The sequence below is a fragment of the Emydura macquarii genome, unplaced genomic scaffold, assembly GCF_026122565.2.
Source record: "Emydura macquarii macquarii isolate MOO-44397 ecotype Brisbane River unplaced genomic scaffold, CSIRO-AGI_Emac_v2 contig_1386, whole genome shotgun sequence".
Taxonomy (NCBI): Eukaryota; Metazoa; Chordata; order Testudines; family Chelidae; genus Emydura; species Emydura macquarii.
The window spans coordinates 994727-1259269 of record NW_027131523.1 but is presented as its reverse complement, the minus strand read 5'-3'; the positions used below and the strand labels follow the sequence as shown (position 1 = coordinate 1259269).

Below are 264543 nucleotides of genomic sequence, written 5' to 3'. Positions count from 1 at the left end.
GAGCAACGGACCCCTTCCTGCACCGCCAGGCAGACGGGTTCCCTGTTATCTCTGGAACAAGCTCTGCCATAGAAACCGAGAGTCCTGGCTCCCACCCGCCCCAGATCTACCCAGTAGACCCCCACACCCCTCCAAGAGGCAGGAAGAGAACCAGGAGTCTGTGTGTGTCGCTGCCGCCCCAGCTGGAGGGGACAAGCTCTGCTCTGTGTGTGTGGGGGGTGGGGTGGGGGGAAGTGCAGTGGAGCTGAAGCACTGACGCTCATGTTCCCTACACAGCTAAGAGCTAATAACAATCCCTCCATCAACTCAAGGGCTCCGCTTCTGGGATAGGAGCTGAGTTCTAAAGTGACAGCTACTGAGATGCAGCCACCTCTGGAGCACAGCAGCTGGGGAACAGCTGCACATAACCAGCGTGCAGCGATGCAGCCTCGGCGGCGGGGCAGCAGTGTAAGACCAGCAGAGCAAAGCCACAGAATTGTTGGGGAAGAGAAACGAAGGGCTCTCTGCATTTGGTTGACTGAGGTTCCCGAAATAGGGATTTGGCCAAGGCAGCGGGGGTGACAGATTCTTAGATTGCAGATGGGAGCGTTGCGAGCATCTCGTCTGACCCCCTGAATCACCCAGGTCAGAGACCTGCCCCGAATTAATTCCCGCTGCATCTAGGGCAGAACTTTTAGCAGAAGAGCCCATCCTGATCTCAACTTGGTCAGTGCTGGAGAACGCCCCAGGACCCTGGGAAATTCTCCCCTTGGTTCATCGCTCTCGCCGGTAAAAACTTGCCCCTTATTTCAAGGCTAATTTGTCCAGCTTCAACTTCCAGCCATGGGGTGGGGTTAGACCTTCCTCTGCTAGGCCGAGGAGCCCGTTATTCACTATTTGCTCCCCGCGTAGGTCCTTAAAGATTGTGATCAAAACACCCCATCACAGCGGGACTGGTGGGCTCGGAGCTGATGTCCCCCAGAGAGGCAAGGCCTCGTATCCCATTTTCTGCTCCCCGATGTCCCACTGTTCAACGATTCTCTCTTATTTCCTTTCCAAGGGCCACAGGTTTGTCACACCTCCCAGCCCGGCCCTGGGCTCACACGCCAACAGCGGGAAACACAAAACACCGGCCCCCCTCCCCCCAGCTGTGCCGGAGCCCCTCACTCCCCACTGGCAGCACCCACTAGCCCAGCCCTGGGCTCCCCCCGCCCAGCTCTGGCAGTGACCCTGCTTCAGGTTATCAGGGGCCTCTGCTGCCCTCTCGTGGCCTCTTTACTTCAATCCTCACTGACTTCCAGCACCTCTGCTCCAATCCACTACACCCCCGTCCTCCACTACAGCCGGGGATAGAACCCAGGAGTCCTGGCTCCCAGCCCCCCCGGCTCTAACCACTAGACCCCACTCCCCTCCCAGAGCTGGAAGAGAAACCAGGAGCCCTGGTTCTCAGCCCACTCCCCGCCCCTTCACAACTAGACCCCCTCCCTGAGCTGATGAGAGAACCCAGGGGTCCTGGCTGCGTGGGGATGGGGGATGGGAAAGGATCTCCCAGCACCAGGCTAGGGCACGGCGTGATGTCATAGTGGGGCTCCGTGGGGCGGTTCTAGAATCCGTGGCGGCTGGGAGACAGCAAGGGGCTGGTGTGCGGTTTGGGGGCTCCTTGGGGCACCGTGGTGCTGCAGGGCCTGGTAAGCCCCCCACAGAGCTGCTGCCCCTGGCGGCCCCACTCAGCATCACCTTCCTGCCAGGGAAACAGAGGCATGGAAAGGGCTGGGGACAAGTGCCAGGACGCCTGGGTTCTATCCTGGCTCTGGGGGAGGAGTGGGGGCTAGTGGTTAGAATGGGGGGGGGGGGGAAGGGAGCCAGGACACCTGGGTTCTATCCTGGCTCTGGGAGGGCAGTGGGAGCTAGTGGTTAGAGCGGGGCGGGAGCCAGGATGGGGTTCTAGCCCGGCTCTGGGAGGGGATTGGGGTTTAGCGGTTAGAGCGGGCGGGGGGGAGAGCAGGAGCCAGGACTCTTGGGTTCTTTGCCAGCTCTATGGGGGATGCCAGTGTCATGCTTCTCCCCTTTGTGTCCTGCCTCTGTTTCCTTGTCTTTCTGTCTCCCCGCAGGTGGCGCTGAGAGTGTCACGCCCCGTCCGGTGGGCCGAGGCCCCCGACACCAGCGTCCTTGGTCCTGGAGCTTCCCCGGCGTACGGGGATGCGGGCTGTGGTGCTGCTTCCCATCCTGGCCTGCCTGAGCGCTGGGGCCCGGGGCAAGGTGTTTAGTCGCTGTGAGCTGGCCCGGCTGCTGCAGAGAGGGGGGCTGGATGGGTTCATGGGGTACAGCCTGGATAACTGTGAGTGCCCATCCCCCTATGCTCCCCATCTCAGCCCCTCCCGACCCCCCACTGCCCTCTCTGCAGCTCTCATCCTTGAAGTCTTTTAATAATTTGCTCCCCCCCCTCCCCCCGCTCATTACATTGAATGCAGAGACTGGGAGCCAGGGCTCCTGGGTTGTCTCCCCAGCTCTGGGAAGGGAGTGGGGCCAAATGGTTAGAGCAGGGGGGCTGGGAGCCAGGACTCTATTCCAGTATCAGTTTCACCAGTCCCAGCTACAGAGGGAAAATCATCTCCTAGCCTTTCCACAGCCCAAGATTTCACAAGCCCTGGTTTCCCCGACATCGCCCTGGGAGCGCCGGTTGAGTTCCTTGCCCCCAGGGGACTCCGAGATCCTTTCTGGGGTCCCTGCTTTCCACAACACAGTCCCCAGTTTGGCCTGCCTTCCGCCTTCCTAGGCGTACGGCCTGGCACGGGTCCATATTACCACACCGATGGGTTGAACGGGCCCAGCTGACCGAGCCGTCGCGGCTGCCCCGGCCCAGCGCTTGCTTTCTCTGCAGAAGCTGGTGTTCGCTTTAAAACACAAGCTAACGTGGCGTTCCCTCCTGTCACCCTCTGGGCTCTCAGCCGCTCGGGGCCACTCTTTCCCGTCGGCAGCCGGGCGGGTTGGAGGCCTCCTTTCTCTTTCCACTGCATGCCACGTTGCTGCCCGAAATGGCACTGCGGCAGAGGGCTAAAGTCCGTCCCGCATCCCCCGACCTCTCTCCGCAGGGATCTGCCTGGCTTTCTATGGGAGCAGCTTCGACGCGGGGGCCGTGACGGAGAACTCGGACGGCAGCTCTGACTACGGCGTCTTCCAGATCAACAGCCGCAGGTGGTGCACCGACCATCGCAGCCACACGCTGGACCTGTGCCGAACACGCTGCCTCGGTACGCCCCCGCCCCCGGGGATCGAGCACCCCCGGGGGGAGGGGGTAGCAGCCAGCCAGATAGATAGATAGATAAGGAAGGCTCAGCTTCCCCCAGCCACGTGGCCTTTCCCAGCATGAGATACAACCTGGAGTCCAGTAAACCAGCTGCCCCACCCCAGAGGTGGCTGCATTTCAGTGCCGAGCGAAGCCACCCTGTGCAGCACAGTTTTGTCTGGGCCAGGATATCCGGCCCAGGTGCCTGCATGGGGGCCTGCCCAACTGGAGAATCAGGGTCTGTGAAGCCTGACAGCTTCACGCCTCATGTCATTCTTTCCCCACAGATTTACTGACTGCGGACCTAACTGATGACATCAACTGTGTCAAGAAAGTTGTGATGGATTGGGAGGGGATGGGAGCCTGGTATGGAGACAATCATCTACCTATCTATCTATCTATCTATCGATCTATCGATCTATCTATCCCCAGACACCCCCTCTGTCTATTATGTAGCACAAGAGAACACAACACAATGCAGACCAAACCATAGTGTTATATAATGTAACACCACCCAGAGTAATGTGAAACTGACATTCATTGTAGGATGAGCCATCCCCATGCAGCGTTATGTGCAGCTGTTCCCCAGCTGCCCTGCCCCAGAAGTGGCTGCATCTCAGCATCGGGCAAGCCATCCCCTTACAGCGTTATGTGTGGCTGTTCCCCACCTGACACCCCTCAGAGGTGGCTGCATCTCAGTGCTGGACGAGCCACCGGCATGCGGCGTTATGTGTGGCTGTTCCCCTGCTGCCCCACCCCAGAGGTAGCTGCATCTCCGATGCTTCATTTCTTCTGTCCCCTGACCTTTATTTCCTGCCCTGTCAGGATGGCCTGGCGCGACCATTGCAAGGGCCGGGACCTGAGTCACTGGCTGGCTTCCTGCAACCTGTGATATGGCCAGAGGACCTTGGCGCTGATCTCCAAGGACCCAGCCAACTTCTGAGTCCCGCTCTGTCGGCGGAGCTGTGCGAGGAGCACGCCATGCACAAGGGAGAGTTAAACGCAATGGACGGGGCAGGGGGACGTCAATAAACCCGTCCTTTTGAGCTCTGAGTTCGCAGGGCTTGTGGGCTGCTAAGGGCTGGGACTGGAGGCAGGAGGCTGGCACGAAGCGAAGGGGTATTGGGAATGGCCAGGGGCATCATGGCTGCAGCCAGAGGGGCCCCAAGGGATTTCCAGATGCTGGAGAGATGGGGGGGGGGCTGGAGGCAGGGGACTGGGAGGTGTCTTTATGGCGAAAGCAACCCCAAAGTGTGTACAGTGGTCTTCTGTGTGACCCTGCTGAGCCCTGCTCTGTGTGTGTGTGTGTGTGTGTGTGTGTCTGCGTGTGTGTGTGTCTGCGTGTGTGTGTGTGTGCATGCGTGTGTGTCTCCCACTGCCTCCCCCTGCTGGACGGGACAAGCCCTGGTGTGTGTGTTCAGAGCATCTTGGAGTTCAAGGCCAGACAAACCCAGCTCACCCAATCTGAGCTGCTGGGTATCACAGGCCACCACCTGGCCCCTGCACATCATTCCCCACGACCGAATGAGCCCCATGTATTACAGCCCACAGGAGACCGGGCTGCGATGTGCAGGGAGAGGCGGGACCAGGGTACATTAGTGCCCGAGGCCCCCGCAGTGGCAGGGCAATGATTAAGGGAGAGACACCCAGATAACCCTCACCCTATGTTGCAGAGGAAGGGGACCCCTCCCCCGCAGATCCCTGCCAAACTGACCTGGGGGGAAATCACTTCCCTACCCACCTGTGACCATCACCGTGAGCATGAAACAGCGGGCCGAGCACCGGAGACAGAGAGACGGCTGCTTCACAGCCCTGCCCCATCTTGATCAGTGTCCTATCTCCAGCCGTGGCCACCCCGATGCTTCAGACAGAGGCAATAAAAAGACCACCCAGAATACACAGGGGGGCGGAGGAGAAATCCCTTCCTGATCCCTGCTGGTGGCCAGCTGGAACCCTGAAGCATGAATGTTAGCGACATACAATGTAACCCAGAAGGGAGCCCCAGGGCAGCTGAGCCCTGCCCCCACTATCACAAGCAACCCAGTCCTGGCTGGAAAAAAGCTGGGAGGGTGACCTGAATAGACAGGGAAATATCCAGATTTTTTCCAGCCAGGTTGGTCTTGACCCTCGTCCCATGACACAAGACCCGCTGTGAGCTTATCTCCTAGGTGAAAGATTCAGGGTGTCTCTTCGCATTGCCAGATATGTCAGAACAATCCATTGTCCTAATTACTAATCAGGATGCCTGCCCCCCCCCCACCCACACCTGCCCCCGTCACCTGTACCCGCAGCTTGTTGTTTTTTCCTGTGACCTCAGTCTTCAGCTAGGCATGGATTGGGAAGCGGGCAATACCCATTATACAATGGGCAACTACTTGTTAGACCTCTTGGTGACCCTCCTTAAGAACGCAATTTCCAGCAGAGATACATAACTCCTTACATATTATCCGTACACACTGTTCACAATGATCACAGCAACCCTTCACGTTGGTTTTCCAAAAGTCTTGACGTGCAGGGGAAATGCTAGAAGAGTGGGAGAAAGAAAATGTTTTGCACCAATTTTTAAAAAGGGTAAAGGTGCTGAGCCGGGTAGTTATAGGGCCTGCTAGCCTGACATCGATCCTGGGCAAGATAATGGGGCGGCTGACACGGGACTCGATTAATAAAGAACTAAAGGAGGGTGATGTAATTAATCAGTATGGGTTTACGGAAAAGAGATCCAGTCAACCTAAACTGCTATCTTATTTTGTTGAGATTATATGTTTGGTTGCTAAAGGTAACAATGCTGATGCCACAGGCTTGGACGTCTGTCAGGTGTTTGGCTTGGAGCCATATCACCTTTTGATTAAGAAAAGCTAGAAGGATATAAAATGATCTTGGATTAAATGGATTAAAAACTGGCTAACTGATAGATCTCCAAATGTAACTGTAAATAGGGAGTCATCATCGAGTGGGTGTGTTTTCAGATCAGGTCTTGGCCCTGCCCTATTTAACATTTTTATCAGTGGCCTGGAAGAAAACATAAAATCCTCACTCAGAAAGTTTGCAGAGGATACAAAAATTGGGAGGGTGGTAAATAATAAAGAGAGCAAGTCACTGATACAGCGCGATCTGGGTCCCTGGGTAAGCTGAGTGCAAGCAAACAGCATGTGTTTTAATAAGGCTAAATGTAGATGTAGACAGCTGGGAACAAAGAATATCGGCCGTACTGACGGGCTGGGGGGACTCTCTCCAGGGAAGCAGTGACCCTGAAAGATTGGGGCGGGGGTTGATAGTCAGCTAAACATGAGCTCCCAGTGCGACTCCGGGGCCAAAAGAGCTAATCTGGAGTAGGAGCAGAGAGGTGATTCGACCTCTGGACTTGGCCCTGGTGCGTCCACTCCTGGGATCCTGCGTCTGGTTCTGCCGGGCACCATTCAAGCTGGATGTGGATAAACTGGGAAGGGGTCAGAGAAGAGCCATGAGGATGATTAAAGGGTTAGAAAACCTGCCTGCGAGCGAGACGCTCCAGGAGCTCCAGCTATTCAGCTTAACAAAGAGAAGGCGAAGGGGCGACTTGCGTCCAGCCTGGATGTCCTGGCAAGGGGAACAAATATTTAATAACAGGCTCTTCAGTCTAGCAGACAAAGGTCGAAAGGGTTCCAGTGGCTGGAAGTTGAAGCTAGTCCAGTTCAGCCTGGACATACGGCGGCAGGTTTTAACAGGGAGAGCAAAGAACCGTCGGGACTGATGGATTGTCCATCAATGGCCGTTTTTAGATCGAGCTGGGCCGGGCTCCTCGGAGATCTGCTCCGGGAGTTGTTGTGGGATGGTCTCTGGCCTGTGTGACGCAGGAGGTTGGACTAGATGATCACAAAGGTCCCCTCTGGCTGCGGAATCTGTAAATCTACGACCGGGGCCTGCTGGCTCTTGGCAAAGACCTAACAAGCCACCACTTAGTGAACTGATTGTGCATAGATCGGGCCCGGGGGATCCGTGTGAAACCCCAGCACCCCCTGTGCCCTCTGCCAGTCGGCACCAAGAGATTCTTGGGTCGCACTCTGCCCAGGTCAACCTGATGTCACCCCTGACTGCAGCAGGGGCAGGCCAGGATGCTGATCTCAGCCCCCTCTTTCACCCCCTCCCACCCCAGGGTCAATCCGGAGTCACTCCCTGTCACAGAGCCCGGAGCAGCGGTTCTAGAATACAAGGCCTTCATGAGGGGGGTTCTAGAAGGGAGGCCTCGCACCCAGAGCAATTGCCGGGGGGCTCCCAGCACAGGCTGGTCTTCGGCCCCATCACCCACAGCTCCGGCCACTGCCACGACCCCCTGCCACAGGGAGTGGGTGAAATCCCCATCCCCCCAGCCACCGCCCAGCCACCCCTCTGGCCACCCCCCCGTTAATCTCTCTATCCCTCCTGTCTCTCTCCAGCACGGACCCCGAAAACTGCTCTTTGTCCGTTCCCAGAGCGCCCTGTCCCAGCTCCCCAGTGATCTGCAACCCGTCGCCCCCAGTCTGGCTGCCCCCCAGGCCTGTGGGGATGGGGGCGCTGGGGCTGGTCACCCTCCTGGCCTGCCTGAGCGCGGGGGGCTGGGGGAAGATCTTCAGCCGCTGCGAGCTGGCGCAGACGCTGCAGGACAGCGGCATGGATGGGTACGAGGGGTACAGCCTGGCCAACTGTGAGTCATCCCTCTCACAGCCGTACCCCACGGCTTCTCCCTGTGGGGCGCTGTGCTCTTCTCTCCCCCTGTCTCTATGGGTGCTGAGTCCTTCTCCCTGCCATCTCTATGGGGCGCTGAGTCCTTCTCACCCCATCTCTATGGGGCGCTGTGTCCTTCTCCCCCCCATCTCTATGGGGCGCTGTGTCCTTCTCCCCCCATCTCTATGGGGCGCTGTGTCCTTCTCCCCCCATCTCTATGGGGCGCTGTGTCCTTCTCCCCCCCATCTCTATGGGGTGCTGTGCCCTTCTCACCCCATCTCTATGGGACGCCGTGCCCCTCTCCCCACCCCGTCTCTACGGGGCTTCATGCTCTTCCCCCCAGCCCTCCTCCCAGCCCCTCACTTTGGGGTCTGTGCTCCCCTCCCCCAGGGGTCTGCCTGGCCTTCTACGAGAGCGGCTTCGACACGGCGGCCGTGGGGGCCAACGCGGACGGCAGCTCCGACTACGGCATCTTCCAGATCAACAGCGGCTGGTGGTGCCAGGACGACCGGACCCCGTCGGAGAATCTCTGCCACGTGCACTGCCAGGGTGAGGGTACTAGGGGGGCGCTGTGCTGCAGGGGGCAAGGGGCCCAGCGGGGGGAGGGGGAGGAGCTCTAGGACATTCCTATGAGACATCCTACTGAAGCCCCCCCCCAGGATCCGGGATATTTTCCCAGCCCGTTGAGCCCTGCCAAGGGACATGCGAGTGGGAACAGACACCCTTCGCTTTAGCAGACACCAGGGGGCAATGGGGATTCATCTCAGCCCCCCAACTCTGCTGCCTCCCTGAGGGGGCTCCGCCGGGGCCCATCTCCGCCTTACCCTCTCCCCCTTGCTCCTAGATTTACTCAACCCTGACATCAAGGACGACATCAACTGTGCCAAGAGAGTGGTGCAGGATCCGCTGGGCATGGAGGCTTGGTAAGGGGGCTCCCTCGGCGTGCGGTATGGGGGCACATAGAGAAATTCCCAACAGAATAGCTCTGCCTCTCAGCACTGGCGGTGTTATGTGCAGCCATTTCCCAGCTGCCCCACCCCAGAGGTGGCCGCATCTCAGTGCCAGGCGAGACAGCCCGACGGGTGATCTATCGGTGTTCCTGTTCCATATCTGTCACTTCCCTTCCCTCAGGGACGACTGGAAGAAACGCTGCGAAAAGCAGGACCTGACCGAGTGGATTGAGGGGTGTGATTTGTGAGACCCGACCACGTCTCCCCGCATGCGTCTGTCCTTCTCACTGTCCGTCTGTCCGTTCACACTAATGCTCTGTGCGCTGAGCAATCTATAAGGAATTTATAAATCGCCTTGGTTGAAATCTCCCCACTGTGAACATTTCTCTGTTCAGATGCCCACGCAGGCTGGCAGGGCCCTGATCTGCTGGTCTGAGATCCTGTAAAACACATCAGACCCCTGAGGCCACCCAGCCTGTTATCTGGTGCCAGAAACAGCAAAGGAAGCTGTAGCCCCTCCCCAGTCTGCTGCCCCCAGACCCCTTCCATCCCGTGCTACAGAGGAAAATCCCTCCTGAGCCCCAGCCGCAGCGCGTCTGTGGCCTGAAGTAGGACTATAGCCCGGCCTCTTCAGTTTCATTGTTAGTACAGATTCTAACGTCTCTTCGACTGGTCCAAAACACACCCCATGGCAGAAATCCCTGCCACCCGCCCAGCTGTGAGAAAAGTTCTGCTATCACTAGGGAAACTGAGGCACGGAGCAAGTACGTGACTTGCCCAAGGTCAGACAGGTTGTCTTGGAGCTGGGAGGGAAGACAGAGACTTTAGAAAGGCCTTAACCCCACCACCAGCTCCTCTCCCACAGCTGTGGCTCCACCTGTGTGCTGGGCAGGGCATCCTTGTGAAGCTGCTATCTAAGCCACAGAGCCGGGCATAGAACCCAGGCGTCCTGGTCCTCCTGCTGTAACCACTAGACTCCACTCCTCTCCAAGAGCCAGGGAGAGAACCCAGGAGTTCTGGTTCCTAGACCTCTGTGCTCTAACTCCCCCAGATCCCCCCTCCCAGAGCTGTGGATAGAACCCAGGAGTCCTGGCTCCCAGCCCCCCCCCCCGCTGCTCTAACCCACTAGACCCCACTCCTCCTGTTACAATGCTCTCTCCCTGACTTATGCGTCCCATCTGCCGGGCTGCAGTAGCCCCTGCAGGGTGGAGCAGCCAGGGTCACATTCTGGGGCGGTTCGGTTTGCGAAGCACGATGGGAGGGAGACGGGAGACACGACTGAAGCCCAGCAGCAGAAACTCCAGGCAGCCCCAGGGAACTGGGCCAGCCCCTGCCCTCTTGCCTCTCCCAGGCTGCAGCCCAGGGAATGCTCCGACAGCCTCTGGCCTCTGCGATGGGCCAGCCAGGCCGGGGGGTTTATAAACTACAGTGCACGGTATTGATAGAGCTCCAAGCACTCTGTGACCAAGGGTCTGGCCTCGCAAACCCGGAGGGGAGCCTGGAAATCATGAGGCATTTAAAGAAATGCTCCTTGCTAGGGGTAATGTTATTTCTCTCCTAGTTTTTGTGCCTTTGCTATCATGTTTTCAGCGTGGCCTCGAAGGCTAAACGGTGACTTGGTAAAATAACAAATGGAACGGGCGATTCTCGTACCACCAGGCGGCTCCTACATCTGGGCACAGACCCCGACAGAGATCAGCGTCCCCCCCATTGCACCAGGCTGTGAACGGACCCTGGCCGAGATCAGCACCCCCATTTTGCCCTACACATAACTGAGGCCAGGCTAACGGGTCCGTAACTGCCCGGATCACTTTCCTAACCCTCGGAAAGACGTTTGCTGTTCTCCAGCCGGCCCTACGCTCCCGTCACGGCACCCCAGGTCTGGTGCTCTCACACGGCTCTGGCTGCACCTCTGAGGCTTAGCCTGCTTCGGTCACTGAGCTCTCCCCGAACTGGACCTTCCCCCCCGCCTCCGGGGGGAAACTTGCGCGCCCAAAGGAAGCAACTCAGCCCCGACCTCTTTGGCCTGGAGTGATTCTCAGGCAGCCTTGGAAAACAGAAGGATTTGCCTAATGTCTGGAATACGCACAGGGAGCCCTGAGGTTACCACAGAGAACCTGCAGCTACCACCCAGTCCATTTGGGTCCCATCGGCTGGCTTCCCGCAGGGGTGGGGGTGGGGGTCATCAGTCACTAGGTAACAAATCGCCGGGCTATTGTCAGGGCCCAGGCCTCACCTGGCTCTCCAGATTCTTCTGCAAAGAAAACACCTTTTCCCCTTCCCCTGGTAAATCAGGCAGTGCAGAGGGGAAACTGAGGCACACCCTATGCCTGCACAGTATTCTGCAAATTATCCCACTTGGTCACAGGCACCATCCCCAGGCTGGTACATTTACCAGCCATTCCTCACGAGGGAATGAAGCTCCCAACTTTGTTCCCTGAGCCAACAGACTCCAGACATCTATTCACTGTGCCTTCCACCGGTTTTCAATCTCCCCGTTTCTGTTAGCTGGCCCTTGTACGGGTGCCGAGCAGGAAACACGGTGATGTCAATGGTTCCCAGACAGGGGCCCTCCTCCACAGCGCCGAGGCAGGCAGAACCCGGCCTCTTGTTTGCAATTTTTCCCCAACATTTGGGCTTTCGGCCACTCGCCGTGTGTGAGTGGCAGCCAGTGAGAGCCTGGGAAAGCCGTCAGAGATGCACCATTCAAGCTAAATAGAGCCCTCCCATGGCATCCGTTCCATGGATCACCAGCACATCTGCTGAGCCTGCAGGAACTGAGTGAAAGAGGACAGAATCTGGGATTGGGGAGAATCAACCAGAGGGGTGCATAAGTGGGGGGACTCTCATGGGAAGACTCTGCCCCCCTGATAGCCAGGGCCAGCAATGAATGAGAACTATGAAAGCAGTCGGTCACGTGTGAACAAAGCACGGTCGACTTTTAATACTCTTCCACATGTTGCTTTCCACCACTGGTCAGCTGGGACTGTTGTCAAAATGTCCACATCTCTTGGAAACGATGCATGTTATCAAATCCTCCAGTATCACACTGGGTTGTGGGTCTGGCGCGTCAAGCCCTCCGTTGTTGTGTCACTCTAGAGAATTCCTGTGGAAAGGAGCCGTAATATTCTGTCGTCTGAACGTCTGTCCGCAGTAACATTGCATTGCAGTGCCTATGTCTTGTTAATACATCTGTTCTCAGCATTCAAAACATACAGTTTTTATACCCCAAAGAGGAGTCGAGCACAAGGTGAGAACTTTAACAGGCATCGGTCTAAACAACACACCGTAACTTTGGACGCCATATTTCTTTATATTTTTTGAAAGAATCAGAAGAAAATTTTCCAAAGTGCCTAAGTCAATTGGGTACTTTTGAAAATTGTATCCTTCAGGCATCATTTTCTGGTCACTTGGCACTTTTTGGACGCTGGCAACTAAACTCGGATATTCCCCCCTCTGAAATGTCCTAGAACCTGTAAAATATACAGGGAGAGTTTCAAATGAATCCTGTAAATCAAAACCCTCAGGTCTCAGAGAACTTTGTCATCCAGTTAAAATACAGTCATTTGCAAGCTTAACTATGGTGCCGCTGCCATTCCATCATAACAGATGAATTATTACTGTTGAAAAAATCTTATCCAAGGAGATGTTACGGATAAACTATAGTGGAAAACTAGAATTTAGTTTCAGGTCTACTAGCCTAACTACTCGAAACCCTGCTGAAATCAATACTGTGCAGTTTGTGAACAACATACATGGCTGGAGGTTTCATGAAGTGATGTTGACCAAAAACGGGGATTTTTTTTTTAAGGCAATATTTTCACTTTAATTTTCTCTCGTGCTTAATGTTTTGTAGAGGTGGAGATAACACAAACGTTTCAATATTTCCTGCCCTGCTGAGTTAGCAGTGATCTGTTTTGTAGCGCAAAATGAAACTTATGAAGAAATTGTTGAAAATTTGGAAAAAGGATATTATTAACATTGAATTTACTTCATTTTGCACATTCATTTTGCTAGTGATTGAAGAAATAACAGAAACTGAATTTAAATGTCCTCCAAAGGAAGGCTGGAGATTACCTTACAGTCTCTGCTATTTCGTTATTCCACCTTTTATTTTGGTTTTGCTGAGTATGGCTTTTCAGTTAGAATCTCCTTGTTCTGGCAAATGCTGTGGGATGGTTATAATTAAGTTTCTTGTGCTTTTTGGTGTATGGACTATCATTCTTCTCCTTGATGGAAGATACCTCGCTTGCCTGTGTAACCCATCTGAAGAAAACCTTACAACGAACAAAGCCAGTACAGAGCAGCCCAGGGACTATTATAGAATATCACAGGTAAGGTTCTTCCATTACAGATCTCTCATGAGAGATTTAACCATTTCTGAGTTCCAGAGGGGTAGCCGTGTTAGTCTGTATACAGCAAAACGAGAGTTCTGTAGCACTTTAAAGACTACAAATTTAATTTCAGCAGGCATAAGCTTTCGTGGGCTACAGCCCACTTCTTCAGATGCAGTTGGTAGAAATAATACAGCAAATATAAGTAACATATATACAGGAGGCAACATATACATATCTTTGGATTACGTATCTTTGGATATACATATCATACATTGGATATGTATATGTTGCCTCCTCTCTATATATTACCTATATTTGCTGTATTATTTCTACCAACTGCATCTGAAGAAGTGGGCTGTAGCCCACAAAAGCTTGGTTGCTGAAATTAAATGTGTTAGTCTTTACAGTGATACAGAACTCCCCTTGTTTTAACCATTTCTGGCATTTTGCTCTTAGCTGTCTTGGATTCTTGGTCTAACCTGATGTTTTTTCAGTTCAAATGTTTAATGCTGACTAAGTAAAACAAGTTCTGTAACAGCTTTAAGTTTTTAAAAAAACCCTCGCTGACAGATCATAGAATCATAGAATATTAGAGTTGGAAGGGACCTCAGGAGGTCATCTAGTCCAACCCCCTGCTCAAAGCAGGACTAACCTCTGCTATATCATCCCAACCAGGGCTTTGTCAAGCCGCAGCTTAAAAACCTCTAAGGATGGAGATTCCACCACCTCCCTAGGTAACCCATTCCAGTGCTTCACCACCCTCCTAGTAAAAAACTTTTTCCTAATGTCCAACCTAGACCTCCCTCCCTGCAACTTGAGACCGTTGAGACAGTTAAAAAATTAAGGGTTCAAAACAGTACAGGGTTTATTTTTGTATTGTGGTAACATCTGAGAGGCCAAGTCCTGGCCCCGGGCCCCATTGTGCCAGGCACTGTACAAACACAGAAGGAAAAAGACAGTCCCTGACTCAAAGAGTTGACAATAAGTGGGAGAAGGTGCGAAGGTGCGCCTTTGAAAATGTAACAACCAGGCCATGAAAGACGTGGGAGCTGCCTGTGCGGACAGAGACTCAGGGGATTGAAAGCCAGTTCTCCGCGCTACAGGCTGTGTGATTCTGGTGGACTGTTTGAACTCAGAACCCCAGGGGCCAGGAGCTAGACTGGGGCTCTGAGTTCACATCCAGCCTTGGGAAGAAAACTGAAGGAATGAGACAGAGCCATATAGCACGGATCTGCCCCTCTCAAAAGATTTTTATTATTTTGGGGAAATGTAACCCGAGTAGAATATTTAGAAGCTGCGAAGGGAGTTAAGAAACAAAAGAAAACAAATTACACATGCTGGAAGGGGAGAGGGATGGGACGTTGGGGCGTGGGGCCATGGAGGTGAGTGGCAGGGGAGGTGGAGGAGGATAGGTGCACAGTTATCTGTCAGTCTCGTGTTCTCCCTGCTGATGGGAATGCCAGGATCTTGGGGAGGGGGATTGCCTGTCTTGTGGGGGGAGAGGTCTGGGCCCCTCTCCCCATCTTTGCCTTGGTGCCAGGATCTGGAGGGTCCCAACGTTTCTAGAGGGATCTGAGCCCCTGTCCCTGCTCCCCATGTGTGCATGTCCCCCTGTACAGGGAGCTGAGAACAGGCAAGCTGTGGGCTGGCACCAAGAATACACTGCTAATACTGGTATGCCTCTCAGAGCTATTGTTTCAAGCTGAATCATCTCCATGGGGTGTTCTCTTTCAGCTCCGAACATCTCATGGAGACAAACCGGCCATTTAACAATTCTCTGAGCCTTGTATGCTTTCAGGATTATCCTGTGCATGGGATCCGCATATAGAAAACTAGCTGCTAGTGACTAATTTCCTACACTATTACAAGAAGGCACTAGCACTGCTACAGTTAAGTTTGAGAAGACTTTTCTGTTTAAAGGATGCTCTAAACTCTTAAGCATCCCTGGATTGTTTGGAAATGTGATGGGTTGTGGGGCATGGGGCAGGTTAGTGATCCAGATTTCTAATGTGTATTCATGATATTTTACACACTAAAGAGGTTCCTATAACTAGTTTATGTGTCAGGAAAACCTCCCAGGCTTGATTCACCCCTGCATGTGATCAGGGACCATAAACTGTTTGTCACTCGGTCCCTGCCCTCTGGTGGGCTATAAAACATTTGTGAAGAAGAAGTCCACTATAAAGAACCCATTTGAATGTACTGATTTCTTTTTCCTCCCCAGTTTTCTGGACTAGGTGCCATTCTCCTGGTTGCCCTTGTTTTTTTCCTATACAAGCTATGCCGATTCTGTGTCAAATAATGTAGTTGTGGTCAGACACATGAATCACGTGAACTGACGGCACTTCCAACATAAAGCAAAAATGCGTGCAGAAATTGTGAAAGACATCCTGGAACCTCAGATCTCAGTTTGTTTGGACAAAGTTTTGGAAATTATGAAGAAAGATGACTTAACGTTTCTGAAGTCAAGATGTTCCGGAACTAAAGTGATCAGCTAGCAAGTGAGAAAAATTGGGCCCGGCGGGAGGGGGTAATAGGGTCCTATAGCCCCTAGTATTGCTACGAATGGTCACCTTATCCTGAACAGACACCAGAGATCTACAGATTAGGTACTGATTTCAAATATTCCTGTAATCTGTATGGAAAGGGCTGCAGCCCACCTTTACAGTAAGTGTCCTGTATTGACAGAACAGAAAAACAATTTTTCGTAAAGAACAACTAAAAATAAGATTCTCTAAAAATTGACTAGGTTATGAGATGAAAAATGTCTGGATGTTCAACATGAAATGTCTTCCACAAGCCAAAGAAATACCTTAAAAAATTCATATATAATTTAGGAATACCAGCACTGAAGAGAAGAGAAAAAAACCCTAAAGATATCCGGTAATCAGCTCATCAGGGCGTGTTCTGCTCATTGTGCATTAAAAACAAGAAAATATCCCTGCCACATATTTCTTCGTCTCAGCTCTTTTCGTTCCTTGTTTCAAGATAATTCCAGCTGGAGTCCTGGAAGGTTCCAGCTGACTTTTGCAAGTGTGATGACTCTTCTCCCATTCATCTACCATTGCTGGCTTCATGGAAGATCCTTGCTGAGATTTCCACTTAATGCTGAAAGCGCAACTTCCTCCTCACCTGAAAATTCTTGTTGTTTGTTCAGGACAATTCTCTGACTCTGGAAGGCCTCCGCCCCCTGAGTTATCCATTGATCATTTTACATTACTCATTGTCACCATAAAATGAAGGGGTAAGGAATTGACCGCAGGAACACAAGAGAACTGGAGGCCTGGACCTCGCAGAATAGCTTAAGCAGTTAGCGCAAGCCTGAGGCCTTGTAGGTGGAGTCAGAGTAGTTGCTCAATAAGTTAGCGTAAGTAAGTAAACGAACAACAACCTTAAGTCACAAGATGGCATAAGACTTTGTTTATTGTTTTGTAATAATCAGAAGTGTAGCAAAGTGCTGGTAGGCAACCGCAAGAAGGCAGCTTATGCCAATGTAGAGTATTTTTAGAGGGGAATATCTGCAGATGCTTAATTGCAAGTAACCACAGTAATTCCATTGATGCACATGTTAACGAGCTTTGCCTAACTGCTATACTAACCTGTAGGCTAAGGGCACCCCTATATTATGAGAGTGAGGAAGTTAAAATGTGCTGAAGGAGGGAAGAGTGATGCATACATACGCAAGAGGGACATAAAACATCTGGTTTCAGGGACAGCCCTTGGAGTTCTGTATCTGCATGCCAGAATCAGACTAGGGTCTGTCTGAACTTTTAGGGCTCTCCCCAAAAGATAGAGTAAGTGTGTACCTGTGATGGTGTCGTCTCTCTGACAACGTTGTATTGCATCACTTTATGTGTTTGGAGTTTCTTACTTATTGGACTAATCATTGTAACAATAAAATTTTTACTCTTACAGAAAGTCTGATCTTGGGACAAAACCTACCAAATGACAGAGTGCTAATTGGGCAAACTAAATCAATCATCTAATTGTAGGCCTTGCGGGAGCCCTAGGCATAACTAAAAGTGTAAACCAAAGGCTGTGAACCAAAATAGACCTGGCCTTGGCAAAATAACAACACACTAGGTGTTATCTAACACCAAGCAAGCATGTTCCTGCCCGGAGAGGATGGTACAAAACCACACAACTCTCTCAAGTAACTATGTAAACAGATTGCTAAGAGATGGAATACAGGAATACATCAACCCCTGGTAAAATAAGAATGGAATGACAGGATAATGGATGAGGATGTTTTGTTCTAATGAGCAGGTACAAGGAGAAGGGTGGTAACTAACGACGTCTGGAGTGTCCTACGTCGCTTGTTTGTGTCAATGAATAAAAGGAGAAGTCATAGGAGGGGCACCGCAGCCGAGGAGAATTAGCGGCTGCGACCATTGGTTCCTCCTCTGAGCACTTCCTCTCCTCTACATTTCTCTGCTCTTGCTCCGGAAATGGTCTGAGAGCGCTTGAGAACAGATAGCAGCTGTGTTTCCTCTGCCTGCTTCTGTGTAAACAGGCCTCCGCCCCGCTTCCCAGTGACGGAGGTGGAGATTTTATCACGGTTATTTTTAGTGCAGGTCATGGGCACAAAACAAAAATTCACAGAGCCCGGGACCTGTCTGTGACTTTACTAAAAATAACCAGCGGGGTAGGGCTGGGAAGGGGATGGGGATGAATGACAGCTGGAGCCGCATGGCGGGGAGCCCAACTGCCACAGAAGGGGGGCTCATGGCCCCAGCTATAGCCCTGGCCTCAGCCATGGGGCAAGTGTACACAGCCCTGGTTCCAGCCCCACTGCAGCCATGGGGCAGGGGTGCACGGTCCCGGCTCCAGCCCCAGCGGGAGGGCAGGGGTGCACAGCCCTGACTGCAGACGTTGGGCGGGAGAGTGGGGTTTTTTTCCTTGGCGTTTAAATTCTTGGATCAAACGGTGTCTTGTTCTACCCAAAACAAACGGTGTCAATGCAGATGCTCTTCAGATAGTTTCGGTGCTCTCTCGAACGAGGAAAACTCAAAACCCATTTCCAAAGCCCAGCTGAAAGAGCTCCAGTTTGACTCCCTTTGAAGAGATGATTCTCCAAAATCCAGCCCCGATTTCTAACTTGTTTTGCTTGACCCACATAGAATCATAGAAGGTGAGGGTTGGAAGGGACCTCAGGAGGTATCAAAGCAGGACCAACCCCAACTAAATCATCCCAGCCAGGGCTTTGTCAAACCACAGCTTAAATACCTCTAAGGATGGAGATTCCACCACCTCCCTATTAACCCATTCCAGTGCTTCACTACCCGCCTAGGGAAAAAATTTATCCTAATATCCAACCTAGACCTGCCCCACTGCAACTTGAGACCGTTGCTCCTTGTTCTGTCATCTGCCACCACTGATAACAGCCTAGCTCCATCCTCCCTGGAACCCCCTTTCAGGTAGTTAAAGGCTGCTATCAAATCCCCCCTCATTCTTCTCTTCTGCAGACTAAACAAGCCCAGTTCCCTCAGCCTCTCCCATGGTTGCTTTTTTTTTTTTTTTTTTTTGGTAGCAAAAAACTATTTAGTCTCCTGGCTCCTTCTTTGCCGAGGCGGGCGGTTCTGCTTCCCTAGAAGACTCATAGGACTGATGGGGAAAGTGAGGCACGGAGCGGGGTGACCGGCCCACGGGTCGCAAAGCGGAGCGGTGGCAGAGCAGGACACAGAACCCAGGGAGGTGAGATTGTCCCAAGCCGGGAACTGGGGTGGATTGTTTTCCTTCCCCTCCGATAGGGCAGGGGGAGGAAACAGCCCTATATGGGGGCGGGGGTGGGGGGAGGAGACCATCCATAGCCCTGTATGGGGGAAATTGCTCCCACAAGCATCAGAGCCCCAGTGGCAATGGGATCTTGCATCGTGGCAGTTAGCCAGGCCCCGCCAGCACCCTACCTGCCCCACAACCCCCCTGGAGGCTCAGCAGTCCTGGCCGGTGGGGAGTGGGATACTCTGGGGTGGGGGGTGTCTAAATAATTAAATATTCAGCGGAGAACAGCCCCTGCCTCCTAGGTGAATGCCTCGCTCACCCGGCTCTTCGGTCATTCCTGCTTTTCTCGGGCCCGGCCAATAACCCAGGCCACGGAGAGTTTCCTTCTCTTCCTTCCCCATCTCTCACTGTCATACATTCCTTCAAGGGCTGTTTCTGCCTTCTCTATGGTGCAAGGATTGTTTCAGGCTCAGGGGGGGTAGTGGTACCTAAGGGTTAGAGCAAAGGACGGGTCTAGGCGTCAGTGCTCCTGGGATCTCTCCCCAGCTGGGCTGCTGTTTGTCTGTGCTTCCTTCCAGGCTCTGGGGCCGCTCTTCATGAACAAACAAGATGAGGATGAGATTAGACCTGCCCTGGAGGATCTCCTCCTCTGAACAGAGGCAACCTGGCGAGGCCCCGAATATTGATGAGCCACTTGGGCCAACGGGGCAGCTGTCCCCTGGGAAAGGGAGGAGGGTCTGTGGGGGGAGCTCCCAGGAGGAGCCCACCTCGGTGCTCTGGGACTGCACGGCCCAGCTTTAATTAATGTTATCTCAGTCGCGGTCTCCCAGGGTTGATTAACGCTGCCCCACAGGCCCGGTTCCCGAGGTTCATCTTTACTGGGGGTGGGAGGGGGGGTGGCCATTCCTCTCCAGACACCAGGGGAGGCAAGCAGCCTTCCTACCTGTCAGAGGTGAGGCAGGGTATCAGTGGAGGGGACGGGCGCTGGGCACGGCAGATCACGGAGCAGGGGAGAGCCAGGGATCGGGGTGCAGGGCGGATGGGGGAGTGCGGGAGAGCCGGGGAGGCAACAGAAAGGAGTGGGGCAGACAGGGCAGCAGGGTAATCTGGGGAGCAGGGATAAAGGGGGGCTGGACAGCCAGGACAAAATCCTCTGCTCTGTGTATCCCCGGCCCCGTATGTGGACTCTGCACAGAAAGACCCTTCCCACCCCCTATTCTCTTCTCCTCTCTGACGCCTTGCCCAGGATCAGCCACAGCCCCTCCATCTCCACCCTCACCCTGTGTCACAAGACGCTGTGACAGTGCAGGGGAAAGTCCCCTATTCCGGAGGGTCTCTGCCCTGGGGAGCCCCATTTGAACAGAGCAGTCATGTCCAGGCTCTTCATCCTTCCCCGCCTGGGATCAGGATGGGCGTTCTCCAGAACCTCCTCTAAGACGTGCCGAGCTCTCCCCACCCTGCTCCACTCAACCATACGGACCGCAGCTCCATCACTTTCCCCGGGACCATTAACTTCCCGGGGAGACCACCTCTGTATGGAATGGGGAGCTCGGTGGAAGATGACTTTTCACCTCCCTATGAAAAGTATTGATGGAAAAGCAACCTTTTCATCAAATGGTTTCAAGATTTTCCTCGAAAACCTGGAAAACTGAGACTCAAAAGATATATTTTCATGGTTTTGGCCTAAGATGTTTAGTTTTTGCTAGCTGAAGGCTGCGGGCGGGGGGTGGGGGGGGTGTGTGTGTGTCAGGAGTTGAATTTAATCAAAAACGTTTCAAGGGAAACCCAACAGTTTTCCATAAAAAATGGACACTTTTTATTTTGAAAAAATAAACAATTTTCCAATGGGGGGGAAAACCCATTTGGTTTGAAATGTCCAACTCACCCAACTGAAAAGAAGATGATGGGCATTTTTTGAGCAAACGGTTTGGCTGGAAGAGGAAAAACAATGAACCCCTGTGTTGGAATTTGAAAATGTCTCATGAAAAATGCTGCTTCTCTCTGTGAGTTTAAAGAGTCTGGTTCCTTCTCCCCAAGCAGGTGCTCATGGGAATGGCCAGATTGGATCAGAACCAAAGTCCATCTAGCCCAGGGGCCATCTCTTGGCACGTGCTGTAGAGGCAGGTGCAAGAACTGACAGTGGAAGGTGGGGATCTGCCACCATGAAGATCTCCTCCAGAGTTATGATAGCTCGAGGTTTTCTATAGTCCTGAAACGTTCAAACATGCAGTTTAATATCCCAGCCACAAATTTCGGTTAGTATGAGCTAAACTAACTCTGGATGTTTCTCATACCCATAGAAATATTCAGTCCCTCCTTGAGTCTTGCTATGTTTTATCTTCAGCACCATCCTGTGGCAGTGAGTTCCACATTCTATTCACACACTGAGTGAATGAGTATTTCTTTTGATCCTCCCCCCAATTATTTTTTTTTTTTTAACTTTCCACTGCTTAATTTTGTGGAAAATCCCCTTGTTCCTGTGCCATAAGACAGGGAGGAGAGAATCCCGTGATCTCTTTTCTCCATCCTGTTCATTGTTAGATCAGACTCCCTCTTATCCACCCCCTCTCTAAACAATCCTGATCCTCCCAGAGTTCTCCCAGGGCTGGACCTGTCTCTGAACCGCTGCTCATCGCTGCATTTCCTGGTGGAACTGGGGTGCCCAGTGCAACACACAGGATTCAGATGAGGATGAAGGGCTCTGAGATTCTTGTTGGACTGCGATCAACTCACCCTTCTTCACAGTGTCTTCGATGATCTAAGCAGAGCCAGCCCCATCAGCTTCTTGCTGCGAGGTAGGTTTTCCAGACCGCTTGTTCAGCAGGGGCAGTGCTTAATTGTGTCAGGGCTGAGACTTTTTGTTTCTGGTTTTTTGTTTCTGGTTTTTTGTTTCTGGTTTCGCATAAAAAATCCAGAAAATTGTGTCCTCCGTGAAATTGTGCCATGAGCATTTTCCTTTCCATGACAAGCTTTTTTGTTTGTTTGTTTTTTGGTGTGGAAATTATAAGAACATAAGAATGGCCAGACTGGGTCAGACGAATGGTCCATCTAGCCCAGTTTCTTGTCTTCCGACAGTGGCCAGTGCCAGGTGCTTCAGAGGGAATGAACATAACGCACTCATCAAATGATCCATCCTGTCGCCCATTCCCAGCTTCTGGCAAACAGAGGCCAGGGACACTTCAGAGAATGGTTTTGCGTCCCTGCCCATCCTGGCTAATAGCCATTGATGGACCTATCCTCCAGTAATTTATCTAGTTCTTTTTTGAACCCTGTTATAATCTTGGCCTTCACAACGACCTCTGGCAAAGAGCTGCACAGGTTGACTGTGCGTTGTGTGAAGAAATACTTCCTTTTGTTTGTTTTAAACCTGCTGCCTATTCATTTCATTTGGTGACCCCCTAGTTGTTGTGTGGTGAGGAGTAAATAACACTTCCTTATTTACTTTCTCCACACCAATCATGATTTTATAGACCTCCGTCATATCCCCCATTAATCATCTCTTTTCCAAGATGAAAAGTCTTGGTCTTATTAATCTCTCCTTATATGGAAGCTGTTCCATCTCCCTAATCATGTTTTGATGGAAAACGTCAGCCAGCTAAAAGGGACTTGTCATGAGCATAAAGTCAGGCAAGTGGTTATGTGATTGCAGAATTGGGAGCCCAAGCACCTAGCACGGCTGTCTGTATAAACAGGCTGCATAAGCAAGGGAATCTCATGTAGGAGCCAGGAGATTCTATCCCCTCTGTATTTGGCACAGGTGAAACCTGCTGGAAAAAAGTGTGTCCACAGGTCAAGAAAGATGATGACAAATTGGAGAGGATTCAGAGAAGAGCCAAGAGAATGATTAAAGGATTGGAAAACCTGTCTTAGAGTGAGAGACTCCAGGAGCTCAACCTATTTAGTTTTACAAAGAGATGATTAAGGGCTGTGTGACCTTGGTCTCTGGGTGGGACGGGACACACTGAGATTGCTCAGTCTGGGCAAACTGCAAAGAATGGGACAGGCAACCCCTCAAAACTGGTGGTGATTTCTAAAAATTGGATTCCCCCAGCCAGCAACAAAACAGCTTCTACAAGTACCCCTTAAAGCAACCCAGCCATATGCTTCCAGCCAGATAGCCAAGTCAAATATCATGGGGGTCGCTGAAAATCTTGTCTGTCATATAAAAAAGTTCTACCAATTCCAAAGGACCAGACACATTACCAACCAGGTCAATGACTATTTCAGATCTTACCCCAATACACGCTTAGAGCCAGTTCTTGTTAACTAAGCTAATATTTATTTTAAAAGAAGAAGAAGATCAAGTATTGGTTAAAAGATGATTATACGTACAGACAAGAATCAAGTCCATAAACTAGTTTCATAGTAGAGATGGTAAACTGAGTCGCCAAAGTTCGTTCCAGAAATCAGTTCATAGGTTATAATCCAACAGACAGTTCATGTACAGGGTCTGTATAATTTCTTCCATGAGAAATAGCAGGTGATCCAGGCTGGCGCTGGGATCTTAGTCTTGTGACTCAAACCTCTCCTGTCAAGGCTGAAGCAGTCCTAAAATGCAGAATCAGGGCCATGGTCCCCTTTTATAGACCTCTGGCCCGTTATCAATGATTTCTCCACAGCAGGCGTTTCCCTGACTGGATAACAGGTAAGTGTTTGTAGCTGGGAAGTAACATCTCCTATTTCCTGTGCACACACTGGCGATTACTTATCAACAGCCAGTCACAGGTAGTTCCTATTGACTTCAAAGAGAATGACAGACAATGATATTACCACATTCAAGTTCCAGCCAAATGCGAATATCTTCTTTTTATCTTTGAATTGACAGGACACAGTGAGAGACGGGAATGATTTGGTTACACTGATAACCTCACACAATATATGTGTGTGTTGGTCTATCTAACATGGCTTCACTAGCTGTTCACAACCAATGGCCTTTTAATGTTTTTCTAATATGTCTTTGAAGGCTGACGTTGTGTCATTCAGCCGGCTAGGGGCATGCCCCTTTCTGGCTCATTGTCACGGGGTGACTTGCTGACAGTCTGCAAGTACCTATACAGGGAACTGGCGCTTTTCGGTCTAGCAGATAAAGGAATACCAAGAGCCAATGGCTGGAGGCTGAATCTAGGCAAATTCAGATGAGAAGCAAGGTGTACATTTTTAAGAGTGAGGAATGGGTTAACCCCGGGAAAACTTCCCAAGGGTCGTGGTGGATCCTTCAACAGTGGACAGCTTTACATCAAGATGGGATGTTTTTCTGAAAGATTTTCTCTTGTTCAACCACAGCTGCTGGACCAGGAATTAATTCAGGGAAGGCCTGTGGCTTCGTTAGGTCAGACTAGATAATCACAGTGGTCCCTTCTGGCCTGACAAATCTATGAGTCTGGAAAACAGCTGTCCCGGAAGAGATGTCTGGGCCATATTAAATATCGACTGGGGCTGATTCACGTGTCCTTTGCTCGTTCCTACCTGGACAAGTGAGTATAAAAAGCTGTTTAGTTTGACCGAGTTGAATATTAATGTCTATTCCACCAGTATAAATTCCACCAGCTCACAAGGGTGCGTGAGGAAGGAGGGGGGCAGAGAACTTTGTATTGAGAGGAGAGAAGTAATAGGGGTCATGATAGAGAGATGCGATAAAGGTAAAAGATGTGATATCCAATCCCCACACCAGCCAATCGCCCCCACCCCATTCTGGAGCCATATGGGAGCTGGTCCCCCCTAGAGGGGAAAGGCCCTGTATCTCATTCCTGGCCCCTCCAGAGCCAGCCAGTCCCTCCACCCCGGCGGGCATATGCGTGAAAAGCCCTGTATACCCCTGTCATGGATTTGCAGGGTCCGTGCCCCCAGCCTGGGGAGGAACCCCTTAGCGTGCCGGACCCCAATGGCCCACACCTATCCACACAGCCTCAGGGACTCCAGGACTGAGCTTCGGGGATCCAGCACCCCGGGATTCCCTCTGAGAGCCCCCCCCTTTCCCCTCAGGAGCGTGACCTGGAAGCCAGCATCAGAGAGTTGTTAGGGCAGCCTACGAAAGTGCGGTGTGGGACAGAGTCCATGTTGGCGGAAGCCACGGCCCAAGTGCTGTGGTGAGATCCAACTTCTCCCTTTGTCCCCGCTCTATCCCCAGAGCCCTCTCTTCCCACCTGCCCTTCCTTTGTTTTCCTGCCCCCCCTGCCGGGTGTTGGGGGGAAGCTGCCGGCTCTTGTGCTGTCCCCAGTCCTTAAGTGTTAATGGCTCAGTCTTTGGCCCTTCCACGCCAAGGTCGGGTTTTCCTTTTGCGTGCGTGGATTCCAGCCGGCCTTGCCAACTCTCCGGCAGCGCGGGTGACGCAGGCACCGATCCCGTAGCTCCCCGGTCTCGGGGAGGAAATCAGCTCCTCCCCACAACGGTTAGTCCTGCAGAGTGGATCGGGACAGGTCGGACACATAACTCACCAAGACGTCACAAAACTCCTTGCACTCATACCCATCCCATGTCCTCTGCTGACTCCCTCCTCCTCCCCGCTCAGGTGCCGCCACGTCTCCTCGCCATGGACAATGCCAACCGGACGTCCGTCTCGGACTTCGTGCTCCTCGGCCTGTCCGAACGCCAGGACCTGCAGCCGCTGATCTTTGCCGGGCTGCTGGCCACCTATCTGGTGAACCTGGTGGGCAACTCCCTGCTGCTGGGCGCGGTGTGGGCCGACCCCCGGCTCCGCAGCCCCATGTACTTCCTCCTCAGCCAGCTGGCCGTGGTGGACATGAGCTTCACCTCCATCACCCTGCCCCAGGCCCTGGTGCAGGCCCTGACCCAGCGCCGGGCCGTCCCCTTCGCCCGCTGCATGGCCCAGCTCTTCCTCTTCCTGGCCATGGGCAACATGGAGGGCTACCTGCTGGCCGCCATGGCCTACGACCGCTACGTGGCCATCTGCGACCCGCTGCGCTACGTTGCCGTGGTGACGTGGGCCCTGTGCCTCAAGATGGCTGCCGCCTCCTGGGCCGTGGTGATCCCGCACTCCCTGCTGCACACCATCATGGCCGCCCGGCTGCACTACTGCGGCCGCCGCCTGCAGCACTTCTTCTGCGACGTGCCGCCCCTGCTGCACCTCTCCTGCACCCGGCCTTTCTCCAACGAGCTGGTGGTCTTCACCGAGGGTGCCCTGGTGGTGCTGGCCCCTTTCGCCTTCATCCTGGCCTCCTACGCCCGCATCGGAGTCGCCGTGGGTCGCCTGCGCTCCGCCCACGGCCTGCGCAAGGCCCTCTCCACCTGTGGCTCCCACTTGGCCGTGGTGACGCTCTTCTACGGCACCGTGGCCTGGCTCTATTTCCGCCCGGCCTCCAGCTATGCCCTGGGACGTGACCGGCAGGTGGCCGTCTTCTACACCGTGGTGGCGCCCGCCCTGAACCCCCTCATCTACAGCCTGAGGAACAAGGAGGTGGCTGCGGCCCTGAGGAGGGCAGGGAGGAAGGTCCTGGCTTGGGGCGCGTGAGTCCAGCCCGTGGCTCCCTCGCTGCGCTTTCCGCCTAAGATGTGCCTGGGGAACCTTTCCCCCTTCGGCCCTTCTCTGCCACGACACCTGGGTTCTTTTCTCCTCAGAGATAAAATTGGGTGACACTTATCCACACACAGAACAGCGCTTGTCCCCTGCATCGGGGACACATGCGAACACGTCTTTTCATAAAATGAGATTTATTAAGGCAGGTTCTTATGAGCATTTCTAAACCGGATCCGTCCTGAGGCCAGGCTGGCTTGGTGTCCTGTGTCCCACAGAACTCAGCGCCAGAAGCTACAGAGGAACCTGCAGTAGCAGATGGGGGATAACCTGCCCCATGGGATGTCTGACCCTGGTCTCTAGTAGTTACAGACCGGCCGAAGCTCTGAGGTAGGAGGGTCACTGGCCCTGCTAGAAGGTTTGCTGGAGTTAGTTACAAATACTCTGGATAGTTTTTTTATCCCTGTAAATGTCTGATCCCTGCACAAATCTTGCTAAATTCTTGGCCTCAATGCCATCCTGTGGCAGTGAGTTCCATGGATTAATTGGGTGGCATTTGGAAATCTATTTCCTTCTATCAGGTTAGAATCCTCCTTCCGCCCCCTGTCAAAATCTGGCCCAGCTAAGATCTCCAGATGGCACCCGTCTGTTGCGATGGGATCCAACTGTTGAATCCTATGCGCTGCTAATTCCTCTGGGTCTGTGACTGGACACGGCTCATAGCAAATCAGGGCCTTTCAGGTGTACTCCAAGGCACAGAACCTGAGGCTGACAACTTTCTTGGGCAGTGGGACTTGTAATAACTGGGATCTAGTAAATTTGCCCCAGTTGTGAGCTCGACTGTGGGAAAGTGGATACAAGTTGGTACAGGTGTTCCCAACACCTAGAGCAACCAATGTTGATAAGAAAAGGTACAGCAGAGTGACAGAGAGATGGGGGGTGTCCCGATCCAACGGGCCTACTGATATCACTCCAAGACTGCGCTGAAGTCATGCCTGGTAAACAAGAGAAGTGTGGGTCTGACAGTCAATGAGCTGGGAGCCTGTGACCAGAGAGGCAGCTAAAAGCAAGGCCTGGAAGCAGTCTGATGCTGCTGCGAGCTTGCCAGGTCTGGGAATAGCTGGTCACCTCGCGTGCTGGGCCTGTGTTCCCCTAGCAGTCAGATTGCACGGGAGAGTTAGCACCGGAGACAGAGGCTGGGTTTGCTCTTTCCTCTCCTTGTTCTGGCTTCTCGGACTGGATTTTAACACCACCCCAGCCCATTTGAGCTCACTTCTCTTTTCTCCAAAGGGGACGGTGCCGTCTTTAGTAGCCAAGAGGTTTCCTACATCAACTCTCTGCAGCTAAAAGTCAAAGGCACGTGGCTGCAATAAAAGCGTGACTTGACTTCACCTTTCGGCTGCTTTCCCTGTTTCCCCTTCTTTGCCCGTATTTGTAATCGAAGGTTGCACGGCTTTGGAAGGGTGTGTTTGCCGTGGGGCTAAGCCAGATGAGGTCTCTGTACTCGTGAGAGCCTAACAACAGCCATACTGGGTCCGACCGATGGTCCATCGAGCCCAGGGTCCTGTCTCCCGACAGTGCCCAGGTGTTTCGGAGGGAATGACCGGGACAGGAAATCATCGAGTGATCCAGCCCATCGCCCACCCCCCGTTTATACTGAAACCCGCACCCCACATTGAACTGGTCAGGGCTGTGCCGTGGGGCGGGGCTGATTACCCCTATTAATGCCATGGTAATGGGCAGAAAATCCATCGTTACCCTGTCCTCCCCCCGATACGAGAGGGCATTAACTAATCCCTGCCTCCCACATCACTGTCTCCCCTCTTCTCTACCAGCCCCCTTCCCTGCTGTCCCTTCCCCAGCCCTGGGGGTGCAATGGGGACTCTCCTAGTCCTGCCTCCCCAGGCCCCTGTCCTGGCCCAACCCCAGGGGAGCAGAGAGGCCTGGGTGCAGCATGTTAGCACGGGCTGGATGAGTAGCACAGCCCTGTGCAGCCGCCCTGAGTCGGCCTCTGCCTGCGGCGCCCCGAGAGCGTCCCACACTTGGCCGTCAGTGGCCACGCCACATCCCACTGCAGTCGGGGGACGGGGGGCAAGCGTTGCTGGTAAGGATGCCCGCCAGCGGCCGAAGGAGGGTCGTGTGGACACCGGCCACGGACCGGGGCTGTAGGTCGACCTAAATGAAGTCAACCTCCTTTGGCAGTGTAGACGGGAGTCGCTCTCCTGTCCCCAGGGGCCATGGCTCTCCCCCGCTAGCGGGAGCGGCTCCTCCAAGGGCCAGCAGGAGGGCCAGCCTGTATATGTGGGGCAGTGAAGGCACCTGGGACCGGCAGATGCAGGAGGAGGAGCGGAGAGAGGAGCCAGAGAGAATCCCTGTCCCAGGGAGTGTGGCAGGGCAGAGGCGGGGTTGATATTGAAGGGGACAGGAAGGGGCTGGAGCAGCTGGGAGCCAGGGGGTGCAGGCAGGAAGGAAGCAGGAAGAACAAAGGACAGACCAGCACTAGGGGCAGCTCCTGGCTGTGCATGCTTTGAAAAAGACCAGAGGCTGCCGCTGCCTCCAGTGGGATCTGAGCAGCTGCTGCTGCCCTGGTGCCAGGGACAGAGACTTTCATCAAAGCTCTTTCTGTGGCCCAGCCCAGGTGGGGATTTCTCCAGCGGGGGGCAGCCCTGGGCTCTGCCGGCACCACCCTGAGCCAGAGGCACCAGGTAATTTTACTGAGAGAGCCCTGGGGGGAAAGGGCTGGGGATGGAGGGGGGAGGAAAGTGATTCTCTCTGCCCCAGTGGTTCCGGGAGCCCCCTACCTGGCAGCCCCTGGGAATCTGCTCCCTTGTTGTTAATGAGCCTGGGCGGTCGGTGCCTTAACAACCGTGAAGCTGCTGCTCTCACTCCAGGATCAACCCCAGGAGCAAAACTGGGGAGGGGGGGTTCAGGTGGGACAAGGAAACAAGGGGGGTTTCCCCTTTGGGTGCCTGGAGGAGGAGAGGGGTGAAAGATAAGGCAGAGATGGAGGAAGGGAAGGACCGTGTGAAAGGGGGTGGATTGAACTATCTCTGTGCAGTCAGGAATCCCCAGGGCCGGACAGGTAGGTGACATGGAAAGGGGGGTCAATGAAATCCTGACTGATTTTGCCCCTTGTCTCTCAAAGGCTGATAAAATTCTCCCCCGTTTCTCCCTAATTATCACCCACGAATATAAAATCCACGTAGATTCCCCCCTTTTCTCGCAAATCATCGACGCTTTCTCTGTTCTCCTCCTCTGCTCTGGCCCCAGTTTCTCTCCAGGTCTCCAGTGTCCATTTAAGATCTCCTCGGATTTGGGGTATCTCCCCACCTGTTTGACCTGCCGCGGCTTGTCTTTGTTTAGGTGGGAAATTGTTGCCCTGAGTCATTCCCCACATGGAAAGGGGGTTAATGGGTGCAGGATAGAAATCCCCGAGACACGGCTGCTTCTGGGGTGGGATGGGACGGGTCATTTTCTGCCAGCAACAAGGTATGGAAGGGCACAGAAGAGGTGAGAAGGAGGAAGGCTCCCCAAAGGAGAGTAACCTGCCCAGCCCAGGTTACCCACTGTTCCTCGCCCCAGCCACCAGTCCCCTTCCGGGGAGTCATCCTCTTCCATAACCCACCTGTCCCCTGCCCTCTTAAAGCCGCTATCTAAAAGTTCCCAGCTGCCCTTGTGTAGGAAAGTGGTGGTGGGGTGCTCTTACTATCTGTCTGTTTATTTAACGTTCACATGCCATCCCTTCCAACTTTCCCACTTTCCTCAAGCATTTAATAACGGTTTAATTTCTCTTCAGCTCCTGGAGTTATATTCTCCTATGATCCAATATTTAGTTTTGACCTATTTTTTCCCCCAAATCTCAAAGATGGATATAAAATATTCTAATATTTTGCCCTGCTTTCATTTTTCTTTCTAGTTATCTGTTCCTAATTTAACATTCCCTGGGATTTTCCCCCTGTCTTTCTAATTATAAAATATTAACCTAAAATCTGCCCTAGATTTTGCCCTTTTCTAAAATTCTTGAATGTTGCTATAAAAATCTGACAACTGTTTTCTCTCTATTTATCAAATAATGATGTGAAATTCACTCAGATTTTCTCTCTTTGCCTGCTGTTGACCATGGATATCAAATCCCTTAGGGATCCCTAAAACAGGATGCTATTTCCCTGTTGCTGGGACAGGTCTACCATCATTTTCACCAGAAATGAATTCAGACAGATCAGTGGGCAGCTCTGGAGATGTTTCTCCTTGCTTGAATCTCCCCTCTTCTCCTGTTAGGAAATGGGATGTGAATTTGTCTCCCACAAATGCAGGGGCCAGAAACCAATCCCCACCTCTGGCTTCTTAACAGGGGACTCAGCTAAGAAAATCACATAGACACTATCTGAGACTGAGATGTATCAAGCCCCTCTAATTCTGTATTCTGGCTAGGCCTGGCACATTCCAGGGGGCCCTGTATAAAGGCCAGGGCATCAAACAACCTTGTAAACAGGGGACAGCTGCCCTCTGGGACAATGCCAGGGGCAATTCCCCGAAGCGGCGCCTTTGATTATGCTCTTCTAAGGCATTTGGTTCAGAGACTGTTACCAGACAGATAAACCAGGTCTCAGAGGGTTTAATCTTGATGGGGAGGGCCGGGTTGCTGCCTTAATAAAGTCACTAAGGCCATGTCTACGCTACACAGTTTTGTTGAGTTAAGTTACGTCGAGGATGATCTACCGTTGTAATTAATCCCCTTTTCCACGTCCACACGACGCCCCTTGTGCGGGTGGCGTGTGCCCATCGTCGGTGCTCTTGCATCGACAGAGAGAGCAGTGCACTCGGGGTAGCTATCCCACTCTGCAGCTGGCCGCCATCTGCCGCTGGGAGTTCTGGGAAGGGAATCGCAGTGCCTCATAGGGCAGGCTCACCGTCCCACGATGCAGTTAACTCCGTCCCGTCATTTCATGGGCTTCCGGCTTCGTTTGCTGCCGCTCTTCCACAGCTCCTGTAGAATGTGCACCTGCCGTCTCGGTGTGGATCCTGGCTGCTTTCCAGTCTTGTGATGAACCGTGTGTCCACGCCAAGCAAACAGGAAGTGGAATTTCAAAAATTCCCAGGCCTTTAAAGGGGGAGGGGCGCATGCCTGTGTACCCGGCTTGCAGGGCAGCGGCGTTTGAACTGGTGCCAGGGGGTCACCGGGGCATTGTGGGACGCCTCCAGGAGGCCACTTACGGCAACATAGGCAGCACAGTGTCTCCACTGACACGGCGTCGCTCTAACTTCACCTTTGTCTACACCAGCACTTTTGTTGGCCAAACTTTTGTCAGCCAGCGGTATGAAAAAATTACAGCCCTGACCGACATAAGTTCAGGACAGCCCTATGTCCGTGGGCGACGCTCTTCCGCCAACAGAGCTACCGCGGCTCACTGGGGGCGATTTAATTACGCCAGCGGGAGAGCTCTCGCCCGCCAGCGCAGAAGAGCTACACAGGAGACCTCACAGCGGTGCAGCTGCAGCGGTACAGCTGCGCCACCGCACGATCTGTAGTGTGGACATAGCCTTTGGCACAAAAAGCGCGATGCCTCTCGCCCAGGTGGTTTTATCAGGTCGGCGGAGCAGGAGCGTTAAATCGGCGGGAGGAGCATTGCAGTGTGCACACCTCCCGTGTTGTTGACAAAAGCTGACTTTTGTCGACCAAACGGTGTCCTGGAGACATGGCCTAAGTGTTTCCCCAGTGTGGCAGAACCTCGAACGTCCCTGGACCCTGCTAGGGGCTCTGTCTTCGGTATCAGCCTCTGGCTAGTAGGTTAGTGATAAATCTGAAGACCATGCCTCCCTCTGTCTTCTGGGAGGGATTTGGGGAGGGGGGGTTCTCTCTTTCTCTCCTCACCCCGTTGGCTGCTCTGAGAAGATTAGGAGAAGGAGTCAGCCATCACGTCCCTCAAAAATCTTTCTGGCCCTGCTCCCCGGTGGATAGTGAGGTCTGTCACGCAGCCAGAGGCACTGAGGAGGTTACTTTTGCTCTTTCAGAGGTGCTGACCTTTGAGACGGTGGCTGTGTATTTCGCCGAGGGGGTGGGCTCTGCTGGACCCTGGTCAGAGAGCTCTGTACGGGGACGTCATGCAGGAGAACTACGTGACTGCAGCCTCGCTAGGTAAGGTTTCTTGTCCCTTGGTTGTTAGAAATGGTGGGGTCTCCAAAAAACCGGAGCACGGCCGACACCCCCCATAACAGCAACAGCCGCTTAGGAGCAATGTAGCGAAAAAGGCACCGATGTGTTGCTACTAATGAGCATCTACTATAGTGACAGTGCCATTACGTCATTTTGACGGGTTTCCCTACCCCCTTTTGGCCTTATGTCACGCCCTTGGGATCATTTTTGGCCCCGTGCATTTTTGGTGGCGGCGGCGGTCATTTGGAGAAACCCAATTTTTAAAATGTTATTTTCTCTATTGTTATCGGGTGCATCAAACCGAGATTAATAAATAGCCCTTGCAGGCCTTGTCTCCTTCTAAATAAAGTCTAGTCAATAGGTTCAGGGTGGCCAGGTGCCCCGTTTTCATCTGGAAAGTCCAAGCGAAAAAGGGGACCTGACTGTCCGGTCAGATCTACTGACCAGACACCCAACGTCCGGTTACTGCGTGAGGGGGAGGCGCCGGGTCATCACCTGCACCAGCCCCTTCTCAGCTGGGGCCACCTCTTACCTGTATCCGGCAGCTGCAGCTCCCAGCCCTGGCTCCGCAGGTGGGTCCCTCCCGACCCAGGCGAGGTGGGGGGGTAGAGGCCTTGGAGGGAAGAGGCGGGGCCTTGGGGGGAAAAGGCGGGGCAGGGCCTAGAAGGAAGAGGCGGGGTGTGGGGAGGTTCCAGCACTCCTGCTGAAGTGCCCCGGGTTTTAAATATTACGAAGTTGGCAACCCTCACTCTGTTATGCGCAGATTGTGTGACAGTCAGACGAGGCCCTCTTTTGATGGGATAGTGTATTTGGTGCCATTCAGGAGTCCCTGGATGAAGGGAGAGCAGGGAGCGGAGGGGATGTAGCTACTCCTGAGGTGCAGGAAGCAGGGAGGGCTGAGAGCAGCGTGAAGAAGAGGAGGGAAGTGTGGAGGAAGGGCAGTGAAAAATATATAAAGCAGGAAAATGATCTAAGTCCATATTTAAGCTTACCAGAGGCCACCCATCATTCCTCATGGGAGATCCTGAGAGGGTGTCTCTGAGGGTTTACTTCTTGGTTGTCAGGTCAAGTAAGTTTGTGGCCCAAGGAGACCCACTCAGTCAGCTCAAAGTCACCCTCTTATGCCCATGAAATTGGTCTTTGTTCCCCATCTCTTGAAACAGGTAAACCCAGTCACTGCCCCTTTCTCCAGGGAGCAGAGCCTGAAAAGCTGGATGTCTGAACAACCAAGCTGAAACACCCCCTAGTGCAGGGGTTCCCAGTGTTTTGCCTCTTTGATTCTTTTTGGGACTCCTTGGTTCCTGTGACTCCAGACAGCAACAAAGCAACATGATGACCAAGGAAAACACACATTCAGTACATTATTTCATGGTTTCTAATGTGTGAAATGCGGGTTTGTCTGTTGCAACACAGCTTCTCAAAGTCTGGTGGCAGGGCAGAAACTGCACATCTACTCTCTGATGTGACATCAGTGGTCGATCGACATCGAGACTCTAGGAACACAAGTGTGCTGAATCCAGCTTCAGACAAATACGTGCTCGTGAGTGACACCGTCAGTTTCCAGGCACAGGTTGAGAGGGCTGGATATTTATTCTTGACAGTGAATCAGAACTCTGGGAGATAAAGTTAGGCATGTGTTCCTTTTGCATAAATCAACCGCAGGAAATTTTGATGTGCAGTCCAAGGTCAGGTGCTGGCAAATCTGTGGCACCTTTGTTACGCCCAAGCTGGGGCAAAAGGATGCAAACTATTTCTCTTGCCGGCTGAATAATTTCATTGTCACCTAGGAACTTGTAAACTTGTGGGAAGGTTTCATAGTTTGTCTTTGTAATGGCACGGCACCCACTGCTCAGGTCAGGTGTGTCTGCAGTCTTTCAACAGTGCTGGCCCTGGTATTAGGCCATACCCCCTGGGCTTCCTCCTTGGAGGCAATGATTCACCCTCTCTAGGGCCCTTCTGGGCCATTAAGTAGTTCAGATCCCCTTCTGGGGGTTTATCGCTGTCTGATTGTACTCCACTGGGGAAGTGGCCTATGTGTGAGGAGACCTAGGCCTGCCACTACTCCATGGACCCTAAGAATAGCAGCCACAAACCCCCACATCCCTTTAACAAACTGCTTTCAGTTCCCTGGGCTAATTCCTCAGCCCTCACTAATGCTTCACCTTAGCTCAGGGATTTTCTGTATTCTGGGCCAGCAGCCAGCCAAGAACTCTTCCTCAGTCCTCCACTCCCTGGCAGCACTGAGCTGTCCATGGTGCCACAGGTCCCATTAGCCAGCCAAGAGCCCCATCTACCCTCTACCAACTCCAGCAAGATACTGCTGGTCTCTGGGAGTGCTGCAGCTCCTTTTTATAGGTCCCTCCTGGGCCCTGATTGGCTGCTTCCTGCACAGTCTCTCTAGGCCGCTTGGCGGACTTAGCTCCACTGCTCTTTTCCTGGGATGGGTGTGGCAGGACCCTGAAGCCTCCAGCAGGGGGCCTCTGGGCCTAATCCACCCTGTCACAGTCTTCAATGGATTATTCTTCCAAACACAATTTTTTTCTTTCTGAATCCTGTGATTCAAACACTCAGCTGAAGGTGGTGGGTGTTCTTTCCATGCAGACCTTGATTCAGTTCATGTCTGTGGCATAAGCAAGAAGGCACATCTTCTTGTGGTCACATACTAAATCAATGAATTCGGTCTTGTTGCACTCCACTGTGTAGACATGCAGCTTGTGTCTCAGTTCAAATATTCGTTCCAGTGCTTTTCCTCTCAAGAGCCAATGAGCTTCAGTGGGAACAACACCACATCATGGTCAGACCTCGTTTCTTCACATCATTTTGCAAACACACACAAAGAGGCTGAGTCTCGGTGTAGTTCAGAATAGATGAGACCTGCTGCAAACCTTCACCTAGCTCTGGGCTCAGAGTTTTAGATACGAATTGTGCTCTGTAGATCATGCAGCGAGCGCACCCAGCGGATGGAACAACTTACGTTGCCAAGGCACTCAGACCTGCTTTGCGGCCTGACAGAGACGGAGCTCAATTTGTGATAAAGGCCACCATGCAATCACAGGGTATAGTTTGATCTTGCATGCAGCCATGTAACACATTGAACATTTCTTGTGCCGATTCGTGTCTGAGAAGAGGGAGACTGACCAGAATGTCTTTGAAAATTGCATTTCAGAAAACACTCGGTGCTCGCATCAACTTGAAGAGCCAAAACATCCCTGGTTTTCAGCTGCTCCACCAGGGTGTTTTCTTGATCTGCTTCGATCACTTCAATCCTCTGCTTCACTGTGTGGTCGGAGCATGGTATGACTTTTTAGCTTGTTTTCCTTGATTTCCCCACATGTTGTGTTCACCCTGTCAGTTGCAGCTGGAAAAAATCAAAGTCCCTCCAATGCTGTGAGACTTCTTGGCGTGTGATGCAGCAACTCACCTCAAATTATGCTTTTTGAGCTAGGTCAGAAACGGACACGGCTCGCTTGAATTGCAATTGCTGACACAAATATTCTTCTTCCCAGAGCTGGTAAAATGACCTTGGTTCCCCTATATGCTCTCTGCGAAGGGTTTCCAAGTGTCGTTTGAGTTTATTAGGCTTCATGCTTTCCCTGGATAACAGTGTGCGACACGGCAGGCACTTTGGCCTCTACTTTGTTCTTGCCCAAAACACCGGTGAAGCCATGATCAGCGAAAGCCTTGTCACAGCTGCAAGCGCGTTTCTTTCGCTCTCGTTTTTCATTCATACCTGCATCACTAGACTCGCTGCTGGAGGCTGACGCAGATATTCTGTGTAAAAATGAGTCCGTTGTGCCTCATCACAAATCAGAAAGAGGAATTCTCTGTTAAACAAAGGAGGCCTGGGAGGATGGAACTTGGTTCTTCTCAGTGGTGGCAGATGACAGAACTAGGATTGATGTTTTCAAGTTGCAGTGGCGGAGGTCTAGGTTGGATATTAGGAAAAACTTTTTCCCTAGGAGGGTGGTGAAGCACTGCAATGGGTTACCTAGGGAGGTGCTGGAATCTCCATCCTTAGAGGTTTTTAAGGTGCGGCTTGACAAAGCCCTGGCTGGGATGGGTTAGTTGGGGCTGGTCCTGCTTTGAGCAGGGGGTTGGACTAGATACCTCCTGCGGTCCCTTCCAACCCTCATCTTCTATGATGCTATGATTTTGGAAGGCCCGGTGTGGTGACAGTAGGCCCGCAAAGAGACAATGACTTAGAATGATTCTTTATTATTCTTCAGTAGCAACAGGGTACTCAGGCTGGCATAAAAGAAGATATGAGCCCTGTTTTCAGGAATTTACAAGCCACTGCAGCTTGCAATCTCAGAAAAGCATGAGTTCCTACCAGCTGAGGCAGAGGAATGTACAGCCAGAGGGTGTCAAAGCCTGCTCCATAATGCCACACTGCCAGGCCGCCATTTTGACCTACATCTCACACGACAAATCTGGCCTCTCTGGAGTTGCCAGTCCCATCTGTGCTGGTATGACCCACAGTTTGGGAACTTATGCCATAGTGATAGCAGATTCCCTAGGAAACCCTCCCTCCTCCCCCCACAGGACAGGAAAAAACACCCACCCACCCAGAGGAACACTTTTTGGTACAAAGGGCTGTAAATATTCCAAGGGCCAACGTCATCTGGCCCAGCTCAGTGAAAGAGTCTTTGGAGTTTTCATACTTTCAAAGGCTGGCTCAAACATACAGGAAACATGCAGCACGTTAAATAGGATAGTCTCAGGATACGTCTGTGCTTATCAGATCTGCCTCCACACTGCTCGCTCTGCTGGTGTGCTCTACCCCTTTCCCCACCTTGTGCTTGTCCAGTCTATTTAGACTGTAAATTCTTCAGGGCACGGGCCATCTGCTACTGTGTGTTTCTCCAGTGCGTAGAGCAGTGGTCTGCCTCTAAGCACGACTTGTAATGAACTTGATTCTTAATAACGACTGTCCTACTGCTTTGAGCCAGCTTTGGGATGTTACCGCTCAAAAATGAGCTGGAAAACCACGGAATATACTTTGTGAGCAGTGTATCCCATGAACTGAACTGATCTCACTTCTTTCCTTTCCCTTGAGCAGGGTTTCCAGTTTCCAAACCAGAGGTGATCTCCCAGCTGGAACGAGGAGAGGATCCAGGGGTCCCAGTGCTCCAGGGCTCTGAGGAAAGAGAGATCCTGAGAGGTGCCTGCATAGGTGAGAAAATTCGTTAAACCAACCCCCAAGCTGTCCATGAATGAAACAAAGATTGGGGATTCCCTACAGAGATCTTGGCAGCTCTCTCTAAATTCAGGATTATTCCCAGCAGGTGTTGTGGCACTTCCTGGCCACTCCAGTGCAACATAAGCACTTCCCTCTAGGCCTCGCAGGCCCTGCTGTCATTTTACAGGTCAGCAACAGGCACGTTTCAGCCCTGAAGCCCCCCAAACATCTCCCTGGAGCATCCAATCCATAGTCCACTGGCCACTGAGAGTTTTCACTGATCTGCTTCTTGCAGAGTAACGGTATGCTCCAGCTCACCAGTATCATCTCAGATCACTGCTCCTCCTTACATACGGTGCTTAGATAAGTTAGTAAGTGAAACCCAGAACTGCCGTATTTAGCAGAGCAAAGAGTAGGAAGCAGAAGTATTGGAAACAAACGGTTTCATATAAAATGAAATCGTAACCCCCATTCTAAAGTGCTGACTTAATGAACAAGACACCCTTATGTCTGAGAAAGTCTAGCTCACCCAATATCCTTGATCCATTTTAGGCTGTGATCCCTCTTTCAGGGGAAAAACCATGCTGTCAGTTCCTTGGTGAAGGAACCCCTCTGTCTCTTTCCCCTGAGTGCCGGGGTGGGTTATGGATTCAGAGTTGAGCCCCTCCTCTCTGGAGAAGGGTTTCGTGATGCAGTTCGTGATTTCTTTTTTCCCTTCACCACTTATTTTGGTGACTTCCTGTCTTTTCCCCATTACCCTCTCAGAGGTTTTCTTTTTCCCCGGCAGTGGGAGAGACCCATGTCTAGATTCTCTCTCTATCCCAGCAGGTGATGGGACGGGGAGCGCGAATGGGGAGGAGAATCCCCAGTGGGAAGAGGCTGACCCCATGGAACCACGTGGGACACCGTCCGGAAGAAGCGAAGGAGACGTTCGCTGTGGCTGGGCCACGGCAAAAGCCTGTGAGAGTCAGCCCAGGGCAGATGAAGGCTTCAGGAGCCGCTCACGCCTTATCACACATCGGAGAATCCACACTGGAGAGAGACCCTACACATGCGCTGAGTGCGGGAAAAGCTTCAGCCAGAGCTCATCCCTTATTAGACATCAGAGAATCCACACTGGGGAGACCCCCTACACCTGCGCTGAGTGTGGGAAATGCTTCAGTCAGAGCTCATCCCTTATCATCCATCGGAGAATCCACACTGGGGAGACCCCCTACGCGTGCGCGAAGTGCGGGAAAAGCTTCCGGCGGAGCTCCAACCTTATCACGCACCAGAGAACCCACACGGGTGAGACCCCCTACACGTGCTCTGAGTGCGGGAAAAGCTTCAGGCAGAGCTCCAACCTTGTCACGCACTGGAGAATCCACACTAGAGAGACCCCCTACACGTGCTCGGAGTGCGGGAAAAGCTTCAGTCAGAGCTCCACCTTTATCAGACATCAGACAATCCACACGGGAGAGACTCCCTACACGTGCTCAGAGTGTGGGAAAAGCTTCAATCGGTGCTCTGCCCTTGTCACGCATCGGAGAACCCACACGGGAGAGATGCCCTACACATGCTCCGAGTGCGGGAAAAGCTTCAGTCTGAGCTCTACCCTCATCACCCATCGGAGAATCCACACAGGAGACACACCCTACACATGCTCAGAGTGCGGGAAAAGCTTCAGGCAGAGCTCAAACCTTAACACCCACCGGAGAATCCACACGGGAGAGACCCCCTACACGTGCTCAGAGTGCGGGAAAAGCTTCAGTCAGAGCTCAACCTTTATTAGACATCGGCGAATCCACACAGGGGAGACCCCCTATACGTGCTCGGAGTGCGGGAAAAGCTTCAGTCAAAGCTCTACCCTCATCACGCACTGGAGAATCCACATGGAGGAGACCCCCTATGCATGCTCTGAGTGTGGAAGAAGCTTCAGTCACAGCTCTGCCCTTATCAGACATCTGAGAATCCACACAGGGGAAACCCCCTACGCGTGCTCGGAGTGCGGGAAAAGCTTCAGCCACAGCTCTGCCCTTACCACGCACTGGAGAATCCACACGGGAGAGACCCCCTACACGTGCTCGGAGTGCGGGAAAAGCTTCCGGCGGAGCTCAAGCCTCCGCACGCATTGGAGAATCCACACAGGAGAGACCCCTTACACGTGCTCGGAGTGCGGGAAAAGCTTCAGCCACAGCTCTACCCTTACCACCCATCGGAGAATCCACACGGGAGAGACCCCCTACATGTGCGCTGAGTGCGGGAAAAGTTTCAGGCAGAGATCGAGTCTTATCACGCATCGGAGAATCCACACGGGCGAGGCCCCCTACACATGCTCTGAGTGCGGGAAAAGCTTCAGGCAGAGTTCAAACCTTATAGCACATCAGAGAATCCACATAGGGGAGACGCGCTAAACATGCGCTGAGCGCTGGAAAAGCTTCAGTCTCAGATCATCCTTTATTAGACATTGGAGAATCCACAATGGCGAGACACCCTATGTATATTCTGAGTGTGGGAAAAGCTTCCGTCAGAGTTCTCCCCTTCTTAGACAACTAAGAATCCACACAGAAGAGACACCCTACACCTGCCATGAGTGTGGGAAAAGCTTCAGTGGCAGCTCAGGCCTTGTCATCCATCAGAGAATCCACACGGGAGAAATGTCTTGACTAAGCCTCGCCAAAGAGTTTTTTTCTGTCAATGCCTTTGCTAATTCCCACATACTGACCTGTAAAGCTCTTTGCACCACTTTCTGAACCAGGGTCTCTCATCTCCCAAGGTGAGTTGCTTGCTTCTGTTTTTCGCAGCTCAACCTGACTCCCATGATCCTTTCTATCAACTCTGTTGCTTTATGAGGAACCAATGTGTGTCCTTCCTGCCTGGAATGACCATCCCCCCCCGGGTGGGGGAGATAGGGTTGATGGCAACTAGCTACATTGAAAACTACCCTTGCCTTGTCTCCACTAAGAGTGTACATGGCGTTAGCTATCGTGACGTAAACACACAAATATAGCTGCAATGCAGACATCACCCAGGTACAGTGAATGGGGTTAGCTTTCCCCTTGACCAGCTCTCCATCACTTTTGCTAGGTTAGACAAACCCTGAGCATCACATCTATACTGCTCCCCCATTGCCAAGTGATTGTTAGTCACCGAGTTCCCCCTTTGGGGACAATGTCTCATTCCCAGTTGTTCACATGTTGCTCTGGGTTGTGCTGGGCAGTGGGTATTTTTTTCTACTTTTTTCTTCATTTAAAGTCTATTAAATTTAACAGAGCAGGGGCAAGGGGAAAGTGTCATTCCAGCTTCTCCGACACCTGAGGTTGATGAGGTGAAGCAGAGGGATTCCCTCCTTTTCTATCCCTATCTTTTCTGTTTATACAGCAACCAGTTCTTTTTATGGGGGCTGAATTGATGTTTCCTTTTAAGGAGGCCAGCTACTAGAGCACTGCTGTTTAACCGTCAGGCCAGCTATGGAAACCACCCCCAAATTGGCCTTGTGTTTCTTTTATTTTGTGTTCCCGCATCCGCACTGCATGTGTTTCGCAGCCAGAGATACTTTAAGAAAACAGTTGGGTTCAGCGGGACTTTTCCAAATTGACACTGGCCCCAAAATCATCAGCCATCAAGCCGAAGGTAAAAGTGGAAACCCTTTGCCTTTCTGGTCAGCAAACTCTCTAAGAGAGAAAGACCTTCCAGCGTCCTGGGCCCCCTGACTGATCCTCTCTTGTGGAAGGAAGTCAAAACATCAAAGACAGCTTTGACTAGTCTCTCTGTACACAAAAATGCGGGCCAGCCTGAAGCCTGGGGCAGCTACACCACCCCTGGGTCCTCACCTGCAGCTCCAGGTCCTACTCCACGCAAGTTCCAAGACGGGCAGAGCTGTAGCATTCCAACCCTTTGTCCTTATTATAGGAACTTACGGGACTTTTTTCTATTTTTGGTCTTTTGTTTTTATTCACTGGGAAGACATCCCAGCTTTTCTATTATATTAGGGTGTGCCAGTGTGGCTCAGTGTATGCATGTTTGTAAAAGCACCTGAAGAAGCCACATGGGGAACGCTGTAGAAAGAATAATCACTTGAATCTAAGTGGCCCTAAATCTCTGCCCTGTGAAATCAGTGAAGGCATGTTCCTCATCTGCGAAAGCATTCAAATGAACTAAGTTGCTGGGCATAAATTGTTCAGTGAGACCTGTTTAAAGTCGTCTTATTAAAGTCTCCATAAGATCTCTATCTGTATTGGTGGGAGGTGGAGAAGGATTCGCAACACAATAATGGAATTTAAGGAATTGGCTTTGAGGTTGTGGTTTGAATGTAAGCTCTAATTTGGTTTCAGTACTGTATTGAGATATTCAGCCAGTGAGATCGGGACTGGGTAGAGTTCTCTGATTAGGGTTTATAATGAGGGCTGTCAATTAATCATAGTTAACTCAAGTGATTAACTGAAAACAAATTAACTTGATTTAAAAAAATGAATCACAATTAATTGCAGTTTTAATCGCACTGTTAACAAATAATAAAACACCAATTTATTGTATTATACATATATTTGGGTGTTTTTCTACATTTTTGAATATATTGATTTCAGGTACTCACTTTATATTATTTTTGATTACATAAATCTACATTTGTAAGTTGCACTTTCACGATAAAGAGGTTGCACGACAGTACTTGTATGAGGTGAATTGAAAAATACTATTTTGTTTATCCTTTTTACAGTGCAAATATTTGCAATAAAAAATAATAATGTAAAGCGAGCAGTGTACACTTTGTATTCCATGTTGTTATTGAAATCACTGTATTTGAAAATGTAGAAAACATCCAAAATATTTAAATAAATGGTATTCTATCCTTGTTTAACAGTGCAGTGAAAACGGCAATTAATCGTGAATATATTTTTTAATTTCACAATTAATTTTTTTATTCATTTGACAGCCCTATTTATAACGAAACAAACAAGCCGGTTCCTTGGGTTCCTGTTTTCAATTTTATAAGCTTTGATTTTCTCCTGTATTAATCTGATTATTTGACTTAATCAAGGACTTGATTCCAATGCAATATCATTGTTCATTCTTCGATTTAACCTTAACTTTATACCTGTATAACTGAATCTTCGGTTAGTTGTGTAGTTTGTTTACTGCAGATTAGCCTTAGTGATGTGTGTTCTTGATTTTTATTTGTTCATTTTAATAAAAGGTCTAAAAGTGATGGCGATTCCTATTTCTTTGAATAAGCAATATAGAATCATAGAGTTGGAAGGGACCTCAGGAGGTGTCTAGTCCAACCCCCTGCTCAGAGCAGGACCAACCTCAGCTAAATCATCCCAGCCAGGGCTTTGTCAAGCCGCAGCTTAAAACCCTCGAAAGATGGAGATTCCACCACCTCCCTAATATGGGCCAGATCCACAGAGAACCTGGGTGGTGCTCTGCAGCTCCCCTGTAGAGTCTGATCAGCATCATCTAAATTAACCCCTTTGGTACTAACAGAGATGCAGCTACGCGGCACCTATCCATGCCAGCAGCATCACAAAAGAAACTAAAGTCTCCACCCAGGGAATGTGGGTGGGGCCAGTGTGGTTGGGGGTGTCTCTGAGTAGGGTTTGGAGGCTTGCTCTCCAGTCACGGTTACTTCCAAGTCCGGCCTGCGCCCCTTTCTGGCTTACCACAGGGTTGTGCATGGTCAGACCCACCTGGGGCTGAGGGATTAGGTTTGAAGGGCTGTAAATGGAGGTGAAAAGCTTGTACATTTCAGCCATGGTGGGGTGGGCAGGGTAAATGTATGCGTGTTAATGGAGGATTTCTGAAAGAGGGCAGAGTTAAGGTTGTGTGGGAAACCTTAACGGTGTATTTCCTGGTTTTCACAAGTGTGTGTCTTGCTGAAGCTGAGGTTCTGGAAGGGGACAATGTCTCACCAGGCAACTTGAACACTGCAGTAAAGAAATTTTTTGCCCTTTAATACAAGAAGGGGAGGCCCTGGCTGCCCAGTAGATATTAACCAGCGAGCAAGGTTGAATCCAGGGCTAAACTCTTAGAAAGAAAACAGTAAAATTACTCATAATCCAGGAGGCTTTTAAAACAAGCCAGATCACTCCTATCGTCACTGGTAAAGGTGGGAAGAAGGGTGAGTTTGAGATGGTGGAAACTCTGGCTAAAACACAGGCCTTGCTGGGAGTAGGATTCAAGCCTGCAAAAGGATGCCCCCGTTAAATTTCAAGTCTAACACCGTAACCACTCAACCATCCACAAACGCAGGCACCAGCACCCGAGAAATGGGTAAATAACCGCAAGACCTAGGCTTGCTGTCACCTGAAATACAGCCGTCACACCGCAAACCCGGCACCCAAAGCACAGGGGGACTGCGGGCTTGTTCTCTTTGCTTAAGCCACACGCAACAGCACAGAGTGCGCTTTGAGAAGGAGAAAGCGAGTGGAGGAGAGAGCTAGAGACAGGTGGGGGCAGGCGTCCCAGGCTGCAGCCCAGGGCACCCAGTGCAAAGGCGGCTGGAGCTGGAAGGGAAGGCTTCCAAGTCACAGAGCATCAGAGGGCGGGGGCAAGAGGAGGGAAGAACCAGGCCTATGCGGGCCAGTGGATGGCTGCAAAGACACCCTGCCCACCAGGCAGGCATTTGCTCTACACGCTAGCCGGGGCACCCACCCGCTTTCTTTGGCAAAGGCTGGACTGGGAGCACCAAGCCTTTGCATCCTGCCCTTCCCCTCCGGGACTCCAGCTGGACTCAGAGCAGTGGCTTGAGGTGCTGGCCCAGAAGGAAGCAGGGAATCCAGCCACGCTGAAAGCTAAACAAGCACGTCCGTGAAGGGACCTGGTCGTTCAATCATCTGGTCCACACTCAGACACCGGGCTCTTTAGGCCACGAAGCAGATCCCTTTTCTAAGTGCGTCCTCCGAAAAGTCTGGCCCTGTGTTTCTCGGGTCATCCAGTGAGCGGAGCAGAGACTCTCTGGGCCCAGGAAGCAGAGATGCCAGCGAGATGTGAGGCTTAATTCTCCGGAGCCGGGTGCAGGGCCTTCACAGTTGGGTGGGGAGGGGTGAGTGTCCGCAGGGCTGGGGGCTGGCTAGTTCGGTAGGTGGGGAGAGTCAGGGGTGCTAGATGATTCCTGCTGACGGACACTGGCGGTGGAGAAAAAGAGAGAGGCTGCCTGGGACTTGTCTTGCCTCGCTGTCGCCAGCCTGTGTGGTCCTGTGGTGGAAGGGGTGGTGTTCGTTGGTGAATTTGGCTCACTTAATTAGCAGCGCATTGGGCCCTTAACATGGGGTTCAAGTCCCTGTCTGAGCAGCCGGGTTTTAATTTGCCTTGTTTGCCAGGATTCCCAGAAGCCATCGCCATTTCCCTGGAAAGGGTGCCAGTTCTCCTGGTGAGCTCTGAGGAAGAGGATAGTGGCCCGCCGGCCTAGAAAAGGCAATATCCAGCTGGCGGGAAGTGCTGTGGGGTCAAGTCCCGAGCAAGCCAAAGGTGAAAGACAGCAAGAGGGTGAGCCATTCGTTAAACCCGAGGTGCCAAATTTCTGGGCACTTTGAGTGTCCGGTCTCTTTTCAGACTTTCCATGGACATGGGGCTTGGTCCCAGGTAGGGAAGTGTCAATCACATGTGGGGCTCTGCAAAGAATGAACAATCTTTCCCCGCCACCTAGTTAACCATGCACCACATAGGGGAAACTGAGGCACGCACACTCTATTACTGAAAATTTCCACTCCATCACACCCTCACCAAACTGCTCCGCCCTATTCTGCAGTGTGGTCTCACTGGCTGAGAATCTGGCAGAGCAGGAACTCTGGAGCCGAGAAGAAAAACGCCCACAGCCGTCGCGGGCTGCGGGAGCAGGAAGGGCTGGGTGTGTTTTTAAATGTCTCTCCCTGTTCATTCCTGGAATCATTCCTGCGGCTCGACTCAGAACTCACTCCAGTTTATCGGGAAAAACAAGCAAGGAAGCAAACCAAACCAGCCCGTCCTGGTTTGCCTTCCAAAGTTTAATGTAAATTGATTATTCCTTTCACTTAACATTAACAGCTTCAAAAAGTTGACAGGTCTAAGGCAAAGAGGGATCCGAACCCCCTGCCATCAACCTCTTCAGAGAAGACCCCCATGGACAACGAGCCGGCTTGGGGGAGGGTTGGGGGGGGGGGTGAAGGCCTCACAGTCAGGGAAACTGAGCAATGCAGAGTGAAAGGGGTATCAGCAGCAGCTGGGGACTGCAGGTTGGGAGTGAAGTGCCTGGGAGAAGATCTCCCTCCTCACCTGACTTTGGTTTAGATTAAACAAATGCAGCCCCCACTGCCGGGTCTCTCCCTAGGAAATAACACTCTGTGACCAGCACCCCGGCCAGGTCTACATGACGGGGCCTATAGCGGCATAGCTGTGGTGCTGTAGGCGAGCCGGCATAACCCTGCAGTGTAGACACAACCTTCCAGCGATGGCAGAGGCTGGAGGCCGTGGCTCAAAGTTACGGTCCAAGCTCAGAGCCAGGCTTCTCTAGAGACCCCTCCCCTGAGCCAGGCAGGGGGCAGCTCAGGGAATGGCTCCAGAGAGACCCAGCCATGAAATCCCTGCTCAGGCTGCCCTGGGCCTGGGATTACCACAGCCGGAGCAGGGCCTCTGGGACACCTGGGACAGGATCAGCTCCTTCCCAGGGCTCTGCCTGGCTCCCCCACTCAGATGCAGCTGATTCTCTGTTCCCGTCGGCAAAGGAGCACAGGATGGGTGGGGACAGAGCCGCAGGATGTCCCCTCCTCCCCAGCCGCTAGACTCTTCCCTGCGTGCAGGGCTGAGAGGGTGATACGGCTAAGGGGCAGTTACTAGGCGTGGGGTGTCACCCAGGGGCGGGGGGTGTTTAATTGTGGGAGGTGATCTGGGCTTTGGGCAAGTGGGGGGCGGTATCGGAGTCTCACACGCTCTGCCCCGAGCGCAGTCTAGACAAACCTGTGGGGTCAAAATTGCGGCTTTCCCATCAGGAAATCCAGCCCCAGCCTCCCACGTGCCAGCTGGGGATAGTCCCCTGCGGTAGGACCTGGCAGCTGTCCCTGCCCAGGGACCTGGGGGAACAGCCTGGGCAGCTGTGGCTGCCGCGAGATCCAGCTAGGTGGGGTTTACCCTGGGCAGATCAGTGGGGAGAAGAGGCGGACTAGGGGAGTTTGTCTCTGATTTACAGGGGGCTTTGCCAGAGGGGCGGTCGTAGGTCACAGGGTGGGGGTGCCTGTGTGGTGTGGGTAGGGGGCAAGCGAGTGGTTTGTCACGTGGGAAAAGTGAAACTGCAGACCCTCTGCCGGTGCTCCAGCAAAAGCCTCACATTTATCCCTCAGCCCGTCTCTCCCTCCGCCCAGGAAAGTCCCCGCCAGCCATGGCACTCACTGACCCCTTTGCACCTGGGCTGATTTTGACCTTTTCGTACCATTCCTGGGCCGTCTACAAACATTTTTTTCCCCATCAAAAGGATCATTTAAAATGAGAAAAAAAGTAAACAGCACAAATCAAAGCCAAAGAAACCCCCACCGGCCTCCCCCCCACACCCAGCTGGGGTCTGAATCTGCCTACAGAAACTCCCAGGCAATAAAACTCAGCCTTCCGCTGGCTGGAAGACAAGCCCCTCACTGCCCTTCCTGGACATAAGGCTTCTGCTACCGTCCCAGCAACGGGCCAGCTCTTCTGGGGAGACCTCGGTACAGCAGCTGGGCCAGGGGAACAGCTACTGACTCCAGGAAACCTTTGTTTCTAGCAAAGGGCAGGATGTGGCCCTATGGTCCAGGCAGCCCCATTGAAATCAAGCTACAAGAGAAGAATCCTTGTCCTTTCCCACTCCTTCTGCAAATACCCTGTGGTTATTTACCAATGTCTCTGGGTCAGGAAGGCCCCTAGGCTCAGAGCTGTGATGGCCGAGTGGTTAAGGCGTTGGACTTGAAATCCAATGGGGGTTCCCTGCGCAGGTTCGAATCCTGCTCACAGCGGGGTTTGTGTTTTTAGATCCAAGCTCAATCCCTGGGGGATGCCCCCCTGTCCCAAGTAAACCCGGCTCTGCACCTTTCATAGAGATGCCCCGGATCCTGCCTCACAGCCGGTCCCCGGCAAGCTGCCCCAGAGGGGCAAAACCCTCTGGGCACCAGAAGCCTCTGCCACCCCATGGCTCAGCCCCTGCCCCGCCTGCTGTTGCTTTCTAGAGAGGGTGAAAGTAGCTGAGTCAGGGCAGGAACCTGGGGGGCTGCAGGCCTGCGGCTTTGGGAGAGAGAGGGTCTGAGACAGCAGCTCCTTGTAAATCATGCAGCCGCCCCCTAAATCAGGGGCCTGGTCCAGTCTGTGCTGCCGGGATCCCTCCCACAAAGCCGGATGCCCTGGATGACAGCCTGAAAACAGGCAGGAGGTGACATGTGCAGTGTGCCGGGCAACCCAATAGCAAGGGTGAAAAGCCAGGACAGCTGGGGTGTGTGTGGGGCCATAGGTGCCTCTGTAAGACAAACCCCCGAATAGCGGGACTGTGCCTATAAAATCGGGACATCTGGTCACCCCAGCGGCGTATCCAGCGGTCGCTGGGTGAAGCACCTTCGCAGGCTGGCAGCTCAGGGACCAGCTCCAGGCTCTGCAGCCCAGGGTGCTATTTACACCACCACCACCCTGCCTTCGTCACAAGGGACGTCAATCCCAACGTGCCCCTGCATCAGCCCCAGAAGTTCCTTGGAACTGATGTTTCGCTCCCAGAGGGGAAAAAAAAATCTCTCTGTGAAGAGAGTCGAGTTCAATCCGGAGTCACAATGAATGTGCAGACTGGGCCCTGCTGCTTGTCATGCCTGGTAGTGTGGCGCCATCGTGCGGCCGCTTTGTGCCACGTCTTGTGATTAAAAAAAGGGCCTCTTTTTTGGTCCACAGAAATTTTATTTTCCTCCTAGAGACGCAGGAACAGATTAATCTGATAAGGGGAAGTGAGTTTAAGGCATTCTGGAGGGAGAAGGGAACATTTACAGCAGTGCTAAATTAATCTGTTGTGCTTTGTGTGCACACACACACACACACACACCCCTTCATTATTTGAGCTGTCAGCACACGTCACTGAATGAAACGAACCCCTTTATTTTCAATAAGAAGGGTGCATTTAAATAATTCTAAAAATACCTACCGGGCAAGGCATAAGAAAGTCGTTGCATTGAACGGTTCACTGGATATAGAGAATGTACGCCGTAATGCTTTAAAAAGGTTAAGAAAGATTGGGTTGTAAATGACCGTGTCAGGCCTTTCACAGAGCACGAGCACAGGTGTGAATAAGGTGAATGATCAGAGCTACCAACAATTCTGCTTTTTCACATCATTTTAAGTCTGAAGGGTGTTTTAATTTGCTTATTTTTGCAGAACTAGTGGTGGGTTGTGAGTAAACTGGAGTCAGTGGAATTACAGCAGTGAGGGATTAGCTTCATTATTCACTGACCAAAAACCCGCCAGCACAGAGTGCAGATTACCCATTGGTATCTTGTACCCGTGCAGAACATGGAGGTAAGCAAAACGCAAATTCTGGAAGTGCAGGGAATACAGCGGGAAGGGAATACACATAACCTGAACTCTGCTGTTTTGAAGCGCTTCCCTGATAGCATCTGAGCACAAAAAAAAAGCATTTGGGTATAAATTGCAGCTGCCTCCAGGAGTTTGTTTCTTTAGTAAAAGTTTGAACCTGTCCCCAACAAGAACAGCTGATTTTCATAGACCCATGGAAAATTTGGGTTGGAAGGGAGGGCAGGAGAACATCTAGTCCAAGCCCGGCTCAAAGCAGGACCAACCCCAACTAAATCATCCCAGCCAGGGCTTTGTCAAGCTGCACCTTAAAAACCTCTAAGGATGGAGATTCCACCATCCCCCTAGGTAACCCATTCCAGTGCTTCACCACCCGCCTACGGAAATGTTTTCCCTAATATCCAACCTAGACCTGCCCCACTGCAACTTGAGACCGTTGCTCCTCGTTCTGCTGTCTACTACCACTGAGAACAGCCTAGCTCCATCCTCCCTGTAACCCCCTTTCAGGTAGTTAAAGGCTGCTATCAAATCCCGCCTCATTCTTCTCTTCTGCAGACTAAATAAGCCCAGTTCCCTCAGCCTCTCCTCATAAAGCATGTGCCCTAGCCCCTAATCATTTTTGTTGCCCTCCACTGGACTCTCTCCAATTTATTCACATCCTTTCTTGGGGGGGCCCCCAAAACTGGACCCAGTACGACAGTATTATATCTAATATACTCCAGATGTGGCCTCACCAGTGTGGAAGAATAGAGGGGAATAATCGCTTCCCTCGTTCTGCTGGCAAAATTGCCTTTTATTTTTATTTTCCCCTTTAATTACGCTCCCTTTTCCTCATTTCATTATCAGTGTAACTTAAGGAACGTGCAGCAACAAAAACAGACACAAACCTTTGACTCCCCCATTCCGGGCCCATCAGGCAGGAGTACAGTGCGAACACCTCCTTGGGCAGGGATTGTAACACTGCAGGCCATGAGCTACAGAGGCATGGTCCTGAGGTTTGCTGTCGTTCTCCAATGACACATGGGTGAACCCCTACAACACCTTGTAATCACACCTGGCATGACAGAGACACCTGTGTGTGTCTTCCTGGGGAGACAGGGGCATCGTGAGAAGCTGGGGGGCGGATATTGATCTAGAGTTTAGGATGATGCAGGACAAAAGAGCTTTCTGGAGAACAGTTTCTAAAACGGAGCTGGACCCTGGTCATTTCAAAGCCGGGATTTCCCCCGTTTGTTCCTTCCCTTTCAGGCCTCAGTTATTCACCCTGCAGCATTAAGAAACAGCTAAAACACTATTTTCTGTAGCTGTCTTTGATGGGGGGACGTGGATGGACGCAACCCGGCACTTTTCTTAGGCACGGCCTCTATTATGAGAAAACGTTACCGAACGAAGGACAGATATTGCACAGATTATTATAGCTTCTTCTAGACTCGGTGGAGTTATAAAAGCAGCAGCGCCCGAACAGGGACTTGAACCCTGGACCCTCAGATTAAAAGTCTGATGCTCTGCCGACTGAGCTATCCGGGCTCTCTGAGGGGGAAGGGAGGCTTTATGTTTTTAAACCGAATCCCTGGTCTCTGATTGGTGAACTGAGCATAGATCGGCCGGAAACGTGGGGCGCGCAGGACAAATCAGGCTCCTGAAAGAGAGAATACTGAGAATACATGAAATGTGCAAAATAAACCCAGCTCTTTAGCTGTGGCGGTGAGCCGCCCTTAAAGACCCTTTGCTCTGTGGCTGGCTGAAGGTTCAGCCCGGAATCCATGCCATGCGCGACCCTGACAACTGTGCAACACACGCCCGTGCAGAGCACCACGTGCACACCTTTGTCTTAGCACGGTCCGTGTACAGCACCGCATCCCAGACCAGGCCATTCCCCAGCGCAACCCGCCTGCTACCCCGGGGGGTTGGTTTCTGAGTTCACCCGCTCTGCGAGCCGGCCAAATGCAGACCTGAAGCCGCAGGATACCTGGAAAGCTGACCTGTAAAACTCTCAAGTGCCTTTTTTATTGTAACCGCTCTTAGCTGCCTTCCTGCACCGCAATAAAAGAAAGGTGGGGAAAATAGAACAGCTGAACTAGCATCGCAACGCTTTATTTAGCATAACATCGTAGAAAATGAGGGGTGGAAGGGACCTCAGGAGGTGTCTAGTCCAACCCCCTGCTCAGAGCAGGACCAGCCCGGACTAAATCACCCCAGCCAGGGCTTTATTTATTTGGCATATGCAAGCCAGGGTTGAAACAGCCTTGGGTGAATCGAATCAAAGCCGAGGTGGGAAAGGCAGGAACTCTCCCCTCCGCCGTGTGACCCTTCCGACCCATGACACACAGGCTCGCACTGCGCCCGGTCGTTAGCCAGTCGTGAGTTCTGAAGGCAAATAATAAAGTTAGGCGCCTGTACAAAGGCGCTTGGGTGTGAAACAGCCCCCCCCCTCCAGATTTTCATTTCTGCTTTTCTGTGCTGGAGCTCTGAGAAAGCTGCGATCTGGGGCTTTTGGGACTTGTCAGATACTGGCACGGTAGTTTTAGACTGAAATCGGTGTCACCAACTCCCGTGGCTTTGTCAAGAAGCTCATGTCATGCTTTCCTTGAAGCCCCAGCTCCTGGAGTCAGGCGGATAAAGCGATTTCACCCTTCCATTCTTAAAGACAAAGGCAGTTTCTAGTCTGGGGCGAAAGCTTCAAAATACGACCCCAGGGCTCAAAGAGAAGGCAAATTAAAAAGAACACCAAGTCAGTTATTTCTTTACACAATCACATGCTTTTAAAGCCACTATCATGATCTTTAGTGAGCCTGATTCCTGATTTATTAACATTTGGGTTTGACAATACGGAGAGTCTAAAAACCAGGGAGTGAACGCTCAAAAACTCTTAATGTTTCTGTGCACCCCCCCCGAATGTAGTAACTTTGATGTTGAAACACTTGGGGACCATTTTTAAGTCTAGCACTTGTTCGCCCCTTTGTTAAGAATCCACAGCAACCACAGCTGGTTTCCACCTGGGGTCTGAAAAACGACTTTGGAAACCCCTCAAACCCATTTCAGTGAAGATTTTAGATTAATATATTGGGGGGGGGGGGAGAACAAACCCTTTTAGAGCAGTAAAACCCCACCTCTGCTTGGTTACTCCGGTTTCTCTTGCTATCTGGAAAAACAGAATCACATATGGATATGGGGGGGGAGGGGGGGGGCAATAGCTGGAAGAATAAGCAAGTAACCTGAGAAACCTTCCTCGCTAGACACTTCTGACTCCCTCCCTCTGCCTAAAACCATTCGAAACGCTTTGGCATCTCTTTTCCAGGAAGGCTGCCACGCCTTCCTTAGGCTCTGGAGTTAAGAGCATGGGGGTGACTTCGGAGCAGGTTTCATGCATCCGAAAGAATTTCCAATGTTGTTTTGAGTCGAGTATTGAAACCCTCACCTTGGATTCGATTGGAAGATAACTTTGGTAGGACACGTTGTGCGTTGCTGGCATTGAACCAGGATACCACAACAGAAAAACCAACCGGTCACTTTATTTTAATCAGCACCTCAAACCCTTGACACCAGCCTCTGCCTTTAACTTTTAGTTGTGCAAAGCCGCGCCCTGGGGCACGCACTAAGAACCGAGCCATCAGTCTGTAGCTCATACCAGCGTCCACAGCTCTCTCATTGAGAAAATGGGTGGCTCTTAAAAGAGCCTTTGGTGTAGTTCTGGGGGTACCAGTTACTTGGAGCTGGTGTACTTGGTGACCGCCTTGGTGCCCTCCGACACGGCGTGCTTCGCCAGCTCCCCGGGCAGCAGCAGGCGCACAGCGGTCTGGATCTCCCGGGAGGTGATGGTGGAGCGCTTGTTGTAGTGCGCCAGGCGGGACGCCTCCCCGGCGATGCGCTCAAAGATGTCGTTGACGAAGGAATTCATGATGCCCATGGCCTTGGAAGAGATACCGGTGTCGGGGTGAACCTGCTTCAGCACCTTGTAGACGTAGATGGAGTAACTCTCCTTCCTGGTCTTGCGGCGCTTCTTGTCCCCTTTCTTCTGGGTCTTAGTAACCGCTTTTTTGGAGCCCTTTTTGGCCGCAGGAGCAGATTTAGCCGGTTCAGGCATCCTCCTCAGACACTTAGCAACCAACACACAGCACAGAGAACACTAGCAATAGCCTGCCCCAGCCCGAAAGCCCTCTATTTATAGAGCCGGTATGCAAATAAGGGGCGCCCAATTCAAACCTTCCTATTGGCTGCTGCACAGTCGGACGTCAACGCCGGTTGCAAAACGCCGATGCAAATGACCGTGCTCCAAATGCTGCACTCCGATTGGACGGCAGCAGCCTCTGGCTTCCCAATTGGCGGGGGGGTTGAGACGCGGCTTTCCCATTGGGCGCGGGTGAGGGACGCGCGAGGCAGCCAATCAGGAGTCGCGCGCCCCGTTCCCACTAGGAGATAAAAGCCCGGCGGCTTCATTTTTTGTGTTCATTCACAGTATCTTAATTGCTGTATTGAAGGACTGCATTGAAGTCGCGCTGCAATGTCTGGCCGTGGGAAGCAGGGCGGCAAAGTGCGGGCGAAGGCCAAGTCTCGCTCTTCCCGCGCCGGGCTGCAGTTCCCCGTGGGCCGCGTCCACCGTCTGCTGCGCAAAGGCAACTACGCCGAGCGCGTGGGCGCCGGCGCCCCGGTGTACCTGGCCGCGGTGATGGAGTACCTGACCGCCGAGATCCTGGAGCTGGCGGGCAACGCGGCGCGGGACAACAAGAAGACGCGCATCATCCCCCGCCACTTGCAGCTGGCGGTGCGCAACGACGAGGAGCTGAACAAGCTGCTGGGGGGTGTCACCATCGCGCAGGGCGGGGTCCTGCCCAACATCCAGGCCGTGCTGCTGCCCAAGAAAACCGAGAGCCACAAAGCCAAGGGCAAGTGAGAGCGAGGGGAGGCCGACCGCAGAACCCAAAGGCTCTTTTAAGAGCCACCCACAACGTCTGGAAAAGCTGGGAGTCACTCCTGGGAAGGGGGGCTGGGCTGGGGAAAGGCTGCCTCTGTCTCTATTCTCATACCACCAGTCCTGAAATCTTGTGCCCGTCTCACGCTAATCACCAGCTCCCTTAGCTACACGGGGGCTCACTGGACGTCTGGAGCTGCTCTGGTTCCTTACAGACGCTCGCCCCTAAAGTCCAGCCCACGCTTAAGAATCGCTCGTTTTGAAGGCGGTGCTCTGGGTTCGCTTTGGTTTAAACCTTTTTTCTCTCCCTCGTGGCCTTGGTTTTGTTTTCATCCTGTTCAGGAGCCGGGATTCCTGGGCCGAGGTGACAAATATTTTAACACCAAATAGTAAGAAAGAGCCGGGGGCTGCTTTCCCAGGCACGGGCATCTGGAACCAGCAGATGCTTAGTGAGACTCTCGTGACTTTTCGAAGTATGTGTGTCCTATTTGAACTTTCAGAATAAGGAAGAAAACCCCCCAAAATGTTTCATGTCTCCAGGACAACGACAAATTAAAACGTTTTATTAGAGGAAATGTTTAAGCACAAAACAGTAAAGCGATAGTCAAGGTTCAAAAAGCACAGTAATACAGCATCCGGGGATGCTATGCAGTGGGGGGTGATCCGGGATGAGCTGTGGCCCCGTGGGAGGGGCTGGGGGGTGGGTCTTGAGGGTTGGAGGGGGGGTCCCTGGGAGGCATTTGCCAGGGAAGGCAAGTGAGTCCATGTGTGGGGGTGGAGGTCTGGGGATATTTAATGTGGTGGAGGACGGTGAATGATGCAGTGAATGTTTAAACAGCTGAGCAAACAGTCATTACAATGTAGCTACCCTGTCCATACTGCTGTTCTAAGATGGAATGCTTGCATTCAGGGGGGATTGGTCCCTAAATCCATGGTAAAGGCACATGGCTATAAAAAATCAGCACACCGCCCTTTTTATAATCAATGTAATATCCTGTAATTAATTAGCATTACATCCATGGTGTTTACCACGATTTTTCTCATCAGCTATTCAACATTAAATGACCAGCTGTGCAAATACCATGCCCCCCACTACCAATGTAGCTAGCATTTTGCAAAACATTAACAAAAACCTCCAGTGTCTTTGCCAATCTGCCCTGGGGGGAAATTCCTTCCCGACCCCAAATCTGGGGGATCAGTTACACGCTGAGCATGGGGGCAAGACCCACCAGCCAGGCACCTGGAAAGAATTCTCTGTAGTATAACACAGTCCTCCACATTTAGGGTCCCATCCCCAGCCATGGGAGATCTTTGCCACTAGCAGGTGCAGAATCAGCTCCATGGCCTGGGAGGCTGTTCCTGAACTTCACTGCTTTGATGGTTAGAAACCTTCGCCTCGTTTCAAGCCTGAACTTGTTGACGGCCAGTTTACATCCCTCAGTTCTTGCGTCCAAAGTGTGTAGAGTAGGTGTGTTACGGCAAGCTAGTTCATTTTACTGGGACTGCATTCAAAAGGCCTGGCCGGATACTTTCCCTAGGGATGTGGTGGATAAATGCAAAGGGAGACACCAGAGCTGGTGTGGTGCTGTAGGGGTGACTGGAAATGTGAGCACAAATCGATACATTCCATTGCAGTACAGACGTGATGCGCTTTTTCTTTCAGCCATGGCATTGCCTCCATTGCTTGAAGTCTGCCCTGCCCACCCTTTGCAGGGGAAACCTTCCACACCACCACTTTGTAATGCAGCGTTTTCAGCTGTAGCCCAGCACAGGGTTTTGGTTTTTTTTTTCCATTCACACTTATAAGCATCCTAAACACTAGGAAGCTCGCACGTGTGCTAGGATATTTGCAAACGAAGTGACCCTTTGTCTCCTCCCCACTCCCATAGCTGATAGAAGTATTTTGGCAGTGGTCTGGAATCAAAAACAGGGAGCTGCACCTCTCCTTCACTTCTCCAGAGTCACTGCTTCAGTGCAAGTCACTGACTTCAGAGACTCCCTCGTCGACCATTTCACTCCCAGGTAGTGGGGATGTTAAAAAGATCAACGTAAAATATCAGTCCATGTCAGACCTGGAGAGGACAGAAAAATCCTCAGGGTGTCTCTTACAGCGGTAAGGAGATGGGAACCCATACGAAGTGTGGTATTGTGTTAGAAAGCTAGAAGTGTTCACTAGCCTTACAGAAATGCCTGAAAACCACCGTGTGATTTTACTTCTCTATAAAATCAGCTTCAGGTTATTCCACACATGTATTGTTTAGTATTTGTGGAAGCGAACCATTTGGGAATATTCATTCTAGTGTATTCAAGTGTGTACCACCTCCTAAAATGAGAGATGCTATTTTACTGTGTGAATATAATTTTCTTGCAGTTACATGCTGTATGGACTGGAGCGGGAGTGGGGGAGTAGCTAAAGATAAAAAATGAAATGTAAAACAGTGACTAAAGCTCTTCTAGTGAAGACACAGGTGTCATTACATGGACTTTTCCCTCTGTACCTAAATGGTGATTTTAACATTTTTTTTCTAAAGAGAAAAATTGTCTGCATCTTTACATATTCAAAATATCTCCAGATCTCTCTTTCCCCACTTCTGGTCCTTGGAAACACTTTGGTGCCATTTGTTAGAGAGAGATGAATGACAGTCCGTTTTCAGACAGACAATCTGTTTTTAAGTGCAGAGATCCTAAAGATTTGAAAAAATAAAGTACAAGACATTTCTCCTAGATCTTACAAAAAAAATCTATGTTCTCCATACATAAATATAGATGTTCCGAAGCCATGTTTCTATATTATACAGATCTCAGTAGATTTTAATTTTTTGTATGTAAACGATATCCTGAAATTACCAACAAAATGTTTATTAACTAGTGTAGGTAGATTTCCCATCTAATTTTATCTGGCAGGTATTAAGCCCTTGTATTCAAGATAAAGAACCCCCAAGTTCTCATTCCACGTGCCTCTTTTGACTCAATAATGTAACTGGATTTATAGTGTTCAAGAGCGTTGTGCAAGTTACTGCCACAAGAGTGAGCTCGATTGATTCCCTGGTCTACCCTTTAGAACATAAACATTCCCCATTAACGGCCGTGATGCACAGCTCTCTCATTGAGAAAGTGGGTGGCTCTTAAAAGAGCCTTTGGTTTAGTTCTGGGGGTACGAGAGTTACTTGGAGCTGGTGTACTTGGTGACCGCCTTGGTGCCCTCCGACACGGCGTGCTTCGCCAGCTCCCCGGGCAGCAGCAGGCGCACGGCGGTCTGGATCTCCCGGGAGGTGATGGTGGAGCGCTTGTTGTAGTGCGCCAGGCGGGACGCCTCCCCGGCGATGCGCTCGAAGATGTCGTTGACGAAGGAATTCATGATGCCCATGGCCTTGGAAGAGATGCCGGTGTCGGGGTGAACCTGCTTCAGCACCTTGTAGACGTAGATGGAGTAACTCTCCTTCCTGGTCTTGCGGCGCTTCTTGTCCCCTTTCTTCTGGGTCTTAGTGACCGCTTTTTTGGAACCCTTTTTGGGAGCGGGAGCAGATTTCGCTGGCTCGGGCATTTCGAACGCTAGACGGAAACCGCACAGCACAGAAACTAAGAGCAGTAATGTTCGCGGGCCGAAAGCCCTCTACTTATACAGACACTATGCAAATAAGAGGATCCTAACTTGAACCTTCCTATTGGCTGCTACAAACTCAGACGTCACTCCTGTTCTAAAAGCTTATGCAAATATCTGTACTCCAAATACTCCACTTCTATTGGACAACAGCAGCCTCTTGTTTCGCAATCGGCGGGGGTTGAGAAGCGGCTTTCCCATTGGGCGTGGGTGAGGGACGCGCGAGGCAGCCAATCAGAAGTCGCTCGTCCCATTCTCATAAGGAAATAAAAGGCCGGCAGACCGGCGCAGAGCGCTAGATTTTCTGTTACGTGAAAGGAGGCGGATACTTTAGACGCTGAAAATCATGTCTGGTCGCGGAAAGCAGGGCGGCAAAGTGCGGGCGAAAGCCAAGTCTCGCTCTTCCCGTGCCGGGCTGCAGTTCCCTGTAGGTCGCGTCCATCGCTTACTGCGAAAGGGGAACTACGCTGAGCGCGTGGGAGCAGGTGCTCCAGTCTACATGGCCGCGGTGCTGGAGTATCTGACCGCTGAAATCCTGGAGTTGGCTGGGAACGCCGCTCGGGACAACAAGAAAACCCGCATCATCCCCCGCCACTTGCAGCTGGCCATCCGCAACGACGAGGAGCTGAACAAGCTGCTGGGCAAGGTGACGATCGCCCAAGGCGGGGTCCTGCCCAACATCCAGGCTGTGCTGCTGCCCAAGAAAACCGAGAGCCACAAAGCCAAGGGCAAGTGAGGCCTGGCTGCTTCCCTGGGCTGAGAAACTGCCCCACGACTCCAGTTTGCGTGAACCCAAAGGCTCTTTTAAGAGCCACCCACAAGTTCAGAAAAGAGCTGCAGGTCTGCGGAGTTCTGTCAGAGGCAGCGTCTAGAACACTTACCAGTCACTCTAGAGTTGTCCTGTTTGCTCCCGCACTGGGAGCGGCGCTGTTTACATGGGTGAGCTGCATAGGCTACCCCGTCTGGGAGTGGGTGGTAGAAAACGAATTAGACACAGGGGAGGAAGCAGGGGGAGAAAACGTTCCAGGTGCTGAAAAGAAAGCGTCAGAGGAAGATGGTGAAGTGGTTCTTCTATCCCAGGGGTGTGAAGTGTGAGCTGCCGAGGGGTGAATGAGAACGCAAAGTTGAATCAATACACGGGGCACGTTCCCGCTTGTCTCCGGTGCAACGTGCTTCTCCCGTGGGCTGGCTCGGGCTAAGGGCAGCCGGCTGGGGAGGGAGTGGCTGGTATCACTCCTTTCAGGGGCGGATTTTTCCAACCATCTCCCGAAGGTTACCCCCCACCCCTTCCCCTCTTCTGCAGCAGCCCCAAAGCGAATTCACTCTTTAACAGCCTCTGGGTGTGGATGAGCTGGTGGGAGGGCGCCGAGATGATTCGAATGGAATGAAAAAGCCACAGATTAAAAATCCGAGCCTGACCCATGATGTTGGAGGTTCGTTTCTAGGGGGTGGAAGGGTCGGAGTCAAAACAGCCCCTGCCCTGGCCCGACAGAAACGTGTTGGATTGAACACTGGTGTCTTTGCTGCCCCTGCATGGGCAGAGGGGAGCCCACCATGACCCTGTGCAGGGCAGGGGTCCCCTCTGCAAGATCCTCTGACTGCCCCGGCGCCCACACCCTGCATTTAGCTGGGACCCGCCTGTTTTATCGCTGCACCCGGGAGCCCCCAGCCGGTCCAGGGCAACTGGGACAGGGCAGGGCCAGGGGAACATGTGGGCCAAAGGCGCGTGTGGGCGTACAATCGCCAGCCAATCCCTGTCAAGCCCGGGAAATTCAAACACTGCCACCGCCAGCCAATGAGAGGAGGGGAGGACTCGGTTCTAGAACGCCCTCCTCCCGTCCCTTTGCAAGTTCCAGCCAATCCCCGTCCAGAGTTCCTCCCCCGTTGCCCCCCCCCCCCCCCCCCCCGACCCAGTTCCCTCCTCCTAAAGGCGAACAGCGCCCAAACCCCACCAGGACCCTTCCCGCTTCTCGGGAGTGGGCGGAGCCCTCTAGGCCCAATCCCTGCTCAGCCCGGGAAATTCAAACCCCTCAACGGCTGCCTCGCGGCTCTTCGCCAATGAGGAGCCAGGGGTGGGCTATAAATCAGGCGCCGCAGCCGCCCCACTCTTATTCTTCCCTGTCCGGACGAGCAGAGAGGAGCAGAGCTTCGTAGCGAGGATGGCCCGCACCAAGCAGACGGCTCGCAAGTCCACCGGTGGCAAGGCGCCCCGCAAGCAGCTGGCTACCAAAGCCGCTCGGAAAAGCGCCCCCGCTACCGGAGGAGTCAAGAAGCCACATCGTTACCGTCCAGGAACCGTCGCTCTTCGTGAGATCAGACGTTACCAGAAGTCCACCGAGCTTCTCATCCGCAGAGCGCCATTCCAGCGCCTTGTTCGTGAGATCGCTCAGGATTTCAAGACCGATCTTCGCTTCCAATCTTCCGCTGTCATGGCTCTTCAAGAGGCTGCCGAGGCCTATCTGGTCGGTCTCTTCGAGGACACCAACCTGTGCGCCATCCACGCCAAGCGTGTCACCATCATGCCAAAGGACATCCAGCTGGCGCGCCGCATCCGCGGGGAGAGAGCCTAGATCCGCCCCTCCCTCGGACCTCGCTGGTTCCCACCAACCACCCCAAAGGCTCTTCTAAGAGCCACCACCTGCCCAGGCGAAAGAGCTGGAGTTCACCAACGTTTTGTTCTATAAAACGGTTCAATTTCTGAACCGGAGTCAGTTCGGTGCAAAACCGGCGCAGCTGCCCCCTGTCCCGGAAACGTTACAGCTGCTAGATGGTCTCAAGCGCAGCTCATCTGCACATGAATTTATGTCCCGTAGGGTTAGTAGCCTTAACTCGAGGAAAGGGGAATGTTGCTCGAAGTGGGGACTGGGGTGAGGGCCCTAGTGTGGTCTGATTTCTGATTTTCCCAGCTCACTACTCCGTCCTCCAGGAGATAGTTACCACTCCAGGGCAGGGAGGATGAAGTTACAGGTCATGGGTTTTCAACTCGGAACAGAGAAACGTGCCTATAGATGGGTCTGAAACTCCCTGCACACGAAACAAGGCCCTCTGGGGCAACATGTTCATGATTAAAAGCAGGGGTAGAAGTTACCCGGTTCTGGGGCCAGAACAAGTTTCACGTTAGTTTTATCCAGTCAAACCCCGGTGCTCCTTTCTGCTCAAGGTCTGTGCCAGGAAGGCTGATAAAACCGCAAGCACTAGCACACTAAAGCCCGAGCACGATTTCCGTCGTTGACTTGTCACTGCAGCTGGGCTCCACCGTGTAACTCCGAGAAAAACTGAGCGGGAGCATTTCAGATTAGGCACTTCAGTGCCCCGTAAACAAACCCTGACCTCGGGCAAACACACCTTCCCAGTAGTACTGAGAGTAGACATGCACTCCTTTTGTCTGCTGGTTTGTCTCTAGTCGAATTAAGCTAATTCGAATTGCTGCAGTGTAGACATAGTATCCGTGGGCTGGATTTCAGGGACTAATGCAGCCAACCTCTGGAGGGTGGCGAGACGGACGGCTGCGATGCTCAGGATTTTTTCTCCCGCAGCTTGAATTTCCTGTTGGCTTTACAAGGCAGAGCCCGCGCCCCCTGCGCGGCGCCCGTACACACGAGGGCGTTTAATACGAACCCTGCCTTTCTTAATGTTGGAACGTAGCTTCTAAAATACCGGAGCCTGAATGGCTGGGGGTGAGAGAAGAAGAAACCACCCGTGGGCAATAATTTGACCCGAGCCAATAATAATCTGTCAGGGTGGCTGGAGTTAGGAAGCGGGGAAGCGGTCAGGGAGTTTCCCAAGCGGAGGCGAGGAATGAATCCAACGTGGTTTGTTTTAATACCAGAGGTTTTCACGGGATTGTTCTGAAGCCTCCTTAGACAGCTGCAGCTGGATTAACTAGAGGGTGGGTGAATGTGACCGTGTCTGGGGAGGAACGCGGGGGCGAGAAGTGGCTGCAGAAGCGCAGGAAATAAGCAAGGCAGTCGGGCCTGGGTGCTCCGCTCCCGCCACGGGGCCCCTTAAACACCCTGGGAGTTTGTACAGAGGCTTCTAAACGGATTGAGCCCCTCTCCCATTCGGGGATCCCCACACAGGCTCCCCCCCCCAGGTTCCAGCCTCTAGACGGGGAAAAGCAAAGAATTCTGGCGATTTACATTTTATGTCGCGTTGTAGAGACAGCTCGACATGTCCTCCCTGGTGGTCTAGTGGTTAGGATTCGGCGCTCTCACCGCCGCGGCCCGGGTTCGATTCCCGGTCAGGGAAGGTTTGTTTTTCCAGCACGACCTGGCGTTTTGTGCAGCGCTACGAATCCAGATAGGATGTTTCGGAAAAAAAAACCGCCGTTACAGGGGCGGCGCGGTCCGACCCAGCCACACACCGATTAATGCGTGCATGCAAGACACGTAGGAAACACACCGTTAAAAGGAGCGTGTAGCTGTTTTCAGCGGGCCGCAGAGCCACGAATTGGGATGAGAGAAGCGAACCGGATCCTGGGCAGGCGATTGTTTCCAACAGAAAAAGCGTGATACCGAACTAGATTGTGCTGCAAAAATGCCTTGGCGTGTTCCTGGCTAGCGGCCAGCAGCGTTTGAGACGCTTGCAAAGCGCGAGTGGCCATAAAAACTGAGGGAGGGGGTGACCATAAATTGTTGCAGGTTTTCTCCTAAAAGGCACCGCTGGGATTCGAACCCAGGATCTCCTGTTTACTAGACAGGCGCTTTAACCAACTAAGCCACGGCGCCTGTCTGCTGAATCACCGGCAATATTGTCTTTAACTCCAAGTAGGTTTATTTCCGTGTTTTCCTCACTGGGGAAAGAAATTTCTCATCAGTAACACGGAGTGACCAGGCAGAGGGAATCCGCACGATGCGTCTTGTACAATGCTCCGAATATTCCCACCCCCTCACTTTTAGCCGGTCAGTGAATATTCAGGGACCGGGAAGAATCGTCCTGGCAATGTTTCTAGGATGTGGTCTGATGTTTTGTCTTAATAACTTTGTTCCCTATTGAGCTGCTGCTCTGCTGCCTTTGACATTTTCAACATGTCTTAATTTGAATTAATAGTAGTGCCATGTAGACACAGGTGTTCGTAGGCTGACTTAAGTGACTTTAATTTGATTTTAGTGTCAGTGTAGACACAAATTCACTTAAATCGACTTTATTGGCCTCCGGGAGGTATACCACAATGCCCCGTTTTGACTGCTCTGGACAGTCGCAGTGTGCTGCTCTGTGGTCACACTACCAGGAAATGTTCTCTCCCCTAAAGCCCGGGAAGATTTGCATTTTCATTGCCTCTGCTGCCAGGGTGGAGAGCGCTTTGTCACTGTACTGCATATGGCTACTGCAAAGCCCAAACGCGCTCCAGCACTGAGTCGACCCGAGGTCTTAGATCTCCTCTGTCTGTGGGGAGAGGAGTACGTTCAGGCTCAGCTCAGAGCCAGCAGAAGGAATCTGGACATTTATGGGAAGATATCCCAGGGCGTGCTGGAGAATGGACACCAGAGGGACCCCAGAGTGGAGGACGAGGAGGAGGAGGCTGAGGAGAGCAGGGGGCAGGAGAGCGGGGTGTCCGTTCTCCCTGGAAGAATAGTCCTGACCCCCGAGCAGTCCAGCAGCACACAGGACAGCACTAATGCTCCCAGGGAAGGCATTTCTGGTGAGTTTTTCTTCTTCTTAGCAGTTCTGTCCTTTTACATGGGGGGCAGGAAGGGGATTTCAGGCATTTCGGTGACTGTACTGGGGTGTTTCCCAGGGAACAGTTTATTTATGTGATGAGAAACGCTACGTTTATCATCAGGTGATATCACATGGAAACTTTCATGTAGGTAATCTCTTATCCTCTGCAGAAGCTCTCAGGGGAGGGCTGCCTTGTTCCTCCCTCCACAGCAGGATGCTTCGCTGCAGTCAAGGGAGCCTGAATCATGGCGGAACACTGCTGGTACCCTGCTGCCTGCAGCACATCTGTGTTTTAAGCAGAGACATTCCCCTCACCCAGCACCCCGCTCTGCAGTTCCTCTGTGTGAGGGTTTAAAATGCAAGCAGAGAGAGGAAATCATTTGCTACATTGTATCATGGGCTCATTCCGATATTGTTACATTTGTATCATTTTCTTCACTATGCCACCTATGGCTACATTTTATCATGGGATAATTATCGAAATTGTTACATGTGTATCATTTCCCTCAGCATGCTAACTGTGGCTGCCTTGTTATTTTTCTTCCATTCCGCAGGCACCTCAGCAGTGGACCAACCTTTAAGATGTGCTGCGAACAGACTGTCTCAGATTAGAGAAAGGGGGAAAAAAAGCAGAGACGACATGTTTGTGGAGCTCATGAATGCCTCAGCAGCCACAAAGACAGAAGAAAGAGTTTGGAGGCTGACTATGTCCCAGAACATGCGACAAATGCAGGAGCATCATCGCAGGACCACACAGGAGATGCTGCGAATCCTGCGGGACCAGACAGACTTGCTCCGGCTTCTTGTGGACAGAATCCCACTGCAGCCCCTCCATAATGCTCCTCAACCAAGTGCTTTGACGCCCTGCCCCGGCCTCAAGAGGTCTCAGAGGAGATTGGCCAGGATGCAGTACGTGCTCTCCTCCACCCGGCTGGGGGCAAACAGAAAGCTGCGGACAGCCAGCTACCACCCTACGCCTGGAGACAGTGAATGAACACTCCCCCCTCCTCCCTCCATGACTTGAATGTTGAAAAATAAAGTTTTGCATCATTCAAAAACGTTTCTCTATTAAATCATATCTTGTTCTGGAGGGATTTGTCTGGAACAGATATCGGTGGGGGATGGGGGGATCATCAAAGGCAAACAATATACAGGAACAGAAATCACTCCTGCATCTCATTGCAGAACCTGGTTTTCAAAGCTTCCCTAATGCAAAGTGCTCCGCGGTTCGCTCACACCATAGTGCTGGCATCTGGCTGCTCATAATCGGCGGCCAGTCTTTCTGCCTCCACAGCCCAATCCTGGGGGAACCTCTCACCCTTCACCTCACACACATTATGAAGAACACAGCACACAGATATCACCGAAGGGAGGCTCTTCTCCCTCATGTCCAGCCTAGCGAGGAGACTCCTCCATCTACCCTTTAAATGCCCAAAGGCACATTCTACAACCATTCTGCAACTTCTTAACCTCTTATTAAAACACTCCTTGTCACTGTCAAGGTGACCCAGTGTACGGCTTCATTAGCCAAGGGAGCAAGGGGTAAGCAGGATCCCCCAGGATCACTGGGCATTTCCACATCCCCGATGTAAATTTTTTGGTCAGGGAAGAAAGTACCTGCCTGCATCTTACAGGACAGCCCGAGTTATGAAATACACGAGTGTCATGCACCTTCCCAGACCACCCCACACTGATGTCTGTGAAATGACCCCTGTGATCCACAAGCCCCTGCAGGACCATGGAAAAGTACCCCTTGCGGTTTATGTACTCAGTTGCCAGGTGTGCAGGTGCTAAGATGGGAATGTGCGTCCCATCAATGCCCCCCCACCAGTTTGGGAAGCCCATCATGGCAAACCCCTCCACTATGTCCTGCACATTTCCCAAAGTCACTAGCCTTCGTAGCAGAAGTCTATTTATGGCACTGCACACTTGATTCACGGCTATGCCCACTGTAGATTTACTGACTCCGAACAGATTCCCAACTAAGCGGTAACAGTCGGGGGTTGCCAGCTTCCAGAGAGCGATGGCAACTCTCTTCTCCACCATCAGAGCTTGTCTCAAGCGAGTGTTCACAGTATCTAGCATAATGTGCATAATCTAGCATAATGTGCTAACATAACAGTATCTAGCATAATGTGACAAGGTCCCTATGGTAGAAAGAGAGAGCCTGAGACACAGGGCCTGGTATAACAGGCCTGGTATGAGGCCTGAAGCCTGAACTAAAATGGTAGTCAGGCCCTGCTGATATAAAGCAAAATTAGCAGAAGTCAGGCCCTGTTACAAAACACACCTGCTTGCAAGTTCAGAGAATTGGGCAAGAACAGGGCTGGTGTTGCAAAAACACACACATTCCTAAGAAGTACAAGGCAGAGGATACACACACCAGCACATTCCAGAAAGGTGGTACCAGGACACTCTGATACCAAGTATGGTACCAACACACTCCCCAAAGAGAACAGGAACATGTTGACCTCTCCTAGAGATGAGGACAGGATGCCAGTCTGATGGACAGAGTTCATCGAACCAACATGGACAAAGCAAAAGGCGGTAACTAACCACGTCAGAGGGGCAACACAAAACAGAATGTGGGGGATGAATACCCCAATACTTACACAGCTAATGAAAGGATTGTGGAAAAGCTTCATTCTACTGAGGGAGAAAAAGCCCCTTTGAGCCTATCTCCTCAAACGCTACCTGAACTGGTCCGAGCTCGGGCCCCAGAGGAGTGACATCAGCTGAAAGCACAGATGGCTGGTGAAAACAGTCTTGCAGGGAGGGGAGATGAGCCTATCTTGCACTTACTCTTCAGTGGTGGCTCCTGTCTCACAGGGCTGGATCTGTGTTCTTGTTCCTGCCTTCATATTTGGAAGAGCCTGCAGCAGTGTCACTTGACATGGGCCTCCACCTGAAATGTCCTAACCCTGGGCTGCTGGCCTTCAGGATCTTCTCCTTCCCCTTCTATTCTCCTCCCTCCTTTCCTCCAGTCACCTCAAGATCCCTCTCCTTCCCCTAAGGTTTCCCTAACTGCCCAATCCCAGGATGTTCCCCCCAGGAGCCAGAGCCCATGGCTGGGACTGAGAAATCTAGTTCCAGCTGTTGGGAATCCCGTGCTCAGAGGAGACCCTGCCCACACCATGCCCACCCCTCACTGGCCATGGTGACACTCACCAGAGAGAGGTTTTTGGGAAGCAAGGAGGCATTTTATAAATGATTTTGCCTCCCTGTCTGCTTCCCTACATGCCCTACGATGAGAGTGCAAATGGGAAGGGCTGGCTGGAAGAGTCATACAGAGTGGAGCAAAAGATGCCATGAGGCCTCTGAATGCTTGAAGTCTGCCCTAATGGATACGCCATTACGATCTGATCTGGGCTGGAAGAATTTTTTTCATCTGGATGGTAGTCCCTTGGAACCAATGTCCAAAAATGCACTCGTCTGCACACCAGAGAATCACAGAATTATAAGACTGAAAGGGACCATTGAGGATAAAAACCACAGGGCACTTGGCACTCCCAAGCAAGCACTGGACTGAGTCGTTGTCCCTTTGGGGTTTGGTTCCCGCACCCCAAGGACTTCCTGTTTACAGCCACTCCTTGTTGTGAGCACATCCTCTGGTAATGGCCATCTGACTGCTTGCAGGTGGGTCTGCTGAGCTGGTTAGATTGGTCACTGTCCCAATTTCTGGGCATCTCCCCGCCCCGGCCACTAGGCTTCCACCTTACTGTTGAACTCATGTCATATTGGTGACCATCTGCACCTGTTTACAGTTCTCATCTGTGTGCTCTTTAGACAATTCAGCCAGTGACTCCACTTGGCCAGGCCCTGGGGCAAGCAGGCATGGAGAAACTCTGTCCTGGAAGCTGGGCCGCTTGTTGCTAAGCTGCTTCTATAGCAGCAGGGAGGATGCTGTGTTTTCCCAGGCAAGCAGAATGGTCCATTCCCAACCAGGCCTGGTGTGCTAGAAGATCATACCGTGTTTCCTGAGGCTGTTGGGAGCAGCCAAAGCTTAGAGTGTGTGGGACAGTCTGTCTCTGGTTTCTCTGTGGCGCTTCTGACCCAATCACGTAGGCTTTTCCCTGAACTCCAGGTCTGGGTTCTGGATTCCTATTAAGCAAAACAAACAAACAAAAAAACCCAGCTGGGAAGAAGGGTGATAAGCCCCTCCATTAGTGGTCCTACCAGCTGACTCTTTAGCACCAACGGTAGTGTGGGATCCATGGACTGCAGGGCCAATTAGAAGCCAATTGCAAATTCCGTTAGCACTTTGCTGGTTTTTTGCTTTAGAGAACAGCATCATTGGATTGTCCAGAGTCAGAAGGTCAGACATTGCTCCCAGCTGCTGAAAAAGGATTTTTACAGCCTTCTCCTTTCACAGGTGCTGGAACTAGGTGGGCAGCCGCCACCTGCTTGAAGTGGGTTTCATCATCTATGGCAGTGGTTCTCAACCAGGGATACATTCCCTTGGGGGTATGCAGAGGTCTTCCAGAGGGTACATCAACTCATCTAGATATTTGCCTAGTTTTACAACAGGCTACACGCAAATTCATTTCATACAGACAATCATAAAATGTCATACGCACAATGACTTGTTTATACTGCTCTATACACTAGACACTGAAATGTAAGTACAATATTTATATTCCAGTTGATTTATTTTATAATTATATGGTAAAAACGAGACACTAAGCAGCTTTCAGTGATAGCATGCAGTGATACTTTTGTGTTTTTATGTCTGCTTTTGTACGCAAGTAGTTTTTAAGTGAGGTGAAACTTGGGGTTACACAAGACAAAATCAGACTCCTGAAAGGGGAACAGTGGTCTGGAAAGATTGAGAGCCACTGGTCTATCGGGTTTAGTTTGGTTCAACAGCTCTCAGCAGCACCCCTGCTATAGAAATTGTCCCAGCAGCAACACAATGTCCCTTCCGCCTGCTGCTTCCCGCATGGCTTATTTCATTCAGACACGACTCCCAGACCTACAGCAGCATCTAGGTCAGTGACTGGGAAATCTAGCCCCCATCATCCTGTTGATTTCCTGCCCCAAGCGGTGCGTTTGTTTGCAGGGTAACTTTCTTTTCATGGCGTGAGGGGGGAAGGGCGGGGAGGAGAGGCGCCAAACTTTACTCTTTGAATTTGAACTGAACCGCTGATTCTTGATTGGTCGGGGAGCGATGCGAGGTGTCTCAATGGTTAGAGAGAAATAACGTCACACTCTAGGGCGGGGCGAGCTCGGTGGGGAGGAGGGGCTTCCGCCCTGGCTCTCGGTTCTCCCTTCGGTCGGTACACAGCCTATATAAACTAGTCAGCGTCTACTTTAGAACATACCTCAGAATCGGTTTAGTCGTGTTGTTAGTAGCATGTCAGGCCGTGGTAAAGGTGGGAAGGGGCTTGGAAAAGGAGGTGCTAAGAGGCACCGTAAAGTACTGCGAGACAACATCCAAGGTATTACCAAGCCGGCCATCCGACGTCTGGCGCGCCGCGGTGGGGTGAAGCGCATTTCCGGCCTCATCTACGAGGAGACGCGCGGCGTGTTGAAGGTTTTCCTGGAGAACGTGATCCGCGATGCCGTGACTTACACCGAGCACGCCAAGCGCAAGACGGTGACGGCGATGGACGTGGTGTACGCCTTGAAACGCCAGGGCCGCACCCTCTACGGATTTGGAGGCTGATTCTTCTGGTGCTAAACGTATTCAATCCAAAGGCTCTTTTAAGAGCCACCCACGTCTGCACGGAGAGAGCTGGCTTCGCTGTGGTCCGAAGTAGGAGCTTAGCGCTGGGTCGGGCTGAGTTGAGTTTGTCTAGGTGTAGAATGGGCGGCTTTGTTCTGTCGGTTTTAAAGTATCCGGTTTCCTGCCCGTAGAAGGCTCCATAAACCTGTAACTTGGTGCGATGAACAGTGGGGTTTCTTTAAAGTCACTTCACGGGCTGGTAGCGCTGGGACGTGTCGAGGTTGTACCAGCCCCGCTCTTAAACCAGGCCCAGTTTTTCTGGGAGTGAGGCTCTGATGTGGCATCACGTCCATGAAAACGCGGAACTTTTTTTTCCCCTTTCCTTTTGATGTGGGAAAGGACTAAATTTTCGCTCTACACAAAGTTACTTAGTCCTCTCCACAGTATCCCACTCCTTGTTCCCCCCCCAAAACCAAGGAACTTGGGTTGCGAAGGTCTAGCACTTACTGATTAAAACTCCACTTTGTGAAAGGTGAAGTTGGCAGGCACCGAAAAGCGGTCTGAGAACGTCCTGCCTTTTAATAATGAATAACGACCCGTCTCGCTTGTTTTGTGTTAACTCAAAAGGGGAGATGTGGAAGGTGCTGAGGCGAGAGAGGTCGGGTCGGGCGGGGCTTTGGGTTAGACATGAATGTTGACAATCCTTCCTGCGGGTTTTTACACGACTCTCACTTGAGCTCCTGAGTGTCTTCATTTTGAGAAAACCCCCCCTCCGGTTCGCTGCTGGCTGCCCGGGGAACGGACGGGAGGATACAGACACACACACACAACGACACACTCACTCACACACACACTTCCAGCTCTTCGGGTGGTTTATTTTCCAGACATTCATTACAAACAAACTTTACAACGTCCCTTCCCAGGGTTTAACGGGGGGTTTCTAAATCCGGATTTATGCTCCCCAGGAGCCTGGAGCCAACTCCCCATCCCGCTGTCTTGCTTACAACGACGGAGCCGAAATGTTTCGGGGGGACAGGGGCAGCATTTGCTTCCTGCTGTGCTTGTGAAGGGCCGGGATGACCCAACGGCAGCAACCCGCTGCTGAGACCACAACCATGCAAGACCTACAGAAACTCCCCGTCCGGCTCGGAGAGTCACGTGCCGCTGAAGGATTGGCTCGCGATTGGCTGGGCTGTGATGCGCCGGGTCTCATTGGCGGGTGGGGAGACGCGTCACTGCATGAGGCTGAGACGGGGATGGGGGTCCGGCTCCCCGCCTAGGTTTCCCTCTGGTCCGACGACAGCCTAGTTAAACCCTCGCAGCGGTGCTGAAATAAAAGAAGGTATTTTTTTTGGTTTCGGTAGTTTATTGCAGCGGTTCGCTGATGTCTGGGCGCGGGAAAGGCGGGAAGGGGCTGGGGAAAGGGGGCGCTAAGAGGCACCGTAAGGTTCTGCGGGATAATATCCAGGGCATCACTAAACCAGCCATCCGGCGCTTGGCCCGCCGCGGTGGGGTGAAGCGCATCTCAGGCTTGATCTACGAGGAAACCCGTGGCGTGCTGAAGGTTTTCTTAGAAAACGTGATTCGGGATGCAGTGACTTACACCGAGCACGCTAAGAGGAAAACGGTCACTGCTATGGATGTTGTGTATGCTTTGAAACGTCAAGGCCGCACTCTCTATGGGTTCGGGGGCTGATCCTCCTGGTAATCCGCCCTCCGGATAAATTATTCAAACCAAAGGCCCTTCTAAGGGCCACCCATTCCTGCACAGAAAGAGCTGGGTTCGACAGGCGCAGAAGGGGGCAGATAGGAGAATTTGTAATACACTTAAATATAAAGTTTTATTCCACACATTCATGTTATGCCTATGACCGGCTCATCTATGCCAGTGGTTCTCAGATCACACCCAGGGTATGCAGAAGTTTTCTAGGGGTTCATCAACTCATCTAAGATATTTGCCTAGCTTTAAAACAGGCTACCTACTAGGTAGTAGCGAAGTCAGTACAATCCCCTCCCTTATTTATAGACTGAAAAGGAAAATATTTATAGGCCAATCAATTTATTTTATAATTATATGGTAAAAATGAGAAAGTTAAACAATTTTTCAGTAACTTGTGCTGTGTTTTGTATTTTTACGTCTGATTTTTTTATAAGCAAGTAGCTTTTAAGTGAGGATGTTGCTTGGGTATGCAAGATTAGTCAGGCTCCGAAAGGGGCACCTTAGTCTGGAAGGGTTGAGAACCGCTGATCCATATAGAGAATTTTGTACTTTTCTATATTGTATAATATATATATACATTGTACTTTGTCCAGTCTACTGTCTTTTAAAAGTTTTCCCTTTTTATTTTAGTCGTTTGTTTTATGCAGTCCTTAGTGTTACCAATGTGCTGGTCAACCACACCCCTCATTTGGAATCGGAAGGATGCAATCAGGCAGCAGCAGAGACACAGAAAAGGGCAAATACGATACAGTGTTAAAAGTAAACTACTAAAAAAAAACCTGGGGAAAGTTTTAAAAAAAAATCTGACAAGGTAAAGAAACACAGCAATGAAGGCCCAATGGTGTCACGGTGAATCCTGGAGTCCCAAGAGACTGTTGGGTGGCAACCATAGAGTTTCTTCCTTCTGGTTCACCCATCTCCCAGCCAACAGTTATTAGTCGGATCCCCTCAAGTCTTTTTCTTAAGCACCCCCATAATGTGATGATGGGCAGAATGGCCCATCCCCTTCACTGTTTTGCTCCCCATTAAGGCCTAGTTTCCAGAATGGCAGTTTTGGTTAATTGATTTCCAAACCCATGCTGCTCTTGTTTACCATTTCTGAGCTTAACACAGTTCTTGAGTTATATCAAATGTCTTTTTGTTTGGGCTTTCTGTCTCGCTTTCGTACCTTCACCATCAGTTTGCATCATTACAGACGCTGGTGACATTTCGCGAACCTTTCCAGTGCTTCAGTTTACAGCTGGGGTGGGTCAGCTAGGCTGCGGTGATGACCACAGCGGTCCCTAAAGGGCAAGATAGTTACTGCATGTCTACCTTTACAGGTTGTCCTTACACTGGTGACTAGAGGATGTTACACTGAGGCATGTCCCCAAGAGACAGCGAAGGGTCCAGTTCAAAAAGGCAGTGGGCCAACGGGGAAGATATACAGCCCTGCTATTCACCAGGATGCTACCCTCACCTCCATCCCCAGCTGGCGAAGGATGCAAGGAAAACCCCACTTATATGAATGGCCCTAAGAAGGCTGCATTACCTTGTAAAGTGCCTGCCAGCTACGGCGCTACCTTGTCCTCAAAAGCTCATCTGCTGATCAGTGCAAAGTGCTGTACAAACTAGACTTGCAGTAATTGGTTTAAATCAATGTTGCTGTGAAAGGTAACATATTGAGGGGGGCTATAATTTCCATAACATAGGTATGCCATTATAAATGCCTGGATGAAGTTTATGCATTATGAAATGTCTCTGTCGCTTCATTTGGGCAATTGTCCTCACGGGTCAGTACCTATGTGAAAAGTAAAGGCAGCAAACCGCTCAGGGCACTGCCAGCGCTTTGACCCAACGTATGGTTTCTACATCAAAACAGGGGCTTGGGTGGTCAGAACTACCAGGCAGAGCTGGAGCCAAACAGCTGAGAATAGGGATAAGGTAAGAACCAGGAGCAGGTTGGGAAAGCAGCAGACACCTTAACCAGGTACAAGCCACCCCCTCCCGCCCAGGATTAATCTTGAGTTTTGTGAGGCCTCAGGTTATCCACGCCAGTGTGGTGCCCCAGGACTGCGCTTTTCCGGGCCTACAGAAGTGCTGGAGCAGGGCCGTTAGTGCGTTCCCAAGAATGGTTCTTGTGGCCCTAGCCCTTACACTCAACGGGCTCCCAACAGTGCTTAACTTTGCCAGGGCTTGCCGGTGGTCAGCCCTGGCACCTCTGGGCTTAGCAGTTCATAGCCCAGGCACCTCTGCGCTTTCTGGATCTCTTATGACTGTTTTAAAAATAAATAGCTTGAGGCCTGATAGCTCTGAGAGGATCATAGAATCATAGAATAGGATGTAATTCTGTCATTGAGCATGCGTTCTCCGTGATCCGAGGTGCATGCTGGTTTGAGGAGATGCAGTGGCTGGTTCGGCAAGGAAACAGGATTTCCCTATTTAATTTTGGACGTGGCTACTAGAAAAGACTTGGCTTATGTGACCCTGCCATGGGCTGGCATCACAATGGGGGCTGCTTGGCTGTGTGTCAGTAGGTAAACAGGGAGCTGAGTAAGATCACCTCGGGGTGGTAGAAGGGTTACAGGGAACCAGTCAGGCTCACTCCGGTGTGACACAATACAAAGTGGAGGGGCTAGCAGAAGCCAACACAGGTTTCTAACTCTTCCAAGCAGATTCGCTCAAACAGGATAAACAAAACAATAAAATCTTTCTGTCTGTTGCCATAAGGCATATACCAACCCCCCGCCTCCCCCTTCCCGTATAGACAAGCCCTTCTTTCATTATTGTTAAACACGGAATATGCAGAGGATTTGGTGGGTTGTGCTGTGGGAGACAATAAAGAGTTTTCTTTGTCAAGTTTGGGGCTCGGAAACAAAAGATGAACTGCTAGCAGAGGATGGTTTCGATCCATCGACCTCTGGGTTATGGGCCCAGCACGCTTCCGCTGCGCCACTCTGCTGGCTGTACAAACAGCCGTATCTGCTTCGCTCAATGGCTGGTCTTCTGCGTCTTGTCCGGGATTCACCTCTGCCTGTTTTATTCGCAGTCTGCACCGGCCAGAGCAGCGCATCGCCGCTACTTTGCTGTCTCAGAGCAGCGCTGGTTAAAAAGTTGGCTCCGTGTTATTCACTCCCCACCTGCTGTGTGCAGAGCAACACGCCGCTGAACGAATTCAGTCTGAGTTAATTTCGCAGCCATGTTGTCCTTGTTTAACCAATTCGTAAAGAATAATTAATTTGGCGCCCTAGCCCTTAAAAAAAGGGATGAAAAACGAGCGCTGCGTTGGCCGGGAATCGAACCCGGGTCAACTGCTTGGAAGGCAGCTATGCTAACCACTATACCACCAACGCACATAGAGACTGCTTCGCTTCTTCATTTCTTGTGTCTCTCCAAAGCAGCGGCTCTATCTCCATGTGTAGCGTGTTCAGGACAGACAGAGGCACCCCCCCGCCCTGCGCTGCGCGGGTCCCGCTGCAACGGGCGAGGTTACACGTTTGCTGCTCGTAAGAGCTGCCTTATAAAACAGCCCGCTCAAGAAATGATTGCAACCTGTGCACGAGGCAAAACTTTCCTCCGCCTCATTGCTGGTCGCGGGGAGCGGGTGGGCGCTTCTGCACGGGAGGGTTCAAGAGGCGGCTGGAGCCGGCTGTCGTGGATGGTGCAAACACGAGCAAGTCTGCAGCTGGGCCGGGTGTTAGGAAGAATTCATCCTCTCGACCCACCCACCCCCAATCAAAGCGGAAATGGCTGTTGTTTTAAAGGGGAACTCCGAATTATAAATCGTGGATCCCTTCTGACCGTCTTTTCCCATATTGCTGCAGTGAGACAGGGAGCGGCTGTGCCGGCAGACACATGGGTCACACTTTGCCACATAGGGTGCCTGCCCCCCGCTCCTTTCTTTCCCCCGAAGAATAAAAAGTCTGGAGATGCCAGGGATTGAACCCGGGACCTCATACATGCGAAGCATGCGCTCTACCACTGAGCTACATCCCCCTCTGCACGGAGCGGTCCCTCTTTTCATATATCGCACTTACTTCCATCCCCTCCTTAGGGTGTCGCGCACCCCGGGATGATACCCATGATGATCACATTCCGCACTTTGCGCGGGCAGATCAGGTGGCCGAGTGGTTAAGGCGATGGACTGCTAATCCATTGTGCTCTGCACGCGTGGGTTCGAATCCCACCCTCGTCGGTGCCTTCGTTCGTGCTCTTTTTCTGGGCTGAACAGCCATCAGCTGTTGCCTCCTCGCCCTTCCAGATGAGCAAACCCCGACGAGTTTTGCCCTGGCTTATCTCTGCCCCCGCTACTAGTCCGCCCCTGGATCGTTCGTTCTTTTGAGTTGTGAGTTCCCCACTTGATCTTTTGTATAATAGAGAAATGACTTGGAAACAATTCAATGCACTGCAGGGAAACTGCGCGTTCAGAAAACGGGGGCAGAAGGGGTCCCGTGGCGCAAAGGGTTGGTGCGTTCCGCTGTTAACCCCAATGTGCGGGAATCGCTTCCCCCCCCCCCCCTCCCAAAAGCGGAGCCTTTGTAACACTCCGCGCTAATAATCAGCTCCCCATACCTCTGGAACGGCTGTCACCATACCGTGTTACCCGGCAGCCGCTGTCACACACAGGTGTATAAGCGGTGCCAATTATGCATGCAGCCGCGTCTACACGATACTTCAGAGTGTTTATGAACCTCGGGGAGCTCCACCTGAGTACCCCAGGGAGTCTGTCGGCTTCCCAGCAGTGCGCTTGGAGACCTTTCCTGGCTGGGCCGATTGTCTTCGGCCATTTATTTACCCAGAAGTTGTATCGGGAGAAACTAGTTTAGCCGACCCCCAGAAGTGAACGTATGGTTCAAACCAGGGCGGTTCTCAGCGGGCCATTCCCGCTGCATTTTATTTTAAATACCTATATTTTCGTAATTACGTTCTTCCCCCGGCCCCCCTTTGAGTATCCCCGGCTAGTTATGCGCCTTTACAAGAAACGTTCATGCGCGGACGAGAACTACGACCGAGGCCATCTAGCTGTAACGTTTCCGGGACAGGGGGCAGCTGCGCCGGTTTTGCACAGAACTGACTCCGGTTCAGAAATTGAACCGTTTTATAGAACAAAACGTTGGTGAACTCCAGCTCTTTCGCCTGGGCAGGTGGTGGCTCTTAGAAGAGCCTTTGGGGTGGTTGGTGGGAACCAGCGAGAGCCGAGGGAGGGGGAGGGGCGGATCTAGGCTCTCTCCCCGCGGATGCGGCGCGCCAGCTGGATGTCCTTGGGCATGATGGTGACCCGCTTGGCGTGGATGGCGCACAGGTTGGTGTCCTCGAAGAGCCCCACCAGGTAGGCCTCGCTCGCCTCCTGCAGGGCCATGACGGCCGAGCTCTGGAAGCGCAGGTCGGTCTTGAAATCCTGGGCGATCTCCCGCACCAAGCGCTGGAAGGGCAGCTTGCGGATCAGCAGCTCGGTGGACTTCTGGTAGCGCCGGATTTCCCGCAGGGCCACGGTGCCGGGCCGGTAGCGATGGGGCTTCTTCACCCCGCCGGTAGCGGGGGCGCTTTTCCGAGCGGCTTTGGTAGCCAGCTGCTTGCGGGGCGCCTTGCCGCCGGTGGACTTGCGAGCCGTCTGCTTGGTGCGGGCCATCCTCGCTGCAGCGCGCTACGAAGCTCTGCTCCTCTCTGCTCGTCCGGCCAGAGGAGAATAAGAACGGCGCGGCCGCGGCGCCTGATTTATAGCCCACCCCTGGCTCCTCATTGGCGAAGAGCCGCGAGGCAGCCGTTGAGGGGTTTGAATTTCCCGGGCTGAGCAGGGATTGGGCAGGGAGGACAACCCGTCTCGTCGCCACGCCCCGCCCTGCCCAAAGCAGAGAGCTAAGCGCACTCAAGGGGGGGGGGGGGGGCACACGCTGCGGCGTGCTCTGTGCCGGGGGGGGGGGGGCAACACTGTGGAGGCGGGGGGCTCCAGGGGCTTGGTCAGTGCCTCTGGTCTGCGCGTTCTGGGCCTCCTCCCAGGCGGTGGCGGCTGCTCCGTAACTTGCTCTTTTTGAATTTCCCGGGCTGAGCAGGGATTGGCCAGAGATATAACAACCCCCGCCTCCATCCCGTGCCCGGGGGGGGGCGGTGTGCGCCTTCCGCGCCTCTTGGACCGATCCCCTTTGACCACAGTACAATGGAGCCGCTTGTGGATCCTCTCTCCCCTGCGGAGTCACACTGGCCCCCCCCCCAACCAGTGGCACTGAGAAGCGGTTGGGTGGGGGGGGGGAAAAAAAGAGACAGATTTTGGGGGGGACAGGGACGTGGTCTCTTTTCCTGGCTACTTTTGCATATTCACGGCGCTCAAACGTTGGCAGCTCGGGCCTCGGATGGCACCAAGATTTGTTGCTGAATAATAATATTATAATAATGCACCCAGAGAGGCTCGCTGCGGAGTGCACAATTAATTAATGCACCATTAATAATAATAATGCACCACTATTCCCATCCGCTTTCATTCGGCACACAGACCAACGAACCGCAGAGAAAGGAAATAAACCCGCTGGAGGAGAAGTTCATCTTCCTCACCTTATTAAAATGACTGCCTTTCTCTTACCCCCCCCACCCGGGGCAGCCAGCTTCCTTCACGGCCCATTCGCATTACCGGAGGGGAGATGTTCCCTTTCTAACTCCCCAGGAAGGCAGGAGAGGTTTTCTATTAAAAGAGGTTTATCTACTCTAGTGACACCATCACACGTCCTAACCCTATCAGCCACACTCCATCAGGAGCTGGTTCACCGGCCCACCTGGTGATGTGATATAGGCCAGCAACGCCCCTCGGCCATGTACATTGTCCAGACCGGACTGTCCCTAAACAAAAGAATAAATGGACACCAATCAGACATCAAGAATGGTAACATCCATAGGCCAGTCGGAGAGTGCTTCAGTCTCCCTGGACACTCAGTAACAGACTTGAAAGTTGCCATTTGCCAAATAAAAATTCCAAAACAAACTTCAGCGTGAAACTGCAGAGCTGGAACCCATCTGCCAATCTGACCCTCTCAGACCAAGTCTGAATAGAGACCGGGCCTGGCGAGCCCCCTACCAAAAATAACGTTCCCTCCTTTGGCAGTCGGACCTTCTGGTCAACCGCTGTGAGCGGGACTCAATCACCCTGATTGAATTGCCTTGTAACCACTCGCCCTCCTCAGCGTGATGTAACTCACCCCTCCTTGCATGTGTTTCTATAACCTCCCCAACTGAGGTTTCCACTTCATGCATCTGAGGAAGTGGGTTTCTGCCCAGGAAAGCTTATGCCCCAATAAATGTGTTAGTCTTTAAGGTGCCCTCTAACTCCAGTTGATTTTCTTTGTATGTTTTCCAATAGAAATGATCCTATATTCTGACCATGTTTTCCCTCCCCCCCCAGTAACCTGAGTTTTAGTTTTCACTGAATTATTTTTCCATCTCTTAGCAGCACCACCAAAAACACACACACAAAACACAACAGAGACCAGCAACTCTTTGTCTGAGACTGTGGGTGGCTCTGAAAAGAGCCTTTGGAGTCTAGACGGTTGGGCCTGGAGTGGGAGCGAATTAAGGCCCTGGGCTGGAAGGCAGCCGCCTCATTTGCCCTTGGCTTTGTGACTCTCGGTCTTCTTGGGCAGCAGCACGGCCTGGATGTTGGGCAGGACCCCACCCTGGGCAATGGTCACTTTGCCCAGCAGCTTGTTCAGCTCCTCGTCATTGCGGATGGCCAGCTGCAGGTGGCGGGGGATGATGCGGGTTTTCTTGTTGTCCCGGGCAGCATTGCCAGCCAGCTCCAGGATTTCAGCCGTGAGATACTCCAGCACCGCAGCCATGTAGACTGGGGCGCCTGCTCCCACGCGCTCGGCATAATTGCCTTTGCGCAGCAGCCGATGCACGCGGCCCACGGGGAACTGCAGCCCAGCACGAGACGAGCGAGACTTGGCCTTAGCTCGGGCTTTGCCTCCCTGCTTTCCACGACCAGACATCGCGGTGGTTTTTCAAAGAAAAAGAGCAACGCTTCTTTACAACTTGAAGAGCTTCACCAGAGCCGCCTTCTTGGCCTTTTATGCCCTCGTAGCGGTGAGGGACTGGTGATTGGCGGAACAAAGAGCTCCTCAAACGCCCAATGGAAAGGCGACTTCTCAACCTGACTCGTTGGGGAGGGGGGGGGGAGATGCTGTGACTATCCAATAGGATCGCGAGACTTGGAGTAGCACTTATTTGCATACGAGTCGGCAAAGGAGACGAGCAGCTGAGTATTTAGCATCCAATAGGAAGGTAGGAATTAGGATGCTCTCATTTGCATAGGGGCTCTATAAATACAGGGTGTCCCGCCTTGCAGTAGTTTATGATCCTCTGTGCTGTGTTGTTGGTAGGTTATCTGGTGAGCTGCTTCCCGACTCAGAATGCCTGATCCAGCTAAATCTGCTCCTGCTGCCAAGAAAGGCTCCAAGAAAGCGGTCACTAAGACCCAGAAAAAGGGAGATAAGAAACGGCGCAAGACCAGGAAGGAGAGTTATTCTATTTACGTCTACAAGGTGCTGAAGCAGGTTCACCCCGACACCGGCATCTCTTCTAAGGCCATGGGCATCATGAATTCCTTCGTCAACGACATCTTCGAGCGCATCGCCGGGGAGGCGTCCCGCCTGGCGCACTACAACAAGCGCTCCACCATCACCTCCCGGGAGATCCAGACCGCCGTGCGCCTGCTGCTGCCCGGGGAGCTGGCGAAGCACGCCGTATCGGAGGGCACCAAGGCTGTCACCAAGTATACCAGCTCCAAGTAACTTACCTAGGAAACTAAACACAAACGGCTCTTTTAAGAGCCACCCACCTACTTAGTAAGAGAGCTGTACTCACTTTTACTAAGTGCTTCATGATCTAGTTCACAGGCATTCACAAGGGGGAAACTTACTCTGATTTTTGTCGTTACCTATCCCAGATCTTGTTCTAGTTCATTAATTGGGGGTGATATCCTGGTAAATTGCAACCCTGGTTAATACAGGCATGAGATGGGGTTTCTGTGCAGAAAGAATGAATGTAAAATATTTATCCTGTCCTTGAGCAAAAGGACCTGATAGATCGCTTAATGGGATAACCAGGTCAGAATTTACCTAGGATGACTATGCGGTTTATTAACAGTCCGTATATTTTTCCCCGGTAGTAGTGGGGGTAGTCAACAGAAACAACGGGTTACATCTGGTATTCAGCTGTGACACTGCCTGCGTTTTCCAGACCTGAAGAGTTGTGTGTAAACCTGAAAGCTTCTCTCTCGTCCCCTTTCTCTCTGACGGTATGTAAAAGCATTGGGATAAAATAGAAACGGGGATATTTCTATCGTATAAAACTGAAGGTGTTTAAAGCATTCAGCAATCTGAACTGTATCAATTTCTTCTCAAAATGTCCGTTCAGTGGTTTACATTTTTTCCTAAATTTAATTCTCCCAGATTTTCATATAAAAACTATAATTTTAAACATGTCTGCACCTAACTGCAGGTTCCTGGTCGGGGCGGGAGGGGGAATAATACAGGCAATTGCAACCCAGAACCTATAAGAAATGACGCTAGAATGTGTCAAGGGGATAAAACGAGAGGGGACCTGGAGATATTGTAAATGTACAGACGGGAGGTCTCGCGTGTTTGGAAAAGAAACGTATTGAGCCCCAGGTGCAAACAATTCTTCATTGAGTCTTGAAAGCGCTTCAACGGAAGGGCTTTAGTCGCTGTGTTTACACGACACTGCATTGCTGATTTCTTTTAACCGGGGCTAGTTTTCTTACTGAACAGCGGGGGGAATGTTTGCCCACGCTCTCCCTTTCTGCGCAGGCTGGGGAAAGAAGGGCTGGCGCCAAAAGGCTCCTTTCTTAATTTAAATTTAAAGAGCTGGCTAGTGATTGGCCAGAGCTCGCCGTGAGGCGTCTCATTGGTGGGAGAGAAGGCGCGTCACCCTATAGTGCGGTGGGGAGGGAGGGGGTGGAAGTGGTTGCGGCCCTTTCCTCTCTGTTTTTCTTCCGGTCGGACTTACACCCACATTAACTCTGCTGTGCACCCTCGACACCCCCCCCACATACAGGTGTTTGTAGGGTTCTGCTAGGGCAGTGACTTTGGGCTAGAGACTCTGGTTATAAGACAACTGGCTTTCTCTCATACCTTAGCTGCATGCATTGCTGAGCTCTGTAAGACAGCTTCTGCTGTCTTAGTTACAGAAGTGAACAGCTAAGCTTTATTTCAAGGTAATAAATCCCCTCTCTATTCAGAGTGACCGTTTTCCCTTACTGCAGGGGTAATCCGTTGTTTTTTGTCAAGGTCCAAATTTCTTGGTCAAGGTCCCGACTCCAGAGAAAATCATACAAATATAAACAATGATAAGTAAATAAAAAGATTTCACCATCTGTTCAAAAGCATCTGGCAGCTTGGACTTGCTGCCTCACTGCATCCTTAGGTCTCTTGTACTCCCAAATCTAGTCTAAGGTTAGTGGTGCTCTCTTTTTCTCCATGACATAGGTAGATAATAGAAGCTTTTGAATATTTGCGTATACTGTTGTTTTCCAGGTGACTGTATCCTGTAAGATGGTATCTCTATCAGCCGTGATTGACACCACTTTTTTCAAATGCTTAATTATGTGGCTCAAGTATTGTATTGGACAGATCATTCTGACTGGCTGTATCCACTTTATTCATTATTATTTAACACCGTTAGGCATTACTACAATAAGGGCCTCAACTAGAGCTCAGTTGTGCTACCTGCTGTACAAACATACAATGAATGACAGTCTTGTAGGCAGAGTTACAGTAAGAGAGTAGGTTCTGAGACTGTAAGGCCAGAAGAGACCACTGTAGTCATCAAGTGTGAGTTCTAATATAACACAAGCGGTAGGTCTTGCCCAAAATCATGTTTGAACTACAGCACATAATTTACAAAATCATCTAATATTGATTTTAAAATTCCTGTGCTAGAGAATCCACCATAACTCTTGGTAAATTGTCCCAATGATTAATTACTTTCAGTGTTCTAAAGTTATGCCTTATTTCCAGACTACATTTGTGAAGCATAAATTCCAGCTACTGAATCTTGTCAGACCCTTGTCTGCTAGATTAAAGAGCTCATTATCAAATATTTGATCCCCTTGTAGGTACTTTTCAAGTCACCCCTTAACTTTCTGTTGAGCTTCTTGAATCTCTCACTCTAAGACAAGTTTTCTAATCATGCTTAAGGCTCTTCTCTGAACCTGCTCCAAATTATCAACATCTTTAATTGTGGTCACCCAGAACCAGACATAGGATTCTAGCAGTGGTCACATCCGTGCCAAATGGAGAAGTAAAATAACCTCTACTCCTGCTCAACCTTCCCCTGTTTATACATCCATGGATCAGATTAGCATGTTTGGCCTCAGTGTTGAACTGAGATTGTACGGTCAGTTAATTATCCAACACGACTCCCCAAGTCACTCGTAGCCTTATTGCTTCCCAGGAACAGAGCCCCCCATTCTGTAAGTATTGCCTATGTTCCTTGTTCCTAGATGTATAACTTTACATTTGTCTGTATTAAAATGTATATTGTTTGTTTCTGCCTAGTCATCAAGCAATCCAGAGCCCCGGTATCCCCCCCTGTGCACTGTAAGACTTGTGCACTCTGCAGCGAGCCTCTCTGGGTGCCTACTGGACCTGTTGCCTAGTGGTTAATCTGTCTGAGATGGGACAAGGTCAAATGCAGATTCTGCCCTACTGTTTATGACAAGGCCAATATGGAGTCTCCCCCTCCTACACCCCCAGTGGTTACAACAGGATCAATTGCTCCTAATAATGGTATGGTCCAGTCATGTACACATGGCATCATAGGTCTGGAAGGGACCTCGAGAGGTCATCTAGTCCAGTTCCGTGCACTTATATCAGGACCAAGTATTACCTAGACCATCCCTGCCAGATGTTTGTCTAACCTGCTCTGAAAAATCTCCAGTGATGGAGATTCGACAGCCTACCTGGGCAATTTATTCCAGTGCTTAACCACCCTGACAATTAGGAAAATTTTCCTAATGTCCAACCTAAATCATCCTTGCTGCAATTTAAGCCCATTGCTTCTTGTCCTATCCTCAGAGGTTAAGAACAATTTTCTCCCTCCACCTTGTAACAACCTTTTATGTATTTGAAAACTGTTATGTCCCCTCCACATCATCTCTTCTCCAGACTAAACAAACCCAGTTTTTTTCCCATCTTCCCTCATAGGTTGTGTTTTCTAGACCTTTCATCATTTTTGTTGCTCTTCTCTGGACCTGCTCCAATTTTCTCCACTTTTCCTGAAATGCAGCGCCTGGAACTGGACACGGAGCAGAGCAGAAGAATTGCTTCTCGTGTCTTGTTTATAACACTCTTGGCTAATACATGATACATACATGATAAATCGGGTTAGGCAGGAGTGATTTGAAAGCACAACTACAAATTACCTCACTTAGCCTCCCTCCCAACCAGCCTGAGGCTTTTTCTGTGCAACGGGGGCATATTAGAATTTAATGAAGTGACATGTGGCTCTCTGATGCTAAAGGCCAAATGGGTGCAGGTTCCCAGTGAAAGGCAGTAAAGAGGACAGCATTATTGGGTGAACTGATGAAGGTCTTGCACTCAACTTGATGGTAGTTTTCTGTTTGTATGTAGGTCTGTAACTTTTGAATCCTGCATCCAGTCAATTCCAAAAGTTCGGGAAATAGTCCAAGCATCAATGATCAGAATGTTATTGATTTTGGGGGGCATGGGAGAATCAGGAAAAAAAGGGAGGGGTAGGGGGTATATTAAGCTCCTGCCAGTTCTTTAGCACAGATCTCAGCTCAAGCATTTGCACAATTGTCTATTTTAAATAAGTGGTTGATGATGCCCATTGACCCCTTCCAAAATAATAGTACCTCCCATTTACCTCTCCTCCTCTTCCCAGTGAACATGTTGATACAATATGCTGAATGACTTCTATAGCACCCAGCAAAAATGGGGGGGGTGGGAATGGTTTGGGTCTGGACAGAATTGCACACAGTCCCTGGAATGTGAGGAGAGAATGGGGGACCCTGGTATTTGGGGGAGAAGGAAATGTGACACAGAAACCCTCCCATGGGAAAGAGGTAATGACGGTTAACACCAAGCCCCTGCTGTGGGAAGAAGGAAGTGGGGGGAGGGCCACACAGAATTTGTGCCATGGAGGGGAAAGCAGAAGACTCTGATCTGGGGGAAGGCAGAATAGTGGGAATAGGAGCACACACACCCCCTAGAATATTTGGGGAGGGCTTAATTAGGCTGCAAATTTTCCATAAAACATTTCAGTGGGCCCAGAAGGGAGAGGCTCTTCCCCACCCCGTGTTTCCTCCATATAAACCAACATCACACAAAGGGTGCACTTTTCCACACAACGCACAGTCAGCCTGTGGAACTCAGTGCCAGGGGATGTTGTGAAGGGGTTCAGAAAAGAATTTGATATACCCATGGAGGAGAGGTCCATGGAGGGCTCTTAATCAAGATGGTCAGCGATGCAAACCCCGTGTTCTGAGCATCCCTACGCCTCTGACTACCAAAACCCAGGAATGGATGACAGGATGGATCCCTCGACTGCCTGTTCTGTTCATTCTCTGTGAAGCCCCCGACATTCGCTGTCAGAAGACAGAGCACAGAGCTAGACTGATCCTTGGTCTGACCTAGGAAGACTATTCTTATGTTATCAATTTCCAAGTTTGGATTTCAATCTGTGTGGCCCATTGCACCAGCCACACACCTTCTCTCACATACATTCAAGTAGCGTGTTCTCAGGTTGTTGAGAAGAGGACCTGCAGAGGCATTTACTGTGTGGCTACAGGAGAAAAACATGCATCGATTTTGCAAACCCCTGTTTGGGACTGGACAGTAATTTCCCTCCATCTCGCTGCAGAGATGTTATTCAACTCCTTTCTGCTCTGAGCCAGGAGAGGGACCCTAGAGAACTAATGCACCTGCAGACAGAGAACAAAATGGAGATAGTGGCAGGGAAGGAAAAGTAGCATCACCATTCCTGGAACATTTATTCCTGCATTTGCACTTACTTGGCTCACAGCCTAATACAAGAGAACAATTATAATTTCACCCAAATCACTTTATTCTCTGAATATCTACAACCTGATTTTTTTTAAAGTATTGCAAAGTTTCCACTTTAATTGATGTAGTGATATTAATGCAGGTCACTCCACACCCCTTAGAACATAGATTACTTTTGTATGGAGAAAAATAACCCCGTTTCATACCAAACCTTAGCTCTAATAATAAGCAATCCAAAAGCACAGTATGTTTTCTGCAAACTGTTGCACGTTTTCAGTTAACCTACTTAGGGTATCCCAGCATTTCTGAACCAGTCTCATCTCCACCCCACCGCAGCAAACACTTTCAGCAATCAGCAGCTTTTTTCTTGAAAGCGTGGGTGGCTCTTAAAAGAGCCTTTGGGTTCAGGTAATTCGGATCCTAGCAGCTGCCTCACTTGCCCTTGGCTTTGTGACTCTCGGTCTTCTTGGGCAGCAGCACAGCCTGGATGTTGGGCAGGACCCCGCCCTGGGCGATGGTCACTTTGCCCAGCAGCTTGTTCAGCTCCTCGTCGTTGCGGATGGCCAGCTGCAGGTGGCGGGGGATGATGCGGGTTTTCTTGTTGTCCCGGGCAGCATTGCCAGCCAGCTCCAGGATCTCAGCTGTCAGATACTCTAGCACCGCGGCCATGTAGACCGGGGCGCCCGCTCCCACACGCTCGGCGTAGTTGCCTTTGCGCAACAGCCGATGCACGCGGCCCACGGGGAACTGCAGCCCAGCGCGAGACGAGCGAGACTTGGCCTTGGCTCGCGCTTTGCCTCCCTGCTTTCCACGGCCAGACATCACGAGCTTCCTTCAATCCCTACGGGTAAAAAACTACTGGAAAGGTAACAGACAATAATGCTACAGTGTACGGGGCCCAGCGTTTTATAGGCTCGGGCCGATGAGCCGAGCGACTTCTGATTGGTTCATCCAGCGCGCCTGCCCGAAACACCCAATGGCAGCGCGACTTCTCCCCCCGACCAATCGGGAAGGAGGATTCTGTAGCCATCCAATAAGAGGGCAAGAAGTAGAGTCTGCGTCGTTGCCGCTGAGTTTGCCGCGGAGGTGACGTAGGATGTTCTGTCAGCCAATAGGAAAGTAACAATTAGGCTGCCTCATCTGCATAGGATCTGTATAAAGAAAGAGCCCCGCACCCGCCGCCTGCATTCTGTTCTGTGCGTTGTACAAGTGGTTGGTCTGTCTTGCTGTATAATGCCTGAGCCAGCCAAGTCCGCGCCTGCGCCCAAAAAGGGCTCCAAAAAAGCGGTCACTAAGACCCAGAAGAAAGGGGACAAGAAGCGCCGCAAGACCAGGAAGGAGAGTTACTCCATCTACGTCTACAAGGTGCTGAAGCAGGTTCACCCCGACACCGGCATCTCTTCCAAGGCCATGGGCATCATGAATTCCTTCGTCAACGACATCTTCGAGCGCATCGCCGGGGAGGCGTCCCGCCTGGCGCACTACAACAAGCGCTCCACCATCACCTCCCGGGAGATCCAGACCGCCGTGCGCCTGCTGCTGCCCGGGGAGCTGGCGAAGCACGCCGTGTCGGAGGGCACCAAGGCGGTCACCAAGTACACCAGCTCCAAGTAACTCTGGCACCCCCAGAACTACACCAAAGGCTCTTTTAAGAGCCACCCACGTTCTCAATGAGAGAGCTGTGCATCACTGTTTATTAGTAGAAAATAAGTACATGGGTCCGAACGTGCTTCTCTTTGCAGTGTAGCGTCCCAAAGTTAATTATATTACTTCAAGTTATCTAACAAAGGGTATCGGGGGTGGACATACTTGGTACAGGGAGTGAGTAAAAGATCCTGCTGTTGTCGGCAGCGTGGTTATAGGTGTGTAATCTGCAGACGCAGGGCAGCTGCACGACCTTTCTGGTCAGGCAGGTTTAGTGCAAAGCCCGTGCTAACCAAATGTCTCCGTGTGTTCTGCCTTCCACAGCGCTGTGGAGAAGTCGCAGTTGTGCTCCCTGCCTGCCTGAAACACGTGCGGTGTGTGTGAATGGGATTTCGTTAGCAAAATAAACAGGTTCTTTTTAACACCAGACTGCACCCCTGCTACATTCTAACACACGCCGTCTGCTCTCCGCTTCCCTGGGGGCGAGCGGTTCCTTGTCTTATTCCCCGAGCGGGTTTATTGCCCAGATGTTTGTTAACCATCTCCATTACAAAGAGCTGCCTGTAAACCGTTTCAAGCGGGATTTCTCACATCAGATGTGGGGTCTCGGGGGGAGCTGGTTTGCCTTTGTCTCACAAGCAGAGCTGCGAACGCGGGGAGGGAGGGATTTCCGCGGGCTGGGCAGGCTGCAGCAGCCGGCTCCGAAGACAACGGGGACAGCCTCATTCAGCTCGGGGCCGGGTGGGAAAACGTCGATCACACGCACACCCAGCCCAGGGCTAAGAAAACCACCCAGAGCAGCTCTGAGCTCCCGCCAACAGAGACATCTAGGGAGGCAAAGGTTGTTTTGACCTCAGCATTGCCACCCCCCAATGTTCAGAAACCATGAGGCAGGATCACCAAAAATCACAAGAGGGGCTTTAAACCCCCGAGGTTATTTATATAATTACCCCAAATAAGTAATCGGTTTTTATTTGCGCCTTTAGCGTGCCCTGGAATCATATTTTGCAGCTTTCTCCACAGCCCCCAGGGCTAGAAACTGACTTTTCCCTTAAGAATAAAGGGTGAAATCCTGACATTATCCAGGACTCCTGGAAAGCGATCCTTATGACGTGATGAAATCTTGAGAGTGGGCAGCGCTGTGTGACCTGTGAAAGGCGGGAATTGGGGTTTAGCGAGGCAGCGCCCCCCCCACACCCCGATTCCTGCAGCCCCTGAGTCTGGAGTCACCCTAAGGCCACAGATAAAGCACCAGAGAAATGTCCTTTGCTAATGCAACGCTAACAAAGCGCGGGGGAGCCGAACATCTCACCCCCCCTCCTCAGCATTGCACAGAGAAAAGAGGAAGAGAAAAATGGGGTAGCGATTCGTGCTTAGCAGACCACGCAATGGACGGTGCAGCTCCGGGGTGGGAGGGAGCCTGGCGGGAGCTGACCTGCACCAGCCTCTGTGGGGAAGGACATTGAATGGATGGAGGTTCGGTGACGCAGGTTAATAGCCACAAACGGGGTCTCCACAGTCACTGAAATGCGGGACTGGCTCGGTGCAGGATCGGGGCTCCCTAGAGACATACACCCTCTACCCTTCTCCCCCCCAAGGAAGCAGACGGCGCTCTGCGTGGAGGGGTGCGTCTCAAAATCGCCTCTGCAAAACCTCCCCGCGCAGCCGGCCGCTTTGTTCTTTGAATTTAAAATGACTCGCTGTTTCATGATTGGCTGAGAGGCGGCGCGCCCTCGCTCATTGGTGAGAGTCAGACGCCTGCGCCTGTCCGGGCTCTGGGAGCGGGGCGACGGCGGCGGCGGCGGACCGTTCTCGTTCAGTTCTCTTTCTGGTCGGAAAGCTTCCTATATAAATTCGTGCGTGCCCATTGACTTTAAATAGATTGCGTTGGTTTAGTGTTTGGTGTCTTAAGGTTGCTTGTTAGCGTGATGTCTGGACGTGGCAAGGGCGGTAAAGGGCTCGGGAAAGGCGGCGCGAAGAGGCACCGTAAAGTGCTGCGTGATAACATCCAGGGCATTACTAAGCCGGCCATCCGCCGCCTGGCTCGGCGCGGGGGCGTGAAGCGCATCTCGGGGCTGATTTACGAAGAAACCCGCGGGGTGCTGAAAGTCTTCCTGGAGAACGTGATCCGGGACGCGGTGACCTACACCGAGCACGCCAAGCGCAAGACGGTGACGGCGATGGACGTGGTGTACGCTCTGAAGCGCCAGGGCCGCACTCTCTACGGATTCGGAGGCTGAGACTTCTTCATTGTTTGATTTAAGGCCCTTTTCAGGGCCACCCACTTCTGCACGGAAAGAGCTGGTGCTACCACGCAAACGGGCTTTCTAAACGCTGCAGCTGCAGTGCGTAATTAATTAATGCTTTCTCGCTGCTTCCCTGCAGCTGCCCTGATTTAAACGGTTCGTTTTGGCATTTCTCTGCCCTGCTTATTAGCTCCTAGTGTGACGCATTAAAAGTCCCCTGCACTCAGTTACGGCTGGGCTGATTGTTATGAGTGAGAGCTGTGAGGGGGCGTTGGAGGATCCCCACTAACAACCAGGGGTTAATGTGTGATGAAAGGTGCCAGGGCTCAAGCAATTTTACTCTTGTGATGAGTCCCCAGAGGTGCCGGGGCTATGAGCTGACACCCCCTAGAGATCAGCCCTGGTGCAAATTAAGCACTGCTAACACCCCCCATGTAACATTGCAATGGGGGACAGCTGCCCCCCTCCGTGCTTCTTTTCAGGCACAAGGTGGGTACTAGAAGAGCTGTAGTTGCCCTGTCCCCTCCCCTGGTTTATCTGGTGCCCTACAGTGAAAGGCTTGACCTGCGTTCACTCCCCATTCCCCATGCTGCTGCGTTATGCTGACTGGGGCACATGGGCTGTTGTCATGTCCCTGCAGTAGGATCCAGTGTCTGTCTTCTGGGACCTGGTCCAGCTGCTGCAGCGCTGCTGCACCTGGTGCTGTGAGCCGGAGAAGCGGAGTGGTGGGTTTTGCTGCTCAGTTCCTGCCCAGCCCAGGAAATTCAGACTCTGCCTCTGGTGATGTGCGTGCTGCTCTAAATCAGTTTCTTCTCCGGACAGTTCATGCATGGCTGGTGAGATTTTGCTCCAGCACCCAGGGACTTTGGAAAAGCCAGGGGAGCTCTGGGTGCTCAGGAGACCTGGGTGCAGCCAAACTCCCACCTGAGCAACTAGGGGTGGTCTGGATGGCTCCCTTTAGGGACTGCCCTGCTCTGCTCCACCCCCTGGCATTGGGGGGCCAGGAAGGTTGCTGAAGAGTTTGGGGCAGGGGTAGTCGATAGAGCAGACCATGGGCCAAATCTGGGGACACATCCCCCCTCTCCCCCCCATGCTTTGGAATGGAGCCTGAAATCTTTTTATTTACCTATTACTTCTGTATTTTTCTCTGGATCTTGCCAATACCTTGACCAGCAATCTCAGCTGTGACAAAAATTGACTCTCCCTGGTGCCAATCAGGGGTGGGGAGTCAGGGACACTTGGAAACAGGGGCATAGCATTGCGCAGGGGGGAAGGGCTGGGCACCCAATGGCGAGGTTTGCACAGAACATGCACTATCCTCACGCCCCATTTCTGCCCTCTGTCCCTAAAACTGAGCACCCAAATTCTCAGTAGGGGCAGGGAGCCCAGGACGCCGGAGTCCTCTGTAGGTGAGTCCTGGATTTGTGGGGGGAAGGGGGTGCCAATGGCTGATACGTGACGGCATCAAAAGTGCCTGTTGGCGGGTAGAGCTGTTTGCAGATTGGTGGTTCGAATCCACAGTAGAAGTTGAAGCTGGACTGACCTGCCCTGATCAGAAACGACCCACAAATTCCCCGTGTAACAGAAAACTTTATTCGGGGGGGGGGGGGAAAAATCAAGTGCAGCACGAGGAGAAAATGGGATACAGAAACAGGTTCCCTCCCTGGCACCAAATCCAAATGATTTCACAGGACACCAAGGAGCATCTCAACACCACGAAGCAGGCCCATGGCTGTGCCTTTCTACAGCGCCCAGGGCTGCGTTCTAGCAAAAACCCAAGGCCCCACCACAGGGTCATTTTCTCAAGTGCCCGGGGGTTGGCAAAGCCGGAGGACGAAGCGTTGTCCTAAATGCCGGCAAGAGACCCAGTGCCTTGTTTTTGTCACGGGCAGCGTGGGAAGCAGCCAGAAAGGAAGCGTGGGCCTCCGACCAGCAGAATGGGACCAGTTCGCAGCCTCGGGTTTGCCCCCGTCGTCTTCCCCCTGCCTGCAGCACCACAGTACGAATCCTCTGCTACCACTATACACCCAACGCAACCAGCCAGGGGCACCAGCTGCCACCCCCCCACGGTCCTCCGGCTTTGCACAGCCCCTTCTCTAACGACCCCGGTGCTAAAAACCCGGCGGCCCCCTCAGCGCCAGTGATCCTGGTGCTACGACGGCAGAAGGGAGCAGGCTTGTAAAACTCCCCCCCGCCCCCAAATAGAGAAAGGGAGCCGCGCAGTAACGGAGCAGGGCCGCGTGTCAGGGACGGAGAGCGACACAGCGTGAGCTGGAGAGACGCTGCCAGACCGAGCTGCTGAATACAGGAAATCTGGGACCAAGGGAGGATCTGGAATAAGGCCCTGAGTACGAAGCGCTACCAGCCCCTCGCCCTAGCCAGCTCCAGCCCCCCCACGGCTACTGCTCCGAATCACCAGCCCTTGCCCAGAACCGGCCAAAGTGCGGCTGTCTACAGTACAGCTTGCCTCCGTATAATTTACTTGCTCAGGGGTATGAATAAGCTACTCCCCCAACCCCACGGGCGACGTAAGTTACACCGAGCTAAGTGCCGGGGGGGGGGGAGCTTCTCCCACTGATGGAGCGACCGCCGCTCGTTGGGGGGGGGTGGCTTAATTAAGTCCATGGGCGAGCTCGCTCCTGCTGGCTTAATGTGGCTCCTGAAAATGGGCCGTGCCTGTGCCCGCCCCACAGGGCCGTCTGGAACAAAAGGGGTGAGGCAGAGGAAGACAGCGGGGCAAGGGGCACACGCCGGAGAAAGACAAGGCAAGTCAAGGAAAGCAAAGATATGAGCAAGCCAGGGCGACCGCGAGAGAGCTGAGCCAGGCGGGCAAAGGGGCAAAAGCGAGGGAGAGGGTTGACAGGGCGTGTGAGAGAGAGAGAGAGAGCGCGCATAGAGGAAGCCGGAGCCTTTGTGGGGGTGGGGGGGACAGGCCAACGTGCCCCCAACCTCTCTGCCGCTGGCTGCTCCAGCAGTGAGCCAGCTGCCCTCTCCTCTGGCGCCACAGCATCCCCTGGTGGGCGAACGGTGTAATTGCAGCGCCTCCCCGACAGAATCTATTATTCTGCGAGGGCGGGGGAAAGATCTGCGGGGGGCATGAATTATGTTTCTTTTGTTAAGAAATGGGGGCATGGATCCCCGACCACCCCAGTTCCGGCACCGGTGGAGAGCGTGCAGTCAGGTGAGAGAAAAGGTGAGCACAGCCTGGCAAGCAAAAGAGCAAGCAAGAGAGGCAGGATGACCAAAGGGCCAAACAAGAGAGCACGCGAAAGAGCGGAAGTGGAAGCGAACAAGAGAGGCACGCAGGAGGAGCAAGAGAGAGCGAGAGAGCGCATGCAGCTGGGCGAGCAAAGGGGCAAGCAAGAGAGCGTGCAACAGTAGAAGTCAGGAGCGGGAGAGACAGCGCAGGGCAAGGCAAGCGAAAAGCAGGCGGGGAGGAGCGAGCGCAGCGGCTGGGCGAGCAAAGGGTGAGCAGAAGAGAGAGAACCCGGCCAGCAAAGGTGTGAACAAGAGGGGGGAGGGGTAAATAAAAGAAAGAGCCAGTGCAGGTGGGGGCGTTCCGGGGGGGGAGAGAGGGGGGCGCAGGGCGGTGGAGACGGAGAGCGAACACAGCAGGATGAGGCCTCGAGTGAGCACATCTGAGCAGCCGGGCAAGTAACGGCTGTGTCCACACTGCCACTTGTGTCGGTGTAACTTACGTTGCTGCGGGGTGTGAATAAGCCGCACACACACACACACACACAGCTACGGCTATTTGCAGGGGCTGGCGTGGTTACGCCGACAGGAGCGCGCTCTTAGAGCGGCCACACTGGAGAGCTCCCGGCTGCTGCATCGGTGCAGTGTGCGAGAGAGAACCGGGGCCGAGCTCAGAGCCAGCGCCAGCCAGGAGCGCGGGCGGCCAAGCAAAGCCGTGAGCAAGAAGGAGCAAGCGCGTGCGTCTGGGCAGGCGAAGCAGGGCGTGGGCGCGCGAGGGAAAGCGCTGGGAAAAGCGAGCCGGGCTAAGTGAGCAAAGGCAGCGCATGCAAGAGAGAGAGAAAAACGCCCCCAGCACGGCCAGCGAGTGGGCAACGGCGCCAGAGCTGAAGAGAGGGTCAGGGCCTGGGTGAGCACAGGGCAGGAAGCGCGTGAGCCAGGTCAGAGCAGACAGGGGGCCCTGAGCGACCCCCTCCCTTGTCTGCCTGAGGGTTTATAACCAAGCTGGGTCCGGAGCTTCCCAACTCACCCCCCGTCCCACTGCGGCTCCCCTGCCCCACACTCTGCCCCCCTGCAGTAGCTCCACCGTGCCCTCCCCCCACCCCAGGGCAACAGCTGCCGGGACCCAGCTCCCTCCTGCAGCAATGTATACACACGCACACACACACACAAACGCATACACACACACACACAAACACAAATGCATACACGCATGCACACTCACACAAACATACACGCACAGGAACCCACACACATGCACACGGTCACTCACTCAGACACACACAACCACGCACAGGCAGGGGAGCTGGGGAGGGAGCCCACAAGACAGGCAGTGCCGGGGGTGGGGGTGGCTGATACAGTCCTTTGCACCCTGAGTGCGGGGCTCAGCTGCTGCCAGTGACCGGACGTGGGCAGGCAGCAGCGGGGCCTGAAGCGCCGTCACTGCCCATGGAGCTGGTGACCCCAGGCACGAATTTCCCCAGGATCTGAGCCTCAGGGGCCACAGAGGCAACCTTCCTGCAGCGCGAGTCTAAGGCGTGTAACGGGGGGGCCAGGGGCAAACCCAGCCGGGGTGGGGCACTGAGCGATGCAGCCAGGAGCCCTGCACTGGGGAGAGAGGTCTTGGCCATGCGGCTTTCCTGGCCCGTCTCCGAGTCCATACGCAGTGCGGGGGGGAACCCTACATCTTGCTCCTCATCCTGCCAAGAGCCGGGCCCCTTCTCCAGTGGCCCAGGGCGTTGGGAGGCTGCTGGGGGTTCGCATCCAGCCCTGCGCCTCCAGGACCCGCAGCCCCACGTGGCTTCCCAGCGGCTCATCCCAACAGGGCCCAGCAGCAAGATGCCCCGGGGAGGAGGGAAGCAAGAGCTCAGGGAGCCGCAGGAGACAGGGCCAGCCCGAGAGCGCGGGAGGGCGAGCGAAGCAGCAGAGGGCTCTCGGCTCAGCACTTTCTCACGCTCCAGGGAACGGTGAAAGGCGAGAGGATTCGGCAGCTGCGGCCAAGGCCTTTCCCTGAGAGACGGCGCTGGGGGCGCGGCGCGGCTGCCACCTCCTGGCCACTCCGCCAGCTTGGAGTGGGAGGCCTGCTGGGCCAGCGCAGGGGCCGCGGCCCCAATCCAGCGTTTGCTGAGTACGGCGGGCCCCGCCGCAGTGCCGGGGGCATGCAGGGAGCAGGAGCGTTTAGGGTGGGGAGCAGAGAAACGGAGAGAGGCGGGGGCGGGAGGGGAGAGCTGGGGGCTGGCTCGGAAAAGCCAAGTCAGTGAACTTCCCGGCTGAGATTAGGGCCAAGTAGCAGGGAGATTCAGTCTCCGCTTCCCGGCCCAGCAGCTTCCCCATGATCCTGGGCCCCGACCCCGGATTCCCCCTGCCCTGAGGAGTGACGCTGGCTTCGATGTTCACCACATGCCCCTTTCTCTCCGCTCCCTGCTGGGTCAGCGGCGTCGCCCGTGGCACAACCCCACCCCATTGACTCTATGGCCGCAGGATCGGGGCCAGGCAGGAGCCGCTGGGTAACCAAAACCAGGGTGCTGGGGCCAGGCACGGTCCCCAGGGAGGCGCTGGGTAATGGGGCTGGGGGGGGTCCCAGGGGCTGGGCCCCACTAGAGTTGACAAGGGGAGGGTGGGATACTCTGTGTTGGGAGCAGGGGGCTGGATGTGCAGTGCTCCCCCCCCTTCCCTAGCCACGCCGAGATCTCCGAGCCCCTTCCAATGCCCACTGCCCAGCCCCTGTCCCGTCACGGGCGCCGGCGTCCCCAGCACGTGGCTCTTCAGTACGGGGTGAAGCGGTTGTATCCTCCCCGGTACAGGCTGGCCTGCCAGGGCAGAGAAGGTGCTGTGAGTAACTTCTGCAAGGCTGGGTGGGGCATCAGGGGGCACAGACTGGGCATGGGTGGGGAAGGGGGCTGGGGTGGGCTGGGGGCAAGGCCAGATTGGATTCTGGGCAGACAGGGTGGGGGATGCTGGGCAGCTGCCAGGCTGGCGGGTGGGTTTGAGTGGAGCGGCCCAGCCAATCATCTTGGTCAGGGAGCAGAGCCCCTCTCCAGGAAGAACTGGTCTCCTGGCTGGGGGGGGGGAACAGGCCCCCCCAAAACCCCCCTGCACTCCCACATGCTCTGGCCACTCGTGAGGCAAGGCGGGGAGGGGGCTCTGGAACATGCACGCCTGATGTGGGGTGAGGAGTGGAGAGAACCGGAGAATGGGGCTCGGGAACAGGCAGCTGCTCACCATGGCCCCGACGCCGTAGGCTGGAGTGACAGCGTGGTGATAAGGATCTGCCATGGTGTAGACGCGGCCGTACCTGGGGGAGCGGAGCAGAGGCTGGAGTTACTGACTGAGCACTGTATGCGCGCACACGCACCAGTACTGGAACCGGGGGGGGGGGTGGAGGGCGGGGAAGTGGGCGATGGCCTCCCCTTCACTTTTGAACAAAAGAATAGTAAGCGCAGAATTCACGTCCCCGGCAGAGTTTTTCCCCCCCGCAGATTCTGCCGGGGAGGCGCTGCAATTACACCTTTTGCCCACCAGGGGATGCTGTGGTGCCAGAAGAGAGGGCAGCCCCCTCGCCCCCTTCTACACAGGTTCCGGCGCTCTTGGCGGGTTCCCGCGTCGCCCGGCACTTACCCGTCACTGTACGCCGCTGTCGCAGGGGGTTGTGCCACACGATACGTTGCGTAGCCCTGAAACAGCAATGAGGGGGGGGGGGTGAGCCCGCGAACAGCTCCTGCATCGCACGCCCCCCCTGCCCTCCACAGACCTCCGAGGGCAGAGTGGCAGGGAGTGGGGGGGTGGCAGTTTTCCACATCCCTCCTGTTCCACAGTGAAGGGCCAGGGCTCTGCCCTAGAGGTTCTGTCCGCCAGCTCGTTCCCGGGGACCAGAAGTCCCGGTGCACGCTCAAGAGAGGAAAGGGGAACCTGGGGCTCTAATGGTGTGTGTGGGGGGGTCCAGTCTCCAGCTATAACCCCACCCCCGACCCCCCCCCCGTTCCTCCCTCTGATGCTGAGACAGGCGGAGGGGCGGACGCGCAGGGTAGGGGAGAAACGCTGTTACTCCCACGCCCGCTATGCAGAGACACAGGCACCGTCACAGCCACCCCGGCCCCTGCAAATTCCCCAGCCCCACGCACTGGCGCAATCCGAGCACCCCACCCGCCCCCTAGGGAGGTGGGGGGCAGGTATTCAGGAGCAGCAGCCCAGAGAGGCAGGGACCCTCCCCTTCCCAACCCCCGCTGGACCCGGAGCGCAAGAGACTTGCATAGACATCGGAGCCGTAGATCCCCTCCGGGTACACCACACTGTGGGAAAAGGAGACATGCCAGCTCTGCCCACACGCCCCCGACCAGCTCTAACACCCCCCCCCCAACCACCGCCACGTCCTCCCCCCCGTCACCCTCCCCTTGGCTGTCCGCACAGACACTCCCCACCCGAGCACCCTGCCTTGGCACCGAACACCCCACCTCCAACACCCGGTCACCCCCCTCGCCCCGTTCCTCTCAGCGTCCCCCCCGCCAAGGCCCACGCCCCACCCAGGGCAGCTGGCTCACCTCCCGTAGGCCGGGACGGGCGACGGGGTGGGAGCCGCCCGGATAGGGCTGTAGATGGCTCGGCCGCGGCCCCGCAGGGCCCCGCGATAGGCCAGCGCCGCCGGGGCCACCATCGGGTAGGGCATGCTGGCCACTGGGAACAGAGCAGACAGCACCACGCCACATGAGTGGCAGGGAGGGACACGGGGGGAGGGAGTGGGGGATGGGACGGGGGGGTCATGGTGAAGCAGGGGCTGGGGGACGGGGCGGGAGCAGGAAGGGGAGAAGGTCGTGGGGGGAGGTGGGGCTGGAGGGGGGGGCAGGCCGGGGAGAGGAAAAATCTCACCTGTGTAGAGGTCGGGGGCATAGACGGTGCCAACCAAGGGGTTGATCTTCCAGCCTAGGAGCCAAGAGAGAGAGAGGATGGCATGAGACGCGCCGGGCACGGCCCCCTCCCGCCCTCTGCCCCCCAGCTCAGCCCATGGCACCGGACTCCCCCCGCGGGCTCTGCCTGGGGCGTGGCAGCGACGGCCGCGCACCCAGCCGCCGAGGGGCTGCAGTCGGACGGGGCACCCCGGAGCAGCAGGAGGGGAAGGGAGGAGGGGTCTCGCGAGGGGGAAGACAAGAGTGGGTGCAGAGAGGAGTCCCCCCCACCCCACCTGCCCCGTGTACCGTTCACCACAGGCACTGCCGGCGGGTTCTTGGTGACCACCCGGGCCGTGGCGTTGTTCACCTGCCAGGGGAAAGAAGAGGTGAGCAAGTCCCGGTTCACAGCAAGGCCATTGCCCCCCCCCCCCCCCCAGCCCCATCACTGTGGAACTCAGAGCAAAAACCCCCCCGCCCCTCCCCCATCGAGTGAAACCCCCTCCCCTCCCCCGCTGTGGGGCACCGACCTCAATCTTCCTGCCCTCCACGATGGTGCTGTTCAGCTTCTCGCGCGCCCGGTCGGCGTCCTGGCTGCTCTCGAAGGTCACGAAGCCAAAGCCCTGCGGGACAGGGAGCGGCAGGAGAAAGGCTGAGACAAGGGCCACGGGGGCGGGGGGCGGGGAGACGCCAGGGGTCGCGTGGCTGCCCAGGACGGGCCCGGCTGGGGGGCTTCCAAACCCTGCCCCGTCCCTGCTTTCTTCCCCTCCCTACCCCACTGCTCCCTCCTCAGTCTCCTGACGTGTCTCTGGCCTCCATCCCCTGGGTGTTCTCGAAGGCAGGTCCCCAGTGTTCACAGACGCACCGTGTCCCTCCCTGCCCCCAGGTCCCCAGTCTCACCCCCGGAGGCCCTATCGTCCAGGGGCCAGCGCCCGAGGCCAGCCCTCCAGGGGTCCCTGGCCAGCTTGGCCCTAGGGTGACTCCCGGGGGGTCCCTCCCCCTCGGCGGTTCACAGCCTTCAGCTGCCGTGGCAAAGCCCAGCCAACGGGCCCCCGAGCCATCGTGGGTCGTGCCGGCCACGCCGTGGGCTCAACTCCCCGTTCAGCTCAAGACAACCCAGCGGCTGCCCCCCTTTCGGCAAGGCAAGGGATCTCGCCCCCCCCCCACACTCCGCCCCCCCCAGCCCCTGCTAGGAACCCTCCCCTCCAAGCCGGTCCCTCCGCACCTTAGACCCGCGCTCGTTGAAGATAATCTCCACATCTAGGATCTTCCCAAATTGCTTGAAGAGGGTGTGGGGAGGAGAAGACAAGACATCAGTGCCCAGCACCCCTTGGATCCCCGGAGCCCAAGAGGGCCCTGGGTGACACACAGCACCCCACTCCATGATACCTTGTTCCCCCTATGACCACTGGGCCAAGAGCTCCACACCCCACCCGCCCGGCTGCCCCATGGGACTCACCCCAAACATCTGCCGCAGGTCGGGATCCCGGAAGCGGAAGGGGATGTTGGAGACGTGGAGCCGCTTGGGCTGGGATTTGCTCTCTGCGCTCTCCACCTCCTGGGCGTCTGGGGTCAGAGCGGCTGCAGGACTCTCCTCGGTGGGCTGGAGGGAAGCCCAAGAGATAAACCGGACAGAGCTGGGGCAAAGAGAGCCTGGGGCCCCCTGCTAGCCCCCACTGGACCCCCAGGATCCTGCGACACCCCCGCCCACCGGGATTCCCTGATATCCCACCACCATCCCGGAATTCCCCATTAACCCCGCAATGGGATCCCATATGAAGGGCCGTCCTGGGTCAGACCAATGGTCCACCTAGCCCAGCATCTTCCATCAGTGGCCGGTGCCAGGTTCTTCCGGGGGAATGAACAGAACAGGGCAACTGATCAAGTCAGCCATCCCGTTCTCCTGTCTCACGTCTGGCAGTCAGAGGGTTAAGACACGTGGAGCGTGGGGTCGTGGCCCTGCCCATCCTGGCTAAAAGCCATCGATGGATCCATCCTCCAGGAGCTTCTCTCATTCTTTATGTGAACCCAGTTCTACTTTGGGCCTTCACGTCCTCCCCTGGCAACGAATTCCACACGACTATGACTTGTCTGAAGACGTCCTTCCTTATCCTTAGTTTAAAACCTACTGCTTATTAACCACCTTTGGTGTCTCCCCGGTTCTCATGTTATGTGAAGGCGTAAATAACACGTCGTGCCTCCCTTTCTCCGCGCCGGTCAGGATTTCATAGACCTCTATCGTATCCCTGCTCGGCCGACTCTTTTCTAAATTGGACAGTGCCAGGATTTTTTCGTCTCTCCTCAGATGGAAGCTGGTCCAGCCCCTAATCTTTTATGTCGCCCTTCTCCCTTTTCCAGTTCTAATATATCTTTTTTTTTAGATGGCGCGACCAGAACTGCACAGAGTATTCCAGATGTGCATAGCACGGCACTGCGATCTTTTCTGTCTTAGTCTCTATCCCTTTCCACATGGTTTCTAACATTGTTAGCCTAGTTTGCCTGGTACTGAAGTTAGGCCAGGATCACTTCTGGCGCCTTTTTTAAAAATCAGACTTAAATTAGTCACCTGCCAGGCACGGAGGTTGCTGTAAACCATAGGTTACGTACCACAGTGAGTAGTTCTGCAACGTCACATTTGATTTCCTTCAGAACTCTCGGGTGATACCGTCTGGGCCAAATTATTACTGCTTAATTTATCGGTTTGTTTCGAAACCACCTCCATGGACACCTCAGTCTGGGACAGCGCCTCAGACCTGCCGCCTGATACGAATAGCTCAGCTGTGGGAATCTCCCTCCCAGCCTCCGCCGTGCAGACCGATGCAAAGAGTTCACGGAGCGTCTCCTCAAGAGCCTGGGCTTCCCTGAGCGTGCCGTTAGCCCCTCGGCCGGCCAGGGCCCCCCTGATTACTGGCCAGGCGTCTGGCTTCTGATGTACTTCAAAAATACGTTTGCAGTTCGTTTTTGGGTCGTTTGCTAGTTGCCCTTCGCATTCATTTCCAGCCCTTTCAACCTGGACTTGCTAGAGTTCAGGCGCCTTTCTATTTTCCTCGGTAGAATTTGACGTCCAATTTTTAAAAGCTGGCCTTTCATCTCTAATCTCGCCTGTCACTCAGTTGTTTAGCCCTGGGGGCGTTTTATTTTGGGGAGGTTTCTTCCTCTTTCCCTTGTTTTGTAATTTGGGGTACACGTTTAGTTTGAGCCTCTGATATGGGTTTTTTAAAAAGACTTTCACCCTTGTGATTTCCCCCGCTTCCCATCAGGATCTCCCCATTCCCCCCCCCATCGCCTGCAGCACTGCATGTGAACTGGGACCCAAGGGCCTTGAGTGCTGGTCGCTGGACTGAGACAGCCGCTCTTGGTTCCCTGTTCAGGGCCCTGGATCAGGGGGTTTTTCCCGGCCCAGTCAGTGTACAGGCCGGGGGGTGGGGGCAGGATCCAGGGAAATTCAGTGCCGGGGACCCCTGGCTTCCAGCCTCCCTGGGACCGTACTGCCGAGAGCAAGGCGGGCCGCGTGCCGGCAGCCAGCCGCTTGCACTCGAATCCCTCGTGTCGGGGAGCAAACGCAGCAGGCACTAACACACGCCGAGCTCCTGGGCGGTCGTGTTAGTACACGGAGCACACACGCCGCACAAGCAAGACAGTTAGTGAAGAGAAGCAGAGGGTTAGGTGGTGGGGGAGAGGGGCTGGGAGCGGCTTTCCCGCCGCGCCAGGAGCTGAAGGAATCCCCTCGCGGTCAGGGACGGACGCGCTCTCCTCGCTCCATGCAGATGGCTCAGCTCAGCCCAAGGCCTCTGATCTCAGCCGTCCTACAATGCACGGGCCACGATGCCACATCCAGGGTACGTCTGCCTGCCGGGGCGCGGGGGGGGTGTCGCACGCTGCACCGAATGCAGCCACCGGGTCAGAACGGGTGAAACTGATTAACCAGGCCCGAGAGATGGGGTTGAACTTGTCTTTAGCGGTTTCTATACGTCCTGTCACAAGGGCTGGGACCACGTGGGAGGGGCGGGGGGTGCACACGTACCCAGGTATGAGCACGGGCATGGGGCTGTGTGCACAAGCGGGTGTGTGAATGGGGCACGGGGAGACGTGTGCACCTGCAGGGTCGGTGAGTGTGAACATGTGTACACACGAGGGGTACGTGTGTCTGTGTGTGTACACGTGGGGGAGGGAATGCAATGCTCACGCAGGATGGGCATGTGCAGTGTGAAAGGTGGGTGTGTGCCATCAACCCGGGTGTGCGCACAGTGAGTGCATACATGTGGGATGGGCACGCAGGCACAGTGTGACGCTGTGTGTGCAGTGCTGGTGTGTGTGTGTGTGCAGTGCTGGTGTGTGCAATGTGTGTGCGTGCAATGCTGGTGTGTGTGTGTGTGTGCGTGCAGTGCTGGTGTGTGTGTGTGTGCAGTGCTGGTGTGTGCAATGTGTGTGCGTGCAGTGCTGGTGTGTGTGTGTAGTGATGGTGTGTGCAGTGTGGTGTGTGTGTGTGTGCAGTGCTGGTGTGTGTGTGCAGTGATGGTGTGTGCAGTGTGTGTGTGCGTGCAGTGACGGTGTGTGCAGTGTTGATGTGTACACACGGTGTTGGTGTGTGCAGTGTGTGTGCGTGCAGTGCTGGTGTGTGCAGTGTGGGTGTGCGCGTGTCCGGTGTTGGTGTGTGTACGCCGTGCTGGTGTGTGCAGGGTGTGTGCAGGGTGCCCAGTGTCGGTGTGCGCAGTGTTGATGCATACACGCGGTGTTCGTGTGTGCAGTGTGTGTGCGTGCAGTGACGGTGTGTGCAGTGTCAATGCGTACACGCGGTGTTGGAGGCATGCAGCGTGTGTGCACACGCACAGCCTCGGTGTGTGCAGGCTGCATGCAGTGTGGGGGGTGCAATGTGCACACAGCTGGGGGGGCGAGGGGCCAGGTGCGGTCCGCTCACGCCCGGTATTGTCCGAAACGCCCTTTCAACGCCGGGCACCACACTGGGTCCTGTGAATAATCACCTGCGCTACAGCCCAACCGAACTCTCCACCCGGGGTTCCCCAGCAGCTCGGAGCAGGGGGGGTCAGGTACCCCGCTTCCTCTCTAGCTAAGCCCCCCCACAGCCCTGCCTTTCCCTCCCCCAACTCTCCCGGGCAGGGCCCCCCGCCCAGCCGTGGCCAGCCCCTAACACAGGAGATGCTCTGCTCTTAAAGACAAGTTCAACCGCGACCGCCCCCACCCAAGCCCAGGCCCGCCAGGGCCAGTAACCAGCCAGTCGGGGGTGGGAGGTGCAGAGAAACTGAGGCAGGCAGGTGCGGCGCAGGGGTGAGTAGGGATTATTGAGGCTGATCATGGATTAATGATACTAGGACAGAGAAACGTGATGGATTCCAAGATGCCTGGGACAAAAACCTGCTTTTGCCGGGAGATCCACGAGCGCCGCCGGGGAGGCCCTAGCCGGAGAGGGGGAAGAGACAGAGTCATTCACCGCATCACTGGGAACCGAGAGGAATCCGGGGTGCGGGGGGGAGGGGTGCCTGCGGCGGTGGCAGCTCGGGGGAGAAGAGGTCCCCAAAGAAAAACCGCCCCCCCCCCCACCACCAGGCTTCGCACTGGTTCAATACACGCAAGGGACCTGCAGCCGATCCAAGGCGCCCTGGGGCTCAGAGACAAGCAGGCCCCCCCGTCTCCTGCCCTTCTCTGCTGCCCCTTTCCATCTTGGCTTGGACTCAGCACAACGGGACTGTGCACCTCTCAGGCTCCAGAGTCGCCCTCCACCCAGCCACCCGCCCTGGCCCAGTGCCCCTTGTTCCCTGCCGGGCGGTTTATCCCAGACTCTCCTCCGGCATTCACCGGGGTCTCGCCTCTCTGGGCAGGGCTACGCTAGCAAGTCCCTGAAATGGAGCCTGTTTGGAGTCCGTAGAGGATTAGAGTGCCGGATTGCAAACTCCGGCACTGTTTGGAGTTGCCGCTTAAATCCCCAGCTCTCAGAGTCAAGTGATTCTGAGCCCATCTCCACCAACACTGAAGATAAAAACTGGGTGTTTCTTGCCTGCCTGGCTGAGGCGAAAAGGGGGAAAACGGGACCTGAGGCCTAGTGCACAGAACCCACAGGGGGCTGCTTCTCTACTCTCCTGATTTAGGGGCCCGAGTTGGGGGTTTTGGACACAGGGGGGCAGCCAACACATCTGGAGCAACCAGTTCATCCCGGCAAGGGGGCTAAAGCATCTGCCATCAGGGCATCAGCTCCCCCCTCTGGCTCCATGAGGTGCTGGAAACAGACATCATCTGAGCATCAGATTCCAACAAATCCAGCTCTGAGGAGCCAGCTGAATATCACCCACTCTGGATGTCGCACCCTCCTGGAGGGGGGGTGCCAGCAGTGAGTGCCCTTGGGGAACCCCAGCCTGAACCCACAGTTTGTCCTCACCGAACCCCAAAACCGGCCAAGCATCTGAGCGATGGCAGCTCCCTGCAGGGCATTGGAAATACAGCCTCCCTCACCGATTGCCAGGCCGTGACGCAAACAACCGGGGGGGGGGAGGGGGAGAGGAGAGAACAAGGGAGATATGCCCCCCCCACTTTTAAAAGTAGGAGGGTCATGCCCCAACTCCTTTTGAACAAAAGAAACATAAATGCAGAATCCACGTCCCTGCAGATTTCCCCCACTCCCCCCCCGCAGAATAATAGCTTCTGCCGGGGAGGCGCTGCAATTGCATCTTTCGCCCACCAGGGGCTGCTGTGGCGCCAGAAGAGAGGGCAGCTGGCTCAACACCCCCCCCAAGCAGCCAGCCACCGAGAGGGAGGGGGCACTCTGGCCTTTCCCCCCACCCCACACTTCTACAAAGGCTCCGGTGCCCCTGATGGAAACAGCTAGAGACGCCCCCTTCACAACCTGCTGCCCCAAACTCCCTCCAGACTCAGCCTCCTGGAACCCCACTCCACAAGCAGCAGCCTGGGGGAGGCAGCGGCCCAACCCCATCTATGGAACTCAGCTCTTCTGCCCCCCCCCCCACCCCGCAACCCCTTCCCACTGGGGTACCTTTATTGGTACCGTGCTGGTGGCGGCTCCCATTGCGCTGTGTCATTTACCGGCTCCGGCCACTCGAAGTCGCGCTAACCCCCAAGCCGGAGGGCTCGCGTCTCGCTGACATTCTCCAAGGGGCCGAGCGCGCCCCGATTCCGGCCGGGTTCGGTCGGGGAGCTGCAGGGTCTCAATCGAGGCCTGAGCCATTTCCAGCCCGGCAGAGTGTGTGCGTGGGGGGGGCGGGCAGGGGGTTGCTACGCCAGAAAGGGGTCTGAACAGGGCTTAAATTCTCCGAGTATTTCCCGGAGACGCTGGGGACCCCCCATCAGTGCAAGGGCCCCTGGGTCACCCACCGAAGCAGCGGCTGCAGGATTAAGCGGTGGCAAAGCTGGGGACCAAGAGCCGCAGGGGGTGATCCCGACTGACGAACAACACAGAGGATGGGGGGGTCCCTGGGGGAGGGGAGTGTCTCACTGGGGCTCCCGGGAGGAGGTGGGGGGGGCGTCCCCTGTTTCCCAGAGGCCCAGAGGACACCGTGTCCTTCCCGGAGCTGTTTGCGCCTCGGCGGCTTGGGGTGGGAAGGCGCCATTTGTTCCATGTGGCAATAAACAGCTGCCGGGCGGGGGGAGGTGGAATCCAATCCCGGGGCAGGCGCCACGACCCAATATGGGCCCAGAGCCCCAGACCCCAGGGGCCGGCCTGAGCGAAGGCTGCAGCCACCGGCAGGGACGCCTGGCGGGCCTCGAAGGAAAAGGGAAGGGGGGGGTCACCCTGCACCAGGCGGGCGGGGGTGTCCTGTCCCTCCCCCACAACAAGGGCATGAGAGAGCACCCCCTCACTTCCCCCCCCACACACAGATCTGAGCAGCTGAGGGCCCTGGCGAGGAGGATGGAGGGCAGGTGAAGGGGGGGGCAGAAAATAGCTACAGTGCAGTGCCCCCCCTCCACCTTCTGGGGGTGCAGAAACTTTAGGCCACCTCCCCCCACCCACCAGCTAACCAGCGGGGTTCCTGGGGGACACCTCTGCCCACCTGGGACCGGGGAGGGACGAATCCCTAGGAGGGTGGGACCGGGGAGGGGGAAGGTGGGCGCAGGGAAGGGGCGGGGAGGGAGGGGGGGCCCTGATACCTGCAGGGAGTCAGGAGCGGGCCCCAAGACAGTAAAGGGCAGGGGGGGGGGCGGGAGGGTGTTTGCCCCATAGCAGGCGCCCAAAAGCATCCCCCGGGGCAAAGGGGGCCTGACACTTACCGCGGGGGGAGGAGGCAGGGCGGGCACAAGGGTCTCCGCCGCCCCGGCGCTGTGCTCTGCGTGGGGCTGGCCGGCGGGGTAGATGCGCAGCCCGTGCTCCGTGGCCGCCTGTGGCGGGTACTCCTGCGTGGCGCCGTGCGGGTGGAACGGCGGGGGCAGCCGGGCCTGTGCCGGGGGCGGGGGGTACGGGGTGGGGTACGTCTGCGTCATGGGGTCGGCGGGGGCAGCTGCATCCTGGCTACCCTGCCGGAGGGGAGAAGAGGAGACGTGAGACCAGGAGCAAGAGACCCAGCCCCTCTCCTGCCGCCCCCCACATAGCACTGGGGAGAGCAACCCACGACAGCGATGGCAGAGCTGAGAAGAGAACTCAGGCACCCCTGACCCCTGCTCTCCCCACTAGACCCCACTCCCCTCCCAGAGCTGGGGAGAGAACCCAGGAGACCTGGCTCCCCACGTCCCCTGCTCTCCCCACTAGACCCCACTTCCCTCCCAGAGCTGGGGAGAGAACCCAGGAGTCCTGGCTCCCAGCCCCAGCCCCCTCCCCCCACACACACACACACTGCTGGCTTGCCGTCACATAGAAACCCACCCACCTACACTGTGCACCAGCCCCATCCCCGCCGCTGCCTTGGGCCTCCCTGCCCTGCCTGGCTGAGGGATGCTGGGGGAATGCGCCCTTTGCCCCCCGCCCAGAGACTATAAGGCCAGCTGGATGCAGACCCCCTCCTAGCAGCAGCCAATGGGGAGCAGGAGGGGGCGCCGGGGGGGCGTCCCATTGGCTGCCCCTTATCAGCCCTCGGTCCCTATTTGGGCTGTCTCTGTTCTTCAGCTGTTTGAGGTTTTTCTAATCCTCTGCGCAAGGAGCCGGACAGCTGCAGGACACCCCCACAGGACCCCCCAGCCCAGGGAAACCCTCCCGCAGGGCCCACTCTCAGACCTGGGGAGTCAGTGTCCCTGCCCCCCTTCGCTCACTGACCATCTCCCCCCGCCCTGAGCACCGGGGCAAACCCAGAACCCTGCTCCCTGGGGAGTGGGCGGGCAGCGCGTCCCACGGCAGCGACCCCTTGTCTCAGCCAGCTTAGAGCTGGCACTAAGGTGCCATCCTCCCCCACACGCACACACACACACACATGCACCCTCCAGCCATCCCCAAACACACCCTGTGTCCATCCATCCATCCATCTTCCTACACACCCCGCCCCACTGCCAGCACCATGCACACACCTCTGTTCACCCAGCCCTCCATCCCTACACACCCCTGCATCCATCCATCCACCCCTCTCCCTATACACCCCTCCCTCCTGCCATTCCCACACACTCCTCCATCCCACCATACCCCTCTGCACCCCTCTGTCCATCCATCCCCCTACGCACCCCTCCATCCACCCAGCCATCCCCCTCTGCACCCCTCTGTCCATCCATCCCCCTACGCACCCCTCCATCCATCCATCCATCCATCCCCTTCTGCACCCCTCTATCCATCCATCCCCCTACGCACCCCTCCATCCATCCATCCATCCCCCTACGCACCCCTCCATCCATCCATCCATCCCCCTACGCACCCCCTCCATCCATCCACCCATTGATTCCCCCTCTGCACTCCTCCATCCCTCCATGTCCCTAAACACTCGCAAATATTCCTCCATCCCCCCACTCCCACCCCCCGCATACCCTCTCTCCCGCCCTCCATACACAGCCAGTATCCACCCAACCGTCCCCTCAGGCGCTGAGCCTTTGCCGGGTTAGGCCTGGTTCACACCCGCGCTGACCATGTGCATGGCTAGGCTGGTTTCATGAGGACGATGGCTAGATAGGAAAAGCCCTGGTGCGGAGGTCCTTATCCCAGGGGCGCGGGGCTGTATGTCCCAGCCAGCACCCCACAGGGGGTCAGCCCAGCACCCTAACCCAGGCCCTGCACCGTTCACACTGCTGCGCAGATTGCGGCTCCTGTAATATTAAGCGTCCACCGCAGTTTCCACGGTAATGAGCCGGCGGCGCAGCCGCGTGCGTTTGGAATATGCCGCTGGCCCTGCGGGGCCGGCCAATGCCTGCAAACGGCGAAAGCGGCTGGCCTCCGTTTCGACTCGTAGGCGGCCGATTTGTGCCGGGCGCTTCTTCCGTTTCGGTTGTGAACGACTGGAAGGAAGCTGCGGCAAAATGTCTGGGGAGCGAAAAACAAAACCGCGACGGGCGCCAGAGACGCGTGGAGGGCTTGTCTCAGCCAGCACGTTTCTTTAGCAAAGAGGCCTGCGCCGGCTTCCCCAGATTGCCGCTGCCGATAAAAGCCCGTGACTGCTTCTCCGCCGTTCTCCGCGGCTCGTCCGCAACGCGCCCGCGGTTATTTGAACATCATCCCTACGAGCCAAGGAGGCTGCAGTGACAAACCCGTCAGCCCACGGTAACTGCTCTGGAGTGGCCAGTGAAAGCGGGACGTTTTGTGCGGCCAACGGCCCCCCAGGTCTTTGCTGAGCAGCGGGGGGGCGGGGGGGGCAGAGTTTTGATCGGGGCAGGGGAGGCAGCTGCAGTTGCGGTTGGGGGGGGCATTATTGCAGGAGGGGAGCTGGAAAAGCTGGAGATCAGGGGGCATAGACGGTTCAGACTGGAGCCAGTGCCGGCCCATTGGGGGCCCGAGACAGGATTATTTTGGGGGACCCCCCCACAGCCACAAACAGGCAAGTTCTTATAATAAAAAGCAAATGGGGGGGGGCCTTGAGCTGCTGGGGCCCCCGACCCATTGTTTAGTCGGCCTGTGCCTGGCCCTGGCTCTGATTTCAGACCTCACCACCCCCCAAGGGGCTCGGCCGCTCACACACACACCAGACCTTCCACCCCCCTAGCCCCCGCCCCCCCACAGCTCCCCAGCTGCTTTTAGCAGCAGGTCTGGGGCGATTAGGAGCCGCTATCTCGGCGTCTCGCTGCTTTAGCTCAGTATAAATAGCAACACCTTCCCCAGTCACTCAAGGCGAGGGGGGGGGAGACAAACAGCTGGGGCCTGGGCCCTGCCCCTCTGCATTCCGGACCCATGGAGGAGGGGGAGAGACGGGGGCGGGAGGGAGGCAGGACATGGAGCTCTGGCAACTCAACCCCCCTCCCACCAGCTCCGGGGTTGTCTGTAACCCAGGGTCCAGGGGTACACACATAAAGTGTCCTCAGCTCCCCCCATTCCCTGGGGGCTGGGCCCCCACACACACACCGTGCCGGGTTGGGGGTGTAGGGTCCTGGGACACCCACACAGAGCTACCCCGAGGAGGTTCCCTCATTCCCCCGGGGCTGGGTCCCCTTCACACCCCAAGTCTCCCCCCGCCCCACATCCCCCAAGGGGGCAGCACATGTACCGAGTCCCCAGTCCCTGGAGCGACAGGATCCCTTCACACGCTGAGCTGGGGGGGGACAGCAAGGGGCACAAACACAGAGCACACACACGGCACATGCACACGTACAGCGAGCACCCCCCTGTGAGCACACTCATGGCATGCACACACAGAGCCCACACAGCCAGCGAGCACCCGTGGTACACAGCACACACCCAAAGCACACACACACGTGTGCGCACACACATAAACCCATGGCGTGCACACACACACAGCGACAGCACACGTGCCCACACTCATGCACGCTCACACACACACACAGAGCACGTGTGCGTACACGCACGCACACAGCACCCACGCATATACCCATGGCGTGCACACACACACAGCAAGCATGCATGGTACTCAGAGTACGCCCAAAGCATGTACACGCAAGTGCCCAAGCACAATTTTTTTGGGCCCAGTACAAACGTGTAACACGGGCCCCCTCCCACACACACACCACAATCCCTCCTCCCAGACATACACTCTCATGAGCCATGAAACATTTTTTCCTCATGGTAATGGGGGTTGCAGCTGGGGCCGGGCCCCCCGCAGGGCCTCTGGGCCCTGCTAACATGTACCCTTCCCCCCCGCCCATGTGGGGGCCCTGTGCACGCAACCACGAGCACACGCGGTACCCGGCGCACACACAGCGCTCATGAACGCACACACACACACACTCATTGTGTCTCTCGCTCTCTGGTGCTGCTATCGTTTTGGGAGGCAGACACAGCCCACAAGCAGGCAGTTGTGAAGAACTAGTGCTCTGCTTACAACTCCCCCCTCACCCACCACGTCTGGGTGCTGGCTCCATTCTGGAGTACTGGGGGAACTGGTGCCAGGTGTCCAGGCTACACGTGTTCTCCTGCAGGATCCCCCACAACTCCACGGCCTCCATGGAGAGGGCAATGGGCTGAAGCCACCACATGGGGCAGGTGCCAAATTGGGGCCAACTGGAGTGACTGTGGAGGGGGGGCAGTGGTGGGTATCGGTATTCTTTGCGTGGGGGTCAAGAAGCATGCGGACAAGGGTGATCCCGTGGATATAGCGTACTTAGATTTTTCGGAAAGCCTTTGACAAGGTCCCTCACCAAAGGCTCTTACGCAAAGTAAGCGGCCATGGGATAAGAGGGAAGGTCCCTCCTGGATCAGTAGCTGGTTAAAAGATAAGACCCAAAGGGCAGAATAAATGGTCAGTTTCTAGAATGGAGCGAGGTAAGTAGTGGGGTCCCCCGTGGTCTGTACTGGGACCAGAGCTGTTTAACCTGTTCACAAATCATCTGGAAAAAGGGGTAAACAGTGAGGTGGCAAAGCTTGCAGGTGTTACAAAACTACTTAAGATAGTTGAGTGCAAAGCAGACTGCGAGGAGTTACAAAGGGATCTCACAGAACCGGGTGACGGGGCAAGAAAATGGCAGATGAAATTCAATGTTGGTAAATGCAAAGTAACGCACATTGGAAAACAGAATCCCAACTATACATACAAAATGATGGGGTGTAAATTAGCTGTTACCACTCAAGAAAGAGATCTTGGAGTCATTGTGGATAGTTCGCTGAAAACATCTGCTCAGTGTGCAGTGGCCATCAAAAAAGCTAACAGCGTGTTGGGACTCATTAGGAAAGGGATAGATGATAAGACAGAAAAGATCATAATGCCACTATCTAAATCCATGATACGCCCACACCTTGAAAACCGTGCAGTTCTGGGTGCCCCATCTCGAAAAAGATATATTGGAACTGGAAAAGGTACAGAAAAGGGCAACTAAAATGGAAAACGGAAAAACTTCCATATGAGGAGAAATTAAGAAGACCGGGACTTTTCAGTTGGAAAAGAGACGACGAAGCGGGGATATGATAGAGGTTTATAAAATCACGACTGTAAAATAAATAAGGAAGTGTTATTTACTCCTTCTCATAACACAAGAACTCGGGGTCACCCAATGAAATGAATAGGCAGCAGTTTAAAATGAACAAAAGGAAGTATTTCTTCTGCACAGTCAACCTGTGGAACTCCTTGCCAGAGGATGTTATGATGGCCAAGACTATAACAGGGCACAAAAAAGAACTAGATAAGTCCCTGGAGAATAGAGCCATCAATGGCTATTACTCAGGATGCAAAACCATGCTCTGAAGTGTCCCTGGCCTCTGTTTGCCAGAAGCTGGGAACAAGTAACAGGGGATTGATCACTCGATGATTTCCTGTTCTGTTCATTCCCTCTGAAGCACCTGGCACTGGCCACAGTCAGAAGACAGGATACTGGGCTAGATGGACCATTGGTCTGTCCCTTTCCGGCCGTTCTTATGTAAAGCCATATCTGCGGGGCAGCTGGCAAAACCCAATGGCAGTACATTCAGACCTAACCTGAGAAAGTGCCCACCCCGCACACAGCATGGGCTTGGCCTGTGGAACTCCCTGCCACAGGATCTCACTGAGAGCACATGTGTAGCAGGGCAGATCATTTATATGGCTAATGAGAACAGCCAGAGCGCGACGGGAGAAAACAGGCACGGACAGAGTCCCTGCTTCCTGTTGCTTTGGGTGCAAACTCCAATCTGAGGGAGCTGTTCCCCTGGGAGGTGGGTTTCAGCTGTGGGTTTCTTGACTCTTCCTTTGTTAGAGCGGGCACTGGGCCAGATGGGTGCCTGGCCCAATCTGCGCTGGCCTTGTCTGTGGCTCCTTCGTCCAGTCCCCTCTGTGCAGCCCCTAGGCAGATCAGGGCTGGGGTGGCAGAGGCAGGGTGGCGTGGTGCTAGGACCCTGGAGCATCACTTGCCTAGGAGCTAACCAGGAGGAGACAGCGGTTGGTCCAGAGGGGCGCACAGACCAGCAGGTGTTTGTCTAACCTGCTCTTAGAAATCTCCAGTGATGGAGATCCCACAACCGCCCTAGGCAACTCACCCCACTGCTTAACTACCCTGCCAGTTAGGAAGACTTTCTTAATGTCCAACATCAACCACCCTTACTGCCATTAAAGCCCGTTGCTTCTTGTCCTGTCCTCCCACCTTAACGAGAACAATTTTCCTCCCTCCTCCTTGTAACACCCTTTGATGTACTTGAGAACTGTTCTCATGTCCCCGCTCGGTCTGCTCCGGACTAAACACACCCCGGTTTTTTAATCTTCCCTCCCAGGTTATGTTTTCGTCATTTTTCTTGCTCTTCTCTGGCCTCTGTCCAGTTTATCCACAGCTTTCCTGAAATGTGGCACCCAGAACCGGACGCAATACACGAGCTGGGGCCCGAGTGGAGTGGAAGAAAGACTCCTTGCGTCCTGCTTACAACACTCCTGCTAATACAGCCCAGAACCATGTCGGCTTTTTTTGGCAAGCATGTGACGCTGTTGACTCATATTTAGCATGTGATCCACTATGACCCCCCTCCCCGCCCCCCCCCCGATCCCTTTCCGCACGCTCCCTCCTGGGCAGTCAGTTCCCGTTTTGTACCTGCGCCACTGATTCGTTCGTCCTCGAGCGGAGCGCTTTGCCGAATTTCATCCCCTTGACTTCGGCCCATTTGCTCCAGTTGGTCTGGACCATTTCAAATCTCAATCCTGTCCCACAAGGCCCGCCCAGCGCGGTACCGGCCGCAGACTTTATCAGCGTGCTCGCCGCGCGGTGACCCCAGCGTTAGCACCCACACCAAGCGCTGGAAATAGCTCTCCCCATACATGGCCGCCCGTCTCCGCTGTCTGACCTCCCAGGAGACAGAGGTGACTGCAGCTCGCCCAGGAGAGGAAGAATCCAGGGATCAAGAGGTTATCTCCCTGTGGCGCTGACAGGGGCAAGGTGTTACAGACCCCGCTCCCCTCCCCTGAATCCTGAGGGGGCTCCTGGCTCCAGCTGGCACAGCAGGGGGCCCAGACAGACAGACAGACAGACAGAGACAAGCAGCTCGTACCTGCACCAGGCCAGGGTAGCACTGGGACACCTGCGGGTAGACGGGCAGGCTGTAGGGGTGCAGCACCATTGCCGGAGAGGAAAGCATAGCACGTAGGCCCCGGCCCCACAGGGCGTCCCGGCGAGGGTCCCAGAGCCCCGGTCACCAGCTCAACGGGGTCCGTCTCTCCGCCCCGCGCTGCGCGTTTGGCACTCGCTGGAGGGGAAGGGAGGGAGCCAGGGGCTGAGTGGCAGCTGGGACGGTGCCACTGAGAGACGCTGACAGCTGCCGGGCCTGGTGACGCGGGCACAGGTGCAGGGGGCCCCAGCCCCGCCCGGCTCAGAGACGGGGGCTGCCGGTCTTACCCCCACTCCCCAAAGCGCCTCCTGCTCCCAGCTGTCGCCAAGCACCTGCTCCAGAGCCCGGCCCGGGTTGAGGGGTTAGAGACAAGTCCCAGGCACGCGCCGCCACCCGTCCAGCCCACGCGCCCCTCGCCCAGCACCCCCTGCCACACACACACACGCCTTCACCCATGAACAGCCTGGCACTCACCACACACAGCCAGCACCCAGGCATGCCCACAAACCCACCTCCGCTGTGCACACACACGCATGCCCACCTCCCGCCCCCCCCGTGTGTGCACGCCGTGCTTCACTGGGACCCCGGGGGGGCCTCCGCAGCCTGCAACAGGCCCTGTCACAGGGTCCTGGCCAAGCAAAGCGCCCATCCCCCAGCAAGAAGCCTCCCCAGCGGTGAAACCCCAAACAGGGGCTGCCTGAGGGAAGCCGGGGCAGAGAGGGGACAGGGATCACTGTCTCCATGGTGCTCCAGCCCAGGGAAGTCGGCTCAGCCCTTGCTCCCACCCCTTGTGCCCCACGGCGTCTTTGGGAAGCAGACAGTGCATGTGGAGCGGGGGGAGAACAGCAGTGCTTCATTGAGGCCAGGGCTCGCCAGGCTGAGGCCCGCCCGCTCTAGGCTTGGCAGTTCATAACCCCAGCACTGCCGTCATTGCAACTCCCTCCACTGCCCCTCCCCGGCACCCCGAACTCTCTCTCCCGTGTGCTGCCCCACCCCCAGCCAGTTCTCCCCCTAACTCGGCACGCACAGCCACCCAGACTCCTCCTCTGCTCTCCACGCCCCCTGCACGGCCCTCAGATCCTCCCCCCCCCCCCCCTGAAAAGAAACCGGGCACCACCCCCAGCTGCCCCCCACCCCAGGCAATCACAGCACGAGAAGGCATGGTTCGCATAGTGTCCTTTATTATAAAGTTTGCAAGCACTGGCGAGAGAGACAAGTCGAAAGAAGGCGCCGGATGCCCACCAGGAGCCAGGAAACGGGCCCAGACACCCTCAGCCAAGTTCCCCTGTGGCCCCACGGTGCCTCTCCTGGCTCCAAGGCCCATGGGGTGAAGGGCTCCCAGCCCTGAAAGCAGCACTCCTGTACCATGCACTCCTCAGGGCAGCCAGGTGGGGGCTATCCAGGGGGAGGGGGGCATTTGATCCCAGCAGTGGGTGGGTCCATGACTAAGCCAGATTCCACGTGTGGGTCCTGCCCCCCAAGGCAGCCACGAACAGTCAGGATCTTTGGTATCGGTGCGGGTCTCTGCGGCGTCACTCTGGGTTCAACCAGCTGCCCGTCTCCTCCACAGCCCGGGACACGACCAGCAGCATTTCGCAGGGGCTCTGGGACAGGAAATCCTGCAGGAAAGCCCTGGTGGGAGGGGCAGGGAGATGGGGGGGGGGTCAGCCCAGGACAGCCCCGGCTGTGCACCCCACCTTACCCATCTCAGCACACTCCAGCCCTGCATAGCCCCCTCTTCTGTACCCCTGTGACCCAGCCCCTAGACAACGGCTCCCCCATCCCCAGCTCTGCCTCTCTCTCCATATCACCAACCCCTGCCTGTCCCCCCATACCTCAGCTCCCCCTTATACCAGTTCTCCGTGCCCTGCCCCCACCTGTGCCCCATATGCCCTCACCATCCACACCTGAGCACCTCCTGTCCCCCCCATTATCCCCCACCCCGGAGGAGCCTACAACTAGCACCAGGGCCAGTGGGCGCAGGCTGGTGAGTGGGGCACGGGGACTACAGTTCCCAGCATGCACCGGGGCCAGAGTACCCTTCCCTCCCCCCCACATCACTGCCCCCAGATCTTCCCCTGCCCCCGCCCGTCACCCACACCTGAGCTCGCCCTCGCCGCCGATGCAGGCCGGGGCCTTCAGCTTGGAGTCCAGGTTGTAGTAGACGCCGCCCACCTGGCGCACGGCGATCCAGTGCTTGCGCCGCACGGGCAGCGACACGAAGCCCAGGGAGACATTGGACGGGACGTTCACAATGAAGCCGTGGATCCGGCTCAGCACCAGCTGCTCCAGCGGCCTGCCAGTGGGTGGGCAGAGCCGGGGGGGTTGCACCGGACAAACAGGCGGACACCCAGTTAGGCGGACAGACAGAAGGATGAAGGCTGGGCTCCTCCAGACAAACAGCAAGGGGCACATGAAGGGGGGAGGGGTATCCGGTTATTCCAGACAGACCAGGGCGGAGGGGAATCTGGTTACTCCGGACAGACAGACAGACCAGGGCAGAGGGGAATCTGGTTACTCCAGACAGACAGACAGACCAGGGCGGAGGGGAATCTGGTTACTCCAGACAGACAGACAGACAGACAGACCAGGGCGGAGGGGAATCTGGTTACTCCAGACAGACAGACAGAGACAGACCAGGGCAGAGGGGAATCTGGTTACTCCAGACAGATAGACAGACCAGGGCAGAGGGGAATCTGGTTACTCCAGACAGACAGACAGACAGACCAGGGCGGAGGGGAATCTGGTTACTCCAGACAGACAGACAGACAGACCAGGGCAGAGGGGAATCTGGTTACTCCGGACAGACGGACAAGGAAAGGTGCTGGGTATTTCAGACAGGGAAGCATCTTCCAGCCCCGGGGCATTTCAGCGCAGATGTTGGCGTCTCAGCGCCAGCACCAAGGTCTGACCGGGCAGGAAGAAGCGCCTTTGTGCCCCCTGCTCTCGGCCAGGGGTCCGGGCCCCATCCCTGCCCCTCCAACAGCCCCATCCTTGCCCCCTTCCCCCCGCACCGTTCCCAGCCGCCCTCCCTTCCTCTCTCACCGGCGCTTGTCCCACCAGATGGCCGCGAAGTCCAGGCTCTGCAGCGCGGCCATGATGACGTTGACGTCGTAATTGCCCGTGCCCAGGACGCTGCGATGGGGGTTCAGCCGGGCGTCGGGGGCCAGCCTGGAAGACACACAGTATCCCGGTGACGTCCCCGGGCTGGGCGGCTGCGGGGGGGCCCAATGCCAGAGGCGCAGGCGGCGCCTGGCACAGGGTGGGCTTGGGGTCTAGGTCGTCGTAGGCGGGGGACGGCGTGTGGGGCCAGGAGTGCCTGGTGCAGGGTAATGTGGGGGTGGGAGCACGGGCAGTGGTGGGGCGCGGTGTGGGGCTAGCCCCCCTTGGCCTGGGGAGACGGGGCGGGGGGGGGGCCGTGTGCCCCAGGGGCGGCCCCCACCTCTTGCAGATCTCGTCGGCGGCCTCCTGGGTGAAGAGTCGTTCCTGCAGGACGTTGTTGAGGGCATGGACGGCGCAGAGCTCCAGGCGCTGCCGCTCGTGGTACAGCCCCCGCTCCTGGCCCGCCGGCCCGGGCCCCGCCGACATCGCCCCGGCCCACGGGCCGCGCTCACCGCGCAGCCCCACGCCCGGCTCCCTGCAGAGAGAGAGCGAGACACGGCCTGCACCCCCAGACACGGCCTGCACCCCGAGACACCGCCCGCACCCCGAGACGCAACCAGCGGGGCCCTAGGGTGCTGTGACACCCCCTCCCCAGAGCCAGCAACCCCACAGGACCCACCCCGTGACAGCCCCCCCGGGCACCACCCCACGTGCCCAGCTCTCCCGGGGGGGGGACATGCACGGACTGCAGCCCCCCCAGGCCCGAACACCCTCCGCACGGGGCCGTCTCTTCTCCAGCCTGGGGCTGCTCTGCCCCCCTCCCCCGGACCTACCTTGGGGCTCCTGCCGCAGCCAGGGGGGCCCTTCATCTCCGCCCCCCGCGCCACGCTGTGACCAGCACCGGAGCAAGCGGGCACGGGCTCAGGGTGTGCAGGGCACGGGGACTACAACTCCCAGCATGCACCGGGCCCAGAGACACCCCCCCAGCTCCCAGCATGCACCGGGGCCCGAGCAACACAGCTTCCAACGTGTATGGCGTGAACACGAACTATAGATCCCAGCATGCACCGCGCACCACAGCACCACTGTGCACCACAGTTCCCAGCAAGCTCCGGGGCCAGAGCCGTGCGGCTCCTAGACAGTCCCAGCATGCATCGCGCCAATGCAAACTGCAGCTCCCATCATGCATTGCGCCATAACGAACTACAGCTCCCAGCATGCACCGGGCCCAGGGAAGCCCCAGCTCGCATCGAGTCTCAGCAACGCGCTCCCAGCATGCACCGGGGCACGAGCAACACAGCTCCCAGCATGCACCGCGCACCACAGCACCGCAGCGTGCCACAGTTCCCGGCATGCACCGGGGCCAGAGCCGTGCAGCTCCCAAACAGTCCCAACATGCACCGCGCCAGTGCAAACTGCAGTTCCCCGCGTGCACCACAGCTCCCAGCATGCACCGGGGCCAGAACAGCACCGCTCCCAGCATGCATCGTGCCAGCACGAACTACAGCTCCCAGCATGCATTGCGCCAGAACGGACTACAGCTCCCAGAATGCACCGTGCTACGGATGAGTGGTGGTGACCGTGCCCCTTGCCTAGCTGGGAAGAAGCCGGCCGGACCCTGCAACATCCAGCCCGCACTAGGCAGCGCTGAACTAAACCCACAGGCCTGCGCCTTGCACCACGGCTCCGAGACTCACGTGCTCCACACCACCCGCTTCCGTGCGCTCATGTCACTGCCCGGTACCGCTGCCCCCTGCGCAGCGCACGGGCCAGCCCGGATTGCACCTAGGCCCATGGTCTGCTGAGCACCCCCGAGGCCCCATCAGGGGTTGTGTGTACAGGCGCGTGGTTGGCACGGTTTACGACTGTCCCCCTGCCCCTGTCCTTTCTGCAGAGAGCGCGAGAGACTCCGGCACGCGGCTGTAGCACACATCAGGCTGCAGCCCCTCTTCCAGCGCTTCATTCCAGCTGCCACATTTCCCTCGCCAGTTTATCCTCACACACCCCACGAGAGACCTCAACAACCTGCTCCTGGTGTCAGCCAGGACAGCCCCCCTGCAACGAGCCCAGGGGACGGAAGCTCAATGGGGGGCAGTGCTCTGTGACTGCGGGGCCCGTTTCACGCACATCTTCAGGCAGCGTCCCTCTGGGTGGCCTTCGCTGACTCCTCAGCGTCAGGAGTCCCTGCTCTGCGTCCCCAGCGGGAACCCCGCTTGGCAACCTCCGACCCGCACGCCCGTTCCCCTCTTTGTGTTTGCTGCCCCCAGAATCAAGTCGCAGCAGGGGCCTCCACTGGGCGGAGCCTCCCCCTTGTTTGAGGGGGCGGGCCCTTCGTTTTGGGCAGGCCTTCGCCCACCCGTGCCAGGCCACAAGGAGTACAGCTCCTAGTATGTGCCGGGCCCCGTGCACAGACAGTTTATAGCAGAACGCGGTGACCTTAATCTCCCAGCATGCACCGTGAACCTATGAACTAGTTCCCAGCATGCACATGCACTACATCTCCCCTGGCGCACCACTCTGCAAGGAACTACAGCTCCCATCATTACCCAAGAAACAACTACAAATCCCATCACTCTCTATGGGGGGAGGGAGGTACATACACTGCAACTCCCACTCAGCTCCGGGGAGGAAAAAACTACATCTCCCAGCATGCCTCTGGGTGGGGACCAAGTTCTAAAATTCCCTGTTCTAGCCACAGCTCCTCCCGGCCACCCCACTCCCTGCCCAGAACTGGGAATAGACCCCAGACGTCCTGACTTCCAGGCCCTACCCTGAAGCAGGCCTTACCCTGGCAGGATGCCCCGTTACGCATTAGACGGGGGGGGGTGGTTCCCAGCTGCCCACCCTCCCAGCTAGGATGGGTCCCATCACGGGGGAGCCAGTCCCTGCCCCAGCCCCTGCGCTCAGTCACACTCAGCAATGATTTCTAGCATGCTGCTGGCCTCTTTAATGATCTCTTAGTCGGAGGCGACCCACCCCCACCCCCAGCTTCACCTCCGACCCCACTAGCTTTAGCCGGGTCCCAGGGCTGTGGCTCTGCTGGTCTCTCCAGCCTCGAACCAGCGTCAGCACAAACGGACATGCCCTCCGTGGCCCTGGCAGGCTGCAGGGGAAATGAGAAGGGGAGGTCAGAGAGGCTGATCTGTGGGGCCCAGGGGACAAGCCCCCTACCCTCCCCAGTCCACCCTATGTAACTGCACCCATGCCCCGGTCTGTCCTGGCACTGGGGAGGGCAGGTGTCTCCATGTAGCCAGCAGGCAAATTTCCCTCCTCCCCGCCACGTAAACACCCAGGAGCCCGCCTCACTTACCCAGCAGGCTGCTCCAGAAAGAGGGGAAGGTAGCAGCCCCGGTGACGGCTCCGGGGGAGGCTGGGTTCCTCCGGCTGCTGGTGACTGTGAAGGCCTGGTCCCCGTGCTCCCCAGCCGGGCCGGTCACCTCCACCTCCACCACGTGCCAGTCAGGGAGGCTGTGGGGGTGGGAGGGCAGTGAGGTCAGTGGCGGGGGGGGGGGAAGAGGCACAGGGGTGGGGGTGCAAGGAGCAGGGCAGGGAGTGGCAGTGACCTGGAGTTGGCACCCCATCGACCCCCATGTATGGAGGGGCAGGAGGACTGGGAACTGCGGGGGGGTTTACAGGGAAAAGGGGGTGCACTCACCCAGGGTCAGCTATGAGGCAGCCCCGCACCCCGTCGAAGCCCAGGCCGGGGGCGGCCATGCAAGCAGCCGCCATGGTGTTGACATTGTTGGGGGCCAGCGGGCAGAGATCCCGCACGGGGCCCTCGTAGAGCAGGACCCGCCGGCCCCACGCTGCCCTCAGCCGCTCCCTCAGCGCCCCCTCCAGCCGGAAGCTGTCGGGGTGCTTGATCATGGTCACCTTCAGGCCCTGGAGAGCCGTGGCAGAGAGTCAGCCCTGGGGGAGCAAAGACAGCCCCTCCCACCCCAAACAGCACCCCCAGAGAGCAGAGAGTCAGCCCCCCTCCCCCCCACTTCCCCAGGGGAGCAGAGACAGTTCCTTGTCGCTGTCCCTCACCCCACAACCAGGTCCGTGTGTGTGTGTGTCTCCCCCAGGCAGGCCTGCGCCCCCCCCACCTGCAGCATGCCCCGGTCGTCCATGCGTTGGATGTCCTCTCCGCCCCACAGCGCCCCCCGGGGCACGTACAGTGTGTGGCCCCCACGCTGGGCAGCTTCCCGCAGCCTCGTCTCCGTGGCCTGGTCCGCCAGGGCCGTGGGGGAACCCACCTGGGGGAAGAAGAAACCTGGCCATGGGAAAGCTGCTTGCCCTGAGCCAGGACCCCCCATCCCCTGTGCACCTCCACGTACCACCCCATCCCCCTAGGCAACCCCTCACGCCCTCTGCATGGCTCTCCCATGGTCCCCGGGCTGTCCCATGCCCCCAACCTGCCCCTCACACTCCCACATCCCCTGCAGGACCCCCTTCCTCCACCCCTCCGCCTCATCCCGGCATATTCCGCTGCCTCCCGGGGACGGTGCGACCGGGGCTGTGCTGTACCATGAAGTCTGCACCGGAGAGGAAAAGCTCGCCATGATCCCGGGCGATGCAGGGATGAGCCACTTCCACCACCAGGTCCACGCCACTGCAGAGAGGAGACAGGAACCAGGGCAGCACGTTAACCCTGGCACTGCCCACGCTGGGGCATCCAGGGGGGGGTGTTCCCGGGCGGGCAGGGGGGGCACTCGCCGTGCATCATGGCCGCGCAGGGCGGGGTGGACTCTGGCCTGGTCTCCGGCAGAGCCCCCGGGGGTCTCAGGAAGCTCTCACCGCTCCGGGAACCCGCACAGGTCCGGCAGTTGAAGAGAAGCCGGCACCTGGCCCTGCAGCTTCTGCACGTCCCGGTTCCAGACGAAGGCGAGTTCCAGGCCGTGCCGAGAGCCCTCGTCCTGGAGTCTCCGCACCAGGTACTGGCCTAGGGCGAGGGGGGCATCACTGATCCAGCTGGGAACCTCAGACGCGCATACATGTAACTCCCCCACCACCGCCCCCCCGCCAGATCAAGACCCTTGGTAGGGCTGCCATGGGAAGAGCTGCCCCCCACGCCAGGCCCAGAACCTCTTGCATCAGCTGCAGTGGGGCTGCCTGACTCCCCGTCCTGGGCTCCCCCACCCTGTCTCGATCTCCCCAGCCAATCCCCTCTGTCCAGTCCCCAGGGCCCGATCCCGGGAAGAACTGCATCGTTCCCACCAGCCCTGGGTGGGCCCAGATCCCCTGGGAAGCGAATGGCGGTGGGCCGGAGGGGGCCGGGGAGGAGGGGTGGTAACAACGTACCTAACTGTCCGAAGCCCACAATCCCGACCTTCCGCCTGGCTGGCCCCTCGCACATCCTGGCCAGCTCGCCCCTGGGCCTAGACACAAGTACAAATGGGGAGCGTCATGCCAGGCAGGGCACGGCCCCCAGTGCGGGCCGGGGGGAGGGAGGAGATGGGGAGGGATTCTGGGCCCGGTGCACCGCTGCAGGCACTTCGTGCTCCCCTCACACCAGTCCCAGGAGAGCCCAGCAAGCTACTGGCCAGGGGAGATGACGCCTCCCAGGGCTGGGCCTTGAGGATTGGGTCCATACTCCCCCCTCCACCCCACCCCGCACGGCTCTAATATCCTGGGACCAACATGGCTACAGCAATATCCATCTATCCCCATGCACAGCCCCCTCTATCTCCCTCCCACCCCGATCTAGCGCTGTCTGTCTGTCCCGTACATCGGTCTGTGCTGATCGGTGCCGCCCACACTTGAAGCCAGGGAAAATCCCAGTTCCAACGACCTTTGGTCCCACGCTCCCGCTGGGAGAAGTTAATGGTCAACCTGGAGTGTTTTACCCCTCGTGGGGCGGAGGCACCGGGGCCTGCTTTAGCTTCCCCGGGTGTGGTGGTTGAAATGGGACGTTGGGGCTGGCGACCGGGACAGCCGGAACCCTTTGGCCAATGCACAATCGCCCCCAAACACAACATGCCTGCCGGGGAGGGCTTGGGACCAAGGGAATGTTGCCGGGGGGGCTGGGCTGGTCCTTGCATTGCACCTTCAGCCCCATGCATTGCACAGGTTTCCATCTGGGGCGGGATCTGCGGAGGGGGAGGGAGGGGAGGCCGAGAATGGGACCTGGGCTTTTTGGCCCGACCCCTTTCCCAGCGCTGGCTGCTGCTCATTGGGAACAGGCGAGGCCCTGGGGTGACCAGGGCTAATCACAGCCCAAGGGGCTTTTCACAGCCCCTGTATTGGCCGCCACACCCTGCCACAAGCGAATTCCCCTCCCCGCTTCGCTCCGTGGCTGACTCCACAGGGCCGCCACCGACCCTGACCCCCCGCAGCCTGCGGCCAGGCTGGGAGCTCCAAACCGAGCAGGCCGGCCTGGGTCAGGGTCTGGATGGAGACGGCTGCCCTGGGGTGATTCTGCAGCAGGTTCAGGGCAGGGGATGGGGGGACAGGAGGTCGCCTTTTGGAGCTGGGGCAGGGGGGAATGCACTGCAGGCAGTGGGGTATCTCCCGGTGTAAGCCTTCCGCCCCACTGCTCAGCACAGAGCCAAGGCCACCCTAGGCTTTCCGCGGGGAGCAGAGGGGAGAGGGGGCTGCCCCTGGCACTGGCCAGCGGGACCCTGGAGCTGTGTGGCGGGCCCAGCAATAGGTGGCGCTGCAGGCCTGGCACGCAGAGCTGCTGGCCGCTGGGCACTGCAGGGACCGGGCTGTGACGTTCCCGCGACCCCCTCCGTGCAGGCCCACTGCCCAAGCCAGGGACTTGGGGGTCAGGGCTGGGGCCAGGACTCCTGGGTTCTCTCCCTGGCTCTGGGAGGGGAGTGGGGTCTAGTGGTTAGAGCTGGGAGCCAGGACTCCTGGGTTCTCTCCCTGTCTCGGGGGGGGGGGAGTGGGGTCTAGTGGTTAGAGCAGGGAGCAGCTGGGAGCCAGGACTCCTGGGTTCTCTCCCTGGCTCTGGGAGTGGAGTGGGGTCTAGTGGTTAGAGCAGGGAGCAGCTGGGAGCCAGGACTCCTGGGTTCTCTCCCTGGCTCTGGGAGGGGAGTGGGGTCTAGTGGTTAGAGCAGGGAGCAGCTGGGAGCCAGGACTCCTGGGTTCTCTCCCTGGCTCTGGGAGGGGAGTGAGGTTTAGTGGGTCAGGATTGGGGTCTGCTGGAGCCAGGACTCCTGGGTTTTATTCCAAGAAGGGTGCTGTCCCTGGCCAGTACCAAAGAGGCAGCTGGGTCCCCAGGTCCCCGGTACCGGGCAGGTGGCCGGTTTCTTGTGCCGTTTGTGCCCTTGGCATCGTCAGGGTCGCGGCGTCCCTGCCCACGCTGCCTCCTAGGCTCCGCGGTTCACGCTGCGCCAATAAAGACCCAGGGCCTGTCAGTATGCCCAGCATCCGCTGTGACGTGCCCAGAACCAAAGCCGGGCTCACCAGTCCAGGCCAGTGCCCCCCCCCCCCTTCCCCCCCACAGGCACCTGCCGGGGGCGGCCCTTCGAGCGCTTCTCCCTCTGCAGGTTTGGCGCGGCTCCAACACCCCAGGATGCGGGGAGGGGAGGCTGCCACAGGCCAGCCGGATTGAGGGTCCCGGCCCCCAGCATGGGGACGCTGTGGCCTGAAATGGTACTGGCCTGGCCCAGCCTGCAGCATCGGGTTAAAGAGGCAGACAATGACCGACAGCGGGAGCTGCACTAGCAGGGGGGTGGCATTTCCACTGGAGCGACTCCCAGCGCTTTTCCGAAGTGGAGGCGGGGGGAGCTTGGGGGCAGCCGGCACAGCTGGGGGGGCTGAGTGCTGTTGTGGGGGTTCAGCGGCACCTCTCCGGTCTCACTGAGATCCCACCAGGCCTAGAGGGACCCGATGGGAGGAAACTGGGGCCCTGTTGTGCCAGGCGCTGCACGGACTCCCAAAGGAGATCACGGAGCATCATACAGCCATCAAGGGTTGTTCACGCCCTGCCAGGGTTGGCATGGCAACCAGAGTGGGGGGGTGTGTGTGTGTCAGGGAGATGGTTCGCCCAACTCACACGCCCCCCCGGAAGCACTGCGCTCACGTGTGCAAATACAGAGCTCCGGCAACGGGGAGTGTGTGACAGTTTGCATCGGGGCACGAGTGGGGGGAGGGGGGGGAATCACATGCGTGGTGCATATGGTGACATGCGTGTGCGATGCCGTGTCTGCCTAGAATGATGGTGGGTCTCGGGTGTGTGATGGGAGAGGGTGTGGCGGAGGGTGTTATTGTGGTTGTGTGCCTAAAATTGTGTAATGATGTGCACATGCATGTGACTATGTGGCCAGGCATGCACTTATCTGTGGGTGAGAGCTGTCAGGTGCACATGTACAGCTGTGTGAGTGCATGTGTGCGTGTGTGTGTGTTCAAGCATCTGGGTGTAATCATGTGTGCCCCTGCCAGCATTTGTGTGTGTATAATTTGTGTGCATGATCTAATTCTGTAGGTGTGAAATATTACATGTATGTACCACTGAGTGTGTGCATGCATGAGCACGTGTGTGCGTGTGTGTGTGTGTGTGTGAAGCAGTGTGGTCCAGTGGCTAGAGCCCCGGGCAGGAAACAAGGATTCCTAGGACCGACTCCCATCTCTTCCCTGTCCAGCTCGGTGACCTTGGGCAAGTCACGGTCCCCTCTCTGGGCCTCAGTTTCCCCTCCTGCTCTTTGTCTGTGCAGATTGTGAAGGAAGCTTAGTCTGTGTCTGTGCAGCACCTGGCACGACAGGGCCCGATCTCAGAAAGGGTCTGGCAATGCCTGGGGTGGCTGGCGACGCCTGGCTACCTGCAAGGGAGTCAATCTCCCCCTGGCCACTGGGATTTCTGCAGCCAAGAGTGGGGGGGGCTGGTCCCTGCTGTGGCACCAAACAGAAAGCGGGCTCCCTCTGGCTGCAACCTCACCGTGAAAACCACCACAAAGCAACCAAGTCCAAAACCCCCACGCGCCTTCCCAGCCCCCGCCAGCGCCGATGGCAGGCTGCAGGCGCAGATCACTGCCCCATATCTCCAGTACCGGAGTACGCCATCTCCAGCCCATGCCAGGGCCCACAGCCCCACATCTCCAGGGACAGAGTAAGTGCCAAGTGGGGGGGGGGGAAGGGCCCTGCACCTGGACTGGGCCAGCCCCTTGGCACCGGCCCTGCCGTGGTCCTTGGCTCTCCATGGAGAGCCCGATGCAGCCCCCCTCCCTGCGGCTTTGCCATCACACGGCAGGGCCGAGACAGCGTCACAGGCACCCTGACCGTGGCGGGGGGTCAAGCAATTGTCTCCTTGCGCTGCAGCGTCTCCCACACCCGCCCCACCCAGCGAAAGGCCTTGACCAGCCACTCGCATCCCAACCGCTGCGAGGACCCAGCAGTCCTGCCTCTCCCCACCCCCTCCACTCCAGCCCACTGGGCCCCACTTCCCTCCCAGAGCCTGGGCGAGAACCCCGCACACACACACTCTCCACTCCCCTCCCAGGGCCAGGGCTAGATCCCAGGAATCCTGGCTTCCCTCCCCCCCGACTTGAACCCACAAGCCCCCCCTCCCCAAGCCGGGGCTGGACTCCAGGCATCCTGGCTCCCGCTCCAGAGCCTGCTCCCCAGGCGACTGGCAGAGGGGAAAAGTCTTGGGCTGCTAGCGACGGCCTGGTACCAGCCATTCCCAGAGTCCCAGGAGGGGCAAGACACACGAGTGGAGACCCAGGGTCCATTGCTGGCACCGCCATAGATCCCCCCTAGGACCCTGGCCCAGACCCACACCCTCAGGTCCCACCTGTGACATGGGGGTACGGGGCTGCCTGCTGCACAGTGGGATGGAAGGGGAAAGACAGGGGAGACCCAGAGGCTCAGCTCCGGCGGTGCCGGGCACCAGGTAAATACACCTGGTAGACACTCAGGGGTGGGGGGGGGATCAGTGGCATGCCCTGTGCTTTGCTTTAGCTGGGTTTGTGACACCCTCCCGCCCCCCAGCTCGGGGCGCTGCTCTCATCTGCATTGCACCAGAGGGTCCGTCCCCAGCCCCTGCCGTGGCCACGCTGGATGCGGCGCTCACCGGGCGGGTTTGCCGGCTGCTCGCCCCCCACGCATGCAGCCCGCCTGTGCTCATGTTCCTGTCCAAGTCGACGGCTGCGGCGCGGGGCCCAGCGTGGGCAGGGACGGGGGCGCCTGTCAGGGCGGCTCCTCCCCCCTCGTTGCACGGCTCAGCCCAGCGACGACAACCTGTAATTCATCCAGGCACGTTCGGGGGGACCCCGGGGGCGGGGGGGGGGAAGGGCCCACGTGGCTGTGAAAAACAGGGAGAGTGAATTCGCCGAAGCAAACACCCTGGAGCCTGCACCCGATGCACGGCACGTGGGGCCTATAACCCCCGGGACCCCCACCCCCAGAGCGCATGGCCCACAGGGCCCTAGATCCCCCCCACCTGGGGCCAGGCTGCCAACCCGCACCATGCACTGCATCCAGCAATGCAGGGGGCCCCTGTTGCAGTTTTTTGCTTCGTGCCCCGGCCCCTCTGGGCTTGGCCGTTCGCCGTCCGTGACCACCCCACGTTCAGCGCCTCGTGTCTCCCGTTTCTTGTGATGAGGACAAGCCTTTTTCCGGCTGCCTCCCAGGGTGGAGGGGTAGCAGGGGGACTGGGGGGGGGGGGGGGAGGGAGTCCTTGGAGCCGGGTCCATTCCCACTTCCGTGGCTGAGAGCCGCCCTCCTTGCCCGCGACACCCCTCCTGCTTCCCCAGGCAGGGCCTGTGTCAGCCACAAGGTCACAGGGAGGACACGGCCAGCCAGTCCCTGTGGCTCCGGCAGAGCCAGGCAGCGGCTGGGTTTGGGGGGTTACGGCAGGAGGCAGCAGGCCTGGGGGGAGCTAAGGCCTGGGGGGGGGGGCCGAATGGGGAAGCCAGGGGCCATGGGGAGCTGCCAGGCAGAGATGCTGGGGATCCCGTCTGTCCCCCCCTCCCCAGTGCCCCCAGTGCAGGGTGATGCAGTGGGCACATGGCAGCACGGTGCGCCGGGCGGGCGGGCGGGCGTTGCTTGGCACTGAAGGCCCACGCTGGAGCGGCAGGGTGGGGGGGGCTTCGTTCTCAGTCCCCACCAGGCCCCAGCATCTCGCTCCCTGTCTCTGTCTGTCTGTCTGTCCATCCTTCCTCCTGTCCCCCTGACACAGGCGCAGAGAGGCCAGCTGAAGAATCCCCTCCCCGCCCCAGCTGGGACTAAGCCAAGGGCCTGCCCCTGGCTGCAGTGTTGCTACCACCTGGAGCCTGTGGCGTTACCATGGCGATAAGGATCTGCAGCAGCAGTTACCATGGCGACGGGATCTGCAGCAGCAGTTACCCTGGTGACCGGGATCCACAGCAGCCCCCCTTCTTCTCCCCCCCTCCCCTCCCCTCCCCTCCCCTGGACAGAGTTGCCACAGCAACTGGGATCCACAGCACCCAGCTGGGTTACCACAGCAACCAGGATCCACAGCCATTAAAACCCTCTGGAGCACCACAGGCCCCTGGGGGGCAGGGTTGTGGGGAGGGAGGGGGGGGGTCTTGGCATGGGGCAAACACACTTACCTCCCCTGAGGAGGGGACACAGTGCTGAGTCCTGCAGCTGCCAGCTTAGGCCAGACCCCTCGGCCCCTGGGGAGGGGGGGCTGTGCCAGAGGTGGGGGGTGGGGGATCTGCAGAGGCAAGAGGGGGGCTGTCTGCAAATGGACCCAGGGCACCAGGCTGGCAGGTCAGGCAGCTGGCACAGCGTGAAAGGTCAGCGCCCGTTCATCTGGCTAATACAACCGGGAGCCCAGGTGCCAGACAGGCAGAGCGCGGGGCCCAAGGGTCACGGTCTCTGGAGAAGCCCGTTTCCCACCCCACGGCACCAGCTGCCTCCGTGGGAAAGGCCTGGCCCCCGCTGGGGACCCGGCCAGCGGGATTTAACCAGCGTCCCACAGGAAACTTTCCCCAGGAGACCCAGCAAACAGACTGCCAGCCCCGGGGGGCTCCCCCAGCGAATTGCCATGCCGCCGGCTGGACATGGCCCAGGCGCTGAGCTGAGATCATTGGGTCTTGTTCACTTCTGACCTACTCCAGGCGGGAAGCAAGAGGCTGAAGAACAAGGGCTCCTTTGTGCCTCCCCGTTCCCGTGCCCCCCGGCCAATTCCTAGCCCCGCTCTGCAGAGACAGAAGTGCCCTGAGGCTGAGCCGGAGTGAGCCAAGAGAAGGGGAGTCATGGTTCAGCCCAGGCAGGCTCTGCCCTCCTCCCAGAGCCAGGGATAGAACCCAGGAGTCCTGGGGCCCAGCCCCATCTGCAATCTACTAGACCCCACTCCCCTCCCAGAGCCAGGGATTGAGCCCAGGAGTCCGGGGTCCCAATCCCCAGCCCCATCTGCAATCTACTACACCCCACTCCCCTCCCAGAGCCAGGGATAGAACCCAGGAGTCCTGGGGCCCAGCCCTCCCTAACCCCTGGGCCCGCTGGGGGCGTTGGCTCTCGCAGGGCCGCGGAGCTGGTGGCCAGGCTGCAGGCAGCAGCTGGCGTGGCTGCTTTGCCCGGCTGTCTCTTGCTCGCCGCTCGCTCGCTCGCTGGGTTTATGCGACTAGGAGGAGCACCGAGGTAATGAGGCTGCAGATCCGGGCCAGCCGACTGCCGGCCCAGCCTGGGAGCGGGAGGCCACGAAGCCGCTCTCTGCACGTGCCAGGCTGCAGACAAGCAAAAGAGATGGTGATAGAGGGAAACAGCAGCAGCAGAGCCCCCCCCCCCCCCTGCAGCACAGCACCCCCTCCCACAATGCTGGGGCATCCGGGCCAGCCCCCCCCCGGCGCACCCTCCCGACCACACAAGGGCATTGGGGGCCAGCCCGGGCTGTAAGAGAACACCCCCGGCTCCCTGCAGCGCAGCACCCCCTAGTGTCTCAGTGAGGGTGGGAGCCTGGGGGGGCTGTTAGCAGGGCGGGGGAAGGAGGGGGGATCCTTGGGGCTTTGCGCCTGCAGTTGCAAATCCCCTTCCAAGGCATGAACCCCAGCCAGGTCCATGGGACTGAAGTTCCTGGAGGTGCCGCGCTTCTCCGCTCCTGGCACACAGCCCCCCTCCCCGCCCCCCCCGGATCTCCCCCACCCCTTCACTTGGGCAGCCACAGAGAGAGGGCGGTGTACGGGAAGAGTCGCCCTAGCAACGCAGCTCACCATGGCGACGGAGGGATGCTGCTGTCTGGATGAAATATATGTATTCTACAAAGGCAACAGTAGTGCGGTGGCATCCCATAATACTCAGCTCCCTGGCCCTGGGATTCCGCCCCACTGATTGGAGAGAGAGATGGGGGGTGGGATAGACAGACAGACGGACGGACGGATAGCCAGCAGACATTTCTCACAGTCACTTTCACACCACGGTTCTGAGGCCATTTTCCTTTAGTCACAAATTCTCCCACCCCCCAATTTATTGCTCCCCCCCCCCGCCCCCCACTCCGGCCGGCACCAGGGAAAAGCTGGAAGCAGGAGGATTTGCCTGCCTGGTTCATCAAGAACCCAGAGATTCTGGTGGCAAACCCAGCCTGCCTCGCCAAACGCAGTCTAAACACAGCCCAGAGTCCGGGGCTCACCGCTTCTGGGGCCGAGGGAGGGGGCGAAGGTGTCTGGGTGGGGGAGGGCGGATGGGGGTCTCAGGTGGGGGCTGGATCTGACTAAGTGAGGGTCAGGAGCTGGGTTACCCGCCCTCTCCTCCCCTCACCTTGACAAACCCCGTGTGCCCCCCCTGCCCCCTCTGCCCCGACCCCTCCATTGCCCCACCCACCCACCCACTTAACCCCCATGACAAGTCCCCCACCCAACCAGTGACCCCTCATTGTTCACTACCCCCATGCCCCATAGTCCTCTCCTAATACTGCCCCTCCCCCCATGTGCCCCACACTTTCCATGTCCCCGTTGCCCCCTCCCGCCTTAGCGGCACTTTGCGCAGTCCTCCCTAAGGGCTTCTGTATCGCCCTGGGCGGCATCTCTGCCCTAACCCACACACACAGGGGGAGGGGCCCACAGATAGACCCCCCCCCCCAGCAGAGCAGACCCCCTTTAGCAGCCTTGGACCCCCCTTTAAAGGCAGCTCCCCCAGCCCATCGTCTCGGAGGCCTTGGAGCCCCAGGACTCCTGGGTTCTATTCCAGCTGTGGCAGGGGAGGCGGGGTCTAGTGGGTTAGAGCAGGGGGGACTGGGAGCCAGGACTCCTGGGTTCTTCTCCCGCCTCCAGCTGCCGGTCAGGGTCCCATCCCTATCCCACCATGCTGCTTCGTGAAGCACTCACCTGCCAGCCCTTGGAGTCGCACTGGAGGAGAGGGAATGAGCACTGGGGCCTGGGTTTTGCCTGGGAGCATTTCCCCCGCAGGCCTGTGCGTGCGAGCACACCCGGAGGCGCGCGTGCATGCCTGTTCTCTGTGCCGGTGAGGGCCCGCCATCAGCCGGGCTGCATGTGGGCGTTGTGCGTGTCTGTTCTGGGTGCCTGGGTGTAGGTGTGAGAGTGGGTGTGCGAGGGCTGTGGGTGCACGTGCGTGCGAAGGCTAGGCGTGTGTCAGTGCACACTGCCCCTGCTCTGGCCTCTCCCCTTCCCCGGCTCCCGCCCAGCTCTCGGAAAGACGCTTCCTTGGGAGGGTTGTAAACACCTTTATGGATTTTATTAAAATAGGAAACTCGGACGAGACCCAGAAATGGTTGGGATCACAGGCTCTGGGGGGCGGGAGTGCGGCCCCCCCCACAAACCCTGCCTCTCCCCAGATTATTACAAATTAAAAAATACCTCTGCTCTGCGTCTCTGCGCGGGGAGCAGGGGCTGCGGTGCCCAGAGTCACATAGTCCTTAAAAAACCCCACCGCCTGCGCCCCGGCCTCTGTCGCAGAGCGGGCTCCTCAGCCTCCCGGCACCAGCCACGGCCCCGGGGCGGAAAACAGAATCTCGACAGAAAGAGCCGCCGCTCCCACAAAATAATAATATTCTTTGTTTTTCTCTCCCTCTTTCTCTGGGTTGTTGGGTTTTCCCCCCGCCCGCCCCCCAGCCATTTATTCCTACGACCACAAAAAAAAAAAAATTATTCCCAGGTTGGTTGGTTGGTTTTTTTCCTTTGTCGTTTTTAGTAACCCGGGTCAGGAACGCCCAGCGGTATCAAAAAAGTCTCAAGTTTAAGGGGGCGGGGGCGCGACTTCCCGGTCTTTGATTTGGCGGCGGGGAGCGGGAAGGGGGCATGGAGAAGTCTTGGTCTTTGTACTTAGAGAACTGCAAAAATAAAATAAAACATAAAAGGCTGAACCAGAGAGATGTGGAACTGCCAGGTGTGGGGGTGGGGGACGGGACAGGAGACCCTCGGACAGGAAGGGAAGGGGGACAGGGACGGAGGGGGCACAGAGGCAGATGGGAAAGAGGGACTCTTGGGCAGGTGGGGTGGGGGTCCAGGGAGGGGGGACCCTGCAGCGGGTGGGGCACGGTGTCCAACTCAAGCCGATCAGTCGCAGGCGGGTTAGGGGGCTCTATCTCCCCCCAGGCATTTCCTCCCGTGGCGGGCAGCGGGGGTTGGGGGAGGCCGTGCGGTCGGGGGCAGGCCGGGAGGGGAGCCCCCGTTCTCAGATCTGCGTCTCTTGCACATTCTCCTTTGAGCTGCTCTTGAATAGCAGAGGTTCGTGGATGGAGTTCAGCAGGGGGTTCTTGGCGCAGTTCAGGCCGCCCGCGTTGTTGTTGTAGTGGGCCTTGAAGGCCGCGTAGTGGTTGAGGTGGTCGTGCTCCAGGGCCGGCAGGGCCAGGTGGCTGTCACCGGGGTTGCCGGCCGTGGCCGGCAGCTCGTCCTCCACGTTGATGATCTCAATGGTGCGGGTGGGTCCGTGGTGCTTGTGCAGCTGGTGCTGCTTGCGTAGCTTGTAGAAGACGATGAGCATCACGGCCGCCATGAAGGTGATGGCCACGAAGCAGCCGATGATGATCTTGGTCGTCTTCATCACGTCGTCCAGGTCCTTCATGCCGCTCTCGGCCACGTCGGTGATGGGCACGGTGAAGGGCTTCTCCGTGGAGCGGGTGGAGCGGGGCGTCAGGGAGGTGGTGGAGTAGGTCACATCCCAGCCCACGGCGGGCGTGGGGCCCGGCTCTTTCTTGGTGGGCAGCGCGTCCTCTTGGGCTGTCTCCATAGTCTCCACGGTGACGGTGGTGAAGTAGGTGTAGCCGGTGGTGGCGGGGTCCACAGCCGAGACGTTGAGCGTGGCCGAGGCCGTGGTGTTGCCGGCCGAGTTGGTCACCATGCACGTGTATTGCCCGGTGTCCTGCACGGTCACGTTGGTGAAGTTGAGCGTGCCGTCGTGCAGCACCGAAATCCGCACCCGGTACGAGCCGTGGGTCATCAGCGTCCCGTTGGGCGTCAGCCAATTGACCGAGGTCATGGAGGTGCCCGTCCGGCACTTCAGCTCGGCCGCCATCCCCTCCGTCACGTTGAGATCGGTGGGCGGCTCCACGATGACCGGCGCGTAGCAGGTGAAGTGGCTCTGGTCCAGCTCGCCGATATAGCGTCCCTTGAGGTTGGCTGGGGCGTGGCAGCGGGCGCAGCAGGTGGTGTTGTTGGGCACCGTCTCCTTCAGCCACCAGCTGAGCCACAGCACGTCACAGTTGCAGTGCCAGGGGTTGTGGTTGAGGTGCACCCGCTCCAGCCGGTGCAAGGGGGTGAAGAGGTCGTGGGGCAGCGACATGAGGTTGTTGTGGGACAGGTTCAGCTCCTCCAGCGACTTGAGGTCGTCGAAGGCGTTGCGCTCGATGGTGGCCACCTGGGCGTGCATCAACCAGAGCTTGCGGAGGCTGGTGAGGCCCTGGAAGGAGCCGGGGCGGATCATGTCCAGCCGGTTCCCCGACAGCTCCAGCTCCTCCAGGCGCACCAAGGCCGTCAGGTTGGGGATGTCCTTCAGGTTGCACATGCCCAGGTTCAGGTAGCGCAGGTTCACCAGCCCCTCGAAGGCCGCCTCGGAGATGTACTCCAGCTTCTTGAGCTCGCCCAGGTCCAGGCGGCGCAGGGAGGGCACGCGGTTGAAGGCGTAGGAGGGGATGCTCTCGATGGGGTTGTTGCGCAGCCACAGCTCCCGCAGCTTGGAGAGGTACTCGAAGGCCTGCGTGGGCACGGTGGTCAGGCGGTTGTCAAACAGCTCCAGCGTGTTGAGGTTGGGCAGCCCGTTGAAGGCGCCCACCTCGATCTTGCGGATCAGGTTCTTGCTGAGTTGCAAGATCTCCAGGTGCCGCAGGTGCTTGAAGGTGTCGGTCTTGATGACCTGGATGTTGTTCTCCTGCAGGTTGAGGTACCGCGTGTTGATGGAGATGCTCTCCGGCACCTCCACCAGCTCCCGGCGAGTACAGATCACCCGGCTGGCCTGGTTGCTGCAGGAGCAGGCCGCCGGGCAGGAAGTGGGCGAAGCCCCGGCCAACACCAGCGAGGGCAACCACAGGGCCAGCAGCACCACCTGCTTCCAAAGCATCCTAGAGGGACTGGGAGACGGCGGCCCCCTCTGGGAGCAGCAACGGGGGGCAGCCATGTCCAACGTTCATGCTTTAATGGACAAATCCTCCTCCGGGCAGGCTCTCAAATACCTAGAGACTGAGACACAAGTGGGGAGAGAGAGAGACCAGTTACCACTGCCCTGAGCCATGGAGACCTTCTCCAAGAGGAGAGAGACCAGTGAGCATCATCCCCGGGACCACGGATCATCCCCAAGGCGGGTGAGATGAGTTAGCATCATCCCTTGGGTGAAGGGCCCATCCCAAAGAGGACAGAGACGAGTTAGCATCATCCCTGGAGATGAGGATGGTTTCCAGGGTCCATGCAGGTTATGGGGAGGAAGAGCAATCTTGGGGCCCAAGGGACCCGAGTTCAATTCCTGCCTGTGTCATCTATACTCTGTGGAACTTGGCCAGTATTTTTGTGCCCCCAGTTTCTACCTGAAGTGTGGGGACAGCGTTGGGTTCCCAGGGGAAATACATGGAAGGCTCAGACGTTATGGCAATAGGGACACCTAAGGGGCAAGTGATGGTTAGCCGGAGATGCGGGGTGGATGCCATGACACCCCTCACAGAGACCCACTGACATTTCCCCGCCCCGGCTGCAATTTTGATGTAAATATCTCACCGGGATCCACAATTCCCTTGGGGTAAAAGTCACTTGCAACCAACTTCCCTCCCCGCTCCCTTTTTATTAAACACAAAATTTCCCTCCATGAACAGTTTTAAAGGCCCCACACTTTTTCCCCTAAATCCTTTTTGAAAACCAAACATCTTCCACAAAACATGATTTTGAAATCCCAACTATTTTGGGGGGGGTTTTTTGGTTCCGTATTAAAAAAAAATGGAATTTTTTCTATGAAAATAGGGGGAAATAACCCAAAATGTTTTCAATTTCCCACAACTAGTAACTGGCAACCCTACATAGCCCACCATCCACACTCACATTGGATAGCAATCTCTTTCATTAAGAACCATCCCCACAGTGTTTAGCAACAATCCTACATTAACCATCATCCCAGTATATAGCAACACCTCTACAGTGGCAAAAATACACACAAATACACACACTATATAGCGCCAACCTTACATTAACAACCAGTCACACACAGTATATAGCAACATCTCAGCAATACAAACCATCTCTACAAACCAGGTATAGCAACAATCCCACATTAAATACCATCCTCACACACAGTGCATAGCAACAACCGTTCCACCACACACACACGGTACAGCAGTAACCCTACAGTAACAACTGGCCCCACATACAGTGCATAGCAACAGTCCTATAATATCAACCGTTCCCGCATGCAACCACATGTTAACAACCACCCCACACACAATGTGTAGCAACAGCCCTATATTAACCAACATTTGCACACACAGTATAGAACAACCACCCAACATTAACAACCATACACACACCGTGTATAGCAGCAAACCTACATTAACAACCAACTACACACACTATGTGGTAGCAACCCTACATTAACAGCAGTCTCCACACACAATGTGTTGCAACAAGCCTATATTCACCACCATTGACACATACAGTGTATTGCAACATCCATGCAACAACCGCCAGCCCCCCCCATTACATAGCAACATTCTTGCAGTCACAACCTTCCCCATCAACCACTGTTCATTAACAAACATCACACACAGCTACAATCCCATATTAGCGACTGTTGACACAGTTTATTGCAACAACCCTATATACACCACCCTCTCTACACTCAGTGCAGAGTAGCAATCTTAAATCAACAACCAATTGCACGCAGCGTAGGGCAGCAAAACCACCAACTCCACAGCGTCCTGCAACAACCCTACATGAAGTGTGGTCGGCACACATGGTGTATATCAACATCCTTACAATAACAACCGTCTCCCCTCACCGTACATAGAAGCAACCCTAGAGTAACAACCATCCGCACACTGTCCACTGTAGAAAACTTACGCTAACAGCTGTTCACACACACTGCGCAGAGCAACAACCCAACATTAACAACCAGTCTCCCAGGATAAAGCAACCACCAGGGCTTAATTTGTGCCAGGGCTGATCGCCGGCACCTCTGCGCTTGGCAGTTCGTAGCCCAGCACCTCTGGGATTTCTGCATCGGTTCTGAATGCTGCTTGAGGCCTGACACCTCTTTCGTTACAAACTAAGCACTGGCAACCACCCACCATAAACAACCATCCCCACACACAGCAGAGGGCAGCAACTGTACAACAACCGCCGCCCATCGAGCATATAACCACCAAACACTAAAAACCATCACCACACTCAGAATATAGCCATGTCCACACGCACCCCACAGCAGGGTGTGTAGTGCCCATCCTCCACCCGCACAGCACACAGCTACAACCCTCTCTTAGCCACCGTTGACACAGCCCGTTTATTACAACCGTCCCCACATACCACATGTAGCCGCAGCCCTACAGTAGCAACCACAAGGGACAGCAACATTCCCAGAGCGCGAACAGTTCCCACACACGGTGCATTCCCCTGCAGTAACAACCGGCCACCGAGTGCAGAGCAACAACGCGACAGGAAAAGCTGTGCAGACACGCGGCAAGGAGCAGCAACTGCCGTCCCGCCTCGCAGGGCCCAGGACTGACCCTGTTTCACACCCGTCCCCCTACGTAACGCAGAGCGGCCGCCCTGCGTCTCCACGCACAGTGTACAGCAACCGCCCATTGGTAACAACCGGCCCGACACGCCGTAACGACCTGCGTCTTCACCTCCTACGACCCCCCCTCCACCACTGTGAGATCACGGCCAAGGCTACAGACCCTTGGTACTGACCGTGCGGACCCAGCAGGTCCGACTGGGACCGGCCCCTGCGGTTCTTCCCTCCAAGGCTCAGTGCCCGGGGGGGTGGGGAAATCCAGGGCCCAGGACAGCCTGCCCCAACCAGAGGGAACCAGGGAACAACCCAACCCCACACGCAGGGGTCTGTGCTCCCTAGAACTTCTCCACCCCACAAGGGGGGCCAGCTTCGTGGGCCACTCCAGTGGCGTCTGTGTGTCTGTCCATTCGCCTCCTCCCCACCCCCAACCTCTCCTCGGCCTCTGGACACAGAAGGCCCTTTTAACTGTTTGTGTGTTTGGTTCGCGGCTCTGGCGAGGCCAGTGGTGTGACTTGCCGGAGGCCGGAAGGCAGGGTCTCCCCAGGGACTGGCTCGGCCTTGTCTGTCAACCCACCCGCCCCCAAAGGGTCTCCTCCGCACCAGTCATTGCTTTGCCTTTCCGTCCGGTTCCCCACGGCCCCACGGATCCAGCCACCTAGCGACCGCCGCAGACATTAAACCCGCGGCCGCCAAACCCGATACAGCCCTCTGGCGGCCACCCCCGGCACCTCACCTGCCACAGCCCCACGGCGACCAGGCCAGTTCGTGGGGCCCACGCGACATTCGCCACCTGTCCCAAACGGCACGACGCCAAAGTGCCCTCCTGCACCCTAGCGTGCAGCAAGCTAGCGTGCTCTAGATTCGCTCGCCGGCTTGCTGTGCACGAAGCCTCCCCGCGGACAAGCCCCTGAAGCTGTTTCATTCTCCCGATGCTCCCCTCTCCAGAGCCAGGCTCTCCAATAATACAGACTATGGGGAGAGGGGTTGTCCCTGTCGCACCCAGGATTTGCATCCAAAGCCAGTGGGGTGCTTCTCCCCCCTTTTCTAAGGGGGGAAAAAAACAGGGGAAAACCCCCCTCCCGCTCCATAAAACAAAAACCTTCTGAATCAAAACTTTTTGAAAAGGCGGGGGGGGGAAAACGGGGACTTCAAACAAAAAGGGCAACAAAAGGAAAACTTTTTATGTTGTTTACCCCCTTCTCCAGTGGCAAAAAAAAATGGGGAGGGGGAATCAGCCTCCCAAAAACCTTCCCCTTCTGCGTCTAAACTTTTTCTTTCCTTCTTTTTCAACAGAGAAAAAAAAAATTGAAAAATATCTGGAGGGGGAAAAAATGAACTGTCTTTTGTGGACAATTTTGGGGAGGAAGGGAGAATTGCTTTTCCCCCAGAAGTCTCTGGGGGAGCCGTCAGCCCCCGTCACTGTTATGGGCTCATCCCACTGTGTCTGGTTCCACTCCCCTTAGATCCATCTCCCCAGACCCCCCGATCGGCTCCGTTTTCAGCCTAGAAGGCACCGTTAGCTCAATCTAGTCTGACCTCTTGTGCCGCACAGACCAGAGAGTCCCACCCCGTTACCTCTGTGCTAAGCCCAATCACTTGTGTATGGCCACCCGCAGTCTGGATGTGAAGACACCAAGAGACGGAGAATCCTTAACAAGCCAACAGCCAAAGCCGCAACTTTAAACCCATTTCGTTCAGCTGCCGTCAGCCCTGGGCGGACAGCACTTAATCCAATTGAAACCCAGCTTATCCATATCAGTTTAATCCGATTTCTGCCAAGCCCAGTTGAGCCGGGTTTAAGGGATCTCAAAACATCTGCACTTTAGCCAGGGGCTTTGTCTGCACGCAGAGCCCACGTTGGTTTTACAGGACGCCCGTCGGCGCGCGAGCCTGTGCGCTGGGATTCTCTCGGTTTCAAACTGGCCCCCAACCCCCTGTGGAGAGTTCAACCCCGTGTGAACGCAATCCGGTTCCACACACGGCTCCCCTCAAATCGGTTCCGAGGTGAAAAGCCGCGTGTGGACACAGAGCTCAGCTTCAAGCGGCTTCTCTCCATTTCGCTTGTGCCTGTCAATTCGTCGTGGCACTGCCGCTCTCAGTTCAAACGCAATCTCTGGTGCTCTCCAAGGCCAGGCCCTGGCTCCCTGTAATGACAGAGTCAGAGAGTCTAGAGGCCAGAAATTATATCACCGAGTCTGAGCCCCTTTATATCACAGGCCACAGAATTCCTTCCATATTGAGCTGAGAAACTTGTGCCCAGAAAGGGATCTCGTCCAGATGTGAAGCTCCCAGAGACAGAGTCCATCAATTCCCGTGGGAGTCTGGCCCAACGGTTAATCACCCTCCCTTTTAAAATTTCCGCCTAAATTCTAATTGGCTCTTAAAAGGAGACTCGCGTTTCCTTCTGAAAGGAAGCTGAAAGCTGCCAGCCCTCCTGCTGGCGGAGGAAAGCACAGCATTGCCACCCCAGCACAGCCCGGGGGCTATCAACCATAAGGCAAGCAAAAGAAAGCCCCGTTGTGCTGGTTTGTAAACAGTGTGAGTTTTAACCCAACTCCTGATCCACAGGGAGGACCGGGAACCGAGTCCAGGCCCGTCTGCGGGTTCACGCTCAAAACAGCGCCGGTTGAAACACGTCGGCTTGAAGTCACGGGGCGGTTCGTGGAACTGGGGCCGCCCCGGTGCACAGAGCTGAGCTGGGTTCACTAAATGCGCTGCCCCTCGCTCCAGTCCCATCCACACGCAAAAAAAAAAACCCCCACTCCTGAACGCAAGCGCTCCAAGTCAAGCTGGCTGGCCAGTCCACACCAGAGGGAGCGCAACTCATCGGCTGCTGGCGTGACCGCTAGTCCTCCAACGCCGTCCCACAATGGCCAAAGCTCTCCGGCAGTTCACTGGGAAAGAGGTCACAGAGTCACTCCACTTGTTGCCGAACTGAGGACCACGGGAGGCACCCCTGGCAACACCTGCGAGCCAGAGCGGCGCCGGCAAGGAAGTGGTTATTTCGCGCTGCGGCCACCCTCGCTGGAGTGAATTCTGCTCTGAGGACGGGCCACAAAACAAGGTCAAATTGCATGAGTGGGCGTGGGGGGGGGCCACCAGCACCACCCCTCGTGTCAATGCTGTTCGGTCGGTACGAAGCACAGCTGTTTCCTGACCCCTCTTTCCCAGCATCGCGGGGTTAGAAGGGAGCGCCCGGGTCATCTAGTTTAACCCCCTGCCAAGATGAAGGATTTATTGCGTCTAAACTTCATGGCAAGTTCTTCCTGGGAGAACTGCCTCCACCCGGCAAGGCAAAGGGGTGTCACACGGCTGTATCGAGACCAGGACAATTAGAGCAAGACAGCGTGTCTGTAGATTGCCAGCCGCTTAGGGCACGGACTGTCTTTCTATTCTGGGTTTGTACGGAGCAGTATCCTGGTCCGCGACAGGGGCGAGGGTCCTACAAATAATTAAATAAGAGCCGTAATGAAGAGCCGCTCCAGCCTCGAGCACCACAAGCCCTTGATGTTGCTAGGACAAATCAAAGAGCTACAAGTAAAAAAAAAAAATTAAGGTTGTAATATCAAGCGCTTCAAAGTTAGGCGCTGCCCGCGTGAAGGCGAGTCCCCTTAACTCTGCCCCCGGCGCGTCTGCATTACGATACAGTCATGAATGGCACGGTCGTGGGCCATATTTTCCCCAGGCCCCCTGCCTGATTCAGGCACAGGATGGAGCGGGCTCGCTGAACGAGTAGCTATTCAATAGACCTTTGTATCCGCACGTTTCCATGGAGGGCTCCAGGCCTGATTTACCGCCCACTATTCAAACCCTATTCTGAGGACGGAATTATCCACGGCCTCGCGGGTTTCTCAGTGGCATTCACCAGGACGAGGTCAGGCTGCTCCACAGACATGACTCAATTCATCTTCACCGCACACGGTGAGGCAAGGAATGGGGGGGGGGAGGGGATTCTCCCCATTTCTCAGACGGGGAAACGGAGACGCACAAAATCTTCCAAAGCATCCACTGATTGGGGGTGCCCAGGCTGAGATGCCAAAGACCTCATTTTCCAGCGCGTGCGGCACGACACGGCTGTTTGTACGACCAAAGCCCAGCTCCCACTGACAGCAACCAACACGTCTGCAAATCACACCCCGGGTGCCCCAAGTCAGGCACCCAGAAAACGCGGGGCACATACTTAGCGCCTGCTGTGAGAAGTTTGATTTTAGTGGCTTGCCCCGCATCACACAGCAGCTCTGTGGCAGAGGCAGGGATAGGGTCCAGGTCCCCAAAGCAACACTGAGTCGCTTTACTCATGATACCCTCCTTTCTCGTCCTGCACTCCCCTGCCTCATTCACTCCTCTTCTTCCAGCAGCACAAGGGATGCAGACAGCAGCCTCCTGATTAGTTCCCAGAGCCCAGACCTCGCTCTGCATTGAATGAGGCAGGGACGCGGCGACCACGCCATTCGTGACTGCATCACAGCGCGCGCGCGCACACGAGGGAGCCGGGTAAAAGGTCGTAGGGAACCTTCATTCTGTCATTTCCTAAATGTTGAGTGCTCGCCTTTGCAACCGTAACGTTCTTGTCATGTCGGTTTTTTGGATGAAATTTCCTCCATTTTAAAAAAAAAAAAAAAGCTCAAACTGTTTGTGAGACAGAAACGTCAGCGTGTGGTGGTGCACAGACCATCCCCGCATGGGCCGCTGGCAGGGTTCGGACCTCCAGGTCCGCAGCCCATGATCCTATACTGGAGGTGACAAAGTGACCGGTAGCACTAGAAGGCTGGCATCCTCTACCGGGGCCTGGCACACACGGTGCCAGGGGCATTCACAGTCGCTTGCTGGCCACAGAGGAATGCTGGGAGTCAGGCCTTCTGGGATCGATTTTGGTTCCTGGAGGGGAGTCTGCTCTAGTGGTTACAAACCCTTCTGCCCCGTTCCCCCAACCTCTCCATGTCCCCTTCTGCTCCTATCCTGCATCCCAAGGTCCTGCCCGTTCCCCTCCCACTCTGCTCCCCTTATTACAAAGCCCCCAGACTTCTGCCCCCTTCCACTCATCCCCTATCCCCTTGTCCCCCCTCTAACGCCTGCATTCAGCCCAGTGTCTCCCCCACTCTGCCTGGATCCCAGGAAAGGAAGCACTGAGCGCACAGGAAAGCATCTCCCTTATCTTCACACAAGCGCCCAGCAACATGAAGCAACAATTGCTGGGAAAGTTCTGCCCAGCCCGGGACTGGACCATCCTCAGTGACTCTGCGGGGATCCTGCAGGCGCGGTCCGGTGGGCGCACAGGATCTGGGAGTGGCTGGAGCTTGCTCAGTAAGGATTAGGGATAAACTCTAACACGTCTCTGCACATGCTCAGGAAACAGTCTTCAGAGGCTTATAACATGGCCACATTTGGGCAGATTCTCACAGCAATGGTAAAAGGTACCTCCTTGATCCCAGGGCAACTGCCTCCCCCGCCGCCCGGCCTCCCGCCGAATTTCCAGCCCCTGCTCCATAGCGAGGTGTTCCTGTGAAAATCCATCCAACTCAGCCAAGTTATTAAGGCTCTGAAAACAGTTGTTCACACGTAAGAATGGCCGTGCCAGATCAGACCAATGGTCCACCTGGCCCAGTGTCCTGTCTTCCAGCTGTGGCCAATGCCAGGTGCGGCAGAGGAAATGGACAGAACAGGGCAATTTACTGAGTGATATATCCCGTCACCCATTCCCAGCTTCTGGCCGTTGGAGGTTTAGGGGCACCCAGAGCATAGGGTTGCTCCTGAACCCCTGGGCTAACGGCCATGAACTTATCTAATTCTTTTTTTAACCCAGTTAGACTTCTGGCTTTCACACCTGCTGGCAAGGAGTTCCACAGGTTGACTGGGCGTTGTGTGGAGAAGTGCTGCCTTAGGTTTGTTTTAAACCGGCTGCCGTTCATTTCATTGGACAACACCTGGTTCTCGTGTAATGTGAAGGGGTAAATAACACTTCCCTATTTCCTTTCTCACACCATTCATGATTTTCTAGATCTCTGTCACATCCCCCCCTTTAGTCGTCTCTTTTCTAAAATGAACAATTCTGTCTTTTTAATCTCTCCTCAGATGGAAGCTGTTCCATATCCCTCTTCATTTTTGTTGCCCTTCTCTATACATATTCCAATTCTAATATATCCTTTTTCGAGATGGGGCACCCAGAACTGCACGGTTTTCAAGGTGTGGGCGTATCATGGATTTAGATAGTAGCATTATGATCTTTTCTGTCTTATCATCTATCCCTTTCCTAATGAGTCCCAACATGCTGTTAGCTTTTTTGACTGCGGCTGCACACTGAGCAGATGTTTTCAGCGAACTATCCACAATGACTCCAAGATCTCTTTCTTGAGTGGTAACAGCTAATTTAAACCCCATCATTTTGTATGTCTAGTTGGGATTATGTTTTCCAATGTGCATTACTTTGCATTTACCAACACTGAATTTCATCTGCCATTTTCTTGCCCCGTCACCCGGTTCTGTGAGATCCCTTTGTAACTCCTCACAGTCTGCTTTGCACTCAACTATCTTGAATAATTTTGAATAATTTTGTATTGTCTGAAAACTTTGCCACCTCACTGTTTACCAATTTTTCCAGATCATTTATGAATATGTTAAACAGCTCTGGTCCCAGTACAGATCCTTGGGGGACCCCACTATTTACCTCTCTCCATTCTAGAAACTGACCATTTATTGCTACCCTTTATTTCCTATCTTTTTAACCAATTACTGATCCAGGAGGGACCTTCCCTCTTATCCCATGGCCACTTACTTTGCTTAAGAGCCCTTGGTGAGGGACCTTGTCGAAGGCTTTCTGAAAATCTAAGTACACTATATCCACGGGATCACCCTTGTCCGCATGTTTGTTGACCCCCCATCCCGCAAAGAATTCTAGTAGATTGGCGAGGCGCGATTTCCCTTTACAAAACCCATGTCTACCCTCCCCCACCGAATCGCATTCATCTCTGTGTCTGATCATTCTGCTCTTTACTGTAGTTTCAACCAATTTGCCTGGTACTGAGGTTAGGCTCACCCCAGCTTGGGATTGCCAGGATCACCTCCGGAGCCTTTTTTAAAAACCAGTGTCACAATACTCATCTGCCAGTCATCTGGTCCAGAGACTGATTGACGTGACAGGTCACATACCACAGTCAGTAGTTCTGCAGTTTCATATCTGAGTTCCTTCAGAAGTCTTGGGTGATTCCCTTCTGGTCCAGTTGACTTATTACTGTTTAATTTATCTAATTATTCCAAAACCTCCTCTACTGACACTTCAGTCTGGGACAGTTCCTCAGATTTGTCACCTAAAAAGAAGGCCCAGCTATGGGAATCTCCCTCCCATCCTCTGCAGTGAAGTTCGATGCAGAGAATTAATTTAGCTTTTCCGCAACAGCCTTGTCTTTCTAGAGTCCTCCTTTAGCGCCTCTGTCGTCCAGCCTTCCTGCTTCTGACGTACTTACAGCAAAAAATGTGTGTTTAGTTTTTGTGTCTTTTGCTAGTTGATCTTCAGATTCTGTCCTGGCCTGCCTTATTATACTTTTACACTTGACTTGCCAGAGTTTCTGTTTCTTTCTATTTTCCTCAGCAGGATTTTACTTCCAATTTTTAAAAGATGGCTATTTGTTTCTGTTTTTTAGCCATGGTGGCATTTTTTTTTTTTTTTTTGGCCCTCTTACTGTGTGTGTGGTTTTTTTAATCTGGGGTATGTATACAGGTAAGCCTCTTGTATGGTGTTTTTTAAAAGTTGCCATGCAGTTTGCAGGCATTTCACTCTTGTGATTCTTGTCATTTAATTAGCCTCCTCATTTTTGTGTAATTCCCCTTTTTGAAGTTAAATGCTACTGTGGTGCTTCTTTTTGGTCTCCCCCCCCCCCCCCCCCCCACACACACACACACAAGCAGGTAAAATGTAATTACATTGTGGTCGCTATTACCAAGTGGTTCAGGTACATTCACCTCTTGGACCAGATTCTGTGCACCAATTAGGACTAAATCAAGAATTGCCTCTCCCCTTGTGGGTCCCAGGGCTAGCTGCTCCAAGAAACACTGATGGTGTCTAGACGTCGTGTCTCTGCATCCTTTCCTGAGGTAGCACATGCCCAGTCAATATGGGGATAGTTGAAATCCCCCGGTATTACTGGGTGTTCTGTTTTTGTCGCCTCTCCGATCTCCCTGAGCATTTCACAGTCATCACCACCATCCTGGTCAGGTGGTTGGCAGTATATCCCTACTGCTATGCTCTTATTACCCAAGCATGGAATTGCTATCCGTAGAGATTTGATGGGACAGTAGCATTCATTTAAGATGTTTGCTACATAGGACGCTGTGTTTTCTTTCACATCTGTGCCACTCCTCACACCAGCAGGCCTACTCTGTCATTCCTATATACATATTTATCAGTATTACCATCTCACATTGATTATCAGCGTTCTACCAGGTTTCTGTGGTGCCTATTACATCAATATTCTCACTTAACACCAAACACTCAGCTTCACCCATCTTAGTATTTAGACTTCTTGCATCTGTATACAAGCACTAATAAAATTTGTCAATATTTAGCCGTCTGCCTTCATGGGCGGTAATTGAATGGGACCCTTTTTCGTTTGACTGTTTCTTTTCAGTTCCTACCTGTACTTTATCAGCTTCTATCCTCTCCTCCTTACAAAGATACAGAGAATCCCATTTAATAAAGTCTCCCCAAGGGATGTGTCTGTCCAAACCACATGGATATGTGGATAACCTCCACATATGTGGGCTCTCCCCCAGCCCTTAGAGAATTTTTAAACTACGGCCTTTTCAATATGACTCCGCAGCGTTCTTGTTCTATTTTGGTTTCGGTACAGCCCATCCTTCCTGTATAGGCTTCTCCTTTCCCAAAAGGTTCCCTGGTTCCTAACCAACTAAAATCTTCCTCTGAACACCAGCATCTCATCCACGCACTGAGACCCTGCACTTCTGCCTCTTCAACTGGCAGCATTTCGGAGAATGCTACCATGCAGGACCCGGACTTCTATCTCTGACCTGGCAGCCTAAATTTGGTCTCCAAGACCTCTCTCCTACCTTCCTCTAAGCCATTGGTACTACGCGTACCATGATCACCACTGGCTCCTCCCCAGCATTAAACGTAAGTTTGTCTAGATGTCTCAAGAGGTCCACAAGATTTGCACCCAGAAGCCAATTCACCATGCGGTTCTCTTGGTCAGCACAAACCCAATTATCTGTATTTCTAATAATCCAACCCCCCCATTACTATTACCTGTCTAATTACTGGGGTTCCCTCCCCCAGAGGGGTATCCTCAGTGCGAAAGGACCCCATGACAACCTCAGGAAGGAGGACCCGCACTATGCCATCCTTTGCCTCTGCTCCAATGTGATGTTCTCCTTCCCCGAGACTTTCATTCTTTCTCCGCAGCACAGAGGCTGCCAGGTGGGACCGCTGTGTCCTGGGAAGTTGATGTGCCTCTCTGTCTCCCTTAGCGCCTCCGGTTCAGACACTCTGCTCTCCAGAGTCCGGCCTCAGTCTCTGAGGGCCATGAGCTGCTTTGCACCGAACACACACGTTCGCCACCTGCGTGTCATCATGCTGCTTTCAGTGCAACAAACTGAACAGCCCCCAAGCTGCCTGTGTTCTTTTTACTCCTGCAAGGGTTTTGTTTGTGTGTTTGCTGTGTGTGTGGTTTTTATTTTGTGGGGGGCGGAGGGAGGGGGGTTTTATCGGCCTAAGCTTAGAGAATGTTTATTGGGCGTACCTGGCTCTCGCCTGCCCTCGCTGAAGGCCATCTAGCTGCTAAATTGTCCGAAGACTGAGTCTGCACTGAGCATGCTCCGGCCCCACGGAGCTCCCTGACTCTGTTCCAGGCCAGCCTGAACAGGTCGTTCCCTACAGCTGCTCCTCCTGGCTGCCCCGAGGCATCAGGTACCAGCACTTAGAGCCGAGACACCGTCTCCCCTGCGCTCTCTCTGAGCCCCTGCTGGCTCCCAGAGAGTGAGAAGAGGAAGAAGGCAGCAGCCTGACGAATGCAGAGAGGAGAAGGGCCAGGACAGGCTGCATGGGGGGGTGGGCAGGAGAACATGCGACCACTAGACCACACTCCTCTCCAGAATCTGCAGCTGAACCCAGGAGCAGATGTCCAAGGTCCCAGGACCCATGTGGGGTCCACAGGATGAAATTTCTATTTTTTCCCAGTTTGTTTTTAACAGCCTAGGAAATTAAAGGCAAAGAACTCCGTTACAGGAGCAGTAAGGGTGCACAGCCGAGCACACGAAAGGTGGAGAATTCAAGGGTTAATAGTGACTGAACACCCCACCCGTGGGTCGGCATTACAATATAGTCATGAATTACATGATCACATCCTACTTTTCCTACAAGATCCCAGCCTCGGTCAGTACACAGCAGAGTCAGATCAGGGTCCCCCGCTGCTGCGCAAACACCCCCCGCCCTCACCCCCGTCTGAGATCAGGGACTCCTGCCACGCACTGAGCGCTGCACAGAGCCCACGACAGAGATCAGGGTCCTCCTTGCACCAGGAACCGTACAGGGCCCAGCCCCCCACAACTGAGATATGGTGCCAGGCCCCCCCCCAATGGGCCCTCAGTGAATTGACAAAGAATAGGGGAGAAAATGTCACTCTGGCCTGCTCCCCACGGCCCTGCCAGCGAGAGTCCCGTGGATGGCAGGACAGACCCCTCCCATCCCTCTCACAACCCGGGGGAGCCCGTCCCCCTCGAAGCCCCATCCCCGGCCACCTCCCAACCCGTTTGGAAAGGACAGTTGCTCAAGCAGGGCTGTGTCCCTCAGGGAGGCTTTCACGTGGAGGGCTAGGAAGCTCCCCCCGCCCCCCGTGGCAAATCCATGCCTCCCACACTCCCTCTGAACCCCACACACACTCCCCACCCCGACTCACACGTCCCCCACCCTGTACAGGGGACCCGGGTCCCAATACACTTCCCCTCTGCCCCATATAAGCCATACAGCCCCCACCCCACATCCACTATATTCACACATCCCCTGCCCAACCAGTACAGCCTACACCCCCCACCCCATCTCTGGTCCATAGCCCCTCCCCCGCCCCACACACCCTATACCCCAACCTCAGTATACAATTCCCCCATGCCCCACGCAGCCTACACCCCCCAACCCCAATACACAGCCCCTCCCCCGCCCCACGCAGCCTACACCCCCAATCCCAATACACAGCCCCCCTCCACCCCACGCAGCCTACACCCCCAACACACAGCCCCTCCCCCGCCCCACGCAGCCTACACCCCCAACCCCAATACACAGCTCCTCCCCCGCCCCACGCAGCCTACACCCCCAACCCCAATACAGAGCCCCTCCCTCCCACAGAGGACCATGCAACCATAAATCCATTGATATCACACACACACACACACACTTGCTATTCTGGGGCCTATCAAGCCCCTCCACACATCAGCCCCCCCCCCCCCCCCCGCCCACGGGGAAGAGAGGCGCTGGAGAGGGGGAGGATTAGAAGCAGCTGGGGGGAGAAGGACAAGATGGGGGGGGAGAAACGGATCAGTGGGGGGGGCTTGCTTTAGAGGAGGGAAAAGGGACGGAACCCCCCCCCCCAATGGCTCCGCATGGGACGCACTCACCTGCTCCCCCCCTCCCCGCATGGCTGGGGGGGGGCGTTCCGAGGGGGGAGGCGCTGGGGGAGGGATGCAGGGATGGAGGATGCAGGGATGGAGGATGCAGGGATGCAGGGATGGATGCAGGGAGGGATCGGCACCTTGTTGGGGGGGGGGGGCAGCGGAGTCGCCCCCAGCCCTGGTCCCCCCCGATCCTGCTCCCGCCTCCCTCCTCCACCGGCGCGGCTGCTGCGAACCCTTCTTCCCCCTCCTCCGGCCCCGGCCCCCTCCCGTCTTCCGACGGCACAACGCGCCGCCTCCCTCCTCCCCCGACGCTGCTCCCTGCGCTCCTGCCGCCGCCCCCGGAACACCCCCGCCCGCCCCTCGCCCCGCGCCCGCCCGGCCCCTGCCCGGCTCCGGCCCGGCCTAATTAGGGTTTCCAGTCACACGGCGGTGCAGGGCCCTGCGCGCTGCTTCCGCCCCCCGCCTCCCCCCACCGCTCCCTTCCCCCCCCCCCCGCACCCCAGCTCCAGCTTGCTCTGTCGCACCCCCCAGCTCCATCCCACCCCCTGGCTCCAGGTCCCCCTCCCCCATCCCCCAGCAGCTCCATCCCTTCCCCGGCCCCCCCAGCTCAGATCAGGACATTTCCAAGAGATTCAAGAGGATAAAAATGTAGCAACACGGGAATCACCAGGCTGGGCCCATCTAGCCCAGTATCCCGTCTGCCTCGCCCGGCCCCCCATCTCCGCCCGCACCCAGCAGCAGAGCGGGGGCCCACTGCTCACCACGAACACACCCTCGACCACCCAGAGCCCAAGAGACAGGCCTCAGAACTGGAGAGATCCGCTTTCAAATCACGAGATCCAAACCCAAACTGGGCCTGGGGTTTCCTTCCTCTTTGCATTGAGCTTTCCCGGGAACGGGGCTGCCCCAGTGATTTCTCCACAGCCGCAAGGTCAGATTAGTCACTGGTAGGGCGACCATCACCATGGCATCTGGGTCCCTCATTCTCTAACATGTTTATCCTCACAACCCCCAGGGGGCAGGTCAGCCCCATTGACAGATGGGAAACTGAGGCAAATGAGGGACCCAAGATCACCCAGGAAGTCTATGGAAGAGCAGGACTTGAACCCAGATCTCCCAAGCTCCCGGCTAGTGCCCAAATCACTAGACTATCCTTCCCCTAGCTCCCTTGGCATTTTGAACTCAGGATGGCTAACATCATAAGAGCCACAGTCCTTGACTCAGCATGGGGCGTCTCTCTCTCTAGCTCCCCACCCGATACGGGCTGGATGCAGGAGTCACGGGGTGACGTTCCCTGGCCTAGGCGATGCGGGCGGCCAGACTAGCTGACGCTTCGGTGCCTTGGCTATGAATTGCTGAATGCAGGAGCCAGCACTTCCTGCCGCCCCCCGCCCCGTGCTAGGAGTCGGGTCAGATTTTCCAAAGGCCCTGCCTGACTTCGGAGCTGTATTTTCAAAAGTGAGGCGGGCATCTCGGAGCCGGCGGCGGTGGAACGTCAGTGGGGACGGAGTTACCAAGCTCCATGTGCCCCGAGCCATGCAGAGCGGCGCGTGCCCTCAGCACCGGACCACTGGCTGCAAGGGGAGGGCTGGCTCGCTCGCTGAAAGCCGGAGAGCGAGCGAAAACGGGCCGCCTAACTCCACGGGTTCATTGCTGAGCATCCCGGGCGGAGAAAGGCACCTCTCCCTGGCCAGGAGCTTCGGGCCCAGATCGACGGGCATTAGGTGTGACGGACTTCCATCTGCACGTCACTCCTGGCTAGCCTGCCACTCCCCGCTCAGCTTGCCGGCTTCTGCTTAGAAACCTGCTCATTTCCAGCCTGCATTTACCCCCAGCCTGTTCTTGCGCCCATTTGTCCTGGCACCAGCATTAAGCTAAAAGACAAAAGGCTCCTCGGCCTCCCCGTTGTTTGCACCTGATCCCTTTCCTCGGTCTGGTCTACACGAGGCACTTCCATCTGCATCACTGTCTCTCGCCGGGGTGAAAAAGCCACCTCCCCCCCCCCGGAGAGAAGTAGCCCTCCCAACCTGACCCCCGGTGCAGAGAGCGCTGGGTCAGGGGAAGAATTCTTCCGCCAACCTAGCGAGTGCATCTCAGGGAGGTGGGTTACCTGTGCCGACGGGAGAACCCCTCCCATCGGCGCAGGTAGCGTCTACACTGCACTGGTACGGCGGCACTGCTGTGGCATTTTAAGTGTAGACATAATCCTAGGTGCCTAACTCTCTCCATGCAGCGCAGAGAAAGCCAGGGCGGCTAACTGGGGAGCTGAAGACTGAGAGAGGCGCTAGCTAGGTCGGTGGAAGAACGCTTCCATCGGTACGTCTCTCGGAGTGGGGGAGAAGAGGGTTCACTCCCCGGAGAGACGTAGTTCTCCGGATCTCAAATCCTCGTGCAGACCAGGCCTCAGGCTAGGTACTGCCACGCCAAAGGATTTTTGTGAATCCAGCCCTTATCTGCTTTTGAAAGTTACTTCCCATGGACCACGTGACCCACCCAAACACGAGGAGGCTGACACCCGCATAAGGCGATTCTCTTTACAAAAAAAGATAAAATAAAAAAGGATCAAGTTCCCAGCTGGGTCTGATGAGTTTTTAAACACGCACCTAGAGGGCAAGGGGGGGGAGAGGCGATTCCAGTAGGCGGGTGGCCGGAGGCGGCACGGTTACAACTTTGCCAGCTCTCACCCATCTCTGGTGAGGGAGGCGACGTCCTGACCGAGAGCGGGGCCCTCATTGCGCCAGGGGCAGCCCAGACACCCAGCGAGAAACAGAGCCAGCTTTGAGCAGCTCATCAATGATCATCTAGCACAAAGCACCCGGGGGGAGTTTAACAAGATCTACCATCCCCATCTCCTAGACAGGCAGGAGGTGGGAACAGCTTTTAACTGCTGCTTTACAGGGCAGGATTCAGACCGGGGCCCTGCCTGCTCCATGGCTCTAGGCCTGTCCCCACCCAAGCGGATGTGGCACCTGGGAGAGTGACAAAGCTCTCGGGACATAGGGGCAGCATCTCCCACACACTGACATCAACCTCGCACACCAGACCAGCTCCCCTTCATCAAGCGCAATTGGTGGACAAGCAGCAGTGAGAAGAATAGGACCCCAACCTCCAAATACAATGGTCCGCCACCTAAAAAATCACTCCCACTATTACTCCAACTTTTAGGAATATGTTTTGTATGGTCGGGGTCTGTGTACACATAACAACAGATCCAAACTCCACCTAACTCAGAGATTTTTTCCCTGAGAGAATCCCAACCCGGGCTGGGGATCGGAGATCGGGACTGGGAATTTGGGGCCAATTGCCACTGATTTCCTACAGAACCCTGGTCAAACTCCCGCTCCCAGCACGGAATGGACTAAATCAAGGCGGTGGAAGTGTCGCCCACGTGGTTACCGAAAAGGACTTGGAAACGTGACTCAAGCAGAGCCTAAAAGCTCAGAAACCAGAAGGCAAAGAGAACACACTCGATAATTGTACTTTCTTTCTTTTTTTTTTTTTTTTTTTAAATCTCTTGGGGTTAGCGACGCTGCATCCTCCTCGTCTCTTTTACACCTTTAAAGTGCGAACAAGCTGCTTGCCTGACCCCTAGGCACCAGCAGCGCTGATCTCTCCCGTGCACTGTTCAGCCTAGCCCGACCCCGGTTTGTCCCATTGGCGACAGCCCACAGCACCTGGGACGTTTCTCCCCTGGGGCCACTTCATTCTCGCCAACCTCCCATGCTCACAAATTATGGGCCAGGCCACAGAAATCACGAGACCGGCACAGAAATCGCGAGATTATTAAAAAAACAGTCACTATTGGGCTCATTTCATTCGGCTTCTGTTTTCAGGCGGTGCTTGGGTGATGTTTGTAAACTTCTCTCTCCCACCCCCTTAGTCCTGACTCTCATTTAATCCCAGGACTCCAGCAACTGTTGCTTTGAGAAACCCAAAACACCATAAGACTCGCAATAACATCATAGGAGTTAGTAGCATTGAGCAGCGTCTCAAGACCCCAACGGAGATCGGGAGCCCCACCACGCCTACGTGCTGCACAGACTGTAACTGAGCCAGCGGCTCCTGTCGCGCCAGGAGCTGCACAGACATGCAGCGTGAGAGGGTCCCTGCCTGGAAGAGCTCACAGAGCAAATAGCTACAGCACCGATCACTCCAGCCATATCCCCAATCCACTCCCTATGGGCCCTGGGGAGCACAGAATACATCCAGTGATTATTCCCCTCTATTCGACACTGGTGAGGCCACATCTGGAGTATTGTGTCCAGTTTTGGGTCCCCCACTCCAGGAAGGATGTGGACAAATTGGAGAGGGTCCAGCGGAGGGCAACAAAAATGATGAGGGGGCTGGAGCACAGGACTTCTGAGGAGAGGCTGAGGGAACTGGGCTTGTTTAGTCTGCAGAAGAGAAGAATGAGGTGGGATTTGGTAGCAGCCTTTAACTACCTGCAAGGGGGCTCCAGGGAGGATGGAGCTAGGCTGTTCTCGGTGGTGGCAGATGACAGAACAAGGAGCAACGGTCTCAAGTTGCAGTGGGGCAAGTCTAGGTTGGATATTAGGAAAAAAAATTTCCCTAGGAGGGTGGTGAAGCACTGGAATGGGTTACCTAGGGAGGTGGAGGATTCTCCATCCTTAGGGGTTTTTAAGGCCTGGCTGGGATGGTTTAGTCGTGGTTGGTCCTACTTTGAGCAGGGGTTGGACTAGACACCTCCTGAGGTCCCCTCCAACCCTCCTCTTCTTCTTCTAGGATAGCATTTCAGGCCAGAAAGGCCCGATGGACCGTCTAGTCCGACACCTGCACATGGCAGGCCAGTACCCTGCACCCAGTGATCCCTGTATCAAGCCAGTAACTTGTGTTTGGCTCACACCCCTTCCTCACAAGCACCGGGTCTGGATCTGAAGACACCAAGAGATGGAGAAGTATTATCATCCCTTAGAGGTGTTTGTCCAACCTGCTCTTAAAAATCTCCACTGACGGAGATTCCACCACCTCCCTCGGAAATTTATTCCAGTGCTTCACCACCCTGACAGCTGGGAAGTTATTCTTTACGTCCAACATCAACCGCCCTGGCTGCAATTTGAGCCCGTTGCTTCTTGTCCTATCCTCAGAGGTTAACGAGAACAATTTTCCTCCCTCCTCCTTGCAACAACCTTTTATGCACTTGAAAACTGTGGTCATGTCCCTCCACCCCTCCGTCTTCTCTGCTCCAGACTAAACAAACCCAAGTGTTTCCATCTTCACTCATTGTTCATCTATACACCCACCCCCGGCATCTCTGGTCTTATATTTCGATTGCAAGCTTCTCGGGGCAGGGACTTTGTTCTGTTTGAACCGTGCCTGCGGCCGTGGGGTCCCAGTCCATGACGGGGGGCCCCTCGGTACGGGAACACAAATAAGCAATAATATACAATAGCCACAGTGCGGTGGCTCCAGACCTTCCCCCAATCCCTCCCGTGGGCCCTGGGAAACGGGGACTAGCCACACCCAGCGTGTCGCTGCACTTCGCACCAGTGCGCCAGCTCCTTGAGGCAGCTAGCTGTCTTGTGCAGCACCTGGCACGACAGGACTTCCCCCCCCCCGATTTCAGTCGGGGTCTGTGCCGCACCTGGCATAACGGGGGCACCCGATTTCAGTCGGGGCCTCTAGCTAGCTGCGGACAGAATCACCTCCCTCGCTGCAGATGGGGAGTTGCCAACACTGTATTCCTCGCCCATCTCCCCCCCCCCCATCCTCCAATACACAAGGGGGGGGGTGTTCAAATGGGAGAAGAGTCACACAAGTGTCGTCCGTCCCCGTCCCCCCCCCCACTTCATTTTCTTTTTAAATCTCCTGGTTTTGGGGGCCTGACTCACCATTTTTGGAGTTGGTGAGGGCAGAAGAGGGGCAGCGGGGGGGGGACGGGGGGGCCAGGAGATGGGGATGATGTGGAAGGAAGGATGGAAATGGATGGGAGCCAGTGTGGGTGATCAGCGGTGAGGATGGGCTGGAGTAAGGGTGCCGGGGGGTGGGGGGGACAGGATCTGTTATGGTTTGGACACAAACTCAGCTAGCGGGGGGGGGAGGGGGAGAGGATCAAAACTTAAATGAGTTAATTCAACATCAAATTAATTATCCAGCCAATCGGTTCTGGAGCCGGCGAATTGGCCAGAGGGAAGCGGCTGGGCGGATCAATGCAGAAATCATCGATCGGGGGCCAGGGGAGGGTTCCTGGAGAGCGCAGGGCGCAGCGCTGACACCAGTGACGGGACCCTGGGGTGGGGCAAACGTCTCCCCGAGGCTTTTGCGCTTGTTCTAAGTTCCTAGGCTGTGGACCCAGGAGGCCCCGGCCCGACCGCTTTTAAGCAGCGGTCCCGCGCTCTAGCAGGCCGGCTGGAGCTCCCCGGCCGGCTGCGTGGTCACAACGCCACGAAAACCTGGCGGGAAAGGGGGCCAAACGGCGCCACGGCCTGGCGAGCCTGCTCCCGGAGGGCGAGCGGGGCGCGTGTGGGGCATGCGGCGGGGCAGCGCGGGGCGAGCGGGGGCGGGAAGCACTGGTTAACGAGGGACGGGGGAGGCGGTGTTTTCTTCTCCATTCCTTCAGCCTGCAGGATCCCCATCCCCTCTCCAGGCACCACACGGGGGGACCCCCCCGCCCCGCTCACCCTGGCAGCGAGGGAGCCTCCCTGGACGCTGGGGGCTAAGGGGAGCAGCTCTGGGGAGCAGGCGAGTTAGTGGATTCAGGAGCCCTGGTTCCTAGGGTCAATGAATTTGCGGGTTGACAGGCTGGGGGTTGGCATCAGGGCAAGGGAGTCGGGGATTCGGGGCTGGGGGTTAGCGGGTAACGATTTCAGGGGTGGAGGGCGAGGGTTCGGGGGTTAGGAGGGTAGCGGTTGGGGGACAGGGGTTCGGCTTCTAAGGGGTCTCTCTGGGGCTAGGGACGTTCCCAAGGGCACCCGCTGCTTTCTAGCACAGGTATCTCCCCGCTGATGCACTCGGGAACGGTGGGGCGGCCATCGGTCAGCCCCAGCCCTCCCCACACACACACCTGGCCCTGCCCGGGACGTGGGAGTAGCAACAGCAGGGACGTGTGTTCTGCACCGTAATCCTCAGCACGCTACCACACGCGAGCACGCAGCACGTGTTCTCTCCACAGCAGCTCCCTGGGATCCACGTCAGACACGGGTTAGCCCCACGGTCACCCCCAGAGCGTGTTAGCCCCACGGTCACCCCCCACACGGGTTCGCCACACGGTCACCCCCCGCGCGGGTTCGCCACACGGTCACCCCCCGCGCGGGTTCGCCACACGGTCACCCATTAGGCTCAGTGGCAAACATCTTATATCCACCCCCCAAGCCCCAGCTCATGTGTTATCTACAATGGCAAACAGCGTGGGGCACCTCCGGCTCCAGTCCCTCCCGTCCCCCCCCCCCCACCCTCTCTTTTAGGGCCAGACCCCTGCGGGGGCGGCAGAGCCACACGGGGGCACAGACACAGCCCGTCACGCTGGGGGGGGGGGCGCAGGGGTCTGGGCCCAGCACAGCCCTGGGGCTCCGATCCCACGCAGCAGCGGGGCAGGAGAGCAGGGCCCTGTAATGGACGAGCGCCCACGCCAGCGGGGAGGGCTGGGCGTCAGGACGCCTGGGTTCTAACTCTGGTCTGATCGGAGGATGCTCCCCCCCTCCCCGACGGGGTGGGTGTGCAAAGGGGAAAAGACAACGCCTCCATGCAGGGGGCTGCTGCCGGGCACCTCCTCCCCTGGCAGACCCCCACTCCTCAGAGGGAGATGTGGGGAGATGCAGAACAATCAGAGAAAAGGGGGCGGTAATGAAGATTTCGGAAAGGGGGGCGGCTGGAGCTGTGGCTGAGCCGTGCCAGGAAGGCTGCGGGGCAGAGGCGGTTCTGTAACTTCGGCCGGGGCCCGGCCTCCTGGTTTCTAGCGTAGCCAATGCTGTGTGGCTAGAAGGGCCACGAGAGAGACCCTGGCAGGGGCAGGACAGAACCCAGGAGTCCCAGCCTCTTCCCCCCCCTCCCCCGCTCTAACCACTAGACCCCACTTCTCCCCCAGCCCCAGGGATCGAAACCAGGAGTCCTGACCCCCCCCCCCCCTCCGCCCCACTCCAACCCCCGCCCCGGGCCGGAGGCAGAACTGAGGAATCCAGGCGGCGGGCGGGGGGGGAGAGGGGGGGAATCGTGGTGTGAAATGAGATGGGGGTGGAGCTGGGCACAGAGGGGAGAGGGAGGGGATGAGGTGTGGGGGGGGAAATCCTTGCTGGGGCCCATCCCCCCCACTCGCCCCCCACCCCATCTCAATGTCAGCGGCTGGAGCAGGGCTGCCTGGCAAAGGGGACGTGAGGAGCCTGCAGATGGAAGATGATGCAGAGAAGCTCTCGCACAGCACGCTCCCTCCCCACTTCCAGCCGGGCGGGGGGGGGGGGGGGGGACCGGACTCCTGGGTTCCAAACTCCCCCCCGCCGCCCCACGCCTAGTGCCCTTCTCCCAGCTCCACACCCTGGCTTGAACCCCCTGCCCCTCCTCCTCCTTCCCCCCTTTGTGAGAACTGGCAGCCCCCCATCAGTCACAGACACACACACACACACCCCAGCCCGGGGCTGGGCCAGGGGCAAGAGATTTAAAATTGCAGGGCCTCGCGGTGAATGGGTTCCTGCAGCCCCCCCACTCCCGACCCCCTGCTCGCCCAGCCCTAGGCTCCACCCCCCCAGCTCTGCCGGTGCCCCACACTCCTGACCCACAGCCCCCTGCTCGCCCAGCCCTGAGCTCCCCCCGCCACTCAGCCGGCGCCCCCCCCTCGACCGGCCGCCTTTCTCCTCCGGCTCCGTTAGCTCCAGATTTGCCGCTTCTCACACTTGTGGTTCTACATGGACAGAGGCTCACACACACACACACACACACACACACACACAAGTGTGAGGGCAGCCTGGAAGGCCAGGCCTCCTGCTATGGCCCCACGGGGGGGGGGGGGGGGTTCGCCTGGGGCCCTGAGCGGGGCAGCAGCCTTCACTGCTGAGAGTCGGAGCCGAGACCCATACCCCAGCCCCACCCCAGCCGCCTCCCAACACCCCAGTTCTCCCTTCCCCACTGCCCCTCGGGACTGCCAGTCCCCCCCCCCCACACACACACACACACACACACACTGGGCCGCTGCTGCTGCCATCTGACACCCCCCCCCTCCCCGGCTCTCCCTCCCCCATCTCCCCTTCCCCAGGCCGAGACCCTGAGCTCCCCTCCCCCCACTGCAAACCCCCCCCCCCCATCTAGTCCCAAACGTCCCCAGCCTGTCCCCAACACACCCAGCGTTCTCCTGCCCCCCACACCCTCTGCCCCTGCTCCCACGCACTAGCCAACTACAACCTCTGACTCCCCCTCATTGCTATCCCCCCCCCAACTACCCCCAACAACCCGGCCATCCTCAAAAGCCGACCCCCCCCCCCCCCCGGCTCTGCTCAGGGTCTCCTCAGCACTAGGGGTTTAGTTGTGGGGGGTCACACCCTCCCTTGAGGGTATCCCTGAGACGGGGGGGCCCCCATCTCAGCCAGATCCCCGGGAGGGGGGGGTCTCAGAGGAGCCAGGGGGAGGGCCAGGTTGTCGAAGGAGGGTGGGAGAATGGGGGGGCATGGGGTCCATTGCACAGCGGGGGGGCAGGGGAAGCCCAACTGATTGTCACGGGGGGGGGGCAGCGATAGGCCCTGCTGCAGTGTCGTGTCCTCCCCCCCCCATTTCCATTTTCTGTCCCAACCCCGTTTCCATGAGCTCCAGTTGCCGTGGAAACGGCTACTGAGTAGCACATTGGTTTCTCCCTGGCGACTGCTCCATCCCCCCCCCCCCCAAACACCTCCCCACACCCCCGACCTCCCCACCCTGACCCCCACGCATCCTCCCCTGTGCTCCCCTCCCCCATGTGCCCCTGACCTGACCCCCCCAGCCCATTACCCCTCCCCCGCATCCTCCCCTCCGCGCCCCTCCCCCCGATACCCCTGACCTGACCCCTTCATCCCCCCAACCCCCCACATTCCCAGCCTGTCTCCCCCGTCTGTACATCCAGGACTCCCACCTGTGAGCTGCACCAGGGTGGGGGGGTCACTGCAGCAAGACCCTCGGGGCTGCAGTGGGGGACACCCCCCCCACTCCCCCAAATTCTGGCCTGTGGCCCCTGCACCAAATCACACCCCTCCCCTTGGGAGTCCCAGCTCTTACACCCCCCCACCCCAAACACACACACACACACCTGCCATTGCACTGGATCCGAGACAGAAAATCTGCCCCTGCACTGCCCCCCCAGCCCCTGCGCCCTGCCCCCCCGTGTGCGCTTCCACTCGTCCCAGCCCCCACACACACGTGCTCCCCCCACCCCTCAGCCAGCCTCTGAGCCAGGGTCCCTCCCCAGCAGGCCCAGGGTCCCCCCACTCTCCGCCAGCAGGCTCACCCCCTCCAGGTGCATCATACTCCCCCCAAACAATGCGATTCCCCCCCACCCCGGCCCAACATCCTGCCCCCCCAGTTCCCACCGGTGCACCAATGGGGGAGCCACCTTTTGCACTCTCAACCCGCTCCCCCCACCCCATGACACACACACCCCTGCCCCCTTGGCCACATCCAGGGGGCCCAGGGAAGCTGGGGCCAGTGGGGGGAGGAGAAGGGAGTGGGGGGGGCCAGGCCCAGTCGGGGGGGCAGGGGAGGGAGCTCGGAGATGCTGAGCCAGCAGGAAGGGGGGGGGAGCAGCTGGCAGGCGGAGAGGGGGGAACCTGAGGGTTCTGGAGGGGAGCCCAGGGGTGGCAGGGGGTCTGGGGTGGCAGGGGGTCTGGGGGGGCAGATGGCAGGCGGGGGAGGGGGAGGATGCTGGAGGGGCGCCCAGGTGGGAGGCCTAGAGATGGAGGGGGCAGAGGATGCGGGGGGGGGCAGGCGGGAGAACCTGAGGATGCTGGAGGGGAGCCCAGGGGTGGGGGAGGCCTGGGGGTGGTGGGGGGGGGCCGGGGATGCGGGGGTGGGGGGCAGGTGGCGTCTCTGCTCCGAGGTGACACAAAGGTCTCCTTCCCCCCCTGCGGCGCAGCGAGCCGGGCACTCACCGGGGCGGGCGGGCGGGCGTTTCGGGGGGAGCATCCCCCCCCCTCTCTCCGGCGCTGGGGGGGTCCCCGGCCCCCGGCCAGTCACTGGGCGCTCGCCATGGGCCCCGGGGGGGGGCGGGCGGCGGGCCGAAGGCAGCGGAGCAGCTCCCGGCTCCGCGCCGCACGTTGGATGGTGCAGAGAGTCTGTGAGGCCGCCGGGAACGGGAGCGGAATACTAATGGGGGGGGAGGGGCAGGAGGAACGAGCGAGCGAGCGGGGAGTGCAGGGAGACAGCCAGCCGCGAGCAAGTGGGGTGCGGGGGGGGGGGGGGACACAGCGCCAGGGCTGGAGGAAGGTGGGGGGGGTCGAGCCTGGGGCCCCCTCAGCCACGAACCCTCCCACCCCCAAAGGGCAGCGCCGCAGGGAGCCCGTCTGTGGGACCCCTGCTAGGGGCCACCATTAAATCCCCCACGGCCCGGCGCCCCATTCCCAGTTACCCACAATCCCCTGGGGGGCCTGGCCCGTGCCAGCACCCCAATCCCAGTTACCCAGAATCCCTAAGGAACCAGTGCCATATTCTCTGTTACCCAGAATCCCCTGGCCTCCTCCCCGCCCCACAAGCCATTCCCAGCCCCAGTGCCACATCCCCACCAGAGGCTCAGCCCCCTGACTCAGAACCCAATGGGGCCCCGCCTGGTCCCGAAGCGCCCCCCTCCCTGTCACCCAGCTTCCCCTGGGGCAGCTACGTTTCCCAGTACCCAGAATCCCCCAAATGACAGTAATGCCTCCCCCCGTGTGACTCCAGGCCAAGAGCCCCCCCACCCCAGCCCTTCACTGAGGGGACCCGCTTTCCCTGGTTCCCTGTTGCAGCCCCAGGCTGAGCTGCAGAGGAGCCACGCGGCGCAAGGTGTGAGCGGGAGCTGCTGTTGACGCACGGCATAAATTAGCAGGGCCGAGTCCCGTGGTGGGGCCAAGTCAAAGGCAACAGGGCAGCTGGCTCTGGGGGGGAGGCAACGCAGCACAAAGCCCTGGCCAGGCCTCAGAAACCCCGAGTTCTTCTTGAGTGTGGGGGCTGCAGGGGGCGGGATAGGGGCCGGGGGGGGGATAGGGGGTGTTCCCCTTGCAGCCATTGCTACTGTGCAGTGGCAGGGCATGGCAGGGGAGCGGGGGGCTCGACGGGGGGGTGGCGCTCTCCCCTCGCAGACAGCGCCGCCCCCGCTGCCCCAGTCTGGCACTAGGGGGCGCTGTGCGGCGGGGAGCAGGGTGGTGGGGTTCAGTGTGGGGTGTGCTCCCCGCCTGTAGCGGGTGTCAGTGCTATGGGGCGGCAAGTGGCCGCTCAGTCTCCAATGGGTCTGTCAGAGCCCGGCGAGGGGCCCTCACTAAATACTCCACAGCCCAGCATCCCCTTCCCAGTTACCCACAATCCCCCGGGGTCCCGGCCCATATCAGTGCCCCATTCCCAGTTACCCACAATCCCCTGGGGCCATGGCCTGTGTCAGTGCCCCATTCCCAGTTACCCACAATCCCCTGGGGCCGTGGTCTGTGTCAGTGCCCCATTCCCAGTTACCCACAATCCCCCAGGGTCCCGGCCCATGTCAGTGCCCCATTCCCAGTTACCCACAATCCCCCAGGGTCCTGTCCCGTGTCAGTGCCCCATTCCCAGTTACCCACAATCCCCCGGGGTCCCGGCCCATGTCAGTGCCCCATTCCCAGTTACCCACAATCCCCTGGGGCCGTGGTCTGTGTCAGTGCCCCCATTCCCAGTTACCCACAATCCCCCGGGGTCCTGGCCCATGTCAGTGCCCCATTCCCAGTTACCCACAATCCCCTGGGGCCGTGGTCTGTGTCAGTGCCCCATTCCCAGTTACCCACAATCCCCCAGGGTCCCGGCCCATGTCAGTGCCCCATTCCCAATTACCCACAATCCCCCAGGGTCCTGTCCCATGTCAGTGCCCCATTCCCAGTTACCCACAATCCCCTGGGGCCGTGGTCTGTGTCAGTGCCCCCATTCCCAGTTACCCACAATCCCCCGGGGTCCCGGCCCATGTCAGTGCCCCATTCCCAGTTACCCACAATCCCCCGGGGTCCTGGCCCATGTCAGTGCCCCATTCCCAGTTACCCACAATCCCCCAGGGTCCTGTCCCGTGTCAGTGCCCCATTCCCAGTTACCCACAATCCCCCGGGGTCCCAGCCCATGTCAGTGCCCCATTCCCAGTTACCCACAATCCCCTGGGGCCGTGGTCTGTGTCAGTGCCCCCATTCCCAGTTACCCACAATCCCCCGGGGTCCTGGCCCATGTCAGTGCCCCATTCCCAGTTACCCACAATCCCCTGGGGCCGTGGTCTGTGTCAGTGCCCCATTCCCAGTTACCCACAATCCCCCAGGGTCCCGGCCCATGTCAGTGCCCCATTCCCAATTACCCACAATCCCCCAGGGTCCTGTCCCATGTCAGTGCCCCATTCCCAGTTACCCACAATCCCCTGGGGCCGTGGTCTGTGTCAGTGCCCCCATTCCCAGTTACCCACAATCCCCCGGGGTCCCGGCCCATGTCAGTGCCCCATTCCCAGTTACCCACAATCCCCCGGGGTCCTGGCCCATGTCAGTGCCCCATTCCCATTTACCCACAATCCCCTGGGGCCGTGGCCTGTGTCAGTGCCCCAGTCAGTTACCCACAATCCCCCAGTACTTTTCCTGTCGTGGCCAAATTGTGTGTCTAGCAGGACCGGGGCTAAGCCACTTCTCACACATCACAACTGTGTGAAGGGGTGGGGCGGTCGGCACCCACTGAGTCTAGGGGTTGCCTCCTGGCGGGGTCGGGCACCCTCCCTTTGATGTGTTCTGGCTGTGTGTGTGTGTGTGTGTGTGTGTGTGCTGTTTACAGCTGTGTGCGTGTGTTAGTTTGTGCCCACTGCGGGTGTGTGTCCCTGTGCCGCATAGAGTGTCCTCAGCATGTGTGTGTGTGTGTGTGTGCGTGCTCTGTCCTCTGCACACCGCTCTGGGTGGGCTAAGGGGAGCGCTGTGTGTGTGTGTGTGTGTGTGTGTGTGCGTGCTGTGGTGCGCACTGGTGCAGGGCAGTGGAGCTGTGCAGTGGGGGGCACTGGGGAGGGTGGGGCATGGAAAGGGGAGCATTGGGGGGGTAGCTCCAGCGTGGGGGGGGACTCTGCCCTGTTACACTCTGCCCCCCTCACCATTACTCTTCCCCCCTGCCCTGCCCCATAACCCCCCACCGCCCCCCGCCCCGCTCCCCTTTCCACCCCAGCTCTGTGCTGCACGGGTGGGGCCGAACGGCCAGCCCAGCCATTCACACGGTGACCCCCAGAGGGGCCGGGCCGGGCCCCCAGGGTTAGAGTCTGCGCCCCACTTCGGCCACCCCGTTGCTGAGGGAGGGGCGACACCTGGTGGGCAAAGCGCTGCCCTGCAGCCGCCGCTGGTACCGCATGCAGCAGCAGAGTCATCACCCCCCCTCACCCCACCCCGCACCCCCACCTTGGCACTAGGGGGCGCTGCACTGCAGGGAGTGGGGCGCGGGCGGCTCCCGAGGGGGCGCTGCCCCCCCCAGTGCCCCCACTGTGACACTAGGCGGGCACGGTGCTGCACTCGCCCACCAACGCTGGGGAGGGAACCCAGGCATCCTGGTGCCTCGCCCCCCCAACCACTGCACCTCACTACCTTCCCAGAGCTGGGGATAGAACCCAGGCGTCCGGGCTCCCAGGACCCCCCCTCCCCCTACTGTGCCCAAGCAGCCACCAGGGGACACCCCCCCACACACATCCCAGGGCTGCAGCGTGCGCTGCGGGGTGTGTGACATGCTGTGATCAGATAATACAGCCAGCCGGGCTGGGGTCAGGGGTGGGGTCCCCCCAGTGGGGTACGGCTGGGGTCTGGGGCGGGGGGGTCCCAGGATCAATGCCTCAGATTTGCCCTGGACAAGGCCACAACGGCTCTGAGTCCCTATACACCAGCTGTCTAACATGCAGCCCCACACACACCCCTAGCTACACAGCTGGGTCCCCAGCCCCCCCAGCCAGCTGTATCGCCATCGCCATACACCCCATCTCCCTGCTAGCCCCACACACAGCCACCCTGCCACTGAGTGTGCGGCTGTGTGTTGTGGAGAGTGCCACAGCGCACGTGTGTGTGTGTGTGTGTGTGTGTGTCAGGCAGGCGTGTGTGTGACTCTGTGTGGGCGTGTCTGTGTCTGTATATAGCAGCGGCACCGGCAGGCTGGGCGACCAGGTGTGAATGTGGGGGGGGAGCTGTGGATCCGGTGTCCCTGAAAAGATGGGGCAGGGAGCGGGCTCTTTGTCTGTCTGTCTGTGTGTGTCCCTCCCCCACCCCGTGCTCTCTCATGCACACACACACACCTATGGGGAGGCAGCCGGGTGGGGCAATGGTCACAGGGGCCTTTGGGGGCGAGGGGGGATGGGAGGGCGAGGACCCCCCCCCAGTGACCTGCCCTGATGTTCAGACCCCGGGTCTGCCTATTAATTGGGGCCCCCCCTCATGCGGGCCAGACCCCAGCTCCCCCTGAGATCAGGCCCCACATCATGCCAGGAGCTTCCCAGACCCTCCGTGAGACTGGGACACCCCCAGCCCCCCCCACCCCCGCAGACTCGCACCCCCTGCAGGAGCTGTCCCTGGCTCCATGCGCCCCCCCCCCCTTTTCCTCCTCCCTGACACCCTGTGCCCCTCCCCCATTTGTCCCCCGTACTCATGCGCTTCCCTCCCCTCTCCCCCCACCCCTCCCCGTGCCCCCCCCCCACCAGTCCAGCGCCCTCTGGGCCCGCCCTGGGCCCCCTGCCCTGCCCGCAGCTCCTGGAACACAGATTGAGGTAAGGGGGGGGGGCTCAGAGACCCAGGGGGAGGTATTTAGGGGATCCGCAAGCATCCCCCCACCCAGAGAGCCCAGCCCCCCTCCCCATTCCCTGGGACCCCTAACTGCCCCCCTGCCGCCCTCCCCACACCACGAGCCCCACCCCCAGGGGTCCCCAATAGCCTTGCCTCCCCACTTTCCTCCCCTGATTCCCAGCCCCAACCTTCCAACCCCCTGGAGGCCTAACATCCCTCCCACCTCACCTCCCCTGACCCCGCAGCCCCAGTCCCAGCTCCTTCGCCCCACACCCTGCCCACCCAGACCCTGTCAGGCCTTGGGAGGGACGGTTGGGAGCGGGGGGGCCTTGAGCCGCGCACCCCAAAGGGACCCGAAGCTAACGGAGCTCAGGGCTAGGTCGGGCTGGCCAGTGCGCGAGTGACTATGTCAGTGTGTGAGAGAGAGGGACGGTGCATGTGGCCAGGTGTCAGGGACTGTGTGTGTGTGTCAGTGTGTCTGTTATTGCTGTGACCGCGGTACATGTTCTGTGTCGCTTTGTACGCACGTGTGTGAGAGAGAGTCGGTGCTGTTGCGGACCCTGCGTGTGTGTTGTTTGTGATGAGTTTGTGTTTATTCTGTGTGCCTGTGTATGTTTTTCTCACGTCTCTGTGTGTGGGAATCGCTGAGGGCTTTTCTGTTTTGTTGCATCTCCGTGTTTGTATTGGCAGCTGCAGATTTTGTGTTGGGTTTTTTTTCTGTGTGTCTTGGGGCTTTGCGTGTTGTTTTTTTTGTGTGTATATGTGTGTGTGTTTTGCTAGACGTGTTTGGGGGCCTTCAGGTGTAAGAGCGTGTGTGTATGTGTGAGAAAGAGAGAGAAACTGGGACACTGTGACCCTGGCTGTGTGTCTCTCTCCCTAGAGGTGTCCAGGGGGGGTGTGACCTGGGGGTTGTGTGTATGGCGCTTGGGGCGTGGCAGACGAAGAGCTGTGTGCAAGGATGCGCAGAAAGCAGGTCTGGGCAGAAAGCGAGCAGGAGGCCGGGAACCTGGGCTCGGCCACTGACACTCCACCCCGGACACCTACAGAGGCAGGATCCAAAGGAACTCCTGGCCCGTCACACACAGCGCTCTGCAGATGACCCCCCTCTGCCCTCCCAACACCTCCCTCTGCTGCCGGTGCCCCTCAGTCCTGACCCACACCCCCCTGCTAGCCCATTCCTGGGCTCCAGCCGCTGTTAACGCACCAAAGGCATTTACCGCGAGAGTGGCAGAACGTGCAGGTTTGAGCAAATGGTCAGTGCGGGGCAGAACTTGCCCCAGGTCCAGTCCTGGCAGTGGCGGGGGGTGGTTTGGACGGGTCAGGCCTGGGACTCCCCCACCAGGCGTGATGGGTTTGTCCTTGGGCCAGAAATTTCGGTTCCCATAGTCCCGCACTCAGGGCCGTTTTAAGACCTTCGTAGGCCCTAGGCACACTTGCCTTCGTAGGCCCCCCCGACCAAAATAACTACTTTGATTTTACGCTATTAATAAATAGCTTTTTAAATAAAAATAAAAAATTATATATAAACAAATATTTCATAGACCCTGCAAGTTTCGTAGGCCCTAGGCACTGGGCCTGTAGTGCCGAATGGAGAACACGGCCCTGCCCGCACTCGGGAAATGAGGAAAAGGGCTGGACGGAAGGAAAATCAAAGGGTCTCCACAGAGCAATTCTGGAGCATTTCCCCTGGGAGCCTCGGTCACTGGGGCTAGCTGTGTCATGGGGTTGTGAGACACTGACGTGTGTGGCATCTGGATGTGTTACATTCCTCCCGCCCGACACACACACTGTCAGTCTTCCATCTACACACACACACACACACACACACACACACACACACCCCTTTCCATCCAGACCCACACCCTTCCATCTACACACACACACACACACACCTTTCCATCCAGACACACACACACACACACTTTCCATCCAAACCCACACACACACACACCTTTCCATCTGGACACACACATCATTCCAGCCACACACACCTTTGCATCCAGACCCACACACACCCCCTTCCATCTACACACACACACACACACACACCCTTCCATCTACACACACACACACTCTCCCATCCATCCAGGCCCCCCTATACACACCCTCATGTCCACCCTTCCATCTACTCCTCCCCCCTCACGTACACCCCACCATCTATTTGCGCGCACACACAGACACACACACACACACACACACACACACACACAGAGTTCTTCCATCTCCCGCTCGCCTCCTTCCCCGGTCTTGCGCATTCCTGGTTCTCACGCTGCCTCCTCCCCTGATTTCCAATCATTATCCTGCCTCCCCCCCCCCCCCCACCTGGTCCTGCCACCCTACGGAGCCGGGGGGCTGTAAATAGCCACTTCCAGAGCAGCCCCTGGTCCTGGCTGCAGCGGGGGGGGGGTCTCCTGATGAGCCCCCTACATTGGCTATGCACCATCAGCAGAGCCGGGGGGGGGGGGGGGGGAGAACCCAGTGACTCATTGGCTGGCTCCCCAAACCCTGCAGGGAAGAGAGGCAACCCGCCCCCCCCACACCTGAGCTGGACTGGGGGGGCTGCAGGTCAGGAGTGAGGAGCACCAGCAGAGCTGGGGGGGGGTTGAGGTTTGGGAATGAGGGGCCATGGCCGAAATCTCACTGGCCCCAGCCCCCCCACCGCTCTATGCCTTGGCTGTAAAGGTACCTGTGGGGGGGCTGGGCCGTGCATCTCTGCCCCCCCTCCCCCGCTCCCGATGTGGGGAGCGAAACGTGCCCCAGATGTGACACCAGCCACACCCACGCATCCTGGTCGTGCAACACGGGGGAGCCAAAAATACCCCCCGGCTGGCAGGGCTGGGGGCCCAGGGACGAAAAACACCCAGCCGGCAAACAGCCCCTGCCCTCCCCCCATGTGCCCAGCCTTACCCGCCCCACCCCACAGCCATACCAGGAGTGAGGGGCACCCACAGAGCTGGGGGGGCGCCCAGGGCTGGGCTAGCAGGGCCTGCAGGTTGGGAGTGACGGGCATCAGCGGTGCCGGGGAATAGAACCCAGGCGTCCTGACTCCTGCCCCACCCCCACTAGACCCCAGTCCCTTCCCAGAGCCAGCAAAGAACCCAGGCATCCTGACTCCTGCCCCGCCCCCAGCTCTAACCCACTAGCCCCTGCGTGGCACAGGTATGTCCGTGCAGACCTATTACCCTGCAGCCAAACATCTTCTCAACACCTCACCGAAGGTGGGCTGCGGGTGGGTCTCTGCCCCACGCCGAGGACTGCCTGAGCTGGGGGGCAGGGGGGAGAAGCTGGGGCGCCAGGGTTCTGTGGAGCCAGCGGCCTGGGGTGTCCAGGGACCAGGCGTTGGAGTGTGTTGGAGCAGTGTGTGTGTGTGTGGGGGGGGGGGGTGTAAATGGGGAGGGGCGGAAGCCGGGCTGGAGCGTGAGTGGGGCCGGCCGGTGGTGAGGGGTGCCCGCGGTCGGGCACAGACGGAACCAGCGTGCTCTGAGCCCCCGGGAGTGATTCGACTGGGGTACCCCAAAAAGGGTCACATCCTCTCCCAGAGCCGGGGAGAGAAGCCAGGAGTCCTGGCTCCCAGGGCCCCCCCCCCCCTACAACCAGTTCTAGGAAAGAGGGACCCGGGGGGGGCTCACGGCTGGGAGGCCTCAGGGTCTCTCTGTTCACATGCCCTTGACTGGTACCCAATTTGCTGGGGTAGAGCCTTTCCACCCCCACCCCACAGAGAGAGAGAGAGAGAGAGAGAGAGAGAGTGCCCCATGGGCCAGCTCCCTGGGGGGAGGGACCTTCCACCCCCCCCACCTCACCCACCGTGGTGGGGTGCACCCTGCCGGGGCCCTGCAGGGCCGGGGAGCTGGGCTGGTGTCTTGGGGCCCCCCTGATGCTGTTTGCACAGCCATGGCCCTGGCAGCTAGCACGAAGCCGGAGCTCCCAGCTACGGCACCATCCCCGACGCTGGGGATGGGCGGGGGGTGCAGGCGGGGCCCCCGGGTGAGGCGACGGAGTCTGGGGGAGGCACCAGACGCGGGATCCAGACTCCTGCAAACGTGGGGCTGGAAGGACCCACCCGAGGTCGCTGAGTCCAGCCCCCTGGGCCGAGGCAGGACCAAGCAGACTGAGACCAGCCCCGCCGGGGGGGGGATTGTCCAACCGAACCTGTCCCCAGAAAGCGCCAGCGACGGGGATCCCACCAGCTCCCCGGGGAGCATCCTCCACCGCTTGGCTCCCCCGACGGCTCAACGCTGGGGCAACTTGCTAACCACGCTGCAGACCAAGCCCGACGTCTCGTCCGGCGACCCGCTGCTCCCCACCCTCCTGAACCGATTTCAAGACCAAGTTCTTGCCCCCGGCCGGTCTCAGGACAAAACGTAGCCCCGCCTGCAGGGCCGGGGACTGGACCAGAAGAGCCTGCGAGGACGCGTCGGTGAGTCCAAGCAGGCCCCGGGCTGGTTTTTTAACCTTCCCTCAGAGGTGGGGTTTGCTAAACCTTGGCGCGCTCTGGACGGCCGCCGCGCTCTCTCCAGGTCGCGCACCTCTTCCCTAGCGCGCGGGGCCCCGGCTCAGACCCGGCGCGCAGAGCGGGACGATTTTCTCCTGGTGTCTCAGGCACAACCCTCCTCTTCATGCCGCCCCCCGTTGTAACCCCGGCCCCCCGGCGACTCGCTGGCTTGGCGAGCCGCGCTCACCCCCGGCCCCGAGCCCTTCCACACAGCCCCGGGCCGGGGCCTGGCCCAGGGAGAGGGAGCATCCCTGCCCGCTGGTGGTGAACTGCACCCCCTGACGTGCCCTGGGGTGAAAGTGGACCTGACGCTTCTCCTTCACACCCCCACCCCCAGGCCAGCCCCCGCTCCCCACACAGAGCCCAGAGAACCCAGGAGTCCTGGTTCCCAGCCCTGCCCCCTCCTTCACCCACTTGACCCCACTCCCCTCCCAGAGCCGGGATAGAACCCAGGAGTCCTGGGGCCCAGCCCCCCCCAGCAATGTCTGCTCCCTTAGATTTAGGGGATGCCCTTTACAACTGGGGGGGAGCCAAGGGGCAGTGTCTTGCTTCAGGGAAGGTGGGAGGGAAAAGGGGGGCCCATGGAACATGGGGTGGGAGGGGGGCCCCGTGGGACGCGGGGGAGAGGGGGGGAGTCAGGGAGACACCCAGGCCAGCCGTCGCCTCTCACCAAGTTTATTGTTAAGGTCACATTAGCAGCGACTCCGAGGTCCAGTCGATGGTATTGCAGAATGTTATGGACAGAACCCGCCTGCCCAGCCCCTCCCCTCCCAGGAGGCTGGGTAGGGGGTGGGCCCGGGGGCGGGGGGGTCTATGGCTTTTCCAGAGGGGTTTCCACTTGGTCAGGTTGGTCCGGGTGGGTTTTTTGTTTGTTTTCCTCCTCACACGCTTAAAAACAAAGACCCAGGATGTTTCGTCGGGGGGGGGGGGGGGGGGGGGGACGGACGGATGGACAGACAAACACAGATGGACAAACATACAGACGTGCGTCGAGGGGTGGGGGAAAGGGGGGCTACATTCCGAATGGGGTACAGACAGGAACCGGATGCCTGGGTTCTCCGAGACAGATCCACCCCCCCACACACACACACCCCTACACTCTTGGGGGGCATCCGGATGCCTGGGTCCTCCTCCCCCCACACATACCAAAGCGGGGGGGGGGGAGAGAGGGAATCATGTTCATGCAAACCACAGAGAAACAGGTTGGAGGGGGGAGAGACACGTTCCCCTCCCTAAGTCCAGATCAAGCGTCATGTCCCCTCGGGGGGGGGACCCCATTTCAGTCAGGGGAAGCCAGGTCCTGTGGGGGTCACTGCGAACAGCCGTGCCCCTCTGCGATGGGAGTAACGGCCCCCCCACAGTGCAGGGGTCGCCTCTCAGCCCTGGCCGGGGGCGGGGGGCAGGAGCCGATGGTCGGGGGGGGGAGGGGTGGAAAAACCAGTCAAGAGGTCCCAGATCCCCGGACGCCTGGGTTCACAGTGCATGGGTGCGGCTAAAGCCAGGCATCGCGGCCCCCGCCCGCATGCAAGTCACTGAGCAGAAGGGGGGGGCGCCCAGCCTGCCCCCCCAAACCAGCTCCGGGGAGGGAGCAGAGTTTGGAGACAGCTCGGTCCTGGCTTCTCCTATGGCTTTGAGAAAAGGTGACACCCCCCCACACACACACGCACACAAACACACACGCACAAACACACGCGGCTCCGACGGCGCCTCCCCCTGGACACGGAGAACGGCCACGATCCTGGGAGGGGAGAGAGAGAATCCGCTCAGCTCTGCCGGTGCCCCTCACCCCCGATCCACCGCCAGCACAGCCCCGGGCTGCCCTCCCCCACCCCTCTGCCGGTGCCCCTCACCCCCGCCCCGCCGCCCCCCGCCAGCCCAGATACTCACGGCCCCTGGGGGGGTCTCTGCGGGGGGTTAGTCCGAGTGGACGCTCTCGACCACGATGCTGGGCTTGTCGCGCTGCACGCTTTTGGAGATGTAGCTGTTCAGGGTTTTCTCCTGGGGAGGCGCGGGGGGGGGACAGGCTCAGAGATGGCCTCAGCCTCTTCTCCCAACCCCCCCCCCAACTCATGACCCCACCCGGCATCCGACGCCCAGCCCCCACAAGGGGCTCTGACCACCCCCCCCCGCCCGCCCACGGACGACCCCCCCCCCCGTACCTCCACCAGCTGGTGCCAGTGCTCGATGGGTTTGCGGGGGTTGGCCAACATCTCGGCCCAGTGCTCCCGGCCCGGCCCCTCGGCGTCGCTGCCCACCCGGCACATGCCAATCACCTCGTTGTGCCCGATGCTGGGGGGGGGCAGAGACCAGTCAAGGCTGGACCCTCCCCCCTCGCCCCTCCCTGACCCGCTAGACTAGACCCCCCGGCCCCCTCCACTCTAACCCACTGGGACCCCACCCCTCCTTCCGAGAGCTGGGAAAGAACCCAGGAGTCCTGGCTGCAGGCACCCAGCTCTAACCCCTAGACCACACTCCCCCGTCCCTGAGCTGGGATGGAACCCACGAGTCCTGGCTCCCACCCACCCCAGCTCTAACCACTAGCCCCCACTGCCCTCCCAGAGCGGGAACCCAGGAGTCCTAGACTCTCCAGTCCTCCTCCTCTCCCACCAGCTCCCCCCCCCAAGTCTCACTGGTGCAGCCCCCGGGGGTCAGGCAGGCAGCCGGCCCCGCCGCGGGCTCTGCCCCCAGACCCCGACCCCCCGGGGGACCCTCACCAGTCGTAGTCCATGACGGCGATGGTGAGGCTGACGTGCTCCGCGCTCTCGTGCGGCATGTCGAAGACGAGCGCCTCGTTGTAGCTGGGGTTCAGCGTGTTCTTCTTGATGGACGTCTTCCGCTTCTTCAGCCGCCGCCCCTCGCACATGAGCGAGGCCTTGACGTAGGGGTCTGGGGGGGGGGGGCAGGGGGTCAGACACGGCCCGGAGGGGGGGGGGGGGCACAGCTCCACGCCACCCAGTGCCAGCAGCCCCCGGCCGCCCCTTCGCCGCCTCCCCCCCGGACCAGGAGCCCCCCCCACGCCCCCAGACACACCTGTCTCCCTCCCACCCCCACAGCGCCCCCCGGCCCCCTCCAACCCGGCACAGCCCTCGTCTCCTTCCCCCCGCCCGCCCCAGCCCCTCGTCCCTGACCTGAGAAGCCGGTCAGGTCCATGGCTTTGAGGTTGGAGGCCCGGATGATGGTCACGGTCAGACGTCCCGCCGTGGGCAGGTAGCAGAGGGAGAAATTCACCTCCCCCAGGTCGGCCTTCTCCTGTGGGGGTCCGGGGGTCAGAGACGCGGGGGTCAGAGCGGGGAGAGACGCGGGGGGAGAGACGCGCGGGCACTGGCCGTGGCCACTTTCCCGGCCTGAATATTTCATGCCCTTTACCAGGCTGGAGCCATTTCCTGCCCATTAATATTAACGGGCCCCTTGGCCCGGGCACCGGCCCAGCCGGCGTGTTACAGCCCCTGGCGTCCCGCCACCACCGCCCCACGGGAGCGGGGGCCGAGAACCACAGGCCGGCTTTCTCCAGTCGGTGACCCCCCCGTTCCCGGGTGGCACTAGGGGGCGCCGTCCCCCCAGTGCTGTGGGGAACGGGGGGGGGGCACGCTCTGACGCAGAGGCGTCTGCACAATGCCATGGAGGAAGGGGGGGGCGCACAAAAACACACGCCGACCCATGCACAGCTCAGAACCACAACCAGCATCACAGCCAGGGGCGCGGCGCGACACACACACACACACACACACACACACACACACACACCTGTTCCTTTCCCTCCCCCATCCCCTCACCTGAAAATCAGCTGATTTCCAGTAGCTCAAACCCCCAGACAACATCACCACTGATGACAATTGCACCTGATACCGCAGAGCATCATGGGACGACAATAAAGGCCGGCTGGGCACCGGCAGCGCTGGGCGGGGGGGCGTCTAGGGCTGGGGGGCTGTGGGGCGGGAGTGAGGAGCAGCAGCCCAGCTGTGTGTGGGGGGGGGGCACTCATACCTGGCTGCTCTAATTCCTCGTCAATTTTTTATGAACAACAAATTCCAACACCCGAAAACAGCCCGAGTCTAGAAATAAATAACTGTCCATTTGCCGGGGGGAGGGGCCAGGGCTGTGGCAGGGCTGGGCGCTGGGGGGGAAGGGCCGGGGCCCTGGGGGAAGCTGGGCCCAGGAATCTCCCACACAGAGAGCACCAGACTTGTGGGTTGGGATGGCCCCGTATCCCCCACCCCAAATGGCATCTCTCACTCCCTGGACTGGGGCCCGTCCCATCTCCCCGGGGTCTCCCCAAGTTGGCCTTCTGGCACCCCCCCCCGCCTCCAGATAAGCCCTCTTCTTCCGCTCCGACATGCCCAGCAGGCTGGGTGCGCAGGGGTATGGGGACCTGAGCTGAACTGGGGAGGGCGACGAAGTGGAGATATTCTTGGGGTTTTCTCTGAGTGCTGGGGGGAGGGGTGCCTCAGTTTCCCCACATACGTTACTCATGTATTTCGGTGATGGGACCCCGGTGCGTGATCCTTGCAGAGGGGGATGGGCCTTCCCCAGCAAACAGCGGCCAGGACCCCTCTGCCTTGGGCCAACCGGCTGCAACAGCTGGTAACGGGCTGTGGCAGGTAGAGACAAGGAGGGGTGGACACCTCGCCTGGGAAGGAGACAAAGGTGCGGGGACAGCTCTGGGGGCCGGCTGGCTGGAAGGGCCAGTCCCCCCGCAAGGGGGCTGGGGAGCAGGGCCTGAGAATGGGCTCTGAGGCTCCTGGCTGCTGTATCTTCTAATTAATCTGCTAACGAAGTCTCTCTGCGCTGGGAACCTGAGAACTAATAAACCCATCTGCCGCCCACGCTGGCTGTGAATCAGCTCTGTCTGCAAGGGGGGGCGCATGGGCCCTTTGGGAGCGTGGAAGAACTCCCCAGGGTCCCATCCAGGGGAACCCACAAGGGGAGCTCGGACAGAGCCGGGGGGCTGGACTCTCCGAGGCCGGAATCAGGAGGCTGCAGCGCCGGTGTGTGGAGACCCGGTGGGGGGCAGACTTCAAGCACTAAAGTGGCGCCCGAGTGGTTCCAGAGCCCGGTTCCTGGGGGGACTCCGGCACGGGGAACTGGCGGGCTGGGTTGAGAACTGGCGTTGCATTAAGTTGAGCTGGGGATTGGTTTGGGGTGGAGGGGCTGGAATGGAAGATGGATCGAGGGGGGTTGGACTGGGTTGGGTGGGGCTAAGCTGCGTTGTGCTGAGTTGAGGTTGAATGTTGGAAACTGAGTTTGGGTTGGGGTTGAACTGAGTTGAGATGGGGTTGAGGTTGGGTTGGGCCAGTCTCCCCCGTGCCCTCCTTCCCCCCATGGTCTCGCTCATCGAGCTGGCCTGCAGGACGTCCCTCCCGATGGGGCATCTCATTGTCCTGCTACACCAGCTAAAGCAGGTTGAGTTGAGAGTTTGGTGCCGCTTGGAGTGCAACTGAGTTGAGTCTGGGTTGGGATGAGTTAAGGTGGAGTTGGGTTAGGTTGAGTTGACAACTGGAGTTGAGTTGAATGGAGAGGAGTTAGGATTGAGATGAGTTGGAGCTGGGGTTGAGGATTGGGTTGGGGCTGAATTTGGATTGGGCTGATTTAACGTTGAGTTGAATTTACATTGGTTGGATTTGTCTGGGTTGAGGATTGGGTTGGGGCTGAATTTGGATTGGGCTGATTTACCGTTGCGTTGAATGAGATGGGCTGGGTTAAGGGAGGGTAGGGTGGACAGCTGAGCTGAGCTGAGACAGACTGGGGCCGAGATGACGGTTGGATCGGCCTCCCCATCCCGCTCGCCCTCCCACAACCCCCCCTCCCTCCCCCGCCCTGATCTCACTCACCGAGCTGGCCTCCAGGATATCCCTCCAGATGGGCGCCTCGTCGTCCCGCTCCGCCATCTCCAGCAGGTTGTCCAGCACCACCTGCCCGATCAGGTCGTGGCGGGAGAAGCGGTCGAAGTCATAGACGCTGAAGTGCAGTTTGCGCCCCGGCAGCTCGGCGAAGGGGACGCCGAAGCTGAAGGTCTCGTTGAAGATGGGGTTGAGTGTCTTGCGATGCACCTTGGTCTGGAACTTCTTCTTGCGGTCGGGCAGCAGGTACATCTTGACGTAGGGGTCGGAGAAGCCGTTGGCATCCTTGGCCGGCAGGTCCAGCGCCCGCAAGATCTTCACCACCAGCTGCTCCGAGGCGTAGGCGTAGCGCAGAGCGAAACTGATGCGCCCGCAGGGGGGAGCCTCCGCTTTCCGGTGCTCCACCTCCCCCGAACGCTGCTTGTAAAGCTCCGGCTTGATCTGGCCGATGCTGGTGGCCTGCTCCGGCTTGTCCTCCCCGCTGTGACTGCCCACGTCCGGGCTGGACAGCTGCTGAGTCACGGGGCGCGGCAGGGTGTTGTACCTGCAGGGGGAGGGGGGCAGAATTGGGAGGCGGGCACCGAGACCAGGGGATCCTCCTCACCCACCCGGGATGGGAGCTGCCCCGCTGCCTCCCAGCCCTAGAGCTGCCCCCCCAGGGCACTCCCCCCCCATGCTGCAACCCCACACGCCTGGCGCACCCCCTGCAGCCCTTCCCACACTTCTCCTCCTGTGCCATGCATTCTCCTATGCCCAGGTCTGCCCCCCCACCCAGCCAGGTTCAGGGCTCCCCCTGTGGAACCCCAGGGACTCCACCTGCCCCCCAGAGACAGAGCTCTCCCTTGCTGCCCCCCTTTCTTCCCCCCTCCCCCGCGATGCATTCCCCTTCTGCCCCCCTTCCAGCCTCCGCCAGGCCTCACCTGGGGGTGGGTGCCAGGCTGGCCACCTGCTGATGGGACTGGGCATTGGGAATGGTGCCACCACCACCCTCCTTGCTGACGACCTGCCCCTCCACCGGCAGGTCGGGCGAGGTCTGGCTCAGTTTGAGGTTGGCCTCGGGGTAGGAGTCCATGTCGAGGTAGGAGCGTTCCGGCATCTCGGGGCCCAGCTCCACGCGCTCCACCAGCAGGTCCCCGAACGGCGAGTGGTGCAGGTGGCCGTGGAAACCGTGGTCCTTCCGCGGCAACTGCGAGGCCCCTTTGTCCCGCCAGGGGATCCAGCACAGCTTCCAGGAGACGAAGAGCGAAACGCCCAGCAGCACGATGCCGCAGAAGGTGACGATGACGGACAGCAGGCTGACGGTGATGTCTGAGCAGGGGAGAGGCTGGGAATGAGGGGAGGGGACACAGAAAGGCGCGCTGGCGACCCCAGCCTTCCATCGGAGCCCCAGGCCGCATGGCGCAAAGACAGGACCGCAGCTCCCCACGGTATCCCTCCACCGCCTGGGACGTAGACATGACCACGTCCCCCTACCCACCACTGCCTGGAAAACAGATGTGACCACGTTCCCCCGTAATATCCCACCACCACCTGGAACATAGACACAACCATGTCCCCCCTGGAGCGTAGACATTACTACGTCCCCCCATAATATACCACCACCACCTGGAACGTAGACATGACCACGTCCCCCCTACAGTATTCCATCAGCAACTGCAACATAGACATGACCATGTACCTCCTAGGATGTAGACATGACAGCGTCCCCCCTAGGATGTAGACATGACAGCGTCCCCCCGTAATATCCCACCACTACCTGGAACGCAGACACGACCACGTCCCCCTACAGTATTCTGTAAGCGCCTGGAAAGTAGACAAGACCATGTCCCCCGGTACTATCCCAACACCCTTGGACTGTAGACACAACCATGTCCCCACGGAACGTAGACATGACCACGTCCCCCCACAGTATCCCACCACCGCCTGGGACATAGACATGACCACGTCCCCCTGGACTATCCAAACACCCCTTGGAACGCAGACACAAGCCTCGCCACGCCCCATCCCGGGCAGAAAACAGACAGACTCCTGGAGCGCAGCCACGCCCCCATGCCCTAAGGCAGCGGGGGCCGAGCCCCATGGTGCAGCCCCTTACCGGAGTCAGTGGGCAGGAAGTGCCCGCGGTTGCGCAGAAGGTTGACGAACTCCATGCACTTCTCATTCTTCTCCAGCTCCCGCAGAGAGATGCAGAGCTCCTTCAGCAGGGTGAGTGCGCCGCGGCACACGTCCTCCTCGTAGTCGCCGGACATGGCGCCTCACCATCTGCCCGCCCCGGGGAGAGAGACGGTGAGAGGCCCCCGGGGCAGCCAGGCCGGCATCCCCCTGCCCACGCAAGCAAGCCCCAACCGCCGGCATGTCCATGCAGGCCACCTCGCCACACGACGCAGAGACAGACGGGGTGGGACGGCGGGCAGCCCAGCCGGTGCGCATGCCCCGCCCCGTGCAGGTACACCAGCCACCGTGCCCCATGTGCTCACACACCCACCCCATGCACATGCACCACCCACCCTGCCCCGTGTACTCACACACCCACCCCATGCACGTGCACCACCCACCCTGCCCCGTGTACTCACACGCAGGCCCCGCCCTGTGCACGCGCCCCCATCCAACCGCAACCCCCCGGCCACACCCCCAGGTCCCCTCCCCACTCACCTGCTCAGCAGTCTCTGAGTCCTGCCGGCTCGGGGGCGGGTGTCGTGGCTGGTTCTGGTGGAGCCAGATGCAAGGTGCCAGCCGGGGTTGGGGGGCTGGCGGGGAGGGGTCAGTACCGGTTGCAGGGAGTCTGCATCTGTGCAGGATGGGTGCAGGCGCCCAGGTCTCCCATGCCGGAGCCGAGGGTGCCCCCTCCAGGCGGCTCCCGGATCAGCGGCAGAGACCAGCCGCCACCATGCTCCACGGGGGGTGGGGAGGGGGTGAAGGGAGTGGGGGGGGCTCACAGGGCTGGCTGGGGTGCCTGAGCCCAGCTGGCAGCTCGGGGGCCAGGCCTTGCCATGGACGGGGAGGGGGGACGTGGCTCAGCGGGTCTTTTCCTGGGGGGGGGAGGGGGTTGGTTGGATTGCCCCAGATTCACAGGCACCTGTGGGGAGAGAGGGGAGAAGCTCGTTAGATGTCGGCGCCTGCACCCCACCCCCTCACGCCCCATCCCTGCCCACCCTGCTCCCACTCCTCCCAGAGACTCCACTGTACCCCAACCTCCAGGAACGCCCCCCCCGAGACAGGCCCCAAACCTGCCTCCCTAGGGTGACCAGACAGTGAGTGTGACAAATCGGGAGGGGGGGGGGGGAATAGGCGCCTCTTTAGGACAAAGCCCCTCATATCGGGACTGTCCCTATAAAATCGGGACATCTGGTCACCCTATCCCACTCCTCCTTCCTGGGGCCACGCCCCTTTCTTCTCTGCTCCCGCCCCGGAGACCTGACCTACCCCATCCCCTCCCTCCCCAGAGCCAGCCGCCTCCACAGACCACAGCCCAAAGTCAGCCAGGCCTAGAGAGAGAGGAGCTGGGAGCCGGTTCCCTCCCCAGCTCTGGGCAGGGAGTGGGGTCTAGTGGTTAGAGCAAGGGGAGCTGGGAGCCAGGACTCCTGGGTTCTCTCCTGACTCATGCTGTCAGGTGTGCAAGGGGGTGGGTGCTGTCTTGGTCTGCCGAGGGGGGAGCCCCCCAAGGTGCAGGGGAGAGGGGGCCGTGCTCACGCTCCCAGCAGCATCAGCAGCACAGGCCGCTCCCCTGTCCGTCTCGCTGCTGCAGCTGCATTGCTCTCTGCTCCGCCTGCCCTGAATACCAAGTACCCGGCCGCTGCCTCCCTCCGTGCCAGCCAGCTCCCCCCCCACCCCCATCGCCAGCTCCGCCCCCACCTGTCTGGCTCCCCCCCTCATCACCAGCTCAGCCAGCTCCACCCCCCCCCCCGGGCTCCCTCCACCTCCCCAGGCAGAGCTCCCTCCCTCCCTGGGGACAGAAGGGCCTTGGTCCAGGCGATGGGGGGCCGGGCAGAGTCGGGGAGCCCCAGCCCGGGCGGAGGGGAGGCCGAGGAGCCGGGGTGCAAGGCGCAGGATGGGGGGTAAGGCGAGGGCTGTCCGGGGAGCACAAAAGCAGCAGGCCCAGCGGGGGGGATCTCGGTAGCCGATCCCCCCCCCCAGCCGCCTGGCCAGCACGTGGTGCCGTCCTTTCCCCGCCCCCCGCGGCGCTGGCCGGGCAGCTGCTCCCCGTCACATCGCGTTAGGGCGCTGGGCCGCGGCCGCCCCGGCCGGCCACGCAGGGGAGAGGTGGGCAAGGCAGCCGGCCTCGTACCTGCTAACACGCCCGTGCAGGCGTGCGACGCCGCGCTGGCCAAGGCCCCCGGGCGCGAGGCACACGCTGGTGCCCATAAGGGCCGGGAGTTCACCCGCGTGTGAACAAGCCCGCCCGCGCCCGCTCTCCACCGCACGCCGCCCCTCCCCGCTGCTGGCCCGTTCCCTCCCGCCCCCGGCGGGGATTTCTCCCGTCAGTCCCCCCGCACGGTGAGTCACAGCACGGGCGCTGCACGGGGACGGGCTCTGCCAGGGACCCTTGCAGCCGGGGGCAGGCGGCCAGGGCCCAGCAGAGACACCCCCAAGGCCTCCAAGGCAGAGAGCTGGACTCCGGCCCCCCCCCCCAGCTGTGAAACCAGGTGCCATGACCCAAGATCCCAGCTAGGCCCTGAGCCCCCCCCCAGCCACGTGTCAGGGACTCCCCAAGGTAGTAAGAGGGGTGCTCCTAGGGGGCCGGAGAAAAGGAGGTGCACACACGAGGCTTGCCCTGCGACGCCCCTCCCACAGCCGGGGCGAGAACTCAGAGGAGTCCCGGCCCCAGCTCTACCCACTAGCCCCCACTCCCCTCCCACAGCCGGGGCGAGAACCCAGGAGTCCCGGCCTCCCAGCTCTACCCACTAGCCCCCACTCCCCTCCCACAGCCGGGGCGAGAACCCAGGAGTCCCGGCCCCCAGCTCTACCCACTAGCCCCCACTCCCCTCCCACAGCCGGGGCGAGAACCCAGGAGTCCCAGCCCCCAGCCAGCCCTTGCTCCAGTAACCAGAGATGCCCTTGGGGCACGAGCAGCCATGCCCGGTCGATACGTCCCTTGTTGCTGCCAGGAGCTGGAATTCCCCACCGCCAGCTCCCTGCCCCCAACCGCAGGGAGATCCTCCTGTGCCCAGCTGGGGCTGAGGGGGCAGCAGGGCCTGAACCCATCCCCAACAAGCAGCTGGGTCATTACCGGGCCGGGGAGCTTCTCAGCTAAGGAAGGTCAGGGTGGCTGGTGTCAGGCCGACAGGCCTGGGCGTGGGTGGAGGCCAGGACTCCTGGGTTCAATCCCTGGCTCCGGGGGGGGGGCGGGGAATCTAGTGGGTTAAAGCAGGGGGGGCTGGGAGCCAGGACTCCTGGGTTCTCTCCCTGGCACTGGGGGAGGGGAGAGGGGTCTAGTGGTTATAGCAGGGGGGGTACTGTGGTCTCTGAATCCCCAGACCCTGCTCTACGCCCCCACCCCCCGGTGCTCCCAGCTCCCTCCCGTCCCACGTACAGGCCTCAGCCCCTCCTCCTGTGCCCCGCCAGACGGGGCTGAGACGGGTGGGGAGGGCGCCATGCCCCCCCCCCCCCGGGACACTGTCACGCACCCTCCCTCCCTCCCACGCACTGCACATCGCCTCTCAGGAGGCTTCCCGTGGCAGGGACCCCGTGGGTGGCACCCCGAGTGTGAGCGGCACAGGCCTTGCACACTCACGCCTCAGCTCTCACACCCTGTTTCTCTTGCACACCCAGCGATGGTGTCACACCCAGCGTCTTTGTCTTGCGTACGACCAGCAGGAGCGGTGCTGGTGTTGCACACTCATGCACGCTCACTGGGGGGGGCACTCGCTCTTGCACACTCGTGCACACTGGCTGGGGACGCGCTCTCTCTCGGTCTCTTTCTCTCTCGCACACTCACGTCCGGGGCTGGCTCCAGCTTTGCTCCTAATCACATTAGCGCGGTGTTGGCACAACAACCGCCGGGGAGGCTGCTCCCTTGTCTGAGACACCCCCTGCGCCTGACAGGCGGCAGCCTCCTAATGACACCCTGCGCGGGGGGGAAGGGGGGGGGGAAGCCCCCTGCACGCAGCTGCACGAGGAGCAGCTCCTGCAGCCCCCACTCCCGTACAGCTCCCCCCAGGGGATAGGAGGCCTCTTCACCCCCTTACCCCTGCATCTCCTGCCACAGGGCCTAGGAGACTTTAGCCCCCCCCCCCCCCCCATCCTCCTCTACGCATCCCTCCCCCCGCCCAGCCCCTCCAAACAGGAGATCTGCAGCTCCCCCCACTCCTGCAGACAAGTGGGGCGCACACCCCGGGGACTAGGAGACCCTGCATCACCCCCCCCACACACACACACACACACACGACCTGTGTCCTCCCCACCACCTCTCCCAGCTCCAGCCCCCCATATCCCAACACCCCTACCAGCTACCGCCCCCAGCTCCCCCTCCTGCACCCCCCATCCTCCACTTCCCTGCACCCCCATCTCCCTCTGCCGACCCAGCTCCTTCCCCTCCCTGCACCCCACCTTCCTCCTTCAGTGCCCCCCAACCCCACGCACCCCACTCACTGCACCCGCCCAGCTCCCCACTCCCCCTCTGTGACCCCCCAAACCTCCCCTCCCTTGCACCCCAACTCCCCGCTGGACTCCCCACTCCCACGCCCCTTCCCCCACCCATTCTCGGGCATCCCCGGCTCCCCTGCGCCGCGGAGCCCCCAGACCCGGCTCCCCCGCCCCCGGCGGTCCCTACCTGCCGGGGCCGCCAGCCCCGCCGACCGAGCCGAGCCGAGCCGAGCCGGCTGCGCGGGGACGATGCGCTTCCCTTCCGCCGCCTCCCCCGCTCCCGGGAGCGCAGAGCCGAGCAGGTGCCGGGTCCCCCCGCAGAGCCCGCGCCGGCCGCTAGAGGGAGCCCGCGCCCGGCCGGAGACGCCAAGCGCAGGGGGACACGTTCACCGCAGCCCCTCCCCCCACCCCAACCTGGCCAGCGGGGGGGGGAAGCACAGAGTTGGGGGGGGGTCTGGAACAACGGGGTCCCTGTATTACCAGCCCCCCCTGCTCCTCCCCAGAGGGGTCGCATCTCCGCCCTGGGTGAGGGGTCCCTGTATTACCAGCCCCCCCCCCGCTCCTCCCCAGAGGGGCCGCATCTCCACCCTGGGTGAAGGGTCTCTGTATCACCAGCCCCCGTGCCACACCCCAGAAGGGCCGCGTCCTGGCGCCAGGCGAGGGGTCCCCCTATAACCAGCCCCCCGCGCCCCACCCCAGAGTGACTAAGAGGCTGCAAGTGCCTCGTCTGACAGGGTGGGCCCTGGAGCCAACTTGGGAGGGGGGGGACTTGGAACTGTCAGAGCAAAAGGTGGCCCCCCGTGCACACACGCTCACACCCAGCCTCGCACACTCGTGTCGCACGGCTGAAGATTCAAGCCAGGGTGAATGGAGTCCTGGAGTCTCACACAGGCTCCGCCACACCCCTCCGGAGGCAGCTCCAAAGGGTGTGGGGGGTGGGAGCCAGACAGCCAGGGGGGCAGCAGGGAGCGGGGGGGGGGTACAGGCGGCATTGGGAAAGGGGGACACATGGAGATGGACACACACACACCCGGGGTGACCCCCACCCCCAGCCCTAGGGGTGATACTGACTGAGCAGATGCCCATTGCCCCCCCCCCGTACCCCACAGGCCAGACCAGCTGGGGGCGGAGGATCTGACCTTACCAGGGGAAAGGGGCGGGGGCATTAAAGCAAGGCAGATGTGGGGGGGGGCATTAAAGGAATTGAACTGAGGGAAGGGTCTCATAATTGCCCAGCGCAAGGGGGGGGGGAGGTGTGGGGTGGGTGTATGTGCGCGTGTCAGCCAGCACTCTGGCAGGGTTGGGAGACGCTGCCCGGCATATCACTGCCCGGCGACATCTCCCGGCCGGATGCTGATGTCAAGTGACAGCCAGGCCTGAGGGGGCAGCTGTAACGAGAAAGAGCAATTACCCAGACCCGGGGCTCTGCTCCGCACGGGGGGGGGGGGCTCGGCCCCAACCCGACAGCCAGGACCAGACAGATCAAACCACCCCGCCTCCCCAGCAGACAGAGAACCCAGGAGTCCGGGCTCCCAGCGCCCCCTGCTCCACTAATCCGCTAGCCCCTACTCCGCTCCCAGAGCTGGGGATAGGACTCAGGAGTCCTGGGCCCCACCCGCTGCTCTAAGCCAGCAGACCCCAGTCCCCCGTCCCAGAGCAAGGGGTAGGACCCGGGAGTCCTGGCTCAGAGCCGCACCTGCTCTGCTCCAGCCGCTGGGGAGAGAACCCAGGAGTCCTGGCTCCCAGCTCCCCCCGCCCCACCCCACGAGTCCCCCACTCTCTCTGCGCCCCTCCCACCCCACCTCCAATTCATCCCGAGGATCCTCCAGGAATAATGGCAGCAGGGGGGTGAGGACTGGCCATCTCCATGGAAACGGTCTCCGTGGCAATGGGCCTAGTCAGCATCTTTCCCCCTTCCCGCCAGGCAGCAGGTCCAGCGGACGGCGAGGGGGAGGGGGAGAGGGGGCAGGTCAAGGGTGGGTTGATGGGGGTCGGGGAGGTGGGGGGGCTTGCACAGGAGAGGGGCAGGGCAGGAGAGTTTGGGGGGCCAGGGGTAGGTGGTGGGGCCAGCAGACAAGGAGAGGAGGCTCTCACCTGGCCGAGGGGGAGGGAGAATTCAATTCTCAGCGTATGCCTCCCCCGCCCGGTCCCTGCTGCTTCCCCTCCCCCCCCAACTTCCCTGGCTGGATCCCACCCCAGACCTGGGCGCATCACCCTGGCACCAATCCCTGAAGATACATTAACGGGGTCCCAGATGCCCCGTGTTCCCGGCACCCAGCCAGACGGACCATTTCATTAAAGGCAGGCAGCAGCACGGTGTCAGGGGCTGCCAGGGATTGCGGAGGGGTGGCGGGGGCAGTGCAGGCCCTATTAACCAACCCTGTGCCCCCACCCTGGGAATCCCAGCCATAAGCAGCCCCCTCCCTCCCCCCAGCGTTAACCGAATGGGAATGCCCCTCTATGGCAGGGGACTGGCTGGCTGGGGGGGGGGGCAATGGAGCATGGGGCCTTTCCCCTCCAGGGGGCACTGGCTCCGATCTGGCCCCCCCATCTGCCCGCCCGCCCGGCCGCCCAGTTGGCAGGGCCCCAGCCATTCTGTGGTCAGGCTCCTGCTTCAGCTTTTAACTTAATTAGCCAAGTCGCCAATTAATCTCCTGAGACGCAGAGAGAATTAATGCGGGGGAGGGGGCTGGAGCATGGAGGCCCTGCCAGCTGCGGGGGGGGGGGGGACTGGAAGACAGCGGCCCTGCCCGCTGGGGGGGAGGCGTTGCAAGGGTGCTCCACGTGGGAGCGTGGGGTGGAGTGGGGCGGGGGGGCTGCAGAGATTTCTAGGGATGCAGGGGGTTAGTGGGGTGGGGGGGTGCCTGGAGCTGGGGGGGCTGTGTTTGCCCAGGCCCTATGGACACCAAATTCCACCCCTGCCCCTCTCGAAGAGGTTAAACACCCCCCCCCCCCATCCGCCAGGCAGGCTCATTAAGAAAGAGGCGCAGATGCTAATTACCCAGCTGTGAACATGGGTGTGAATGGGGGAAGGGGGGGCTCCAGGAAAGTGAGTGCAGCAACCTGGCTTGTCAGTAGAGCAGGGAGCTGGGGCTGGGGTGGAGCCAGGACGCCTGGGTTCTATCCCCAGCCATGGGAGGTGACTGGGGTCTACTGGGTTAGAGCAGGGGGGCTGCGAGCCAGGACGCCTGGGTTCTATCCCCAGCGGCGGGACGGGGAGTGGGGTCCAGTGGGCTGGAGCTGGGAGCCAGGACGCCTGGGTTCTGTTCCAGCTGCCTAGTCTCTCTGCGCGGCTCATCGCTATACCGGGGGGTGGGTTCTTGTTGGTTTTCCCTCGGGTTTGGAGTCAGCGGGCGCCTGAGGACCCGACGTTGCCCTCCCGAGTTGCCCAGTTATCCTGCCCTCCTCCCGATTGCTGAACGTCAGGGGCCTGGGCTAATATTAGCTGGGACCCCGGCGGGCCCCCGGTGCTGCTGGCTGCCAGGTCCTGCCCGTTACCCCCCATTAGCAAGCATACTATCAAACAGGGGTCTGTCCCCCATCCCTGGGCCTGCTATGGGCCCAGTCACCTGGGGCTCTCTCTGTCCATTACCAGGTACCCCCTGGGCACCCCCATTGACCAGCCTTACCCCTGCACCCCATAACTCAGAGCTTCCTTCCTCCACCCCACTGCCTGGGGCTGGCTCAGGGAGGGGACCAAGATTCACTAGGTTCTTGCCCCAGGCAGTGGGGGTGATGGGGTGAGCAGAGCTGGGGCATCCCCCCAACTCTGGGAGGAGGGAGGGAGTGTCCCATTCCCTCTGGGGCAGCGCGATAGGGCTCCTGTTAAGGAGGGGCTGGGTCTGTGCAGGCCTGAGCCGGTGGGGGAGGGGGAAAGGGGGCGGGGCTATGGCGGAGGTGGGCGGAGCTGTGTGTAAAGGGGCGGAGCTGCGTGCTCCTGTCCCCCTCCACCACCACGTGTGAGACGCAACCCACCACCTCGCTCATGATAGGCTGGACGAGTCACATGGTGCCGATCCCCCCGGTGTGCTGATTGGACGGATAACTTGCCACCAAAAATATTCCTGCTGGTGGGAAATAAGGGAGGAGTCGGGGGAAGGAGCAAGGCGGCCCGGACGCCTGGGTTCCATGCGTGCAGCCCTCACCCCGTGATTCCATCGGGGGAGGCAATGCTTTGCGAGTCCCCAATTTGAGCCACACCCAGGTTGGGGATCCAACCCTCCCCCCCGGGCTGTCACGGGCAGCAGTATTAGTCTGTTATCCTCTCCTGGTACGGGCAGCAGTATTAGTCTGTTATCCTCTCTCGGGCAGCAGTATTAGTCTGTTATCCTCTCCTGGTACGGGCAGCCTGGGAACAGGGGAAGGGGGGGCATTGCGGGGGCAGCCCGGGCTGGGACAGTGCTCGTCCATGGACTCCCCCATATACCTAGGGTGCAGCCCCTGGGGGGGGACAGCCCCCCCCATACTCAGCACCCCCAAGGGGGGGAAATAGACACAGCACTGTCGGGGGGACGGGGGACGGACAGACACACAATACTTCCCTCCCAGCCTCGTCACACTCTCACCTCCATGAACACCCCCACGGGCACGCGCGCGGGCACCCCCCCTTGCTCACGCACTCACAAAGGCAGGCGGGCGGGCAGTTGCTGTATCCCATAGAGTTTATATTTGCAAATAAAATCAGTAAATTACATCGGTTCCTCTATACACGGGTCGGAGTCTGAGATGGGGGCCACCGGCTGGTGGGGGGAGGGAGACATAGCGGGGGGCCAGCAATGGGTGGGAGGGGACAGCGGAAAGGGGGCATGTAGTAGCGGGGGGGGGAATGGATCGTCTGGGGTCAGATCAGTTGGGGACACATTGGCGGTGGGTGGGGAGGGGATGCTCTGGAGATGGGGGACAGATGACATCAGAAGGGTGCGGGGGGGGGGGGGGAGTTTAGGCAGCCCCTCCCATCTGGAAACTGGCACGTTTTATTACATTCAATCTCAGAGTCCCTACTGGGAGGTGGGCTGGGCGCCAGGACGCCTGGGTTCCGTCCCCAGGTCTGGGGCAGGAGTGGGGTCGTGGCGGTTAGAGCGGGGGACCGGGGAACCTCCTAGGCTCTAGCTTGCAGCTCTGGGACGGGGGTGGGGTCTAGTGGATTGGGGAGGGGGGCGGGGAGCCAGGACTCCTGGGTTCCACCCGCAGGTCCGGGACAGGGGTGGGGGCTGGGAGCGAGAACACCTGGGTTCCCACGGGAGCTAATCCCCTGGGCGGGGGGGGGGGTGAAGAGGGAGCAGCGTAGCTCACGGGGGGTGTGCGGGGGGGGGGGTTATACATGACACCCAGGTGCTACAAGGCTGGGCGATGGGGCAAGAACAGCATTAGGTGGGGTTCCCCCCCCCCTTCACAATGCAGGATCCTGAGGGGAGCAGTTAATGGGGGCAGGGGCCTGCCCAGCCAGCGCCCCTCCCCCCCCAGCAGCCCCTTGTGGGGACACAGCCCCCCAGTGCAGAGCTGGGGAGCCTGGAGATTTCAACACCCCAGGTCCCAGCAGTGCCCGCTTCAGAGCCACAGGGGGGACTTGTACTCAGGCAACCACGGGTGAGCCCCCTCCCCTCCCAGAGCCAGGGAGAGGACCCAGGAGTCCTAGTGCCCACCCCCTCCCCCACTCACCTCTAGAGCCCCCTCCCCTCCCAGAGCCAGAGATAGGACCCAGGAGTCCTGGCTCCCAGCACCCCTCCCCCTTGTTCTAACCCCTAGAGCCCCCTCCCCTCCCACCACTGGGGATAGAACCCAGGAGTCCTGGCTCCCCCTCTCCAACCATTAGACCCCACTCCCCCCCCAGGAGCTGGAGGGAGGGGCTGAGGCCCAGCACTGGGGGGCGAGGGGCAGTGTGTGTGGGGGGGGGGGGGGGGTCTGGAAGACATTCTAGTGTTTGTCGTTTCGCTCCCTCGCGGGGGGGTGAAGGGGGGGCCGGCGCAGAGAGTCCGACGAGATGAGACGAGACGAAAGCCCTTAGAGACGGCACGTGGCCATTGGCGGGGGGGGGGGGGGTTGTGTGGGGTAGGGGTGAGAGGGGGGCCAGTTGGCCACAGGGCATCCCAGTCCTGGACACAGCTTCACAATCCCTAGCATGGTGAGGAGTGGGGGGAGGCCCCCCCTGGACGGAGCTGCACGCTGGGGATCACAGCAAAAACCGGGGTGCCCCCCCCCCCCCAAGCAGCCACCCAGCCCGGGGCTGCCACAGTCCAAAGCGCTGAGTCCATCTCTGCGGTGCCAACCCAGCTGCGGGACGGGGGTCCCGGGTCCCCAGCGATGCCCCAATTCTTTGGCAGCTGAACATCGGCGGGTGGGGGGGGGCAGGAGCCTAGAGGCCCCGGCCATGGTCCCCCCCCCTCCCAATTCAGGGGAGGGCAGAACTTCAGAGGAAACCAATGAGTGTGGGGGGGATTAGAAACAGGTGAGGGTCCCCCTGGCTAACAGCCCCCTCGTACCTCAGTTGGGACCACTCTCAGGAAGCCCCCCCACCTTGTGCCTGCCGCCCATCCTCAACCCTTCTGCACCCCCCTTTTGGGAGTTCCAGAGTGGGGGACGCTGAGCACCCCAAAAACTCAACTGGGGCAGCTCACCCTGCACCCACTGCAGCCCCGACACATGGGTGAGAAAGCGTGCCCCAGTGCGTGTGGCAGGGCAGAGCAGGGGCTGGCGTGCGAGGGTGTAGTGAGCGTGCACGTACAGGCGATGGCACGAACCCCTGCCCAGCCAATTGTCCACGTACAGGCAATGGTGCGAGCCAGTGCTCGGCCACGTGTGCACGTGCGGGTGATGGTGCGAGCAGGCGATGGTGCAAGCTGGTGTACAGTAGAGTGCGAGCCGGGTGCGAGCAGCTGAAGGTGAGCGTGACTAATGGCACGAGCAGTGTGGGAGCAGACGAGCACGTAGACAATGGTGCAAGCGGGCACAAGGCTGAATGTGCAACATGAGCATTGGTGCAAGCCCGTGTGTGACTCAGCGTGCACCGGAGCAACGAGGCGACAGGGCCGCGAGTGTGCATGCAGACGCAAACCGTGGACGCTGCTGGTCAGAGTGCAAATGTGCGAACCAGTGCAGAGCTGAGTGTGCACAGAGCCCCCACACTAGGGATGCGGGGCGGGGTCACGGGTGGGCACGCGCCTGTGAGCAGCCGTGCAAGCCCTGCACGGGCGGATGTGCGCACGCGAGCGGTGACGCAAGCCGGCGTGCAGCCAGGCAATCACACACGGTTCTCACCCTCGCCCACCTGCCCCCTTTCCCCTCCCGGGATTAAAGGCCCCCCTCCTTCCAGGGGAGTCATTGCTGGGGACCCCTTGCTCTCCGGAGTGGGGGGGACATGCCCACCTCCCCCCACCCGCCGCACAGTTTCTCCTTGCTCCCGGTGACGGGCGTCAGTGACATTCAGACCTCCATGTCCTTTGGGGTGGGGGGGGTTAGCTCCCCTCTCTGGGGGGAGGGGGCTGGGGGGCTGCCCTCTCTCCTGGGGCGGGCGGGGGGGGGGTTCTCTCATCACCTCTCCAGGAACAGCTTGAGGGCGCGGTCAATGTTCATGCGGTGGCCCACGCGGGTGACGCCCAGGTCGATGTAATCCTCCTTGGTGAGCGAGGGCAGGTGGGAGCCGTCGATCTCGTTGTCCAGGAAGCGCTCCCGGTGCTCGCCCAGCTTGAGATACTCCAGCCAGTCGGCCACGTCGAATTTGGTCCAGAAGGGCAGGGGCTTGGCGCGGAAGGGCTTGTCCGTGGGCGGGGGCAGGAAGTGGGTGGGGGAGAGGGAGCGGCTGCTGGAGGGGAAGTCGGGGAAGGGGTGGCCGGCGGTGGGGGAGCCCCGCAGGTCGTAGAGGCCGCCGTAGAGGGGCACGGAGGGCAGGATGGGCAGGGAGGAGGGGCGGGGGGCCGGGCTGATCTTGTGCTCGCTGGGCAGGGTGCCCGGGCTGGGGGCGCGGCGCAGCGCCGGCCGGATGTCGAACTCCACGCTCTTCGGGGGCTTGGCGGGCGGCCCCGCCTTGGGCCAGTTGTGAAACAAGCTGCTGGGCGGCTTGGAGGGGCCGAGGGGGGCCGACGCGTCCTCAGGGCGCCTGGGGGGGGAGGGAAGAGACCGTCATGGCAAGCTCCCTGCAGCGGGAGCTCCTGACCACCCCCTTTGCCCCAGCAGTGCCCCCTCCCCACCTTCTCCCTGCAGCCAGCATCTCCCGCTGGCAGAGGCCAGGGCTGGAACAGCCGGGAGCTCCCCCTACAGCCGGCGCTCCGGCCCTGCCCCCCAGGGTAGGGTGCTCGCTGGGCATCACCCCAACCCCCCAAATTTGCACGAGCAAATGAGCGTGAGCAGGCATGATGACCCTGGCCCGGAGACTCGTCTGCAGCGCAGAAATTCACCTCTTGCACACGCGCCCCGGGAGACCTAAGCCCCACACCCCACCGGCCCGAGGCCCTTCCAGCCCGGCTCTGGGAGGAGTGGGGTTAGAGCAGGGTGGGGGCTGGGAGCCAGGACTCCTGGGTTCTATCCCTGGATCTGGGGGGGGAGGGAGCAGGACTCCTGGTAAGCACAAGACAAATCATTGCCCCTCTGCTCCCACGGGGGAGGTGGGGCTGCACCCCCAATACCCCATCCCATGGGGGGAGGTCCCTATCTCCTGCAGGTGAATTCCCCCAGTGCAGACGAACTCCCGGATACACGACACAATGGAGCAAATTAAAGACAGCAGCATGGGACTAGGGGATGGCTGGGGAGACGGGGAGAGGGTTCTCAGCTGCGGCAGACTCCCCCCGGTGGGGGGCTCAGCGCTCCCCGGGGGCACCTTTGGGACCCTTCCACGGAAGTCAGGACTCAGCGTTGTCTCGCTGCCATTCTCAAACCGGGTGCAAGCTACAGGCTGGGCAGCGCTAGGAATCTGCACGCGTGCAGCGCCTGACACAATGGGCCCCCCGACTCCTGCCCCGGAGCAGCCTCCGAGCGCTAGCACCCAGGGGTGAGTGTGCGTGCGTTGGGGGGGGAGGGAGGGAGGGCATATGGGGGGGCCGGGATGCGCATGCATGCAGCACCTGGCACAAAAGGGCCGTGACCTTCCCTTCTCCCCAGTCCCCTCCGCCGCGATCCTCCGGCGAGCGAGAAACCAAAACAAACCCCAAGCAAACATGAGTGGCGGCGCGGCGGTGAGAAGCATGCACGGGGGCAGCGGCTGCTGCTTCCTCCAGCCATCCAGCCATCCTCCTCCTCCTCCTCCTCCGGACGCTACCTTTGCCGCTGCAGGGAGCTGGGCCGGTCGGCCCCGAAGGAGCCTGCGCCGTCCGGGGGCCGGGCCCACGAGACCCCGCTCATCTGCTGCAGCTTGGAGCTGAGCTCGCTGATGATGCTGGCCTTCATGGCCGCCACGGGCGAGGCCTTGGCCGCGGCGCCCTCCTCCCAGGGCAGGGTGGGCGAGCGGCGGGGCGGGGCCGGCGGCTCCTGGCTGGGGGCCGGCGTCAGGGCGAAGACGCTCTCGGCGCAGGCGGCCACCGAGATGGTGGAGCTGGTGGGGGTGGCAGGATCGCGGCGGGCGGGGAAGGGACGGGAGCGCAGCTTGCCGGGCAGGGGGCTCTTCTCGGCCGGGCCGCCGAAGGCCTGGCCGTCCAGGTAGGTGATGTAGCTGTCCAGCAGCTCGGCGCCCTCGCTGGACAGTCCCGACATGCTGGACAGGGTGGAGACGGAGCTGATGGTCTCCAGGTGGTGGTCGCTGCTGCTGCGGCTGTCGATTTCCTCGATCCCCGAGTCGGTCACGGCCTCGGGGGGCTCGGGCGCCGGGATCTGGATGGCCGACACCACCGAGGAGAAGTTGACGTGGGGGGCCTCCCGGGGCTCCGGCGCCCCGCCCTGGGTCAGGGTGGCCACCTCGCTGTCGTAGGAGGTCAGGCTGGAGGTGGTGGAGTCGAGGGCGGCGGGCGGGGCGGGCGGCGGGGCGGGCGCCGGCTCCGGAGGGGGCGCGGGAGTGGCGGCGGGGGGGTCCCGGCTCACTTTGGGCGAGTCGGGCTTCTCGAAGCTGTTGGAGAACTCCAAGGGGGGAGGCAGCGGCTCGGTGAAGAGGAACTCGTCGTCCGCGTCGATGGAGGGGGCCGGCGGCGGGAGCACCAGCAGGGGCAGCCCGTTCTCTTCCACCCCCCGGGCTGGCGGGCGCCCGGCCCCCGCCTCGCTCTCCTCCCGGGGCCGGCAGTTCTCCACGAAGCGCACGTGCAGCTCCAGTTTCTCGCCTGCGGCCCCATCCTCCGCCCGCTTCTCCCCCGCCCAGGGGGTGCCCTTGCGCTCGGAAGGGGCCCGGCGCCGGGGGCTCCCCACCTCCTCTGGGCGCTGCTCGCCCGCGGGTGCCCCCCACAGGCGCAGGATGGAGCTGCCCCCCCCGGGAGACTCCGGGGCCACCTCTCCAAAGCGGGGCGAGGAGGGGCGTGACCTCCGCTCCTCCGCCTCCGCCCGGCCCTGCTGCTGCGACTCTTGCAGGGCCCGTTCCCGGGCCACCAGCGCCAGCCCCAGGGGCGAGCCGGGGTCCAGGATCTTCCCCGTCAGCGGGTGGATGAGGGGCGGCGCGCTGGCCCCGCTGGGCCGGGGCTGGAGCCGGGGCAGGAAGCTGGAGCAGACGGTGGTGAAGGCGCTGGTGGTGCCGGCCCCGCCGTAGGCCTTGGCGGAGCGCGGCTGGTAGTAGCTGCCGGGGGGCAGGGGCTGGGCGTAGCTGAGGTGCAGGTAAGGCTCTGCCGAGAACATGCCCTCGTCAATGCTCTTGGAGTGCCGGAGCCGCGGCGCCGGCGCCGGCTCGGGCGCCTCGTCCTCGGGGGCCTCGGTGGAGAGGAAGAGGGCGGAGCGGCGGCGCGCCTCGCTGTACCACTCGCGGTCCCGCCGCGCCGCCCCCACCAGGGCCGCCCCGAACTGGCTGGTGAAGTCCATGCTGTTGTGGAGGGGCAGGGCGGGCACCGGGGCCGGCTCCGGCTGCCCCTCGGCCTCCATGCTGCTCCCCTGACTGCTGCGCCCGCTGCTGCTGGTGGAGGGGGCCTTGATGACGATGGTGGGGATGGCGATGGAGTTCTTCTCGGGGGCGGGCGGCGTGGGGGTGGGCGGGGGCGGCGGCTGAGCCTTGGGGGCTGCGTTCTGCTGCCTCTGCTCGTCCTCCACCTTGGTCTGCTTCACCAGCGGGCCCTTCCGGCGCAGGGGCTTGGCCGGCACGTACATGGCGGTGCTGGCCGCCCGGGCCGGCAGGTTGTAGTAGCGCAGCTCCGGGTGCGGGTGGTGCTCACGCCAGGCCTGGGCGGCCCCCGTCTCCGCCCCGTGCTCCAGCTCCTGGCGGTACATGGCCAGTTTCTCTCGCCGGGCCTGGGCGTCGAAGGCGGGGGGCTCCTGGTGCAGCGAGGCCGGGTACAGCTTGGCCTCGGCGGTGGGGTTGAAGGTGGAGCGCACGGCGGGCGTGAGCCGGCCCGTGGCCGAGGGCGGGGTGCTGTAGGGGGGCTCGGGAGGGGAGGTGGTGGGCGGCGGGGGGATCTCCTCTGAGCCAGGGACGGACAGGCTGCGGCTGAACTTCATGGCTGGGGGCGCCAGGTACGGCTTCTCGTCCTCCACTGACCCTGCGGATGGACAGACGGGCAGTGGTCGGCCAGGGATCCGGAGTCCTGGCTCCCAGCCCCCCTGCTCTATCCCACTAGACCCCATTCCCCTCCCACAGCTGGGGAGAGAACCCAGGAGTCCTGGCTCCCAGCCCCCCCTCCCCCCAACCCACGAGACCCCGCTCCCCTCTCTGAGTAAGAGAAAGAACCCAGGAGTCCAGCGGTGAAAGACCCCCCCGCACCCTCCCAGCTCCCCTCCCAGCCCGGCCCACCTCACCGATGGATTTCTGGCGCAGCATGAGGCCCTGGGAGGCAGCGGGGGGCAGGTACGACGGGCGCTCGTAGCTGGGCTGCCCCATCCGACGGGGCTCGAAGTTTGACTGCAGAGACGGGGGGGGGGGGGGGGGTTAGCGGCAGGAAGCAAAGGCGGAGAGTGCGCGAGGACATCACCCAGGGCAGGAAAGGGTTAAGAAGGCACCAAAGGGCCGGGGGGGGGGGATAAAGAGGCCAAGTGGGGGGCAAGTGAGGGGGACTGATGGGCAGGGAGGTGAGGACGGGGGTAGGGAAGTGGGTAGAAATCCAAGGCTTCACTGGTGCTATAGCCCACCAGACCCCACCCCCTCCCAGGGCCAGGGCCAGAACCCAGGAGTCCTGGCTCCCCCCCCCCCCCCCCCCCCCGGCAATGCCCAGCTGTGCCCGTCCTACCTCGGAGGTGAAGTAGCCCTTGGCCGCCCGGCCCTTCCCCAGGGAGGGGAGCCCGCCGGAGCCGGGCCCCTCCCCGACGCTGATGGTCTGCTGAGCCGCAGCCAGGATCTCGTCCAGCTTGTCTGAGGGGGGGCAGAGAGACCGAGGGTGACTGGCGGGGAAGGGGGGGGGGCAGGGAGGAGCCCAGCCCTGCCCCCATCCCACACCCCAATCCAGAGCCTGGGGATCTCTACATACACCCACCCCACACAGCTCTGACGGGGGCCAATAAACGCTATGGCTTGTCCGTCCCACACACCCTGCCGCTGAGGTGTTACAGAACCCAGGAGTCCGGGCTCCCAGCTCCCCCACCCCACGCTCTGACCCACTCGCCCCCACTCCCCTCCCTTACTCAGAGCCATCTGATAGACCGTCCTCTTCTTCTCCGTGGCCAGAGCCGGCTCGTAGTCTGCCGGGACAGAAGGAGAGACTGACGCGGGGGGGTCAGCGCAGGGTGGGGTGGGGTGGGGTGAGATGTGGGGAGGGGGCACAGCGAGCAGGGGCTGGCGCGTGGTGACTGGGGGGTGGGTACGGGGCGGGCGAGGCAGGAGAAGGGGGCTGGGGTGGGGGCGGGGGCAGGAAGCGGGCAGGGAGGCTGGGGGCAGGCCCGGGCGGATGTCGTGGGCCGCGGGGACGGGGAGGAGGAGCAGCAGGTGGGCGTGGGGCACCGGGGTGAGGCACCGAGGCTGGCACGGGGCAGCCGGACGGGCCGTGGAGGAAGCCACCGACGCCCCCTGCCCCCGGGCATCGTGCCCGGCCCAGCTCACACTCACCACGCCTCTTCTTCCAGGGCGAGACTGGGGGAGAGACAGCGAGAGGGGCAGCGTTAGAGACGGGCAGGAGGGGAGGGGCTGGGGGCCAGGCCCTGTTTCCGCTGCTCCCCACAGCTCTGGGGCGGAGCCCGGCCTGGGCAGGGCTCCCTCTGCCCCCAAAGGAGCCGGTGCGGGGGCTGGGAAAGAACTGCGCTCTCGGCCACTCCCACCCGCCAGGCCGGCCTCTCCCCTCCCCCCGCCTCCTTCCTGTACCCCGAATCCACGCCGGGGGGCTCCTCTCAGCCCCCACCAGCCGGGGGGTCCCCCTGAAGCCCCTCCACACCAGGGATTCAGACTCTGTCACCCGCTGGCTGGCCCAGGGCCCCAGATGGGGGGGGGGGATGACACACATACCTTTCTCCACTGCCGGGTGCCGAGGGAGTCCCGGGAACCAGAGGGTGGGAAAGAGACAGTGTGAGACTCCCACCCCCAGCACAGACCCCGCCCCACCCCCCGGGACCCTCCCCCACCCCCAGCACAGACCCCGCCCCATTCCCCCCGGGACCCCCAGCACAGACCCCTCCCCATCCCCCCGGGAACCTCCCCCACCCGCAGCACAGACCCCACCCCACCCCCCCGGGACCCTCCCCCACCCCCAGCACAGACCCCGCCCCATTCCCCCCGGGACCCTCCCCCACCCCCAGCACAGACCCCTCCCCCTCCTGTCAGGGGACCATCCCCTGCCCCACCACAGACCCCCACCCCCAGCTCAGACCCCTCCCCATTCCCCACCCTCCCCCACCCCACACTGACCCCCCACACCCTGCTCCAGCACCAAACCCTCCCCACATACTCCCAATTCCCCCCCACCCCCCGTGGCACAGACCCCCCCTTACCCATCTCCTCCAGCTCGGAGGTCATGGATTTGGAGCGCAGCGAGATGGCTGGGGGGGGCAGTCGTTTTGTCTGCTGTGGAGCCGCTGTAGGGGGGGCAAAGGGACTGCCAGGTGAGGGGACAGACGGACAGACACTGAAATCCCCCCCCCTCCTTTCCTCCAAGCACAGGACCCCACTCCCCTCCCAGAGCTAAGATAGAACCCAGGCGTCCTAGCTCCCAGCTCCCGTCCCCCACCCGCTCTAACCACTAGACCCCACTCCACTCCCAGAGCCAGGGGATGGAACCCAGGCGTCCTGCCCTCCCCCATGTGGAGGAGATGTTGGCGGGGGGGGATCACATCACCTTTCTTTCTCATGGCCTCTTCCATCTCGGGGTTCCTGGTTACCATGACGACCTTCACCATCAGGTTGTTGCCCCCCTGGCGAATCATGTTCACAACCTGCCGGTGCCCGACCTTCACCACGTTCTGCCCATTTACCTACGGGGGGGGGGGAAGGGACAGGGTCAGGGGAGACGGTGCCCCTCACTCCCGACCCGCAGCTCCCGCCCCCCCACCAGCACCACTCAGTCCTGACAGGAGGGGGTGGGGAGCGAACCCCCCGTCACTCCAAGGGGAGCCTCCCCCCACACACACACACACACATGCCCCCTTACCTCGATCAGGAAATCCCCCATGCGGAGGCCCGCGCGCCAGGCCACGCCCCCCTCATCCACGGACTCCAGGTACTGCAGGGCAGGGAAGGCCGGGGTGGGCGTGAACTCCTCAATGGGGGTCTGCGCTGTGGGGACAGAGCGGGGTCAGCGGCGGGAACGGGCAGGATGTCTGGAGACCCCCACGGCAGCTTCCCCCCTCTGGTGCGCGGGCCCCCACCCCCACAGCAGCTCCCCCCTCCGGCGCGTGGGCCCCCACCCCCACAGCAGCTCCCCCCTCCGGCGCGTGGGCCCCCACCCCCACAGCGGCCCCCTCACCCTTGGCACCGCGCAGGACGAAACCGAAGCCTTCGTTGTCCTTCTTCTGCAGCAAAACCGTCTTCTCCTTAATGATGTAGTCACTGCGAGGGGAGGGGGGGCACGTCAGGGGGGCTCTCACCAACCCTCCCCCCCCACGCACTGCAGCTACAGACCCCACTGCACACGAGGGACACTGGCTGCAGCCGAGCCTTGCTGCCTGCAGTGTGATCACACTGCAATGCCCCCCCTCCCCGCACGCAGTGCGCTAACACTGCAATCGCCCCCCTCCCCGCATGCAGTGAGCTAACACTGCAATTGCACACACACAGTGCGCTACCACTGCGATCACCTGCAGTGCGCTCCCACTGCAATCGCCCCCCTCCCCACATGCAGTGAGCTAACACTGCAATTGCACACACACACAGCACACTACCACTGCGATCACCTGCAGTGTGCTCCCACTGCAATCGCCCCCCTCCCTGCAAGCAGTGCACTCCCACTGCAATCGTCCCACCCAGGCAGTGCACTCACACTGCAATCGCCCCCCTCCCTGCATGCAGTGCGCTCCCACTGCACACACACACAGCCCCCCTCCCCGCACGCAGTGCGCTAACACTGCAATTGCACACACACACACACAGCGTGCTACCACTGCGATCGCTCCCTCCCTGCATGCAGTGCGCTCCCACTGCAATCGCCCCCCTCCCCGCACGCAGTGCGCAGTGCGCTAACACTGCAATTGCACACACACACAGCGTGCTACCACTGCGATCGCCCCCTCCCTGCACGCAGTGTGCTCCACTGTGATCATCCCTCCTCCCCACAATGCGCTCACTGCAATGCCCCCTCCCTGCATGCAGTGCATTCATACTGCGATGCCTCCCACCTGCAGTGCACTCCCAATGCAATCGTCCCACCCAGGCAGTGCACTCACACTGCAATCATCCCTTTCCCTGCATGCAGTGTGCTCCCTCTGCAATCGTCCCCCTCCCCGCACACAGTACGCTCACACTGCGAAGCCCCCCTCCCTGCACGCAGTGCGCTACCACTGCAAATGCAGGGAACACTGTGTCCATGCATTCCACTGCAGGAACAGATCCCTCATGCTGGGTTCTCACACTGTGCTTGCAGCTCACCACCCCCCAGCTGTGTGCTGGGCTCAATCACTGCAGTCACAGACCAGTCGAATGTGCTCACACTGCAATCAGATACCCCTTCGCAAGGGCAGTGAACTCTAACCACCGTCAGCAACATCCACTGCATGCAGTGCGTTCACACAGCAATCACAATCCCGTCATGCTCCAACTGCAGACCTCCAGCTCACACGACAATCATAGACCCACACACGCTGTGTGCCGGGCGCTCTCACTGTGATCAAAGCCCCCCTCCCACACTGCAACACCCTGAGACTTTAGGGAAGATGGTGTCCATGCAGCCCACTGCAGAGACAGAATCAGCTGTGTGCAGTGTGCATTGTCAGCGCAGATCCACACGGCAAACAGAGCCTCGGCTCCCACTGGAATTACATACCCTCCTCTGTCTGCAGTGCGCTCACACTGCAATCACAGGTACCACACACGCCCTGCACTGCGCATTCACTGCAGTCAGTCCCCCTCCTCTGTCTGCAGTGTGCTCATATTGCAGGCACAGGTACCACACACACCTTGCAGTGCGCATTCACTGCGATCAATCCTCCCCCCCCCAGTGTTCATTCACTGCGCTATCTGCAGTGCACTCATATTGCAGGCACAGGTACCACACACGCCAGTCGCACTCATTCACACAGGTACCACACGCGCATTCACTGCGATCAATCCTCCCCCCACCTTGCAGTGCTCATTCACTGCTATCTGCAGTGCACTCATATTGCAGGCACAGGTACCACACACGCCTTGCAGTGCTCATTCACTGCGATCAGTTCCCCCCCCCCGCTGTCTGCAGTGCACTCACACTGCGATCACAGGCCTGTACAGTGTGCTCCCACTACAAGCATGGGTACCCCCTGGTAGGGTGCGGTGAGCTCTGCTCTCACGCCCCTCTCCCCCACTTCCTGCAGTGAATTCTCACTGCTCTGAGATCCAGAGCAGCTTCCAGATCGCACCACTAGCATGGCTCCCCCAGCACCGCGAGCCCCCCACTGGCATCACCCCTAAACCCCAGTAGCCTCACCCCAGCGGTGTTCCTATGGGACCCCCAAACTGCATTTCCCTCCCGTCCAGCCATGCCCCCCCACAGCCATCTCCAACACTGCTTGCACATCCTCTGCATCAACCCATGCACGCTTGTGACACACACACACACCCCACCCCCGGGACTGCACAAGCTTGTGTATTCTGGCGCATCCACGCACACCTGTGTAGGGCACACACACACACACACACACACACACACGCTAGCCTACGCACACACACTCATGCCCCCCACACCATCTTTCCACCAAAATCTGAGCACAACTCAATTAAGCAGCAGCTGCAGGAACAGAGATGCTGACGCAATGGAGCGAGAGCCAGGCACACATGCCCACAGATGGATGCACAAACACAAGGGTGTGCACGCACACACACACACACACGTTACACACACAAACATTCACACACAGACACAGAGGGACGGATGCACATGCAGAAGAATGGATACAAAAACACACTCAGGTCCTCGAATGCACACACAGAGGGACATGCACAAGCACGCACACACACTAAGGGATATGCACACACTCAGACGTAAACACACGCACATGCACACTCACACAGGGCTACACACACAGGGATATGCACACACATGCACACCCACACACAAAGCTATGCATATGTGCACACACACAGGGCTATGCATATACATACACACAGAGGCCTACAGTCATACACACACACACACACAAAGCCACACACATACAGGGCTATAGACAGAAGGCTATATATGCACACACAGGACTGTGCACACAGCTTGTGGTGTACATGTGCACGTGCACACAGCTACACACACACCGCTAGATGTGCACACACACAGCTACACACACAGGTGGCTACACACACACACAGAACTACACACTCATACAGAGTGAGCTACACATGCAGCTGGTTATGCGCACACACACAGCAGGATATGCACACACAGAGCTTCACGCACACACAACTGGCTACGCGTGCACTCACACAGCTACACACACACACACACAGAGCTACACACAGCTGGCTACGTGCACACACACACACACACACACACACACAACTATACACTCACACAGCTGGCTACGCCTGCACACACACAACTATACACTCACACAGCTGGCTGCGCGTGCACTCACACAGCTACACACACACACACAGAGCTACACACAGCTGGCTACGTGTGTGTGCACGCACACACACACACACACACACACACACACACAACTATACACTCACACAGCTGGCTACGCCTGCACGCACACGGCTACACACGCACATCGCTGCTGCACACACACAGCTACGCACACACAGGCAAAGCTACAGTTACACACACACACACACACACACACACACACACACAGCGGGCTGCGCACAGCCCAGGCCGCGAGGCCCGCGGGTCGGTGGGTGGGTGGGTGAGAGGCCGGGTGGGGGGGGGAGCGCCGGGGGAGGCGCGCTGCGCTGCGCTGCGCCGAGGCTGCGCCGTGTGTGGCTGTGCGCAGCGCAGCAGCGCGGGGATGAATGACTGGAGTGAATGGAGCTGGCTGTGAATGGCGGGCGGGGGGAGCTGCGGGGGGGGCGCGGCGCTGCAGCGGGCGGGCGGGAGGAGGCGGGGGGGGGGCCCTACCTGTAGATGTACCAGACGCTCCGGCGCCGGGGCCCCAGCGCGGGCCAGCTGGAGGAGAGCGGGGGCTGGCTGCCTGCATCGCGCCCGGCCATGGCCCCGCCGCCGCGGCCTCTGCCTCATGCTAGGAGGGAGCCGCCGCGCCGCGCCGCGGGGAGGAGGGGGGCGCCCCGGGCGGCTGGCGCACAATACTCACATCATGGCCCCCGCCGGCAGCGGGGCCGGGGCCGGGGCCGGAGCCGGGCGGGCAGCGCCGGGACGGGACGGGCAGGACGCGCCAGGCAAACGCCGCTGCGCCGCCGCTGCGCCCCGACTCGCCGGCACCGTTAACCCCCTCGGCTCCGCGGCGCGGGCGCGGACGGACGCGGCACGGAGACAGACGGCGCGCGGCCCCGCTGCTGTCCCGTCCCCCCCCTCGGAGAGGCCGCGTGCCCGGATACCCCGTCCCCCTGCCCGGCGAGGGGGCCCCGGATAGCTGGGGGCCGTGTCTGGATAACCAGCCCCTGCGCCCCAACCAGGAGAGGCTGCGTCTCCGTGCCCGGCGAGGGGTCCCCGGATACCCGGTCCCCCTGCCCCACACCAGGCGAGGGGTCCCCGGCTAACCGGTCCCCCTGCCCCACACCAGGCGAGGGGTCCCCGGATACCCGGTCCCCACATCCCAACCCCGAGGGGCCGCGTCTCCACACTGGGCGAGGGGGCCCCAGATAACCAGCCCCCACATCCCCAACCCAGAGGGGCCACGTCTCCGCACCCAGCAGTGGGGTCCCCGGATAACCGGTCCCCCTGCCCCACACCAGGCGAGGGGGCCCCGGATAACCGGTCCCCGCATCCCGACCCCAAGAGGCCGCTTCTCCGTGCCAGACGAGGGGACCCCGCAGCCCACCCCGGAGAGGCTGCGTCTCTGCTCAGCGCTGGGGGGATGTGACAGATGTATGGGTCCACACACACGGGTTCTGCCACTATCACTCCTGCCCCCTTGCGCTCACACACAAGCTCACGACATCCCGCTCGCTCACAGGGGCTCGCGCTTTCTATCCCGGGTTCTGTACCCTCCGGTCAGCGCCCCAACTTCTCCCGAACAGAGAATGCACAGACACCCCCCCCACTCCTGCCCCCAGGCAACCCCACCACACAGCCCCCAACCCTGGCCCTTCAGAGCCCCCCCACGCCGAACCCTACCCCCCAACACACACGTGTCCCCATCCTGGGTCACGGGGCAGAGGAAACACCAGCCCTTCCTGCCCCCCGTTCCCGTCTCGCTGTGCCCGCCACATACCCACCACCCTCTTCTGCACCTGTCCCTTTATACACACCCTATGCCCCTCACCCAGCCCCCTCCACGCCATGCTGCGACCCTGCCCTGCCCCCCAGCCAGCCAGGCTCCACTCACCTAACTACCCCCCTGAGTGTCCCCCCCAGCTCCACTCACCCAGCCCCCTCTTGCCCCACCTCCACCCTGCTGTCTCAAAGCGCCGCCCGTGTGCTCTTAAGTGGGCTCCCGGCTGCCCCCCCTGCCCTGGCCTCCATCACCACTTGCCGCCCCCCAGTGTGGCCTCCTCGCTGCACTGGGGGAGGGGGCCATGGGGGTGAGGTTCCGCACAGGGCGGGGGTCTCGGCCTGGCCCCTGGCTGGAAAATCCTGGGCACCGAGTGTGTAAGCGCACACAGGGGTCACGAGCCCGGTGGTGCGAGGGGGGGGCACGCGCTGGTGCGAAGGAGGCATCCAGGTCGGGGTCTGCCCAGGGGCGTCTGACCCTGAGGGACACCCCCTTTCCAAGAGGCCCACGCCGCCCCACCTCCTCCAGCCCTAGATTCAGCAGCAGCCCGCTTGCCGCAGGGCCAGCTCAGCTCAAGGACGTAGCCAGGATCCGGTGCCCGCACCCGAAACACGGGAGCCAGGATGTGCTGAGTCCGCGGGGGGAGGGATGGGCACAGAGCAAAGCAAGGTGAAAGCACAGCCGGGGGGGGGGGGCTGAGATAATGGGGCTGCAGGTTGGGGTGAGGGGCACGGGCAGAGCTGGGGAGCCCTGGGCGGGCTAGCCGGCGGCTGCAGGACGGAGGGGGCCTGGTGGACGTAGCATTTCTCCCTCCCCTCCCAACGCCAGGCTGGGGGGGGGAGGATGGTCCCTGCTGTGTCCCATCTGCGCCAGCAGATGGCAGCGCGGCCCGTGGGCCCTGCCAGGGAATGGGGGGGAAACATCCCAGATGCCCTTGGAGTACGGGACACAAAGGTACAGACAACCCCTCGCCCCCACCACCAGAGGCCCCCCCCCCAACTGCCCCCAGGGCAGCTCTCCCCAGACCTCTGGCATGTTCCCGGCGACCCGGACGCCTGGGTTCTATCCCCAGCGTGGCAGGCGGGGGGCCTTGGGCAGCTTCTGTGCTCTGGGGTGGGGCTGTCTCCTCGGAGAGGGGAACGGAAACTCGCCCCAGAATACGGAACCCGCATTCTCCTGGCTCCCAGCCCGGGGCCCTTCCCCGGCCAGGGGGCTCAAGGCGGGGCGGAGGGCTCTGAGACTCTGCAGACCGAGCCGTGTGCCCAGCCCCCAGACAGACAGAGACAGTGCCCCCCCCCCCCCGACACTGACCCCCCAACCCCAGCACTGACCCCTAAACCTCCTCACCCTCTGAGCCCCAAACCAGCTCAGAATCACCCTCTGAACTGCCAGCACCGACCCGACTTCCCAGCCCCCCACCCTGACCCCCAGCGCCGGCCCTCCTCCTCCCAGCCCCACAGATGAGCCCCAATCTCCAACCGGACACGAGACGGGGACCCTCCTCCCTGAGTGAGATCGCTCTGACAGACCCCAACCCATCCTGCGCCCCAACTCAGGCAGACAGGGCCTGGGACGAGGGGCTGGGAGGCTGTGACCCCGGGGGGCTGTGACTTCGCGGGAGGGGAGGTCTCACCTGGGGGCATCGAAGCTGTCGTAGGATCCCACTGTGTAGTGTCGGAAGAGACGCTTGGCCTTGTCGCTCCGGCTGTCTACGAGGGAATGGGGGGTGAGCATGGGGGGCCAGGCACACCCCGGCCTCCCCCACTCCCTGCCCCCTACTGCCCTCAGCCCCACACATACCTCCCACCCCCATGCACCTTCTCTCCGCCCCACTTCCCTCTGGCCCTCCCCCCATTCCATGCACACCTGCCCCCAGCCTTTCCCCCACCCCATACACCTGCTACCCTTTGCCCCGCCCCCATCTCCCCAGAGATGCCCCCAGCTGAGGACCCAGAGCTCCCCCCCCCCGCCGTGTTGCCCCCCCCCGGAAACACTTCCCAGCCTCAGCCACCAGGTGTCAGCAGAGGCTTGGTGTTGGCCGGGCGGGGGTGGGAGTGGATGAGGGGGGCTGGGGGGAGGGGACAGGTACTATGGCCCCCCAAGAGGGGGCGACAGGGTCAACAGGGGGCCCTTGGGAGGCAGGGAGGCTGAGGGGGGCAAATGGGGGAACCAGGGAGCAGCAGGGGGAGTAAGGTCACAAAGTGGCTGGGAGCAGGAAGGAGGGATGGGGGAGGGGGGGAGGCGCCAGCCCCCAGGGGGGAAGGAGGGGGCAGCCGGGGCCCAGGTGTGGGGCAGCAGCTGCAGCGGGGGGGAGTGGGGGGGGCAGGGCTCCTACCTTGCTTCCCATCCTGCGACTTGGTGGGCACCTCCTCCACGCAGTCCGAGGGGAACCAGCCGACCCGGCCCTTCACCTGCCCTTCCCAGAACCCGCCTTCGCCCACGCTCAGCACTGCGGGGAGAGCGCGGGTCAGAGCACCGCACCCCAAAACCCCCTGCACCCCATCTGCACCCCCACACGCTCAGCACTGCGGGGAGAGCGCGGGTCAGAGCACCGCACCCCAAAACCCCCTGCACCCCCACACGCTCAGCACTGCGGGGAGAGCATGGGTCAGAGCACAGCACCCCAAAACCCCCTGCTGCTCCCCTGCACCCCCACACGGTCTGCATTGCGGGGACAGCATGGGTCAGAGCACAGCACCCCAAAACCCTCATCCGCCCCCCCCCCGCGCAGCCCCACACGTTCTGCACTGTGGGGACAGCGCAAGTCAGCACAGCTCCCCAAACCCCCCCAACCACTTCGCGTACAACCCCAGAAGAGCCCACCCCCCACCTGTACCCCCCGCCACTCCCGCACTGTGGGGAGGGCGCGGGTCAGAGCAAGGTACCCTCCAGCACTCCTGTACGCCCCTGCACCCCAACAGCCCCCCATGTAACCCACGGCTGGGACAAACTCTGCACACAGCAGCACCCCTTTCTCTCCTGAGCCCCCTAAGAGGCCCCCACAGCCCCACCCCCAACACAGACACCACCCCACAGCACAGCCTAGAACACAGGCACATGCCCCATCACGCACCCACCCCCCGAACAGAGAACACGCCAGCGCCCAGCCACACGCATCAGCGCCTGCCCTCAGCACACAGCTGGGGATAGAACCCAGGAGTCCTGACCCCCGCAGTCCCCTCCTCCCCTGTCCTCCCCTGCCTCCCCCAGTTCCCGATCCTGCACTCAAAGCACTTGCCCCCTTTCCTCCGCCAGGATAGAACCCAGGCGTCCAGGCAGCATACCCTTGATCTTCTCGCCTTTGCTGAGAGAAAGCTCGCCCTCAGCCTGGGCCTGGTAGGGCTTCATGGCCATGAAGGTGCGTCCCGGCACGGCCGAATAGAGCTTCCGCTTCATCCCCCGGCTGCTCAGGGTGCTGCCCGCCCCCGAGTCCTTGGGGAAACCGCTAGAGCTGCAGAGAGAGAGAGAGAGAGACATGGCATGAACCCAGGTGTCCTGGCTCCCCAGCCCCCCAGTATAACCACTACAACCCACTCCCCTGCCAGAGCTGGGGAGAGAACCCAGGAGTCCTGGCTCCCAGCCTGCCCCCTCTGCTCTAACCTCTAGACCCCACTCCCCTCCCAGAGCCAGGATAGAACCCAGGATCCTGGCTCCCAGCCCCTCCGGTTCTAAGCCACCAGACTCCACTCCCCTCCCAGAGACGGGGATCAGGCCCAGGCGTCCGGATACCTGGGGCGTCCCCGCTGCTGCCTCTTGCCCTCCTCAGGGTGGCGGCCCCGGGAGGGGGAGCGGGTGCGGGCGCCGCGGGGGCTGCTGGCGCTGCGCAGGGTGCCGGTTGCGATCTTCGGGGCCTGCACGGCCACGGTGGCCGGGGGGGGCGCGGCGGGGGAGCCGTACAGCATCCACTCGGGCACGTTCATGCTGGTGTCGCTGTTGGCGCGGAGGAGCAGGTGGGGGGCGGCCAGGCTGCGGCCCCCGTCTCGGCGCCGGGCAGCGTACTGCGGGGACTCCTGGAACGGGACTGCGGGGCACAGCCTCAGTGCGGGACACGGGGTGGGGAGGGCGGGGAGAGACCGGGACTGTGGGGAAACTGAGGGCACAGGGTGGGGGGCAAATAATTGGGGGGGACCGAGGCTTGGGAGGGGAGTCAGGTAGTTGTGGGGGGCCATATGCGGGAGGAGGGTCTGGGGGTCATGAGGGTGGCTTTGCCCAGTGGTTCTGGAGCTCCCCACTTGTCAATTCTACCCGTGGGGTGTGCAGACCCCCCTTCTCTCTGATTGGCTGGCCTTCCCCACTGCCCCACCTCCTGGGGAAGGGCAGCCAATCACAGGTGCTGAAGGAGGCAGACAGTGCTCTCCCTCCCCGCCCCCATTCTCATAGGAAGGGAGATGCCCTCCCCCTACAACACCTACCTGGGAGGGGGGGGGACCCTGCTACAGAACCCCCAGGCCTGGGAACGGGGGGTGAAGAGCCCCAGGGGCTGCAGGAGGGGCAGAGGTGGGGCTGGGAGAACTGGTGTGGGGCAGAGTTGAGGGGGGCTGGGAGATGGATCTGGTGGGGGGCCGAGTGAGGATGGAGTTAGTTGCTGGGCAGGGAGGGACGGAGGGGGGGTGAGATCCCCTCCCCGATATTTTTGGCAGCAGTCCCTCGAGGGGGGGTATCAAACAGCAAAACACCCAGTATTTATTTCTTTTAATTGCCCTTCATTTTCTGGGGTCCGACACCTGATTTTTTAACGGAGGGGGGGGCTCTCCACAGAGGGGCCTTTTGTGGGGGCCTCTGGGGGCTTGGTCGGTGGCTGAATGCTGGGACCCCGACTCACCCACATCAGCGTCCCGGTGGTTCTTGATCAGCTCCCCCAGCTCAAAGTTTCCAGCGATCACAGCCACCTGGAGGGGCATCGGGGGATGGATCAGACCACAGCCCCGCTCCACACCCCTCCAGATCCCCCCTGCACCCCTCGATCCAGGCACCCTGCCCCATAACCTCCCCCTGCACCCCCTCCACCCCGCTACAAACCCACACAGCCCCCGCCCTGGCACTCTGGCCCCCACACCTGGAAGGGCGTCTGGCCGCTGTTGTTCTTGATCTCTTTATTGGCCCCACGGTAGAGCAGGATCCGGGCACAGCTTTCCTGGGGGAGGACGTGGTGTGAGATGGGGAGTGGGACCCCTCTGCCCCTTCCCTTCCCCTGTCCTCCCATCCCATCCCCCCTCCCCCGTTCCAGGCAGGGGGGCACACACGTGCAGCGCCGTGCTCCCCGACACGTTCCGGGTGGGGGAGCCGAGATGTGGGTGGCGGGGGAGGGAGTCGCCATGCACCTTGTTGTAGAGGGCACACACATGCAGCGCCGTGTTCCCCGAGGCGTTCTGGACCCCCGGCTCGGCCCCGTAGAAGAGCAGGTGTTCCAGGTGCTGGGAATGGCCATGCTGGCAAGCCTGAGGAGTGAGAAAGTGACACACGTCAGCAGAGGTGGGGGGGGTGACTGGGACAGACATCCCCCCCACCCACACAAGCCCAGTCACTTCACGTTTCGGGGGGCTGACACTATGTGGGGCCGGGGGGGGGAGGGGCAGAGGGTCCCTGCCCCACACGCTGTGGGGAGGGCTGGGGGGGCTTCCTATTAGATGGGTGTTTCATGTCAGGAGGGGATTCCCCATCATGGGGGTGACACCATGGGGTGGGAAGTCTGGCTGGAGGTCCCTGTCAGGGGGTCTGTCCCCACTGCAGCAGGTCTGGCTGGGGGGGTTCCCCTACCTGGAGGTGGCTGTTGGTTACAAAAGACTTTTCAGCAAGGTAAGCGGCTACATTTAAGGAAAAGAATCCCAGGAAAGTCAAAAGCTTAATCTGAGGAAAGTCTCTTTTTTAGGGGGGGTCAGGCTGGGGGGGGGGGGGTCACGCTAGTCAATGGGACATGGTAATAGCAGGATACAAAATATATCAGAACAACAGAGCCGGTCGTGCCGGGGGTGGGGTGGGGGGGCACTACACGTGAAAGAAGGCACAGAGTCAAATGCAGTCAAAATCTTACAGGACTCGAACTGTCCCATCGAACCTCCGTGGATAGAAATGCCAGCCTTGGCCAACGAGAGTGCGGCGGAAGGAACACACGGCCGACCAGCTGAGCAAGAGGGTGACGGCGGCGGTGGTGAAATGTCAGGGGGATTAGAGAGGTGAGAAAAAGAGGAAACCCGAGAACGCTGGGGCGGATTTCAACGATCTCCATGTTGGCCGGGTCCATGTGGCGTCAATATAAGATGCAGAGATAAAGTTTCTAGATACCGTCAATGACGGCTTCTTGGAGCAGCTAGTCCTGGGACTCACCAGGGGAGAGGCAATTCTTGATTTAGTCCTAAGTGGTGCACAGGATCTGGTCCAAGACGTGAAAAGAGCTGCACCGCTCGGTAACAGTGACCATAATGTAATTAAATTTAACATCCTTGTGGGAGAGGAATATCAAAGAAACCAACCCCGGGAGCATTTAACTTCAAAAAGAGGAGCTACACACAATGAGGAGGCTACGTAAACAGACATTAAAAAGTACAGTCGCAAGAGTGAAATGCCTGCAAACTGCATGGAAATCCTTTTTAACACACCACAATAAAGGCTCATATTATATGCATACTCCCAAATTTAAAAACCAGTAAGGGCATAAAAAATGCCACCACTGGTAAACAACAGAGTAAAAGAGGCGATTGGAGACAAATAGCCATCTTTTAAAAATTGGAAGTCTAATCTTCCTGAGGAAAATAGAAATGAGCAGGAACTCTAGCAAGTCAAGTGTAAAAATATAATCACGCAGGCCAAGGCAGAATCTGAAGATCAACAAGCAAAAGACACACAAAATTTAAAAATCTGTTTTGCTGTAAGAACATCAGAAGCAGGAAACCTGGACAATCGAGGTCTTAATGGAGCACTAGGGAAGAGAAGGCCGTTGCGAGAAAGCTAAATGAATTCTTTGCATCCGTCTTCACAGCAGAGGATGTAAGGGAGATTCCTGCACCTGAGCCATTCTTTCTAGGTGAGAAATCAGAGAAACTGTCGCAGATTGAGGTATCAGTAGAGAAGGTTTTGGAACAAATGAATAAATTAAACAGTAATAATCACCCAAGAGTTCTGAAGGAAGTCAAATATGCGATTGCAGAACTATGGACTGTGGTACGTAACCAATCACTTCAATCAGCTACTGCACCAGGTGTCTGGAGGATAGCTAATGTGACACCAATTTTTGAAAAAGGCTCCAGAGGCGATCCTGGCAATCCCAGGCCGGTGAAGCCTAACTTCAGTACCAGGCAAACTGGTAGAAACTTTAGTGAAGAACAGAATGATCAGACACAGGGATGAACAAGATTTGTTGAGGAAAAGTCAACACAGCTTTTGTAAAGGGAAATCATGCCTCCTCAATCTACTGTGAGGGGGTCAAGAAGCATGCGGACAAGGGTGATCCTGTGGATATAGTGAACTTAGATTTTCAGAAAGCCTTTGACAAGGTCCCTCACCAAAGTAAGCGGCCATGGGGTCGCTCCTGCATCAGTAACGGGTTAAAAGATAGCAAATAAAGGGTAGCAATAAACAGTGGAAAGAGGTACATAGTGGGGTCTCCAGGGGCCTGTACTGGGACCAGTGCTGTTCAACATATTCACAAATGAACATGAAAAAGGGGTAACCAGTGAGGTGGCAGTTTGCAGACGATACTAACTTTTGAAAGATAGTTAAGTCCAAAGCAGACTGCGAGGAGATACAAAGGGGTCTCACTAACCTGGGTGACTGGGCAGGAAAATGGCAGATGAAATTCAGTGTTGATAAATGCAAAGCAATGCGCATTGGAAAACATAACCCCAACTATATATGCAAAATGAGAGGGTCTAAATTAACTGTCGCCACTCAAGCAAGCGATTTTGGAGTCATTGTGGATCATTCTCCGAAAATGTCTGCTCGGTGTGCCGCGGAAGCCAAAAAAGCTCACAGAATATTAGGAACCATTAGGAAAGGGATAGATAATAAGACAGAAAAGATCATCATGCCTCTGTATAAATCCATGATCCACCCACACCTTGAATACTTCATGCAGTTCTGGGTGCCCCATCTCAAAAAAGATACATTAGAATTGGAAAGAAATACAGAGAAGGGCAACAAAAATGCAGAGGGGTACGGAACAGCTTCCATACAAGGAGAGATTAAACAGACAGGGACTGTTCATGTTAGAAAAGAGACGACTAAAGGGGGGATGTGACGGAGATCTATATAACCATGACTGGCGTGGAAAAGGGACTAGAGGAGTGTTGTTTACCCCTTCACATTACACACGAGCCAGGGGTCCCCCCATGAAATGAACAGGCAGCAGGTTTAAAACAAACCTAAGGCAGCACTTCTCCACACAACGCCCAGTCAACCTGTGGAACTCGGCGCCAGGGGATGTTGTGCAGGCCAAAAGTATAACTGGGTTTAAAAAAGAACGAGAGAAGTTCATGGCGGAGAGGTCCATCGCTGGCTGGTAGCCAAGATGGGCAGGGACGCAGCCCCACGCACTGGGTGTCCCTAAACCTCTGACTGCCAGAAACCGGGCCTGGATGACGGGGTGGATCACTTGATAAACTGCCCTGCTCTGTCAATTCCCTCTAAAGCACCTGGCACCGGCCACTGTCAGAAGACAGGTCACTGAGCTAAATGGACCATCGGTCTGACCCAGGGTCGCTGTTCTTATGTTCCTATGTCCCCGCCGGAGAGGGGATCTGAAGGGGAGGGTCCCTGTCCGAGAAGTCCTGGCTTGGGGACCCTGCCTAAGGTTGTCTTTGTAGGGAAGGAGGTGTCCCCGTCTGCGGGCTCTGACCTGGTGGATCTCCTGCCAGCCATTCTCGTCCACGGTGCCGATGTATGCCCGGTTGTAGAGCAGCAGCTCGCAGCAGCGCGGGTCGCCCCCCACCATGGCCGTGTGGTACAAGGGGGTGAGGCCCCGGCGGTCTTTGTAGTTGGGCGAACCCCCGAGGTCCAGTAGCGCCTGGGGAGGCAAGGAGCAAAGAGGTGAGCAGGGGATGAAATGGGGTGGCGATGTCCACCCAGACACACCGCAGACACTGTACGCCCACTGTGCCAGCACACACAACACGTGCTGCACAGCACACCCTGCATACACACTGCACAGCACACCCTGCATTCACTGCATGCCCACTGTCAGCACACACTGCATTCACTGCATGCCCACTGCACAGCACACCCTGCATTCACTGCATTCCCACTGCACAGCACACCCTGCATTCACTGCATGCCCACTGTCAGCACAAACTGCATTCGCTGCATGCCCACTGCACAGCTCACACTGCATACGCACTGTCAGCACACCCTGCATTCGCTGCTTTCCCACTGCATCAGCCGACCCTGAATTCGCTGCATGCACACTGCACAGCATACACTGCATACGCACTGCATCCACTGACCCTGCATTCGCTGCATGCAGTGTGTCAGCACACACTGCATTCACTGCATGCCCACTGCACAGCTCACACTGCATAGGCACTGTCAGCACACACTGCGTTCACTGCACACACTGCTGACACTACATGCCCAGCTGTCAGCACACACTGCCCTGCACACGCAGCGATGCATTGCATACACTACACTGCGTTTGCACTAACACACACTATTCGCTGCCTGCCCACTGCGCCAGCTCTCTGCGTATACATCCTGCGCCGTGCACAAGCAACACACACTGCACTATTCACTGCATCAGCGCATGCATTGGACACCCATGGTGTCAGTACACATTTCACACTTTACTCCAAGACAAAAAGACTGGGTTAATGCCGGGATCCAGTTGCCTGGGGGAGCCAAGTTCAGTGACACTCAAACCACTGCAAGCTGACCTGGGAGCCTCCTCCCTCCCCTGACCCTCTGGGGCCCGCTGTGTGCATATGCCCAGTGTTACCCGTTGGGTGCGTGCGCCTGAAGGGGCTGTGAGTGTGCAGTGAGGGGGGCTCTTTGGGGTACAACCAGTGCCAGAGTTTGGTCGCTAGGTCTGTGCAAAGGAAAACGTTGGCAGAATCTCTCAACTTTCAGCAATGCTGGGGGAGGGTGTTTCAGGGGACTGTGTCTGGAGTCCCCAACATCTCCTCAGTGGGCACCCCACATTTCAAGGCTACCCCGAGAAACCGTGCAGATTGGAGACCACTGAGAGGAGCCCTCCTTTAAACAGAAAGGCGTCCCCCGCCGTCTAGCAGAACGGGTGCCCCGCTATAGTACACAAACACACACACACCGCGCACGTCCACTCCCTCCGCACCCCAGACCCGTGACACGGGCACGCTGCGCAGGCTGCATCCTCACACTGCGCGCTCTGGGCCCGCCTCGCCTGAGTGCACGCCGCCCCGGAGCAGCGCAGAGAGGGGAGCTGTTGGGCGGCGGAGGTGGGAGGGGGGGGTCTGTACCGTCAGGGCCGCGTAGCGCCGGGTGCACACTGCCCGGTGCAGCGCGGTGGCTCCGTCCCGGGCCCGGAAATCGATGTGAGCTCCCCCGAGGCACAACAGTCGGATCACGTCCACGGTCCCCTCCAGCTGGGCCGCCAGCGTCAGCGGAGTCTCTGCAGGGAACAAGCACACCACAGCGTTACCGAGCTGGCGGGGGGCTGGACAAGGACAGCCCCCCCAGCTCCCGCAGCCCGGCTCCCCGCACTCACCCCCCGTGTCCGAGTCGTGGTAGTTGGGGTCCAGACCCTTGTCCAGCAGTCGCGCCACCTTCTCCGACGCACCATGTTGCACGTACTCCAGGAACTTCTTCAGACCAGTCTGGGCGGGGGGGGGGCAGGGACAGGTGAGAGATAGGGGGCGGGGATGGGGGGGGAGATGGACACGGGGCTGCTGTGTACAAACTCACGCATGCGGCATGCGATCTGGTTCTCAAGACGGTGGCCCGGTGACTACGAAGGGCTAACGGCAGCACGGTCCTGTCCCCCCCCGATACCCCCCAGGGAAGGGAAGAACCGCAGGGGCCGGTCCCATTCGGACTTGCTGGGTCAGCACAGGCAGGACCAGGGGTCTCTAGCCCAGGAACAGAGGGCAGCCAGCCCTGGTACCAAGCTGGGGTGGACAGGTGAGGGGGGGACGGGGACAGGGAGGCGAATGCTGGGAGGGGCACGGGGAGCAGGGAGAGGTGAGAGCAGGGGAGACAATAGGACGGCAAATGAGAGACAGAGGGGGGAGTGCTGGGGGGGGCGGGGCCAGGTGGGCGGGGCCAGGGCACTCACCTTGGTGTGCAGTTTTGCCAGCTGCTTCTCGTCCAGGTTGGTCTGTTTGTAAACCCGGGTCTTGTAGCGGAACTGGCCGGGGGAGGGGAAAGGGGCGGGGTCACTGCCGCTGGAGATGCTGACCTTGAGCCCCAGAGCTCCTCCCCCTCTCACGTAGCCCCTCCCCTGTGCTGCTGGCCTCTGTCCCAAAGCCCCGCCCCTTGTGATTATAGCCCCTCCCCTGCTCACAAAGCCCCTCCCCCTTGTGCTCAGAGCCCCTCCTCCCTCAAAGCCCCTCCCCTTGTTCCTGTAGCGCCCCCTCCTCCCTCAAAGCTCCTCCCCCTTGTGCCCAGAGCCCCCTGCCCACAAAGCTCCTCCCCCTAGCGCCCGGAGCCCCTCCCGCTGCCCCGTGGGGCACAGGGGTACCTCGAGGTAGGGCACACCCTTCTCGAAGCTCTGGGGGTACTCGCGCAGCAGGCGCTCCTCGTCCAGGAACTTGGCGTCGCGCCCGTTGGTGGCTGGCTGGAAGAGCCCGTAGTTCAGCACGTCCTTGAGGCTCTCGTTCAGGGTGCAGAGGATCTGCTGCTTGGCCACCCAGATGGCCGCGTCCGGGTTAAAACGCAGACATTTCTGGAGGGAGAGAGGCCGGGCAGGGAGGCCTGAGTCTGCAGGAAGGCAGCCTGGAGGTGGCGATGCAGCCACCTCTGGGGTGGAGGCAGGTTCTATGGGGACCCTTCGCCCAGCGCCGAGAGGCGGCCCCTCTGGGGTGGGGAGCTGGGGCTGGTTACACAGGGACCCCTTGCCCTGGTCCTAGGGGTTTATGAGGGGAGAGCACCCACTACTGGAACCCCACTCTAGTCCCTGCAGCTGAGGCCCCCTAGTGGAAGCCTCTCCTACCCTCCCCCCTCCATTACGTCCCCCCCCCCGGCTCAAATAGGGGCCTAGGCAACGGCATGCCAGCAGAACCGGACCCGTTGCCAAGGCGATGACAATTTGTGATCCATAGCAACAGTTTCCATGGTGCGCCTGTGAGCAGAAAGGGGACCGGGATGGGATAGGATTAGGGGATGGGGGGGCCCCCAGCACCCGGGCTGAAATGGGGCCCACCCCTGACCTTGGATTGGATTGGAGACGGGACCCAAGCAGGGAGAGGGGCACACGGGAGACAGGGGGGCAGGTGCCCATGGGGGACACAGTTTGGGTGGGGCAGGGAGGCCGGCTGCCCCGCTCCTCTGCAGAGCGGTGGGGTGAAGGGAGGAAGGATTGGCTGACACAGGCTCCATGTCCTGAATTCTCAGCTAAGGGGGGGGGCGTTTGACTTTGCTCTGGTTAAGCCGGGGATTCATCCAATTCTGCTAATGACACCCCCCGGGAGCAGGGGGAGGGGAGCAGGGGATGGGCTGGGGGAGGGGGGAAGGAGGAGCTGGAGAGGGAAAAGAAAAGGGGGGGATACAAGGACAGAGGAAAGGCAGGAATGGGGAGGCCGAGGAGGGAGGAGAAGAGGGTGGGGGGTAGGGAGGGGAAGGGGGAGCAGGGAAGCGGGGGGAGGGCATGGGACTGGACATGGGGAGGAAGAGCTGGGGCGATTCTCCCCTTTCGTGGGGCATGGACGCCCCCCCAGCTCCTTCCTCCCCTGGCCCCCATCACCGTCTGGTGCAGGTCGGGGACACCCTCCCGATAGCCAGTGCCTCCCATCCCCACTCAGGTCAGGGATGCCCCCCCACAGCCGGTTGCCCCCCCCCCATCCGCTCTCACCGTCTGGTGCAGGTCGGGGACACCCTCCCGATAGCCAGTGCCTCCCATCCCCCCCCCCCCCCCAGCCGGTTCCCCCCCCCCCATCCGCTCTCACCGTCTGGTGCAGGTCGGGGATACCAATCCGAAAGACCATCATACTGAAGTGGGCCTCGTCAGGTACCGGCATGGAGCGCTCCTGGGTCCTGCGGTCCCGGGGGCCGGGGTTAATGCCGGGGGGGCCGTCTCGGGAGCCCTCGGAGTCCGACTCCCCCTCGGGATACTCCGAGACCCTCTCCTCCTCGCTGGACCCGGGGCTCTGGGGCATGGTCCCGCATCACAGGCCAGCTGGGGAGGCAGAGAGAGAGAGACAGGGTCAGCCCGGGGGCAGAGGGCAGGAAATTTGGGGGGAAGCGAGGAGGGCGAAGAGAGCAGGCTCCCCTCCCCCATGCAGATGCAGGCACTGAGGCTGAGCGTAGGACCACGGATGTGTGAGACACACTCACACCAGATCACACCCAGATCCAGACCACAATCCCCACCACCACCACGCTCCCCCAACCTCTGCCCGGCCAGCTCTCCCCTGCCCGCCCCCCACGTCTCACTGACCTCCCTCCAACCCCGCAAGCTCTGGCGGGTGACTTTGTGGGTCCTTGTCCCAGTTCCACTCGGCGCCTGGGGCCCAGCAATCTGGAGCATCGCATCCCAGAGTCCCGCCCGACGCCCTGGGACTCCTGCCCCACTTTCCACACTGCCGCCACTGGCTAAAATTAGCCCTGGAAGGACAGCGCAATCAGGGCAGCCAGAGCCCTGGACACAAACTCCGCTACCTGCCGGAAGGGGAGCCCACAGCCACACGGAAAGACAGCTGTCTCTGGGGTGGGGCGCAGGGGCTGGGTATATGGGGACCCCTCGCCCAGCGCTGAGACGTGGCCCCTCTGGGTCAGAGCGCAGGGGCTGGGTATATGGGGACCCCTCACCCAGCAACAAGACGCGGCCCTTCTGGGTTGGGGCGCAGGGGCTGGGTATACGGGGACCCCTCGCCCAGCGCTGAGACATGGCCCCTCTGGGTCGGAGCGCAGGGGCTGGGTATACGGCACCGAGAAGATATTCTGAGGGCATCCAACCCATATCTCCCTGCAGTCAGCCCAGCCAGGCACAGCTCATAACAGCTTCCACAGCCTCACCCCATGGGAACATCCACTGGGAACTATCACTGAGGAGGGACGTACGGGTGTGTAAATGGGAGGGCAGATCAGAAGAGAGAGAGAAGGGGTGCATGGAGATACAGAGATCCTACGGGGAGGGAGGATGGGAGGCCTGCATACCAGCACAGAGGAATAGAGAGGGGTGCGGGGAGGGAGGGATGGATGGAGGGGTGCCTACAGGGGCGGAGGAATAAACACAGATGCAGGGAGGCAGAGATGGAGGGGTGTATACGGGGTGAAGGGAGAGACACAGGGGTGGATGGAGGATGGATGGAGGGGTGCACACAGGAGAGGAGGGGTAGAAACAGGTGCAGTGATGACAGATGGACGGATGGAGGGGCGTATGGGGCAGAGGGGTAGACACAGGGGTGCAGCGGGGGATGGATGGAGGGGTGTGTAGGGGCAGAGGGGTAGACACAGGGGTGCAGTGGGGGATGGAGGGAGGGGTGTGTAGGGGCAGAGGGGTAGACGGTGCAGCGGGGGATGGATGGAGGGGTGCGAAGGGGCAGAGGGGTAGACACAGGGGTGCAGCGGGGGATGGATGGAGCGGTTTGTAGGGGACAGAGGGGTAGACACGGGTGCAGCGGGGGATGGATGGAGCCGTTTGTAGGGGCAGAGGGGTAGACACAGGGGTGCAGCGGGGGATGGATGGAGCGGTTTGTAGGGGACAGAGGGGTAGACACGGGTGCAGCGGGGGATGGATGGAGCCGTTTGTAGGGGCAGAGGGGTAGACACAGGGGTGCAGCGGGGGATGGATGGAGGGGTGCGTACAGGGCGGAGGGACAGACACACAGCCAGCCCTGGCCACTCACGGCTCCCGCTCACTCTAACCCAGCCCCCCCTCCAGTCCCAGGCTCCCCGACATCTGTTGGGTTAGTGAGTGCAACGGGGAGGCCCCCAAACATGGGGGGCAGGGTGCACTCCTCTTCCCCTCCCAGCTGGGCGTGGTGGGGCTTATCACTGACCCACACACCCCTCCACCTCCAGCACCCCCTGTGCCGCCACGCCCCGGCCTCCTTTGGCCCCTCGCCCCCCAAGCCTTCCCCTCAAGGCCGCTGCCCCCCACTCAAGATAGCTCAGCCCCCCCCCCCCCCCAACCTCCCCACCCCTGCGAAGGCCTTTGTGATCCCAGCGCCGGAGAGCGTCTGCAAACATCCCCCCTCGGGGGCCTGCCCCCCACACCCACATATCTCAGGTCCCGTCCCCCCCCACCCAGCGAGCCTGGCTGTCCAGCCCCCCGCCCCCCGCCAGCAGGGCTGGCCCCAGGGCTGCCCCCACTGCAGCCCCAGGGCACCCGGCAGCAGGCCTGGGGCCTGGTTCCTCTCCCTCGCCGGGCGACGTTTCCATGGAGACAGACAGCCATCAAAGCACCTCGGCTGGCTGTGCAGAGCGTCTCGCAACCCAAAGGGAAACCCGCCGGGCGGGGGGGCTCTGCTCCCCTTGCCCCCCCCTCCCCCCCGCCTGCCCGCCAGCCGGGGGCAGAAGTTAGAACCCAGGAGTCCGGGCCAGGGCCCAAGCATCATTTTTTCAGGCCCAGGACAAACTTGTAACACGGGCCCCCTCCCACACACGCACCCATGGGGGTGCAGCCTGGGCTGGGCCCCCCAGGGCCTCCAGGCCCCGGTAACGTGTACCTTCCCCCCCATGTGTGGGCCCTGGTCCTGGCTCCCAGCCCCCCTGCTCTGCCCCACTAGACACCACTCCACCCCCTCCCCTTGGGAGTTCTAGGCATTGGGGAGTCCCCCCTCCCCATGACAGGCAGGGCTGGAACCCAGGGCAGGGAGCCCTTCCCCTCACCTGCTCCCCTGGCAGCAGCCCCCAACTCCCGGTCACTCACTCCTACCAAACAACCCCCAGAGCATATCCCGGGGGGGCTGGACCGATCCAGGAGGGGATACCTGGGGGCTGCCCCAGCGATAGGGGGGACGGGACTGGCAGGGCATGGGCGAGCAATTCCCCCCACAACTCCTGCTGAAGGGGTCAATCCCTGGTGGACCTGGGGACCTGCCCTGCACCCCTTTGACCTTGACCCTATTGTCCTCTGACCCCACAGGGCCCCAATTCACTCCAGCTGGTCCCCTTGGCTCTGGGTCTAGGCCTCTCCCTTCCCCCTAATCAGAAGGGAGTGGGGGGCCTGGTCCATTTTCCCTGGGACTTGAGACCCCCCCCAAGGCAGGACGAGAATCACCCCACATACACGCACTGTGGGGTCAGCCACCCATTCCGCCCAGCTAGACAGACACCCACACACAGAGACACACACTTACATAGCGACGCACACACACTGTCACGCACACTTACACATCCGCACCAACGCACAAGCTGTGCTTAGCATGCACGCACACTCACATACGCACACGGAGACTGCTGCACTCAGTGTGCACACACAGACTGCTGCATCCATCATGCACACACACGCACTGCTGCATTCTGTGCACACGCACACACGCACACAAACTGCTGCACTCAGCATGTGTGCTTGCACACACACACACACACACACACACACATAGCACTGCTGCACTCAGTGTGCACACACCCACAGAGACTACTGCATCCAGCATGCACACACACACACACACACACACACAGAGGCATTGCTGCACTCAGCGTGCGCACACACTCACACATACACACACACAGACATGTGCTCTCAGAAGCATGAATCAAAGGCGCGGCTGCTAAGAATAGCCCAGCACGGATGGAGCATAGAGAAGTCTCCGGCGCAGGCGCCTGCCGAGGGCACAGAGTACCGGGGGGGGGGGGGGGGGGGCACAGCCTGCCCCCAGATGCCCACACTTGGGGAAACACAGCGCAAAGTGTATGTGGGGGGAGGGTTTCATACAGAATGGAGCATGGTGCTCCTCCATCAGAAATGGATCTGTGGGGTACTATGGGGGAGAGGCGGTGAAAGAGAGTGTAATGGGATGGGTGCATAGCTAGAGAGAGAGATGTGTGTATGGGATCGATAGAGAGATAGATAGATAGATAGATAGACAGATGTGTATGGAGATAGATATATAGATAGATAGATAGATAGATAGATAGATAGATAGATAGACGTGTATGGGATCGATAGATAGGTAGATAGATAGATAGATAGACAGACGTGTATGAGATAGATATATAGATAGATAGATAGATAGATAGATGGGGAAAGAAAGAATACAATACTCCCGTTTCAAGATCCAAGGATTGCTTTCAGCCTCTTCACCACAGCATCGTACTGGGACCTCATGTTCAGTTTCTTGTCTACTGTGACCCCTAAATCTTTTCCAGTCCTTGCTGTCCAGGACACAGCCCCCGCCCCCCAGCCTGGAGGTCTGGCCCGCATTCTCCCTTCCCAGAGGCATGACCTTGCATTTGTCTATTAAAACACGCTTTCTTTGAACGGGCCCAGCTCACCAAGCAATCCAGGCCGCTCCGTGCGTCTGCCCCGTCCTCCCCGGTATTTACTGCTCTGCCAATCTTTGTGTCAGGCGCAAAAATTATCAGCGGCGATTTTACATTTACCTCCAGATCATTGAGGAAAATGCTGAATAGCGCCGGGCCTCATACAGACCCTTGCATTTTCCCCACTGGAAACACCTACATTCGGTGATGATTCCCCATTGACAATTACCTTTTTGAGATCTGTCACTTAGCCAAATAGAGGGGTGTGATGAAATAGAGCCAAATAGAGGGCAGATGGATAGTTAGATTAGATATAGGGGTGTGTAAGGGAAGGACGGCACAGGCAGACGGATGGACGGATGCCGGGATGTGTATGTGGAAGGATGCGTTTGGAGATGGCTGGGCGGATGAAGTGATGTGGGGGCATGGAGGGTAGGGTGGATAGACGGATGTGAAGGGATGGATGGATGGATAGGGCGGTTTGTGGGGAGATGGATAGACAGATAGTGACGTGACTATGGAGGGATGGATAATTACATAGGACATAGAGCCAGGCTGGGGCGGGGGGTGTCTATATACAGGACACACAGAGCCAGTCTAGAAGGGTGCTGTGACAGAGTGAGAATTTTCTGAAATATTATCATGACTACACGTGCCTCGCTTTCCCTCTGTACTTTGCATTGCTACCCAGTGGGTCCACAAGGGTTAAAAATCACTGCTCTTGGGAAACAGCCGGAGATGTGGGGGGGAGCGGGTGTCACATACCTGGCTGGGGTGGTATGAATGGGTCGCTAGAGACCGGCTGAACCGGACCGCCCCCCCCCAAGACAACAGAAGCCCCGAGAACTGAGCAACTCCGGCAGGCAGATCCTGTGAACTCACCACAGGTGGGGGCGGGACAAGGGGCAAGGCACCGAAAGGCGTCTGGAGGCTGGCAGCTCTCACCTGGGCCTGACGGGAGAGAGACGAGAGCCAGAAAGAGACTCCGTGGCCCCGGGCCAGGACAGACTGGCTCTTCCTCTTTATAGCTCTGTGCGTTGCCTGCCAGGTGACTAACTCCCCAGGCGAACCCGGTGTCACTGCAAACCCTGGCTGGGCTGCGCCAGTCCCTGCCGAGGGGCCGCGGCTCGATCAGGACGTCGGGGTGTGAAGCCGGGGCGGGGAGGGGGCTAGGGCCCAGGGGCTGTCTTGGGGGGTGGGGCAGCCTCGTAGCCTCCCCAGAAGGAAGAGCGGTTATCTCTCTATCTCCTTCTCGCTCGGTTTCTCCGGTGACCTCAAGCAGAAAGCGCCTCGTGCTCCTGGGTATGAAATTAGGCCAAAGGAGGTGGCCCCTTCCTGGTGTCGCTCACACGCCCTGGCACACGCACTACCCTCCCCCCCAGCGCGCACACAGATGCACCCAGCCGCCCCCGGGCAAGGATACACAGACACTACGCACGCTGTCACACAGACGCAGGGCTGTATGTGGCCACGTTCAGAGAGACAGGCCCAGGCACCAACACACGCTGCCAGGCGCAATGAAAGACGCACCTGTGCAATGGACCCAACACTGCCATGTGGAGACAAATCCCCGCCCCCACCCCGGCACTAGATTCACACACGCGTGCAGACACAGACGCGGATGCAATGGACCCATACACGCCCATGCACATGTAGCCATGTGCACACAACGACAACTCACAAAAATCCACAGATGCACAGCCACACACACACACACAGAGATATGCGTGCACACACTGAGATAATGCGCACACACAAAGATCTGCGTGCACACACTCAGATAATGTGCACACACACAGCTAATGCATGCACACACTGCGATAATGCATGCTCACACAAAGATCTGCGTGCACACACTGCGATAATGCACGCACACACTGAGATAATGCATGCTCACACTCAGATAATGCGCACACACACAGCTAATGCATGCACACTGAGATAATGCATGCTCACACAAAGATCTGCGTGCACACACTCAGATAATGCGCACACACAGAGCTAATGCATGCACACACTGAGATAATGCATGCACACACAAAGATCTGCGTGCATAAACTCAGATAATGCGCACACACAGAGCTAATGCATGCACACACTGAGATAATGCATGCACACACAAAGATCTGCGTGCATAAACTCAGATAATGTGCACACACAGAGCTAATGCATGCACACACTGCGATAATGCACGCACACACAGAGATAATGCATGCACACACAAAGATCTGCGTGCACACACTCAGATATGCATGCACACACTGCGCACACACACACTGCGATAATGCATGCACACACACACACTCAGATAATGTGCACACACATAGCTAATGCATGCACACACTGCGATAATGCACGCACACACTGCGATAATGCACGCACACACTGCGATAATGCATGCACACACAAAGATCTGCGTGCACACACTCAGATAATGCGCACACACAGAGCTAATGCATGCACACTGAGATAATGCATGCAGACACAAAGACATGCATGCACAAACCGAGATAATGCATGCACACACAGATCTGCGTGCACAGAGATACGTGTGCACACACAGATAATACACGCACACGCACACACAGATTCACATACCCAGATGCATGCACACAAAGATAGACACCCCCCCTCTCCCTCTCACACACACATGCACAGATATATGCATGCACACACACACAAAGGCATGCACCCCCCCCCCCCGAGACAATGCAGGCACACACACACAGGCTCACATGCCTGCAGCACATGTGCACACCCTGCTGTTCCCACTGCTGTTCCCAGATAGCCCCCCGCATGCTTCTCCAGCACCCAGTCAGCCTCCCCACCGCATGGTGCTGTTCCCCGCCCCCTCCGCCTGCCTCCTGTCCCTCTTCCCCCCCCCCCCCCGCACCGTCCCCAAGCAGGGGCTCTGGAACAGTTTCTGGGGGGGGGGGCAATAGCCATTGAACAAATCTGGGTGCCGCGCGCTCATTGCTTGGGGCCATACCAGGGACCAGAAGAAACTGGGGTGGGGGAGACCCCAGACGAGCCAAGACATGGGGACTCCCCCCTTCCCCCACTCCCCGGGTGTGTCCCAGACAAAGGCAGCCGCCCCCCGGGGTCCCCTCCGCCCCCCAGTCTCCCGAATGCCACCACCAAAGCCACGCGACCTCCCTTCCCCCCCCAGGGGTCCCCAGCCAGCCCTTCCCCCCTCCATTCACCCCCAGCACTGCCCCCAGGGATACCCGCTAGTCCTTTCCCCCCATGGGCACCCCGGCCCCACCCTCCATGGGGTTCCCTGCCCTTCCTCCCAGAGGGACCCCCAGCTAGCCAGACCCATCCCCCGCAGGGACACCATCCTCCACCCCTCCCTGCGTGGGAACCCTGGCCATCCAGCCCCCCACCATTCCCCTATGGGGACCCCGGCCGGCAAGCCCCCTTGCCCCTCCCCCCACAGCGATCCGGGCCAGCTCCAGTTCAATTCCCCTTCACATTCCCAGCCCCACAGACACCCCACTGATCCAACCCCTTCCCCCCCATTCGTCTACTGCCCCCTTACACAGGGACCCCCAGCCAACCAGCCCCCCGCCCCTCCCCCACAGGGACCCCCATCCCCCCGCCCCTCCCCCACAGAGACCCCCCAGCTAACCAGCCCTCCCGCCCCGCCCCACACAGGGACCCCCGGCCCCCCACGGGCTGGCTGCCCCTTACCTGCCGATTGCTGGGGGGGGGGGCTGGGTCGCGCTCAGCACGACTGTCCTGTGGGGGGGACCATGGTGGCGGCCCCCCCCGGCTCTGCCCCCCCCGGGCGATGGGCGGGTGTCTCAGCCCCCCGCGTGGCACGGCCCCGTCCCCATCTCCGTCCGCTCGCGCCTGGTCCCGTCTCCCGGGCTGCGCGCTCCCCCCTCCCCACCCCCCCCCGGCTTGGATGATGCTGATCTGCCCGCCCCCCGGTACCACCCACCAGGTGCCAGCCCCCCGGTACCGCCCACCCCCCCGCTGCTGCTGCTGCTGCTCGGCGATGCACGGGTCCGCCGCGCCCCCCCCCCGCCCTCCCATTCATAGCCACCCCGCCCGGTACCATCCTCCCGGTTCCGCCCAACCCCGGTACCGCCCACCCCCCCGCTGCTGCTGCTCGGCGAGGCACGGGTCCGCCGCGCCCCGATACCCCCCCGCCCCCCATTCAGAGCCGCCCGCCCGGGATCACCCGCCCCCGGTGGCACCCGCCATCCACCCGGTGCCGCCCCCTTTCTCCCTCCCGCCCCCACGCTGCTGCTGTTCAGGAAGGCACGGGGGGGGGGGGAGTCCGCCCCGCTCCCCCCCCCCCCCCACCCATTCATAGCCACCGGCGCGGTACCATCCATCCGGTACCGCCCAATCCTGGTGCCGCCCGCCCCCCCGCCGCTGCTATTCAGGAACCCACGGGTCCGCCCCGCCCCCCCCCATTCAAAGACACCCGCCCCCCCCCCCCCCCGCCGTCGCCGCAGCACCATCCACCCCACCACTCCCCCAGCACCACCCACCAGCCACCTGGTGCCCCCCCCCAGCTGTTCAGGAAACATGGGTCCACCCGTCCCAGTCATGGCCAGCTTCCCCCAATCGCCGGGTCCAGTCACTGCCCCCCCCCCGTGTCGCTGATGTTCAGGAATGTATAGAGGGGCACCCCACCCTCCCCGCTCAGTACCATGCATGGCCAGACCCCCCCTCCCCCCCACTTCGGAACCACCCCTCTCCCCGCCTGCTGTCACAGCCCCCGTCCCCCCACATTCATGTCCAGCGCTCCCCACCCCCGCCCTGCACCCCGCCCTTCGCCCCCTACCACTGCTGTTCAGGAACCCATGGGGCCACCTCATGCCCCCACTATCGTCATGGCCAGAACATCCCCCACCCCTGTGCTGTCCACACCCCGACACAGAGCACGCACTGTGACATGCATGGGACACGCAAATACACACGGAGACACGCAAATACACAGGCACACAGGGCATGCGCTGTGACATGCATGAGACACGCAAATACACACGGAAACAGGGAACATGCTGTGACATGCATGGGACACGCAAATACACACGGAAACAGGGAACATGCTGTGACATGCATGGGACACACAAATACAGATGAATACAGGGAACACGCTGTGACATGCATGGCACACGCGAATACACACGGCTACAGAGCACACACTCTGACCCTCTACTACACACGACCAGGGGCACACTGCCGTGCAGATACACACGATATCGGACACGCACACACGTGGGATTTGCAAATACACACATGGACGCAGGCCCAGGCTTTGACAGTAATTGGAGGGGCGACCAAACCCACGGATGTGGGGCACAGGCTCCGGTATGTATGGGACAGGCAAAGACACACACCCCCACTGTACGGTGGTGAATGGGGTCACCCTGCCCCCACCAGCGGCGCTGGGCCTGGCAACCTCCGCCCCACATCTGGTTTGGATCAGCGGGCTCTTGGCCGGGGTCCCAGCCCCCTCCAGCTTCCCCCGCCAGCCCCAGCGCTTGGCGGCGCCGCCCGGGCAGGAGGGAGGGAGGAAACCATGTCTGGGCCACGGGGGAACGGAGCCGGCATGGACACGGGGTGCAGGGTGCTGCTGCTTCTGGGGGCGCTGCTGGGGACCGGCCGGGGGAAGGAGCTCAGCTCGGCCGAGGAGAGACAGGCCCTGATGCTGAAGGTGAGTGGGGGGCTGGGGGGCCTGGCGGTCAGCGTGTTCCCCCAATATCCTAGTCCCACGGGGTCCCGTCCGCTTCACTTCCCCCAGGGGGTCAGTCCCTCTCCTCTAGGCCCCCCATCCCAATGGCCCAGCCCCTCCTTGGGGGCTCTCCCCTGCACCCCCACTGTTCAGGGGTCCCTTCCACTCCCTGCCCCATAGCTCAGAGTCCCACCCTCTCCCAGGGGTTCCCAGCACCCCCATCCCCACAGCTCAGGGTCCCCTCCCAGTCCCGGCCCCCACAACGGGTTCCCATTCTCCCACCTCTGGTTCAGGGCCCCCGCCCTCCTCACCAGGCCAACCCCCCTCGAGGTTACCCTCCCCCCGTGCCCTCATTCCCAGGGGGTCCCCTCACTCTTCCCCCCATTCCCAGGGTTGCCACCCCCTTCCCAGAGCTGGGACTGGGAGCCGCAGGCAGCCGCCTTATGTAAGTGCCTCACCCGGCCTGACATGCCCTTCCCAGAGCCCGGGATCCAAGCGCTGCATGGGGGGACTCGGACACCAGGCCCACAGAGACAGGAACAGAACCCAGGAGTCCCGGCCCCAGCCCCCCTGCTCTAACCCCTGGACCTCACTCCCCTCCTGGAGCCAGGAACAGAACCCAGGAATCTTGGCTCCCAGCCCCCTCCTCCTTCCACTCTAATCCACTCAACTCTCCAGGGGGATCCCCCATATTGATTCCCAGGCAGCACCACAAAAGGTGCATCCTGCCCCCCCAATACCCCCCCACATTCTGTGCTGTAGCTGTGGGGCAGGCCAAGGGGAGGGATAGAGGGCGGGGTCTGGATGATGATGGTAAACTGGGTTGGAGGGCAGTGGGGCAGGTTGGCGGGGGGGGGAGCGGGGCAGGCCCGGGAGGGGGATGGGGAGCTGGGTTGGTGGGGTAGTGGGGGGGGAATGGGGGCAGACCCCAGGGCAGGAGGGTCATTCCCCCCCTCTCTGCCCCACAGCACCTGCAGGAAGTGCTGCAGCTGCCAGAGGTGGAGGGCGAGGGGCCCCCCAAGATGACGCTGACGGAGCTGGCCCCCGAGGGGGGCGAGGAAGAGGAGCGGGAGGAGGACGGGACGGACGGTGGGGACGGGGGACCCGGCGAGGGGGACATGGGTCCCACCCAGCCAGCCCTGACCACAGCAGCCCTGCAGCCTGAGGAGGATGGATTCACCTACGTGTGTGAGTAGGGGGTGCCCCCTGCCCCCCACAACCCCAGATGGCCTGGGCCCAGTGTCCCTCCCCCGCCCCCCGATCCCACAGCCAGCCCCAGCCAACCCATCCTGCTCCCTGGGCCCCATAGTCCAACGCCTGGTTTGGGGGGTAAGGGGGCTGAGGGGAGGAGGGGGGCAGGTGGGGCCGAGGGGAGGGGAAGGGGCGGCGTCTCAGGCCGTCTCCGTCCCCCCTGCCCCGGCAGTCTCGCGGCTGGACTCCCTGGACGCGGCCGTGCACCGGCTGAACGTGCAGTTCTACACCATGGATCTGCGGGTGGCCCAGTTCTCCCAGGGCCTGGCCGAGCTGCGGGGCCGCCTCGCCGAGGCCCAGGAGGCGCTGAGCACCCTGAGCCAGACCAGCACCCGCAACCAGCAGGACCTCGGCAAGATAGACGGTGAGCGCCAGCGCCGGGCCGTGGGGGGCAGCCCCTCTCCGGGGCGGAGGGGAAAGGTCCATGGGGGCTCACAGGGCCCCCACATGGGGCAGGCGAAGGGTACGCTTTACCAGGGTCCGGAGGCCCCCGGGGGGCCCGGCCCAGGCTGCAACCCCCATTGCCCCCCTTATGGGTTAAAAGTTTGTACTGAGCCCGAGAAACTGAGGCGTGAGTCCTGGGGATGAACCCCACTCAGGTTAGGGGGAGCAGCCTGCTTCAGGGTGACTGGGGTGGGGCGGGGCAGGCCCTGGGTCAAAGGGGAAAGAGCAGTGGGGCTGTGTCTGTGGAGCTAGAGGGGCGAGGCTGGGGGGCAGGGCAGAGGCGTTACTCTGGGGCGCCCGGGGGGGGGGAGCAGGGGGACGGTCGGGCTCAGACCTGAGCCGGTTTTTGCGAGCAGGGGGGGGAGTCGGAGCTCACAGGCCCTGTCCCCCCTCGCAGGCTGCCTGCGGGGCCGGCGGGTCCACGGCAAGTGCTTCCTCCTCTTCAAGAACTTCGAGGGCTACGACGGGGCGCGGGGGCTGTGCCGGCTGCGGGGCGGGGACCTGGCCATGCCGGCCGACGACGCCGAGCTGGCCGCCCTGCGCCGCTACCTGCACGAGGCCTGCCAGCCCTTCAACTGGCCGGCCTGGGTGGGCATCCACGACCGGCGGGCCGAGGGGCTGTGGCTGTACGAGAACGGGCAGCGCGTCTCCTTCTTCGACTGGTACCGGGACCCGCTGGTCAGCCAGCCCAACGGGGGCACCCGCGAGAACTGCGTCTCCCTCTCCTCCGACGACGGCAAGTGGTGGGACAACGACTGCGCCCGGCGCATGTACTACATCTGCGAGTACCGGCTCTAGGGGTACCTGGGACCAGCACCCAGCACCCCCCAGAGACCAGCACCAACCCCCCCAGGGACTCTGCACCCCCCAGCCTGCAGACCCAGCACCCATCCCCCCCAGAGATCCAGCACCCATCCCCCCAGGGACTCTGCACCCCCCAGCCCAGAGACCCGGCACCAACCCCCCCAGGGACCTTGCACCCCCAGCCTGGAGACCCAGCACCCATCCCACCATAGACACTGCATCCCCCAGCCCACAGACCCAACACCTGTCCCCTCCAGGGACTCAGCACACCCTCCCCCCATCCTGCAGACGCAGTAACTGCCCCCTCCAGGGATCCTGCACTCAGAGAACCAGCTCCAGGAACCCTCGACCCCCCCATCTACTCTCTGCACCCCCAGGGCCCAGAGAACCGGCTCCCGGACCCCCCCCCCCATCTACTTCAACAGGACGATTGCACCCATTGTTGAGTACTGGCTCTGGGGGGGCAACGGGGACCGTGCCCATCCCATCCCAGAGACCCAAACCCCCACACCGGACAGTGACAGCAGGTATCACCCCCCAACCCCCTACGTACTTACCCAAGGGGCTGTTGTCTGGGGAATTACTCCCTCCCGCCCCCCAGAACCCCCCTGCCCGAACCCCAAGGCCCAGCTTTCATGCAGGGGGCTGCAGCAAGGAAACGGTTAATCCACCTCCCCCAGCGCGCCCCCCTCCCCGTCACAGGCAGCCAAGGTCATCCTCCAAGTACCCCAAGGATGACCCCCCCCCCCGCTAGGGGGTCAAAGGTCATCACCCTTGTGCAGGGGGGGACATGCACCAATTCCCGTGTCTGGCACACTGGGACAGCCCCCCCCCCCCCCCCGTCCTGTACCCCCCACCCCGGGGCAGTCCCCCGTAGCATTGCGCCACGCTTCCCCGGCTGTTCCCCCCCCAGGGCAGCTGCCCCCCCAGTCACACCCGCAGGCGTCTCTGGTAAAATAGACACTCTTTTATTCGTTTTCAGTTTGGTTTTTTGGTTTCTTTTCCTGCCTGGCAGCCCGGGTCTGCGGTCGGCGGGGCGGGGGAGAGTGGAGGCGCCATGGGCTCCCCACACCGACCCCCCACGCCCGGCCCGCAGAAACCACTGGGTGCACATTTCTGCTTGGACTCCAAACTCGGGCAGGGGGGGGGGTGTACAATCTGGGCATGCCAGCTACACATGTGTGGGGGGGGGGCAAAGGGGACTGGAGCAAGGGGGGCCGGGAGAGGAGATGTGGGGGGTGAAGGAGACTGGGTGGGACAGAGAATTTGGGAGAGGAAAGTGGGGTGGGACAAAGGGGTGGGGTGAGCAGGGACAGAGGGTCACAGGGATGGGGTGAGTTGGGAGTAGGGGGGTCACAGGGGCAGGGATGGGGTGAGGGGGGAGCAGGGGGTCACAGGGGCAGGGATGGGATGATTTGGGGGACAGGAGGTCACAGGGTCACGGATGGGGAGCAGGGGGTCACGGGGGCAGGGAAGGGGTGAGTTGGGGGCAGGGGGTCACGGGGTCAGGGATGGGGGGCAGGGGTTACCATCATTCTTTGGTTTGAAATTATTAGCTGCATCCTAGTGGCTGCTGGGTGGGGGGGGCCTGGTGCCTGGGGGGTCCCCCATTGAGTCGGGGGGTGGTTGGTGGGGTGACATTCAGTGATCACAGTGCAGACGCGGGGGGGGTCAAACACAGCAGCATGGGTGGCTCCAAGGGGAAGGGGGAGGTACTGGCTTTGTCCTTGTGCAGCAACCTTCCCCCCAGCACCCACACACTCTTCCTCCCTCATCCCCCCCCCCAGCTCACATGGATTATTCCTCCCTCATCCCCCCACCCCTCCGCATATGGACTATTCCTCCCTCTCCCACCCCATTCAATGGACAATACCTCCCTCACCGCCCCCAGCTCACAAGGACTATTCCTCCATCGCCCCCCCCCCACATGGACTATTCCTTCTTCACTCCCCCCCTCCTAGAACAAATGGACTATTCCTCCCTCACCCTCCCAGCAGCACCATTTCCACCCCTCCTCCCAACACACATGGACTGTTCCTCCCTCACCCACCTCCAGGCACACATGGATGATTCCTCCCCCCTACCAGCACAGGTGGACCATCCCTCTCCCCCTCCCCCCCGTAGGGGGGCTGGCTCAGTTGTTTGCCCCATGGTGCTGGATCCATGGGGCAAAGGAGGCTTGGAAGCACTGGATCTGACCTTTTTGGTGCAAGGGGGATCCCTACAGGCTGGAGGCACACAGCAGGGGCTCCCCAAATCCCCCCAGGCCAGGAGACCCAGACCTGGGGTCCCCTGCCCCCCAAGACAGGAGGCACAGTCCCTGGCTCCCCTACCCCTCCCCAGGCAGGAGGCACAGAGCAGGGGTCCCCTGCCCCCCCCCTGCCCGGCTCAAAGCACGGCCCGATTGCCGTGCAGGAAGACCAGCATGTCGACGTGCTCCGGGGCCAGGGCCGCCCGCTTCTTGTAGATGAGCTGGCCGGGCTCCCCGAAGAGCCAGGCGGCAGGGGCGGCCGTGGCGGGCACGCCCAGCAGCTTGCGGGCCACCCGGGCCAGCAGCGGGTACTGGGCGTGGTGCATCTTCCACCACTGCAGGGGCTCCTGGCCCAGGGAGGAGGCCCCGCTGGTCTGGAAGCTGGCGCTCTCCTGCTCTGCCTGCTGCTGCACGGAGCCCGCCCCCGCCCCGCCCCGCCCGCCGCACAGGTCCCCCAGCAGGTACTCGATGCCCGAGTCCTGGCGGGGCTGCTTGGGGGGCGGAGGGGGCAGCAGGGGGGGGCTGGAGGCCTGGCCGCGGGGGTCGGCGCCGGGCCCCTCGGCCAGGCCCACGGCCTCCAGCGTCAGCAGCCGCAGGGTCTCGCCGCGGTCGGGCAGGCTCAGGAAGTCCAGGCCGCGGAAGCGGGGGTCCAGGGCGCAGGCCAGGTTGAGGGCCCGGCCGGCCTCGGGGTCGGCGTAGCGCCGGCTCAGCTCCCGGTGCGCTGCCCCCTTGGCCGCCCGCGCCAGCTCCGAGTCCCACTCGCCCGGTGCCAGGTGCTTGCAGAGCAGGGAGGTGAGGACCGGCTTGACCAACGAGAGCCCCGCAAAGGGCTCCTTGGTGAAGGTGGAGGCAGCCACCGCCAGGGGCTTGAGGACGTTGGCTGCGTCCTGGAGCGCGGCCCAGTCCTGGGGGCGCAGGGCTGGCTCCCCATCGGGCCCCAGCCCGCCCAGCGCCTCGGCCTGCTCCAGCAGCCCCTGCAGCAGCCCGTGGGCGCTCTGCCACTGCGCCCCGTCCCGCAGCAGCCGCTTGAGCTGAGCCCGGAGCAGGGGCTCCTCGGCCCGGCCCGGCCCGGCCAGAGCCCAGGACGCCAGGTGCCGGCACCGCTCCAGAGCGCTCCGGACAGGCGGCAGGGCCAGCACGGCCTCCATGGCGCCCCCCAGGGCCTGCCCCACACAGGGCAGGGCCTGCCAGCCCAGCGCCGCGGCCGCCTGGCGGGCAGCAGGTCCGTGGGGCCCCACGGCGTAGGCCCCGCTCTCCCGCACCCCCCACTCCTCCGCCGCCCAGCCCAGCACCCCCGCCAGGCTCTCGGGGGACGGCTCCTCCGGCACAGGGCGGCTGCACAGCACCCGGGCGCAGGCCTCGAAGGCGTCGTCCACGTAATGCAGGGTGAGGGTGAGGTAGGAGAGGCCGGGGCCATGGCGCCACAGGTCCAGGCTGAGGGCGCAGTGGGGCAGCCCCCGGGCCAGCTCGGCCACCTTGGCCTTGCCCTGCAGGTGGCGCTCCCGCAGCAGGGTGTGGGCCAGGAAGGCGGCGGCCGGCGGCTTGTAGCCGGGCTCCAGGGCCCGCAGCATCTGCCCAAAGCCCTCCCCCTCCACCACCTCCAGCGGCATCAGGTCCCAGACCAGGAAGTCGGCCACCGCCCGGGTGGTCCTGCCCAGGGCGGCGGGGGACGGCGCCCCCTTGGGGGGCTCCGGCGCCCCAGCCTGCGCCCCCACCAGCTGGTTGTACTCCCGCCGGTGCTTGTAGATGAGGTGCTGGCGGAGGTTGGTGGTGTTGCCGCTGTAGGAGAGCCGCACCCCGCACAGCTTGCAGATGATCTTGGTCTTGTCCAGGATGCGCCCGTAGGCGTCGCCCTGGAAGCCGAAGAAGGTCCAGTAGCGGCTCTGGGCCCGGCCCAGCCCCACCAGGTTCTGGGTGCCCTCCAGCAGCGGGAAGGTCGGGGCAGGGTGGCCCGGGGGCCCCCCGCCCGCGCCCAGGTAGCCAGGCTTGTGCGAGTGCAGCCGGGAAGAGGCCAGGTCGCCGCAGAGGTAGGGGGGACGGGAGGGGGGGCCGTGGGGGGTGGCGGGCGCCGGCTCGGGGGGCTTGACCCGCAGGTCCTGGAACATCTTCAGCAGCAGCTCCTTCTCCCCGAACTCGTACTTGAAATGCTCCCCTGGGAGGAGGGGGGAGAGTTAGATTGGGGGGGGGCTGCGTGACCCTGCCCCCAAAGAGACACAGCCACACCCCCTCTGTTCTCAGGAGGCGGGATGTAGGGGTGACCCCACCCCCAAAGACATGCAGCCCTCCCCCCCCCCCGTCTCCAAGGAATGGGGATGGGGATGTGGGAAAGGCACCCAGCAGGTGTCCCCCCCCAGGAACGCAGCCCTCCAGTGGGTTCCCCTCGCCCCCCCAAGCTGGCAGGTGGCTCTCCCTGCTCCCAAAGCCCCTAGGGCGCCATATCCAGGCAGCCGACCCCACGCTGAAGCCCGTGCCCCCTCAATGGACCCCCTCCCCGAACCCCCTTACCTAGCTTGAGCCCCCGGGTGCGGGCGTACTCCTCGCCGATCCAGACCAGCAGCTCGGCGCCGGCGCCGATGGGCTGGCAGGCCCGGTAGTAGATGTGCCCGCGGTACTGGAACACCGTCAGGTTGTGCTCTTCCTCCGTGGAGGCACAGGCCACGTACCTGGGGGGGGCAGGGGAGGAGTCAAGCCGGGGATGAAGAGGGCCCACAGGGCTGCCCCCCTGCCAAAAAGGGTCTCCCATCCCAGAGCAGGACCCCTGTCCAGGGGGAAGGTGTCATGGGGCTGTCCCCCGGGAGGGAACACCCAGCCTAGAGAAGTGGGGTAAGGAGGGGGGTACCCCTAGCAGCATGGGAAGTGGGGTGTCATGAAGGACACCCAGTGGGGTGGGGAGGGGGCCCCCCAGACCTCACCTCATCCAGCTGGACTTGGAGTCATCTGAGGCATCAATGTAAAAATAGGAGCCGTTTTCCCGGACCTGGAGGGGAAAGAGGGGAAGCGCTAAGAGAGATCAGCCCCCCAAGTGACCCCCCCACCGCACTCCACGGGATACTCCTCCTCCCCTCACAGTAGCCCCCTTGGAGAGACAACCCCCCCACAGCTCCCCTGAGGGATTCCCAGCACCCCTGTGGAGGGAAGGGACTGGGGGGGTCTCCACCTAGGAGCGCCCTCCCCACGCTCCAGCACCACCTCCCCCTGGTAGGACCCCGGGTTTGGCCGTGGAGGATGGAGGGGGGCAGGGGGCCCTTACCGCCCAGGAGAAAAGCGTGCAGTCCCCGCGCTCCAGCACCACCTCCCCCTGGTAGGGGCCGAAGATGCAGCCGCGGGGCAGGGCGGGCAGGGTGCTCCACACGCCCAGCCCGCCCTGGGGCCGCTCCTTGACCAGGAGCCCCTGGGGCAGGGAGAGCAGGGCCCGCGAGGGTGCCCGGGCCGGCACCGGCGAGTCGGTGATGAAGGTGGGCGCCCCGTGCTGGGGGCAGGCGTCCCGGAAGTACAGCCGGCAATCCTCGCAGACTGGAGGGGGGAGAGAGAGTGTGAGCGGGTCCCGAGCTCCCTGCACCCCACAGACTACGGGGGAGAGCGAGAGGAGACCCCCAAAACTGTGCACCCCAGCACCCCCTGCACCCTGATCCCCACAGACTGGAGGAGAGCAGGGACCCCAGCCCCAGCCCTTGCAACCCAACACCCCTTCCAGTCCCTTTGAGGACCCTCCCCTGCTCATGGGGGTGTGGCATGGCATGGGGTGCGGAGGTCCCCCCCCATCCAGGGATCAACCCCCCCAACTGTCTCTTGTGGTTGCCCAGAGCCGGGGGGAGGCAGGATGGATGGGGGGGTGTCTCATTGGGGTGGGGGGTTGCACTCACAGAGCAGCTCATCCTCCAGCGGGGCGCATGCGTCCTCCGACACCTGCATCGCGGGCCAGGGGCCGTGGGTCTGGGGGAGAGACCAGCAGCGTGAGGAGGGGGCAGAGACCGGCAGCCCCCCCAGACTCCACATTGCGGTATTCCCTCCCCATCCCCATACGGGGTTGTTCCTCCCATCTTAGCCCCTCCCCCTCAATACCAGCCCCTCCCCCACATGCTGGCCTATTTCCTCCCTGACACCAGCCCCTTCCCCAATATCTCCTGACCCCAATCAGCCATGATATCCACCCATGTGATAGCCCCCCCGTCACTGGCTTAGCCCCTCCCTCTCAATAACAGCCCCTCCCCCCATGCTGGGTTATTCCCTCCCCTGATACCAGCCCCGCCCACTTGAAATCAGCCCCTCCCCCATACCAGCACCCCAATGTTTTAGCCCCTCCCCCCATCCTGGGTTATTCCCTCCCCTGATACCAGCCCCCGCCCAATTTTAGCTCCGCCCCTTTATACTAGCCACGCCCCTTGACACCAGCCCCTCCCTCACACGGGGTGGCGCCCTCTCGTGATAGCGGCCCCTCCCCCGACACCTCCCGCTCGCCGATCCCGGCCCCGCCCCCACCTGCTCGGCGCGGGGAGGCGGAATCGCTGCGACCTCGGCCCCGGCGCGGCCGCCTCAGCCGGCCCGATCGCCCATATCGATCGGTAACGTGGGTCCCCCGCTGACAGCCGGGGCCAGCCAATCAGCGCCCTCCCGGCCCCGCCGGCTCTCCGCCAATCGGCGACCGACAGCGGCTCCGCTCGCCAATGGGCGCGCGCCCCTCGGGAGAGGCGAGGCGCGAGGAACCCTGCCAGCCAATGGCAGCGCGGGCCGGTGGAAGGGGGGGCGGGACGAACCCCCAGCAGCCAATGAGAGCGCGGAGTGCCGCGAGGCGGCAAGGAGCCCCAATAGGAACGCGGGGCTCCATTGGAGGGGGGCGTGAACAGCCCCATCGGCCAATGGGAGCGCAGGAGTGGGAGAGGACGCACCAGCAGCCAATTGGGGAACAGGAATTGGAGAAGGGGCGGGGCATCTTTATCCCAGACTAAAAAGGGGGGGGGCCCCCCTTGGGTGACCCCCAATGGAACCCAGGCGTCCGAGCCTCCCCCACCCCCAGCACTTGGCCCAGAACCCAGGCGTCCGAGCCTTCCCCTCCCCCCAGCCACAGGACCTAGGCATCCAGGCTCCCCCCCCCCCAGGCGGGGCTGGGGGTTCTAGAGCGGCAGGTTCTAGAGTCCTGGCCCTGGGTTCCAGCTCTGTGTGGTTGTGGTTCCCATGGTGCCAGACCAGCCCTGGCCCCGCCTCCCCCCCCACACACACCCAGGGGAGCGGCCGGCATGGGAGAGCCCCCAGGGGGCACAGCCAGCAGGTGGGTGCTGGGGCAGTGGCCCCCCGCTCCATGGGACAAGGGAGGTGGAGCTACCAGCTATCACTCCTGGGGTAATGGGGGCCCCAACCCCCCAGCGCCCACGGGGGGGAACGCTTGGAGTGACCCAGGCCTGACTGCTGCCCCCCCCACCACAGCCCTGAGCATCCCAGCCCCCCATACTCCCACTCACCACAGGAAACAGGAGTGGGTGCTGGACAGCCTTTATTTAGTGCCATGGGGTGCCAGACCCCCACCTTCACCCACAGCCTGGGCATGAGCTCACCGGAGCGATGGCCACTGCCTTTTGGGGGTTCATGCAGCTCCCAGCCCGTTTCCTGGGACCCCACACACAGACCCACCCTCCTCTCGCCCGCCTGGACAGGGGCAACCATCACCTGCCCCCAGCACTGCCCCCGTTGCCCCCGCCCTGTCCCCCGGCGTCAGGCGCTCCAGACATCATGAGGAACAACACCACGGGGATGATGTACATCCACTGCGGAGAAAGGGGGGAGTGTTAGACGGGGCTGGAGCCCCACCCCATGGCAGTAGGCAGACAAGAGCCCTCCCAGGACCCACAGGGAGCAGATACCGTGCCCCCCTCCCCCACCCCCCGGGGCCTGAGGCCACCCCACCTGTCCCAGGTGATCAGAAGGCCCAGCACCAGCGATTGTCACCACACCAGCCCTAGTGAGGAAGGGGGTGGAGGGAAGGGGGGGGTTCAGCCACCAAGGTGCGGGGGGACTGATCCTACCAGGTCCAGCAGGGAGTGATGGGCAACCCCAGGGCAGTGACCCTGTTCCCCCCACGGCTAAACACCCCCAGGCACAGACTGGCAGGCTAGCCAGATCACCCCCAGCCTGGCACGCAGAATTTGGCTTAAAGGGGGGGGTCTGGAAGGCAACGGGTGGGGCTGAGCCTAGGAGAGGCTGCTCCCTGCTGGCTGGGGAGGTGGGTATCGCAGGCGTGGGGGGGAGGGTGAGTGGGGGGTATTTATAGCAGGAGGGGGGTTACTTGGCTGCTCAGGGCTGGCGTCCGGGCTCCCGCGGGGCTCTCACTGAGCCGGTGGCCAGGAGGAGCACGGCCCCGCCCAGAATTAAATGCCACTGTGGGGGGGAGGGGAGAACACACGTCAAGGGGGGCGGACGCACACTGTGGCAAGGAGCCCCTTCCCCAAGAGCCCCCCCAGCTAAGTTTGGGGGGTGGGGGGGCCAAGGCAGTGGAGCATGTGGCAGGAGAGGTTTGAAGGCAGGTTTCTGGGCTGCACAGGGTTTGGTGGTGGTGGGGGGGGGAGCAGTTTCTGAAGGGGGGGCTTCCCAGGGTGGCTAGTGCAATGCTGAGGGGTCCTGGTGCAGTGGTGCATATGGGGGTCCTGGGCATCACAGGGCTGGGGGGGTCTCAGTTTAGCACTGGGCAGGGAGGTGGTGGTCACAGGCAGTGATGAGGGGAGGGGACAGTCCAATGGGAGGAGAGGTTTCTTGGCGAAGCGCTGGGGGGTGCGTGGGGGTGTCCTGATGCAGCACTGGGGGCGTGGGGTGGGTCCCAGCAGGGGCGTACCAAGGGTCTCCAGCACCCGGGGAGACAAGCCTACGTTTGCAGCTCCCACCCCACGCAGGGTAGGAGGGGGCCTGATGCCACCCCCCAGCTGCCCTGCGGGGGAGGGTCTTTACCTGCAGGGGGGAGGCGTGACTGGGGGGGGCACAAATGCAGGTTTGGCTCCGCCCTAGCCCCCGCACTTACCCGCCGCGTGGCGCCTGCCTCTCCCGCTGCAGCCCAGTGCTGGCTAGGACAGACAGGAGGCCACACCCCCTGGCCTGGGGAGGGGGTCCGGCCCAGCCCATCACAATGTGTGTGGGGGGAGGCGCTGAGGGGCACCCCTCAGAGCTTCCTTTGTCCCCCGCCTCCTGCACATTGTGAAGGGCCAGCCCAGTGCCCCCCCGCAAGCCGGTGCCCGGAGGCCTGCCCCCTCCCCACCTCGGTACAGCCCTGGGTCCCAGGCAGTGCAGTGGAGGAGGGTGTGTCAGTGCAGTGGTGTGGGGTGTGTGTGTGGGTCCCAGGCAGTGCAATGGATGGGAGGGTTTAGCAGGGCGATGAAGGAGGGGTTCTCAGGGCAGTGCTGGGGTGTGTGGGGGGTGGGACCCCGGCGATACAATGGAGGAGGGGGTCTCGGCGCAGCGCAGTGCTGGGGTGTGTCTGGGGTGGGTCCCTGGCGAGCGGTGGAGGGGGGCAGGGTTCCCGCACTCACGTATTTGGCGAAGAAGGATTTCTGCTCCTGTGGGTTCTTGGCCCTCTGCGCCTGCTCCATCTCCAGGCGCTCGATGAACGCCGCCGTCTCAGGGCTGGGGGGGGCAGAGATCCCTGTCAGAGCCTGACCCCCCCAACTGCCTCCCAAGGCCAGCCCAGACCCTCCCCATCTGCCTGCTCAGACCAGACGAGGACCCCTCCTGGGCCCCCCCACAGCTCCTCAGAGCTGCCTTCCTCCCCCCCACTGCTCCCCTGACCCCAGGCACAAGACCCCCCAGGTCCTGGCTCCCCCCCCTCCACACGCACACGGCGGCTGGCACCGGCTGCTGCAGTAGCGCTGTGGTGTTGAAGGCCTCCAGGTCGACGTCCTCCACCTCCGCACCGTGGCAGGATCCCGGCACGGCGACGATGGAGACGCCGATCACGTTCCCGGCCCCATCCGTGTGCACCGTCAGCCGGTCCGACAGGTGGGAGTCCACCAGCGAGCACTGGGGGGGGGCGGGGGTGAGTGGGGCACAGAGACCTTCCTGCCCTCTCCCTGCCCCCACCCCTCAAGCACTTGGGGGGGGAGTGAGGCAAAGACCTCCGCACCACCCCCCTACCGAGCAGGCACTGGGGCAGGGGAGACGGGACAAAGACCCCACCTGCCCCCAACTCTCCCCCATCCAGCGGCACTGCCCAGAGGAGTCTGCTGACCTCTCAGCTCACCAGGGCACCGGCCGGGGAGAACGGACAACGGGACTGGGAACCCCACAGGGACCAGCCTGAAAGACAAGCAGAGCCAAGGGCGAGCAGGCCCTGGGGGGGTCACGGGGCGTGGATGGGTGGCACCGAGGTGTCCCAGGGAGCTGGGTGCAGGCCACGAGGCGGGGTGGGAGTGTCACGGCTGGGGAGGGCATCCCCCCCACAGGGCCCGGGGTAGGAAGATTGTCACCATGGGGGGCGGGGGGCACTCACCGCTCGGACGAAGGAGCTGACGTACTCTGCTCCGGCCTCCTCCCCGGCCCCGAGGGGCCGGCGCGGGATCCGCACCCGGTACAGCCCGTTCACTGCTGCCACATCCTGGGAGGGGAAGGGAGGGGGGGCCACAGGGACAGGTAAGAACGCCCCCCATGCTCCCGCCAACCTATGGGCTGGGCTGCCAGCAACCCCCACTGCCTCCCCTCCAGCAGCTGAGCCGCCCGAACCTCCCCCCAGACCCCTCGTGGAGGCTGGGCTGAGCACCACCGCCCCCCCGCCACACTAGCCACCCCCGCCCGCCCCACTCACTCACCCTGAGCTTGCTGCGCTCCTCCTCGCACAGCTGCTTCTGGCTCAGCGAGAGGCTGGGCTCCGGTGTCAGGCTCCAGAGCAGGGTCCCCCGCTTCCGAAAGTGAATGGTGTCGTCTGGGGGGGGGGGGGGGGCGGAGCGTTAGGACAGGGTCAGGAACCCCCCAACTCCACCCTCTGCTTCCAGCCCACCCCCGTGGGAGCCACCCAGCCCCAGCCCCGGCCAACCACCCACTCACCCGGCTCAAAGGAGTGCTCCAGCTGCAGAGAGAAGACGCAGGCCTCGGAGTCCCGGCCCTCACCTGGCTGGAGACGAGACGGGACATAGATCAGGAAACCAGCTCCCCTCCCGGAGCCGGGGATGGAACCCAGGAGTCCTGGCTCCCAGCCCCCATCCCCCTGCTCTAACCACTAGCCCCCAGTGCCCTCCCGGAGCCGGGGATGGAACCCAGGAGTCCTGGCTCCCAGCCCCCACCCCCCTGCTCTAACCGCTAGCCCCCAGTGCCTTCCCAGAGCCGGGGACAGAACCCAGGAGTCCTGGCTCCCAGCCCCCACCCCCCTGCTCTAACCACTAGCCCCCACTGCCCTCCCGGAGCCGGAGATGGAACCCAGGGGTTGGGCTCTGGTGTGCGAAGAGCAGGGCTGAGGGCGGAGGAGATGCTCATGAATATGCATGACATGCAAGTTCGCTGATTTCCCCGGTGAATATTCAGGGCCAGCTCTGGCCCGTGATTGGTTCTCTCGCCCTCGTGACTGTGAGCGCCTCTGAGCGATATGCCTATCAATGATGCCTCATGAATATTGATGAATGTTAATAGCCAGGCTTGTGAATATTAATGAGGGGGGGGGTCGCACCTGTTTGCTGGGGGACGGCACAGCCGTGTAGGGGAGCCTCGTGCATATTCATGTTCAATTCATGAATATTAATGAGCGCGACTCACCTGGTTACCACGGAGACCGTCCCCGACGAGCCGTGATGAATATTAATGAGCGTCTCCCGCGTGAATGGCAGTGAGGCGCTCCTTCGCGCGGGTTAGCCCCGCCTGTCCTCATGAATATTCATGAGGCGGCCATCGCCGGCTGGCCCCGCCTCCCCCTTGTCGCTAGCGCGCGGAACCATCGCCTGCCCCGCCTCCGCGTGAATATTAACGAGGGCTCATGAATATAAAACGAGGGCTCATGAATATTGAGGAGCCGGTGACGCCGAGCGCCCCGCCCCGACTTACCCGCGGGCCCAGGCCCCGGCAGCCCCCGGCCCGGCAGCGCCCGGGCAGCGGCAGCAGCAGGAGCAGCAGCGGCGGCAGGAGCCGGCGCGCGGGCAGAGGCAGGGCCCGCCGCAGCCTCGGAGCCGCCATGACCGCGGCGCTCGCGTGTGACGTCGGCGGGGGCGCGGGGGGGGGGAGCGCGTAGCCGGGGCCGCGCGGAGCAGGCCGGGATAGGGGCGGACCCGGACCGCGGCGGCCTCGTTCCCGTCGCCGCCTTCCCGGGCGCCATCTTGGATCCCGCCCCTCCCCCACTCGGGCGCCATCTTGCGGCTCGACACCCCCGGCCCGCTCCCCTCCCCCCCCTCCGGCGCCATGTTGGATCCTGCCCCCCCCCAGGTCTTTGTGTGGGGTGCGGGCCCCCCAAGCCGGCTGTGCCCCGAGGCGGGGTGGGGGCCGTCGGCCGGGCGTGGGGGAGGCCACAGGCGCCGGTGTCTTGGGGGGGGCAGGAGCCAGGACCCCCCCCTGTATTTCCACCTCCCCCCCCTGGCTCCAGCCCCTCCTCAATGCCCCCCCCCCCGGCTCATCTCTGGGAGCCCAGGTCTTAACCCAGGCCTCTGCCCCCCCCCCTCGCCCGGACCAGCCCCCCGGACCCTACGGCCTCGGGGCTCCCCTTGTCAGCCGGGCCCACCTGCCCCCCAGCTGCAGCTCGCGCCCCTGGCTGGGTGGCCATATGCAGCGAGCAGGGAAACTGAGTCACACCGGGGGGGAGGGGCCCAGAAGGTACGGCCAGGCCTCGTTCTGCCCGGCCCAGGCTGCGGGCGGGGGCAGGGAAGGGCGTTTTGGGGCAGGCGTGGGGGGGCTCCCGGCCTGCGCTGCGTTCCCTTCACAGCACCCGTCTAACATGCTTCCCCCCCCCCCCCGCAGGCTCCAGGCTGCTGTGACCGGGACCCCCCTGCCCCCCCCAAGCCTGGGCCGCCCCATGGGCCAGCTGCAGCGCTGCCTGGCGCGTGGCGAGTACGGGCGGCTGCGGGAATGCCCGCTCTTCGAGAGCGACTTCCTCCAGGTGAGGGGCACCCGGCCCCGCCCCCTAAACCTGCCCCCCAGACCCCCGTCCTCCGTGCCCCCCCCCCCCCCCCCCCCCCCAGCCCCGCTCAGCTCCCCCCGGCTCCCCGCAGGTGACCAAGAGCGGGGACGTGGCCAGCAGGGTGACGCTGGGCATCGCCGCCACCAGCCGCCGCCTGGAGCTGCCCGACCTGCTGCTGCTGGCGCGGCCCGTCCCGCCGCCCGTGGGGGCCCCTGCTGCTGCCGCTGCCCCCAGGGGCTGCCCCCCCCGGGGGAGGAGCTCGAGCTCTTTGGGTGAGTCCCCCCGCCCCCTCCCCGGTGCCCCCCATGCTCCCCTCCATCCTCCGACCCCTCGCCCCCACAGCTCGACACTTAACGACCACATCCCCCTGCACTGCCATCCCAGTACCCCCCACCCCCCAACCGTCCTGGTGCCCCCATTCTTCCTCCACCCATGTCCCTCATCTCCCACCTCCTATGACCCCATCCCCCATGCACCCTCACCCTGTGGCCCCATAATTTCCAGTCTCCACCTCCCCACACCTTCACCCCATCATCCCAGCAGTCAGACCCCCCCACACAACGCCCTGATCCTCACCCCGCACATCCTCCCCACACATCCTCATCCTCAACCTGCCAGCCCAAACATCCCCATGGACCATCACCCCCCCAGATCCACTCCTGACACTCCCCCCCTTGGACCAGCAGCCTCCCTGCTCCCATCAACCCCAACTGGCCCCAGAACGGCCCCCCCAGCGCCCCCACCTCTCTCCGCCTCCCCCCAGGCTGCTGCCCCTGCAGTTCGTGCGACTCTCCCTCCATGACGAGCTCCGGCACCGGCTCAAGGTGCGTCTGGCCTCAGGCCGGACCTTCTACCTGCAGCTCCTGGCGCCGCCGGCCCAGCTGGAGCGAGTCTTCGGGCAGTGGGTGCGACTGCTGTACCGCCTGCGCTTCCACCTCCCCGGGCTGGGGGCAGGGTGAGTCCAGGGGGGCATGGAGCCCAACCACTAGTCTGCACTCCCCTCCCAGAGCTGGGAAAAGAATCCAGGCCTACTGGCTTCCAGCCCCACGTCTAACCCCTCAATCCCATTCCCCTCCCAGAGCCGGGGAGAGAACCCAGGCGTCCTAGCTTCCAGCCCCCCTGCTCTGACCACTAGACCCCACTCCCAGAGCTGGGGAGAGAACCCAGGCGTCTGACCACTAGACCCCACTCCCCTCTCAGGACCACGGAGAGAACCCAGGCATCCTGGCTGCTGGTCTGAGTCTCTCTCTCTCTCTCTCTGCAGTGACATTCAAACCCCTGGTGGAGGAAGAGAGGCTGCAGGGCAGGGCCCCCCCAGAAACCAGACGCACAGGACTGGGGGTGGGCGGAGACTTGTCCCCTCCCCCATGAGGGTGACCCCTAGAGACGCCGCAGAGCAGTGGGCACCAGCCCCCAATAAACGCTGACGATCCAGCCAGAGAGAAGCTGCCTCAGTACTGTGGGTCCTGCCCCCCATAGCCTCTGCCCCAGGGCAGCCCCATCTTCCCTCCGCCCCAAGTCAGCCCCCCAGCAGGCATACACAGGGCCCCAAGTACCCCAGGACGGACAGACAGACGGGCGGACACTGCAGGGATCTGTTTATTGACACACACATTCGTTGCCATGTGGTTTCCAAGCTGGGGGGGCAGAGCTGAGCCCCCCAACGTCAGTGCAGATGGGGGTGAAGGGAAGCAGGGGGTGGGGGCACCCAGCCTGGCGATGCCCAGGGTTCCCCCCATGCCCCATCGCTGCTTTCAGGGGTGGGGGGCCTGGGCCAGGCTTGCATTGGCTCATTTGCGTGGGTCCTCACCAGCCGGAGATCTGGGGGGGGAGAACAGTGAGGTGGGGACACACCCACAGCGCCCCTCCCCTGACCCCCCCCCCCAGCCGCGGCACCAGAAGCCCCTCAGCACAGCTCCCACCGGCCCTGCCACTCACCGTCACCACGCCCAGGCTGGCCGCCCTGCACGGCTACTGGGGCACTGCGGGCGAGAGAGATGGGGTGAGGGGGGGATGGACAGGGAGAGTTTGGGGGTGCCCTCCAACCCCCCCCCCCCCCCCGGGGACAGGCTCCCCTGCACCAATCCCTGGGTTCCCCCGGACAGTCATGTGCCCTGGCTCTGTGACCCCCCAGCTCTCCCCGCCCTGGAGCCTCCAACCGCCTGCTCACCGTGTCCCCCCCCCCCTGGGCAGGCCCCCCCCCGCCCAGCGGCACCTTTGATCTCCAGCTTGCACTCGGTCAGCGCCTCGCCCAGCTCATTGGCCACCAGGCAGCTGTAGGTGCCGGCGTCGAAGGGGCTGGGCTTGCGGATGTGCAGCGTCAGCACCCCCTGGCTGTTCTTCATCAGGAACTTGGGGTCCTCGCGGATCTCCATGCGGTTCTTCAGCCAGGTCACCTTGGGCTGGGGGGCAGGGGCACCTCTTAGCCCCCCGCGCAGCCCCCTGTGCCCATTAATTCCCCTCCCCATCTGTCCCCAGCACCCCTGCACCCATCCCTCTCCAGCACCCCCATCCTGCACCCATCCATCCCCCCACCCATCCATCCCCAGCACCCCCATTCTCCCCACACACTGCTCCACCCTCACCCATCATCCTCAGGTGCATGTGGCAGTACAGAGGAGAAGGGGCCCGGCCCTACCTTGGGGTGTCCTGGGGATAAGGGGGTCCCTCACCTCCGGGGGCTCTGAGGATGCGGGGGGGGTCCCTTACCTTGGGGTGCCCCCGCACGGCACAGTTCAGGGCCGTGCTGTAGCCAGCCACCACGGTCCGGTCGATCAGCGGCGTCAGCACTTTGGGCGCCATCCGGAAGTCGTGCTCCTTGTAATCCAGCGGCTTAAAGATGATCCCTGGGGGAGGCCAGGAGGTGAGGCCCAGCGGCAGCTACCCCTGCCCCACTATCTCCCGTCTCAGCTCCCCCGCGCTAACCACTAGACCCCACTCCCCGCCCAGAGCCAGGGATAGAACCTAGGAGTCCCGGTCCCCAGCCCCATGGCCCTGCTCTAACCGCTAGGCCCCACTCCCCGCGCAGGGCCGGGCGCAGACCTGTTTTCTGGATGCGGGCAGTGTTCTTGGAGAGGCCGGGCGCCTCGCTGAGCCCGCAGATGTTCTGGCTGTACACCCGGAAGTGGTACTCGTTGCCCATGACCAGGTCGGACACCGTGCAGCGTGTCAGCCGGTTGTGCTCGTACACCGTGAACCACTCCTGGGGGGGCAGCGCGGGGCGGGGGGTCAGCGGATAGACGGGCAGCCCGGGAGGGTGTCACTGGCCAGCCGGGCACAGGGAACCCATGGGGAGAGCGGGGGGGGGCAGGGATCCTGCAAGGGGGTGCAGAGGGAAATTGGGGCAGCCACCGGTGGGCAGCATGTGGGTCACACACCGGGGTCTTGTCCGTCTTCTGGCTGGCACAGCCCCGAATCGCCGAGCGGGGGGAGCCCGGGATCATTCATCGGGGGGGTCGGGGCAGTGCGGGGTCGCCAAGCTGGGGGATCCGGGGGGCTCGGGATCTCCGAGCGGGGGGGTCGGGGCACCACAGGGTCGTGGAGCTGGGGGGGATCGGGGCAGCGCGGGGTCGCCGAGCTGGGGGATCGGGGGTGTCTGGGCAGCGGGGGGTCGCGGAGGGGGGGATCGGGTGGAGTCCGGGGTCGCCCACCATGGTTTTCTTGTCCGCCTTCTGGATGGCGTAGCCCGTGATCTCTGCGTTGCCGTCGTCCTTCGGGGGCTCCCACTCCAGCAGCACGTTGAACCCCCAAACCTCCTTCACCAGCACCGACACGGGGGGGCCCGGCTTCTCTGGGGGGCCACGCGAGGGGGGAGGTCAGCAATGGGCTCTGGGGGGGCGGTTCCACTCTCTGCTGTTCCCCCCCCTCGTACACCACCCCCATCTCCGTGCAGCCTGCCCCCCCACTCCGCGGGACCCCCTCTTCCACACCGGGGGGCACATTCCCCAGCAGAGGCACAGCTGGCCCGGCCCCCCCCCCCCATTACATTCCACTTCAAAGGGCTCACAGCAAGGCTGGGGGGGGGGGGGGGGCGCAGCTGGCCTGTCCCATCAGGGGAGTTTAAATATAGAGCCAGGAATCTGACCCCCCCGGCTGGCAGTGGGGGGAGGGGTGTCCGGGGGGGTTGCAGTGCCCATCCCCCCCCCCCCGACTGGCACTACCAGCAGACACTTTCCCACGGGAGGGGGCTCACCAACGAGCGGGCGGGGAATTAGGTTCATTAACAGCAGCTGCCAGTGCTGGGGGGGCATGGAGTGCCCGCCCCTAGAGCCCAGCCCCCAGTCACCCCCCAGCGCAGCCCCCTCAGCCTGTCCTGTTCCCCCAGCCCCCATTGCCCCCCCCCGTGCCAGCCGCCCCGGCCCCCGGCTCACCCACGACGCGGATCTGGATGGTGGCCTTGTCCTCCATGTTCTCGATCTGCACGCCCAGCTGGTACTGGCCCGAGTGGTGGCGGGCGGCCGAGCGGATGAAGAGGATGGTGTCCAGGTCCGAGGTCCGCACGCTGACCTCCTTGGGGTCCAGGGGCTGCCCGTCCTTCGTCCACGTCACCTTGGGCCGCGGCTTACCCTGGGGGCGTGGGGCGGGGGGGTTACCGGTGCTGCGAGCTTCCCCACAGCGGTGCCCCCGGCCTGTCCCCCTCCCCCCAGTGCTGCGAGCTTCCCCACAGCGGTGCCCCCGGCCTGTCCCCCTCCCCCCAGTGCTGCGAGCTTCCCCACAGCGGTGCCCCCGGCTTGTGCCCCCCCAGCTGGAGGGAACAGAGGAAGTCGATTCCATCGCCTCCGGCCCCCCTGGGCCTTCGGCCCCCCAGAGAGATCTCCGGAGCGGGCCGGGCCAGGCCGGGGAGAGGGGCTCCCGCCGGATCCCCACCACCCCCCGGGGCGGCAGCGGGATGCATTTGGGAGCCATCGGGGAGTGGGGTGCGGGGCGAGGGCACCGAGCCGGCCTGGAGCGCCCGGCCCCGGTTAACGCACGGTAACGCCGCTTGTTTCATCTAAATCGACCCCACCGCCCCTCGGGGGGGCTGACCGACGACCCCCCGCCTCCAGCGCCCCCCGCCCCGGCTCACCTGGAAGGGGACGACCAGGTTGATCTGCTCCCCCACTTTCTTCACGTAGGTCTGGCGTAGCTGGCGGGGCAGGCGGATCTTGGGCACCTCTGGGGCGTGGGGGGGAAGAGGGAGCGTGAGATGGGGGGTGCCGGCGGGGGGCGGGGCGCTGGGGGGGTCTGCGGTCACTCACCCACGATCTCGCGGATGGTGACGGGCTGCGCCATGGTGGCCGGCACGCTCTTGCCGGCGATGTTGACCCCGGTGACGCGGAAGAGGATCTTCTGGCCCGTGGGCAGCCCCTTGACCATGAATCCGCAGCGCTCCACCAGCTCCGCGCTGGCCGGGACCCACTCCTCCGCTGGGGGCGACCAGGGGGATGGGGTGAGGGACGCGTTCCCGTCCTTCCTCCCCTCGGCTGTGCACCCCCCCACCCCTGCTGGGGGTCACCCCCGGGCAGCCCCCCCAGGCATTGGGCTGCGGGAGACCGCCCTGCCCCCCCGAGGGGCTGTACCTCCAGCCCCCCCACAAGGCCCCCTCCCCCGGGTCACTCCCAGCCCCCCCGACCGCCCCCCGGGTCACTCACAGCCCTCCAGGCAGTACTCGACCAGGTATCCGTCGATGCCCCCGGCCCCCAGCCGGTCGGGCGGGCGCCACTTCAGGGTGGCCGTGGTGTCGGTCACGTCCTCCAGGGTGAGGTGGGTCGGCTCGCTGGTGGGGGCTGCCGTGGGGCGGGGGGGGGAGATATGGACAGACAATCAGACGCACACGCACCCCGGTCACACGAGCTTCCCCACAGCAGTGCCCCAGCCCTGCCACCCCAGTGCTGCGAGCTTCCCCACAGCAGTGCCCCAGCCCTGCCCCCCCAGTGCTGCGAGCTTCCCCACAGCAGTGCCCCAGCCCTGCCCCCCCTGCGAGTGCCCCAGCCCTGCCCCCCCAGTGCTGCGAGCTTCCCCACAGCAGTGCCCCAGCCCTGCCCCCCCCAGTGCTGCGAGCTTCCCCACAGCAGTGCCCCAGCCCTGCCCCCCCCAGTGCTGCGAGCTTCCCCACAGCAGTGCCCCAGCCCTGCCCCCCCAGTGCTGCGAGCTTCCCCACAGCAGTGCCCCAGCCCTGCCCCCCCCCAGTGCTGTGAGCTTCCCCACAGCAGTGCCCCAGCCCTGCCCCCTCCCCAGTGCTGGGAACTTCCCCACAGACCACGCCGCCCCCCAGCCCAGCCCTGCCCCGGCGGGGTCCCTGCTCACCGATGGGCATGAAGGGCTTGGTGTTGTGGCTGGGCTGCGACACCCCGATGGCGTTGACGGCGAAGACCCGCATCTCGTAGAGGACGCCCTCGATCATCCGCGTCGACTCGAAGGTCGTGCCCATGAACACCTCGAAGTTCAGCTTCATCCAGCGCCTGCTGCCCTTCTTCTTCCTCTCCATCAGGTACCCTGCGGGCACAGGGCTCAGCGCCATGCGGGGACGGACCCACGGACACCCGGGGGAGGCTCAGCGCCATGCAGGGATGGACCCACGGACACCCGGGGGAGGCTCAGCGCCATGCAGGGACGGACCCACAGACACCCGGGGGGGGCTCGGGGACACCCGGGGATGAACCCACAGACACCGGGGAGGGCACAGAGACACAGGGGGACGGACCCACGGACACCCATGAGGGGCAAGGGGACATGCAAGGACAGACCCACAGACACCTGGGGGGGTCAGCAACACGCAGGGGGACGGACGTATGCTGTCCTGCCTCTCTCCCGGCAGCCTGCACGGGGGGCACTGGGGCTCGGCCACGCACCGCGACCCAGCCCCCCGAGGTGACTCACCGGTGATGGGCTGCCCCCCGTCGTACAGGGGGGGCTCCCAGACCAGAATGGCCCAGTCCTCCCCCACGGAGGTGATGCGAACGGCTTCGGGGGGGTCGGGGACGTCTGGAAGAGACGGGGGGGGCACTGAGTTCAGCTCGGCATGGGGGGGCCCCCAGTGCCCTCGGCTGCGACCCCTGACCTTGCCCCGCCCCCATCAGCCCCGCCCCCCACAACCCCCCCGACCGCCCCCATCAGACCCCCCAAGGTCTTCGCCCCGGCCCCCTGCCCAGCCCCCTCCGCCCCCCCAGCCCCCGCTCACCGACCACCTTGATGTGCAGCGTGGCGTGGTCCTCGCCCAGCGGGTTGGTGACGGTGATGGTGTACTTGGCCTCGTCCTGCCGCTCGGCGCTGTCGATCACGAAGCTGCTCTCCTCCGCGTGCACCTCGATGCGGGCCCGGCCCTCGGTCTCCGTAAACACCTGGGGGGGGAGGGGGGGTCAGCACAGGGGGTCCCAGCCCCCAGGGGAACCTCCACCCCCCCGACTTTCCCTAGCCCCAGGGGCACTCATGGGACCCCCAGCTCCGGAGATTCCCCCACCCCAGGGATCCCCCGGGTACCCCACATCCCCTCTGTCCCCCCCACCCCGGCCCTCGCCCCGGCACCCACCTGGTCGCCCTTTTTCCAGGTGACGGTGGGCGCCGGCTCCCCGGTGATGGGCACGTCCAGCCGCACCTTGTTCCCAGCCACCACGATGATCGTGTTCTCCGCCGTCTTCCCCGAGCAGTCCAGGTGGATCTTGGGGGGCTCTGGCAGGGAGGGCGGTGGGGGGGGTCAGTCCCACACAGAGCCGGAGGGTCGTCCCTTCCCCCCCCGTCAGCCAGGAAAGGCCTAATGCCCCCTCGTGGCCCAACCTCCAAGACGGGGGGGGGGTCCCCCAACTCGTCTCCCCAGCCTTTCCCCACCTCTCCCGGGCCAAGGGGTCCCCCCATCCCATGTGACCCATTTCCCTGCCCCCAACCACTCCTAGCAAAGGCCAGTTGGCCCCCCCGGCCCATTCCCCAGGGACTGAGCCCCTCCCACGCCTCCCCCAGCCCTGTACCCCCACTGTGCACCTCTCTGAGGTCACCCCCACACACCCCTGCACCCCCAGCCCCGTCCCCCTGAGGGTCTCACCTTGTTTCGGCACATACTCCACCTTGATCTCTGTGGCGAGAGAGAGGAAAGGGTTAACAGGGCCCCAGACCCCGGGAAAGCCACCCCTCTTCCCCAGATCCCCCCTCTGCGCGCTTCCCCCCAGCAGTGCCCCAGCCGGGGACCCGGCGCTGCGAGCTTCCCCGCAGCAGTGCCCTGCCCTGCACTCACCCAGGAAGTTGAGCTTGGCTGAAAGCGAGATGGCGAAGCCGTCGGGGATGAAGGTGTAATCGGCCTCGTCCTCCGGCCTCACGTCCTCAATCACCAGCTTGTGGAACCTGAGGGGGAGGGAAGGGGCAGCGCTGGGGGGCGGGGCTGGGCTGCTTGGGGGGCCCCACAGCAGCTCCCCAGGGCCCTTGGCATCTGCTTCTGATAGGAAGGATTGGGCACTGCGAGCTTCCCCCCAGCAGTGCCCCAGTCGCTGGCCCTGACGCTGCGAGCTTCCCCCCAGCAGTGCCCCCGGCGCCGCGGACCCCGGCACCGCGGGCGCTCCCCCGCGGCCGTGCCCACCTGCCCTTGTGGGTCATGTGGACGCGCTTGCTGGGCCGGACCTCCACGCCGTTCTTGTACCATTTGCCCGTCACCTTCTCGTCGGACACCTCGCACTTGAACTCCGCCTGCTCCGTGGCTTTGACGGTGAGGTCGGCGATGTCCTGGAGCACCTCCAGCTGCTTGTCTGCGGGGGGGGGGGGGGGGACAACACGGTCAGGGGGGGTCCTGCAACAGTCCCACCAGCCCCATCCTCGCCCCACACCCCTCCCTCTGCCCGCCCCGTACCTTCCACCACCAGCTCCGCCTCGGACTGGCCGCCGTTGGTCATGACCTGGTACAGGCCCATGTCCTCCTTGGAGGCCTCGTTGATGATCAGGTAGTGCTTCTTTCCGTCCTTCTTGAAGCGGTATTTGAAGCCCGAGTCGCGGGTCAGCTCCACCCCGTCCTTCATCCTGGGGGGGCGGTGAATAGACAGGAGAGCTGGGGCCCGACGGCGGAGTGTGGGGACAGAGGGACGGACGGGCAGGTGCACAGCCGGATGGGGACGGACAGACAGGCGGGGGGGGGGGGGAGGGGCATGGGGACGGACGGACAGACGGACGGACGGACGGACAGGCGTTACCACATGACTTGGGCGCCCTCCTCCGACACCTCCACCTCCAGTTCCACGCGGTCGCCCACCACGACCTGCTGGTCGTCCAGGCCCTTGGAGATCAGCACGGGCGGCTCTGCAGACAGGCGGGGGGGGGGGGGGGTGTCATGGCGGAGCCGGGAGGGGTCGAGTCCCCCTCCCCCGCCACGGCTGGCGTGCCCCCCCTCCCACTGCCCCCCCCCCCGCTCACCCTTGACGAAGAGCTCGGTGAAGCACTTCTCGTCGCCCACCACGCACTCGTAGGCCGCGTCGTCGGCCAGCGTGCACTTGTTGATGGTCAGGATCCGCTTCTTGCCCACGTTCTCAAAGAGGTACCTGGGGGGCCGGGGTCAGAGGGGAGCCCAGGGCCCCCCCACAACCTCCCCTCCCAGAGCCCCCCAGCCCAGAGCTCCCCATCACCCCCCAGCCCAGAGCCCCACGTAAATGCCCCTCCCAGAGTCCCTTAGCCCAGGGCCCCCCATCACCCCCACCCCAGAGCTCACCAGCCCAGGGCCCCCCATCACCCCCCCAGCCCAGAGCCCCCCCCCTCCTGACCCGCCCGCCCAGGGCCCCCCCCGCGGCCGGGGCCAGGCCCGCTCACTTGGCGCTGGGTTTCAGCTCCTGCCCGTTCTTGAACCACTTGATGGCCAGGTCGGGGTCGCTGATCTCCAGCACCATCTTCACCCTGTTCCCCTTGTCCACCTGGTAGGCCGGGTCCAGCTTCTTCGTGAAGGCTGCGGGGGGGGCACGGGGGGGCTGAGCAGGGGTCGGGGGGTGGAAGTGGGGGGACCCCAGGGCTGGACTCTGGGGGTGTCGGGGGGGGGGGGGCTGTGCTAGGACACACACAGCTGGGCAGGGGAAAGGCAGGATGGTTCTGTGGGGGGGGGGGGGGGCAGGATCTGACCACAGCAAGGGAAGGACATTGACCCCCCCCCCCCACCACCAATAGCTCCCCTCCCCCAGGTCCTCCGGCCACCCCCCCCTCCATGCGCCGCCCTCCCCCCCAGAACCGGTCCAGCCCCCCCCACAGACCTTCGCTCTTCTTGACCTCCACCTTGACCTTCTTGAGGCGCTTGAGCATGCCGCGCAGGTCCGTGATCCCGTACTGGAAGGCGATCCTCTCGTACTCGCTCTTCTTCGTCACCCCCTTCAGCAGCTCCCAGATCTCGGGCGGGAAGGCGTCCTCGTCATCGTCCTTCTTCTTCTTCTTCGTCGTCTCCACCTGCACCTCCCTGGGGCCGGGGGGGGCGGGGAATTAGCTGGGGGGGGGGGACACAGGGCCCCCGCCCCACAAGCTAGGCCTGAGGCGCAGCTGGGACCCAGTGCAGAGGGGGCGGATTTGCTGTTGGATCGTTCTGGTACCTAGGCCTGCCTCAGTTTCCCTCGGAATTTGCATTGCCTCCCCTCCCCCTCCCCCCAGCTGCTGCCCGCACCCCTGGGAGCCTTGTGCCCGGACAGGGGGCGCCGGGGCCCGGTGGGGTCTTGAGGCCGGCCTGCAAAGGGGGGACGCTCCCAGGAGTTGGGGGCCGGGCTGGGGCAAAGCGCAGCGCCTGGGACCCCGGGACATCAGAGACGTCCGGCGCCTCCGCCCCGGGGACAGACGGACAGACACGCACCCCAGCACCCTGCCCCAAGGGACAGACGGACAGACACCCCCTCCCAGGGGCACCTACCTTTTCTTCAGTAACCCGCTGAAGTCCAGCTCCCCGGCCACTTTGTCCTTCCCTTCGCCCCTGCAGAGAGAGCAGAGCGTCCGGGTCTGACCCAGCCCCACGGCCCAGGGTGAGGGGCCTGCTCTGACCAGTGGGGGGCGCTGGCTGTAGGGTGCAGAGGGCGCTGCGGGGAGTTGGGGGGGAGCTGTGGGGCACTGTGTGACAAAGTGGAGGTATTTGGGGGGGGGGTCCCCTGACTGCAGTGTGCGTGCCTCGGTTTCCCCGCCCCCTCCCCCATATATTATGTTTTTCGATAATGGGGCCCGGGCATGTGTGATCAGTGCAGAGCTCACCGGAGGGTGGATGGGCCCCCCCCAGCCACAGGTAGAAGGGCCAGACCCCTTTGTCCTCCTGAGTCGGCCAGCCGGAGCAGTGCGGGGCAGGTGAAGATGGGGGGCACCTAGCCCGGGAAGGAGACAGGGGGCTGGGGAGGGGCTGGGGGAAGAGGCCAGGCCCCTGTGGGGGCCCAGTGGGGGCGGGGGAGGCCCTGCGAATGGGGCTGTAACGCCTGGTTTAGCTGCCGGCAAAGTCTCTCCACGCTGTGCCCCTGAGAACTAACAACCCCCCGACGCCCCGCTGGCTGGGAAGCGCCTCTGCCGGCAAGGGGGGCCTGGCCCTGTGGGCGTGGAGGACTCCCCGGGACCCAGCCAAGGGGGGGCCCACGGAGGGAGCCCAGGCGGAGCGGGGGGCTGAACCGACTGCGCCCCAAGGATTCCAGGGCACGAGGCCTGTGGGAGGCCGTCACACACTGGCTGGGGGGCCCTGAATGGGGGGCCCTATGGGGCACTGGTGGGGGGCAGTGTGGGGGGCACCGGCACTCACGTCCGTTTGAAAGCCTGGAGCACGTTTCCGCTGTCGTCCGTCCGTGGGACTGGGAAAGAGAGACAGGGTCAGCGTGACGAACCTCCTCTGGGCCCCCCCAGACCCCCCCCCGACCCTCCCCCCAGCTCCCTCCCCCCAAATGTCCTCTCTGTCTGGGCCTCCCCACCCCCCCACATGTGAATCCCAGTGCTGGCCCCAGGGCGGGACACTGCATTATGGTGGGTCACATCAAAATGGGTCGCTGCCGTGGTTGAGGGCGGCCTGCAGGGGGCAGGGCAGCGCCCCAGGACTCCTGCCGGTGGGGGCGAGTCCGTGGGGAGGGGCCTGGGCTGATGGTGGGGGCAGAGGGGCCCTGGCGAGGGTGTGGGTTGGGGGCGGGGCTCCTCGGCCTAGGGGTGGGTCTGGGGGGAGGTTCTATGTGGGGAGCCCCTGCCCTGGGGGTAGCTGTGTGTGGGGGGGGGGGGTTGCTGGCATTGGAGGGTCTGGGGGTTTATGGGGGGGCCCTGCCTGGGGGGTTTCTTGGCCTGGGGGGGGAGTTTCTGGGCCCCCCCCCCCGCTCACCCTCCACGTCGATGTTGAAGGTGCAGGTGTCGCTCTTCTCCTTGCCCGTCACCTCACAGCGATAGTCCCCCCGGTCCCCGATCACCACCTTGGCGATGTGCAGCTCGAAGGTGAACACCTGGGGGGGCCGAGGGGGGGCACGGTCCAGGCGGGATCGGGGCAAAGGGGCTCGCGCCCCCCCCGCCCCCCCGGTCCCTCCCAGGGTCTGGCTGGGGATCGACCCAGAGGGACCCGCGAAGACAGGGACCCCCCCACAGCCGGGTGGTGCTCACAGGGACGAGCGGGGCCCCGTGGGGCTAAGCCGGGGGATGGGCATTGGGGCAACTCCCCCCCCAACTCCCCAGCCCCCCACCTTCGCCTCCTTGTCCTGGCTCTCCTTGAACTGGAACCGCTGGCCGCTCTTGATGCCCAGCTCCAGCCACTTCCCCTTGAACCACTTGACGCTCGGCTTCGCGGAGAGCTGCCGCCCGTCCACCTGGAGCGCCACCTTCACCTCCTTGCCTGCACGGGGGGGACGGGGGGGTCAGCGACTCCTGCGGCCCCCGGCCAGAGACACCCCCGGAGCCCCCCATCCCCAGAGCAACCCTCCAGCCAGAGACACCCCCAAATCCACCTGACCCTACACGCTCAGCCAGGGACACCCAGCCTAGCCCCCCCAGAGCCCTCCATCTGGTCAGTCCACCCCCCATTGCTCCCCACCAGTCCTTCCACCCTCCCAGCCCCACTGGCCAGCCCCCAGAACCCCACCATCAAACCAGACCCCCCACCCCAGATCCCCTGAAAGCCAAGCCCCCTGCCACAGCCCCCCAGGCCCTAGAAAAATGAATCTCGTGAGCCCCACCCCACCCAGCCCACCCCTGCCCCTCCCCAGTAAATGGTGCCCTTAGACTTCCCTCCCCCCCCCCCCCCACTGAGCCCCCCCCCCATGGGTCATCCTGCCCCCCCACAGCTCAGCCAGCATAGCCAGTAGCGCCAGTTCCTCCTGGGGGGGGGGGGAAGACCCCCCACAAGATCCCCAGGCCCACCCGGGCAGGGGAGGGGCCTTTCCCAGCCTGCCCTCCCCAGGAGCTCCCGCGATCCGCCCTCTCCCCCCCCCCCCCCCGGCGGGCGCCCCCAAACCTACCACACTCCACCAGGATGTGGCCCGGCTCCTGCAGGAACAGGCCCTGGGGCTCGGCCGGCTGCTCCGGGGGGTGGGCGGCTGCAAGGCATCGGGAGACGGGCTCAGGAGGGGGCTCCCGGGACTGACGGGGGCAGAGGGGGGCTGGGGCCGTGTCTGGGGGAACGGGGTGCCGGGGGCTGGGTTGTAGTGGGGGGGGCGGGAGCGTGTCTGGGGGATGAGGTTCCGGGGCTGGGATGTGGGGGGGGGGAGCATGGCTGGGGGTCCCAGGGGCTGGGATGTGGGGGGGCCGGGGCCTCATTTGGGGGCCTGAGGTTCCGGGGGCTGGGATGTAGGTGTGGGGGGGGGGGGAACATCCCCTGCAAGGCGTCGCTCCGGAGGCCGGCTCGTCTCACAGCCACTCACCCTCTGCGGGCGCCGCTGGGGCTTCTGCAAAGAAACCAGGATTTGGGTCATCTAGAAACCCAGCATCCAACCGTGCCCCCCACAATCCCAGTGCTGGGCACTGTCCCCCCCATCCCAGTGCTGGGCACTGCCCCCCCTCCCCAATCCCAGTGCTGGGCACTGCCCCCCCCCTCCTCCCCAATCCCAGTGCTGGGCACTGCCCCCCCCTCCCCAATCCCAGTGCTGGGCACTGCCCCCCCCTCCTCCCCAATCCCAGTGCTGGGCACTGCCCCCCCCCGATCCCCGCTCTGGGCGAGTCCCCGGAGCCTGTCACCAGCTGGCAGAGGGTGAAAAGGAGAGGCCGGCGGCAGTGGCCGGGGGGCGCCCAGTCCGTGGGCAGGGACCGAGGCCTGGTCTGAGATCTCTGGGCCTGGCCGGGCCCGGCTGAAAACGGCGGGACGGATTCCGGAGCCGACGGCGAGTTTGGCGAGTCGCGGTCGTAGGGCATGGGCCGCGCTTGGGTTGCTGGGCGACCCTGCGTTTCCAGCACTTCCCCTCGCCGCCCCTGGACTCTCGCCTCGTCCTCAACGAGACGTCGGCTCGTTTTCACCACGGGAAGCTTCGGGAGCAGCGCGGGAAGCATCACTTTGGGTCCCCCCGCCCCCCACTACCACTCCTGACCCGGGCCCGACGCTGACCTTTCGGGGTTTCTGAGGCATCTTTCTTCTTCTTTTCAGCAGCTGGTGGCAGAGACATGAAAAAGGATGTCAAACGGGGGAGCCAGCCGCCCTGGCCAAGGGAGACGCCGAAGTGGCAATGGAACATTAAAAAAAAAAAACCCAGTACAGAAAGGACAGGAGAATGGCAGCGAATGTGAGCCACCAGTTCAAAAATGTAGGAGGCTGATAAGGGAAGCTAAAGGGCACTACCAGCAAGGTTCAAGACAGTAAGGAGGCCTTTTTAAGCCGTTAGCGTTTTGTTCCTGGAGCACACCCACGCTGACCGGCGTTAGCTAACAATATAAATACTCTTGCTGGAAGGTTGCAATTAACCACTGCTTGATTGCGTAGAATTCGGGATGATAACACACCAGAACCCAGGACAGGGGGAGCGGAAACAGGCTGCTCCCTCGGACAGGGAGAAAGTGGTCTTTTTCCAAAACTGACGCTGATCACACACTTCCCTACAGGCCCCCCACCACCACCAGCCTGCAAGCAGGATCCCCCCACCCCACTGTCCTCAATACCTCACACGTAAGAACCAGAAACACTGCCCCCCCCCTCCCCCCAGCTCCAAGTCCCTTGCTGGGTGCAGAGGGCGGGGAGGTAGAAAGGCAGAGCTGTCCCGTGGCTGTTTGTGTTCTGTGTTTGGGGTGAAGCAGGGGGAGAATGTGGCTGGGATAGAAAAGCTGCGGTGAGGGAGGTAGGTGGGAGCAGCTCCGACCAGCAGGGACCCGGGGAGGGAGTCTCAGAGGGAGTGGGGCATGGAGCATCGGGTCTCGGGCGTTGATGCCAGCTTGGTCCCTGGTCTTGGCCTGGGGCACACACGGCTTAGTCTCGCCTGGGGTGAACGCAGGGGGAGCTGAATGGCCTGTGCTCGCCAGGAGTCTGACTAGATCGTCCCTTCTGGCCTTGAACTCTGGGACCAGACATGGTCATCTCACCAGGCCCGGAGACCTGACACCCAAGAGTTGTAAAGGAACTGGCCGAGGAGCTACTGAGCCATGGCTGTTCATCTTTAACAAATCTCGGGGCAAGGGGTGAGGCCTGCGAAGGCACCCCCAGTGTGTAAACGTGGAACGCGATTCCGGTTACCCCAATGTCAGTCCTGAGTAAAACAACAGCACGATCGGCAAAGCGCTGGCGGCTAAACCTCTTATTACGGCCGGCCGGCCCGGTGCCGGGGCGGGTCGATCTGCAGCGGCTCTTGTCTGACAGGCAGCCGACTTGCGTGACGTAGCAACGAGCCCGAGCTGGGATTAACGCGCCCCAGCCACTGATCCCCCCGCCGGCCCCCTCAGAGAGCGGAGCCCTTTCAAGCGGCGGCCCCCGGGGATCAGCTCTGGGGCCAGGGCTCGTTACTGGGTTATTAACGAGCTAGACGGTGCCGTGCGAGCCCTGGCCGGAGGAGTTGGCAGAGGACGTACCAGTGGGGGGGGCAGAGCAGCAAGCACGGGTTAGGGTTACAGCGCGACCCACGTGGACGCAAGCCGACAGCAGGAGTTTTAATATGGACACATGCGGGGGGGCTTTTGGCGGGGGGGGGAGGGACTCTGTGGCCTGGGGGGCAGCTCAGAGAGCAGCTGGGTGACAGCAGGGCCTGAGCTCCTGGGGGAGGGGTCCAGCCAGGCCCAGAGGCCCCCCCCCATCCAGCGTGGCCACCCTGAAGGTGGTGCACAGGCCCTTGCACCAGTCCACACCCTGGTGCACACGTGAGCATGCAAATCTGCCTACCCTTCTGCACGCGCCTTTTCACCCCTCCCCCCCTCCCTCCCTCCCCCCACACAGTCCTCCAGCCCTCCAGCCATGCTGGGACCATGGGAACGCGCTGTAACATCCGTACGAACCCCGCACGTGCCTCAGTTTCCCTCTGCGCTTTGCATTGCTCCCTCTGGGGGTGCCAAGGGGTAAACGCTGCTCCTGGTGCCACCCAGAGACAGTGGCTGGGGAGGTGGGGAGGCACCGCGCGGGCTGGGTGGGGGGGACAATGGGTCAGGAAAGAACTGGCTGAACTGACCCAAATGAGCAGAGGGTCGAGAGCGAGCAGGGGCGCCCCCCCCTTGCCCCCGCAACGGGCACAGGGCAACTAGGCCGCCAGGTGCTGGGGACTCGGCCTGGCCCTGCCAGGGGCCATGGGAGAGACAGGGGCTCTGAGCCGGCTTTGGGGGGGCGGCTAGACAGAGGCTCAGTCTCAGGCGTGGGGAGGCCGCGTGGCCGGCCCTGCAGGTGGAGGGGGACCCACTGGGGGGCCTGCTGCCAAGCTGGGGCGTAGCCCCGATCCTGCGGCTCTGTGACACGTGCAGCCCCTCCAGCCATCCCCCCACACCCCAGCGTCCATCTAGCCCCACATCCATCCAGCTGTCTGTCTGTAAGCAGGGTGTCTGGCTGTCTCCATCTAGCCCCAGACCCCCCCCTCCGACCCCTCTAGCCATGTGAGTGCTGCCCCCTGCCCCGGCCAGCTGTCCCCCCACCCATCCCGCCCCACGGTGTCAATGTGTCTCCTGGGGGGCGCTAATCTGCCCTGCAGGAGCAGTAATTCCCTGGGATGCCGGGCCAGGCGGCCAGGGCGGGATGGGGGTTGGGGGGACGTATCCGGCGGGGGGAGGGGTTCCTGGGTGTAACCCCGCCCCCCAGCAGGCTCTGCCGGCCCCCCCGGCGCTGACTCCGGCATTCCAGCGGCTCCCAATAAAGCGGAGCCGGGGCTGCCTCCGTGACCCCCTAATATAGCCCTGGTCAGCCGGCCCCGGCCCAGGAATAGTCCCAGCCCAGAGCCCGCCCGAGGCCCCAGCTGTCGTCCCTGGGAGCCAGCCCAGGGCACCCTGCCACTCAGCGCGCCGGGGAGAGGGTGCTCGCTGGGCCTGCCCCGGCCCCCCCGGCACACCCGCCCCCCTCCCCGGTCGCCTGTGTCGTCCGTCGTCCCCCGGCACCGCCCCAGAGGTGGCTGCATCTCTGCGCCCACCATGCATGGTGTCGGTCCAGCCTTCCCTGTGAGTTGCCGGCCTTTCACCCCACTTGTCCCCCGCCCACTCCTTCCTCGCTCCTGCAGGTCAGACCCTGGACTCCGGGCCCTGGGTTCAAGTCCCAGCTCTGCCACAGACGCCCTGTGAGCCGGGGCCAGTCGCTTCGCCGCACCGGGCCTCAGTTTCCCCATATTCAGGTCCCTCACCTCGCTTGCCTGTGAGCGCCTCATGGCGGAGACCACCTCTCCCGCGGGGGGCTGCGCAGCGTGATGGGGGGGCTGGATCCCGGTGGGGGTCGTTCCCCCAGCGCTGGGGGGGGGGGGGCCCCGGGGGCAGCAGGGTTTGAGTTAGCACCAGGCGCCCCCCCCCCTTTTCCTGGCCCGTCTCAGGTTGCACTTGGGGGGCGCAGTGCCCTACTAGGGGCAGGGAGCGAGACAGCCGCCCTCCCGGGGGCGCGTGCGAGGGGCAGGTTATAATTAGCGCCTGGCGGGGGGCCCTGCCCGCGCCGGAGCAGAAACCGGAGCCGAGCCGGGGAAAACACCTGAGCTCAGCACTGCGGAGGGGCAGGCGCAGCCCCCCCCCCCCCCCCGGGGACAGGTGCTAAGTCCGCAAATCCCCCCCACACCCTCCTCTGGGGCTGGCTGGGGCTGCTAAGCCCAGAGACCTACCCCTGCCCCACGAGCGAAAGAGAGACCGGCCCGCACAGTGTCCGGGGCGCTGGGACATACACAAACGGAGCGTGCATGCACCTCACACACCACCAGTCACACACACACACACACACACACACACACACACCTCACTATGCTCACACACTCCCAGTCACACACACACACACACACCCATACCTCACTATGCTCACACACCCCCAGTATTCACACACACACCAATATTCACACACACCTGTATTCACACACACACACACACAGAGTGCACGCCCTCCCCAATATACATGACCTCACACACACACACCAGTCGTCACAGCCACACACACACACGCGCACACACGCACACACGTAAACCATTCCCAGCCCCAGCACAGGCACACGCCAACACAACCCAGCCTGTGTCCCACACCCAGCCCCCCCCATGAGCCCCCCCTCCCAGCAACACCAAACCCTCCCCCCCGCCCCCGCTGGGTGAAGCTCCCCAACCCCGCAACATAGACACTGACCCCCCCCCAACACAAACCCTCTACACACACACACACACACACACCTGAGCTAAGCCCACCCCCAACACTGACCCACTGATTCCAGCTGGGGGGTCCCTGCCCCCCAAAACCCTGAGTGGGCTGGGGGAGCTCTAGGAACCTCCTGCCCCCAACTCTGCCCACCCCTCCGCTGCCCCCCCCCCACCGATGCGGGCGGCTGTAGTGACCTAGCCCCAGTGACAGCATTGGGGGGGGGGGGGCAGTGTGCATGCATGACCTTGTGCTGCTCCCTCCCCCCTACTCCCCACAGCGCCCCCCCCTCCACCTCCACCCACCCGCTGGGAGAGCCAGGCACCCCCCCCCCACCAGCACGACAACCCTGTGCCTAGCCCCTGCACCGCCCCCCATCTCCTCCTGTCTGCAGCCCCCCCCAATCTGGGGGAGCTCTGCCCTGTCCCCCCCCAACACCGGGGGGAGCCGCTCTGCCCACACCCTCCCCAGGCAGGGGAGTTACCCCCTCATCCTCGTATCCCCCCCCCCCACCAGCGCAATGACCCCCACGCGGGGCGGGTTCCTCCTGCCCCAGGCACTTGCCCTGCCTGGTGGGTATTTACCCCTCGCCCCAGGCAACTGCCCCCCCTCGGCCCCCGATATTTATCCCCCTTCTGCCCTGGGCCTTTCCCAGCTGCCCGAAGTGGGGGGGGGGCATAGGCACAGCGACCCCCTCTGTGGGGGGGGGAACGTGGTGACCTGCCCCTTACCGGCTGGCTGAGGCTCTGGCATGGCTGCGGCTGTGTCTGCGCGGCCTCACTGCACCGTCTCCCCAGGGAGCGCCCAGCCGGGGGCCTTTAAAGTGGGGGGGGGGGGCCCCACGGAGCTGTCACCTGACCCCCCCCTCCTCCCCCCCCCCCCGGTCTCTGGGCCACATGCCTGAGTCCTGCCAGAAACAGCTTCAAATGCCAGGCTTGAGAAACAGCCGGGTGGGGGCTGGACACGGAGCTGGGGGGGGTGTGGGGAGGGGGGGAACCAGGGCTTGGGGGGCAGCACTGGAACACACCATGGGGCAGCGTGTAGCTCAGATACCCCTCCCCCGCCACACCCAATCATCATGCTTGGGGGGGGGGGCAGGGCGTGGGGCACGGGGCCAGTCCCTTCTGGGGGGCACCGGCTCCCAACCGGCCCCACGGTGCAGGACCCAGGGGCAGGCCGGGGTCCCACCAGCCCCCCGCTTCCCCGCTCACCCTCGGAGGCCACTTCAGCGGCTGAAACGTGAGCCGCCGGCCGGGATCAAGGGCCCGGGCCAGCCCCGCGAGCTGGTAATTCCAAGGCACCTCAGCCATCTGCAGCCTAATCCCCTGGGCGGGGGCCAGAATGTGCCGCATGCCGCAGAGCTGGGGCGGGGGGTGTCGCTGGCCCCCTGCCTCGCCCCAGAGGTGGCTGCATCCCAGCGCCGGGCGAAGGGGGGGGTCCCCAAATAACCAGCTCCTGCCCCCTCCCAGAGGGAATGTGTCTCGGCACCAGGCCGCCTTCCCCTTCGCAGGGATTCAGAGGAGCCCCTGGGGGCCGGGTGGGGGTGGGGGCCAGGAGCCATTTCTCGCTGGGGGTTGGATCTTGGAGGACTCCCGCTGCCAGGGCCGAGCCGAGGGGGAGTGGGGGGCTGCAGCGGGAGCTCCGGGTCGGGTTGTCTGAACACGGGCGCACAATAGACAGCGGGGTCTTCTCCCATTGGGGAGCTGCGGGGAGGCCATGGGGCTCTGCTGGGCGAGGCAGGAAGGGGTCCCCTTGTAGCCCCCAATCCCTCCCTGAGTCAGGGCCTGTTAATGCCCCATGTGCACCAGCCCAGCCCCACTGGGGCCAGCGATGCCCTTCCTGGCCGGGCAGGGAAACACTTCCAGGCTGAACAGCCCCAGTATCCCAGCCCAACCCCCTCCTAACCCTCACTGGGCATAGAACCCAGGAGTCCTGGCTCCCAGGCCCCCCCTTCAGACCCACCAGCCCCCACTCCCCGCCTTGCACTTTGCTATGTAATTCCTGGGTAACGAGATCCTTTTTCAGAAGATTTTATTAGGAATTTACAACATTTTACAGACAGAATCGCGTAAAAAAAAGCCCCGATTTTGTACAAACGCCGGGGTGCCCTCGCGGAATGTGACATTTACACCTGCCTCTCGGCACCTGCCCCGGGGCACAATCCCCCGCAGGGAGAATGGAAACGAGCCCCGGCCGGAGCCAGAGGGAGAACCCAGGAGTCCTGGCTCCCAGCCCCCCCTGCTCTAACCACTAGACCCCACTCTTCTCCCAGAGCTGGGGATGGAACCCAGGCATCCTGGCTCCCAGCCCCTGTTGGAAGCACTAGCCCCGCCTTTGAGATCTGGGGAGAGAACCCAGGAGTCCTGGCTCCCAGCCCCCTGTTCTAACCACTAGCCCCCACTCCCCTCCCAGAGCCGGGGATGGAACCCAGGCGTCCTGGCTCCTGGTCTCGCAGGCAGCGGAGACCGGGCTGGGCTGGGGGCTGGGCTGTTCTCGGCGCCCCCCAGAGCTGGCTGCACCATCCGGTCCTGCCGGCGGCCGGCCCCCTAAGCAGGGGCACTGGACAGCCCCAGCAGGCTGTGCCCGAACTGGTAGGTCAGCTTCTTCTTCACCTTGCGGACCTCACCCGTCTTGCCGTAGTTGCGCAGGGCCCGTGCCATCTTCTGGTAGGTCATGGCCTTGCGGTTGCCCTTCTGCTGCCCCCAGCGGTGGGCCAGCAGCTCCTTGTGCTTGGAGGAGAACTGGAAGACGCCGGCCTCGCGCTCCACCCACCACACGCAGTCCTTCATGTCGCCCCGCCGCAGCAGCTCCAGCAGGAACTGGTAGAGACGCAGCTTCCGCCGGGAGCCTGCGTGGGGCGACAGGGGGTCAAGGGCCTGGCACGGGCGGGGGGGCGCTGGGGCGAGACGGGGGGGGCGCGTCTAAGTGTGGACGGGGTCACGGCTCCGGCCCAGGAGGGGTGGGATAGGGCCATGTCTACGTGCTGTGGGGTGGACGGGGCCGTATCTATGTGTGGGGGGGATGGGGTGACGGCTCCAGGCCAGGAGGGGTGGGACGGGGCCGTGTCCATGTGCTGTGGGGCAGACGGGGTGGTGTCTATGGGGCAGGAAGGGTGGGATCCAGCAGAGGGGACGGGGCCCTGTCTACATGTGGGCGGGATGGGGTCACGGCTCCAGGCCAGGAAGGGTGGGACAGGGCCGTGTCTATATGCTGGGGATGGACGGGGTCGTTTCTATGGGGCAGGAAGAGTGGGATCCAGCGGAGGGGCCAGGGCCGTATCTATTTGTGGGGGGGATGGGGTCACGGCTCCAGGCCAGGAGGGGTGGGAGCCAGCGGAGGGGCCGGGGCCGTATCTATGTGTGGGGGGGATGGGGTCACGGCTTCATACCAGGAGGGGTGGGACGGGGCCGTGTCCACGGGCCAGGCAGGGTGGGAGCCAGCGGAGGGGCCGGGGCCGTGTCTATGGGGCAGGCAGGGTGGGAGCCAGCGGAGGGGCTGGGGCCGTGTCTCTGGGCCAGGCACCTACCTGTCTCGTAGCCGGGCGACCCCCCAGACGAGAGGTTCTCGTCCGAGTCGCTGTCGGACACCTCCAGGGCGGGGCTGTCCAGGTGGAATTCCTCGTCCTCGGACACCGGGGGGCTGGCCAGGGCCCCGGCTGGCGGGCAGGCCCCGTGGAGGGCGTAGGGCTGAGGGGAGCAGGGGGGGAAGATGCCGTGAAGCCCCGGGCGGAGAAGGGTTTAATCGGGAACAGGAACGCGCCACGGGGGACGGAGGCGAAGACCTGCCCTGCCCCCCACCCCAGCCCCCCAGCCAGGAGCCCTTCCGTGAAGCCCCTCACACACGTCTGCCAACCAGAGCATCCCCAACCCCCGGCTCCGACCCCCCAGCCCCCCCCTCCCCTCCCCGAGCTGGGGAGAGAACCCAGGCGTCCTGCCTCCCAGCCCCCGCAGGCAGTGCCCCTCACCTGGGGGGCGTAGTCCTCTGGCGGGAGGTGGCTCTGGCTCTGGGCGGGGGCTGCCCCCTCCAGGGTGTATACGGCGTCCAGGGAGAGCTGTGGGTACAGGCCGTGGGCGTAGGAGACCTGGACGTTCTGCAGTGGGGCCAGCTGCCCCACATCGAAGGCCTCGTAGCTCAGGTCCTGGAGCTCCAGCCAGTTCACACTGGGGTCTGCAAAGCAAGGAGGTGAGGCGGGGGGGGGGCAGCATGAGAGAGGGAGAGAACCCAGGAGTCCGGGATCCCCCTCCCCCCCCCCCAGCTCTAACCACTAGACCCTGCTCCTCTGTCACAGCTGGGGAGAGAACCCAGGAGTCCTGGCTCCCAGCCCCCCCCCGCCCCCCGCCCAGAGCCGGGGACAGGAGCGGTGTGGGTCGGGGGGCGGGGGGGGGGGGGAGCCCAGAGAAAGGCCCTTTGTGTCACTGATCCCGCCGGGCTGGAAATACGCAAATCCCGGAGCCACCTCATTTGCATGCTGCGGCCCCGCCCCTCCCACCAGGAGGCGCCGTGACGTAATGGGGGAATCCCTGAGGCCCCGCCCTTCTCCCCTCCAGGGGGCGCTGTGACGTGATGGGGGAAATCCGTGCAGCCCCACCCAGGGGGCAGGGTGACGGGGGGGGCCCGCTCACCTGTGGGGCCCTCGGGGACCAGCTGGGGGGCGGGGAGGCCGCTCACCTGTGGGGCTCTGGGGGACTAGCTGGGGGGCGGGGGGGCCGCTCACCTGTGGGGCTGTCGACGTCGACGTCGACCAGGTAATGGGGGAAACTCGGGGTCTGTTTGCAGGAGTCCAGGTCATAGAAGCTGCCATCGGGGAACTGCGGGGGGGGGGGAAGCCAGAATGTGAGCAGCCAACCCCCCCGCTGAGCAACACCCCCAGGGAGAGAACCCAGGAGTCCTGGCTCCCAGCCCCCCTCCCCCGCTGTAACCACGAGACCCCCCTCCCCGAGCCGGGCTGGCTGGAACCCAGGCGTCCTGCGGGGAGGGGGGGGGGTCTCACCAGTGTCTAAGTCGGTGGGGCAGTTGCTGTGGGGGCGGGTGTCTGGGTTTTATGTAAATCGAGGCAGGCAGGTGGGGCTGGGTGGAGCTGTGGGGCCGAGGGGGACGGACGGACGGACAGACGGCGGGGTGGGGGGGGTGTCAGACGAATCTTACCGTGTATCCATAGTGGGACCCATCGAACCTGCCGGGACAAGGGGCACAGTCAGGTGTTAAAGTGGGGGGGGGGCGAACCCAGCCCCTTCCCCCCCCCCTCAGCAGGTGGGACCAGAGCCAGGCACATGCAGGGGTCAGAGCAGGACGGGGGGGCAGCAGAAGGGGTGGGCAGTGGTGCAGCCTGGCTGGGGGGGGGGAGCTGATGGTGGAGGGGCAGCGGGGCGGGGGGGAAGCGCTGGCAGGTGGAGCCCCCCCTTGACATGCAAATGACACGCCCCGGGCCACTTTCCCCGGAGAGGAAATATTCAAATGCCCCCCCCTGAATTTGCATAAGGGGGAGAGAGAAAGTGAAGGGGGGGGCACCTGCCACTGTGCTCAGGGTGGGGGGGGTTGTCTGGTGTATGAGAACAACCCCCCCCCCACACAGAAGCCCCTCCGCACCGATCTCCCTGCCCCACCAAAGCCCCCAGGAAGAGCTGCCCCCCACATCCACCAGACACCCTCCCCCCCACCTCAGATTCAAACAGCTGCTGGGCCTGGAGGGGGGGGGGGCCAGACCTGTCCCCAAATTCACTTGCATAGTGGGGAGGGGCGTGTCCCCCCCATCCCTGCCTGGCAGCTGCCCCACCCCACAGCCTAGGGGGCGAAAGGGCCAGATCCCTCCGCCCCCCACCCCCCAGATATTGCACCAGTGCCCCTGCCCTCTGGATGGGCACCCAGGCACCCCATAGAGAGCACAGGCCCCATGTCCCGTTCCCTGCCCCACTGAGCCCGCCACTCGCCTGCTCGGGGGTCAGATGGGAGCCCATGGCCCAGCCTGGCCCCACTGCCCCCCGCACTCCCCCCCCACGCACACACACTTACGGTGCTGATTCAAGTGTGAGCATCCTCAAGGCACGGGGGGGGGGGTTACCCGTGCACGGCTGGGGGGGGTCGGGACGTCTCTGCTCCGGCCAGCGGCAGCGACTGGGTTTTATAGGGCCCCGGGGGGGGCGGAGGGGGGGGTGTGAGCTCAGCCCAGAAATCCCCCGGCGGGGCGGGGTCGGAGCGTTGCACAATCAGACACTTGTGCCAGGAAAGAGTCAGACACGGAGCGGGGGGGGTGGGGGGGGGAGGTGGGGGCATGGGAGAGGGACAAATTCCCCCCCCCCCCCACCATGGGATGGGGGGAGGTTCCCAGAGGGGTCCCAAGCCAATTGCCCTGAGGGTCCCTGCAGAAGGGCAGCGAGCCACCCCCTCCCCCAAACAGACACCCCAAAATCCCAGCCTCTCAGGCAAGTGGCTGCTATCTGGGCCTCCACCCAGCCCAGGGGGGCCCCCCAATCTCCCCATCCCCTCCAGGCAAGCGGGAAGAGGGAACCCCAGCCAGCGAGGCTTTCTCCCTCCAGGGCAGGCCCTGTGCAGGTCAGGCTGCACCCCAAGACTGGCCCAGCCCCCCCTTGGCAGGAGCAGGGTGCAGCCCCCCACTTCCAGCTGAACCCCAGCTCTGGGGAGCGAGGGGAGGGGCTGGTGGTGGTGTCACAACAGGATGTGAGATTCTCATTCACTTCCTGTCCTAAACCGCTGTGTAATCAGGCTCCCGCCCCACCCCAGAGGGGCTGCATTCCTGCACCAGGCAAGGGGTCCCCATATAACCAGCCCCCACACCCCACCCCAGAGGGGCTGCATCTTGGTGCCAGGTGCGTGTATAACCAGCCCCACGCCCCACCCCAGAGGGGCTGCATCTCCCGTGATCTCAGCCCCCCCCCAGTCCACGTGAACCGCTAGCACTTGCGAAAGGCTCTGTTGTTATCTACAGCCCCTTATCTGTCCCCATCACCGGCATCCGGCACGTGGGGGGGTCTGCTGGGGGGGCCTGTGGGAAAGGGGGCCCAGGT

General features: G+C 59.9%; 28 protein-coding genes, 1 long non-coding RNA gene, 7 other non-coding genes and 1 pseudogene across 41 annotated transcripts; 17 read left to right on the top strand and 20 right to left on the bottom strand.

Annotated features, from left to right (window-relative positions):
• The first annotated feature begins 1597 nt into the window (after window positions 1–1597).
• On the top strand, window positions 1598–4157 carry LOC137155940 (lysozyme C-like). The gene is made up of 5 exons (XM_067552416.1): window positions 1598–1667; window positions 2091–2317; window positions 3072–3230; window positions 3553–3631; window positions 4091–4157. The coding sequence occupies exons 2-5, from the start codon at window positions 2179–2181 to the stop codon at window positions 4155–4157; spliced, it is 444 nt and encodes a 147-aa protein (XP_067408517.1). The 5' UTR covers window positions 1598–1667; window positions 2091–2178.
• Window positions 4158–7786: 3629 nt separating this feature from the next.
• On the top strand, window positions 7787–9143 carry LOC137155866 (lysozyme C, milk isozyme-like). The gene is made up of 4 exons (XM_067552319.1): window positions 7787–7925; window positions 8336–8494; window positions 8790–8868; window positions 9077–9143. The coding sequence occupies exons 1-4, from the start codon at window positions 7787–7789 to the stop codon at window positions 9141–9143; spliced, it is 444 nt and encodes a 147-aa protein (XP_067408420.1).
• Window positions 9144–25479: 16336 nt separating this feature from the next.
• On the top strand, window positions 25480–26421 carry LOC137155873 (olfactory receptor 1f45-like). Its single transcript, XM_067552325.1, has one exon. The coding sequence runs from the start codon at window positions 25483–25485 to the stop codon at window positions 26419–26421; it is 939 nt and encodes a 312-aa protein (XP_067408426.1). The 5' UTR covers window positions 25480–25482.
• A 5124-nt stretch (window positions 26422–31545) lies between these two features.
• LOC137155939 (zinc finger protein 271-like) lies at window positions 31546–40610 on the top strand (annotated as a pseudogene).
• Window positions 40611–47607: 6997 nt separating this feature from the next.
• TRNAS-UGA (transfer RNA serine (anticodon UGA)) lies at window positions 47608–47689 on the top strand. The gene has a single exon. It is a non-coding gene; the product is annotated as a tRNA-Ser (tRNA).
• A 3000-nt stretch (window positions 47690–50689) lies between these two features.
• On the bottom strand, window positions 50690–50762 carry TRNAK-UUU (transfer RNA lysine (anticodon UUU)). The gene has a single exon. It is a non-coding gene; the product is annotated as a tRNA-Lys (tRNA).
• A 2133-nt stretch (window positions 50763–52895) lies between these two features.
• On the bottom strand, window positions 52896–53360 carry LOC137155871 (histone H2B 8-like). The gene has a single exon (XM_067552323.1). It carries the CDS (start codon window positions 53317–53319, stop codon window positions 52939–52941), a length of 381 nt encoding a protein of 126 aa, XP_067408424.1. The 5' UTR covers window positions 53320–53360; the 3' UTR covers window positions 52896–52938.
• Window positions 53361–53696: 336 nt separating this feature from the next.
• Window positions 53697–54175, top strand: LOC137155863 (histone H2A.J-like). The gene has a single exon (XM_067552316.1). The coding sequence runs from the start codon at window positions 53737–53739 to the stop codon at window positions 54124–54126; it is 390 nt and encodes a 129-aa protein (XP_067408417.1). The 5' UTR covers window positions 53697–53736; the 3' UTR covers window positions 54127–54175.
• A 3086-nt stretch (window positions 54176–57261) lies between these two features.
• Window positions 57262–57725, bottom strand: LOC137155868 (histone H2B 8). The gene has a single exon (XM_067552321.1). It carries the CDS (start codon window positions 57686–57688, stop codon window positions 57308–57310), a length of 381 nt encoding a protein of 126 aa, XP_067408422.1. The 5' UTR covers window positions 57689–57725; the 3' UTR covers window positions 57262–57307.
• A 323-nt stretch (window positions 57726–58048) lies between these two features.
• On the top strand, window positions 58049–58560 carry LOC137155862 (histone H2A.J-like). The gene has a single exon (XM_067552314.1). It carries the CDS (start codon window positions 58092–58094, stop codon window positions 58479–58481), a length of 390 nt encoding a protein of 129 aa, XP_067408415.1. The 5' UTR covers window positions 58049–58091; the 3' UTR covers window positions 58482–58560.
• A 1314-nt stretch (window positions 58561–59874) lies between these two features.
• On the top strand, window positions 59875–60380 carry LOC137155860 (histone H3). The gene has a single exon (XM_067552312.1). It carries the CDS (start codon window positions 59905–59907, stop codon window positions 60313–60315), a length of 411 nt encoding a protein of 136 aa, XP_067408413.1. The 5' UTR covers window positions 59875–59904; the 3' UTR covers window positions 60316–60380.
• A 1541-nt stretch (window positions 60381–61921) lies between these two features.
• TRNAE-CUC (transfer RNA glutamic acid (anticodon CUC)) lies at window positions 61922–61993 on the top strand. Its single transcript has one exon. It is a non-coding gene; the product is annotated as a tRNA-Glu (tRNA).
• A 405-nt stretch (window positions 61994–62398) lies between these two features.
• TRNAT-AGU (transfer RNA threonine (anticodon AGU)) lies at window positions 62399–62472 on the bottom strand. Its single transcript has one exon. It is a non-coding gene; the product is annotated as a tRNA-Thr (tRNA).
• Window positions 62473–68738: 6266 nt separating this feature from the next.
• Window positions 68739–69121, top strand: LOC137155874 (histone H4). Its single transcript, XM_067552327.1, has one exon. It carries the CDS (start codon window positions 68760–68762, stop codon window positions 69069–69071), a length of 312 nt encoding a protein of 103 aa, XP_067408428.1. The 5' UTR covers window positions 68739–68759; the 3' UTR covers window positions 69072–69121.
• Window positions 69122–70423: 1302 nt separating this feature from the next.
• On the top strand, window positions 70424–70829 carry LOC137155876 (histone H4). Its single transcript, XM_067552329.1, has one exon. It carries the CDS (start codon window positions 70456–70458, stop codon window positions 70765–70767), a length of 312 nt encoding a protein of 103 aa, XP_067408430.1. The 5' UTR covers window positions 70424–70455; the 3' UTR covers window positions 70768–70829.
• Window positions 70830–74051: 3222 nt separating this feature from the next.
• Window positions 74052–74123, bottom strand: TRNAG-UCC (transfer RNA glycine (anticodon UCC)). The gene has a single exon. It is a non-coding gene; the product is annotated as a tRNA-Gly (tRNA).
• A 571-nt stretch (window positions 74124–74694) lies between these two features.
• TRNAA-CGC (transfer RNA alanine (anticodon CGC)) lies at window positions 74695–74766 on the bottom strand. The gene has a single exon. It is a non-coding gene; the product is annotated as a tRNA-Ala (tRNA).
• Window positions 74767–74879: 113 nt separating this feature from the next.
• On the top strand, window positions 74880–74965 carry TRNAS-GCU (transfer RNA serine (anticodon GCU)). Its single transcript has one exon. It is a non-coding gene; the product is annotated as a tRNA-Ser (tRNA).
• A 952-nt stretch (window positions 74966–75917) lies between these two features.
• Window positions 75918–76440, bottom strand: LOC137155861 (histone H3). Its single transcript, XM_067552313.1, has one exon. The coding sequence runs from the start codon at window positions 76397–76399 to the stop codon at window positions 75989–75991; it is 411 nt and encodes a 136-aa protein (XP_067408414.1). The 5' UTR covers window positions 76400–76440; the 3' UTR covers window positions 75918–75988.
• A 1827-nt stretch (window positions 76441–78267) lies between these two features.
• On the bottom strand, window positions 78268–78774 carry LOC137155865 (histone H2A type 2-C-like). Its single transcript, XM_067552318.1, has one exon. The coding sequence runs from the start codon at window positions 78741–78743 to the stop codon at window positions 78354–78356; it is 390 nt and encodes a 129-aa protein (XP_067408419.1). The 5' UTR covers window positions 78744–78774; the 3' UTR covers window positions 78268–78353.
• Window positions 78775–79114: 340 nt separating this feature from the next.
• Window positions 79115–79588, top strand: LOC137155867 (histone H2B 8-like). Its single transcript, XM_067552320.1, has one exon. It carries the CDS (start codon window positions 79164–79166, stop codon window positions 79542–79544), a length of 381 nt encoding a protein of 126 aa, XP_067408421.1. The 5' UTR covers window positions 79115–79163; the 3' UTR covers window positions 79545–79588.
• Window positions 79589–85178: 5590 nt separating this feature from the next.
• On the bottom strand, window positions 85179–85662 carry LOC137155864 (histone H2A type 2-C-like). The gene has a single exon (XM_067552317.1). It carries the CDS (start codon window positions 85620–85622, stop codon window positions 85233–85235), a length of 390 nt encoding a protein of 129 aa, XP_067408418.1. The 5' UTR covers window positions 85623–85662; the 3' UTR covers window positions 85179–85232.
• Window positions 85663–85997: 335 nt separating this feature from the next.
• LOC137155869 (histone H2B 8) lies at window positions 85998–86459 on the top strand. Its single transcript, XM_067552322.1, has one exon. It carries the CDS (start codon window positions 86034–86036, stop codon window positions 86412–86414), a length of 381 nt encoding a protein of 126 aa, XP_067408423.1. The 5' UTR covers window positions 85998–86033; the 3' UTR covers window positions 86415–86459.
• Window positions 86460–88311: 1852 nt separating this feature from the next.
• On the top strand, window positions 88312–88726 carry LOC137155875 (histone H4). The gene has a single exon (XM_067552328.1). The coding sequence runs from the start codon at window positions 88373–88375 to the stop codon at window positions 88682–88684; it is 312 nt and encodes a 103-aa protein (XP_067408429.1). The 5' UTR covers window positions 88312–88372; the 3' UTR covers window positions 88685–88726.
• Window positions 88727–93013: 4287 nt separating this feature from the next.
• On the bottom strand, window positions 93014–112398 carry LOC137155802 (RNA binding protein fox-1 homolog 1-like). 2 transcript variants are annotated; one of them, XM_067552227.1, is made up of 12 exons: window positions 112244–112398; window positions 104998–105240; window positions 98222–98365; window positions 97988–98041; window positions 97293–97385; window positions 97072–97132; window positions 96746–96799; window positions 96421–96553; window positions 96132–96171; window positions 95501–95556; window positions 95105–95177; window positions 93014–94692 (listed from the first exon to the last, which is right to left on the bottom strand). In XM_067552227.1, the coding sequence occupies exons 1-12, from the start codon at window positions 112328–112330 to the stop codon at window positions 94648–94650; spliced, it is 1083 nt and encodes a 360-aa protein (XP_067408328.1). In that variant the 5' UTR covers window positions 112331–112398; the 3' UTR covers window positions 93014–94647. The 2 variants fall into 2 exon arrangements, with proteins under 2 accessions (XP_067408328.1, XP_067408327.1); XM_067552226.1 differs by lacking the exon at window positions 112244–112398 and adding an exon at window positions 111790–111894.
• A 1061-nt stretch (window positions 112399–113459) lies between these two features.
• JOSD2 (Josephin domain containing 2) lies at window positions 113460–118803 on the bottom strand. 2 transcript variants are annotated; one of them, XM_067552300.1, is made up of 5 exons: window positions 118713–118803; window positions 115743–115937; window positions 115346–115471; window positions 114402–114596; window positions 113460–113932 (listed from the first exon to the last, which is right to left on the bottom strand). In XM_067552300.1, the coding sequence occupies exons 2-5, from the start codon at window positions 115886–115888 to the stop codon at window positions 113833–113835; spliced, it is 567 nt and encodes a 188-aa protein (XP_067408401.1). In that variant the 5' UTR covers window positions 115889–115937; window positions 118713–118803; the 3' UTR covers window positions 113460–113832. The 2 variants fall into 2 exon arrangements, with proteins under 2 accessions (XP_067408401.1, XP_067408398.1); XM_067552297.1 differs by lacking the exon at window positions 118713–118803 and adding an exon at window positions 116236–116635.
• On the bottom strand, window positions 117055–125555 carry ASPDH (aspartate dehydrogenase domain containing). The gene is made up of 8 exons (XM_067552248.1): window positions 125400–125555; window positions 120686–120762; window positions 120182–120326; window positions 119912–119996; window positions 119491–119640; window positions 119058–119284; window positions 118713–118870; window positions 117055–118505 (listed from the first exon to the last, which is right to left on the bottom strand). The coding sequence occupies exons 1-8, from the start codon at window positions 125432–125434 to the stop codon at window positions 118468–118470; spliced, it is 915 nt and encodes a 304-aa protein (XP_067408349.1). The 5' UTR covers window positions 125435–125555; the 3' UTR covers window positions 117055–118467.
• Window positions 125556–126788: 1233 nt separating this feature from the next.
• On the bottom strand, window positions 126789–128724 carry LOC137155892 (uncharacterized). The gene is made up of 2 exons (XR_010920617.1): window positions 128506–128724; window positions 126789–128022 (listed from the first exon to the last, which is right to left on the bottom strand). It is a non-coding gene; the product is annotated as an uncharacterized lncRNA (long non-coding RNA).
• Window positions 128725–130793: 2069 nt separating this feature from the next.
• Window positions 130794–158311, bottom strand: LRRC4B (leucine rich repeat containing 4B). The gene is made up of 2 exons (XM_067552164.1): window positions 158125–158311; window positions 130794–132921 (listed from the first exon to the last, which is right to left on the bottom strand). Exon 2 carries the CDS (start codon window positions 132857–132859, stop codon window positions 130922–130924), a length of 1938 nt encoding a protein of 645 aa, XP_067408265.1. The 5' UTR covers window positions 132860–132921; window positions 158125–158311; the 3' UTR covers window positions 130794–130921.
• A 9791-nt stretch (window positions 158312–168102) lies between these two features.
• SYT3 (synaptotagmin 3) lies at window positions 168103–180178 on the bottom strand. Its single transcript, XM_067552186.1, has 10 exons — window positions 180050–180178; window positions 175933–176356; window positions 175376–175542; window positions 174201–174588; window positions 173272–173824; window positions 170572–170692; window positions 170158–170329; window positions 169603–169732; window positions 169331–169441; window positions 168103–169181 (listed from the first exon to the last, which is right to left on the bottom strand). Exons 3-9 carry the CDS (start codon window positions 175527–175529, stop codon window positions 169358–169360), a joined length of 1602 nt encoding a protein of 533 aa, XP_067408287.1. The 5' UTR covers window positions 175530–175542; window positions 175933–176356; window positions 180050–180178; the 3' UTR covers window positions 168103–169181; window positions 169331–169357.
• A 4539-nt stretch (window positions 180179–184717) lies between these two features.
• On the bottom strand, window positions 184718–221269 carry SHANK1 (SH3 and multiple ankyrin repeat domains 1). The gene is made up of 23 exons (XM_067552333.1): window positions 221089–221269; window positions 212913–213142; window positions 211490–211693; window positions 211085–211156; window positions 210518–210626; window positions 210270–210421; window positions 208679–208846; window positions 205170–205286; window positions 204905–204982; window positions 204671–204737; window positions 203578–203869; window positions 203133–203299; window positions 202184–202297; window positions 201482–201557; window positions 194799–194881; window positions 194484–194608; window positions 194172–194307; window positions 193828–193911; window positions 192532–192588; window positions 192141–192262; window positions 191713–191815; window positions 189113–191456; window positions 184718–187954 (listed from the first exon to the last, which is right to left on the bottom strand). Exons 2-23 carry the CDS (start codon window positions 213120–213122, stop codon window positions 187390–187392), a joined length of 5445 nt encoding a protein of 1814 aa, XP_067408434.1. The 5' UTR covers window positions 213123–213142; window positions 221089–221269; the 3' UTR covers window positions 184718–187389.
• Window positions 221270–222957: 1688 nt separating this feature from the next.
• CLEC11A (C-type lectin domain containing 11A) lies at window positions 222958–225595 on the top strand. Its single transcript, XM_067552339.1, has 4 exons — window positions 222958–223072; window positions 224059–224278; window positions 224514–224705; window positions 225183–225595. Exons 1-4 carry the CDS (start codon window positions 222968–222970, stop codon window positions 225581–225583), a joined length of 918 nt encoding a protein of 305 aa, XP_067408440.1. The 5' UTR covers window positions 222958–222967; the 3' UTR covers window positions 225584–225595.
• Window positions 225596–227604: 2009 nt separating this feature from the next.
• LOC137155748 (E3 SUMO-protein ligase ZBED1-like) lies at window positions 227605–232017 on the bottom strand. 2 transcript variants are annotated; one of them, XM_067552130.1, is made up of 6 exons: window positions 231992–232017; window positions 231704–231773; window positions 231091–231353; window positions 230753–230817; window positions 230346–230503; window positions 227605–229992 (listed from the first exon to the last, which is right to left on the bottom strand). In XM_067552130.1, exons 2-6 carry the CDS (start codon window positions 231750–231752, stop codon window positions 227978–227980), a joined length of 2550 nt encoding a protein of 849 aa, XP_067408231.1. In that variant the 5' UTR covers window positions 231753–231773; window positions 231992–232017; the 3' UTR covers window positions 227605–227977. The 2 variants fall into 2 exon arrangements, with proteins under 2 accessions (XP_067408231.1, XP_067408232.1); XM_067552131.1 differs by lacking the exon at window positions 231992–232017 and having other exon boundaries at window positions 231704–231792.
• Window positions 232018–233311: 1294 nt separating this feature from the next.
• Window positions 233312–238011, bottom strand: EMC10 (ER membrane protein complex subunit 10). Of its 2 annotated transcripts, XM_067552271.1 has the most exons (8): window positions 237843–238011; window positions 236856–236922; window positions 236621–236733; window positions 236305–236409; window positions 235654–235835; window positions 235349–235442; window positions 234118–234209; window positions 233312–233599 (listed from the first exon to the last, which is right to left on the bottom strand). In XM_067552271.1, the coding sequence occupies exons 1-7, from the start codon at window positions 237969–237971 to the stop codon at window positions 234126–234128; spliced, it is 774 nt and encodes a 257-aa protein (XP_067408372.1). In that variant the 5' UTR covers window positions 237972–238011; the 3' UTR covers window positions 233312–233599; window positions 234118–234125. The 2 variants fall into 2 exon arrangements, with proteins under 2 accessions (XP_067408372.1, XP_067408371.1); XM_067552270.1 differs by lacking the exon at window positions 234118–234209.
• A 738-nt stretch (window positions 238012–238749) lies between these two features.
• On the top strand, window positions 238750–240427 carry GARIN5A (golgi associated RAB2 interactor 5A). Of its 2 annotated transcripts, none has more exons than XM_067552302.1 (4): window positions 238750–238884; window positions 238997–239177; window positions 239746–239860; window positions 240170–240427. In XM_067552302.1, the coding sequence occupies exons 1-4, from the start codon at window positions 238801–238803 to the stop codon at window positions 240330–240332; spliced, it is 543 nt and encodes a 180-aa protein (XP_067408403.1). In that variant the 5' UTR covers window positions 238750–238800; the 3' UTR covers window positions 240333–240427. The 2 variants fall into 2 exon arrangements, with proteins under 2 accessions (XP_067408403.1, XP_067408402.1); XM_067552301.1 differs by having other exon boundaries at window positions 239669–239860.
• Window positions 240428–240486: 59 nt separating this feature from the next.
• On the bottom strand, window positions 240487–253302 carry MYBPC2 (myosin binding protein C2). The gene is made up of 28 exons (XM_067552414.1): window positions 252987–253302; window positions 252279–252356; window positions 251508–251656; window positions 251156–251273; window positions 250595–250643; window positions 249734–249793; window positions 249093–249292; window positions 248662–248794; window positions 248272–248396; window positions 248052–248157; window positions 247715–247881; window positions 247448–247613; window positions 247109–247215; window positions 246920–246949; window positions 246413–246552; window positions 246065–246224; window positions 245764–245868; window positions 245191–245379; window positions 244536–244670; window positions 244143–244310; window positions 243971–244059; window positions 243276–243471; window positions 242556–242695; window positions 241948–242107; window positions 241615–241751; window positions 241121–241307; window positions 240844–240887; window positions 240487–240726 (listed from the first exon to the last, which is right to left on the bottom strand). Exons 1-27 carry the CDS (start codon window positions 253300–253302, stop codon window positions 240877–240879), a joined length of 3621 nt encoding a protein of 1206 aa, XP_067408515.1. The 3' UTR covers window positions 240487–240726; window positions 240844–240876.
• Window positions 253303–259535: 6233 nt separating this feature from the next.
• Window positions 259536–263553, bottom strand: SPIB (Spi-B transcription factor). Its single transcript, XM_067552269.1, has 6 exons — window positions 263531–263553; window positions 262667–262694; window positions 262236–262329; window positions 261486–261688; window positions 261048–261207; window positions 259536–260369 (listed from the first exon to the last, which is right to left on the bottom strand). Exons 1-6 carry the CDS (start codon window positions 263551–263553, stop codon window positions 260068–260070), a joined length of 810 nt encoding a protein of 269 aa, XP_067408370.1. The 3' UTR covers window positions 259536–260067.
• Between the last annotated feature and the right edge of the window lie 990 nt (window positions 263554–264543).

Excerpts from the sequence above, each read along its gene's own strand:
- LOC137155940 (XM_067552416.1), top strand. The coding sequence starts at position 2,179 with ATGCGGGCTGTGGTGCTGCTTCCCATCCTGGCCTGCCTGAGCGCTGGG. Across the intron at positions 3,231-3,552 it reads GTGCCGAACACGCTGCCTCG|ATTTACTGACTGCGGACCTA; the intron begins GTACGCCCCCGC and ends CTTTCCCCACAG. Across the intron at positions 3,632-4,090 it reads TGGGAGGGGATGGGAGCCTG|GATGGCCTGGCGCGACCATT; the intron begins GTATGGAGACAA and ends CTGCCCTGTCAG.
- LOC137155866 (XM_067552319.1), top strand. The coding sequence starts at position 7,787 with ATGGGGGCGCTGGGGCTGGTCACCCTCCTGGCCTGCCTGAGCGCGGGG. Across the intron at positions 7,926-8,335 it reads GGGGTACAGCCTGGCCAACT|GGGTCTGCCTGGCCTTCTAC; the intron begins GTGAGTCATCCC and ends CCCCTCCCCCAG. Across the intron at positions 8,869-9,076 it reads CCGCTGGGCATGGAGGCTTG|GGACGACTGGAAGAAACGCT; the intron begins GTAAGGGGGCTC and ends CCCTTCCCTCAG.
- LOC137155873 (XM_067552325.1), top strand. The coding sequence starts at position 25,483 with ATGGACAATGCCAACCGGACGTCCGTCTCGGACTTCGTGCTCCTCGGC.
- LOC137155871 (XM_067552323.1), bottom strand. The coding sequence starts at position 53,319 with ATGCCTGAACCGGCTAAATCTGCTCCTGCGGCCAAAAAGGGCTCCAAA.
- LOC137155863 (XM_067552316.1), top strand. The coding sequence starts at position 53,737 with ATGTCTGGCCGTGGGAAGCAGGGCGGCAAAGTGCGGGCGAAGGCCAAG.
- LOC137155868 (XM_067552321.1), bottom strand. The coding sequence starts at position 57,688 with ATGCCCGAGCCAGCGAAATCTGCTCCCGCTCCCAAAAAGGGTTCCAAA.
- LOC137155862 (XM_067552314.1), top strand. The coding sequence starts at position 58,092 with ATGTCTGGTCGCGGAAAGCAGGGCGGCAAAGTGCGGGCGAAAGCCAAG.
- LOC137155860 (XM_067552312.1), top strand. The coding sequence starts at position 59,905 with ATGGCCCGCACCAAGCAGACGGCTCGCAAGTCCACCGGTGGCAAGGCG.
- LOC137155874 (XM_067552327.1), top strand. The coding sequence starts at position 68,760 with ATGTCAGGCCGTGGTAAAGGTGGGAAGGGGCTTGGAAAAGGAGGTGCT.
- LOC137155876 (XM_067552329.1), top strand. The coding sequence starts at position 70,456 with ATGTCTGGGCGCGGGAAAGGCGGGAAGGGGCTGGGGAAAGGGGGCGCT.
- LOC137155861 (XM_067552313.1), bottom strand. The coding sequence starts at position 76,399 with ATGGCCCGCACCAAGCAGACGGCTCGCAAGTCCACCGGCGGCAAGGCG.
- LOC137155865 (XM_067552318.1), bottom strand. The coding sequence starts at position 78,743 with ATGTCTGGTCGTGGAAAGCAGGGAGGCAAAGCCCGAGCTAAGGCCAAG.
- LOC137155867 (XM_067552320.1), top strand. The coding sequence starts at position 79,164 with ATGCCTGATCCAGCTAAATCTGCTCCTGCTGCCAAGAAAGGCTCCAAG.
- LOC137155864 (XM_067552317.1), bottom strand. The coding sequence starts at position 85,622 with ATGTCTGGCCGTGGAAAGCAGGGAGGCAAAGCGCGAGCCAAGGCCAAG.
- LOC137155869 (XM_067552322.1), top strand. The coding sequence starts at position 86,034 with ATGCCTGAGCCAGCCAAGTCCGCGCCTGCGCCCAAAAAGGGCTCCAAA.
- LOC137155875 (XM_067552328.1), top strand. The coding sequence starts at position 88,373 with ATGTCTGGACGTGGCAAGGGCGGTAAAGGGCTCGGGAAAGGCGGCGCG.
- LOC137155802 (XM_067552226.1), bottom strand. The coding sequence starts at position 111,882 with ATGGTCCAGACCAACTGGAGCAAATGGGCCGAAGTCAAGGGGATGAAA. Across the intron at positions 98,366-104,997 it reads CCCTGCCTCCTCCCCCCGCG|CCCACCGAGGAGAGTCCTGC; the intron begins GTAAGTGTCAGG and ends GCTTCCCTCCAG. Across the intron at positions 96,554-96,745 it reads TGCCCCCGACCTCTACACAG|TGGCCAGCATGCCCTACCCG; the intron begins GTGAGATTTTTC and ends CTCTGTTCCCAG.
- JOSD2 (XM_067552300.1), bottom strand. The coding sequence starts at position 115,888 with ATGTCGGCGGGGCCCGGGCCGGCGGGCCAGGAGCGGGGGCTGTACCAC. Across the intron at positions 115,472-115,742 it reads GCCGACGAGATCTGCAAGAG|GCTGGCCCCCGACGCCCGGC; the intron begins GTGGGGGCCGCC and ends TGTGTCTTCCAG. Across the intron at positions 113,933-114,401 it reads GGCGGCGAGGGCGAGCTCAG|GGCTTTCCTGCAGGATTTCC; the intron begins GTGTGGGTGACG and ends CCCTCCCACCAG.
- ASPDH (XM_067552248.1), bottom strand. The coding sequence starts at position 125,434 with ATGCGTGGGGGGCGAGCAGCCGGCAAACCCGCCCG. Across the intron at positions 119,641-119,911 it reads TCTCCGGTGCAGACTTCATG|GTGGGTTCCCCCACGGCCCT; the intron begins GTACAGCACAGC and ends TTCTTCCCCCAG. Across the intron at positions 119,285-119,490 it reads ACGACCGGGGCATGCTGCAG|GGCCTGAAGGTGACCATGAT; the intron begins GTGGGGGGGGCG and ends ACGGCTCTCCAG.
- LRRC4B (XM_067552164.1), bottom strand. The coding sequence starts at position 132,859 with ATGGCTGCCCCCCGTTGCTGCTCCCAGAGGGGGCCGCCGTCTCCCAGT.
- SYT3 (XM_067552186.1), bottom strand. The coding sequence starts at position 175,529 with ATGTCCGGCGACTACGAGGAGGACGTGTGCCGCGGCGCACTCACCCTG. Across the intron at positions 170,693-173,271 it reads ATATCCTGGAGGCCAGCTCG|GAGAAGGCCGACCTGGGGGA; the intron begins GTGAGTGAGATC and ends GGACCCCCACAG. Across the intron at positions 169,733-170,157 it reads GCCGTCATGGACTACGACTG|CATCGGGCACAACGAGGTGA; the intron begins GTGAGGGTCCCC and ends GCCCCCCCCCAG.
- SHANK1 (XM_067552333.1), bottom strand. The coding sequence starts at position 213,122 with ATGCCCCAGAGCCCCGGGTCCAGCGAGGAGGAGAGGGTCTCGGAGTAT. Across the intron at positions 203,870-204,670 it reads CCACCGGGACGCTGATGTGG|TCCCGTTCCAGGAGTCCCCG; the intron begins GTGAGTCGGGGT and ends TGTGCCCCGCAG. Across the intron at positions 203,300-203,577 it reads CAGCAGCGGGGACGCCCCAG|CTCTAGCGGTTTCCCCAAGG; the intron begins GTATCCGGACGC and ends CTCTCTCTGCAG.
- CLEC11A (XM_067552339.1), top strand. The coding sequence starts at position 222,968 with ATGGACACGGGGTGCAGGGTGCTGCTGCTTCTGGGGGCGCTGCTGGGG. Across the intron at positions 223,073-224,058 it reads GACAGGCCCTGATGCTGAAG|CACCTGCAGGAAGTGCTGCA; the intron begins GTGAGTGGGGGG and ends TCTGCCCCACAG. Across the intron at positions 224,706-225,182 it reads GGACCTCGGCAAGATAGACG|GCTGCCTGCGGGGCCGGCGG; the intron begins GTGAGCGCCAGC and ends CCCCCCTCGCAG.
- LOC137155748 (XM_067552130.1), bottom strand. The coding sequence starts at position 231,752 with ATGCAGGTGTCGGAGGACGCATGCGCCCCGCTGGAGGATGAGCTGCTC. Across the intron at positions 231,354-231,703 it reads GCTGGAGGATGAGCTGCTCT|TCTGCGAGGATTGCCGGCTG; the intron begins GTGAGTGCAACC and ends TCCCCCCTCCAG. Across the intron at positions 230,504-230,752 it reads TCCAAGTCCAGCTGGATGAG|GTACGTGGCCTGTGCCTCCA; the intron begins GTGAGGTCTGGG and ends TGCCCCCCCCAG.
- EMC10 (XM_067552270.1), bottom strand. The coding sequence starts at position 237,971 with ATGGCGGCTCCGAGGCTGCGGCGGGCCCTGCCTCTGCCCGCGCGCCGG. Across the intron at positions 236,734-236,855 it reads GGAGCACTCCTTTGAGCCGG|ACGACACCATTCACTTTCGG; the intron begins GTGAGTGGGTGG and ends CCCCCCCCCCAG. Across the intron at positions 233,600-235,348 it reads AATCCTTCTTCGCCAAATAC|TGGATGTACATCATCCCCGT; the intron begins GTGAGTGCGGGA and ends CTTTCTCCGCAG.
- GARIN5A (XM_067552301.1), top strand. The coding sequence starts at position 238,801 with ATGGGCCAGCTGCAGCGCTGCCTGGCGCGTGGCGAGTACGGGCGGCTG. Across the intron at positions 239,178-239,668 it reads GAGGAGCTCGAGCTCTTTGG|GCTGCTGCCCCTGCAGTTCG; the intron begins GTGAGTCCCCCC and ends GCCTCCCCCCAG. Across the intron at positions 239,861-240,169 it reads CTCCCCGGGCTGGGGGCAGG|TGACATTCAAACCCCTGGTG; the intron begins GTGAGTCCAGGG and ends CTCTCTCTGCAG.
- MYBPC2 (XM_067552414.1), bottom strand. The coding sequence starts at position 253,302 with ATGCTTCCCGCGCTGCTCCCGAAGCTTCCCGTGGTGAAAACGAGCCGA. Across the intron at positions 244,060-244,142 it reads CACCATCCGCGAGATCGTGG|AGGTGCCCAAGATCCGCCTG; the intron begins GTGAGTGACCGC and ends CCCACGCCCCAG. Across the intron at positions 242,696-243,275 it reads CATCCAGATCCGCGTCGTGG|AGAAGCCGGGCCCCCCCGTG; the intron begins GTGAGCCGGGGG and ends GTGGCCCCCCAG.
- SPIB (XM_067552269.1), bottom strand. The coding sequence starts at position 263,553 with ATGCTCACACTTGAATCAGCACC. Across the intron at positions 262,695-263,530 it reads CTCACACTTGAATCAGCACC|GTTCGATGGGTCCCACTATG; the intron begins GTAAGTGTGTGT and ends TTGTCCCGGCAG. Across the intron at positions 261,208-261,485 it reads CAGAGGACTACGCCCCCCAG|CCCTACGCCCTCCACGGGGC; the intron begins GTGAGGGGCACT and ends TGCTCCCCTCAG.